The following is a 286,843-nucleotide window of genomic DNA, read 5'->3' on the forward strand; positions in this document are numbered from 1 at the left end:
TTACAAGAAGTGACTAGCAGGGACTGACGGTGACTAGCAGTGACTACAAGCGACTAGCAGGGACTAGGAGTTACAAAAAATGACTAGCGGGGACTAGGAGTGACTAGCAGGAACTGAAAGTGACTAGCAGTTACAAGTGACTTACAGCGACGAGGAGTTTCAAGAATTGATTACCAGAGACTAGGAGTGACTAGCAGGGACTGACAGTGACAAGCTGGAACTAGGAGTTACAAGAAGTGACTAGAAGGGACTAGGAATGACTAGCAGGGACTGATAGCGAAAGGCAGGGACTAGGAGTTACAAGAAGTGACTAGCAGGGACTGACAGTGACAAACTGGGACTAGGAGTTACAATAAGTGACTAGCAGGGACTGACGATGACTAGGAGTTACAAGAAGTGACTAGCAGGGACTAGGAGTGACTAGCAGGGACTGAAAGTGACTAGCAGTTACAAGAAGTGACTTACAGCGACTAGGAGTTTCAAGAAATGATTACCAGAGACGAGGAGTGACTAGCAGGGACTGACAGTGACACGCTGGAACTAGGAGTTACAAGAAGTGACTAGAAGGGACTAGGAGTGACTAGCAGGGACTGATAGCGAAAGGCAGGGACTAGGAGTTACAAGAAGTGACTTACAGGGACTGACTGTGACAAACAGGAGCTAGGAGTTACAACAGGTGACTAACAGGGACTAGGAGTGACCACCGGGGACTAGGAATTTCAAGAAATGATTACCAGAGACGAGGAGTGACTGACAGCAAAAGGCAGGGACTAGCAGTTAAAAGAAGTGAGGAGCAGGGACTGACGGTGACTAGCAGGGACTAGGAGTTACAAGAAGTGACTAGAAGGGACTAGGAGTGATGTAAGTAGAATTGAGTCGCCAATTGGATCATTCTTTCTGTGGTTATCATCATCATCATCATCATCACGTGTCTTTTTGGTATTTTGTAAAAGAAGCCAAAGGGACAGACGTTGTCATCATGTGCGTCCTTCATATGTGGCATATTCTTGCATGAGCAAACAGGGACACGTATGGACATTGGACATGTTTTTGGACCAATCACAGACCCACCTTCATGTCTTCACAGCTGACCCCCACCACGCAGGCTTCCTTTGGTTCTCGCCAAAGACCAAAGTCAACAGCAAGTATGAGCTGATAGACGAGTCCAGCATGGGACAGAAAGTCAAGCATGTGGACAGGACAGGACAGGACAGGACAGGAGGTTGTGATGGGGACTTGATATTCCTGAGACGATCTACTTCCTGTTGACACATTGTGCCGGTGGCCTCATTCACACGCTGCCAGAACACAAGACGCCATGTTGTCCTTTCAGGACTCACAATGTGAGTATGGAGACAGGAAGTGTCCCGCTGAGGGTCACTTCCTGTCACCACGCCAGCGCAACATGGCCGCCAGACGCTGTGAGGCCAGCATGCGTGTGACTTGGCTGAGCTGGCAGTGTTTGTTCATTGAGGCGGCCATTTGCCTCGACACGCCACACCCTAACAACGCTTCTTGATGTGTCCTTCACAGGACACGGACGGCGTCTCAAAGACAAGCACGGCTAGCAGGTAGCTCTCCCATTTGCCGTCATGTGATGACTGAAGGTTGCACCAGAGCTGGATGGCTGCCTCCAGATCAGAGCCGAGGTCCCCCAGCAGCCCCCTCCTCCCCCATCAAATGCACCCCCAGTGGGCAGTGGTCCCACCATCTGTCCTAGACTTCCTGCTGGGAAACAAAGTCCACACCCAGTGGGGGTACAACACTGATGTACCTAAGTCACTAATCCAGCTGAGCTCCTAAAGCGAGAGCAGGTCACTGCATGAACAACATCACCATCACATGACCACGTTAGCATGTACTTGCTTTCATTAGCCATCAAATGATTGATTATCCTGAAAGTTGCTTTCGGTCACCATTTGATTGACAGACGAGGACACCCTGCGGTGGTTGTCATGAGAACACAAGTGTTGTTGTCCTGCGGAGACACTTCAATGACCACTTTGTCTCACTGACGGGGATGACGAGTCCACAGGAAGACGAGCGACCTGATGTGGCGAGAGTGAGCTGGCAGCAAGAGGACATCATGCAGCTTCATTGTCCACCACTGGAGGGCGTCTGGCTGCGCATCAAACGCCTCTTTTTGCCTACCAAAACAACACAAACTGCAAATGTCTCCGTCCCTCTTCACACTGACAACGCATGGACACTCAGACACAAAGCAAAGACAAATATAAAATACATGTACACAAGCCCATTTAGACACAAGGCTGGGACATTTACAAAGCAAGGACAGAGGACATTAAGACACAAAGAGAGGACATTTACACAAGAAACAAATTTGGAAACAAAGGCAAGGACAAAAGACATTTAGTTAAGACATTGGTTTGGTTTGGTTTAGTTTATTTGAACATGAAGGTTCCAATGGAATACATCTCATGAATCATCCTTTCACAGTTCCACATGTCCAAAAGGAGTAGGAAGAAGCAAAGCTTATTTAATCCTACCCCCCCCCATCTATTCCACATCTATTCCAACACTTGTTCATTACATCACTTCCTGCGTTCCATGTCACGTTTTCTGTGATAATCAGAATAATACATAAAAGATAACAGTAAGACCCCCCCCCAAAAAAATATATATATTTACACACATTAACTATAATAATAACAATAAATAAATGTTTAAAATAAATATAAATAAAAGAACAAAACTTTTTTTTATAAAAAAATAAAAATAAAAAAAACCGAACCTGACAGAACATCATCGTGATGATCAAGACTCTTCTGCTTTGTATTTAGCAAACATCAACTGCTTGTGTTGTTTTTTGAATGTGCTCATCTCTGTACTTTGACTTTAAGACATTAAGACAAAGTGAGGACATTTAGACAGGCAGTGAAGACAGACAAGACATTAACACACTAAGTGAGGACATTTAAATAAGACATTTACGCAAGGCTCGGGCATTTAGAAACAAGGCAAGGAAAAAGGACATTTTTAAACACAAAGCAAGAGCATTTACACAGACAGTGAAGACATTAAGACAGGCAGTGAAGACATTAAGACACAAAGTGAGGACATTTAGACAGACTGTGAACACATTAAGACAGACAGTTACGACACAAAGTTAGGACATTTAGACATTCAAGACATTAAGACACAAAGTGAGGACATTTAGACAGTGAAGACATTAAGACAGGCAGTGAAGACATTAAGACACAAAGTGAGGACATTTAGACAGACTGTGAACACATTAAGACAGACAGTTACGACACAAAGTTAGGACATTTAGACATTCAAGACATTAAGACACAAAGTGAAGACATTTAGACAGTGAAGACATTAAGACAAAGTGAGGACATTTAGACAGACAGTGAAGACGTTAAGACACAAAGTGAGGACATTTAGACAGACAGTGAAACATTAAGACACAAAGTGAGGACATTTAAACAGACAGCGAAGACAGACATTTAAGACACAAAGTGAGGACATTTAGACAGACAGGGAAGACATTAAGACACAAAGTGAGGACATTTAGACAGTGAAGACAGACAGTTAAGACATTAAGACAAAGTGAGGACATTTAGACAGCCAGTGAAGACATTAAGACACAAAGTGAGGACATTTAGACAGTGAAGACAGACAGTGAAGACATTAAGACAAAGTGAGGACATTTAGACAGTGAAGACAGACAGTTAAGACATTATGACAAAGTCAGGACATTTAGACAGACAGTGAAGACATTAAGACACAAAGTGAGGACATTTAGACAGTGAAGACAGACAGTTAAGACACAAAGTGAGGACATTTAGACAGACGGTTAAGACGTTAAGACACAAAGTGAAGTCCAAATGGGAACAGAAACAGAAAGGACAGCTGGTGTGAAAGAAGACATATGTCAAACTAGAAAGCTTGTCTCTAAAGAGAGGAGCAAGTTTGCACAATTATCTATCGTCCACTGCCAGCAATGTCCTGACATCTGTCCCGCAAAGACTGTCTCATTCCACGGGCAGCGTGGCCGCCAATGACCTGGTTTTGCCACCAGGCAGGTGAAGGATCAACACTGTCGTGTGCAGGAATGTCGTCCACCAGACAACATGAACAATGTGATCGTGACCACACCCACCAGAGACATCAAGAAGAAAACTCCACACCTCCATGAGATGGAAGTGAAGAAGCCTTTGGGGTCCACCCATCCATCTGCTACCGCGTATCTCAGGTCGGGTTGTGGGTGCAGCAGCCTAAGCAGGGAAGCCCAGACTTCCCCATCTCCAGCCACTTGGTCCAGCTCCTCCCGGCGGATGTTGAGACCTTTCCAGGCCAGTTGAGAGACATAGTCTCTCCAATGTGTCCTGGGTCTTTCTTTAGGCCTCCTACCGGTCGGACGTTCCCTGAACACCTCCCCAGGCAGGCGTCCAGGAGGCATCCTGACCAGATGCCCGAGCCACCACCTGGCTCGTCTCAATGCGGAGTTTCTCCCGGAGGCCAGAGCTTCTCACCTTATCTCTAAAAGGAGAGCCCAGCCACCCTACGGAGAAGACTCATCTTGTCCTTTTGGTCACTCCCCAAAGCTCATGACCACAGGTGAGGGTAGGAACGTAGAACGAGCAGTAAATTGAGAGCTTTGCCTTTGGGCTCAGCTCCCTCTTCAACACAACAGACCGACGCAGAGTCCGCATCACTGCAGACGCCGCACCAATCCACCTGTCCATCTCACGTTCCATCCTTCAAGGTACTTGGGGCAGGATGCCATCCCCGACCCGGAGATGGCGCTCCACCCTTTTCCCAGTGAGAACCATGGACTCTGGCTTGGAGGTGCCTTTGGGGTGAAAGGAAATTTCTACTCGCTAAGTTAGCATGTACCCCGTGGACATGATAGCCAGGTGTAGACTCCCCCTCCTAACAAAAAAACATCTCTGAACTAACCCCATAGCTAACTAATAGCTAAAAAAAAAAAAAGACAAGATGTCACTGTGCTAAAATGTACATTTGGAGTCCAAAGACCAGAAGTTAGGCAGATAAATGTAGCTAGCTCGCAAGCTGAGGCAGAAAGACGGCCAAGGCAAAGGGAAGAAATAAAGTCAGCCTCAGGGGTGTCCAATCCTTTTACACCAAGGGTCTCACACTGAAAAAATAAAAGGATGTGGGGGCCACTTTGATATATAAATATATACTGTATATTTATTTTTACTTTGTGCTTTGAATTTCGCAGCATCCATCTAGCATGGTTTTTCAAAATACAGTAATTAATAAATGAGCAGGAGCCTGGTTGCCATTGCCAGCCGTAAGTCCAGCCTGTTTCCGGTGAACGTTGGCCTCCGCCAAGGCTGCCCTTTGTCACCCATTCTGTTCATCATTTTCATGGACACAATGTCTAGGCTTCGAGAGGATCTGGTCTCTGCTATTTGCAGACGATGTGGTCCTGATGGCCTTCAGCGTTTACTGGGGCGGTTTGGATCTGAGTGTGAAGCTTCTGGGATGAGACTCAGCACCTCCAAATCCGAGGCCATGGTTCTCAGTCGGAAAAGGGTGGGTTGCTCCCTGTAGTCCTGCCCCAGGTGGAGGAGTTCAAGTTTCTCGGGGTCTTGTTCACGAGTGAGGGAAGGTTGGAGTGTGAGGGATTATGTTGGAGGGATTAGTCTCACAGCAAACTCTGGGATGGGTACCAAGCCCTCTACCTACCACCCGAGCCGTGTCACCTGTGTAGAATCAGCAAAATTGCCTATCAATTTTCAATGGGAACATTTTCACAGAAAACCTGAACTTTTTCGTAACACCACTTCCTCTTCTTCTAAGATTTCTCAACTCATTCAAGCCATTCTAACATCAAACTGTTCAACATTGTCAGGATATTCGGGCTACCAACTTTTCACATCTCTAAAATGTTTGCTTCAGACAAGCGTCTCACTTTTCTTTAAAAACTTGTTGCTGCTGCCACATTTCTCAGAGTTAAACCACTCCAAAGTCAAAATGCACAGCTCAGGCAGGACATTTAGCTTTGCTGGTACATTGTCCTATCATGCTACGTGTTGGCACGCTAGCAGTTTGTATTGCTAGCATGATAACATTAGCATTGTAGCATTTTTTGTTGTTGCCATTTTCATGTGTATTAACATACGCAGGGAACTTAACACTAACATGCTAGGTGTTGCATGGTAACATTAGTAAAGTAGCCTTTTTAGTCTTATAAGTAGAACTCAAACGCTTAGTGCTATCATGCTAAGTATTAGCATGCTAGCAATGCTAACATGCTCCCATTAGCATAGTAGCATTTTGAACCAGTTTTATTCATATTAACACTGGCAGACACTTAGGGCTATCATGCTAGGTTTTGCATGCTAATGTTAGCATTGCAACATTTTAGCTGTTTTCATGGGAAGAAACTTCTATAAACACTGCTATCTTAGGTGCGGGACATTTCCATTTTTCCAGGAACGGTTGGTAACCCACATCACATAAACACAAGTCAACAAGTTCAAGGTGTGAAAAGCTGCAACATTTATTTAAAGAAAAAAAAAAAACAACACTATTCCAAATGTGTACCTGTGTATAACACACCTTTCTTCTGGGACAGTTGTCTGTCTCCATCACATCCATATCATCCCTAAAAACACCTGTCTTCTAGGGCAGTTGCCTGTCTCCACATTGTCCCTAAGACACCTGTCTTCTGGGACGGTTATCGGTCTCCATCACGTCCACATTGTCCCAAAGACACCTGTCTTCTGGGACTCTTATCTGTCTCCATCATGTCCACATTGTGCCTAAGACATCTGTCTTCTGGGACGGTTGCCTGTCTCCATCACGTCCACACTGTGCGAAAGAGACCTGTCTTCTGGGACGGTTGCCTGTCTCCATCACATCCACACTGTGCGAAAGACACCTGTCTTCTGGGACGGTTGCCTGTCTCCATCACGTCCACACTGTGCCTAAGACACCTGTCTTTTCGGACGGTTCTCTGTCTCCATCACATCCACACTGTGCCAAAGACACCTGTCTTCTGGGACGGTTGCCTGTCTCCATCACGTCCACACTGTGTGAAAGACACCTGTCTTCTGGGACGGTTGCCTGTCTCCATCACGTCCACACTGTGCCTAAGACACCTGTCTTTTCGGACGGTTCTCTGTCTCCATCACATCCACACTGTGCCAAAGACACCTGTCTTCTGGGACGGTTGCCTGTCTCCATCACGTCCACACTGTGTGAAAGACACCTGTCTTCTGGGACGGTTGCCTGTCTCCATCACGTCCACACTGTGTGAAAGACACCTGTCTTCTGGGACGGTTGCCTGTCTCCATCACGTCCACACTGTGTGAAAGACACCTGTCTTCTGGGACGGTTGCCTGTCTCCATCACATCCACACTGTGCCAAAGACACCTGTCTTCTGGGACGGTTGCCTGTCTCCATCACGTCCACACTGTGTGAAAGACACCTGTCTTCTGGGACGGTTGCCTGTCTCCATCACGTCCACACTGTGCCTAAGACACCTGTCTTTTCAGACGGTTCTCTGTCTCCATCACGTCCACACTGTGTGAAAGGCACGTGTCCACACTGTGTGTGGCTGCAGCCATGGATGATGTGTAAGATGTTCCAGCTGGGTGAAAGAGGGCCATGTTGCTAGAGATACTGTATAAATGATGAGTGTGCAGAGAGGGCGTACACACAAGTACCGTAGATGTAAAAATGTCCATCTGTTGAAATGAAGGTGTGTGAGCTTTAGCGGTAGAAGAATAATAGGAGCGTTGGAAGGGTGGCTGGTTTGTGACGTCGCCTGCTTGAATGTTTTGGACATTTGTCCATTGAAGTGCTTGTGCTTTGAATTGTCTGCCGTTCGTACCAAATTGTTTATGTTCAACTTTTCAGTTGAGGTTCCCGTGTAACAAGCTTCCTTGACCTGACTGAATGACAAGCTAGGCAGCAGGTCCAGCGTATGAGAAGAAAAGAGAAAGCTAATGTGTAGCGTAACAATGCTACGATGGGGAGAAATGAGTCATATATTCAATACTTACATTTGTGTGCTGATCTCCTGTGCATTCTTTGAAGGACTTTGTGTCCTCAGTCCACGCAGGACTGTCCTCCACTTCATTGAAGGTGCATAAAAGAAGCAGCAGGGTGAATGACTTCCGTCTGCCGCCACTGTGTGGCGCACACGGAGTATGACATGCTGTGAGAAACGACATTATTCAACAAGCAAAGACAAACCAAGATTATTTCTGTATTGAAACCACATCTGACATTTATGTCATGACATCCTAGAGTTTTTGAGCCGTATCGACACCAATAAATAAATAACATTGTCATGAAATACTTTTTTCTCCTCAGTCTCATGTCACGATTGGCCAAGTGACATGCGAAGCTCCTCCTTCCTCAGACTGCCGTCCAAACGCTGCGTCTCTGACTGCAGAACAGACGCTATTGGACAGAGAGTGACCGCCACCAGCGAGTCACTCAGGTCCTGACGGAGTTCCTGAGAGCGCCGCTTCTTCCCGCAAGACTGCAACATCGCCCTCTGCTGGCTGTCTACTGCCAGTGCCACGTGAAGTTGACTCACCTGAGGAGCACATGTCACGTTTACTACACGAAGAATATGTTACATGTATTACATGTAGATGTAGTGTGTGTGTAGATACTATATTATATATATATATATATATATATATATATATATATATATATATATATATATATATATATATATATATATATATATATATATATATATATATATATATATATATGATTGTGTGTAGCATTGTACAAAAACATAGTATCTAGCTTTACAAAGCAAAAGATTACAAAATGTGGTTACATCTACATTGTCACTCAGATGCTGAGATGCTGTAGATGTATACATTATATCGATACATGTACAGTATGTGTGTGTGTACCTGTCTCAGTGTGTCTCTCTCTGTCTTCAGTTTCCTCTTCTGATCTCTCAGATGATGGCTTTTCTTCTGGGCCCGGTCCAGTTTCAGCTCCAGGTAGGCCACGCAGCTCTGCAACAACAGTCTATCTGCTGATGCTTCATGTGTATCCTCCTTTTCCCTCCTGCTCTCATCTGTCCTCCGAGTGATGACGGGCACCTTTGGGAGAACATCAGGACACACATGAGCCTTCCGGCATCCGGCTCCTCTCCTCAGAAACCATCAGGCCTGGGTGAAAGACAGCCTCTCCGTATTTCAAAGGACATGTGACGACACGCCGCTGTCTTTACAGGACACAAACATTTGCCTTAAAGGCAGGAAGCTCACCTCAGCATCAGTTTGCATGTGTCGCCTCCTCATGTCCTCCTCAATGCTCATGCTGGTTCTCAACTGGTCATTCTCATCCCACGTTTCAGACTGCACCTCATCCCAGAGCGTTTGGACATCCAGTTGCAAGATCTTCCTTTGCTTCTCCTCATCCCTCTTCTCCTCCTCCATCTTCCTTTGCTTCTCCTCATCCCTCTTCTCCTCCTCCATCTTCCTTTGCTTCTCCTCATCCCTCTTCTCCTCCTCCATCTTCCTTTGCTTCTCCTCATCCCTCTTCTTCTCCTCCATCTTCCTTTGCTTCTCCTCCTCCATCTTCCTTTGCTTCTCCTCACCCCTCTTCTCCTCCTCCATCTTCCTTTGCTTCTCCTCATCCCTCTTCTCCTCCTCCATCTTCCTTTGCTTCTCCTCATCCCTCTTTTCCTCCTCCATCTTCCTTTGCTTCTCCTCATCCCTCTTCTCCTCCTCCATCTTCCTTTGCTTCTCTTCATCCCTCTTCTCCTCCTCCATCTTCCTTTGCTTCTCCTCATCCCTCTTTTCCTCCTCCATCTTCCTTTGCTTCTCCTCCTCCATCTTCCTTTGCTTCTCCTCACCCCTCTTCTCCACCTCCATCTTCCTTTGCTTCTCCTCATCCCTCTTCTCCACCTCCATCTTCCTTTGCTTCTCCTCACCCCTCTTCTCCTCCTCCATCTTCCTTTGCTTCTCCTCCTCCCTCTTCTCCACCTCCATCTTCCTTTGCTTCTCTTCATCCCTCTTCTCCTCCTCCGTCTTCCACTGCTCCTCTGTTTTCCATCGTTCTCCGGCCTCTCTCTTCCGGTCCCGCAGCGCCTGCCTCAAATCCTCCTCCAGATCTCTCAGCTTGGCCTCCAGTAGCTCAACTGTAACTCCTCGATCACGACTGGTCTTCCTCTCCTCCTCTAAGGCGCTCCTCAGACGCTCCCCCTCTTCATGGCTCTCCTGGGTAAGACAGAAAAAAGTCAAACTCCACACAGAGATGCCCAAGCGGAGGAGATTGGTTCAACAAGACGTCTGGTCTTTTAACGAGAAGGATGAAGATGGCAATGACAGCATGACTTCTGTGGCGGGCTGCTGTTTATGCTTCATCTTTGTCTGTAACATCCTTCTACTAAATACCCCATATGTCACGACATGGAAACAGAAACATGCGGCTTATCTATGGACCAATCTATTTTTCTCTTTAAATTAAGTGGGCGTGGCTTAAATTGTACTGGACACTACATGGCAATATGGTATGTTTGTACAGCGTCATGAAGGATAAACTGTACCTGGTTCTCCAGGGCTTTTAAGTTGAGCTCCATCACCTCCACCATATGCTGTGCTCCTTTCAGTTCTTCCTGCACCTCCTTTCTCCTCCACTCTTCCCTCCTCAAATCCTCCCTAAGAGCCTTGACCAACTCCTCGGCCCTCAGCAGCTTATCTTGTGCTTTCTGCATCTCCCTCTCTTGAGTCTGCTGCGACCCCTGCCGTGCTTCCTTCTCTCTTAGAACAGATTCCTCCTGAGCTGCATGGACATCCCTGTCAAACACAGGCTCATGCCTCCTCTTCTCTTCCTCCTTTTGGATTTCTTCACATCGCTCTTCCAGGCGTCTCCTCTCTTGGTCACTTTTCCTCTCCATCTCCCTCATTCTGTCCTGCTGCTTTTCTTTCAGTGTGGTTCTCAGGTGCCGGATCTCCATCTCTCGCTCCTCCAGCATGCAGGAGAGCTGAGCAGCCTCCTTGGCACTGAGTTCAGCCTGTGCCCTCCAACGGGTCACTTCTTCCTCCAATTCCTCAATCTCAACGCCAGAGTGGAGAATCTGTGGCTGCTCCTCCAGTTGCTTCCTTTCTCCATCTTTTTCTTTCGGCGCCACATCCAACTCCTTCCCCTTTCTTTGCCTCTTCTCCAGCTCCTCTATCCTCCTAGCTGCTGTCTCCCTCTGGTGCAGCTCCTCCCTCAGACACTGCACTTCACCTTCAGAGGAGAATCAGAGATGGACAAGGGTCCTCTGCTGGATGGACTGAAAGAGGAAAAAGGAGAAGTACTGACCGCTGAGCGCTTCTTTGGCCTGCTGCAGTGTGTGCACGTGTGCGCTCAGGTGAGTTCGCTCCTCGTTGGCTCGTTGCAGCTGCTCCAGCAGAGACACCAAGCGGGACCTGACAAACCAAAGACCGGACAGTTTGGACTCCGACCGTGTTTCCCTGCATCCCTCATACGTGTCTTTCAGCTTACTTCAGCTGCTGCGCCTGCTCTTCCTGATGCTCCTCCTGCCTTTGCAGAACATCTTGCATCTCCTGCAGCCTCCTGCTCTCTCTCTGCTGCTCCTCGTGCAGACACTCCATCCTGTCCATATCCTTTGCTGCCAGCTGTAGCTGCTCCTGCGCTTGCTTCAGCTCCTCCAAAACAGAGGCGTGCTGAGAGGAGCGCTAAGGAGAGACAACAAGGTTCTGGACTAATGTTGTTAGTTAATTGGTGCTGTTAAAACGTACCTTCATCAGGGCGTCTCTGACATCTGCCGCTTCTTCTTCTGCCCTCATCCTGGCCCGCTGATGGCTCTCTGCCATCCCCTACAAACAGTGTGTCAGTGGGAAAGACATGAATGAAAAAAGACGCTAGAGCTCACCTTCAGATCTTTGATGATGGCTTCTTTCTCCAGCAGCTCGGCATCAAGCCTGGAAAGAACAAAAAACACATCGTTGACTTCAGTTACAGTAAGTCACATGACCATCATACCGCTGCACCTTCTCCTACCTCTGGCGTACATCCACCTCTCCTTTATGTACTTCCTCCTCCTTGCGCTGCAGCGTCACTTCTCTTTCATGAAGCTCCTCCTCCCTGCATTCCATATTCTTTTCCCTGCTCCTAAGCTCCCCCTGTCCTTTATTCAGCACCTCCCTCATCCTTTGTAGCGCCATCTCCTTGCTTTTCACCTCCTCCTCTTCTTTATGCAGCTTGTCCTCCATCTTCTGTAGCTCCACCCCCTTTCTCTGGACTTCTTTCTCCTTGCTGCCAAGCTCCAACTCTCCTTGATGGAGCTCTTTCTTGTTCTTCTGGAGCTCCGCCTCCTTGCTCTCCACCTGTTGCTTCTGGCTACGAAGCTCCACCTCTTGACGGCAGAGGACCTCCTCCCTCTTCTGTAGCACCGCCTCCTTGCTCTCGACCTCTTCCTCCTTGCAGCCAAGCTCCACCTGTCCTTGAAAGAGGACCTCCTCCCTCTTTTGTAACTCCGCCTCCTTTCTGCAGACCATTTCCTCCTTGCAGCCAAGCTCCACCTCTCCTTGACAGAGGATTCCCTCCCTCTTATGTAGTTCCGCCTCCTTCCTGCGAACCTCTTCCTCCTTGCAGCCAAGCTCCACCTGTCCTTGAAAGAGGACCTCGTCTTTCTTCTGCAGCTCCGCCTCCTTCCTGCGGACCACTTCCTCCTTGCTGCCAAGCTCCTCCTGTCCTTGACAGAGACCTTCCTCCCTCTTTCGTAGGTCCGCCTCTCTTCTCTGAAACGCTTCCTCCTTGTCGCCAAGCTCCACCTCTCCTCGACAGAGGATTTCCTCCCTCTTCTGTAGCTCCGCCTCTTTTCTCTGAACCTTTTCCTCCTTGCTGTGGCGCTCCACTTCTCCTTGAAGGAGGACCTCCTGTCTCTTCTGTAGCTCCGCCTCTTTTCTCTGAACCTTTTCCTCCTTGCTGCGGAGCTCCACCTCTCCTTGAAGGAGGACCTCCTGTCTCTTCTGTAGCTCCGCCGCCTCTCTCTGTTGCTCCACTTCAAGTCTCAGCGCCACGTGACTCTTGTGAGGGTCTGCCTCCTGCTTTCTGTGAAGCAGACACACACCGGATGTACGGTCTTGATAGAAACAGACACACATCTGCTCCCAGCTACAGACCTGCTCAGTTCACGCGCCATGGGAGTGCTCTGTGCACTTTTGTGAAGATGCTGGTTGTCTTCCTCCAGCTGTTTCAGTCGCAGCTGCAGCAAAGTGTTGTCCTCACTGAGCCGCCGCACAGCAAGCTCCGCCCTCTGACAAACGCATCATCTTCACCGGTACGTCTGTGACCTGTGGCCGCAGTGCTGGTGTGTGGTACAGACCTGCGCTTCCTGGTGTCTCCACTGCAGGGCGCTCTCAGCGTCGGACAGGATGGACAGCAGGGTGGATGTGTCCTGACCGGGGACGGAGTGTGGGAGGGCGCTGCTGTTCAGCACGCGAGACTGATGGCAAAAGAAGAAACGTCTCACGTGGTTGTTGAATTCACAGTCATCGTGGAAATGACGTACGCTCAGTGCACTTAGCCTTTTGAGTGCATAAGCGCGTTCACACTGACAGGTACCAACAGTAGCCGCATGATGCACTCAAAAAGGTGAGCGCACAGTGCTGGACCACTACCATCCTCAGTCGCCATCTTGGCTGCGTAGAGGGAGGGGAGGGATTAACTTGAATGGTCGGCAGCTGAGCAGTCAGTGGAAATTAGTGAACAGAAACCACTAAGTTCACACACTCAAGTACACAATATACATATACATTTCTCATCACAATGTTAAGAGCAGTGGAAAAATGGCAAAAATGTACATTTTGCACTATTGGATCTTAAGGAGATTCGATTTAGTAGGGGTGGGAATCTCTGGCCGCCTCACAATTCAATTACGATTCAGTCGCTGTGATGTGATGATAAAACGATTATGGAAGCATCTTTATTTGTGATCAATAGTTTGTCCTTTTTTATATATCATTTCTTTTTACTCACAGTGTACTACTAAAACAAAGCATATTTGTAATGATCCACAATGAAAATAAACATGAAACAGATGAATTATCTTCCATTACATTTTAATAACTGGTAGCTTCGCTCTACCAACGTATTTCCCATTGCACAGAACCAGCAGGAACGGTCAAGTGCACCAGTAGCAGCATGTAGAAAATGAACAAACTTCAGCTTATTCTGAGTAACCAAGGTTATTCATAAAATAAATAACAGACTTCTGCATTCAAACTGAAATCCTGAGCAAAAAGAATATTTTTGCTATACAGCAAAGTCAAAAACAGCTTTCATGCAAAACACAGAGTTGTGTACAAGCGGCTCTCATACAAGACTAATGCTTGCAGACGTCAGTATATTAGGAATAACCTGCCCTTATTCACAAATAATAGAAATAATACAAATGAATGTTGCCTCTGCAACATTAATGAACATCTCGGCCATATTGGCACCCGTATGGCTCTTGTTCATTCCTCTCCTTTGTAGCACGTGAGGTGCGAGCTTCCAGTCATCAGTAATGAAGGGTGCTGTTACGGTGACATACTGTAACAGCGCCCTTTCCGAGTTGGGTGGAAAATGAGTTATCACCTGCTGGATGGTTCTCTGGTCGGCAGCAACTTCAGCTGGCTGTTTTTCCTTCTGGTTGGGGTGGAAACGTGTTATGTTCCCAAAATATTTGAAGCTTGGATGACGAAGCTTGCATATGGTCTGGCGCTTATCCAGCTAATTTTTTGCTTCCACTACGTGAAAGCCAAAGCGCATCCAGGCACTCGCTTTACGCTCAGCCAGGCTAACACTTAGGTTCACCACCATAAACTGTCAGGGCGGCACTTCCGCTTTCTGTTTTTTTGTTCCGTCAGCATCAATTATTGACATTTATGAATCGATTAATAATCGTCAATGTCCGCAGCGCGATGCCCCTACAAAAACGATTATATCCCCCACCCCTAAGTAGAGCAGGCTGTTCATCCAAAATTGAAGAGCACAGCCTTTAAAAGGCAAAACTTGGGTGAAAATGTGGATTGAATGTGATTTACTGTAGTGTCAGGTATTCACTGGCATGATCTCTTGATGGCAAAAGCAAAAAAGCTTTCTCTCTTTGAAGGCGGTGGGATTGTTGAGCTGCATAAGCGAAGCCTCTCTCTCGCAGCGCGCCATTGCTGCTGAGGTTGAACGCAGTAAGGCAGTCATTTCAAGCTTCTGAAAAACATCCTGAGGCTCATGGAGCAAAAAAGTGGTAGACCCAAAAAAAAATAAGCCGGAGGATCGATCCCATTGGCTGTCAGGCAAGTAACGGGACCATCCTCGGCCCAAACGAAGGTTGTTACTGGTGCCGAATGCAGTCCGATAACCATCAGACGCCATCTGCCAGAGAGGAAACAACATCTTCAAAGGCCTGGTCTCCTTCAAGGTTTGGAATTTGCAGGAGAGCACCAAACACGGGACATTGTTTTACTCTCCCTTGACGGTCCTGATGGCTTCCAACGTTACTGGCATGACAAGGAGATTCCCCCCTGAGATGCTTTCCACCATCATGATCCTTCAATGGAACAATGGAGCTTCAGGTCGTGCAGGGGCGTCAAACGGCAGCCGGCTATGTGGAGGTGTCGCATGGGGCGTCCCTCATGATCGAAGGCCCTTGTCTGTGTGGTAATGACTGTCTTTTTCACAAAGAATAATAAGCTCACTCTTTGACCATCCTGCGTGTTCCCCTGATCTAAATCCATTGCAGAACATTTAGATTTAGCACCTGGAGCAACACTCTCACCAGCCTCCTGCAAACACTGGCATCAGGCATGCCCAAAGCCAGTAAGAATGGCACAGCTACTCATTACTCACTCCTTTTTACACATTTGATTTCTATTTTAGGCGGTTTGAGCAATGGCCATAAACTTTTGATCAGCTGAAGAACAGCCTATTTCACTTGAATGCTTTCGTCTTTTTGCATTTTGAAGCTCTACTTAAAACCACCTTAAATAGTGCAAAATGTACATTCCTGCAACTTTTCAACTGGTCTTAACATTTGGATCCGGTGTGTATGCTTAGTGAAGTGCAGTGACAGCCGAAAAAGAAGACAACTTGGTGGTATGCGGACAAAAAAAGGGAGTGAAAGGGCGTGAGGGCTGAGCGGGTTTGTTATTCTGTGACAGGGGACGTTTGTAGTGTTCAACAGGAAGGAGCATGGGTGAGTGGAACAGATGCCAGTTTGGGCTCTTAGCTCGTTGCGTAGCGCTGCTCACACTCTCTTCTGTGGAACCTGGGTTGAGCCGCGGGCATGTGCAGACGGGGTGGACCAGATGGAATATACAGTATGAGGACATAGACTTCTTTGAGTTTGAAGGTATTAATGTGAACAGTAGTCGGCTTCCTCTGACAAGTGCATGACAGCTACAAACATGCTGCTAAGAAGATTGTCAGTAGATAATAAAGGGCAGTTTAAGGCTGCAATGGATTGGTGCCTTTTTCATTGACTGCAGGGTGTCCCTAAAGTCTGGACGTATAATATACAGTACATGCTGTACATTACACACAAATGGTCAGTTGAATTGTTAAAACAATTGAATACATTATTTACCATCAATTATCAGAATTTATGTACTAAAAATATATCACCTATAATATTACAATTATATTGTTTATTCATATGAAGCATTTGAAATATTATTTAAATCTACATTTTAGAATTGTAAAATAGGGCTGTCACGAGACGAGAAGGGATTTTAACTTTACTTTTAAGAAAAGGACAATGAAAAATAAATGACCTTACATTACACTATTAATATCATTTCTATACACGTTACACACTTCTGCACTCTGTGTGCATGCTAGCGGCGAGACAAAAGGGTTCAATCTGTTCATGCTGTTGTTCTATGGAACAAAGGTGCCAAAGTGGCTGAAAGCAATGCACAGAGTGAGCCCTCTTCCTGCCTGTTTGGAGGAAAACAGACATGCATGCTCATGGCAATATAGTGATTATCTACTTAATTTTCATGTATTTATTTATGTAGTGCCTAGTGCCCACCAGACAGTTTGTTTCTGAACCAGTTGTGACACCCCTATTGTGAAAGGATATGTGTTTTGTTGTCCAGACTTTAGGGAGTGTAAAGAAATGAGTTGGAAAATGAGAGCAAAGTGACTTCGTTAGCAGCATGACGTCCACGTGCTTGATGCTTTCATCCTTCAATGACCATTTCCTGACTTTGCCGTGATGTCTGCCACTCACCAGCTTGACGACGGCTCGAGCCACTACCTCCAGGCTTGCCTCTCGCCCCCTCTGCTCCAACATCCTGCAACACATGACGTGACTGGCATAAGCTTTGCTTTGTGTACGGTAGCCCGTTTAGCGTACGCCACAAACTGTTGCATTTCTGTTTGCCTTGTTTTTTTAGCCACTTTGTCATGCCCCAAAACAAAATGTACACAACACACTCCTCCTCTGCCTTGCCCTTGCCACATGGATGTGTGCAAGATTTTCCTGCGTGCACGCAGAAAATATTTTCCATCCCAATTTTCTTGCTACGTGCTTTGCGGGCTTGAAAATCCGTGCGAGCCACGTGCGTGCCTCTTGGGATTTTCCCCATTTTTGCACGTCGGAGCACGTACGTGGGGATGTAAGGGCCGCTTCCCCCAAACTACGATAGATTGTGTGCAATCAAGTGGCCAAACAACGGACACGCTGAGTTGGATATCTGTTATGAACTTGATGAGCTAAATAAGCCGCTATGTGTGCAAAGTCGGTGTGGAGTGACAGTAATGTAACAAAGAGGGCGAAGACCACTCCTCAGCTCCAGAAAGAAGTCATCGGAAAGTACAATGATGGCATCTGTGTAATCTATTTTTCCATATTCTGGATCTTACTATCCGGAATGATTCCATTACCTGGATCAGTCTTTGATATTTTGTACAACCTGTATCTTCTTTCCAAGTGCTTTGACCATTTTTTGTGGAGTTATATGCACAAATTTAGAATATTGCAATGTCCGGATCACCCCCAAAATGTAATCACTTCTTCCACATGGGAAGAATGGACTGGGTTAGAGTACATTTCTGCTTGAGACGGACCTTCTGGAACAGATGAATAACGCTAACCAAGGTTCCACTCTATCTACATTGATAAGATGTAAGAATTAGGATTGTAATGATTATTATTATAGGCTGCTGGTGCCTGAGCGGAGGATGGTCAACAGATACCGGCATGCTGGCATTCACGCTCAACAATATAAATACTACTTGCGTACACAGTGTATTTTGTGCTGCATGCATGACATCACACACGTAGGACATGCAACCAACTTACCTGTCCTCTGGCTCCACCTCCAGCTCTCCAACAGTGAAGGTACCAAGGGTGGAGGTGGAGGAGGTGAGAGGGTGGGGAGCCAGGGGAGGTGGGTGGAGCTGCTCAGACGTGAGAGAAGGGCTTGAGGTCAGGAGGTCTGCGGGCGGAGGAGGCAGGGGGGACAGTTTGATGAGGCTCAAGGAGGTGGAGTCACAGCTGGATAGGACAGACAAGGAAAGACGGGAGAGCTCCGCCTTCAGCTCCAACAGATCCCTGTGCATGCGCGCACACACACACACACACAAACGACCATGAAAGATGTGAATGTGTGTGTGCATACAGTAAAAGGGAACTCCTCACACTTCACTACCTGTCGGCAGCAGTTCTGACAGTGCGACAGTGTTGTCTGAGAGCCATCACGGACCTCCACACACGCAAGAGCAGAGCCTGCTGCTGAGCCATGTGACCTGACGCGCACTGGACACACAACATGATGACAACGCTGCCACTCTGTGGACTGTGAGACCACTCTGCGCACACGGCACCTCTCTCTCGCGCTGCCAATCACAGGCTCGGCGCTCGGCCTCCTCCAGAGCTCTCGTCAAATTGCACGTCAGCTTGCGCACGTCCTCTCTCAGGACCTCGTTGGCCTGCTCCGATCGGCTGAGGCGCAGCCGCAGAAAGGAATTGGTCTCGGTCAAGAAGGTAGACCTGCACAGTACACAATATTACCTCCTTCTTCCTCCTTCCTTTTTAATGGTGAACTGCAACAGCTACCTTTGTTGTTCCTCTTCAAGCGTGATGAGGGCACTTTCCAAAGACTCACACTTGTCCTCATTGCCACTTTGCTACAAAAACACACACACATACGCACGTATATACAATAGTACTATACAATGAAAGCAGTGTCCTATTAGCATTCTAGTAGCAGTACTTTAGAGACCTGCTTGGTGGTCTGTGCTTTGAGTTGAAGGTCCAAGCTTTGACACCGATCTCTGTACTCCAGCACCTGCACATGCTGACCTTGTTAGCAGTGACACAAACACAAGCCTGCCCCTCTCTGCCGCGGACACGACAGCTAATGCTAACGCTAACAGGCGTCACCTTGTTCTGCAGCCGGTGGACGAGCAGAGCCTGACGAGCCTCCCTCTCCCTGGCCTCCCGAGCCTGCCTCCTCCATGTCCTGTGTTCCTCCTCCTCATGCTGGGGGGCGAGCGAGGTGGCCATTGATAGCTCCAGCTGCTCACAAAGCGTATTTTTTTTATTAGTGTTATTAGTTTATATGTTAGAACTTTTTTCCCTTTCGCTGCGCCTTCAACTTTTGCTGTTTTTTTCCTGTTTGATTGTATTTTTATTTTTATTTTTTACAATGTGCTGTGGGCCAATAAAAAAAACAAGTTGCGGGTTGCAAATGGCCCCCGGGTCGCACTTTGGACTCCTGTGTTTTAGCCGAACTGCGGCCCTCACCCGCTCACTGAGGGCCCTGTTCCTGGACGCTAGCTCCTCCCTTTCTGCTCGACTCTCTGCAAGCTCCTCCTGCAGCAGCCGCACTTCCTGATGTAGCTCCACCCTCTCCTGTTGCCAACCAATCAGCAGCTCTGAGTCCATGGCAGGAAGTGGACATCAGCTTGGAGCTGAAACAAGAATGAAGCTACAATTATTGTTAGCTTGTGTTGTTGTGCCTCAACCCTCAGGTTGACTACAAGGTAAAAAAGCAACATAGTTTTCACTCTTAAAATAATATTAGATTCATTACATCGTGGACAAAAGAGACTCAAACAAATGTTCTTTCACACTAAAACGTGAAATAAAAAGAAGAGAATTGTGAGTTAGTATGAATCGGTTTAGCCTTGACTAGCTAGTTGAGTGACGGTGGGAGATGACGATAAGCCGCGGTCCGCCCTGGCCGTCATTTAAGCCAGAACCACCACTGCACGCCATCTTCTACACTATGTGGCAACTTTTATACCAGCTGGTATTCTACAACACGGCAACTCGTGTTCTGCAACACCGGGTAACTTCTACATGACACGGCAACTCATTCTACAACATCTGGCAACTTCTAAACTACATGGCAATTTATATTTTACGACATTCTACAACACTTGGCAACTTCTACTCTACATGGCAACGCATATTCTACGACTTCCTAAAACACCTGGCAACTTGTACACTGCACGCACCTCTAGTTCTACAACATCTGGCAACTTCTACGCGACACGGCAACACCTGGCAACTTGTACATGAGCTGGAAACTTCTACTCTACATGGCAACGCATATTCCACGACATTCTACAACACCTGGCAACTTGTACACTAGTGCACACACTTGTATACTCGTGCTCTACAAAATCTTGCAACTTCTACGCCACACGGCAACTGGTGTTCTACAACATCTGGCAACTTCTACGCGACACGGCAACTCGTGTTCTACAACATCTGGCAACTTCTACGCGACACGGCAACTCGTGTTCTACAACATCTGGCAACTTCTACGCGACACGGCAACTTGTGTTCTGCAACACCTGGCAACTTCTACGTGTTGTGTCAAATCGTACTATCCAACACCTGGCAACTTGTATCGTACCTGGCAACTCCTATTCTACGACACCAGTCGTAGCTAAAATGTTTTCATATTAAAAAGTGTCAGAACAAACAGACCATGAGACCAACACTCGCACTGCTCATTACGTCAATTCCACCTTCAATTTGCCATAAGTGCCGAATCGAAAGCCAACTTGAGTGTGGTTTTCATAGGACCCTCCTTCAGCAAAACACCGACTTGTGACCCTCAGCTCTCCTAGCATGCGTGACAACTGGTGATGGATGCTCGACAGCACTTTAGCAGGCTGCTGTCTTATCAAGTACAAGCAAAGCCATCCCAGTGCACATTTTCTGCAAGCCACAACCTCTTCACCCGATCAGTACATCCTGACGTCAACGAATAATGCAATAATACCAATAATAACAACGAGCAAAGGCGGTGAACGTTAGCAAGAGTGCACTGAAAGGTGTAGGAGCTAGCAGGCGGTGAATAAAGTGTCTTCGTTTACTTTTCCAAGGGACCGCTTAGCTAACCAAACGTCCTCAACAAGCTGAGGTAAGTAACAGCTCTTTCCTCACCATAAAAGTTAAGTTCCCAAAAGATGCTTCAAGCTCTTCTTCTTCCTCCCCCTTGTTCTTATTCTTTGTCGATATACGCCGGATGCAAATGATAGCGTTGCAATAGCGCCACCCTGCGGATGTGATGATCGCTACAGCTAACAGAGCTCGGTGGCTTGTCAAACTTTTGACAGATATTTGCCAGAAGCCATGCACCCTCTACTCATGCACGCATAAACATAAACATAAACCTTTTTTTATCTTCAGTCACTTGAAACATTGAACATAATTAATTGGTTCATTCATTTTATCGTAATTCTGGGTCAAAAATGTGTATTGGCCAAACAAAACCCAGCTAAAGTGGAAAAATAGAGCAGAAAGAGTATCATACAGTGGCTCTCAATTATTTTGTGTCACGTATGAAAGGGATCTATGTCATATCTATTTACTTATCTGTACTTTACAGACTGAAGTCCAAACTGAAACCAGCAAAATGGAGAGCAGTGAAGCACACAAGCGTATTCAAGAGTCAAACTGCATGCTGAGCATGACAAATTCATACACACTGGAAGTCCTCAGTGCCGCTCGTGCCCCTCCCCCTGACAGCTCACCGCGCCCTCTCCCACAGGGGGCCCGCCCCACTGGACAAAATTCAACTATGAACTCATTCAACACCAAAGATGTATTTGTACATCTTTTTACGTTTTGCAACTGCAGACTGAAAAAGTCTCATCTCAAGCAGTTTTAAGCCGTAAAAACGGCCACGAGGTGGCAGAAGTGCACTTGATAAGAGCTCGGCATGGATCTTCTGCAGGTAAAAAACACGATGGAAGAGTTAACTCCGTTAACGTTAACAGGCTGTTAACTTGACGTTAAAGTCAACTGACCTAAGGACCACCGCTAACTTTTTAACAGCTGGTTGACTCTCAAGTTTAGCTTCACACAATTTGGAACACTTTTAAGTTAAGCGAGTCTGGGCTCTTACTTTGAAGGCTGGTTAGGCAGTTTCGGTATCGGGCGTAGGGCCCGAGGTTCATTTTTCTGTAAAGTTGGAAACTATGTTAAATATTACTTACTTTCTTTAACAATATATCTAACTAAAATACTTTTGTTTCATTTCTTTTTTTATTTGTTAAATCGTTTCGCCATCAATGTTTTCGCTAAAGCGGAAGTCAACAAAATGAGGAATTGTGGGATATATTGGCGCTGACCAGTGACGTCAACCACGCGGTTAACTTCGACAGTGCCGTGAACTAACGACCTGACTAACCATGTTTTGAACAATGCATATTTAACGGTCGGTTAGCTAACGGCGGGTTAAGAATGTAACCGGTGGTTAGGGGTTAACCGGTGGTTAAAATAACCGACTTTTGAACAACCGGCCCAGAAGGTTACACATTAACGTGTGCACACACACGGTTCCAAACGTGAAAACTGTAAATCGTTGATGGTGTTTTATATTTTTAAATAAATTGCTATTGTGATGTAAAACAACCCTTTTTTGTGTTGGTGTAGTTGTTTATATGTTTGAGCTGTCACAAAAGCAAAACATATTTGTGTCAAAGTGGAAGTTATGCTTGAAATGTCTCTTTTCACAAAAAGCTGCTTTTCTCCCTTTTTTAGTCGGGAACTGATATTTTCCTGAAACTTACCTACAGTATGTTCTACTGCTGATTACTAAAGAACGGAAAAAGGTAGAAACAAACTTTTTTTCCTGATGAAAACTGAGAGTGTAATCTGTGTTTTGGTAGGTTCCTTGTTTCTATAGCCAAAGAACACAATATTCCGTGTGCCCTGGAAGATCAGTCAAAATGGTCTGTCGGAGTTGTCTTTTGAAAAACGGCTGGGATTGAATGAGTTAATACTAATAACTAATAAAAACACAAAGATTTGCCTGTGAGTGAAAGATGGCAAATTAAAGCAAATATTGCCTTACATTGTTATTATTTATTATTCCAGTGGATCATGTACAACAATAATCATATGTAAAATAGCCATAATAATAAAATATAATAAATACTATACATAATCTTCTTTAGTGGCTGCAGTGGCTAAATGGTAAGGTGTTGCTCTCATAAACTGCAGATGGTGGGTGGGAAACCCATCTGTATTTTGAGTTAGTGTTTCGGGTGCTTTGTCCTTCAGAACTTTTAAGTCGAGGGAGGCCCACAATCAAGGGTGTCTGAAGTTGTGTGTGTGTGTGTGTGTGTGTGTGTGTGTATTATCATAACAATGGTTTATTTGGTCACAAACAGTGTTGACAGTAACATTGTTTTGCATAAATTTGTGGGACATTTCAAAACACACCTGCATGCTTTTGTGAATCACTTCAATAAAAAAGTGCTCAGCGTTCTCATGAGTTTGCTGTCTTGTGCCACCCCTAGAAACTAACTCTATGAGTTGGCACAGGCAGGAGCGCCCCTCCCCCTAACTGCAGAACATGCGCCTTGGGCTCCATAATCCACAGGGGGGCATTTTCTTCTTCTCTTTGGAAAGGATGCGCATCGCTGGCGTGACCCGCACATGGAGCACCAAGTCAGCCCCAGACTCCGCCACCAATCAGATCATTCACACAATTTCCTAAACTGGATCCATTTCGACCAGGGGTCTCATACTCAACTTACCTGGGGGCCACTGGAGGTGAGGTCAAGTACCCCACAAGAAAAGGGTAGAAGTGATTTGTTCTATTCAGAACATGAACGGCTCTTCTGGACATATACGGTAGCTTGTCTTGCCTACCTTCCTGTCAGAAACCTGGTAGCACGTCCTCTTATTTGTGGTAGGAAGTGTGTTTACTGAACTGCTACATGTTCTGTCTAGTGACCCCCCCGGTGACCCCCCCACTCATTCACTTTACTGTGTGACCAGCTCACTGCCAGTTCAGTGTTGGCTCTTCAGGAGCCCGATTAAGGAGCCTCTTCCTTTGTACGCCTCTGATCATCTTTTGTGGAATCAAAGATGGCCAAAACATGTACACAGCAGTCCCTGACTATATCACGGTGTTTCAAATAATAATTCATTCATAAATGATCTCTGTTTCGTGGTTGAGTATGGCCTATTTGTCACGCCCCGGGTGTTTGTCTGCATAACAGCTGGCTCATTTTCCCTCTTTATGCCTTAGTTCTTGTGTCGATGATCTTATTTTGTAGCTGTTTCCTGTTTTGCCCTGTTCTGTGTTTGGCTGCTTTGTGTTTCTTGTTCACTCACACCTGTGGCTAATTTTAGTTAGGCTTTTATTGAGTTCAGGCTGCTCCTTGGCTCGCCTGAAGCTTTGTCCTGGCTGCTGTAGCGATGTGTCAGTGGCGAACGAACCAGCTCTAAGAGCCGGCTCTTTGAAATGAACGACAGGAGCCGGCTCGCGTCGTTGGGAGCCAGTCGAGAGCCGATTGTTTTTTTTCCTTGCCTTTTTTTTCTGTTACAGGCCAATGTGATTGGTCAAGATGTGTGGCAGCGTCTCTGTGTCCACACTGAGCAGAGGGAGGGGCGGGGTTAAACACACGCCATAGTGCTCTTAGAGCCGATTCATTCATGAGAAAAATGCATGAAGAGATTTGACCCATTTTGTCTATTGAGATGGGTCTTTGTTTTTGTATTTCATCATATAACATGATTTATTTTTGTAGCTGTTGATTTAAGGTTGAAAGAAATCCATTTAAATAATAAACATTTGATATAATGTATTTTTACATTAATAATTCATTTGGCACAAAGGAAACAAATAAATTTAAGACAAAAAAAAATCTGAGGAGCCACTTGGGAACCAAAAGAGCCAACTCTTTTTAGTGAAAAGAACAGTCTCTCAAAAAAGAGCCGAAATTTCCATCACTCCTCTGCTGCTTTAAGAAATAAATACTGTTACCTGCACAGGGCCGCATCTCTCTTCATCCTGGGGTCACGCCACAGTGCCAACATGCCGCGACATTACAGTATTATTAGTCAAGCCGAGTCGACGTGCCATGGCTGAGAACAAGTGGAAAAAAAGCTTCTCCTCTCATTCTGTGTGGAAGTGGTAAGTTGTTGTCTCATACGTCCTTCCCCACTCTGTTTGAAACACCTTCTTAAGTTTAGAATAAGTAAATTGAAGAGGCTAACTAGTTAGCTCGGCAGCTGGCTATGCCGTCTGTTATGTCCCTGCAGTGGTCCCGTAGCCTGTGCAATGTGATGTAAACAAAGAATAATATGGTAATGGTTTCATTCATATTGAGCATACACAAAGGTTTCACTTGAGCACAATTCACAGTTCCGCATGTCCAAAAAGGAGTAGGAAGATGCAAAGCTTCTTTAATCCTACCCCTATCCGTTACACATCAATTGCAGTACATTTGTTCACCTCCTGTGTTCCAAATGTACTTTTTGCTTATTGTATATACCTAGGACAGTGATAAGGCAATACAACATAGTCAAGGTTTATACTTCCTGTTAAGAAACTTAATGATAGTTATACATTGATAAGAACTGATCAAATAGTTGACAGAAACATAGTTTGATAGTGAGTGAGTACAGACAACATGTAATAGGAGTACAAAGGTGACTATGTGGTGTTATTTCCTGTCTAGAGGGCTCTAATAATGTTAAAAAAAAACATATTTAGAAAGTCATAAACAGGTTTTCCATGCTCTAACTGTGAAAACATCCAATTTACTAACATTGACTCATACATCACGGAAATTCATTTATCACGGTCGGGTCTGGAATCAATGAACAAGCATAAACGAGGGATTACTGTAACATGAACATAAAACACCTCGGATGCCCAACACTAAACTTTGAGTTTGAGACCAGCTGATTTGGCTTCTGAAAAGCTTACAAGTGTTCCTAAATCCTTGAGGTCTGTCTTATGAGCATACATGGAGGCTGTGCAGAGTGGATGGCGAATGTCTCCCTGCGCTGGCCTGCAACACATCAGGCGGACGCCGCTCTTCTATATTGTTCTCCCGCCATTGTCCGCTGGATGTGTGGACACCGTACTAGTTCTTTCCTTTGCCCATCCATGTCAAAGCCACTTAATGATTTATTCTCCTTTTTGTGTCAAATACAAATCTATATTTCCCCACCAAAAGGTAAACAGGTGCCAGCAGCCGTCATTTCTAACAAGGAGAGCATTTGAATAACAATGCTTTGTTTGTCAGCAGGCACTATAAAAAGCCCTGGAAACATGAGGAAGCTCTCCAAAGGACACCATGGGCAAGGTAGGTTCTGCATGGCTCACATCAAAGCGCTCGTTCAGTTCAGCTCTTGACACCGTCATCTGTGGACAGATCATCTTCTACGAGGACAAGAACTTCCAGGGTCGGAGCTATGAGTGCAGCAACGACTGCACGGACCTTCACTCCTTCTTCAGCCGCTGCAACTCCATCCGGGTGGAGAGCGGCTGCTTCATGATCTACGAGCGGCCCAACTTCATGGGCCACCAGTACTTCATGAGGAGGGGCGAGTACCCCGACTACCAGAGATGGATGGGCTTCAGCAGCTGCATCCGCTCGTGCAGGATGATTCCCGTGGTAAGAACGCACGTGTGGAATTGAGCTCCACCAGTCATACCCGACCGTCTGATGTTTCCCCCGCAGTACCGAGGCTCGTACAGATTGCGCATCTACGAGAAGCCCGACTTCAGCGGTCACATGATGGAGTTCATGGACGACTGCGCCTGTGTGTCCGACCGTTTCCACCACCGCCATATCTACTCCTGTAACGTCATGAACGGCTACTGGATCTTCTACGAGTACCCCAACTTCCGAGGGCGCCAGTACTTCCTGAGGCCCGGCGAGTACCGGCGGTACCGCGACTGGTGCGCCACCTGCGCCATCGTCGGCTCCTTCAGGAGGGTCACCGAATTTTAGCCATCAAGTGAAAGCTTGCTGTAAATATCAAAGCGCTTTGTTATTAAAAGTTGTCGGATTTTTAACTTGCCTTTCTTTCATCTGTCATTGACTTTTGACTCAAACATCACAACCTTCACAATGAATATTCAAGATGAAAACCTCGCAGTACGTATGAGGTTGTTTTGTCAACAAAACGTCACTCTTCAAAGACACAAACTCAAATCGAACCAAAAATGCAAACACTTTAGTGCAAAACGGTCCAGTAGAATCCTATGGATCCATGATGACTCAGCATTAACGTTTGGCTTACACAGCAGTTTCCATCACGCCAGGTCATCATTTTCGGACTGAGCATTCATATTCGGGTCCGTTTACCATTCTGGCAGCAGGGTACTTCATCACGACATCCTTGAATAAAGACTTTTGTTGTTGGTGTAAGTTAGCATTTTAGCATGATGACTAGGGATGTCAGTGGGCCGAGAGTTGAACAATATCGGCATATCGTTTACTGGCAAAAAAGCCAGTATCGGACATCCTTAATCACTACATATCTGTGTTGCATTCATGTGGTAAATAAATGAATCCTAAAAGTAAAGTGAAAGATGCACCTTCAAATGATGCCTTTGTTTTAAGACCAAATGGTTTCCTTTGTAGTTTTTAAAAGGCAAAGTAGTCGAGTTGGTTTATTTGCTGACGTGATAAGATCCCTGGTGGCAGGAAGGGCAAACGGCGTAAAGACCAAGCCAAAAAGCATTCATGCGTCTGACTAGGCCGTGACGACCCCTGATGGGGAAAAGCCCAAAGTAAAAAAAAAAAAACATCTTTATATGACAAGAAAATTCCTGCTAAGAAACAGATAACACTCATTTCAGATTTTTGTGGTGTAATACCAGCAGCAATACGCAAACCAGGCTATCCCCACTGAGTCGGCAGTAACTGTGAAGGATAATGACAAAACATAAAAACATGATGGTAATTGCAGCCATGTTGAGATACATTTGTGGAAAAAGCATCCACAACACGGCAATGTCTTCATACAGCAGTGGAGTTGTGCGAGTTCATCATACAGTCGAGGCATTCATCGCTACGCTTTTCCAGCGCCGTTGAGGCCGTCACGCCATATGCGCGGAAACCTCTGACTGAGCGAGTGTGCACAAAGGCCGGGTGCGCACACATAATGCGGACGACTGCAGCCAGAAATGTATGGATGGGAAAGCATTGTTACACATTTATAGGCCCAGTTCAGCAAAAGTCAAGTCTGCCGATTCATCAGCTCTGCGCATTTGAATAACAGCCCCCGGGCTTGTGTATAAAAAGGCCTTGGAGTCATGGAGTTGGCAGAGCAAATTGAATCCCTCCACTGGGGACTACCTAAAGCACCACCATGGGCAAGGTAACAGGATCGAACGTGTTCCGGTACTTAACGAGCCCAGCAACTGCCATTAAACTTCTCTTTTCAGATCATCCTTTTCGAGGAGAAGAACTTCCAGGGCCGCTCCTATGACTGCATGAGCGACTGCCCCGAGCTGACCTCTGTCCTGAGCAGATGCCAGTCCTGCCGGGTGGAGAGTGGCTGCTTTATGGTCTACGAGCGCCCCAACTTCATGGGCCTGCAGCTGTTCCTCAGGAGGGGCGAGTACCACGACCTGCAGCGCCTGATGAGCATGGGCATGACACTCGACTCCATCAGATCCTGCAGAATGATCCCCTTTGTAAGACACCTCAGCCTTTGGGTAGAAAGTCACCAACAAACTTTGACTCGCATTTGGATCCCAATTACAGCACAGAGGCCAGTTCCGGATCAAGATCTTTGAGCGGGAGAACATGGGCGGCCAGTCCAATGAGCTGCAGGAGGACTGCGACAACATCATGGACCGCTTCCGCATGAACGACATCCTGTCCTGCCAGGTGATGGAGGGCCACTGGCTGCTGTACGAGCAGCCCCACTTCCGTGGCAGGGTGATCTACGTCAGGCCCGGCGAGCACAGGAGCATCAGGGAGATGGGCATGAGCGGCATCAGGCTCATGAGCTTGAGGCGCATCACCGACATGTGCTAGAAATTCTGTACTTGGCTTGAATAAATAAAAACACGTCTTCTTCATAATTATCTATGACTTGCCTTGTGTCGCTTAAGTAACCAAAAGCAAGTACATATAGCAAGTACTGTATAGATAGCGATATAGCTAGTATACACTAGATACCAGCTGCTACGTACATAGCAGGGAGTATCGATCCATCCCCACAACCAAATCCTGGGTTGGTCACAGGCTGATTTGGAATGACACTCCACACTTCCTCGCATATGGACCACTACACCATCAATGGCCTTCCAACCAATGCGGCGTTTTCCAATTCTTTCCGTTTTTTTTGTTTGAATGCATTTCCTTCATGCTGAATGCCACAGAGACATGATTTGTATCTTATGTAAATCATAATTGACTTTTCCAAATTACTTTTCCAAAGTAAAGGCTTTGAAATGGAAATCTGTATTGAAGAACCCGCTAGCTGTCTGCTGACGTGGCTAGTAGACACCAAACATTAGCGGAAGCACTGATCCTGAAAGTCCCCATGCCCTTGGGCCAGAGCTCCAGATTTTGCAAAGAAAATATGCGACATTACGGCTACATATTTCATCTACCTCAGATAAAAAAAAGTATGCCTCACATATTGGGTTGACAAGGGATGCACTTCGTTCCTTATTAGCATGAGAATGAAAAATAAAATGTGGAGTCAAATGAGGACAGCATGTCCCAGTTGAAGGCTATCCATGCCAGCGTGTGTGATCGCTCATGTTTCAATCTCTTTTCAGTTCCACTTTTCCTGGCTCAACTGTCTCTCTGGCGGCTGCTAGCTAGGTAGCTAAATAGCTAGAGTCATCTGCTCCATGGACTCCAAAATTGACTTTTTTTTACGACAGTAACATTTAGTCTTTAAAACAAACAAGCAATGTGGTTTGTTCACAGCTTGTTTTTGTCCTACGGGGAAGCTACAATGGCCGTCACCATCATGGAGTATATGCTAACTTACAACCTTGCTCTCTTGTTAGCATTATAATACTTCATGATACTGCCTTCAAAACACTACATTGTTTAACATATGATAGTGACGCTATCTCCGACCACCGCTGTAAGCTTGCCAGCTGATGTTGGCCAGCTCACCAAAGAATATTTGCTCAGTATTTTTTTATCAGTGTTCAATTCAAACATGATGCCTGTATTTAATGACGAAGGAGCACAAAGACAATGGTGCATGTGGCCGCTGTGGACCTTCACTTTCTATCACACCGTAGGACGGTATGACGGATTAGTTTAGCGGTTTTGAAAGTGTGACTTTTTCATACATAATGTGGTATACTTTGAAGCCGCTAACCGGCCCATGGCTAGTCACGAGGTGTAGTATTTCTTCGGTGAGACAAGCACCAGACTTGTTTGCCGGAACAACAGGCTTTTCTTGCGGGTTTGAATCATCTCACAACAGGCACAATAATAGTAATATAATTAACAATAATAACAATAACACAAGCTCAGAACCTCCTCCACACAGAGGACTGCAACACACACACAAGCACAAGTCTTATTTATGTCTTACATGTCTTATCTTCTCTTATTATGTCTACTATATCGGGTAATAGGAGTGTAAAGGTGACCGTAAGGGTGTTATTTCTTGTAAAAATTGTAAAAAGCGTATTTAGAAGGGGGTGAACAGGTTTTCTATGTCTTATTTTCTCTTATTATGTCTACTATATTGGATAATAGAAGTGCAAAGGTGACTACAGGGGTGTTATTTCATGTCTAGAGGTCTCTATGTGATTTTTTTCATGGTGGAGATGATGTAAAATGGATTTGCTTTAGAGCATCGTAAATGGACATGTTTAGTCTTTTTATGAGTGCATCCATTAGTCTGGGTTTTTTGCCATTAGTGGGGTGTCTTGGGCCGTGGCCCCCACGTGAATAGTGGGATCCCCTGTACTGTAGAGTAGTCAGTGTAGAGCTTGTATAACAGTGCAGATATGCTATCACACAGCCATTATTGTGTAAATACCTGGCAACACGAGTGAGTAGCAAAGCAAGATCATCACGCGTCTTGGCTCCAGTCAAGCGTGGTTTGGGGCAGCAAGAGTGCCTCCTGCGCTGGGGGAGCTGTGGTTCACCGGGGCCAAGGATGAATTCCATGCTCCGTGTCATTGTCAAGCAGAACATGATCATGAACATGAGTTGGACTACTTTACGTTGCAAAGATGAGACAACACACAAGGAAGTACATTTAAAAGAGATTTTATTTGTCATTTTTATTTAAAATCTTGCTTTGCTCTGCAGCTGCTTCTAAGAGCAGGAATCCATGATGCGTCTCATGCTCATGAAGCGAGTGCCGCTCATGCCCATGTCCCTGAAGCTGCGGTACTCGCCGGGCCTCAGGTACATCATCCTGCCCCTGAAGTTGGGCTGCTCGTACAGCAGCCAGTGGCCGTCCAGCACGTTGCAGGACATGCAGTCGTTCATGCGCAGGCGGTCCATGATGTTGTCACAGTCCTCCAGCAACTCGTTGGACTGGCCGCTCAGGTTCTCCCTTTCAAAGATTCTGATCCGGAACTGGCCTCTGTGCTGTAAAGATTGAAGGGAGAGACTCAAAAGTCAGCAAATGGCATTCACGTGCAAGGCGCTCCTGAAGGATAGGATGCTGTACAGTACCATGGGGATCATGCGGCAAGACCTGATGCAGTCGCTCATGCCCATGCGCTGGTAGTCGGAGTACTCGCCCCTCCTGACAAAGAACTGGTTGCCCATGTAGTTTGTGCGGTCGTAGACCATGAAGCAGCCACTCTCCACCCGGCAGGAGAGGCACCTGCTCAGGTAAGAGGACATGTCAGCGCAGTCGCTGCTGGTCTCATAGGAACGACCCTGGAAGTTCCGGTCCTCGTAGAAGATGATCTGGAACGGACAAGATGAGGGTTATCATCACCCCGGGGGCTTCCTCAAAGCCAAGACGCCCACCTACCTTGCCCATGGTCATGGCTGCAGCTGGAAGTGTGGAAGCTCAAAGGGACTGCGTGCTTTGACTCCATGTCGCCGCACTGCTTTTATACCTGACCTCGCGCCCAAAGGACGCATGACCCCATTGTGCAAAGCCCTGACGGGGCAACATGGAAGCGGAGGCCCCCCTTGTTCAAAGAGACCTTCAACACATCGTGATTTGCGGTGGTTGCATTTGTGTGAGGAGGCCCCCCCCACCAGCATGGCCTGCATTGTCTGCGCTGTTGAATGACAGAAAAAGGTTTTTACAAAGCAAAAAACATACATGATGTAAAAGCCAAGCTGAGAGAATATACAGTCTCTGCTGTACATCAACTACCTGATTTATCCACTTTTAAACTGGTCAACAAAACAATACACAACACAAACATAAAGCATACATAATACAATACAAGTGCCTATATTACTACAGTACGTGAAATGAATGACTAAATCTAGCCATACATTGTCTATAGTTGGTCTACTTTTCATTCAATTACCAGATGGCAACTTTCCACATTTCACATGTTTCCTCACTGATTGCGTTGAAAAACATCATGTGGTGTCTCATCATGAGCTGCGCCTTTTACAACTCTTACCATAGCAACCAAAAATGGCTCCTTTTGTATCTGATACAAGTCATAAATAATAATTATTTCTTTGATTTCATTCCATTTCAGATGAGTGTGGTTTGCTCGTTAGTTTGATGTTGTTGTTTCATGTTGAAAAAATACTTGAATTGCCGACACATTATTTGTTACACCTAATGAGCCACCATAGTTGTTTAGCTTGCTAACTAACGCTATGCGATCCGTACGGGAAACACGATTTGTACTGTACAACCACGTCATTCCACTTCTCTCATAGCAGTTACAGATCGTAACTTAATGTTGCTTAATTTATTGGTATTTATGTTTCTGATGTTCTTATTCATTTTCTTGTGTTTTTCTTTCTTTTTTTGGGAGAATGAACAGAACGAGAATTTCATTGCAGAGCAGAACCACCTGTTTTACTGTTCATGTGACAATAAAAACTCTTCAATCTTGAATCTTGAATCAATTCAATTCAATTTATTAGTGCCACGGCACTTTACACATGAAGGTCACAAATGAAAGCAGAGAACCAACCAAAACCCCACACGAGCAAGCGCTTGGCGTTGGAGGCAAGGAAAAACTCCCTCTGGGGAAGAAACCTTGAACAGAGCCCAGACTCTGTGGGCTTAAGATCTAAAAATAGAGTACAGGGATCGATGGTAGATAAACCCAGAAATCGTAGTCTTAATCCAAGGAACATCGTGTCTCTGATGCATATCAGCGTATCAGGGCTCAGTTCTAACTACATGCTGTAGCAAAGAGATGAGTTTTCAGTTGACTTTTAAATAAGGCGATGGTTCCAGAACAGATGAGCCTGATAACTAAATGCTCTGCCTCCCGTTCTAGGAGTGGCAAGTCATTGTAGATTGTGGGAGCTTGGTGGTTGATAGCGTTCCAGGAGCTCTTTAAGATATACTGGTGCCCGACCGTGTAGTGCTTCATATGCAAGAAGGACAATCTTAAACTCAAGTCTGAATTTGACAGTGGAGTGAGGCTAATACGGGTGAGACAAGATCTCTTTTTCTGGTTCCAGTTAAGACTCGTGCGACAGCATTTTGGACTAACTGAAGGGTCTTTTAAGAATTCTTAGGGTAACCTGTTTAACAGGGAGTTACAATAATCCAACCTGGAGCTCACAAAAGCATGAACAAGTTTTCTGCGCCTGGTGGTGGCGGGAATTTTCTGATTTGCTTTATGTTTCGTAAATGGAAAAATGCTCTTGTTGACACTTGTTGTTTTTTGTAACTAAAGGGAAGGTCCTGATGGAAGATGCCACCAAGCTTTCTAACTGTACTGTGGGGGGTGGGTGCAAGACCGTCTAGGGCAGTAATATCATTTGCAATCTTGTCTCTGAGGTGCTGGGAACCCAGGACTATGATTTCAGTTTTATCTGAGTTTAATAAAAGGTTTGAGGTCAGTGTGGTTAGGTTTCATTGATAGGTACAGTTGTGTGTCATCTGCATAGCAGTGGAAGTTAATGGAGTGTTTTCTAATGATATTGCCTAAGGAGGACATATAAAGGCTGAACAATACAGGTCCTAGCACAGAACCCTGTGGGATGCCATGGCTGACCTTCACGTGTCTGGATTCTTTATTGCTAATGGATATAAACTGCAGGCAATCTGAAAGATAGAACTGCAAGTACTTTTTACAAGTGCTGTTTCTGTACTGTGGTGCATCCTAAATCCTGACTGAAAGACCCCAAGTAGGTGGTTGTTTTGGAGAAAATGGTGTAACTGGTGGGCAATTACTTTCTCTAGGAGCGTGGAGAAAAATGGAAGGTTAGATATTGGTCTGTAGTTAGCTAAGACATGTGGCTCACTGTTAGGTTTTTTAAGAAGGAGTTTGATTACAGCCACTTTGAATGATTGTGGCACGTAGCGACATATTGATTATTTTGAGAAGAGCTGTGTTGACTAGTGGAGTAGTATCTTTGAACAAGTGTGTGGGGATGGGATCCAGCTCGCAAGTTGAGGAGTTTGATTAACAATTTTAATCAGATGAATCGCGGTTTTCAAATTAATTAATCTTGATTAATCACCATGTCTCACTATGTTACCTTATGTTACGTCATCATATGACGTTATCATTTTCCTATGTATTTTAAAGTAGCAAAGAGTACATTTGGAATACAGGAAGTGAATAAATGTATCGCGATTGATGTGAAATGGATGTGGGGGTAGGCTTAAATAAGCTTTGCTTACTCCTTTTTGGACATGTAGAACTGTGAATTGTACTATGTTATGTATTCCAATGTAACTTGTATGCATGTTCAAAATAAATTAAACAATTAGCTTTACCATGTCTGAAATATGCCCAATTTGACTGTATTTTATTGAAAGAAAGATAAATGACAGGGCAGGATTATATACATATATTTGTATGTATTAGCAGGGCCAAATTAACTTGAAATTGAAATCAAGTTAAGAGATGACACACATGTCTGAAAATCTATTGACCTAACTGGTTTCTTTACTAGCCGAATATTTGAATCAGACTTTAACTGTGTCATTATGAGCAATGAGGAGCTGCGTTCAAAGACACCACGTCTTTTAAGTTGATTTCACACGTTTTGAGTGAATTTTCTGGGATTTCCAAGCACGCTTCAATGCAGCAAATTGCTTATTGACGAGAAATGGACAAAGAAAATTGTATTTTGATTGGTAAATTTAGCTTCAAAGCCCTGGCAGATGGCTCTCGCAACAAGACCAAAGTTATTTCTGTCAGCTGTCGCTGTGAGTTACTTTGAGTCAACCTGACTGGAGCAGTGCAGGTATTGTTTTTATTGTCATCTGCAGTGGTACCTTAGCACACGAGCGTCCCACCTAACGAGTGTTTTTTAGATGACAGCTGTCTCTCCGCTGATTTTTGCTTTGAACTGCGAGATCAAATTTGAGTTACGAGCTGCTATTTACGGGCAGTCAATGTGACGACCGTGGCTGAGGTCGAGAATGGCCGGAAACAGCATTAGCATTGCTAGCATTAGCACTGGACTGGCTAGTCACCGCGAAAGAGTTTCAACACCTCAGTAAAACATATGTACATTATAGCGATCTGATTGGTCGTGTTAATGGTGTGATGTGTAAAACTAAGATAGGAACAACATCAAATTAAAAGCACCAAATGAATACAGAGCCACCATCCACTGGACTTGGTTTTTCAGCGAGGTTGTGTCCCACAAATTTGCACATTAGCACTCAACAAGGTCATCAAATCTCACCTTTATGCATTCCCACATAGCATCAGCATTTGGGAGCAAATACGAGGTGAAAGAAAGAGGCTAAAAGAAAAATGGTAAAAATCCAGTACAGTAGTCTATCTGTGCATGGGAGAACATTAGAAGGTGCGTTCAAGGCTTTAAAGGCTTTAAAAATCCATATATTTCAAGTCAAGTATTTGCGTATATTTCGGAGCGGCGTTACGATGAATACAAACGGAAATAAAAGTATTTTCAGCGCATGAGTGGGATAACATAGCTGGTTAGCTACGTCAGCGAGTGCAGCTCGTACGGCTGAGATGTCGCGCGTCAACGCCAGTTGCCAATGTAAACCAAGGAAAGTTGTAGGAGACTTGTAGATTTATATACAGATGCGTCAAAATGTTACTGTACTTGGAGAGAATTTGTGTGGACTTACTTCAGGAGCAAAATGCCAATGAAAGGGTCCCACATGTGGCACAATCTACTTCTAAGCGAGTGAAATGCTGGCACTGAACAACCGCTTCTTCATTTGAACCACCAGCCGATCCCTCACGTCTGTTTCCCTTCTTGTTAGACTGGATGGGTGGAGTCATGTGACTACACATGCTGTACCTCGTCTTAAAGGGGAATGAACATAGCACACCAGCACACACGGTCAAAACGCAAAAAACACTTTTATTTTTAAAACACAGAATTTATCGACATGGGCAAAATGACATCAGTTATCGTAGTAAATTACAGTAATGGTAAATTTTCGATATATCGCCCAGCCCTACCTGGAATTATTTTTTAAAAAGCTTGAAATATTTTCATAGTCTTTACGGGACTTGTCTGTGGTGTAGGCCGAGGGGCGTGGAGCACAGGGCAGGCGGGACATGGCAGGAGAGCCCCTCCGTCCCCGAGAGGTCCTGTTTGAGGGCGGTTCTTGTCAAGCCACCACTGGCACCCGCTCCACGCCAGGCAAAAGTCAACCTGCTGCCAGCTCTCGCTCCATGCGGGGCATAGTCCAAGACACCTCCCACTCCTGCTCCATGCCGTATACGTACGGTTTATGTATATATACAGTATATCTCTATATATAATGTATGGATGTTTGGACATACACCACTAACCACTACTGTACAATGTTTTGCGACACATTGGAAGACGCCTGGAAGAGCATTTCCCGTTTTGGCATTGATTCTGTTGTGGGCAGTGGAAGAGCCTGCTTGAGACCAGCCAATGCGCGTTCCTTGCAGCCACCGCATTGGTGGCCCCGTTGAACATGTTTCAGTGTGACTCCTCAGGGGCCGTGTTGGCTCTGGTCAGCACCGAACTACTGCCTTACCACCGTCATGGCTAATGCCGCTATGCGTTTCGGGCTGTTTTTCCTTCAAGAGTTCCACTTTGTGGCTACACCCATTTTGCCAAAGGGCCTGTTGGCCACAGATTTTCAAGGTCATTTGTGCCAGTGGAACTGAGGTTGGCTTGTTTAATTTTTGTACGCCATGCTGTGCAGTCATAAGGGTTCTGTGCTTAATGCAGGCGTGTGTAGCGAGCGCGTTATGTTAGCTAGGCTCAAACCGGCGCATATAGTAGCCGGGGAGGCGTTGTTGCCATCCCAGGTCCCCGTGGGTGGAAGTTGACTGTCTCTCTCGCTCTCTCTGCCAGTGGACAGTCAGAGGCGGCTGGTTAGGTTCACACCTTCTCCCTAGGACTTCCCTCCGGGTGTTCGGACACTAGAGGGCAGATCTGTCACCCAGTCAGCAGTTGGGTCGGAGGCGTGGTTTGTGTACAATGTTTTGGGCGCGCAGGTGTTGGCCCCTGGTAGAGCAGTTCCTGTTTTGGCATTGATTCTGTTGTGAAATAAAAGTCCTGCCTGAGCCCAACCACGGCAAGTGGCGCAGTCAGCCTATGTAATCCAGCTAGTTAGTTCATTTGCTGGTAAGCTCGCTTGACTGGAAGCTGGTGAGAAAGCAGCTTGCTCTACACACAGCACTTAAACATTGTGAAGGACAGAGGCGGACACAGGTGAGTTCAATGGATGTCTTTTTTTAGTCGTTTTAATGTCAAAAGGAGAGCATCTAGCAGATGTCCATGATGCGTCTCATGCTCATGAAGCTGATGTTGCTCATGCCCATCTCCCTGAAGCTGCGGTGCTCGCCGGGCCTCACGTACATCATCCTGCCACGGAAGTGGGGCTGCTCGTACAGCAGCCAGTGGCCGTCCATCACCTGGCAGGACATGCAGTCGTTCATGCGGAAGCGCTCCATGATGTTCTCGCAGTCCTCCTGCAGCTCGTTGGACTGGCCGCTCATATTCTCCCTCTCAAAGATCCTCATGCGGAACTGGCCTCTGTGCTGTTCGGGGGACAGTCCGGACAATGTCGGTGAGTCTCGGAGGTAATAAAGCGAGACAGTCGTGACTGTCGGGACCTACCATGGGGATCATGCGGCAGGACCTGATGCCGCTGCTCATGCCCATCATGCTCATGGAGTCGGAGTACTCGCCCCTCCTCATGAAGTACTGGTTGCCCATGAAGTTGGGGCGCTCGTAGACCATGAAGCAGCCGCTCTCCACCCGGCAGGACTGGCACCTGCTCAGGTAGGAGGACATGTCGGAGCAGTCGCTCATGCACTCGTAGGAGCGACCCTGGAAGTTCCTCTCCTCGTAGAAGATGATCTGGAAGAGGAAATTGATGATTTTTAACAAAAGAGTCACGCTCCACATGTTCCTATAGGAGATACGGGATGCTTACCTTGCCCATGCTCATGTCAGTGGTGGACATTTTGCTTGGAGGTGAGCTGCTGCTGCTGTCCTGCTCCATTTAACCCTCACTTTTATACCGGAGGTCAGCCCGTGGTGTCAGCGGGACCCCTCATTGTGTCCAAAAAAAAAAAAAAGCCAGAGTCAGCAACATGGTATGGAGTGCTGCCATGACATGCTGGTCACATGACTGCATGGCCCCTTGAAGACTTGTTTGACAAAGCCTGTTTGTATATTCCAGTGAAGGCATTGTGCTAACGGTGGAATGTCAGAGGCAGTGAAAACAAAGAAAGAACAACAGGTGTTGATCTCGCACCGCTCTGGCTTTTACTCCACCACTTCGCTGTGGATGCACGCTAGCTCGTTACAAAACACTCCTGACATTTTTGAAAACGGAACTTTTTCATCGGCTAGCTAGCTCATGAGTCTTTGCTAAGTGGCTTGTTTATTCCGCTCTATCTATCTTCACTTGTTGGCTCAGTCATGAGCTCAGGTAGCTTGTTAGCTCCATTGCTGGTAGTATTTGGCTAGGGGGACTAAACGTTATCTTTTCCCAAGACATTCCCTGTTTTCACATCCTGTCCTGGATGTCCAGGGGTTTGTTTTCTTTAAGAAAGTGATGCAAATGACCTGGTTTTAATGTTTTTTGGTCATTAAATTGGGAGCCATTCGATTGCTCTGCTGCATGTGACGCCATCCCTGACAGACTGCCATTTTTTTACCAAAATTAAGCATTTTCAAGCATAAAATGTCTAAATGAAGTAAAATAGAAATATGAGGCATTCAGAAGACGCACTGAAAGAGGCTGCGATGGCGTGTGGTGTTGTACACCGGTCACTAGGTGTCAGTAATGTTACTGTAATGTTGGCTGAGACACACAAGCACCAGACCTGATGGCTTTTATACTGTAGCAGCTTTGACGGATCTCACAGCAGCCACAATAATCCCTGAGAAAAACTTGGCTACTACTGTGGCCGTAGTCACTTCCTGTCCGCCACTCACTCTCCTCCCCTCGGGAACACACGCAAGCATGACGCCACGTTTTCGCTAAATCTGTATCTGTACTGTATCAGAAACATAATCAGAATCAGGGTTGCTGCCAGGTATAGTTGACGAATACGAGGAATTTTGATCTGGTGGGTATATGGGGTAATAGGAGCGTAAAGGGGACTATAGGGGTGTTATGTCATGTCTAGAGGGCTCTAATCCTGTTAAAAAGTGTATTTAGGAGGTGATAAACAGGTTTTCTATTTCTTATATGTCTTATTTTCTAGAAGGTGGTAAAGTGTGCTCTAACTATGAAAATATTGTGTTTAGAAATAAAGAATCCTATTTGGTCGAAATTAATTTATGACTGTGTGGAAGCAATGGCCACCATAAAGGAGGGACTAGTGTATTAGCATTGCTGTACTAGTATTCTTTGTGTAATAACCATGTTCTATCCATACAGAGGAAGCATACTTTCCATGTATTCCAATGATAAGGCATGTCTGAGGAAACCTATTGTTTCATTTGACTAGTATGTCATTGCCAAGTGACCTGGTGTTGGCCAATCAAAATATGCTGAGCCTACTAATGTAGCTTGTTAGCTTGATTGTTGGTAGATCCAAGGTGGATGGCGGCCTACCTCCATAACATGCAGGACCTGGATCCAGTCCTCCTCTTCCTCCAGGGTCGCTCAGTGTGTCCGTTAGCTAGTTAGTAGCTGCCCAATGAGGTAGCTCGACTATTCATCTCGTTATGGACCAAGTTAGTAGCTATCTAATGAGCTAAACGGGTAACCTGTAGGTTTGTTAGTTTGTGTATTCATCATGGCAGCTAGCTAGACACTAGCTACCTACTGACAAATATTGTATATTGTTAATACATCATGTGTTTAACTAGTTAGCCACCTAATGAGCTACCTTGTAAGCTAGTTAGTTAGATAGTTTGCATATCGCAATATGGCTAAATATAGCCATACAGTAAGCATGTCAATTAGTTTCTTAGGGTGCTTGCAAATTACTTAGTGAGGTCATTAGCTTTCTAGACATCTACAAACTCATCACATCTGCTTCATTTTGTTGTCATTTTTTTGGTTCAGTGGATTTATCCAATAAAATCCAATAAATGGATTTATCGAATGAAAAAATAAGCCAGGTGGATAATTATGAGCCGTGGATCAATGGACATGGACATGTACGCGCGTCCATGTGTTAGTCTCTCTGTGGTACACAGGCTGGATGACGGATGACAAGAGGGTTCACTCTGCACGTGTCTGTGTGCATTGGCTCCATATGAAATGAACACAGACGAGAGTGAGCATCTTCTCAGCTATCAAGCCTCTTTGTCCCAGTAGTGGAGGCGGGGGCTACGTACACGGAGTGCTAGCAGTTAGCAAACAGACGCGAACGTGAATGAAGGCACAGAAGCGATAGTTTAAGCCGAATGCCACAGTTCCAGTGTGGATGTGCATCAGAGCCGTCCCCCCCGACAGTCAACGCTTACTGAGGCGTTTGATCGGCGGAGGAAATATTAAACTAAACAGCGCAAAATGGTGCGCGTTCACAGTGTCGCTAGCTGCATTGCAAAAGACATGTAAGCTTTCAAGCCAACATTTGGGGATACCGTACGTTAGACAGTAGGAATCGGCTGGGAGAACGTACGCGTACATGTCGCAAAGCGCAATAGCAGCGAGTGAAAGAATAGGTGTTGACCAACATATCAGCAACATTGCCTTTTAACCCACTCGGCCGTGGTCCAGCTGGCCATGTGTTGTGTGTGAAAGAAGCGCTGATGTCTTACGTGTCTTACGAGCTGCCATAGCTTGTGCAGTGAAGTTGCGTTCAAGCATGTTATGATGTAAAAAGATGGCTACCATCCAAACTCAGGCAAGTCATATGCATTATTTTACACAGCTCAGATACAGTTTAACTATACACTACGTAACTGCGCTTGTAGGTTTTACTGAAGTGCTTTGCTATAAGTGCATGCTTCGAGCTGTCATAGTAGTTGGTTAATATTCTGCATTATACGTTGGCAGTGTCCTGTCTGTTGCGTTGCTATGTGGAGCTCTTTTGACACCATGAGTAGGATGGGTATGTGAGTTGGTGACCTCCCACCATTCCTCAACGTTGACCTTTGCAATTCCTGGGCCTCACACTGGTACTCTATGCTTGGGTTCCATCTAGTGGCTCAAATGTGACATGCCACAATGATCTTTGAAGGACAATCTTAATAATAATATGTCTTATCAAATTGTCTTATCGTGGCAGACCAACTAATGAGTCATCCAGGCAGGTCATTTCGCAGTTACACTTAAATACTTCTTCCAGTACTTTCTAAAAATGTAATTTGTCCTTAATCATTGTTTGTGTCAAATAATTTAGGATTTCCTGTACAAAGAGTACTGTAGCTATGTTGTTAGTGTGCTTATTATCTAGCTCGTTAGTGAGCTACCTACGACCTACTTGTGTTTGCGTAAGTGCTGTTAGTAAGATTCTTCCTCCGCATTATTGTAAAAAAACCAAAAAACGAAGAAAAGCTGTGTGAAAAAAGCCTGAAAATTAGTTGTTTAAGTAGTTTTGGCATAATCCTGCTAGAAGAAAGGGCACAGGTAAAACGCTGTGACGAACTAGCATCAAAACAAGCTTGCCCATCAAAACGTGAAGGTAGGGTAAGACAAAGGTTGTAGTAGTGCAAGAAGTACTTTATTTCATTGCAGTGTTGTGCATTCAGTGACATTTAGTTGCAGGAGTCCATGATGCGTCTCATGCTCATGAATCTCATGTTGCTCATGCCCATCTCCCTGAAGCTGCGGTACTCGCCGGGCCTCACGTACATCATCCTGCCACGGAAGTGGGGCTGCTCAAACAGCAGCCAGTGGCCGTCCATCACCTGGCAGGACATGCAGTCGTTCATGCGGAAGCGCTCCATGATGTTGTCACAGTCCTCGTGCAGCTCGTGCATCATGCCGCTGAAGTTCTCCCTCTCAAAGATCTTGATCCGGAACTGGCCTCTGTGCTGTAAATGAAAATAGGCGTGTGAAAAAATGAGCAGGAGCCTCTAAAGATCGTCCTGCTTGAAGGTCCGTACCATGGGGATGGAACGGCAGGACCTGATGCAGTCCCGCATGCCCATCATGCTCATGGAGTCGGAGTACTCGCCCCTCCTCATGAAGTACTGGTTGCCCATGAAGTTGGGGCGCTCGTAGACCATGAAGCAGCCGCTCTCCACCCGGCAGGACTGGCACCTGTTGAGGTAGGAGGACATGTCGGAGCAGTCGCTCATGCACTCGTAGGAGCGACCCTGGAAGTTCCTGTCCTCGTAGAAGATGATCTGGAAGAGCAGGAGCATGTTGATAGGTGGGAAACCTAAGTGTTAACAGAACATGTAGTTGAGACCTACCTTGCCCCTCATGCTTATGCCAGTGTTGCTCATGCTGGAGGAGTTGTTCCTGTGTGCTGTTGTTGTACCAGGTTTAACCCTTTTCCTTTTATATCTAACAAACAGTGGCCCCTCCCCTCAGCAAAGCCCAGAGTCAGCGACTTACTATTGAGCTCCACAGAGGTTATGTTCATAATTTCAGGGCCACGGGAAACCTTTCAGTCTTTAGAAAAGCCCCTTTCTCTTACGATAGAAAGCATTTTCCACCACGCTAGTCACATGTGAATAGGTGGTTGACAGCCATGTGTGTGGACGCTATAGTGGACCATTGTCTTTGCGCTTTTAAATGGCTTTTCAAACAGAAATCCCTTAAAAAATCATTTGCTTACATACTGGAACCAAACGCTCCACTTTTGTTTTCATGAGTTTGGAAAATGTTCATTTTTTCACTTGGCAAAGGCACTTGGATTATTTGTTCCATCAGCACATTTCTACCTTTGACTCTGCCTCTTTTATGAGTCCGGCTTTCTCTTATTAACAAATCTTTGGACTAAACGTTGAAAAGATTTCAAAAGTGGATAGCTTGTTCATTACACTCACTGTCAAATCAAAGCATTTTTCAATTTGGAAAAATGAACTTGTTAGTGAGCTACTTTCATTGTTCCATTTTTTTTGGACATACTTACGTTTTAGCCTCGTATACCACACGTACTACAACTGGCAATTCCACATGTCCAAAAGGAGTCAGGACAAGCAGAGCTTGTTCAAGCCTACACCTCTTTGCTTCCCATCAATTGCTAATGCATGTATTCACTTTTTAGCCAACATATAGTACAGTGTGCCCCTCGCCACTTCTGAAACATAAGAAAATGATAAACCAATACAACAATGTGTTACGATGAAGTGGAGATTTGAAAATCAATGTCAATAAATTGTATAACACGCATTTTAAAAAGTATACACAATAATAAACGATGAAGGGGTTAGCTTATTAGTTTGTCATCACGTCGTACTCGCACCTACGAGCATGACGTTCTGAGTGAGGTTCATGGCTGATGAGGCAAATTTGAAATCAATGTCAATACGAGTTGCTCATTAAGAAAAAGAGGAGAATCATTCACTTTAGGTAGAAATGTTTTCAAACACTGAAAACCGTTTGTTGTCTTGCTTGTATTTGGATTTGGAGTCTGAGAAAAGTTGTTACTTTGTTGTAAAAGTCCTCCGGATTTCTTTTACTTTGAAAAGTCCACTTTTGTTCTTCATTTGACTGCGCCTTTTTTTCATAATATTTTGACTTTATTCCCGTAAAATTACAGCTGTATTTTCCATTTCTGCTGGGTTTTTTTAAAATTTCATTTCAGCTTTCTTTTTGTAAATTTTCTTCTTGTAATTATAACTTTATATCTTTTAAAACAATAATGTATTTTATCTTTATTTCAACATTGTTACTAAAAATATATGTTTCCTCATTTTACAAGTTTATTCTCGTAAAATTGCAACCTGTTTCTCATTAGAAAACTATTTTTTTCTCTTAATAGTTTGACTTTACTCTGGTCAAATTTCATTTTCCAAATATTTCAACTTTCTTTTCCTAATATTTTGACTTTATTCCCATGTTATACATTTTCCCCCAACCTAACCTAACTCACACGCAAGCTAATGTGCTATCTCTTGTAGCTATCATTGCCCGTAAAACACAACACAATATTAATCAATATTATTCAATATTAATATGAATCAATATGAATATGTCACATCCTTTGCGTGCGTTTATGGCTGTGCTTGTTTGCATCTGGTGGCGGGTGTCACCCAATCACTCTTTGTTTTTGTAGCCTGTCTTGTAGTCCATCTGTCAGCTTCAGGAAGCAAACACAGTACTTTTTTACATTTTTCTTTACTAGATCTATTCTTCACGTATTAGAGTAATAGTATGGGGTTTCATTCCAGGGCTAAGTGGGCTTTAATTTTGCAGTGTCTGTGTCACATACTGACCAAAAACATACTTGTGGCCATTTTTTGTGTGAGTTATATCGTAGTTATCCCAAAACAATATCAGTGAATGTTATTATTGTGTTGTGAATATGTCTCTGTCTTGGCTTTGCTGCGAGTTCATGGTTGCATGTGTTTAAATCTGGTTCCCAGGATGTAGTCTGGCAGTGACGTCACAACCAAGATGCCGTCATTTCGGAAAACTCCCCGGGGAAAGACATATTTTCTGTGTTAGACACTTTTTGTCACTGAAACCAGTCTTCTTCTGGACTGGAGAAGGAGGAGGAAGTGACGTTGCCTCAAGAACGCAACTATCAATGGAATATATGGAATAGAATACATTTTATGTTGACTTTCTGTTGCTATATATTTTTTATATTATGCCCACTGGTTGTGTGGCAGTAAACCCGTTCACATTTCCAAAAGGCGCCGTTCCCTGCGTCAGATTCTTTGCTATCATTTGGAAAGGCATCTTCCTTTCCATCAGACAGGATAGCCGCATGCAAGAGCGCGCCCGGCAGTGGGGGGTGCTTCCACCTCCTGTGACTGCGCCATCATCACCATGCCACCAGGAGATGCTTCCGCTTCTGCCGCCTTACTTCTCGCCTTCGTCTGGACCTTCGACGGAGCTTGCGGAAGAGGTGGTGCCTATGCAGCTGGGACCAACCGGCTGTCGGCCGCGGAGTGGAGGCGTCGCATGCTTCTGCGGTTGTGCCTGTACTGTGGAGCAGCGGACAACTCCATCTCCCGCTGTCCCAACCGTCGTCGTCTACGTTCTCCAGCCAGGAGCGCCACTTCGGACGGTCAGACTGCACCTCCCCCCTGCCGTCAAGTCTGCCGTGGGACGTCTACAAATCGAGGGTATGTTGTCCTGGGGGGAGGGAGTTGGTCATCACATTTGTGCTCTAGTAGACTCGGGTGCGGACGAAAACTTTATTGACAGGGGGCTTGTAAAGCAATTTTGTATCCCTGTTGAACCTGTGGACAAGTGTAAAAATGTTCGTTCTCTTGACGGACGCCTCCTCGCTAACATCACGCATCAGACACCCACTACTTCTCTCTCTCCGGTAATCACCACGAATCTATTTCCTTTTTTGTTATGTCTTCTCGTTCGGCTCCCGTCGTGTTAGGTCTTCCCTGGCTTCAACGCCACAGCCCAGTCATTAACTGGTCCACACTTAAGATCACTAGTTGGAGCACATTTTGCCATTATCATTGCCTGCGCTCCGCCTCTCCTCCCGCCACTCTCTCTAAGCCTTACACACCCGTTCCTCCCGACCTCTCGCTGGTTCCCGAGGAATATCACTCCCTTAGTGAGGTGTTCTGTAAAGACAGTGCTATGACACTTCCCCCCCACCGCCCTTATGATTGCGCCATCGCCCTGTTACCGATCAGACCAGACCCTGCTAAGGTCCAAGCAGTGGTCGAATGGCCCACTCCTACATCTAGGAAGCTTTTGTAGACGTTCCTTGGGTTTGCTAACTTTTACCGGCACTTTATTCGTAATTTTAGTAAAGTTGCCAAACCTCTTAACAAACTAACGTCCTCTAAAGTGCCATTTTGCTGGACACCCGAGGCCGACCTGGCCTTTCGGCGCCTTAAGAGTTTTTTTCCTTCCGCTCCGGTTCTTACCCATCCTAACCTCTCTCTCCCTTTTGTTGTCGAGGTTGACGCGTCCAACACAGGAGTCAGGGTCGTAATCTCCCGGTGCTCCAGCTCCGACCAGAAGCTGCACCCTTGCGCCTTTTTCTCCAGGCGTCTGTCGCCCGCTGAGCGTAACTATGATGTTGGCAACAGGGAGTTGTTGGCGGTAATTCTGGCCCTTCAGGAGTGGAGGTACTGGTTGGAAGGAGCAGCACATCCATTCACGATCTACATAGACCACAGGAACCTGTCGTACATCCGCTCCGCCCAGCGCCTCAACCTTCGCCTCGTTCCTGACGAGGTTCAATTTCACTCTCATCTACCGTCCCGGGTCACGCAATGGTAAGCCGGATGCGCTGTCCTGGATGTTCGCCCCTACTGTGGAGGACTCCTGCCCAGAGACCATCCTTCCACAGGCCCGGATCCTCGGTGCCATCCAATGTCAGGTGGAGAGGCGTGTGATGGAGGCCGGGAAAGACACACCCCCACCTACTGAGTGTCCGATTATTTGTTCCTCGTGCTCTCCACTCTGAGGTATTGATGTGGGCCCACAGCTCCAAGCTCGCCTGTAACCCTGGAGGTAGGCGGACTGCCTTTCTCATCTCCCAGCGTTTCTGATGGCCCACTCTTCACGCAGATTCCAAGAACTTTGTGGCGGCGTGTTCCATTTGTGCCAGAAGCAAGTCCTCCCACCAGGTCCGGCTGGTTTTCTGCGGCCACTTCCGATCCCGTCCCGCCCATGGTCGCACACTTCATTGGACTTTGTTACTGGACTCCCCGTCTTGAGAGGCTTTACAGCCGTCCTTTCCATCGTAGACAGGTTCTCCAAATTTGCCCACATCGTTCCTCTCCGCAAACTCCCATCTGCCCTTCAGACCGCCAAGCTCCTAGTCCAACATGTGGTCCCCCCCATGGCATCCCCAGTGACGTGGTATCTGACAGGGGCCCGTAATTTTCCTCCGCCACCTTGAAGGCATTCTGTAAGGCTCTGGGGGCCACGGCCAGTCTCTCTTCAGGGTATCACCCCCAATCCAAACAGACAGAGTCAACCAAGACCTGGAGGCCTCCCTTCGGTGTGTTTGTCACCAAGACCCCACCTCGTGGTCCCTCTTCCTTCCATGGATGGAATATGCACATAACACGCTGGTGTGTTCCTCCACTGGAATGTCCCCTTATTATGTGGTCTATGGCTTCCAGCCTCCAGTTTTTCCCTCCCAGGTACCTGAGTGCACTGTTCCGTCAGTTACCTCCCATCTCCGCCGTGTCCACCACGTTTGGCGCAACACTCAGGCCGCCCTGACCCGCACTGCATGGCGCAATCAGAAGCTGGCCAATCGCCATCGGACTGCCGCCCCGGACTATAAGCCGGGACAGAAGGTGTGGTTATCTTCCCGGGACCTGCCCCTGCCAGTGGAATCGAAGAAACTCATGCCCAGATTCGTTGGTCCATATAAAGTGGAGCGTATGGTGAACCCTGTTTCGGCCCGGTTAAAGATCCATCCCTCCCTCAGTCCTACCCGGTTTACCATGTGTCTCGGCTCAAGCCGGTCACATCCTGTGAACTCTGCCCTCCACAAGCGTCTCCTATTCCTCCGCGGGTAATCGAGGGTCACTCCACTTTTACCGCCAAAGCTATCCTGGACGCCAGGAGGCGGGGCAGGGGTGTTCAGTACCTCATTGACTGGGAGGGTTCCGTGGACCGAGGACCGTTCATGGGTCTCGGTCTCTCATCCTCGATCTGTATCTTATCATTGATTTTTACCATAAGTTTCAAGATAAACCAGGTAGTCCGCCAGGCGGCGTCCGTTAAATTGGGGGGGGGGGGGGGGGGGATACTGGGACGCTCGTCGGTGACACTTGTCGCCTGTTGTAGTTTTGTGCTTTTTTTTAGTTTATGTTGTATGATATTGCTGACTTCTCCTCTGTTCACTTGCTCAGACTGTTACACCTCCTGAGCTGGGCGGAGCTACCGGATCCCTACAGCTGTTTTCAATCAGCACCCTTTTTAGTCTGCTCACCTGCAGCCAGCCAGTGCTGGATTATTCTCCATGGTTGTGCTTCCAGACCATCTGCTTTTCTCCTGCTACAACTTACCTTATCCTCCTGTTGCAGTTCATCTTGCCACTCCAACCAGCTCAGACGCCCAGCTGCACCAGACTTCCGTCCAGCTCATGTGGTAGTTCCAGTACCTTTTTGTTCAGTGCTGTAGTTGTTTTTCGCCCACGGTTCCCCCCTTAGTTTCTGCACCGTCGCCCTGAGTTGCTGTGTTTTTGCATCCTCTGTTTCTACATAAAATATATCTTGAACTTTTGGACTCATCCCTGTGTCTGCATTTTGGGATCCAAGAAACACAGCTCCCTGAGCCTGACACCACATTTTGTACAGTACATATTATTCACTTCCTGCATTCCATGTAATATTATTCCATGTAATAATCAGTGTAATAATAAATAATAAAGAATGAAAACCAAGCATGACAGAACAATCATTGTAATGATCAAGACTCTTCTGCCTTGTATTTAGCAAACATCAACTGCTTGTATTGTTTTTTGAAATTGCTCATCTCTGTACTTTGTTTGAGTTCCTTACTCAATCCATTTCATAATTTAATTCCACATACAGAAATGCTGTGTGTTTTCAGCATAGATCTCGCATATAAATGTTTTAAGTTTAATTTTCCCCTAAGATCATATTTCTCTCTGATTGAGAAATACTGTATGAGGTTTTGGGGTAACAAGTTATTGTTAACTTTATGCATTATTTTATCAGTTTGAAAATGTAGTAAATCAGCAAATTTTAATATCTGTGATTTTAAAAATAAAGGGTTTGTATGTTGTCTATACTTGGCATTATGAGTGATCTTCACCATTTTTGCAGTACAGTGAGTGAGTGAAGATTGCTTTTGTAATTATTACCCCATTTCTCCACACTATAATTTTCGATATGCTAATACCAAAGAACAGCAAAGAATGTGGAGTGGTTTTTGATCTAGAACACATTTTGCTTTATTCAATATTGAAGTATTTCTTGCCACCTTTTGTTGTATATATTTGATATGAGATTTCCAACTCATTTTTTCGTCTATTATGATCCCCCAAAATGTATTTTCTTTCACTCTTTCAATGTCCACTCCGTTTATTTGTATATTTGTATTTAATCGTACCTCTCCTTTCACCTATTTACAAATAGCATTATTTTAGTTTTACTTAAGTTCAAGGATAATCTGTTTTTATCAAACAATGTCCAGCAGAACTAAAAGTGAGACTTTGCCTGCATCTGTGTTCAGACGGATATCATTTGTCACCTTGATCAGTACTGTGGCATCAAGACTGCTCTTCTTTAGAAGAGCCTTCATGACAGCAGTTTTTAGGGCCTTTGGAAATGTTCTGTTAGGAATTGTGCGCTGTTCTCTCTCCTGCTCCTACCTCCTACCACCCAGTTCCCTTCTGGCACACCTGCAGCTCGTTAAGGAGGATGATTGAAAAGCAGCAAGCTCCTGCAGCATGGTGCCAGATGTTGTTGCTCTTCTCAGACCGACCTCACACCACCGACGTACTCCTGCGCGTCAACCTGCTGTTTCGCCAGCACCCTGCTCCAGTATCCCGCTGCTTCTTTAGTTACCTTTCCCCACACTTGCCCGCTGCAGTGTGTAGTCCAGTGTGCCTATCCTGTTTATACTGCTTGTGTTTTCTGTTAGTTTAGCTCTAGTCATTGCCGTTCTACCTCACCCCTTTTCGGTAGCTTTCTCAGTTTAGTCTAGTGTGTGTTTTTCTCCCCGTGACTTCCTCTTAAAAATGTAAATATCTTTACACCACCCGCTGGCTCTCGCCTCCTGGGATCCTCGTTCTGGCCGCAGGCCAAATCCTCACATGTAGCAAACTTCTCAGCGCAGACTTTAGAAATCTAGTGGCTCACTCATCAAGGCAGCACGTCGATGGACACAGACTGCAGATGATCTCTTCCACTGTTTTGTCAATGACAGGTGTGAAATGTGTCATCTTAAGATGTCTAGCTGGCTGCAGAATAGTTATTTGTGGTTGTGGAAATGATTGCATTTTTTATACTTTAAATTTGGTAATGAAAGAATGTTGCAAACTCGTTGCACTTAGATGTAGAAATGAGTTCTAAGGGCAGTGAAACTGGAGGGTTTGTTAAACTGTTAACTGTAGCAAACAGTACAACAGGGTTACTAGAGTTAGTGATGATTTCAGAAAAATAACTCTTCCTTGTTCTACGCAAGGTTTGGTTCAAAAGACGTAGCGTTTCTTTGTAAACCTCATAATGAACTTGGAGCTTTGACTTACGCCATTTCTATTCGGCTCCACAGCACTCCCTTTTCTGCACCATGACGGACTCTTCTTTTCTCCATGGCGCCTTTTGTCTACTTTTAACCATTCTAACCTTGACAGGAGAAATGGTATCCAAAACATCCACAACGCTTGATGTATAAGAGCTCAAAGATTCAAGAGTTTTATTGTCATGCATGGTAAAACAGCAGTTATACTGTGCAATGAAATTCTTATTCTGTTCATTCTCCCAAGAAAAGAAAGAAAACACAAGAAAAGAATAAGAACATAAGAAACATAAATACCAATAAATTAAGCAACAACAACAGAAGAGACATTAATACAGATAAATAATACAAATAAATAAATAAAGTGCTATGAGTGTGTGCGTGTGTTGCGTGCTGCGTGTGTGAGTGCTTCGTTGAGAAGCCTGATGGCCTGTGGGTAAAAGCTGTTTGCCAGCCTTGTGGTCCTGGACTTCAAACTCCTGTAGCGTCTGCCTGACGGTAGGAGTGTGAATAATGAGTGTTGTGGATGTGTGCTGTCCTTGATGAGGTTGTGTGTTCTTCGTAGGACTCTAGTTTTATAAATGTCTTGCAGTGAGGGGAGGGCTGCCCCAACAATGTTCTGTGAGGTCTTGATCACCCGCTGGAGTGCCTTCCTATCACGTGTTGTACAGTTACCGTACCAAACAGTGATGGAGGCGGTAAGGACACTTTCCATAGTGCATCTGTAGAAGCAACTCAGGATTGTGGTGGACATGCCAAATTTCCTCAGTCTTCTCAGGAAGTACAGTCTCCTTTGGGACTTCTTCATAATTTGTTGGGTGTTGTGAGACCAGGTGAGGTCCTCGCTGATTTGTGATGACTGTAGTGTCATCCGCAAATTTAATGATGCTGGTGTTGTTCTGGGAGGCCACGCAATCGTAGGTGAAGAGCGTGTAGAGGAGCGGACTCAGCACACACCCCTGTGGGGTCCCAGTGCTCACAATTCTTGAGCTGGATGTGCGATTGTGGACTGACTGGGGCCTGCCTGTTAGAAAGTTAAACACCCAGTTACAGAGGGAGGGTGACAGGCCAAGTGTGAGGAGCTTATTTGTGAGTTTGTGGGGGCTGACTGTGTTAAAAGCAGAGCTATAGTCTATAAATAGCATTCTGACATATGTGTCCTGGCCCTGTAGGTGAGAAAGGGCTGTGTGGATGGCAGTGTTGACTGCATCATCCGTGGACCGGTTCTGGCGATATGCAAACTGTAGAGGGTCCACAGTTGCCGGGATGCTCTTTTTGATGAGGGTCATGACTATTCTTTCAAAGCACTTCATAACAATAGGAGTGAGTGCTATAGGGCGATAGTCTTTCAAGCAGGTCACGTTGCTCTTCTTGGGTACGGGCACTATGGTGGTGGACTTAAAGCAGGTCGGTACAGATGCTTGTGCAAGCGACAGGTTAAATATGTCAGCAAGCACATCAGCTAGCTCTGATGAGCAAACCCGAAGTGCACGTCCTGAGATGTTGTGTGGGCCTGCTGCTGGTTCATCAATGTTAGAACATGGGGAGTTTTCAAACCCAATCCTTGCTATAAACTGTGTCCCTGTGCTGTAATTAATGAGTCTTCCCTGAACAACTGCAGAGCCAGCTGCTGGTTTAGGTGTAACAGACAGGTCAAAGAGAACAAAAAATGATCAAATAAAGCAACATCCACAACATTCACATTTGAAATGGCAACACTTAGTAATGATCAAATCAAGAGTGTGCCCTCTCCTGTGGGTGGGGTCAGTCATAAGTTGTGTTAGACTGAACATTTCAAGGACAGCAGTGAGTTCTTTAGCATGCCTGTCATCGGCTACATCCACATGCACATTCAAGTCCCCTGTAATGACCAAAGACTCAAAATCAGTTGTTTTGATACTGTATCTGTATCAGATCAAGCAATGTTTAGGCCTGAATGTGTAATACCGGAGGATGCGTCTAGCATCAGATGCCCCAACTATCTTTCTTCGACCCAAACTTGAGAAAACACGCACTGACGCAAATGGAAATAAACAAAAACTCAAAAACAGAAGACATTTGACTGCGGAAAAGCGTGCCAAGGTGTCAGTAAGTGAATACACATTTTTTTCTGCTAGATATGTCTTATCAATCTTAGAATAATAATATGGGTTTTCACGGTAGATTTCAAGGGAAGGCAAATTTCAAGGCTAGCTAAACAGGGCTGTTCACTGGTCTTGTATCTTGCAGTCTCTATCAGATCTAGATCTATCAGTGTCAGTCCCAGACATTCAAACAACATACCAGTTATGGCCCATTTTTTATGTGTATTATAACTTACTCATCACAACACAATATCATTCGTCAACCGCACTATAGTGAGGGAGCGATAGTCGAACCACGATATAGCGAGGGACAACTGTATTGCGTTATTGTTGTGAATATTTCTCTTTCTTGGCTTTGCTGTGTGTCCATTGCTGTGTTTTGTCTCTCGGCGTGACATCACAACCAAGATGGCGGGGTTCAGAAAACGTGCTGGGGGCACAAGTTATTTTCACTCCTATTTTATATTTGTTTACTGGCGGACGACAGCAGTACGACAAAAACTTTTTATTCAGTGAGTACTTTCACGACTAAGGTAGGATGATTTTAATTTGAAACTCCACCAAAGTGCATCTAAAGTCACACAAGGGGTAGAGTGGTCAACTCCCAACCTGAAGGTTGCTGGTTCAATCCTCTGTCTACCCGTGACCATGTGAACCAGCAGTGGCTCCTGATGCATGATTTGTAGGTAAATGTAGGAAAACGTGTTCAAGCGCTTTGTGTACGTTGAAGGTAGAAAAGTGCCATACATGTGAAAGTTCATACAAAAAGCCAGTATTGAGCATCTGTTGGACATTTATCAATTGGTCATGGGTCAGGAGGTCACCAAAATGGCAAATCCACTATAGGGCTAATAAATTTCATAATAATCTCTCTGTATGTATGAAAAAAAAGCAACAGAGTGCGCACTTAAACCTAGGTCACAACGGGCGAGCGTCCCCTGTCCTGCGCTCTTATTTTGGCGGGCTGTGCCTTCTCCGGGGAGGAAAAGGCAGCCGCTTCACGCCTGGTGGCCGCAGCTGCGGTCAATTAACATTTGTGGCGGATAAAAGGCCAGCGCCGTTGAATGTGCAGCGCTGGTTAATTGTTGATAATGTCAATGTTCCTTGTTTCCTCACCGGAGCTGTTACCTGGAGTTTACTTACCTGTTTATATTCCTATATGTTGTTTTCCCACAGAGCCTTTTTCCTCTGTCGCTTTTGGGTTTGTTCCTGTTCTTTCGTGAGTTCCCGCACATGTGCAATTAAAGAACTTTTGTTTGCACGCCGCTGCCTCTTCTCTGCACACCGGGGGTCAAGCTTTCGACAACTCAGCCCGAACATAACAGCAGGTTGCAAGACAAACGTTCACACTTTGTACTCACTTTGTGTGTTGTCCGCACGGCCAACGTGTGTCTTTCGTACGTTTTGCTGGTGTCAGGTTTTGGCAAAATGTTCATTTTTTTTCCTGCATTTGGGGAGTCCATATGTGTGTCGTGTGCCACATGTGCAACTCACATACGTAATCAGTGCAGCGAACGCACGTTCACATATTTGTTACATGCTCCATGCATGTCGAGTAAGTCGGTCGTGTGTTGCCCAGATGGTGAGAGTGCATCAATCGAACGTAAACTGGGGTCTATAAAGCTACATGGGTGCCTACGGCTTTGTTTTATATGCGTTAATGTGCAGTGTAGTTATCTATGTGTATTTGTTTTCCCTTTGTTTGCTATGTCGCTCTTGGTGCCCGCGGGCACCACGTTGGTGACCCCTGATCTACATGGTATCCAAGTCTTTCAATAAGCGTCATTAAGGAAAAGTACCGCTAAATCATTGACCATTTAGGTTCATAATTTGAAAAAACTGTTATAACTATCATGGCACATGATGTTCTGTCATTAAAAATTGCGAGTGGAGGAAGTGACATAAGTCTCGTGCATGTTTCTGGTATGGATCTTAAGTGGTTGTACGTACAACGTACAGCTTGAATGTAGTTCTTGCAACTTTCATGCAACTTTCATACAAACGCAAGCTCAGTACTTTTATTGCAAGTTTGAGGGGCGTTGGTCTTACAACCTACGTGCATTGGATGTACCAATGAAGCAACAGACGTACGTCCGAGCGGCCGCAGATTTCATGTGTGGTACGCACGTTGGACAGGTTGTACGTTGGGTGCACGGGGATCTTACTCCGTCATGGTCACCACAACTACGTTCTCCAGGAGCAAAAAAAAAAGAATGCAGCAGCAATTTGCTGAACGCCACAAACTGCACGGCACGGCCAAAACATCCTACCTCCGGTTGTGACCTAGGCTTGAGTGAGGCATGGATTTTGGGTAGACCCAACCCATGTGGCTCTCACAATGTCGGCTGAGAAAATATTGGCCCTTGAACAAATGGAATTGAGAACCCCTGGTGTATATAGCATCACCGTTATGGGAATTTAAATACATGACAGAAAAAGATGGGTAGACAAGCGATTCTTTAAAGACAAGTTTTATTCAGTGAAACATATTCCACAGAACACTTTTTTTTCATATGTCCATGATGCGTCTCATGCTCATGAATCTCATGTTGCTCATGCCCATCTCCCTGAAGCTGCGGTACTCGCCGGGCCTCACGTACATCATCCTGCCACGGAAGTGGGGCTGCTCAAACAGCAGCCAGTGGCCGTCCATCACCTGGCAGGACATGCAGTCGTTCATGCGGAAGCGCTCCATGATGTTGTCGCAGTCCTCGTGCAGCTCGTGCATCATGCCGCTGAAGTTCTCCCTCTCAAAGATCTTGATCCGGAACTGGCCTCTGTGCTGTAAATGACGACAGGCGTGTGAAAAAATGAGCAGGAGCCTCTAATGATCGTCCTGCTTGAAGGTCCGTACCATGGGGATGGAACGGCAGGACCTGATGCAGTCCCGCATGCCCATCATGCTCATGGAGTCGGAGTACTCGCCCCTCCTCATGAAGTACTGGTTGCCCATGAAGTTGGGGCGCTCGTAGACCATGAAGCAGCCGCTCTCCACCCGGCAGGACTGGCACCTGTTGAGGTAGGAGGACATGTCGGAGCAGTCGCTCATGCACTCGTAGGAGCGACCCTGGAAGTTCCTGTCCTCGTAGAAGATGATCTGGAAAAGGGTTCAAATCCCAGAAGAGGGTGTTAATAACCTTAAAAAATGGCTAGCTACCAGTCAGGTTGGTGAGCGTGCTTACCCTGCCCATGGTTGTGTTAGCTGTGTTGGTTCCTCAGAGAACTGCGACGCTGCTTTGGTGACGCCGCCGCCGTGTCTTTTATACCTGACCAAACCCAAAGACTCTGCAGCAGCCATTGTGTAGATTACCCCTGACTCAGCAACATGGTATAGAGGCCCTATGGAGTGCTGAGGGGCATTTTGCCCCATTTCCACTTTGACTGAATCCCACAGAAGACTTTAGGATCAGAATTTCTCCATGGAAGTCAGCAGCGTGAACATTTTCTTAAGGCTTACAAGACAGACTGGGACATTACGGTGTGATTTACTGAAAACACGGCGCATGGCACTCTGATCGGTAAGCTGACAATTTATAGGCAGAGTATCCTTTTGTGCACCTGCAACAATAGGCGGACATGTCTGTAGACAAAGCAGTGGCTCACAAACAAAAGTGTTTTTTCTAGCAGCGTATAGAGAGAGGCATGTATGCATGAATTTATGCAAAACAAACAAGTCACCTTTCCTGCTTTTAATTAGCTCTTTTCATCAGCAATTTGGTGTCTTTCCTGGAATATCTAAATAGAACTCCACAAACTCCGTTCCAGACTTCCATGAAACTGAAGAAAGGTCTTTTTTTTATTGGTGAATATGTTGAGGACATTTGCATTGAATAGTCGCAGGGGTCAGCAACCTGCAGCTCTTCAGCATTCGTCGTTGGGGCTCCCTTCATGTAGCTCGAATATTTCTCACATTTATTTTCGGGGAAAATGCACATTTTTGAAAAGAGTTTATTATATCCGAGTGTTTGTGAGGCCGTGAATACATCATGACTGGTGACTGGATGAGCAAGTAAAAGGGAGGGGGAGCTAGAGTGTGCCTTTCTTCAAGACATGAGAGCGGCGTCTTCTTAGCCCAGTGGTAAGCTAACCATGAATCCGCCCCCACCCAAAAAATGCAGTAGATATATGTGGCCAGAAATTGGCCTAGTCTCTGCCTAAACATGTTGGCGAGACCTGAGGCTTCTGTAGAGCTGACGTTACCTTGCGCTGCTGCTGCCGCGGGAACACCGCAGGTGGTGCCTGGACGGTCAGCGTTGCATGAAATCCCGTGGCACCTTAGTAGGTGGGTGGAGAGATTTGCCGGGTTGCCGTGGTATTTCACCTGACCTTTACACATCCTCCAAACAACGAGCACATCTCCTTCTTTACAAAAGCCAAAGTGTATCCACACACCGGACCGCAATCGTGGCTTAATTATTTCTCGCTCGCCAGCTTGTCCTCCGCCATCCGCCATGCTACGTTTCATTGTCTGATGACGCGGACGCAGACAGGCAGACTCAATCGAGTAGCATTTAACGTCTCTTTCTCATTAAAAGTGCTAAAAACACCCATCCATATAAAGCCTGCCATGCTTAAATCCAGTGCTTTATTTCCTAGTACCGATGCAATTGATACAGACACAGATCCATGTAGCTGAATCATAGGAATATAAATCGATACATCGATGTAGCTGATGAACCGTTTATGCAATTATGGATGAAAATTCACTTAATTCATCTTAAAATGATGTCCAAAGTCATCTCGATCCCCAGTCTTCTTTTCTTGTCTTTGTCATACTGCTGAAGTAGCTCGTGTAATGAACACACGGGTCTTTCGCTAGGTTCAGGAGTTGGTAAGACATGTGGAAAGAAATGCAAATATATGCTAGCCTGCAAATCTGTAACAATGAATTCACGTTGTCAATCTCAGTGATGGGAGATGAAAAGAAGTATCATTTGGTACCATGACGTGATGTGTGTGATGTGCTCATATCCCTAAAGTCTAAACTTGGAAGTTAACGTTAGACTGTTTGGCTGATGAGTGTTACTTCAGTGTGTTAGGACTGTGATTGTGCCCTTCCAATGTTAAAACTTCTTCTTTTCATGGAGTAACTTCCTTGGTGTGTTTCTCTTCCATGGTTTTTCATTGGCCGAAATGACTGAGTCCTTTGGACTTTACGTAGTAACAAGGATGACGACGTCAGGATATACATGTAGAAAGTCATTTGTTGGAACTATGTTGGAAAGTCTTACGTCGATTCCGAAATGATTTGGGCTGTTGGTCAAGAGAATGGACTTATACAGATAGATTTATAGATTTCTCATCTAATTGTGTTCATATGAAAACACCACTGTGTCTGATGATGCTGAAGCACCACAACATGAGTATTTAGAAAGTCACATCATTTATTGGGGCAATGACAATGTACAATCAGCACAAATCGGTGATGCGTCTCATGCTCATGAACCTCATGCTGCTCATGCCCATCTCCCTGAAGCTCCTGTGCTCGCCAGGCCTCACGTAGAGCATCCTGCCACGGAAGTGGGGCTGCTCGTACAGCAGCCAGTGGCCCTCCATCACTTGGCAGGACATGCAGTCGTTCATTCCAAAGCGCTCCATGATGTTGTCGCAGTCGTCCATCAGCTCGTTCATCTGACCGCTCAGGTTCTCCCTCTCAAAGATCTTCATCCTGAACTGTCCTCTGTGCTGTTTCGAACGATGGCAAAATTACATACAACAGTGCAAGAACTCAGATGCCATTTATGTGGTTTGGACCTACCATGGGGATCATGCGGCAGGACTTGATGCCGCTACTGATGCCCATCATGCTCAGGTAGTCGGAGTACTCGCCCCGCCTCATGAAGTGCTGGTTGCCCATGAAGTTGGGGCGCTCGTAGACCATGAAGCAGCCACTCTCCACCCGGCAGGACTGGCACCTGCTCAGGTAGGAGGACATGTCGGCACAGTCGCTCATGCACTCGTAGGAGCGACCCTGGAAGTTCCTCTCCTCGTACAGGATGATCTGAATTTACAACATTTTTTTAAATTACCTGGTATATTAAAATAAAATGAGAATTGATGCTGGTTTACCTACCTTGCCCATGGTGACGGTGGCGGTCTACCAGATCTCTCAGAGAACTGTGCTTGAACTGCTAACTGCCTGTCTGACCCTGCTTCATTTATACCTGGCCAGAGACAAAAGACTGCATGCCCCCCTATTGTCTAAAGTCCTGAGCAAGCAGCCTACTTGAAAAGCCTATAGAGGGTTGACTTGCTTACCCGTATACCCACTGGCTCGTAACCTCTAGACAGAATTTTCCTTTGCCTGGAATTTAGGTGGATCTACTTTATATGGCATTTGTGTGTACATACATAAAGTCATGCTGGAAAAAACATGCAGATGAGTCACACCTGTGACTGTAGGTTTAGCATGCAGTAAAGGCCAAGCTTGACATTTTCTAGATCTTTTGGGAAAGTCTGAAATGTATATCGCAAGTGGGATTCTAATATGGGCTTTTGGAATTCTCGACACCACTGGTTGTGGTCGTGTTCTTGCTTGAAACATTTGGAAATACAAATACACGAAACACATAAATTAACAATTCTAAACAAAGAATATTTATGTCAAATATTATCAACTTAAAGTGGCCGCCTTTGGGATTATAATCAGTATGTGTTGTTGAATGCAAATTCGAATGATTTTTTATGAACTTTGTTTACAATAGTTTTTTTCAGAAATAATAAACCTACCATAAACGTTCTGTACTGTTCCTATCTTTGTAAGTGGGTAAACCTGCAAAATCAGCAGGGATGAAATACTTACTTTCCTTACCATGTCCCCTGTAGTGCCTTCAAGCACCCCAGGTGTACTAGCGCCCCCATTTGAGAACCCAGCTATGGTTTGGGTAGATAATTTCTTTGTGAGTCTTAGTTTGACTGCTGCTATTCTCTTTTTAATGATAGAATTGGCAGGTCCAGCTTTTTCCTCTTGTCTGACCAATCAGCTCCTTTCCTGCCCTTTTTCATTGACCGAAATGACTGAGTCCTTTGGACTTTACGTAGTAACAAGGATGACGACGTCAGGATATACATGTAGAAAGTCATTTGTTGAAACTATGTTGCAGAGTCTTACGTCGATTCGGAAATGAGGGTGGTCTCTGACCTGTGTCTTTGGAATGATTACTTCATTCAAGTAAGAATTGTTTGCTCTTTAATGTCCAGACTAGATTTGATTAGACGCTTTAGATTAGACATTTTGATTCATATTTAAATTCATCTCCTATTCAAGGTATTCCAGGAGATAATTAAGACCAAGGCTTTAGGGGTTGTGAGTTGATTGTGATCCTGAGTAGTTCAGTAACATGTACCCCGTGGGGCTAATATCGGAGTCCAGGGTAATTGTTGTACCTTTTCCAAGGCCAAAAAGCGTACAAAAGCAGAACCCTTACCGGTATCACCGATAAGATAGATTATCAATGAGATCGTCGAAGCGTTAGCATATATTAGGAATTTATCATTTCAGACTGAATACAATTTTCAAAAATGGAGATAAAAATCAATTTACTAATTACCGACCAGTTTCGTTATTACCACAATTTTCTAAAATTATCGAGTAGCTATTTAATAACAGGTTGGACAGATTTATTAATAAGAACGAATTACAAGCAGGCAGTCAATGTGGATACAGAGCTAACATCTCAACTTCTCTGGCACTGATTGAAATTCCTGAGGAAATTACTACTGCTATAGACCACAGAAGGTGTGGTTGCAGTATTCATGGCTCTTAAAAAGCCATCGATATAATTAATCATAGTATTTTAAAAACAAAATGGTACGGAATCAGAGGATTAGTTTTGAATTGGGTTAAAAGTTACCGAGCAAACAGAAAGCAATTTGTAAAGCTAGGAGAATATACATCTGGGAGTTTAAATATCACGTGTGGAGTACCCCAGGGGTCCATACTGGGACCAAAACTGTTCAATTTGTATATCAACGACATTTGTAAAGTGAGAACTAACTAAAAAGGTGAAGGATGAAAAGGTCATATTAAAGACATGGTTTGATAGAAACAGATTATCCTTGAACTCAAGTAAAACTAAAATAATGCTCCGTACGATCAAATACAAATAAACGGAGTGGATATTGAAAGAGTGAAAGAAAATACATTTTTGGGGATCAGAATAGACGAAAAAACGAGTTGGAAATCTCATATTAAGTACATACGACAAAAGGTGGCGAGAAATACTTCAATATTGAATAAAGCAAAAGTTTTTCTTGATCAAAAATCACTCCACACTCTGTACTGTTCTTGGTGTTAGCATATCTAACGTATTGTGTGGAGACGTGGGGCAATCATTCTAAAAGCAATCTTCCTTCACTCAATGTACTGCAAAAAAGATGGTGAGGATCATTCATAATGAGAACATACAAACCCTTTATTTTTTAAATCACAGATATTCAAATTTGCTGATTTACTACATTTTCAAACTGCTAAAATAATGCATAAACTTAACAATAACTTGTTACCCAAAAATGTCATACAGTATTTCTCGATAAGAGATGATCTTAGAGGAAAATGAAAGTTAAAACATTTATATGCCAGAACTACGCTGAAAACCCACAAAATCTCAGTATGCCGAATTAAATTATGGAACGGATTGAGTAAGGAACTCAAACAAAGTACAGAGATGAGCACATTCAAAAATCAATACATTGGGGGGGTAGGATTAAATAAGCTTTGCTTCTTCCTACTCCTTTTGGACATGTGGAAGTGTGAAATGATTCATGAGATGTATTCCATTGGAACCTTCATGCATGTTCAAATCAAATGAAACCAAACCAAACCAAACCAAAGATAGATAACCTTTACTGTCTCTTGCAGAACAGACAGGCTCGAACAACTTACAGGACAAAACAATCTGCTGCTGAGTGATGGCGATCTGTCGCGGTGGGGGGGTCATTATGATATGTAATACAAGCCGATATTATTATATGTAATATAATTCATTTATTATTAATATATATTATCATAACAGCACAACAGAAATTTGGACAATAATATTGTTAAGTGTCTTTTTCCTTATCAAGCAGGGGACGTAGCCCCAATTTTTTGTAGCCCCCTGCTTGTCATCAAAGTTGAGTGTAAGTGCGGCTCATGCTCCCTGGGGAGAGGCACTTTAGCTTCCTTAAAGGAAGGCAGCTCTTCGATTGGGCAAGCAATAACCAGCACTGAACTGGCAGTCAGTATTGGCTGTGTTGTGGTCAGCCCGACAGCCAAGCATACGTTTGCCCCGCACGCCATGAAGTCTCACTCCGAGGTTTCCTCACAAGTTGGGAGCCCTGCTCCAAGGTCAAACAAAGCCATTCTATTTGGTTGTCAGTATTGCTCAGGTGTCTAAATTATGTAAATCAAATTCAAATTCATATAAAACAATGCACTCGAGATGATCAGCGATTACATCCTTCAGTTTTAATATGACTTTCTGTTGGCTAATACAGGAATGTGCCAGACCTCATACATTCAGTGACATTTAGTTGCAGGAGTCCATGATGCGTCTCATGCTCATGAATCTCATGTTGCTCATGCCCATCTCCCTGAAGCTGCGGTACTCGCCGGGCCTCATATACATCATCCTGCCACGGAAGTGGGGCTGCTCAAACAGCAGCCAGTGGCCGTCCATCACCTGGCAGGACATGCAGTCGTTCATGCGGAAGCGCTCCATGATGTTGTCGCAGTCGTCATGCAGCTCGTGCATCATGCCGCTGAAGTTCTCCCTCTCAAAGATCTTGATCCGGAACTGGCCTCTGTGCTATAAATGAAGACAGGCGTGTGAAAAAATGAACGGGAGCCTCTAATGATCGTCCTGCTTGAAGGTCCGTACCATGGGGATGGAACGGCAGGACCTGATGCAGTCCCGCATGCCCATCATGCTCATGGAGTCGGAGTACTCGCCCCTCCTCATGAAGTACTGGTTGCCCATGAAGTTGGGGCGCTCGTAGACCATGAAGCAGCCGCTCTCCACCCGGCAGGACTGGCACCTGCTCAGGTAGGAGGACATGTCGGAGCAGTCGCTCATGCACTCGTAGGAGCGACCCTGGAAGTTCCTGTCCTCGTAGAAGATGATCTGGAACAAGATGAAGATGCTTGAAGAGCACGGTTCATGCTGTTGTTTGACTGGGATTGACTGTAACCCGCCCTGTTTTGCACCGCCCGAACCGGGGCTCGAACACAGGACCTTGGTAATGGGAGGCGAGAGCGCTGACCACACGGCCAAAAGCCCGGACTGTCGACCGCGTGTTCAGCGCAGCTCTTAAGGCAGAGGGAGTGAGGTTTACCAACGTACACTTGCGCAGCCTCTCAGGCTGGCATCCGTTACACGAGTACCTACCCTGCCCATGGTTACGGGGTGTCAGTTGCTAGTAAAGACTCAGTCGGCGGCTGCTGTGTGTTCCTGCTGGTGCTAATGGTCACTTTTATACCTGCCCTGGTGGGCTTCCATTGTGCTTTAACCCTGAGCCAGCAACATGCCATAGAAGCCTACTGAGCAGTCAGGATGCTAAAGGGTTATTATGTCCTGTGTGTGTCCTGTGTATTAGTACTGTATGCACGCACTATTATGCTCAGACATAAAAAGAAGCTTCTAGGGCAGCTTCTAGGGCTGGGCAGGCTATTCACAGGTTATTTACTTAAATATAAAAATATTGGCATGCCAAAGATGCCAATGTTTTTGGCCATGCCTCTATGAAATACAACCAAACCAGCCTTCTTTATACAACCATGGCCAAAAACATTGACATCTTGGCTGCATGACTAGCAAGGGAGATGTAAGGCATGTTAGCCTTGCAAGGCCACTATAAGTTACAAGTTAATGCTAACTCAGCTACTCATGTCAGCTGTCATCGATGTCAAGCAGAAAAGAAATACGTGGACTAGTTTTCTATGTTTGGTTTGAATTGTTTCTCAGTGTTTCAACTTGTTTAACCCAAATGACTTGTCCTCATATAACACAAATCAAGGGTGCTGATCCAAGTTTCAGGTCTTGAGCGTCTTTGACTTGTGTGGGTTAGTTTCCTTTTTGTATTTCTTTGTTTTGTGTCTTCTAGCCTCTTTCGACCCACAGTGCTTTGCCGAAAGATCAGGGGTCTCCCCGGGACATTAGTTTGCGGCCCCCATCTCAATATGAAAGATTGTTGTTAGTGTGGCCCAAGTTTGATACGAATCACACTTGTCGTGTGCGGAGCTGAACGAACCAATCACGGTGAGGTATATGGCTCTCGAGGGCGGGACCTCGGCCGGGCAGTACGTCCAACGCCTTCCCGCCTTCACTCGCTCGCTCATTCATTCATTCCTCGACTCAGCTCGGCGGAGGAGAAGCCGTGAAGCCGCTGACTCCGCTCGGCGCCGCCGCTTCTCCGCCGATCTTTGTTAAGAAATGAAGGAGGTGCTGTGATCTGTGGTCCAGCCTATGTCTGTCTGTAGTGATCTCGATCATCAACACACCTTTACAGTACATTGCTTAATGGATGTCTATGGAGCTTCCTGTCCCCCTCCTCCTATCCCCCTCCAGTGTTTCCGGTTTTCTTCATTCATATTTCATATTCATATTCCTTCTTCCCTGTTTCTGTAATCCCTGGAGAAGTTACGCTATGAGTGGTTAGTATTTTCAGGAGTGAAAGGAGGACAGATCTACGTGCGTCGGTGAAACACTGAAACTGGAATTTGAATTTGGAATCTGACTCCAAGTTGAATTATACATATTTCACAGCCCCAAACATGTCTTTTTCAAAGCCCGCAGTAAAGAGAACGAGCACAGACAATTTCAGGGAAGGTGTGGAGTGCAGTATTTCTTTGCTGAGCACAGGGGCACCCCGACTTGTCTTATTTGCACTGACAAAGTTGCAGTGCACAAGGATACAATTTGAAACGTCAAATTTTACTCCTCGGTAAGCACAGAGCCACATTTCAAATCCTTTGATGTGAAAGATGCCCCTCCTGTCCTTCAAATGGAGCTCATTGACCTGCAGTGCAAGTTCGGGGAGGTCAGTGGAGAAGCAGACAAGCTTGGGCAATTTTGGAGAGAATTGAGCCCCATCTTCCCTGAACTTTGCCGAATGTTCAAGTGGACGATGTGCCTTCTTGGGAGCACATACTTGTGCGAAAAGCTCCTCCAAGTACAGGTCCAGACTTGCTGATGAGCGTCGTCAAGCCCTACTGAGGGTCTCAACTGTGGCTCGGCTATGTGAGAAGAAGCGCTGCCAGGTCTCTAGCAGCAAGAAGTAGGCAAGAGAAGCCATGTTCAGAACAGTTCATGTTCAAGGTTCCACTCATGTTCAGAAAGCTAAAGGTTAAAGAACTGTTAGTGCAGACATTTGAATGTGAATAAAAATCGTGGTTTTCTCGAGTCAGCAACTATATGTGGTTTCTTCAGTCGTCTGTGTCTGCTGTATGATTATTATTATTTTATTTTATTTATTTATTACTGATTGGTTGATTTATTTTCTTATTCTTAATTTTTTTTTGCATTTAATCTTGTTTTAAAAAATAAAGATGTTTGAGAACATTGGAATGTTTTTATCAGAGCTTTTCTTGTGGAAATCCTGACGCAGCTCAGCCTCACCCAGACTCTGCCCCCAGCGGCCCCCACGTAAACTGAGTTTGAGACCCCCGCTAAAGATCACTCCATTCTATGACCTTGAAAAAGATCATCCCGTTTAGGTATGGGTACCTTTCACATTTGAACCCATAAGATAACAATGTCCTGTACCTGGGAAACGCTATCAGCACTCAGTGGTGCCAATTTTCAGTCCTTTTCTTTGTGTTTATATGGTAGTAAATGTTAACTTCTTTAAGAATGACATCTCACCATCTTCCATTCCAAAATATTGATTTTGCTTATACATAAACTTCAACAAATATATCAAAGCAACATCAGAGTCTTTGTATTTTAACATCGCATTCACAAATTTCTTCAACATAAAAACCCTTAGGGCCGCATGGTGGCCTCGTGGTTAGCATGTTGGCCACACAGTCAGGAGATGGGCAAGATCTGGGTTTGAATCTCCGTTGGGCATCTTTGTGTGGAGTTTGCATGCTCTTCCCGTGCGTGGGTTTCCTCCCACATTCCATAAACATGCACTAAATTGTCCATAGGTATGAGTGTGAGTGTGCATGGTTGTTTGTTGGTCGTCATGTGCCCTGGCGACCAGTCCAGGTTGCACAAAGTCAGCTGGGACAGGCCGGCGAATAATGACAAGCAAGGATAATGAGGATGGCTGGATAAAAAACCCTTAACTACAACTACGCAATGTTTTTTCATCATAATGCACAAATTGAAAGCCAGCTATGCGCTTCTACATACTTCTATTCCTTTCCTTTCCTCTCTGGAAAAATTGTCCGAAAGGCAAATAAGTCTTCCAATGAAACAAACTATTTACTGTTTATCTTCCTTTTTTTTCCTGTTCATCGCGCCGTCTTGTCCTTGCCGTGTGGGCAAGCAAATCGCTACTCTCTGAGAACAACGGCGTCACGCCCCGTCGTTGTCACGTGACCAGAAGTGAGCGATTGTGTGAACGGAAAATCTGAATATTTCCACCGACGTGACGCCACGACTCACACATTCTCCTGATATTTTTCGTCTCGTACCCCAAAGTGATTGTCAGAAGCATTTCCCCTTCGTCGTAAGTCTTGACAAGCCCTGGAAAGAAAGAAAGACAGACCTCATGCGTGTGTTCTTTCTTGGTGGTTCTGTCTGTGTGTGTGTTTACAGCGCCACATGTAGGTGTGCCTTATTTATTACATCCTTTTCATCCAGTGTTCTGTTCCTGTGTGGATGTGACTACTTACTGATCCAACACTGTGTGGATGCCTTTTTTTCAACCCACCGGAAAAAAAACCCCAACAGCTTGACACAGACTACATCAGTCCATGTTTGACGCTATCCCTGGCAGTTCTAACAGATAATATACATTTCCACAGCTGTTTTGTCTTGTTGGAAACTTGTAATGGGTGTTTAAATGACATCTGCTTTGGTTCTTGTGATCAGAGTGCTCCTCAGTGGTGTAGAAGTGTCCACTAGTCTCTCTATCTGCGTGAAATGGTTTGGTCCCGCCTTAGTGCACGGACCCATGCTTCATGCCTCGTAATAAGATACAAACTGCTTTTCAAACATGGTTCATGGTTTTAATTCATCCTGAACATGCATATGAGTCAAACAGCAGCACATCACATAGTACAATCCAAAATTGCATGTCCAAAAATGAGTGGGAAGAAGCAAAGCTAATTTAATCCTACCCTAATCCTAAACAGGAAAATGAGAAGGGAGAGAGGGAAGAAAGGCATAAGACAGAGTTTGTATCGTACCACTACGTCTGCTGACCTTGCCCTGAAAAATGGAATCGTCATATATAGAAACCAAAGTGCATGTCCCATTTTGAGTTCAAAGGGGATGCACTTTGTCCCTTAATATCACGATAATCAAAAATTGTCTGTAAAATGTCAATGGAATTGATGACTGACAGAGTGCGTCACATGAAATTAAACTTTTGCTGCCTTCGTGCCTTAGTTAACGTCATGAATCCATTCCAGAAGGTCCAACTCAAATCAAAACGGACTCTAACCAGAGCAAACGTTCCCATAAAAATCAGTGTAAATTGATCCATTCCAAACACCAGTTTTACATGCAGAAAATGATGCAAAAATAATTCCAAATGACAAATGAATGCACAACTGAACATTTGCAATGAGGGAGGAGGAGGAGAGGAGATTATTCTTGTAGGGCAATCCCCAGCCTCTCCACCCTCCCCGTTTTTAGCTTTTTAACTCATGCCACAAAAGAATCTATGCAGAAAGGTCTGCTAAAGGCTTTTTAACGTGCACAGTTTTACATTGAAATGTCACACTTACGACACATGACATATGATTGTTAAATTGCCACACTTCGTAGGTAAATAAACCAGAATGAAATGTTGCTGGAAAAAATCCACAAAACAAAATGAACGCATTATTCAATTTGCAAAAATGTAAAAAGTACATCAAACTAAATATCAACATTCTAGAACCAATAAACGTGTACATTGCCATTTAATATAGAAAATACAAATAAAAAAGTGGTGGAGGTGTGCTTGCCAGGATGCCTTACAACGGGGGTCACCGGCCCGTCGATCATGAGCTGCTGGTCGATCTTTGAGACGTCGCCACTCGATGGCGAGAATGTTCGAAAAAAATGTATTTTCACATCAGTGCCCTCCCAACAGGCACGCAATTTGACCACTGAACATGTCCGCACGCCTCGCCGCCCTCCAGGCACGCAAGCCACAAGCTCCAGCCAGGAAAAATAAGGCACAACGAGAAAAGGCTGAAATGTTGATGCCAACAACCAATAATAACAAAGCTTTGTATTTAAAGACAAATCTTTAAAAGTATTACTTTCCTCTACAAAATAAAAGTCCACCTTTCTACAAAATAAATAAATATGCTCTCCTCGTGCAGGTTCAGGAATCCTGGGCTCAAAAAGGTTGGTGACCACTGCCTTTTAAGGTGCTATGTTTGACTGTGGATGGTGTGAACATGCTACGCTAGGTTTGAATGCTTATGTTTTGTTGCTAGAAGCAGAAATGAGTGTTATGGATGTAAAAAGAGACAGACAGCAACACCGAGTGTCACCCTCCATGCACCGCCGGATTGATAGACTGTTACGTGGGAACCGGAGTAGACGTGAAAGCATGGACGTGTGCGACGACGGAGCCCCTCCCGTCACGTTGACATACCTCTGAAGTGACGACAGTCTTCAGGTCTTGCTCCGTCGTCTCAGTCCGGTTCATCGCCTTTCTCTTTCGTGCGGTCCATGTGTTTGCCACGTGGTGTATCTCTCTCTGGCGCAGCAACTCCGATATAAACAAGTGCGGTTGCCCAAAAATGGCGCCCACAGTGCGTTGTGCGATCACATGCGAGTATCACAAGATTTGGGCGCATGATCCAAGATGAAGGCGTGAACAAACCGGATGCTAAACAAACGGGCAAACGCAAACCAAGGCAAAATCATGGGGCCCAAAATTCCTGGCAGTGCCCCTGACCTCACATCCCTAATTAAGGATGTTGGTTGTGAATGTTTTTCCTCACATACTAGATTTACGTATTATGCTATTTATCTACCGCTGTTACTGTTCTTTTCTTTTTATCACTGACCAACTAAATACCCAATACGATTTTTGGTGTTAAAATACGGCTGTATGACTACTTTAGCTTTCATCAAAAAACCAATCCTCTCTGGTGCTGCAGCTGACAATGGGGACGTGTCCATGCTTTAACCATAGAAATCTGCGAGAACTTTACTTTGCAGCATGTTGGCAGTGGGCAGCTGGCTCTTCACCTTCTGTCCTCTTCGTCTTTGTCCCCAAGACTTGTCAGCCACTCCTCCCCCAACCTCCCCACTTTGGGGATCACAGGACTACGTCGAGATGCTTGCGGTGCTAAAGGTTCTTGGTGGACTACGACTTCGGCACGGTCTTGTTGGGTGCCAATTCTGTTTATATGTCATGTACTGTAACGTTTTCATTGGTTGAAATGTGGCCCTAATGGATCCTCACACGCATTCATTTAAATGTTTTTGCAATCACTCATAGCCATACACACATTGTATAACTTATGAACCATTTATTGATATGAATCGATTACATTTTCCACGTGATAGCTTGTGTTTCCTCGCCTAACAGGACTCCATGATGCGTCTGATGGATCCGATCCTCATGTCAACAGGACCCGTCCCCATGTCTCTCATGCTCCTGTACTCTCCGGGCCTCAGGTACAGCATCCTGCCTCGGTACTGGGGCTGCTCATACAGCAGCCAGTGACCCTCCATCACTTGGGCGGACAGGCAGTCGGACATGCGCAGACGGTCCATGATGTTGTCACAGTCGTCCAACAGCTCGTTCATCTGACCACCAAAGTTCTCCCTCTCGTAGATCCTCATCCTGAAAGGACCTCGGTGCTGCAAATAAACACATGAAGGAACGGTTTGACAAGCTGCGGGGAGTTTTGCTTGTGGTTGCTGATCGGGATCACGGATCGTATCATCCTTACCATGGGGATCATGCGGCAGGAACGGATGCAGTCGCTCATGCTAATGCCCATCAGGCGCTGGTTGTCGGGGTACTCTCCTCTGCGGACCAACATCTGGTGGCCCATGAAGTTGGCTCGCTCGTAGACCATGAAGCAGCCACTCTCCACCCGGCACGAGTTGCAACGGCTCAGGAAGGAGGTCAACTCAGCACAGTCGCTGCTGGTCTCGTAGGAGCGACCCTGGAAGTTCCTGTCCTCGTAGAAGATGATCTGGAACAGCAAAGAACAATAAGAACCACCACAAAACAACACAATTACAATTGGCTTCTTCTGGCTTACCCTGCCCATGTTCATGTCCAATCCTGTCCTCGATTGCACTGCTGCCTCTGCCCTGCTGCCGAACCTTTTATAGGTGTCACGATAGCCAAATGATCTATGGAGCCATTGTGCGGAACGTACTTACTCAGCAGCACGGCATACAGGCCTATGATGTTTGTTCAATCAGTCTGTAAATGCTTATTATTCCCCACTGTATGCATCTGGTCCAGTGCCAATTGTGGCCTGCTCTCCTATGGGGCGAGGACGCAAGAGCTGGGCCTCTTTGTATTTGCTCTGCGGGGGCAAGCACTTTGTTGGATCCTGCTCCAGCAGCTCTGACTGAGCTGTGGAATAATAGCGTTGTGTAATGAGTCATGTCACCGGAGAGACGTTGACACTGGACTTCATATAATAGAGGTCGTTTATTTTCTAGGGCAGCCACCGTACTTGTTGCTCGTACTTGGGGAAAATGAGGAAGGACTGGTTCTGCCTGTGTAAAACCAAACTGTACAAAGTCACGGCCTGCTACGAGGACATGTTGCATCACGGGGGTATACTCACAGAGGGCCAGAGCTAGACCCACAGCTGGAAGCCCTCCATTGTAGTCCTGTGTTTACTATGTGGACTTCCTCTTCATGATGCATGCAAAGATGTCGCCTTCACAAGCTAGATTAGTCACTGCTGGTGACCAACGGCTAGTACTGCTGCATTGCTTTCTGTCATGCCACATGGAGCTTTTAAGTCATATACTGCCACCTATTGGTTTGTGATCCATGTCTAAAAAAAGTCATGGCACTGTCAGGTCTGGTGCTTGATTCTTTGATAGGAGGTCATCACAATCAAAGCTGACCACTTGGCTGATATGCAAATGGGCTAATTTAGATGATAACAGCTTTCCCTTGTCTGCACATTCTGCATTTCAATATAAACCACAACAGAGGCGCTGCAGGCTCTGGGGGGAATTAGCCAAGCGATATCACGAAAAATGAGCAAGGTAGGAGCATGCACGCACTAATCTTTGGGAAACGTTTTGTTACGCTGAATAATCTTCCGTCCAGATTGTGTTCTTCGAAGATGCAAACTACCAAGGGAGATCTTACGAGTGCGACGCAGACAGCCTGGACCTGAGCTCCCACCTGAGGCGATGCAACTCCATCAAAGTGGAGAGAGGATGCTGGGTGCTCTTCCAGCATCCCAACTACGAGGGCTACCAGTACGTTCTGAGCCCCGGCGAATACCCCGACCACCATAAGTGGATGGGATTCAATGACAGCGTCAAGTCATGTCGCTCAGTGAAAAACGTGAGTCTACTCGGAAGGATGCAGGAGTTGTAAAACGTGTGTTTGGGGAGTGCTGTGCAACGAGCAGGCAATAATACACCAAAGGCAGAACAAAAGGCTCATGATTTGGCAGGTCGGTGCTGGATGCTCAAGCATGTGACTTTGTGAAAGCAACTAGGAAAACAGCTGCAAGAGCCATGAAAAATGGTTGCTGTATAAAGGCTGTGTAATAATCTGGCCTTAGAATACAGGCTTCAAATCATATGACGGGACACTGGCTTGTCATCAAGAGAATGGCATCTTTGTTGGTGCCATAGCAGCCCAAAATGACCTACTTTAGTGCTCTGTGACATTGGTGGACCAGCCAGGACACCTCAGCTAATCTTACTGTTGAGATTGGTGTGCAGTGCTAGTCTAAACTTTGTTGAACACTCAAACTACAACAATTGGACTGACAATTCATTAGCCTGTTAGCTTATTTTTTTAGCTTCATTCTCATGTCCTCGTGCTTGTCAGCACTCGAGCAACAACATTTTGGACACTTTGGACAGGGACCTAGACCGGTTAGTCTAGTACTGGAGATCTAGGATCTCTTCCCCGAGTTCTAGGCAGCATTTCAGCAGCAGCTTCTCGGACAAGCTGTAAGGTTTTTCTGACCTCTGACATTTGTTCCTTAACGCTCTCCTACTCTGACTATTTGAGGTGTACGGAAAGTCCTGGAAGATCCGCTTCTACGATGAGCAGGATTTCGCCGGCCAGGCTGCCGAGTGCGGGGTGGACTGTCCGTCGATCTACGAGGCGCTCCAGTTCGGCGAGGTCCGCTCCTGTGTGGTGATGGACGGCGCGTGGGTGCTGTACGAACGACCCAACTACCACGGCCACCAGTACTTCCTGGAGCGTGGCGAGTACCCCAGCTATACCGACTGGGGCGCTGCCTCCCCAGCCGTGGGGTCCTTGCGCATGATCACTGACTTCTAGAGCAACAGTGACGAGTCCAAAGTCCTCATGGCAGCAGTTCTAGTTCTGTAATGAATTGAGTTTTTTGGATCAAATGATTGTACAGGTATTTGCCCCGAATAAACACTGCTGGATGACGCAAAAAGCACTTACTAGTTTTTCCTGAAACTCTGCGCATAGGATTTATGATATATACTACATACAGTGTATTTTCACTTTCGTATTGTAACAGAATAACAAGCAGACAATGTTTTTGTGCTTTTGTTGACAGTTTGGCAGCTGATTTTCAGTTGCATCTGCACTGTTGGATGTTCTAGCGTGCAGATTGGCAGGCAATGCCCAACTATTGTTATGACAATGATGCCCCTGCCAGTGTGCTACACAGCGGCTGTATAAATCTGGAGCGGGCCTGTTGGGAAGGTTCTGATAAACATCGGGCTAAAAAAGTGGTGTGAGGCCCAAACATGGAGCCAGTGGGGAAGGTAGGAGGATTTTGGTTTTATGAGCTAACTTTAATGTGTGTGCTAGTTGTACCTATTGTTTTGGCTACTTGATAAACTGCTTGTCTGTCTTGACAAAATGGTCACAGTATGATAACCCATCATAGCAATCCTCACACAAATATGCCCTCTAGTGGCGGTCAGCCAGTAAGCGCGAGGATCTTTTGTGTTTTTCAGAAACAGACATGACCAGCATAAACGCTGGTTAGTATATCACAGCAAATCCTAGCAATCTCCAGGGACAAGTAGGCCTCGTCGTGGATGACACCAGGAGTCCTTTGTAGGCCTTTGCTGTTTGGATGTATTTTCATAGTCAAATCTGATTCATTAGATTTAGCCCATAGTCGTCTAATCAGCAAATGGGTTTTTTTGTTTTTTCTTTAGAGCTAATGACCACACTTTCGAGCACAGCTAATGGGGATCCCTACGTTTTCTACCTCAAAGAAACAGGCTAAAACACCCCGATAAACAAATAAACATGCCAGGGTGCAACAACGGTACCTTTATTTATTTAGTGACACAGTTAAGGTAAATGACAGCCAAACACATTTGCTGTGGGCAAGTCTCACATCAGCAAAGTGCACATAGAACAGGAGCATCATGGCTTGAAAAACAACAACTTGCCAAAACTCTCAGTTAGCAGCCTCATTTCTTGTATTGAAATCCACAGCGTGGATATAAAATGAAGTTACCCATTTGAAATGATACACAATGTTGGTTGTTGTGGTCATGTGATATATAAGAAGCTGCACTTTACTTTCGTGGACTCATCTTTAACCTCTTCTAAATACTTCCACACTTTGGATGGTTTTTCAGTAGCCATTATGAGCCATTAAGTCTGTGGATGTTGACGGTCTTCCTAGCATTAAAAGCTACCGCGCACCTCAGCTCCTTTCGATTGTGCCACTGAAAGCCTGTGATTTTTATTCATGCCTGGTAAGTATAGGTCTTCTGTTAAACACACACCTCATTTGCAATTATTTATGAACACAAATGAGGTTGTTTTTGTATCAAAATAGCCTACAGTATGTATAACAAAAACAAAGAGATTATATGCGCTCAGCAGAAGCTAAGGGCAGCCCCCATGTAGTCACAATGCTACCACCTTAATCACATGGCATTTCAGATTCCACTGCAAGGTTGATGGTCCAATCAGACTCCAAGGAATCCAATCATTGAATATTCTAAGATGCCCCTACTCGTTCGCATCGCATTTCTGTCCCCGATATAAGGATTCAATTTAAGATGTCATTCCACTCGAGTCGTCTCAGCTGTGTTTGAAGTGGTTGCTTTTATGTCATCAAACTTAAACCCACCAACAAACAACCACAACAATGGAGGAAAAGGAGGCTTTCATATATTTACATACTGTATGTGAGAGCAGACATGAAAATGCAGCCCTGCAGCCAAGTGAAGACTGTGGAGTAAAAGTACAGGGTAAGCTAATGTTAGCATGCGTTCGGTTATTTTAGTCATTTCTAGCCGCGTGTCCTCAAATATAACAATGGCGAATTTGTTTGACCCATGAGCGACAAGTCACTCCATCCATACATCTTCTTCCTCTTATCCATGGTCAGATCACAGGGGCAGCAGCCTAAGCAAGGAAGCCCAGACTTCCCTCTCCCCGACTACTTTGTTCCATCTGATCCTGAGGTGTTCCCGGGCCAATTGAGAGACATAGTCTCTCCAACATGTCGTGGGTCTTTGCCAAGGCCTTCTACTGGTCGGACGTGCCCTGAACACCTCCCCAGGGAGGCGTCCAGGAGAAATCTTGACCAGACGCCCGACCCACCTCATCTGGCTCCTCTAAATGTGGAGGAGCAGCAGTTCTACTACAAGTTTCTCCCGGATGACAGTGCTTCTCACTTTATCTCTAAGGGAGAGCCCAGCCACCCTACAAAGAAAATTCTTTTGGCTACTTGTACCCGCCATCTTCTCCTTTGGGTCACTACTCGAAGCTCATGACCATAGGTGAAGGTAGGAACGTAGACCCATCGGTAAATTGAGAGCTTTGCCTTTGGGCTCAGCTCCCTCTTCACCACAATGGAACAATGCACAGTACTAAATACACAGTACTAAAGCACAGTATTGTGTTCCATCCTTCCTTCACTCGTTAACAAGACCCCGAGGTACTTAAACTCCTCCACTTGGGGCAGGATCTCATCCCCGACCCAGAAATGGCACTCCACCCTTTTCCCAGTGAACGCCATGGACTCGGACTTGAATGTGCTGATTCTCAACCCAGCTGCTTCACACTCTGCTACAAACCGATCCATTGAGAGTTGAAGGTCACGGCTCGATGAAGCCAGCTGGACCACATCATCTGCAAAAAGCAGAGACCCAATCCTGCAGCCACTAAACTGGAACAGAATCGGTGACAAAGGGCAGCTCTGGTGGATTCCAACCCTCACTGGAAACGAGTTCGACTTATTGCCGTCAATGCCAACCAAACTCTGACACCAGTCCTACAGGGAACGAACTGCCTGAATTAGGTGGTCTCGTACCCCATGTTCTCGGAGTACTCCCCACAGAATTCCTGGAGCAACACGGTCAAATGCCTGCTCCAAGCCCACAAAACACATGTAGACTGGTTGAGCAGACTCCCATGCACCCTCAAGGACAGAGTTGGTCCACAGTTCCACGACCAGGACCAAAACCACACTGCTCCTCTTGAATCCGAGATTCAACTTGACAAGTCACACTTTATGTAAAGCAGGGGTCACCAACCCGCCGATTGCGAGCTACTAGTCGATCTTTGGGACTTTGCCGGTCAGTCACGAGAATATTAGAAAAAAGGAGAGTGACCAACAGGCATGCATTGTGACCGCTGAACACGCCTGTATGCCTTGCCACTCTCCAGGCACGCAACCCGCAAGCTCCAGCCAGGAGCCCAGTCCCCAAAACCTGACCGGAGTAGGGGTGCCCAAAATGTGGCCCAGGGGCCATCTGCAGACCGTGGCTCATTTGTCATTGCATAACAGCAGAAACAAAATAAAATTTAAAAAAACAACAGGGTTAGGGTTAACCCTAACCTAACAATGGTAAAAATAGGCTCAATGAGGAACAGGTGAAATGTTGATGCCGATCACCAATAATAACATAAAGCTTTATATTTAAACACAATGTGGGGGGTGATCTTGTGCAGGTTGTGCAGGTTCACGGCCGAGACCAGAGATTTTGGGCTCCAAAAGGTTGGTGACCACTGATGTAAAGTATATGATGCTTGGACTCCAGGCTAACCAGCTACTGGTGTCCTGGTGTTCCCAGGAGAAAAGCTCGAGTAGAGGCTTGTCATGGCAAGCAGGTATTGTAAATGCTTTCATGTGGATACTGGTCATCAACATCCTGACTATTTTGCTTCTAGATCATCTTTTACCAAGACCACAACTTCCAAGGTGACTATTTTGAGTGCAGCAGCGACTGTCCCGAGCTGAACAGTCACTTGAGGCGCTGCAACTCAGTACGAGTCAAGAGTGGCGCCTGGGTTCTGTTTGAGAGGCCCAACTACCTGGGCAACCAGTATGTCCTGACCAAAGGGGAGTACCCAGACTTCCGCCAACGGATGGGATTGACTGACAGCGTCCGCTCCTGTCACGTTATTCCAAATGTACGCTCATTAAAGACGCTCTCAAACATCATGCAACAGTCGTATCATTTCTCGTCTTTGACTTTCAGGTTTCTGGCGCCTTCAGAATCCGTGTCTTCGAGCATCCCGACTTTGCCGGTCAGATGCTGGAGTGCACACAAGATGTCACCCAGCTGTCCGACCTTTGGTACCAGGGGGCGGTCCACTCAGCCCAAGTGCAGGACGGTGCCTGGGTCTTCTATGACCTTCCAAACTACCGCGGACACCAGTACCTGCTGGAGAGGGGGCAGTATCGTCGCTACACAGAGTGGGCCGCCATGGACCCCACAGTGGGGTCCCTCCGGCGAGTCCTTGCTGTTTAGATGGCCTCGTTCTGGAATTGTCTTTTGACACCACTTTCCTGTGCGCAATAAAGAGGTGATGCAGGAAACATTTACTGGTGTCAGGTTTCTTTCTGTGTGTAGCAGGGCTCCTCTGTTAGAAGCTAAGAGGCTAACACCAGCATCACTGCTCATCCTACTGTTCAGAGTGGTGCTTGTGCCAAAGTAGCCTTCAGAGCCACGCTGCACGACAACTTCACAGAACGGGCTTTTAGCTCGTTTTTTATGACAATCTGAAATTTACGCCAATAAAGTTGTCAATTTACGAAAAAAAGTGGTAATATTAGGAGAATAAAGTGTTAAATGTATGAGAGTAAAGTGTTAATATGAGGAGTGATGGTGTCGTACGTGTGAGAGGGAAAATAGAGCATAGCTCTTCAGGAAGGAAGGAAACTTTCCTCTCGCTTCAGGCAAGCTTTTATTTGTAACGTGGCAGCAAAACACAGCAGTTGAGCACAAACAGATTAGCATGGGTTAGCATCATCTCACTTCCGCCTTCCGCACCCCACCCCTTCCACATGCCCAAGGCCCAAGGTCACTTAAGTCCCCCCATTTCGTAGCTGTCTCAGGCGACGTCTGTTACAGGAAGTTACCATTTTTTTCTTGTAAATCTACGCCATTCTCTCGAAATATTTTCATCAATTCATGGCAAATTTAGGACTTTATTCACAAAATCTCCTATCATTTTTAATACTCTGTGGTAACAGGCGTTGCCTGGGCCAGCTTTGAAAAGGGGGGACTTATGTGACCTTTGTTCTTGGGCAAAGGTTATATTATGACTTTTTTCTGGTAAATGTACGACTTTTTTTCTTCTTAGTTGTGTTTTTCAATGTGGCCCTAATGCGCTGTTGTTGTTTTTCAACAAACGAAATATAACTTTTTTGTTTGCTATTATTTGCATCGTTACATTGGAATGTTTGTGAAGGCTATATTTATTAAAGCTGGATTTGCTAATATTATTTCATATGTGTTGGTGATTTGTTTGTCCACTAAGAAAAGAGAGCTGCCATTTTCTTACTGATTTGTCTAAAGCAGACATCATTATTTCATTTTCAAGTTATTGTTCCCCACTGAAACATACCATTATTTCAGGCATAACTAACCATGTTGAAAAGCTGACCTGAATTTGTGTCATTGGTTATAGATAGTATTTTGTAACCTGTCCATACAGAGGAAGCATCATCCCATCCATTTTCCATGCCGCTTACCCTCACTAGGGGGTATGTTGGAGCTTATCCCGGCTGCCTTCGGGCAAGAGGCGGGGTACAGCCAATGGCAGGGCACATACAGTATAGACAAACAAGCATTCACACTCACATTCATACCTATGCACAATTTAGAGTCTCCAATGAACCTAACAGGCATGTTTTTGGAATGTGGGAGGAAACCGGAGTACCCAGAAAACCCACACACGCACGGAGATTCGATCCCAGGTCTTCCCAATCTCCTGACTGTGTGGCCAACATGCTAAACACTGGACCACCGTGCGGCCAGAGGAAGCATCTTTGGAATGATCAGGCATTTTTCAGTAAACTTCCAGAATCATTGAAATATCTCATTGCCTTTGCGAGCGTTCTCGTTTTTGCTCATCAAAATATCATTCGTTCATTCATTTTCATTTCTCACTAGGCTCATCAAAATATGCTCACCCTAATTTAGTGGGGATCGGTGGATCAGGGTTTGAACCCCCTTGGGTGCAGGGCCAAATTGTGCATGTGACCACCGTAACACCAAAAACGGCACTTTGCACATTGCTGACACGGAGCCTGTACCGTGAAGATGCTTATGTAGAAGTACCATCTTCTCTCCTTGTTCTCATCAGCACTCGAGCACACGGTGTGGGGAAAATCTTGGCCTGGACTTGTCGCGACTGAAAGAAAACAGGATAGAGAGATGAGAAAAAGTGCCTAAAAATAATTGCAGTAATAATGATGGAGGTCTATTTTTACACATAACGACCTGCTACTAATGACGAGGTCACGAAAGCACGAAAGCTGCACACAAAGCGCTGCTGACTCAGCAATGTTGTTTGTGCTGATGCTCAGCTTACTGGAACAACCATAAAGATGTGAACACACAAAGGACACCCAGCTGGCAACCCCCACCCAGCCCTGCGCCCCCTGTGGTCCTTTTATGGAATCAACAAGTGTGGAGTTGTCTTTATTTATGACGTTAACATGCTACTCAACTCATGTCTTACTTGCTCAAAAATGTTTATGGTCAATAATTAAATTTATGTTTTCTCCTCTTTTTACTGTAAATTTAAAACAAGATTTAAAATGTGATTTTTAATGTTTGGATTCAATAAGTTACAGTCAAATATAAATGTTTCATCCGCCTACAGTATGTGTCTTATTCTTTTCCGGTTGTCAGCTGCCAAATCTCGTTAGGGCTCTGGGTCTCGTCCAAATGTCGCGCTATTGTGGGCGTGAACTGAGGGCGGAAGTAGCTACTCGCTAGCCCAATGCCTGCAGGAAATGACGACATTTATGATTTCGCGAGACATTCGACAGTTTGGAAAATGTGGTGCTGACGTAAAATACACCAGCAGGGGCGCTCATGTAAGTACTTCTGGTGGGAATATTCGTTTTTATACAACCTCGTTGTCGGCTAGCTAACTAAACTTGTGAGAAAACCTGGTGAGTGAAGTCTCACAACTTGTTTTCCTTTACCCAGTAGTGACAAGCTCATGTTGTTTGCTCAGTCGATCAGGATAATTGAATGACTTTAAGGAACCCAAACTTACAAAAAACCCAAATAGCGGGCATAGAACATATAACGAAGAGGTTACGGAAGAATTTGAAGGTATTGTCTGTAATTCCACTATTTGCCACTAGGTGGCAATACTGCCACGTTACGCTGAGTGTGTCAGTCAGCAAGCTTCATGCTTGCATCCATGCAGGGGTGTCCAAAGTGCTTCCAGCGAGGGGGGCGTATGTTCATGTGAAAGTCAAAGGATGCAGGGGCCATTTTGCAAAAAGACTGAAAAATGAATTTAAAAAACAGATGTTTTATATGTATTTAATATTTAATATGGAAGCTCGTTTCCGCCACTGGAAAAAACATCCCAATGGATAAGTCATAATTTTGAGATAAAAACTCATAGTTATGAGATAAGAAGGTCATAATTATGAGATTAAAAAGTTATAATTATGAGACAAAAGTCGAATTTATGAGATGAAAAATCATAATTATGAGATAAGTCAAAATTATCAGATAAAGTCATTACGAGATAAAAAAACTTGACATTTTGAGATAAAAAATTATTCGATAAAAGTTGAAATTATGAGATAAAAGTCATAATTTTGAGATGTAAAATCTAAATTATGAAATAAAAATCCTAATTATTAGATAGAAAGTAAAAATTGTGAGATATAAAGTCATAATTATCAGATAAAAATTCTAAATTATGAGATAAAAAGTAATAATTATTAGATAGAAAGTTGAAATGATGAGATAAAAGTCATAATTTAGACAGAAAGTTGAAATGATGAGATAAAAGTCAAAATGATGAGATAAAAAGTCATCATTTAGATAGAAAGTTGAAATTATGAGATAAAAATTCATAATTATAAGAGAAAAGTCAAAATTATGAGATAAAAACTCATAATTATTCCATAGAAAGCCCAAATTATGAGATGAAAAGTCCTAATTATTAGATAGAAAGTTGAAATTATGAGATAAAAAGTCATCATTTAGATAGATAGTTGAAACTATGAGATAAAAAGTCCAAATTATGAGATAAAAAGTCATAATTCTAAGATAAAAGTCAAACTTATGAGAAGAAAAGACATAATTATTAGAAAGTCCTAATTATGAGATACCTTTCGACAACAGTCACAGCGGCAACTTAAGTCTGAAGTTTATATCTCCTGTTCAGACATGGACTGTGAGTGCACTGAGGAGTACTTTCTTCATCTGACTGTAAATTCACGTGGGATTTTACTCAGCAAACACTGGAGAGGATTTTAAGCAAGAGGCGGCTCTGGCGATAAAAGCAATTGTAAAATAAAACCGATGTGGCTGAAGTGGCAACCTTCCTTTAAGAACAGCTGGACACATCAGGGGCCTCATCTATAAGACTGTGCAAAAGGCGGAGTACGCACACATTCAGGCAATTTGTACTTCACCTGTCGTCTCAGGTTCACCCAGCCCCCGTCATGCTCCGAATGAAACCAAGTCTAATTCTTTTCATCTTCGATCAGGCTGTTTGGTGCAAATAAAATACATTTGTGGTTTCAGAGATTTCTCCGGTGAGGACGTCATCCAGTCCCAACGCTCCAAAGCAAGTCACAGTGGTTTTACCTGATCTTAACTTCTTGCAGCTTCTTGCATCCTCCTTGATCAGTTTTCATGTCAACCAAAAACATGTTTAAAATGCCAAGAGAAAAAGAAAGCAGTGCAAAGGGAGTGTTATGTTCATTTATTTAAGAAGACCACGCTTCAATGCCTGTAGGTGGTGGTCAGACATATACACTTGTGGCATGAGAAGCCTGAAACAACCATTTTCATCAGTTTTATCTGTTCATCTAACCGTTTATTTCCTCCAAAACACATCCTAATCTCTGGCCAATGTAAGCACGTTGAAAGTTAATTCAAAAATTCCCAGCATTGATGCTAATGCGTCAAAAACGCAATGCTACATTTGTCTAAATCACACTGTTTAGCTAATTATTTGCTAATGCACAACAACATGCATGCATTTGCAAAGTCAAGAACATGAGAGCATTCCACTTAATGCATCATGTGATAATAAGTCACCTTCAAATACTTGTGTGTATCTACAAATGTACATTTGTCATGTTGTCTGGTGAATAATGAACACCCATTTTCTATGCCGCTTCTTATTAGGGTTGGAGGGGCATGCTGGAGCCTATCCCAGCTGACTTTGGGCGACAGGCGGGGTACACCGTGGACTGGTCGGCAGCCAATGGCAGGGCACATATAGACAAACAACCATTCACACTCACATTCATACCTATGGACAATTTAGTGTCGCCAATTAACCTAAGAGGCATGTTTTTGGATTGGGGGAGAGAACATGCAAACGCCACACTGAAATGCCCAAGGGAGAATTGAACCCAGGTCTTCCCGATCTCCAGACTGTTACTGTGTGGCCAGCATGCTAACCTGAATAATGAACAATACAGCTTAAAACATCCTAAACAAACTAGGAGTCAAAAAAGGTTACTGAAGTACATACCGACATCTACCTTTTACATTACAAAGATGTCATATTTGTGTCGAGGATACAAAAGATGCGTGTCAGTAGCTAATATAGTGTATGTGACGCCTTGATAAGTCGCACATTAACCCAAAACCGCTGCGACCAAAACTGTCAATACAATATAATAATTTAACATGGTAACCATTGAACCTGGCCTTCTTCCTGTGCCAGTGACACTAAAATAGGACGACTTTTGAAAAGTTTACGACAACCAAGTTAGTTACTCACACCAGGTGTTACTCATTGGTACCAGACGAGCCACAGTCGGCCGTGACATCATCGGAGAAATCGTTTAAACCACAAATTAAGACAAATGTATTTTATTCGCACCAAACAGCACGAACGAAGATGAAAAGAATGAGACTATTTTGGTTTCATTTGGTGAATGCAGAGTGGTGATGGCATCACCTGATTATGTAATCACCAGAAAATTAGATCTTTAATAACTGAAAAAGTCTGATAGCACAAACTTTCATTTCAACTGCACAAAACAGCACTAATGTAGCACTAAAAAATGAGACTATTTTGGTTTCATTCCGAGTATGTCAGAGGCTGGGTGAACTTGAGACGACCTGTAAAATAAACTGTTAGAACTCAAAAACGAAAGCAGCACAAATGTTCATGTTAACTGCACAAAACAAAAAACTGTCAAATTTGCAAAGGGGAAGGACGAGTGGAGGCTGTTTTCTGAGTCAAAAGCATTGCTGGTGTGAGGATGAGGGGAGATTCAGGATCTGATGACACGAGGGTGAGGGGTCTTGCATTCATGACTGCCATGACATCAGACAAGAGGGTGGTGAGGACTTCATGGGTAAGCCGTTATTTCTTCTGTTCAAGCAGCATGAAGTCTAGAATGCAGCGGGCGATGTCAATCATGGATTGAAGACCGCAGAGCATCTCTGGGTGCTGAGGAACTTCTCCACAGTATCTGAGCTTTGACTTGGTTTGTCCATGTTCAGTCCTCGAGAGGCACCGACAAAATTAGTACCACAGTCAGACAGTATTTGTTTGACAGGGCCCCTCGCAGCGAAGAACCTTTGGAAGGCGATGAAGCTGCAAGAGCTCATAGCCTTGATCACTTCGAGATGTGCTGCCCTTGAAGACATGCATGAGAACATCACAGCCCATCATTTGGAGTTGGAAAGTTCCCCTCTTGTGCATTGTGAGATGACGTCCCATGGTCCAAAGACGTCGACGCCTGCATAGGTGAAGGGAGGTGCTACTTGCAGGCGTTCAGCTAGTAAGTCTGCCATTGGTTGAAGTTGTGTGTTTCCTCGTAACTTTCTACAGATGACGCACTTGAAAAGTGTGCTGGTGATGCAAATCCAGCGGCTCGGATGGCTCCTTCAGTAAAGTGTCTTCCTTGATGTTTCACGGCGTTTCACGGTGATAGTGGGGCACCAGCAGGGTTGCCAGATGATGGCGACCAGGGACGATGATGGGTTGAGCCTCCTTAGTGCTCAGGCCTGATTGTCCTATTCGGCCTCCTGCCCTCAAAGGTCCGTTAGAGTCTATTGTCAAGTTGTTTAGGACCTTCACCAGCCTCAACTTGAGAAGGCAGTGAAGATTGCAGAGGACGCTTTATCAACTCAACTTCAGTAGATTTTCTTGAGTTTATTTACACCTCAACTATTTACAGGAGCACAGGTTAGGTTGATAACCTGAGGATCAGAGAGGAATAGCATCAAATTATTACTCATTACTATGCAGTTTGTAACTTAGGAACAACAATAGCCTTCACATACCAGTGGTCTCTCCGGTCTTCTCTTGTTACAATCATTTGAATAGTTGGGACAAAGATACTCGAATGACACTTCTCGAGTCTTTGTTCTTTTTTCCCATTTGTGTACTTTGTACAACCCCCAAGTATTAATAATGTGTAATAATGTGTGTCATAGGTCTGTCACATAAGTATTGAAATTCATCACAATTGCCTCTTAAGTTCTAAACGACCAGCATCATAGTTGTCAGAAGAATTGTCATGTTCTTTGAGAAATACACGTATAATCATGTGACACATTTCTAACAATATTCTCAAATAAGCCAAATTTGACAGAACACCTCCCACTTGACCTCCTGGTTCTTGAACCCAAGGAGGTCACAACAGCTTCCGTTACACTTGCTCCTCCACGGGTATCAAGATGACGAGGCGTCTCACATCTCTGTGAAGGATTGTGGTTGGAGGTTGACTCTTGGGCTGACCAGGTTTCCTTTGGGATGTAACGTACTTTATGGCTGTTGCTGGGTAACTTGGGGAAACCTTGACCTCGACGTCCCTTACGATATCTCTGCTATCAGCATTGGTACTGATGACTCGGGCTAGTTTAAATTGGCCCCTGAGCACATTTTGATTAGCAATCCAAACAATATCTCCAACTGAGACATTCCGTTCCTTTGTGTGCCATTTGCTCCTCACAAAAAGGTTTGGACCAGCGAGTTGGCACGACTTTTTCCAAAACTTGTTGACCTTTGCTTGAATGAAGCTGAATCTTTTGTACGGGTACCCCTCAAACAGGAAGTTACCAGGATCTCCCCGTGCACTTGCTCGGCCAAGCAGAAGAGAGTTGGGACTTATGTACTCCATGCAGTCCTCGCGGCCCTGTATTCTCGTGCAAATGGGCCTTTCATTTGCAAGATTGGCTGTCATAAAGAGTAATGTCTGGAATTCTCCCCATGTCAGGACTCCATCTCCTCCGAGATTAATAAGTGCCCGTTTAACTATTTTCACGGCCGCCTACGCTGCTCCATTCCTGTGGGGTGAACTTGCTGGATGAATTTTCCAGGACCATTCTGTCCCACTCTTCGCTGTTTCTTCTTCAATGTTGGATGATTTGAGGATTCCTCAAGAGCAGGTTTTGTACCCACAAAATTCGATCCAGGGTGTGACCCTAGTTTTTGTGGGTGTCCTCTAAGTGATGTGAATCGGTGGTAGGTTAAGGGGAAAGCTTCGGATGACTGGTTGGTTACAACATCAGCGTGTATAGCTCTTGAGGCCATACAACAGAATACAATTCCCCACACCTTGAGTTTGACTCTCCATTTTACCTCATCCCTTACTTTGTAAGGCCCAAACAGATCGGCAGATGTAAATTGGAATGGAGAAGCGGGATTAGAGCGTTCTGGAGGGAGATCACCCATAATTTGCTCTCTTGGGTGCCTCCGCTAGCATTGTTTTGTCCGGTGGTGATGTTTAAGGTGTGCTCGGAGGTCAGTGGTATTTCCTGAGTGTTTTACAATCCAATGACACAGCTTGCAAACCGCCCAAGGCAAACATAGCCACGGGGTCCTCCACATCCTTGTTTAGCACTGACAAAAGTTTTATTGGATTTGAAATGTGTTTATTTTATTTTGTTTATTTAATATTTTAATGTCTTATTTATTTTTAAAACATTTAAAAATGTATGTTTATTATCTACTAACAAGTGGGAATATAAGAAAAATATCGTATTTCCTGAACAACAAAAAGGCCTTAAATCCACCCAGGGGATTATTATTACCTAACAAGTGAACCATTTAAATCTTATTCGATCTTATTGGCTTTTCCCTCTGTGTGATCAACCACCTCCCACTTTGGCCTCACACTTGTCCCTTTACATAATTTGAGCCACGTTTTCACGATTCGCCATATCAAGGCGACCACTTTTACTAACTTGGAAAGGCTGCTGAATCTCCTTACAGCGATACAGGCTTTGACTGCTTCACCTCCGAGAGTTCGATTAGTTGATGTTGCCTCTTGACACAGCAGTTAGGCTGAAAATGCTGTTCTCTGGAGTTTGTCCACTCGTTCTATGGCTTGAGATGCAACTTCCATTGCAGATTTTTTAGGCCATGTCTCAACTGGCCATTTCAGGAATTCGGGTCCATTTTGCCACAGTGAATTTTCCGTCATGTCGTCAGGAGTGCATCCTCTTGTGATGATATCGTCAACGTTGAGGTTCCCGGGTATCCACCACCAGTCGCCAACCGGTCCAACTTTCTGTATCTCTCCTATCCGGTTGGCAAAGAAGGTTTGGTATCCGTAGCTGTCTCTCTGAATAGCTTTTAGGACGGTTTGGCTGTCGGTAAAGTGGAACCAGTGGTCAACTTTCAATCTGCCCTGTCTTCCCATGAATTTCCTGAGTCGAGCTGCAAAGACTGCTCCACAGACTTTTGCCTTGACAGCATCCTCCTTCTGATCTAGCGGGGTCAATCTGGCTTTTGACTCGACGAGCCGAACCTGAGCCCCTTTGTCCGTTTCCCACCTTAAGTACACCACCGCTCCATAGATTTTGTCGCTTCCATCAGAGAATGTGATCCCGATTGGCTCTCTTTGCCAGTTGACTGGTGTTAAGCTTATGGGAAATTTAATTTTTGCTACTTGAACATATTCTTTGACTAGTCTAATAGCTTCCCCTCTCAAACTGTCAGAGAGCGGTTTGTCCCATATGTCATGTGCTGGTTTCCCTCCCCCAGCTTCTTGAAATGCGGGCATCTAGTCCGAATGCCTCCCGGACGCCTCCCTGGTGAGGTGTTCCAGGCATGCCCAGCCTGGAAGAGACCCTCAGGCAGACCGAGGGCACGCTGGAGGTATTCCCTACTGAGACTGCTGCCCCCGTGATCCAAACCTGGATATGTGGAAGAAAATGGATGGATGGATGGATGGATGGATGGATGGATGGATGGATGGATGGATGGATGGATGGATGGATGGATGGATGGATGGATGGATGGATGGACGGACTAGAATATGGAAGGAAGCAGCAGCTGCAGCTAACACCACAGATGGCTTTCATTGCACAGCACTTTGATGATGCATGCTTGCTAAAGCAAACACTGCTTTATGACGGAGGAGACAACTAAAACATTTCCAACACAGCAGCTCTAAGCGCACGCACACACTTGCATTGCAGTGTTTACAGTGGCGTAGGGGGGGGATCCTGGGAGGCAGCTATTTTTAGCTCTGCTTTCATCATTCCTCCCTCTGCTGGAGCTCAGTGCTGCATTCTAATGAAGAAGGCTTCTGTTTGCAGCCTGTGCTGAGAAGAAAGAAAAAGAGCCAGCAATAATGCTTTGATGCCGTCCACCGTGATTTTTTTTTCTACCCATCCTTGACCACCTTGCATTTGCGAGGTGACACCTTGAATCATTGACAAGGTCTAACATAAATAAACATATGAATAAGCCATGTTGGTAACACCAAGGTCGTATGCTAATTGGTATTTGTTTGTTTGTGCTTAACTTTCTGTCTTTAGTTAGCAAGCAAGATTACACAAAAACTCCTGCATGGAAATCCAAGCGGCATATAAGACGGATGGATGGATGGTTGCATTACATTACATTTTGGTGCGCAGGGAAATAAAAATGTGCATATTGTCACTAGGGCTGGTCCATTTGATCGATCTTGCAATACATATATAGTCAAACCTGTCTTAGCGGCCACCTGTATAGAACGACCACCTACCTATAGCGGCCGCTGAAAATGTACGTGTTTATAGACACTGTGTATAGTGGTCAACTTTCTACCGCGGCCAGCGGCCACCCATTTTGTATCCCCTGGTCAATATCTGACCGCATATAGCGGCCAAAATGCCGACTCCAGCAGAAGCTTCATGCACGAAAAAGTTTTGTTTTTAAGCAATGAAGCTGTCGTGTGTAGACTTTAATTACTGAGTCCTAGCTCAGTCACAATCATTCACAAGATCCACACAAACTGTCAGTTGTTCCACATAAAAACAGCTGTCTTCTTTGGAGCTTGTTGCAGACAGTGACACCGTTTATTTCCTGGTGTGAGACAATGTGCACTGGTCAATACTGTAATGCCTCTTGTTGTGGGGAAGGAGAGACTGACATCGCCGATGCACTTTAATCGCTTTATTAACAGTGGAGAACACTGCAGGACTTTCGTATATATAGTATATATAGCCCACGAGTGAGATTTCTTCTAATTTTCTTCAAAAAAGTTTAAGATCAGCCAACCAAATCCAAATTCAAAAACAAAATATTAAAAACAAACATAAACGACAATACAGTACTAACACAGCTTTGTTCTGTGGGTGGTGTACAATGACAAGCCTAGTAGTTTTTTACAACTTTTATCCGCAGTCCCACAGTGCCCTCTACTGGTCAACCTGTCTATAACAGCCACCTGCCTATAGCGGCCACTTTTGCCGTCTCCCTTTAGTGGCCACTATAGACAGGATATATGACTATATAGGCTATATGACTACGATATTTTGTTTCCAAAGAAAGTATGGATCTTTCATTCACAAGTATGAACACATGTCTTTCTCTATTCTGTGCGTATGTGAGTATTAAAGTGGTAAACTATATGAAATGTTCCTTAATGTTCTTATTAATGACAGTAAAATTGTTTAAATGGTTCACTCGTTAGGTAATATTAATCCCCTGGGTGGATTTAAGACCTTTTTGTCGCTCAGGAAATACGATATTTTTCTTATATTCACACTTGTTAGTAGATAATAAACATTAATTTTTAAATGTTTTAAAAATAAATAAGACATAAAAATATTAAATAAACAAAATAAAATAAACACATTTCAAATCGAATAAAACTTTTGTCAGTGCTACACAAGGATGTGGAGGACCCCGTGGCTATGTTTGCCTTGGGCAGTTTGCAAGCAGTGTCATTGGATTGTAAAACACTCAGGAAATACCACTGACCTCCGAGCACACCTCAAACATCACCACCGGACAAGACAATGCTAGCGGAGGCACCCAAGAACAACAGCCCCAAGCAAAATTTTGACGAAAACCAAAGTTAAAATACGAACATCCGACATGCGAATTTTCGGAGATACGAACAAAGCCGACTGGTCTATATTTTATTTTATTTTGCCTTCTAGTCGCTCCATCAGTATTTATACTGCTTGACTAGTAGAGGGCACTGTGACACTGCTAATGGCACCAACAGAGAGGAAGACGGTGGGGAGAGAGTGTAAAGGAGAAATGTAAAGCTAAATTGTAGTTGTATGATACAACCCGGACAGAGCGTGTGATTGAAGTTTATGAAGAGTTAATAGGCCTGCTTAATTCTACACCACCCACAGAACACTACCTCTTTTAGAAGAGTCTAACAACGACGACCATTTGTCCTTTTTTTCAATATCTCCTCCTCCTCCACCACGACGACATATGCTCGACCACTCCTTTTCAAAGGTAAATAACATTTATCATTACGTATTATTATATCATTTTTATTATTATTGTTTTTTTCATTAATTATCCTCGTTTAATATTACTACTGCATCCAAACTCATACTTACATATATACACATATACTGTACGTATATGTATACACGTACATGTAGTACCTATATCATTGCTAATATTACCTTTTAATAAGGCAGGGGTCCCCAACCACCGGGCTGTGGGAAAATGTGAAAAAATTGAATAATGTGTAAATAACTACACCAACTTTTATGTAATGGTATATACATTTTGGGAGTATGGGCCATTATTTTATTCCAAACATAATATACAGATAGAAATCCCACAATTTTTGCAGGCTTAAGGCGAGCGACAACTCATCCCACTTTGTTGGGTGGTCCTTCAATTTACCATGTAAAATTGTCTCACCCTGCACAGATAGACTACTATACTGAATTTTTAGCCTTTTTCTTTCACCTCATATTTGCTCCCAAATGCTGATGCTATGTGGGAATGCATAAAGGTGAGATTTGATGAGCTTATGGAGTGCTAATGTGCACTTTTGTTCTCTGAAAAACCAAGTCCAGGCTGGTGGCTCTGTATTTAATTTGATGTTGTTCCTGTCTTAGTTTGAAATACTACATCACATCAAATAGATGGCTATAATGTCCGTATGTTTTGCTGATGATATCCGCTCGCATCCCTGGTGTGTATGTGGCCAGAGTCAATGTTGGCCCCCCCAGGTGTCAAACCAGAAGTGACGTGGACGCATGGTTACAACTCGGCAGTTTCATTGGTTCTGTTGGTGCTGCATAAAAGAAGTTAAAGAGAGCTACGGTATGTTTTGCTTTCTCCTTTCTCATGCACTCCAAATCATTGGTGAAGTTGAAATATGACGAAGTTGTTATCTATAATGGCTTTTAGCAGCCTTTGTCCTAACTAATCAGATGTGTTTTTTTAAGAACATTCAATCAAGCTTGTCTGTAATGCAACCGTGGTCTCTTGAAACCTCAGGATGAAGAGTTGATGTTTCCAAAGGCGGGGTCAGTGCTGGATAAATAGATATAAATATAAATAAATATGTGCTGTATGTAGATGAGGAGCTGAAGAAAGGAAAAAAGATGGAGGTTCATCTCAGGGTAGGGTCTATCTATAGAGCCCAAGTTAGGAATGTTGTCGTGGGTTGCGCCCCTGTGCCCCCCACCCCCTAGCCCCCTCTTTCCTATTTTCACAGAAGACTTTTCCTAAATTAGACTAGATAGTTCTGCTCTTATTGTTCTGCCTTGTTGTTTACGTGACAAAAAGCTAGCATGCATAGATCATGCTGTATGTACAGTATGTGCAGCACATGATATGATCCTGTATGTATGTGTAACCCGCCCTGCATCACACTGCCCACTCCGGGGCTCGAACACAGGACCTTCCTAATGGGAGACGACAGCGTTGATCACTCGGCCAAAAGCCCGGACTGTCGACCGCGTGTTCAGAGCAGTTCTCAAGGCAGAGGGAGTGAGGTTTACCAACGTACACGTGCGCAGCCTCACAGGGCGGCATCTGTTACATACTGTATGTTTATTATTATTGTAGAAAGGAAACATGGACATACAATGTTTGTGCAACAAGAAGACAAGTAAAGACTAGTTTTCCAGAATCAAGTGAGCTGTTGTTGTGGGAGAGCAAAGCAGCACGCTAATGGTCAATTAACAAATCAGTGATTCCCCCTCGGAGGCAAATGCTCTTTCATTTCCGCCACTGCTGCTTTTATTTCAAGTCAACATCCTGATGTAGTGCTGCATAATGTGCTTAGCACGCACTCATGTCACCATTTACACCAAGTCAAGCACTTACTCCATGATCACATAGAGAGCTGCGAGCGTAGAAGTAGGATACATAGAGTAGCAGTGCAGCCCCCTGCAAAGGATGGAATTAGCTCTCAGTTGTTGCTTTTTCTCACAACGGGCAGATTCAGTTGGGCCTGCCAAGTCTTCTTGCACTTTGGATGAAAATGCCACCCACCTCTGTCACCTACCTGTGCCACCCACCTGTGCCACCTACCTGTACCTGTGTCTTTCATATTTCCATCCAGTCAATGTTGAAGACCGTAGATGACATTACACAACCTCTAAGACGAGCGTGTCCAAACTTATGCCAAGTATTTCAACTTTATTCTGGTAAACTTTCTTCTTGTAATTATGACTTTATTCTCGTAATAGTTTGTCCCAACCTAATTTCCCCAAAATTACAACTTCATTTTGTTTTTTTGTTTGTTTCTCATCATATTACACCTTTTTAAAAAATAAAATTAGATTTCAATTGAATTGAAATGATTTATTTCTTCTTCTGTAGTACTTTGACTCGAGTTGTATGTTACATGTTTTATTTTTGGATTTTTCTGACTATTTCAACTTTCTTCTGGAAAATGTTCTTTTTGTCATTTTAACTTTGTTCCCATATTTTGACTCTATATAACCCGCTTTTCCACAAAAGACAATTTTATTCATTGTTTTGTTTCGCATTATTGTGACGTTTAAGCAAATGTTTCTTTTTTGTAATATTTCAAATATAATATTTCTTTATTCTAAGGGGGAAAAAAATTATCACCTCATAATATTACACTATTCTCATAAAAATGACAACTTTTTGACAACTTTTTTCACTTCATATTTTGACATCATTCTTGTGAAATTAAATTGCAATTGCAAAAGTGCAAGTAGGAATCTTTTCCAGGGGGGAAGTATGAATGCAGGATTACTCTTGATGGCATAATAATGTCTCTGGTTTGCAGCGTCCACCTGTGTGAGACACCTGTTGCCCGTTTGGTGATTACCACTTGGCTCTTGTGACTGCTTCAGGAACGGTGGGAAAAGACAGCACAGCAGGAGACAGGAAGATGGAAAGGATGGTGGTAAGGACATTTGCATGCCTTCTTTTAAGCGTGCGCACATTCCAGCAGGAGGCATCGTTTGGACAGACGACCAATTTGAATGTCAAATTGTCGTCAGCACCAAGGTCGTTGTGACATTGTCAGCTGCTAGCGTCACGCGTGTGGCCTCAAAGCTAAATGGAGGAATTGGGGGTGAATCCAATTGTGTGACTCTTTCCGCCTGTATGTGTTTTTGTTTTTTGGAGCTGCTGTCGCTATGGTAACCATGACGACCAAGCCACAGTGAGCTTTGCTCATCATTTGCATCAAAGTTGGGATCATTACCATCCATTTCACTTGTTTTTGCGTTGATAGTTGCAAGTTTGGCCCCTTTGGCCTTGTGGCGCCCCCTTGTGGCCAGAAAACATGCACCGTTAGCAGCTGGCTTTCCATTTTTTCGGATTGCGGATGCGGCCGCCGTGTGAATAATTGAGACCAATAGCGCTGTGGAGCAGCCCGGCTAATAAGTCACACGCGAGCGTGAATATGTACGACGTTAGCGTGGAGCAGCAAACCCCCCTTTTGCATATGTTGTGTGACGTATGACACAAGCTTTATTCTACTTGTCAATCCTCTTCCCATTGCCATGGAAACCTTGCAACCATCTGTCACTACATCCTCCATTTTGGCTATTTGGAAACTTCCCTGTATGGTTTTTCTAGATCTGAGCAAGAAACCTATTTATTTTGACTGATGTACTACATCAGTTTTTCAGTGTTGTTTTTGGCAGCCGTTTTATTTTCAGTCTTTGGCTTTTGGATGAAAATGCTTCTTGTTTCAGTCACATTTTAGTCACTTCTATATGTGATAGTTTTAGTGCAGATTTACTCCACGAAAACGAAAAATGTTTTAGTAAAAACAAAACAATACAAAATGCAATCTGTGTCAATAAGTATTGGAAATGGTATGAGGAATAAAAAGGAGAAGATACAATAACTCTGTCTGTATACAAAGAACATCTGTAAAAGTCTACAGGTGAATGCAAAATCAAACGTCGGTATGTCATATCTTAAAAAGTAAAATACCCGCACAATAGGAAGAATGTCATGCATTTTAAACATCCCCAACCACCAGGCTGCGGGAAACTTTTAGGCGCATTGAAAAAACATACACTTGAAAAAAAAAACTACATGGAATTTGATGTAAATGCATATCAATTTTGGAAATATGGGCCTTTACTTTATTTTCAAAATAATATCAAGTTACAAATCCCATAGTACTGTATTTGCGTGTTTATGTTGTTTGTTGCGAACGGTCTGACTTTGTTGGATGGTCCTTGAACGCACCGTGGAACTTTGTCCCATGCTGCACAGATAGACTACTATACTGTATATTTAGCCGTTTTCTTTCACCTCATATTTGCTCCCAAATGCCGGTAAGGTAAGATTGTGAAGATTGTGTATATTTGTTCTCCAGGCTGGTACTGGTGGATGGTCGGGTACCACTGAAGATAGACATTTTGGTCCAGGTCTCAGGTCACCATCTCGTTTTTGTCATGAACAAACGGTTCATCTACGAAATGGTCATGGTCAATGTTGACTAAAACAACACTGGCACAACACAATGTGGCCAAGGTAGCTGGGTTCAAAGGTCACATCCGTCATCAGTTCCTCCATTCTGCTCATCCCAGTTTTAAGACAATGCTCTTCCCCGCAGTGAAGCAGCAGCACTCGTGCACGCTACCACCAAGACCCAATGATCTTGCTACTCACTGGCGTTGCCAGATATGCACACAATAGTGGCTGTGTGTTGACAGTAAATCAGCCGTACAAGCCGTACACTGACTACTCCAAAGTATACCTTCTGTGGTATTGTCCCACTGTGTCCACTGAGGATGCAAATGTCCCACCGCTCCCTGCAGGACAAGCATGCTGTGATGCAGACAGCATGTTTGTGTCTCACATTGGACTCCTGTCCCTCCCGCTGAAGGATAACAGCCTCCCTCTGCCAAGTCATAACTCATCCTAACACCTCCCAGAGGACGGCTGTTCCATATTGAAAGACTTTTGTCCGTCACGCTTGTCCTCTAGCTGGCTTAAATTAAACTAAGGATCAAGTTTATTTGTAGTTTGAGACGTAATTAAGGTGTTTTTACTGACTTTTTTGTCTCTCCCACGACTTTTTTTCCTACAGCATCTGTTCCAACATCATATGCAAATTATATGCAAATTAGCCCATGGAATCATCTCGTGACTTCTAGGACAGCTAATAGCTACTGTATCTTGTTTATATTCAGTACTGCAGAAGCACTTTACAACGAAGACATGAAGTAACACCACAGCTAACCACACACTAACTATTCAGCAGCAAACTACTGCGTCATTACAACCACCAAATCACTAGTAAGGCAAGAGCGTACGGATAATCCATAGTAGGGTTTAATATGGCCATAGTTTGAGATAAAGATGTTTTGTCACCGCCTTCATTGGGAATGTTTGGAGTTAACATAGTTGTATATTATTCCCCATAGTAGTAGTTGTCCTATGTGTCTTTACTTACCTGTTACATGTTGTGCTGTCATTATGTGTTAGCACCACCATTGTAGCTACTACTCTGTTTAGTTCAGTTTAGTTTTTACACTCATTGTCTTGTTCTCCCATGGAAGGTCCCAGAAGGACATTTGACATTTTAATAGAAATGAATAGATTATGGGATCGGCTCCAGCATGCCCCCGCTACCCTAATGAGGATAAGCGGCATAGAAAATGGATGGATGGATGAATAATTATATTATATGTATACAGTGCTCCAAAAAATTAAAGCAACACTTCGAAAACACATCAGATCTAAACTGGGGGAAAATGATCTTGAATATCTTTCCTGATAATAAGTGGGTGATGTATTAGTAACAAAATGATGCCACATCATTTGATAGAAATGAAAATGATCACCCTATAGAGGGGGGAAATCAAAGACACCCCAAAAATGAAAGTGAAAAAATGATGCAGCACACTGGTCCATTTTGCTAAAATGTCATTGTAGCAACTCAAAATGATTCTCAGTAGTTTGTGTGGCCCCCACGTGCTTGTACGCATGCCTGACAACGTCGGGGCATGCTCCTAATGACACTACGGATGGTGTCCTGGGGGATCTCCTCCCAGATCTGGACCAGGGCATCAATGAGCTCCTGGACAGTCTGAGGAGCAACCTGGCGGTGCCGGATGGACCTAAACATAATGTCCCAGAGGTGTTCTATTGGGTTTAGGTCAGGTGAACGTGGGGGCCAGTCAATGGTATCAATTCCTTCATCCTCCAGGAACTACCTGCATACACTAGCCACATGAGGTCGGGCATTGTCGTGGACCAGGAGGAACCCAGGTCCCACTGCACCAGCGTAGGTTCTGACAATGGGTCCAAGGATTTCATCCCGATACCTAATAGCTAATGTTATGTGTGAATTAGGTGTGTTATGTTAGGTATGAATTAGGTGTGTTATGTTATATGTGAATTAGGTGTGTCATATTGGGTATGAATTTGGTGTGTTATGTTAGGTATGAATTATGTGTGTTATGTTATGTGTGAATTAGGTGTGTTATGTTAGGTATAAATTAGGTGTGTTATGTTATATATGAATTAGGTGTGTTATGTTAGGTATGAATTAGGTGTGTTATGTTATGTATGAATTAGGTGTGTTATATTATGTATGAATTAGGTGTGTTATGTTAGGTTTAAATTAGGTTTGTTATGTGTGAATTAGGTGTGTTATGTTAGGTATGAATTATGTGTGTTCTGTTGTGTGTGAATTAGGTGTGTTATGTTAGGTATGAATTAGCTGTGTTATGTGTGAATTAGGTGTGTTATGTTAGGTATGAATTAGGTGTGTTATGTTATGTATGAATTAGGTGTGTTATGTTAGGTATGAATTAGGTGTGTTATGTTATGTGTGAATTAGGTGTGTTATGTTAGGTATGAATTAGGTGTGTTATGTTATGTGTGAATTAGGTGTGTTATGTTAGGTATGAATTAGGTGTGTTATGTTATGTATGAATTAGGTGTGTTATGTATGTATGAATTAGGTGTGTTATGTTAGGTATGAATTAGGTGTGTTATGTTATGTATGAATTAAGTGTGTTATGTTATGTATGAATTAGGGGTGTTATGTTAGGTATGAATTAGGTGTGTTATGTTATGTATGAATTAGGGGTGTTATGTTAGGTATGAATTAGGTGTGTTATGTATGAATTAGGTGTGTTATGTTAGGTATGAATTAGGTGTGTTATGTATGAATTAGGTGTGTTATGTTAGGTATGAATTAGGTGTGTTATGTATGAATTAGGTGTGTTATGTTAGGTATGAATTAGGTGTGTTATGTTAGGTATGAATTAGGTGTGTTATGTATGAATTAGGTGTGTTATGTTAGGTATGAATTAGGTGTGTTCTGTTGGGTATGAATTAGGTGTGTTCTGTTAGGTATGAATTAGGTGTGTTCTGTTAGGTATGAATTAGGTGTGTTATGTATGAATTAGGTGTGTTATGTTATGTATGAATTAAGTGTGTTATGTTAGGTATGAATTAGGTGTGTTATGTTATGTATGAATTAGGGGTGTTATGTTAGGTATGAATTAGGTGTGTTATGTTAGGTATGAATTAGGTGTGTTATGTATGAATTAGGTGTGTTATGTTAGGTATGAATTAGGTGTGTTCTGTTGGGTATGAATTAGGTGTGTTCTGTTAGGTATGAATTAGGTGTGTTCTGTTGGGTATGAATTAGGTGTGTTCTGTTAGGTATGAATTAGGTGTGTTATGTTAGGTATGAATTAGGTGTGTTATGTTAGGTATGAATTAGGTGTGTTCTGTTAGGTATGAATTAGGTGTGTTCTGTTATGTATATTTGTATTGGTAGCAGCAAATCATAAATATGAATATTGGTGAATAAATAAGCCAAGTGTTTGAGTTGTGTGTACGTGTAAAGATGTCATCAGTCAGTCAGCAATGAGCTGTGAGTGTGAAATGTAAGCGTAAAAAGAAGTGAGGCTGTGATAAACACCTCAGTGCTTGTTTGGAAATTGTTAAGCACGTCTTTATGACTGCTTCCCACTTCCTGGCGTGTGTGTCTGTGTGTGTGTGTGTACACACACAAGTGTGTCGCTCACTTCCTGCGTGGGCGTAAAACAGTTGACATTGTAGACATTCTATTTCAGACAGACAGTCTATTTCATGAACATGATGTCAAATTATAAACAGAAGCAAATCACGTAAGACATTTTTATATCCAAAAGAAAACTTTCTTTGGGGATGTGAATGATCAGAGTAATACTAATGATAAGTATTAGTAGTAGTATGACTTGCAGGGAAATATAAAAACACAACAAGCTGAGCTTCTTGTGATAATCATAGACATATTCTCCTATTCATCATCATTTCCATAATATGTCATCCACACCAACAAAGAAGAGCAGAGGAAAGACGTCTTACATCACTCCCAGAGAGACAGAGAGAGAGGGGGAGAGAGAGAGGGAGGGGCAGGGCTACAGAGCGAGGAAGCAAAAGAATCTTTTTTTGCTTTGACAGGACGAGGATGAAGACAAGGACGAGGACAAGGTGAGGGATGCTGTGGCCGGCGTGTGAGAGCACCCCACCAGCCGACGTGGGATTCGTGAAGCTTGGACACCTTCTTCTTTAGGACGGGACGTAGTGGAGGTAGGAAGCTTGTATTGTGGTACCTCCATGCATGTCCATGTTCCTTCACGTCCGTCAGGACACCTTCAAGCCCACTTTATCAGCCACCCTACATTGTGTATTTCTAGCCTGAAGCCGTGAGTCATCCTGGCAGTGTGTGCTCACATCTTCATCGTGTGTCTTGCTTTTTAAATACTAAAAAGGACATTGAGGACATGAGTGGGTCACAACCAGCAGAGGACAAAGTTTGGGTCAAGGACAAAACAACATTTGTGCATATTTTTATTGCATATTTTGAAATCCTCATGCATGAAAATTAGCTTAATATCATTTTTGTTTCAAATGGGATTGTTTTTTTGGCCATTTTGCTTTTCTCACATTCAAATGTTCCAAAAGCAGGATATTATATTATAATTATTATTATTGTTATTATTACAGTTGGCGCTCACCACATCCTGGTTTGAATTTTGCAACTGAACTCTATCATGGTTTTCATGCTGTTTTGTGGTTGAATACAGCCTTTTATTAACTAAAAAAAGGCACATTTAAGCAAATTGTACTTTTTTTGCCTAAATGAAGCATTTTTAAGCAAAAAAAATGTAAAAATGACGTAAAATCCAAATATCACAGCATTCAAAGACGTTACGATTTTACGTAGTATGATACACTGCTCACAAGGTGTCAGTAATGTTACTGTAATGTTGGCAGAGACACACAAGCACCAGACTCGATGGGCGGAACAACAGGCTTTTATTACAGCTTTAAATGACCTCACAAAATACACAACAGTAATAATCATAATCATAATAAAAACATACGGTACTGTGCCGGCCATAATCCAGTTCAAGCTAAAACTTGGTTATGAACCCCCCGACAGTACTCATGTATAGCAACACACATGAGCAAGAGTCTTACTTCTGTCTCATATGGCTTGTTTTCTCTTATGATGTCTACTATATTGGGTAATAGGAGTGTAAAGATGACTATAGGGGTGTTATTTCATGTCTAGAGGGCTCTAATAATGTTAACAAGTGTATTTAGAAGGTGGTAAACAGGTTTTCTATGCTCTACCTACCAAAATATAAATTTTCCAAATAAGTAATCCTACTTTGCTGAAATTAATTTATCATGGTTGGGTGTGGAACCAATTAACCGCCATAAAGGAGGCATTACTGTATAATTATAAATATTATAATTATTCTGCAGATCATTGTGATTACAATAACACTTTATAGAAAGGCCAAAGAGAGTTGGTAGAAAGTAAGTAAAATAAAAGTAGTGCTGTGAGGATATACTGACACGTTGCTATTACGCAATAAAATCAATACATATTAAGATAAGACAATACATACTTTTTTTTCAGTGTACAGCTCCCTCTGCTGGCTCTAGGGGGTCAATGTTGCAGTTGCCCCTAATGTGAAGCTCCTCCGTGAATCACCACCTTATCATGGTGGAGGGGTTTGCGTGCCCGCGTGATCCTAGGATCTATATTGTCTGGGGCTATATGCCCTTGGTCGGGTCTCTCAAGGCAAACAGGTCCTAGTTGGCGGGCCAGACCAAGAGTGATTCAGATGACCTTATGATTAAACGCAAGAGGATGGACCACACCTCGCCAAGACATGGGATACCGGGGCCTCACCCTGGAGCCAGGCCTGGGGGAGGGGCCTCGCAGGCGAGCGCCTGGTGGTCCGGCCTTCAACAGTGGGGCCTGGCCGGGCTCAGCCCGAAGAAGCCACACGGGATCTCCTCCCTTTAGACCTACCCCCTGCGAGGGCAAGCATAAGGTGCTATGTGTTTTGGGTGGCGGCCAAGGGTGGACGCCTGGGCGACTTGGTCTTCGGCGGACAAATCTGAGTCATCACCGGTGAAAAAGAGGGTCATTTCCCTACACCTTCGGGTTGGGGAAAGTGTCCTGACTGTCTTTTGTGCGTACGCTCCGACCTGGAGTTCAGAGTATCCAGTCTTCTTGGAGTCCATCAGAGGAGTGCTGGAGAGCACCCCAACTGGTGACTCCGTTGTTCTACTGGGAGACTTCCACGCTTATGTGGGCAATGATAGTGTCACCTGGAGGTGCGTGACTGGGAGGAACGGCCTCCCCGATCTGAACCCGTGCGGTGGGATGTTGTTGGACTTTGGTGCGGACTACAGTTTCTCCATAACAAAGACCATGTTCAAACATAAGGATGTCCACAAGTGCACTTGGCACCAGGACACCCTACATAGGTCGCAGGTCTATGATTGGCTTTGTAGTCGTATCATCAGACCTGGCATGGATGGCTTGTGGGACTCTGAAGCAGATGATAGGTACCGGCAGGCCAAGCGAGGAAAAAACTCGGGTCTGGGAGAAGTTCGGTGAGGTCATGGAGCACCACTTTCGGTCGGCCTCGAGGAGGTTCGGTCAAATCCTCAGAAAGGGGAAGCAGTGCCCGGTCCACACTGTCTACAGTGGGGACGGGAGCCTGCTGACCTCGATTGATGATATAGTCGGACGGTGGAAGGAATACTTTGAGGCTCTTCTCAATCCCACTGGCATACCTTCCATACAGGAAGCAGAGCCTGAGGACAGGAAAGTGGACAATTCCATCACCGTGGGTGAGGTTTTTGGGGTAGTCAAAATGCTCCCTGGGTGGATGAATTTTGCCTTGAATTCGTCAAGGCTCTGGATGTTGAGGGACTGTCTTGGCTGACACATTGCGTGGAAGTTGGGCACAGTACCTCCGGATTGGCAGACCGGGGTGGTGGTCCTCCTTTGCAAGAAAGTTACCGTAGGGTGTGTTCCAACTACGGGGGGATCACAGCCCTCAGCCTCCCTGGGAAAGTCTATTCCAGGGTGCTGGAGAGAAGGGTACGACCGTTAGTCAAACATCGACCACAGGAGGTGCAATGTGGTTTTCGTCCTGGGGGTCTCGGAACACCGGACCAGCTCTACACCCTTGCAAGGGTACTGGAGGGTACTTGGGAGTTTGCCCAACCGGTCTACGTGTGCTTTGTGGACTTGGAAAAGGCATTCGACCGGGTCCCTTGCGGTGTCCTGTGGGGGTCCTCCGGAAGTACGGGATTGGTGGTGCTGTACTCTGTGCCATTTGATACTTGTACAACTGGAGCAAGAGCCTTTTTGTATCGCCCAGCCGAGGCAGACCTAGGACACGCTGGAGGGATTATGTCTCACAGCTGGCTGGGACGCCTTGGTGACCTCCCGGTGGCGCTGGAGGAGGTGGCCGGGGACCAGGAAGTCTGGGTATCCCTGGCGAGACTGCTGCCTCCGCGACCCGGACCTGGACAACAGCTCCCTCTGCTGGCTCTAGGGGGTCACTGTTGCAGTTGCCCCTAATGTGAAAGTGCCACTCCGTAAGACGACAACTGTTTTTGCATCGTGCTGTTACCTCAAAAACAACAATACACATTGTATCACACAATATGTTCCTTTACCTAAATTGGGGACATGCTCGGAGCTCGGTGTGGTCGCATCAGAACCAAAACAGCAGCAATGAGTTAGCAGCATGCTAACAGCCTGTCTGATTCCTTCTCACGAAAACCTAGTATGCACCCTTTAAAACCTAACCAACATCTCAGATTGGAATCATTGCAGCTGCACTGATGTCACTCATAGGAGAGGAGAAGGACATGGATGGAGTGTAACCTTAAAGGAAAAGGTTTTTTGGAGTTTTCCCCATCATCCACAATCCTTACATGAGACATAAACCCACATGTCTTTCTCTTTCCTGTGCATTCTGAAGATATAAAAAGAGGCAGCTAAGAATGCACGTAATGGGACACAGCTATTTCGCCTATAAAGCCATAAAGCCACAATCTTCTTTGTGCCTTTAAAAGGTCAGTCAAAATCGTCTAAAATGGCCGCTCCTACCTGTCCGTATGGCAGGATGAATGGCTGGGATTGAATGAGTTAACCAAGCTACAGCGACATTGTTGTTGTTATTATTATTGTTATTAACATTGTTACGCCCAAGAACTATGTTACTTGCGTAGTGACACCTTGCCACACCACAGCGGCTAGTGACATTATGACTTTGTCTGTACCAGCAAAGCTATCCAACGAATGCTCTCTGCAGACTGAAATCTGAGTAAAAGTACAGTTCTCAAGTTGGACAGACATGCTTTGACATATATGGTTAAAGATGTTTACCCATGACACAAGGTTGACGTACACTGTTCCAAGGAAAGTGTGTAAGTACTGTTTGCAAGTCAGAATCTTCATCATGCATTGCATGTCTCCTGTCCTGTCTGCAATGGGACATTCCCAGCTCCATATAAAGTTGTCTGGTAGAGTTCTCCTCCATCTAGTAGTCTGTCCATTCATTGTGTCCATTGCTATACTCTCAGCTAGCGACTAGCTTCACCATACACTCGCTCACTATGCCTCGGGCCGCTAGCCAAAGGTAACGCTACATATTGGAGCTGCCGCCACTGCTGCTGTGTTTTTGTTTTTGACGCTAGGTGTAGCCTTCCTTTCTATGTTGCTATGGCGTATGTGTGACACACAGCTAGATAGCTAGATATCTATCCATCCATCATCTATGCCGCTTCTCCTAATTAGGGTCGGAGGGTATGCTGGAGCCTATCCCAGCTGATTTCGGGTGAGAGGCGGGGTACACCCTGGACTGGTCACCAGCCAATGGCAGGGCACATATAGACAAACAACCATTCACACTCACGTTCAACCTAAAATGCATGTTTTTGGAAAGTGGGAGGAAACCGGAGTGCCTGAAGAAAACCCACACATGCACGGGGAGAACATGCAAACTCCACACAGAAATGCCCAACAGAGATTCGAACCCAGATTTCCCGATCTCCAGACTGTGATATCTACTGGAGAACAAAACATAAAGCAAAAGCTCACGTTGTGTTGTGTGGGGGAATTCTGCCCACAATGACGACTACCAGGTACAGTATGATGGACGATTTCATCAATCCCGATTGGATGTATTGTCCCAGGCACAAGAGGGGTCTACAGAACTGGTCCTGCTAGTATTATGAAACTTAGCTACTGAGTGTTTAATCGGAGAAGCTTGATTTTTAACTTCTTGTTTGACTTGTCATCCATGTCCATGTGCAAATGCTCTCATTCATCTCCGCAGATGTAGCATGCATTACTCTTTTGAATGCATATTGTTTTCGTTAAGCCAAATCCCAGCAACTAAGCGGAACTACCTTCCTCGTCACAGATCTCCGACCAGAGCTGGACTCACAGCACCGACGGGGGGGTAAGTCACTGTTGATGCACTACACTGCTGATGGGGATGTCATACAACTTCATGTCAAAAAAATCCTAACTTTCCCTTTAACAAGAAGACTAAAAAAACAACAACAGCAAAAATCAGCAGTAATTTCACAAAAATACAGTCAAAATATGAAAACAAAGAGGTTGTCATCTAAGGAGAAATACTAGAAGAGAAATGATGTGATGTATATATGAGGATGTGTTGCATCACACGGGTATACAGTAAATTGGCAACAAAAGTGATAAAGTAGTCCTGGAGTGGCGTCATGTAAATTTAGATGTGTCACAAAAGTGGTACAGCTTCCTGCAGCAGGGGCGTGTCCGCAACGCCGCCGCTATCGGGTGTGCTGCACTTCCTGGCATGAGGCTGCTGGTATCCTGGGTTTGTGGCTTTCCAAGTTAAGCAACTTGACTATTGCTGCAAACACATCCTGCATCTCCAGTGGGGCTTTGCAGCGTGTCATGTGACGTTGGAGGTGACAAAGGCGGCTTGTGTGGGCAAAGCGGGACTCACACTGCTAGCTAAGTCACATGTTGGCGGCAGGGCAGCCGTGATGATGATGATAGAAAGCACGCAAAAGGACAACTTAAATGTCTCAACTTGTCTTTGTCTGAATACCCAGAGAGACGGCGAAAGCACGTGTCTCCAAAAGTTGTGACTTTTTCATGTGGATATCTCTTTCTTTCTTTCTTACCTTAAATGCATCTTACCATAACCTTATACAGTATATCAGCATATATTCTTTGGCATATGAATGATAAAAGAAAGTTTCCAAAGGCTGCCAATTGCTTTCCGGGTACAAGCGGCCGAAATGAGTTTGCTCCGTAGGGTGGCTGGGCTCTCCCTGAGAGATATCTGGGCGAAACTGGGAGTAGAAGCGCTGCTTCTCCGCATTGAGAGAAGCCAAATGAGGTGGCTCGGGCATCTGAGTCAGGACGCCTCCCTGGGGAGGTGTTTAGGGCGCATCCGACTGTAGGAGGCCTCAGGGAAGACCCAGGACACATTGGAGAGACCATGTCTCTCAACTGGCCTGGGAACGCCTCGAGATCCGTCAGGAGGATCTGGACAAAGTGGCTGGGGAGAGGGAAGCTTAGGCTGCTGGCCCCACGAACCGACCTTAGATAAGCAGAAGATGGATGGATGGATTATGAGAAGAAATTTTTATTATTTTTTTAAGTTGAAATGGTTGAAAAAATTAGAAATGAAAAAAAAACCTTCTATAAAGTCGAACTGGTGTATTGTCATGAGAAGAAAGTCTCTTTTTCACAAGAATAAACTTGTAATATTATGAAGCAAAAAAACATCATTTTCGAAGCATAAAGTTGAAATATTAAAGGAAAAAGATGTTTGTAAAAGCTGGAATATTACTATGAGAAACAAACAAAGTATGAAATGTTTATTTTCCGGCGTGGAGGCGGGGATTCCAAGTAGTAACTTAGTAGTAACTGTTACACAGCTACAGCTACAGCGCTTCATTACTTTAAAGACGCTTTGCAGCCTGTTGGAGCGTGTCACAGATTGTTGCTCTTCATTTTGTGGGACAAAGCTAGGTTGCACCGTCAACATAAAGTGATAGAACTCAAATCTCTGTTGCAAGCAAAATTGAACTTGTTTATATTTCTTGTTGCAATAAAAGGACTGTCAGTTTTCTGGATTATGAAACCTCTACGCCAACGTCATCACACCCTAAATTATTGTTGATGTTTTCGAAAACATGTATGCTAGTGTGAGACGTTCTTACACCCTAGCTCAGTGCACTTTCAGTCTTATAGCTTCTCGTAGAAGGCCTTCTTGACACACACGCTCACATAGCACAACCACAGGTGGACAACACTGACATATGGATGATGGGCCAAGAGGCAGACTCACAAAAGATGCATTGTTCTCGCTCTCACACAAGCTTAACTTTCACCTTCTGGCAACGCGTAGGTGGAGCCTGTGTACTTTCATTCTGGGACCTCCATCAAATTTTCCTTGTCGATGTTTGAGCGCAGCGCTGCAACCAAACATATTGCTCCTATTTTTTCATACAATTTGAAAAGCTTTTCAATTGTGTGATCATTGACTAGCAGTGCAGTCCCAGCAACTGGGAAAGAAGTAGCTTTTACAGTAGGATCACCATAGACGCTAAATTGCCTTAAATATTATTTATTTTATTCACCTTATTCCCATAATATTATGGCTTGATTTCCATCATATTAGGTCTTTATTCCCATAATATCTTCCAGAAATAACAACTTTATTGACATACAATATTTATTATATATTCTTGTAAAATCGGGACCCTTTTTTCCGTGTTAGATTACAACTGTGTTTTACCTCCTCCCAAGCGCAAAGCGCAAGCCCAGCGTGGAGGTTGTGTTTGTTCTTAAAGGGTTGCTGATTGTTCAGTTTTTGCTGTTTGTATTTATTGTTAAATGACATTGAAATAAAAAGTGCTGTATGAATGTATGAAAAGTGAGCACAGTCATGTTGTGTTTTGTATTGTGTACCTAATCATGTGACCGTTTTGGACGGCCGGCGTGTTGAAAAAGTCAGCCGTCGTCCTTGTCTTTGCTCTGCCATGACGTTGTTGTTGCCAGGCAACCTACTGAGCAAACCACAATCACCCCCCCCGGCCCCCGGGTGCGCTAGCGTGAAACAGCCACCTAGCAGGGCTAAAGCAGCTCGAGCGTTAGCGTGGGGAAAAATAGAGACAGGTGTGAGGTCAAAAGGTCACTGTGTTTGAGCAGCTTCTTGCCAGGTCAAAGGTCACAATATGTAACATTGTCTGGGGTGAAGAGCTTTAACACGAGGAGAACTACGGATGAGAAAAACAGAACTCTCATCTTTCCTTTTAATCAGCTAGAAAAAGTCAAATAAAACACACAATATTCCACATTTGTCAGCTCTGAATGAGTGTCATAAATAGGAATATTCATATTTCTCATCAGTTTGTATGATAAATAGGAATATGAACTTTTCCAAAGAATGAATTAGTATGCTCAATATGAAGTATGAATATTTCAATTGGATTTACTTGTGTGATAAATATGAATGTTAACATTTCTAATGATGGATTAGTGTAATAAATATGAATGATATTTCCATTGGGTTCATTTGTATACTGAATATACATGTTAACATTTCTATTAGTATAAAAAATATGAATAGGACTATTTCTATAGAATGAATAAGGGTACACGTGGATTCTTATAATTTCTCATCTTTTTTTCCAGGTGTGAGCATGAAGGTCTTTTTTACTGAGTTGTTGCTGAGATGACAGTCAGAGACGTTTTAGGAGGATTTTCATCATCATCATCATCACAGCTCCTGGTGGACTTTTCTGTCTCCATCTTTTGGATTTGTGAGCGATTTTCAGGACGTTGAGGAAGGTGAACATATAGCAGAGATGCTCTCCAGCTGACTGAAGGACCCCGCCTGCCAGCACACTCTCAGCATGGGAGACGGGGGCTGGGTGTGTCTCAGCCCAGCTGAGTTCCAGCAGCTGCAGCAGTACGGCCAGTGTGAGTGCTAGCTTGTATGTATAGCTTGTATTGTACTTTATTAATCCCACAGCAGGGAAATGCACTTGTTACAGCAGCAAGCAAGATACGCAAGTAAAGAATACATGGTGACTACAACATGGTTCAGGTGGTGCAGGTGTTGTAGAGCCTGACAGCGGTCGGTATGAAGGACCTGTGGAACCTCTCCTTCTTACACCGTGGGTGTAACAGTCTGCTGCTGAAGGAGCTGCTAAGGGAACCCACAGTGTCATGTAGGGGGTGAGAGGTGTTGTCCATGATGGATGTCAGCTTAGTCAACATCCTTCTCTCCCCCACTTCCCCCACGGAGTCCAAAGGACCGTCCAGGACAGAGCTCGCTCTCCTGATCAGTCTATTGATCCTGCTCCTGTCCCTGTCCGTGCTGCCCCCTCTCCAGCAGCCCACAGCATAGAAGATGGCTGAGGCCACCACAGAGTCATAAAAGGTCCGTAAAAGAGTCCTGCACACACCAAAGGACCTCAGTCTCCTCAGCAGGTGAAGGCGACTCTGGCCCTTCTTGTAGAGGGCGTGGGTGTTGACGGACCAGTCCAGCTTGTTGTTAAGGTGAACACCCAGGAATTTGTAGCTGTCTACCAACTCTATGTCCGCTCCCTGGATGTTCACCGGTGTGAACTACTACGTCCTTCATTTCACTTATTTACCTGCTGCACACCTGCATGGCTGATGGAACCAAACCATCCATGCAGTTGTTGAAAAGAGACCTTTGTGGTCCACAGGGTGTTTGGTTATTGGTATCATATTGGTCTTGAGAAGCAGAAAGTCATCAGTTTGGGAAAACAATATATCATGCATCTCTAGTTTCTATGGACTGTGTGGTGACTTTTCTTCTCATTTTCCTGGTCAGACTCCACAAAGAAGCTGAAGGATGTTCTGGAAGAATTCCACGGCAAAGGAGTCCTGGCCAAATACAACCCTGAACAGGTGGGTACATGCACCACATCACCTTCGTTGCATGACAGTCAATCAAACATCATCACATGTTCTGTTGGATTGGACGTGCGTATCCAGTGATGTGTGTGCGTGTGCGTGTGTATGGCATGCAAGCGTATGGCAGGATGAAGAGCAGATTAAAGTCCGTTGGATGCTTTGACCATACAAGGAAGTAGACTTGTGGTCTCTTTTGGGTGCCGGTGGGGTTAAAACAACAGTGGCCCGTCGGGAGTGTGGGGGTGGGTGGGTGTCCGAACCCAGTGCACACATGCAGTTTCATTCTGAGTGCTGTGCTGCCTAAAAGTGAGCTATTTTGGTGTGAAGCTGATTAGCACTTATTATTACATTTCATCGCAGTATAAAAATAGTATGGAAGTGCAGTAGTATAGAAAGTCACTTATTAGATGAGTTCCCTGCATAGCGGGATGGTGATTTCAAATCACAACATGAAGGACACAAACCTTAGCAACACTATGTGATGCTAAAGTGCTAATATTACATTTGAATATCATGCTAGCTTAGCATGTTCACTGATGAGCAAACTTACATGTTCCATGTCTGTGGCTGACTGACAGATAGTTTATAGTCAGTTTAAGATCTGTAGCAAAGCCTGCAGGGTGTATAAACATCTCGCTAGGGGCAGATCAGAAGTGCTATCGTGTCCATGAGGACACTTCAAAATGGAGCAAACATCATAAACACATATTACTCTTACATCATGCTCAAAAAGTACAATGTGGGGGAGCTTCTAAGGCATCCATTCAACCATCCGATCCATCCGTCTTCTACCGCTTATCTGAGGTCGGGTCACGGGGGCAGCAGCCTAAGCAGTGAAGCCCAGACTTCCATCTCCTCGGCTACTTTGTCCAGCTCCTCTCGGCAAATCCCAAGGCGTTCCCAGTCCAGTTGAGAGACATAGTCGAGTTTCTCGAGGCTTCCTACCGGTCAGACGTGCCCTGAACACCTCCCCAGGGAGGCATCCTGACCAGCCGCCCAAGCCACCTCATCTGGCTCCTCTCAATGCGGAGGAGCAGCGCTTCTACTCCCGAGTGCTTCTCACCTTATCTCAAAGGGAGAGCCCAGCCACCCTATGGAGAAAACTCATTTCGGCTGCTTGTACGTGCGATCTTGTCCTTTCAGCCACTACCCAAAGCTCATGGCCATCCTAAAGCATTCATGTTCATAAAATGACTTGGACATCTTTGTAGTCCCTGTGGAGTAGACAGGACTACAAACAATCTGGATCTGGTCTCTGCTATTTGCAGACGATGTGGTCCTGATGGCCTCATCGGGCTGTGACCTTCAGCGTTTACTGGGGCGGTTTGCATCTGAGTGTGAAGCTTCTGGGATGAGACTCAGCACCTCCAAATCCAAGGCCATGGTTCTTAGTCGGAAAAGGGTGGATTGCACCCTTGGGGTTGGGAATGAGCTCCTGCCCCAGGTAGAGGAGTTCAAGTATCTCGAGGTCTTGTTCATGAGTGAAGGAAGATTGGAGCGTGGGGTCGACAGGCGGATCAGCGCAGCGTCTGCAGTAATGCGGTCGTTGTACCGGAAAGTCATGGTGAAAAGAAAGCTGAGCCGGAAGGCGAAGCTCTCCATTTACCCCCTCACCTATGTTCCCACCCTCACCTACGGTCATGAGCTTTGGGTCGTGACCGAAAGAACGAGATTGCGGATACAAACGTCTGAAATTTGTTTCCTCTGTTGGGTGGAAGTCTGTACGTCCCTACTGAGACTGCTGCCGCTGCAATCCAGACCTGGATAAGCAGAAAAAAATAGATGGAGTGGTACCTTGGTTAATGTCCGCCCCGATTAGTAGGTTTTTCGGTTAACAAGCAAAATTTTTGCAAAAAATTTGCCTAGGCTTGCGTTCACCCGCTTGTTTAGCATCCAAAATATCATCTGGATCATGCACACATAACGAAACCTCATCATACTTGCATGTGATTGCACAGTGCATTGTGGGCCACGGGTGCCATTTTAGGACGTTTGTACCAGAGTTGTAGAGCGACAGGCGACATAACAAACACATCAACCGCACAAAAGAGAAAGGCAATGAACTGTACTGAGACAAGGTCGCAAGACCTCCCAACTTTTGGCTTAAAAAGGGGCGCGTGGTCATTTCAGAGGCATGTAAATATGAGGGGAGCAGCCCCCGTCATCAGCTGTGCTGCACACACATTCATGCATACACATCTACTCCGGTTCCCGCGTAACAGTCTATCAACCTGGCGGCGCATGGAGGGTGACGCTGTGTTGCTGTCTGTCTCTTTTTACATCCATAACACGCATTTCTACTTCCAACAAAAAACATAAGCGTTCAAAATTAGCTAGGCATGTTCACGCCATCCACAGTCAAACACAGCACACACCAGCACAAGTATGTTAAATGTTCACTTCTCTGTCATTTGTAGTTATTTTGCATAATTTCCTGCATGTAAAACTGTAATTATTGTCTATAAAATGTGTTTTATGTTAACATTTTTGGGTGTCTGGAACGGATGAATAGGATTTCCATTATTTTCTGTGGGAAAGATTGCTTTGGTTAGAGTCCGTTTTGGTTTGAGTCGGACCTTCTGGAATGGATTCATGATGTTAACCAAGGCACCACCAGTATGTACAGTATATCATGTACAGTATGATAGCTGTGTATTTTGAATCATGTCCAATCCAAGGTATTTGATTGTATTCTTGTCTCTCATTATTCTTCTGTATTAAGTTAGGAATTCTATTGATTTGTGTTGCTCATCACATTTATCTCAAGTGAAATATGATGACATCATATTGGCCCTTCCTTCCTTCCTTCCTTCCTTCCTTCCTTCCGTCTCTTCTTTCTTTCCTTCCGTCTGCACACATAAAACAGCAGCGAGATGTTCTGAACAAAGTAAGGCTTGGTCCATGTTCTACCATCTTCATGAAGGTGCATGCATGCCGCCATCGTGTGTGCATGTGTGTGTGCGTGTGTGTGTGTGTGTGTCCACTCCACACAAGTGTGTGCTCAGTGTGACATGTCATGAGGACGATGATTGACAGTACTGTAGATGGTGGTGTCCATATGAAGCCTGTGACATAAGGTGAAAAGTATCATGTTGGTGTTGCTCTAACTCAGGGGTCACCAACGTGGTGCCCGCGGGCACCAGGTAGCCCCCCACGACCACATGAGGTGCCCGCAGGCCTGCTTTTCATTCAGGTTTCCAGTTAATAATGAAAGAACAGTACAAAGAAATGCATTCTGAAATACAAAATGTGAGTTGTGGACACCAGCATTTTGTTCATGTTCTGGTAAAACAAGCATATTCGCTTTGTTTGGGTTTAAAATAAGATCTGAAAATAAATGTGACAAAAATGAGTAGCTCTTGGCCATTTTCATTTTGTAAAAGTAGCTCTCACAAGGAAAAACCTTGGTGACCCCTGCTGTAACTAAACGTGTTCTTCTGGTGTAGCCCATCGACTACGAGGGCTTCCAGCTCTTCATGACCACATACCTGGAGAACCACATCCCCGACCTGCTGTGTCAGCACCTTTTCACCTCCTTTCAGAGCAAGACGGCAGCACAGTCTCCCGACCACCCGCAACCACCAGGGACCACATTGGGTATGCATACACTACACACCCCACACTACTCTACACATACTGCTCTATATACTCTATACATACTACTCTATGTACTCTACACATACTGCTCCATGCAGTGGTGTGAAACAGTGTTTGCCCCCTTCCCAATGTCCTATTTTTTTGCATGTTTGTCACAGTTAAATGTTTCAAATAATGATGAATTCATTGGCAGTACAATGCCATAGCTATTGATGTCACTTGAAGTGATTTGGGTTATTATGAAGAAAAAGCATGGGAATGGTGACCTGCAGCATCAGATCTTACATTCAACTCTTTTGAGCTATTTTTCTTGTCATCATAATAGTTGTATTGTATTTACTGGATATACAAAATACTATATTCTGGATATACATACATACTGCAGTATATACTATATATAAAGTATACATACTATATCCCATGTATACCGTGCATGTGCGGTACAGTGTACATACAATACTGTATATATGGTACTACTTGACATGAAGGACAACAAAGATTTTTGTACGCTAATAATGAATTACAAAATAAATGTCAGCATCATTTTGTGTGTCTGTGTGGAAATGTAATGATCATATGTACTTTGAATTCCAAAGGTTAAAAAGTGCAACAACTTGATTGATCGGTCACTTATCGTGAAGGCCTCATTAGCTGAAACTTCCATGTACTTAATAAAAAAGCAAACTTTGTTTCGAATCAAATGTCATCCATCACTGCCCCCTGCTGGTCTACATTTGAAATAACAGCAACCACTTGCTTCTGGCTTCTATTCCATTCATGCTGGTAACTCCATAGGGTTAACCCACGTGTCTCCAGTCACACATTCACACCAATCTTATCTTATTTTGTGTCCAAGGCGTGAATGGCAAAAGGGTCCTCTCTGCGATGGCTCCATGCCCCACTGAACATGCCAGCAGCTCCTCGTGTTCCTCTCGTTCCTCCTCACAGAGGTCCAGAAGAGGGACCCACACTCCGGGGGGGGCGCCCCGCTCCCCGTCTAGTCAGGTGAAACACTCCCAAAGCAGCAATAACGCCCTGGCTCGCAAAGCCGGTCCCGCCAGGTCGCCCGTGTCGCCCCCCACACCTTCCCCAGGTGAAGTTATCTTCAGTAGTAAGAAAAATAAGTTGCTGACTCAGCAGAAGGTTGACATGAAACCACACGTTTGTTGCGTCAGAGAGAAGCGGCTGTGAGGAGCATCTGTCCCTGCCGAGGAGCCTGGAGCGGCCCCAGCCCCAGGTGGTCTTCCTCAAGGACATTGTCTGCTACCTGTCCCTCCTTGAGCGCGGGACACCAGAGGACAAGCTGGAGTGTGAGTGATGGCTGACGTGCATGTGGGGGGGTGTTATCGAGGGCTCTCAGGGTGGGTGTTTGACAGAAAGCAACTGTCATGTTTGAGACGCCCATCCTGAGGTTAGGGTTACGACATTTTATGGCTGTTTGCCTTTTACAGCCAAACCTGGCAAGTATTGGCAGCATCTGCTAAGTTGTATCATTAAAAACCTTCAAACATGGCACAGAAAGGACAGGGAGAGACGGCAGGAACAGGAAGTCAGTCTGGAAAATACTGCAGATATTATCACACTTGTAATGAGACAAGAATGTAATTTGATATGCCTCTGATGCTAATGCTAATGCTAGTGGGTCAGCTCTAATCTGTGGTGACTGAGGCTTCATGGGATGTCTGTTCTTTCTTCCAGTCATGTTCCGCCTCTACGACACAGACGGCAACGGTGTCCTGGACAGTTCTGTGAGTGCACCCACCTGTTTCAAGAATACAATGTGCTGGCAGCAGGCGTGTTTTCTTAGGGTGACTTTAAAGGGGGCCTATTATACTCATTTTGGGTCCTTTGTATTGAGTTGTGGACTCCTATAGAGCAGCTACACACCATAACCCGCACACAAAGCTTTCTAGATCTTCCAGACTCAGCACTTCTTCCTGCAGTGTTTCCTGCCTCCCGCCCAAATGGTCTGTAATTTACTCCACCTCCAGCCCTCCTCCAGGTATGCCTCCCGCCGAGCCCCCTCCGCTGTGATTGGTCACACTCCCAAGCGCTCCCGAGGACTTCCGGACAGCTGCCCAACACCTTTTTTCCGAATACTTACACAAAACAAACACAGTTAGGACACCGATAAATTGTTACTTACTCCTTGCTCTTCGGACTCTTCAACACGACCAAGCAATGTCAGAAAGGCGTCAGACTTCAGCAACAGTTTGGTGGATAGTCCAGCTTGGTATTGGCCCGTGTTCACAAAACAGTCCCGTGTGAAATGGCGTTGACAGTTGAGCATATTTTTCTCGTGCTGGCCAGGGATCAGCAACTCCAACTACAGTCAAACCTGTCTATAGCGGCCACTAAAGGGAAACGGCAAAAGTGGCCGCTATCGACAGGTGTCCGTTATAGACAGGTTGGTGGCCATTTTGAATTTGTGCGCGCACATATTAACATGTCTGTGATTAGAAGCTTGTTGTGTTTGCAGATACATATATACTGTTACATGTTGACCAGTAGAGGGCACTGTGGGACTGCGGATAAAAGTTGTAAAGCACTACTAGGTTAATAAAGCGATTAAAGTGCATCGGAGTCTCTCCTTCCCCACAACAAGCGGCATTACAGTATTGACCTTTGCACATTGTCTCACACCACGAAATAAACGGTGTCACTGTCTGCAACAAGCTCCAAAGAAGACGGCTTTTTTTTATGTGGAACAACTGACAGTTTGTGTGGATCTCTTCTTCATTGCTTAAGAAACAAAACTTTTTCATGCATGACACACAGGTACACAGGGTCTATAGCATGCAAATTTTCTGCGGGGGGGGTTCAGTGGCCGCTACAGGCAGGTGGCCGTTCTATAAAGGTGGCCGCTAAGACAGGTTTGACTGTACTTCTGCCTGATTCTCGCCTCTTTAGGCACACCCCAACAAACATTTCCTGGGAGTCATAGACACCGTGGACACAGCAGAGTGAGGCAGAGCAGGGGGAGGGCAGGCCTACAGCGTTTGCATGGGCATGCCCATATAAGGAAGTCCGGGTTGCACCAACATCAATGGAACTCAGTGTTAAAAAAACAAACTCTATAAAACACAGCGTGCAGAGCCGTCCAAAAATGCTTTCAGGGCTCACTTCCAAATGCGCAAACCTCATTATCAGACACGTTGGCATAGTTTATCATGACAATACAACATTGTAACAACATTGATCGGCCAGAAAAGAGGAAAGGCATTAATGCTTTAATGCTTGTCAGTGTCCCGAGGCGTTGGCATAAACACTGCAGCTCTTACGGACTTCTTATATCTTACATGTCCACGGCATGCTGGCCTTGTTTGTGTCAGCGTGTGATTCGTGACGTTCTGCTTTGTCCTATTTGGGTGCTTGGTAGGAGCTGGACCGCATCATCAATCAGATGGTGCACGTGGCCGAGTATCTGGAGTGGGACTCCACGGAATTACGACCGGTGAGCAACTCGCCGACACGGCAAATGTATCACAGCGATAAGCACTTTTTCCAAAGACGTGACAATGAGGTGTGAAATGCAGTGAAACTTCAGAGTTCCACTCCGTTGTCATATTTTCAGATTCTGAAGGAAATGATGGAGGAGATCGACTACGACCGAGACGGGACTGTCACGCTGGAGGAGTGGATCCGAGGAGGCCTGACCACCATCCCTTTACTGGTCCTGCTGGGCATGGACACGGTTTGTGCTGACCTCTCTTGAAATGATAACGGGTCTTTCATTCATGTACGAATTCATCATCAAATTTGTTGGGTTTTACCAACATTTAAAGACTTTTGAAACAATTCTTATCTGTTAAGAAAAAACAGATTCATTTGTCAAGAACACTACAAACAAATAAATGAGCTTTTAAATTGCTAACTAAGCAACTAGGAACTTCATTTCCCACAATGCCTCTCAAACTTTTAGTTAGTGCAACGGCGCTCTTTGGCCACTAGAGACAGTCTCTCGCTATCAACCCACGGATCTGTATTATATATCTGGATAGTTCATACGTCGCACCCACCCGTGCAAGCCGCTGAAGCCACAGAGAGGCCATCTTACTACTCACATCTCGTACGTAAGCAGACTACATTGGCACAGCGTACATAGTGTACAAAGCAGATGAAGAGGCTAGCAGAACATCTAGATTTGACATTAAAAAGCGGGGAGATTCTCCCATTCCTTCAAGTAACGCAACCTTTGTCCCTTAAAAACCATTTGATACGTTGTTCTCTATCTTTTGGCTATATTAAATGTACTTTTTCCCCTTCCAATTCTCATTGCCTTTGGGACAAAATTGTTCTGTGCCCCCTGGCTCAGCACTCCCCTATAGCAATGATAGTTTTACTCCTCTAGAAGGAGATTTTCATTTTAACTGCATATCCCATCCCTTTTTTACACTAAAATCCATGGTCATGATCCTTTACTTTTTATTCTTACTTTCATACAATTCACTATGCTCTCGTCTGTACAAAATATGAATCATAAAAGAGACTTTGGACAAGTTTTAAAATCATTTAACATTTTGCTGATTTTTTCTGATTTTTTTTTGTTTGTGTTATGAAATCGAAAAAGCCTCTTTTCTGATATAGAAATATATTTTACTGTAACAAAAACCACAGGAATAATATGTAATATAATATGTAATAATATATAAACATTGTCTCCATATGGGGGTTCATTTTAAATTCGGGTAAACAAAAAAAAAACATATTTTTTTATATTTGCAAGCAACCGCAAATTATTTAGTAGTCTACTAGCGGTTGTTTGTTTCCATATCCCTCACAACCCCCAATGTTAAGCCGCTATGACTCAGGTATGGTATGATATCGACAGAATTTTAAAAATGATCATACCCGAGTCCTTATGACTAAGCTCAAGCACACCTGTTGTGCGAGGTTAGTCTGAAGACTAACCTTGCATTTAGTGTGAGTGGCTAACAAACTAACAACACACTTAACAACTCACAAGTTCTGACATAAGTCATTGTCCGAGAAGTGTTTCTTGGAGTGCCAATATGGCGGCCGCGTGGCTTCACAAGTCATTGACCAATGGTGTATCCAGATATATAATACAGATCAGTGCTTATATCCCGCCCTCTTCCTGCTTTGAGTACATGAACTCCGCCCCACGTAACGCCCACACGTGCATTAGCTATGTTTGTTGTCAGCTAATGATAGGGATTTGGCAAAAGTTTCCATAATAACGTTAGGCTATACTTTCACTGTTAGCTATCAAAAAAAAAACATAAATGGAAACTGACGATGATCTCTCTTGGGCTGCTTTTGTGTGTGTGTACGTGTGAAAAATAATAGTGAAAAATATTAAGATATTTTTGTATAATGTACTCTGACACCACCGTCGCTTAGTTTTGTTATATATACAGTAGCTGTAGAATAAATGCTAGCTATACGAGCTATGTATACAGTAGCTGCTGCTGGTCTTCATCTCCTTTTTGCTTGAAGCCAGCTGCAATCCGCCCCTTGGAATGCAATCAAGCACCGACCAGCATTTCAAGTGCGGCCCACAGCAGTCATTTTACGAGAATACAGTCGCAATATTGTTGTAATCTAATCAGCAAAACTTGTCATTTCAGGAATGATGTTGTAATAAAATGAGGGAAAATTGTTATTTTTGTGTCCAAAGTGCAACCCGGGCGGCTTTTTAATTGCCTTTGGCACACTCTAAAAATACAATTATGCAGGTAAGTTAAAAAAAATGGAAGAAAAGAGCAGTCTTTTTACTACAATGTTTTTCTCTCGTTGTACAGTATATTAGCTTGGAGATGAGATTTATACTCCACTTAAGAAGGCAAAAGCAGCACAGTTTCATCTTTGTCGTGTTTGCTGTTGCCACACATGAACGAGCAGGATGATGTGTGAGTGCTGCAACGCTGATGGTGATGATGAAGACTTTTCTTTCCAGAATGTTCAGGAGGACGGCCAGCACGTTTGGCGTCTCAAGCACTTCAACAAGCCGGCCTACTGCAACTTGTGTCACACCATGCTGCTGGGCGTACGCAAGCAGGGCCTCTGCTGCTCCTGTCAGTCCAACATGGCCGACACCTCCTCCCTGCACCTTGTCACTAAAGCATCCTCTTGTCCTCTGGCAGTATGCAAATACACCGTGCACGAGCGCTGTGCGTCCAAGGACATCACCGCCTGCATCAGCACCTACGCCAAGTCTCGCCGGCACACCAACGTCAGCATACACACACACACATTTTTTAATGTGCCAATCATCCACAGTCGTTATGTGAAACATGAACCATGTCCCATTGGCTGCCTCTTTTTACCTCTTTTTCTATCTTTAGAAGGCACAGAAAAGAGAAAGACGTGTGTTCATGTCTCATGTAAGGATTGTGGATGATGGGCAACATTCCCCAAAGTGCACTTCTCTTCTTTTGGTGTGCTCTTCCTCATATCTGTGTGTGTGTGTGTGTGTGTGTGTGTGTGTGTGTGTGTGTCTGTGCAGGCGATGCAGCACGTGTGGATGGAGGGCAACTCCCCCACCAAGTGTGATCGCTGCCACAGGAGCATCAAGTGTTACCAAGGCCTGACCGGCCTGCATTGTGTGTGGTGCCACATCACTGTAAGTCATGCATGCATTCATTCATTAGTGTTCATGCATTCACGCATGGATGCATCATCATCACCATCACGGATGGTTAGACGTGTAGGTAGATGTGTGGCTGGAAGAATGGAGCGTTGATGGATGGTCCTCCATTCAACTTGAGGTTCCACCTTCTTTGATTGGTCCTTCACTTGTGTGCTTTCCTGGCGATGTTGGCGTTGGCATCCACGCGATCCTTTCAGCCTTCACCTTGTTGCAGCAGTGCCCTGTTCTACTTTTTTATGAATGAATGAATACATGAATGACTGGTAGATGATGTGATGTTGGATTTACTTTTCATGAATGGATGGTTGGTGTGAAAGTGTGAGTGCACATATAACGATACATGTGATGGTGATGCTATAGACTCATGGAAAGATCCAATTTGCTGCTGATGAAAAATAGCTGCAGTACTTCAGTTTAGCACTGGATGTCCTCACTGACCTGCTTTTTGCTGTTGGCAGAGCACACAGAATGCATACAGTGTACTGTATATACAGTACATGTTACCAATACACTAGTAATGTATGCATACAGTGTATATACAGTACATGTTACCAATACACTAGTAATGTATGCATACAGTGTATATACAGTACATGTTACCAATACACTAGTAATGTATGCATACAGTGTATATACAGTACATGTTACCAATACACTAGTAATGTATGCATACAGTGTATATACAGTACATGTTACCAATACTCTAGTAATGTATGCATACAGTGTATATACAGTACATGTTACCAATACTCTAGTAATGTATGCATACAGTGTATATACAGTACATGTTACCAATACTCTAGTAATGTATGCATACAGTGTATATACAGTACATGTTACCAATACACTAGTAATGTATGCATACAGTGTATATACAGTACATGTTACCAATACTCTAGTAATGTATGCATACAGTGTATATACAGTACATGTTACCAATACACTAGTAATGTATGCATACAGTGTATATACAGTACATGTTACCAATACACTAGTAATGTATGCATACAGTGTATATACAGTACATGTTACCAATACACTAGTAATGTATGCTTTTCTTCATCTCCATGCTGTCCTCCAAAGCTGCACAACAAGTGTGCGTCTCACATCAAGCCCGAGTGTGATGGAGGAGCCTTCAAGGACCACACCCTGCTGCCGTCTTACATCTGTCCTGCTGTCCTCGTGAGTCACCTCATGCACTTCTACATCAACCACTATACCGTCTCACACTTGTATTGTATATGAAGCAGAGAATAAAAGGGCGAGTCTGTGGTTCATTTGCATGTTAAAAAAGATCTTTTCCAGGCGTGTTTGTCATCTTTCGGTGCTGTTTGTCCGCAGGACCGCCAGTCTGTGGGCAAACGTAGCGAAGAGGACGACACCACCACCCAGGTCTTGAAGTTCTCCCCAGGAGATGGGCAAGCGCTGCAGGTGAGGCATCGCTGCTGCAAAAGTAAGCAGAACTTCTCTCTCTCTCTTTCTCTCTCTCTCTGCAGATCTCGCCCCTCCCAGGCAGCCACCCCCTGCTGGTGCTGGTCAATCCCAAGAGCGGGGGTCGACAAGGGGAACGGTAGGATTGTTCTTTTTCTTTGATTGTCAGCATGATGTACTCATAGTCCCCCTGCAGATGTCCACTGGGATGCATTATGCTTGTCTACAGTGTGATCAGGTTTATGGTCGTCCATAAAAAGTGAATGTGATGTTTGACATGACATACAGTGCCAGTCAGACGTGGCATGCTATTAACGAATAAAAAGTATTACACTGTTCCCTTGTGTATGGCGGGCGATGGGTTCCCAAAATAGCCCGCAATAAGTGAAATCAGTGAAGTAGCCAATTTGATTTGTTTCCACCATACGCTTGATACACTTTTCTCAGACAGGCATTAGCATCTCCTTACATTTCTCTCTCGTTTAAACACCCTCCAAGTTCACACCTTGGTTTGAATTTCAATGAGCATGACCAATGAGGTTGGACACCAGAAAGCGACTCGCACATATTTCACTCCTGACCGTGCCTCTGCGTCCCGGAGCCGTTCGGCTGTACTGTAGCATTGTTGTATCCTTGTTGAAGCACATTGCTTCTGTCATCCTATTTAACTCCTCCTCAAACTGCAGCCCCGCAACTTCTACCTTCCTTCAGCATGTCCACAAGTCTCAATTTTGTGCAATGGTTAGCTTCTTCCTCTGCCTTTTGGGTGCAGAACTTTGTGGGTTTTCTCAGGGAAAAATCTTGCAAACGTACAGCGTTCCGAGTCAGTGTTAGCTTTTTCTTCTTATATTGTTTATTGGCGGTCAGCAAGCAGCTTGCACTGTTAGCTAGTTTGCTAGCGATGACCACAACAGGTGACAGCGTCAAGAGATTGACTGACAATGATCTACAGCCAATCAGGATGCAGAAGACAATGGGCGGTGCAGACAGAAGAGAGAGAAGAGAAAGCACCGGCCTACCACACCCAACTTCCCGCAATGCAATCATTTTTTTCTAAAGGGCCAGACTCGGCCTGTTAAAAAAAAAAAAAAAGCACTAAAATTACCCAAAAAAATGTATGGAACAGCGAGTCTGCGAAAGGTGAACTACGCTGCAGCGAGGGAACACGGTATGATTATTATCATGTGAAAGCTTCCATGGCGATGGATTGGATTTATGTGGATTCCGTTTCCTCACCTGCTGGGCTACGTTGTGCTTATCTTTTGCAAACTTCATTTGACTTAATCTTCTTTGTCTTCATTTTTGACTTGCTTTTTATTATTCATTTGTTATTTCTGTATTTTCTATTCATTGACTGAAGTTTTAAGAGACTAAAATAGCAGCAAATAAAATCGTTCTCATATTCTTATCACACACTAACGTAACTCGTACTAAGGAAATACAATTTGATGCATTTAAGTATGGTCGGAAAATACATCCACACTCAAAACATTGTGTAACTTTGTGTAAAACGAAATAAATAATACTGTAAGAATGCTCACACAATCATTTCACTCTTCAAATCCAAAGGACATGGACGAGTCTGAGTGTGCCGACATGATGGCTGTGTTGGCCTCTTTCAGGGTTCTCAGGAAGTTCCGGTACCTTCTGAACCCGCGGCAGGTGCACAGTCTGGAGCAAGGTGGCCCTGCTGTCAGGTGAGTGCTGTATTCTGTTTCCCTAGGCTTCTTCAGCCTCATGCTTTGCGGAGGGAGCAGCAAAGTAGTAACGCACGCACACAAGCGCAACACAGGTCATACTTGATGTTGTGTTCATCCTGTGTCACCATTGAAGGGTTTACCTCGAAGGACCTGGTTACCCCCCTACGTCCCTTCCAACACATAAATACAAAAACATGAAATACACATTTCAATCAAATTAATCATGATTAATCACCATTTGCCACAATGTGTGAAATCTGCCCATGTTTACTGTGTTTTATGAAGGGTTAGCTGTAAATGATATACATTATGATTTACATCTGTATGTATTACCAGCTCCACGTGATGTGAAAGTGGAAATCAAGCTAAAAGGTAGCACGCGCGTCTGAAAAAGTGTTCACCAAACGCCAGTCTCTTTAATAGAAGCAGAATCACACCACACATCATACTTCTTCACGTGCACTTCATCCAAAAAAATCGACATCGGGGGTTGCCTACGGCCACAGTTGTTAATGCTAATGCTTTTTCACCCGTGGGGTGTTTATTGGCCGTAGAAGATCAGTGAGCTAGCATGCAAGAAGAGCATATAGTACTACAATTCCCAAGGTGCTCCAAATAGGAACTCAAAGACTTGAAGAGCCAGACGAGGCGTTCAAAACCTTTCAACGACTTTCAAACTTGTCTTCTTAGGCTCAACTTTTTCCATGATGTCCCAGACTTCCGGGTGCTGGCGTGCGGAGGTGATGGCACCGTGGGTTGGATTCTGGACTGCATAGGTACGCACAGCATTAGTATTACTCTCAGCACGTCACATTTGACAACATGACGGTGCACGCACATGAGGATGTTTGCACCACGCCTTTGCACGCTTGACACACTCTCCCTTTGTGTGAAACGCTGCAGTACGACCTCCAGCTGTTTTTCTTTTGGCCTGTGCTTCATTCTCAAAATAAGAAAACTAAAAAACAAAACAGCAAAAATGGAGAAATCTGTCATTTCACAAGAAGAAAGTCCAAATATTCACAGAAAAAAGTTGTCATCTCATGAAAAAAACTCATTTTTATGACAATAACTTCATATTATGAGGGAAAATAGCCTTCTTTTAGTAGCATAACGTTGAAATATTAAAGAAAAATGACCAATATGAGAAACAAAACCATTTTTGGAACATTAGCTTGCAGAAAAAGTCATAATGTTAAAGTCGCACTATTTATGGGTATAAAATCATACTGAGAGAAGAAAATGTACAAGCACAAAGTTGAACTGTTTGGGGAAAATGGAAGAAAAAGGGAACAGCTGTCATTTTCCTGGAATAAAGTTCAAATATTATATTAAGAGACAAAAGTCATTATTTTAATGAGACAAAAATGTTTTACAAGAATAACCTCATAACATTATGGGGAACAATATTGTCATTTTAGTAGCATTTAAAAATGATCTAACATGAGAAACAAACCAAACAGAAAAAAGTTGCTTTTTTGGAAAATTAGCTTGAAGAAAAAGTTATAATATTATATATATTACGATATAAAGTTAAAGCCCAACGATTAAGAGAATAAAGTCTAAATATTATGAGAAGAAAACTGACAAGAGGAAAGTCCAAATATATGGAAAAAAAAATAACGGCAAAAATGTAAGAAAGTGTGAAGTTGATTTGAATAACAGGCTTTTCCACCTATATGACAAAGCTGATAAAAAGTTTCATTTAAAAAGTGCATAAAGTGTTGAGTTGTGTTGTCATTGACTAATATTTACATTTTTTTTATGACCCGAAACATTAAAGTGTGACAAACATGCAAAAAAATAAGACATCAGGAAGGCGGCAAACCACTCTATGTACCTCCAACTCACAAACACCTCGGAACCGCACTTCCTCATTGTCACTAGACTACCACGAGATGCATTCAGGGACACTGCAAACATCACAACAACGTCTTTATTATACGTGTTTGTGTGGTCTAAACAAACAGAAAGACAAAGAAAAACAGTAAGTGGGTATTCTTATCAGTCACTAATGTAACTCTGACTGTTGAAGTACAACTTGATGCATTTAAGTACGCTCGGAAAATACATACACGCTCAAAACATGTGAATTCAACTTAGTTATGCGGTGTCTTTGAATGCAACCCTTCAAGTCTCCTAATAACAGGGTTACAGCGTGATTGTGCTGCTATTAAAGAGACTAACTAGCGTTAGGTCAATAGATGTTCTGACGTGTGTGGTGCCTGTTAGCTTGATTTCAACTTTTTCTTGATTTGGAGCTGCTAACGCATACAAACATATGGAAGACTGTGTCCTGTCCTTAACATCAAACACAGCATATTTCACTTTCATCACGACGAATTGACTAGAAAAGTGTGATTGATGAAGTGTGATGGACATGTGACAGCACTCGTATGTATGTGATGGACATCGTGATGGACATTGTGATGGACAAGTGTTGACAGATGAAATATGTTTGTTCAGACAAGGCCAACTTGGCCCGGCACCCCCCGGTGGCCATCCTCCCGCTGGGGACGGGGAACGACCTGGCACGCTGTCTCCGCTGGGGGGGAGGTGAGACGCTTGTCCTTGTTTATGCATGGACTGTATGTACGTTTATGTACTTGTGTGCATGCTGGGGGGGAGGCGAGACACCCGAGCAGCAGACAGCATGAAGCTGAGCTGCTTCAGGGTGCCTTGTTGCCACGCCGACGAGTGGATTCGAACGGAAACGTCTCATCTCATCAATGCATGGCTTGATTTGCTTCATGAAGGACATGCAGGGCAAAATGGGTAAACAAAGATGGCAGAAAAGTAGAACGAGACTTTTTTTAAAAAACGTGTAATATTATGAGAAACAAACAAAACAATGAATAAAGTTGTCATTTTTGGATAATTAGGCTGCAGAAAAAGTCCAAATATGATGGAGCTAAAATCAGAATTATGAGAATAAAAATGTTCAGGAACAAAGATGAAATGGTTAGAAAGTAAAAAAGGAAACAACAGCTGAAGAAAGTTCACATATTAAGAGACAAAGTCATCCTAAAGAGAGGAAAATGTCACCAAAATATGACTGATTTCACTTCAGTATACTTTACATATGACATTTCTGTTTCACGTCATGTGTTCATTTCCCATTCACCATCTTCCCTTCGCCAGCTCTGAAGGTAATCATTGAGAACTAGAACAATCAGGGCTGCCAACCAATCAAATATTTAACGGTGATGAAGTAATCACATTTGGTCCAGAGTTAACTCGCAGATGAAAAGAGTTTTTAATCCATAATAAGTAGGGGTGTAAATCTCTTTTTGGTCAACGATTCCATACGCAACTACAACCATCCATACATCACGTTTCATGTGAAGGGATGTCAGGTTTGGCAATATGGGCCATTATTTTATCCAAAAAATATTGTGTTAGTTGTTCCATGATTAACGCGAGCGGTGTTTTGTCCCGCTTTGTTTGACCACCCTTGAACTTTGTCCCACGCTGCATAGCATAGCACTACTACACTACTACTACTACTATACTGTATTTTTACCATTTTGCTTTCACCTCACATTTGGTCCCTGTGGGAATGCATAAAGGTAAGATTCAATGAGCTTATTGAGTGCTAATGTGCATATTTGCTCGGAACACAACCTCTCTGAAAAGCAAAGCCCAGGCTCGTACTGGTGGATGGTGGCTTCAAAAATAATATACAGTTAGAAATCCCCCAGTTTTTCAATGCTTAATGCAAGCGGACATTTGTCCCACTTTGTTTGACCATCCTTGAACGCACCCCTGTGCTCACACGGCACAAATACAGTAGATACTTGATTCATCTCCAAGAGAAATTCGCACAGATAGACTACTATACTGTACTTTTCCCCTTTTTCTTTCACCTTACATTTGCTGGTACTATGTGGGAATGCATAAATGTAAGATCTGATGAGCTTATTGAGTGCTAATTGCATATTTGTGGTACACAACCTCTTTGACAAAGAAGTCCAGGCTGTATCTGTACTCATTTTGTGCTTTTAATTTGATGATGTCCCTGTGGTAGTTTTACACAATACATAATAAATAAGATACATTAGATCGCTAGCATGTACGGATGTTTTACTGATGTGTTGACTAGCTAGTGAACTGCTAATTCTAGCTAATGCTAGCGCTGAACTGACAGAAGCCCCAACATAGCTGTCCTCGGCTATGCCTGACGTTGACTTGCAGCTCGTGCCCACGTTTTAGCTATTGTTGTTGAAAAGTCAGCTGTCACCAAGCAAAGTCTACATCTGATGACAATTATTTCAAGAAAACACGTAGATTGTTGGACTTGTCCGCACCCTTAATCACCGAGCGGTTCTATTTACGTTTGTTACATTTGGCTGAGTGCACTTTCCAAGCACCAGCGATGACCAGTTCCACTTCATCATAACACAACTCATACGTACAGTAGAAGAAATCTGTGTTGACAGGTTAAAGCCAGGAAGCTGCATAAACCCCTCCAAAACGCAACCACAGAGCCAAGAAGGCCACACCCCGCCTCCTTGGCGAAACCAAGACAGCCAAACACGCATGGGTGTACTCATTGCAGAAATAAAATAAACAAAAACCTCAGCAAAAGTGGAGCAAAAAAAGGCATCATGTCAGTAGCAAAAGCTGAAACGTTGATGCCAATAACTAATGTGGCAGAACACATGTCACAGTTGCACAACTTTGCACAGTGAAAGATGGCATATTAAAGGCATGATTGCGACATATTACCATAAGAGTAGTTTATTTGGTTGAAGAAATGAGTGTCAATTGGTGGGACAATAAACATTAGAAAAGGCACCTGCATTGTTTTGTGACTTGGTTGTCCCGTCATATTTTTTCATTGTCCTTTTCTTAAAATTTGTGTTAGAATCTCGTCTCGTTCTTGCAGGCCTACGTCAATCCCGTGTATCGTCTCGTCTCGTGACCCCCCCCGATGTATATACTGTATGTATGTGAAATGCTAGTAAATGCGTGCAGGTTACGAGGGGGGCAGCCTGCTGAGGTTCCTGCGGGACATCGAGCAGAGCAGCGAGGTGGTCCTGGACCGCTGGAACATCCACATCCTGCCCGACGACAAGGACGACGAGGGCGACCCGGTGCCCTACGACATCATCAACAACTACTTCTCCATCGGCGTGGTAAGAACGCCGCCTCACTACCGCTTCCTGGTCACATGATCTCCTCCTCCTCCGTTGTTGCTATTGTGCCTTTTCCTGTGCCTTGACTTTCTTCTGCCTTCCGATCTACGTGGAATCGTTGTGGTGTTTTATAAGATGAGAGCACGTCAGCACGTCCTTTAGTTAGCATTAGCACCCTGTAGAACTTTCTCCTTGCTGGACTCAGACCAGTTGCCAGGTTACCGTTGCCAGGCAATGCCTCTTATCTGCTCATCACTCACACACACACACACACACACGCACACGCATGAACGCATGCAGGGCACAGCAAGCTGATTTGTCTTCAGGGCGGTCATCGCCATGGCAACCAAGCATCCGCGTGCTGATGGAATGAGGCAACATTTTTTAAATTTCATTCTAGCTAGCTACAGAACAGCTACCTAGCTAAACTAACCAGCGCCGGCTAGATAATTAACTAAGTTGCCATCCAGACTAACTGAGATCGCTAGATAGATGGCAACTAGCTAGCTAACTATCTTATCCAAGTTAGGAGATAGACAGCAGCTAACTAACAGACTACAAGGTATATAGCCGCTACTTAGTAGATGATAGTAGCTTACTAACTAAAACTAACAACTGACAGTGATTTTAGCCGCTAACCTGCTGATTAACTAACTCGCTGTATACAGTAAATAGCAGCTAGCTTGCCAGCTAACTAAAGTTACTAGCCAAATATATAGCCATGGCCATCTAACTAGCTTCCTATCTGACAAACAAACCTGATAGAAACTGCTGCTAACTTGCCATAGCTAACTGCCAACTTAGTTATGTAACTAAAGTAACTAGTAACTCGTAGGGTTGCCAACCCTGCTTTGAAAAATGGAATTGTTTAGTATTTAGAAATAAAAGTATGCGTCCCGGGATGCACTTTGTCCATGTTCGGGTGAGAATGAAAACTTTGCGGAGTCAATTGAGGACAGTTTGTCCATGCCAGCGTGTGTGAACGCTCGTCTTTCAGCCTCATCGCCGTTCTACTTTCCCGCCATCTTGTTTACACACTTTGCCTTTGGCGGCAGCTAGCTAGCTGGAAGCTAGCTGCCTAACTTCCGGTCTTCCGGTCTTTTCTACCACAGTGACATTCTGCCTTTCAAACAAGCAAGCGATGTTTGTTTGGGGCTCGTTTTTGTCTCACGGGGAAGCTCCGTGCATGTCCATTTATGTTCACGCATGTCCATGCATGGCTATATCCTCATACCCATGGTGGCGTGGCTGTGAAATGGGGTGGCAGATCGTGGCGTGTCAGGGGTGCCATGGTGACAGATGGCCGCCTGTGTCAGCGGCATGCAGGACCGCCTCTGTGACTAACGCCCACCAGGCCGGCATCAGCTGCACTCATCCAATCTGCTCGGCGAAACCGTACGGGCCTTGTGTTGTGTCGTGAAGGTTTGGTTGCCACGGCGACCAGCGAGGCTCAACGTGTGCAGGCGTCCTCCTTGGTGTCTCGACGCAAACTGTCAAATATACGTCACACCTTTAAGCTTCCACCGTCATCTTCGTCTTATCAGGCTTGGAAGAGTGCACTCCGTGTGGCGGCTTGTGGTACTGCAGCACCTCCATATATGGCTCCATGTGCTCATGTCAGTACTGTTTGTCCATTATGATTTGTTATTCAAGACATAGTTGTCATGTTACATCATCATAGACCACTTAACAATAATAATAATAACAGTAATAATAATAATAGACCATGTGGAATGTCAGCCATTAAGTTTACACTTTAGATATTTTATGTTAGTTGGAAAATCACACGTCAGCATGTCACTCATAGCGCTTCAAGTTGCAGCCAGCAAGAGCGCGTGCGTGCGTGTGTGTGTGTGTGTGTGTGTGTGTGTGTGTGCGCGCGCGCACTGGCGCGTATGTGTCCATATGCAAGTGTTCCTGCGGGGGGGGGGCTTATCTGATGTTTCCAAATGTTTCCACTTGGAGAAGCGCTCCAGGAGGGTGTGGCTTTTTCACTTTATTCCCATAATAATATAACTTTATTCCCAGAATAATATAACTTTATTCCCAGAATTCCCATAATACTATGACTTTATTCCCATAATAATATAACTTTATTCCCATAATAATATAACTTTATTCCCAGAATTCCCATAATACTATGACTTTATTCCCATAATGTGATGACTTTATTCCCATAATATGATGACTTTATTCCCACAATATGACTTTATTCCCGTAGCATTATTACTTCATTGCCATAATATGATGACTTTATTCCCATAATATTATAACTTTATTCCCATAATATGATGACTTTGTTCCCATAATATTATGAATTTATTCCCATATGTTGACTTTATTCCCATATTATAACTTTATTCCCATAATATGTTGACTTTATTCCCATATTATAACTTTATTCCCATAATATGTTGACTTTATTCCCATATTATGAATTTATTCCCATAATATGTTGACTTTATTCCCATATTATGAATTTATTCCCATAATATGTTGACTTTATTCCCATATTATGAATTTATTCCCATAATATGTTGACTTTATTCCCATATAACTTTATTCCCATAATGTGATTACTTTATTTTATTTATTTAATTTTCCAACTATTTAAACTTAAAAAAAACAAACTTGTCTTCTTGTAATCATGCCTTTATTCCCAATAATATTATATATATTCATTTATATATATTTATATAATATACATTTTCCAAACATTTGCCAACGTTGCTGCTGCTTGAATGTCACTAGGGTGACGGGGTATGCTGGAGCCTATCCCAGCTGATTTTGGGCAGGAGGCGGGGTACACCCTGGACTGGTCACCAGCCAATTGCAGGGCTTTCTCATAATATTTACAATTTTTAAAAAAAACTTTTTTCTTCTGTAATCTTTCAACTTTATGCTACTAAAATGATATTATTTTTCCACATAATATTATGATGTTATTTCCATTTTCTCTTGAATATTTACTGCTGCTTTTTCCGTTTGTGTTGTTGTTTTTGTTAGTTTTATTGTTTTAGGATGTTTTTAGAACTGCCGTGGGCCAGTAGAAACCAGCTGCAGGCCACAAATGGCACGAGGTCTGCACTTTGAACACCCCGGTGTGGGTAAAGGGAAGCTAGCTAACTAGTCCAATCCAATCCACTTTATTTATACAGCACATTTTATAAACAGTTTCCAAAGTGCTGCACAGACTAGTAAAACCATAAATAATAAGTACAAGTAAAAATTACTACAGTAAATCTAAAAGATCAAAGAAAAACAAAGAATCGTACAACAGTAAAATATTTTGAAACAAGAAGTAAAAACAATAAAAGCAATAAATCCAAGAAGTAGGTAAAAATATAAATAAAATAAATAAATGGATTAAATTAAATTTAAAAACTAAAATAAATAAAACCATTAAAACTAAAAAAATAGAATAAAAAGACACAGAGGACCACACGACTCACGCAGAGTTAAAAGCCAGAGAATAAAAGTGGGTTTCAAGACGAGACTTAAAGCTTTCAATTGTGGGGGCCGTTTTTACAGGAGGGGGGAGAGTGTCCCACAGCTTTGGGCCAACTACGGAAAAGGCCCGGTCTCCCCTGGTCTTAAGTCTGGTCTTAGGCACCACCAGCTGGAGCTGGCCTTCGGACCTCAATGTGCGTATTTAGCTAACTGCTTAGCAAACCAACTATAATATGTAAATGTGCTGAATATTACTTACATGGTATACCCTTTACCCCCAGTGCGTGTGTGTGTGTGTGTGTGTGTGTGTGTGTGTGTTGCTGGCACTGGGTGAAGGTCAAGGGAAGTATCAGTGACAGGAAGTCAGCAGCTGCCAGGTCCAGGTCAGGTTATATGAATAATGGAGGGTAATGAATGACCACACTGAGACACCTGGCAACTCTTCAACAACACACACACACACACACACACACACAGGTGGTAGTTGGTTTTTCAAAACAATGTTCTTTAGCTTGACTTGGGAGTGAAAAAGGATGGGCTACTGCCAAACAGCAGGTGGTGCTACAGTATAACCACTCCAACGTTCTCATCTTTCATTCCTGGCTCCACTCAGAGGTCAAATGCTGCCATCTTGTATTCATTCAGCTGAGCCGCTAGTATTGATGAACATATAACCACACTAGCATCCGTATACTCTTGTATTACACATCTTTGCGCACTTGTGGGACGTCTGAATGAGTACCTGGGTGGTGCTTGAGTACTTCCATGGTGTTTGTCTGCATGTGCTGGATGTTGGGGGTGTTTTCAGCACATTGGTTGAAGTTTGCGCGTGGTCGCTACAGTCTCCCCTCCGACGCTATGATGTTTTCAGAGCAGGGTTTAGTGTGTGACTTGCAATTCTCCATGGAAACACTAGAGGCAGTGTTTTTCTGTGCCTCAACCACGACATTGTTGAGACTTCCCTCTCCCCTCCCCAGCCACTTGGTCCAGCTCCTGTCTCTCCAGTTGAGACATAGTCTGTCCAACGTGTCTTGGGTCTTCCCCGAGGCCTCTTACCGGTCGGACGTGCCGTGAACACCTCCCCAGGGGAGGCGTCCTGACCGGATGCCTGAGCCAGCTTATCTGGCTTCTCTTACTCAACTCCAGTTTCTCCTGGATGGCAGTGCTTCTCACCTTATCTCCAATTGAGAGCCCAGCCACTCTACGCTCAAAACTCCTTTTGGCCGCTTGTACCCGCCATCTTGTCCTTTTGGTGACTACCCAAAGTTCATGACCATAGGTGAGGGTAGGAAGGTAGATGGGTCGCTAAATCGAGAGCTTTGCCTTTCAACTCAGGTCCTTCTTCACCACAACGGACCGACGCAGAGTCTGCATCACGCCGCACCAATCCGCCTGTCCATCATGCGTTCTGTCCTTTCCTCACTCGTGAAGACTCATTGCTAGTGAACAATGGCAATTAAAGAGAGAAGGGGAGTTTTATGGCAGATGGAAATAATTGCTGTGTTACATAACAACCTTTGCAAGCTGTGTTGCTGTGATGCAAGGTTAGATTTTTATGAAGGTGGAGGTCGTGCTACGTGGGAGGAGTGAGCCGGCGTGCAGCAGGCTTTAGGCTAGCATGGCTAACCTCGAGCCGAGCAGCTTCCTGTCTGTCCACGGTGTCCTTCCTGTTTCTGGAGGCCGTGACGGGCGTTCCAGGGTTGTTGAGTTTGAGTGACATGTTTTTGAAAGCATTGCGTGGTCTCAACCCAAAAACAACATGCAGCACCCCGGAGGTTATGGATGACTTTTCTTCATCATTCAGCTCACCTTGCCTTCTCATGCGTCCTCTCCGTCTGCCTGTCCTCTTCTCTGCTTGCCGGGGTTCCACTTCCCAGCCAATCAAAGCCTCGTGAGTGTTTCTGTTTTCAGAAATGTGCTGATGCAGGAGCACCATATACATATATATACACCATATACATATGTATACACCATATACACCATATACATGTGTATACACCATATACTTGTACATGTGTATACACCATATACATATGTATACACCATATACATGTGTATACACCATATACTTGTACATGTGTATACACCATATACACCATATACATATGTATACACCATATACATGTGTATACACCATATACTTGTACATGTGTATACACCATATACACCATATACATGTGTATACACCATATACATGTGTATACACCATATACTTGTACATGTGTATACACCATATACACCATATACATATATATATATATATACACACCATATACATATGTATACACCATATACACCATATACATGTGTATACACCATATACTTGTACATGTGTATACACCATATACACCATATACATGTGTATACACCATATACACCATATACATGTGTATACACCATATACTTGTACATGTGTATACACCATATACACCATATATATATATATATATATACACACCATATACATATGTATACACCATATACACCATATACATGTGTATACACCATATATACAAGTATACACCATATACTTGTACATGTGTATACACCATATACATGTGTATACACCATATACTTGTACATGTGTATACACCGTATATGGTGTATATGGTGTATACACATGTACATGTGTATACACCATATACACCATATACATGTGTATACACCATATACATGTGTATACACCATATACACCATATACATGTGTATACACCATATACATGTGTATACACCATATACATGTGTATGTGTATACACCATATACATGTGTATACACCATATACATACTGTATGTATACACATATACTGTACTTGTACATGTGTATACACCATATGCATATTTTTATACCAGATACATGTAGACCTGATCAAAATCTTAGGACCAGTTGAAAAATTGCTAGAATTTGAATTTTGCACATTTGGATCTTAATGAGGTTTTAGGTAGAGCTACAATATGCAAAAACAAGAAGGGGGAGTGAGATTGTAATTAAAACAAGCAAAAAAAAAAATGAAATAGGCTGATCAAAAGTTTAAGACCACAGGCTATAAAAGCCATAATCTGCTCAAAATGTCCATTTTCAGTCAGGCATTCCCACTGTCATGCCCTCCTGATGGTGAAGCTAAGAAGCTTTCTCTTTTTCAACGTGGTGGGATTGTGGAGCTGCATAAGCAAGGCCTCTCGCAGCGTGCCATTGCTGCTGAGGTTGGGTGCAGTAAATCAGTCATTCTACTTTTTTTGAAAGATCCTGAGCATTATGGAACAAAAAAGTCAAGTGGTAGACCCAAAAAAATCACACCTGCGCTGAGCTGGAGGATCTGATTGACTGTCCATGAAGACACAGGGCGGTCTTCCACCCACACTAAGGTCCTTACTGGTGCCGACTGCAGCGCAATAACCATCAGACGCCATCTGCGGGAAAAGGGTTTAAAAAACAAAAAATGAATACAAAACCCTCGTCTCCTTCAATGCCACAAAAGTGCCCGTTTAGACTTTGCCAGTGAGCATCAAACATGGGACATTGAGAGGTGGAAAAAGGTTTTATTCTCTGATGAGAAAAAATGTAACCTTGACGGTCCAGATGGCTTCCAACGTTACTGGCATGACAAGGAGATCCCACCTGAGATGTTTTCTACCCGGCACAGTGGAGGGTAGTCCATCATGATCTGGGGTGCTTTTTCATTCAGTGGAACACCGGAGCTTCAGGTGGTGCGGGGTCGTCAAACGGATGTTGCGGCGGGCATCCCTCATGACTGAGGGCCCTCGTCTGTGTGGTACCAGCTGCGTTCTTCAACAGGACAACGCTGCAGTTCACAATGCTGGCTTGACCAAAGTCTTCTTCAGGGGGAATAACATCACTCTTTTGGACCATCCTGCATGTTCCCCTAATTTAAATCCCATAGAGAACATTTGGGGATGGATGGCAAGGGAAGTTTATGAAAATGGCCATCAGTTCCAGACAGTTGATGTCCTTGGTGAAGCCATCTTCACCACTTGGAGCAATGTTCCCACTAGCCTCCTGGAAACACTCGCATCAAGCACGCCCAAAGCCATTTTTGAAGTGATGAACAAGAACGGTGGAGCTACTCATTACTGAGTCCTACTGAGAACATTTTTGTTCTGGTTTGGAGAATTTTTTGTTATTTTTTGAGCGATGGTCTTAAACTTTTGATCAGCTGATAAGCAACCTATTTCAGTTTAATTGTTTTCAAAAAATTACTTTTTCAAAATGCTTTTTATCTCACTCCCCCTTCTTGTTTTTGCATATTGTAGCTCTACTTAAAACCTCATTAAGATCCAAATGTGCAAAATGCAAACTAGCAATTTTTCAACTGGTCTTTTGATCAGGAGTGTACATACACACAACATACATATTTATACACCATATACATAGTTATACATCATATACATATACATATGTACACACCAGATACTGTACATTAGGGGTGGGAATCTCCGTCAGCATTGATTATTGCCATTTATGAATCGATTTAATAATTGTCAATGTCTGCATCATGATGCATGTAAGAATCGATTATTTTCCCCACCCCGAATATACATAAGTATACACCATATACATACTTGTATGTATCCATTCCAATCCACTTTATTTATACAGCACATTTTATACACTGTTTATAACAGTTTCCAAAGTGCTGCACAGACTAGCAAAACCACAAATAATAAGTAAATAAGGGAATGTAAATGTAAATGTAAATAATAAATAAAAATCACTACAGTCAAAACTAAAAAATCCAATAAATAAAAACAAAGAAACGTACAACAGTAAAGTATTTCAACAGGAAGTAGAAACAATAAAAGCAAAAAATTCCAAGACGTAGGTAAAAAATAAATAACTAAATTAAATTTAAAAACTAAAATAAATAAAACAATTAAAACTAAAAAAGAATAAAAGACACAGAGGACCACACGACTCACGCCGAGTTAAAAGCCAGAGAATAAAAGTGGGTTTTAAGACGAGACTTGAAGCTTTGAATCGTGGGGGCTGTTTTTGTTGTATGTACTTTATTTATCCCACAACATCCTACAACATGGTTCAGGAGGGGGGAGAGTGTTCCACAGCTTTGGGCCGACTACAGAAAAGGCCCGGTCTCCCCTGGTCTTAAGTCTGGTCTTAAGTCTGGTCTTAGGCACCACCAGCTGGAGCTGGCCTTCGGACCTCAATGTGGCGCTGGAGTGTAGATTTGGATGAGGTCCGAGATGTACTGAGGGGCCAGCCCATTCGAAGCCTTAAAAACAAACAATAAAATCTTAAAATCACTCCTAAAATGCACAGGCAACCAGTGCAGGGAGGCTAAAATTGGGGTAATACGCTCCCTCTTTTTGGTTGCTGTTAAAAGCCGTGCTGCAGAGTTCTGGGCTAACTGGAAGCGAGAGAGTCATTTATGGTTTATTCCCGAGTAGAGCGCATTACAGTAGTCCAGACGTGACCAAATAAAAGTGTGCGTGGCTTGTTCAAAATGTTGCGATGATAATAATGATTTGACTTCAGATAGAAGCCGAAGATGATAAAAACAAGATTTTACAACGTTTATTAAGTTTAAAATCACCATCGATTATGACGCCAAGGCTGGTGGCTGTGGGACTGACTTGATTCTTGACGGGGCCCAAGTCCAAGAGGGGGTCATTATTATTAAGGACGATGAGGTCTGTTTTCCCCCTCATCGAGCTTTAAAAAATTTTGAGCCAACCAGACCTTGACATCACTTAAGCACTCAAGAAGGGGTGTCGGGGGGGCATGGTCATTTCTTGTAATTGGTAGATAGATCTGGCAGTCATCTGTATAAAAGTGATAGTAAAATTTTTAGAAAGCATGGCATCTCCTAAGTGGGCTAAGGTAGAGAACAAATAGCATGGGCCCCAGGATTGATCCCTGGGAGACTCCACAGTCCAGGGGGGGCGATTGACAAGGCGGAGTCACCAAGTCCCACAGTGAGGCATCTCCCTGACAAATAAGACCTTAACCACTCAAGGGCAGCCCCCCTGACACCCACACAGCTTTCCAAGCGAGATAAAAGAATAGTATGGTCCACTGTGTCGAAGGCAGCAGTCGGCTCTAAAAGCACTGAAATGGCTGAACCACCAGTATCAGTCATTAAAAACAGGTCATTAAAAACCTTTAAAAGTGCAGACTCAGTGCTATGAAAGGCCCTGTAACCTGACTGGAAGGTGTCTAAAATCCCATTTTCATCTAAAAAAGGCTGCATCTGTGCAAGAACAGTGTGGTAGACACAAGGTGTACATCTATTCTGATGTTGATCCACCACCACCATGTCAGGCTGCTTGGCCAGCACCAGTTTGTCCCACAGGATCCTGGCCTGGTCGTTCTTGACCACATTTGGTGGTGTCTGCCATCTTGATTCTGGGAACCCACAGTCTATATTTGTTAGAGATGTTCTGGTACACTAGACCTGCTACCGTACATGCCCTTCCTGCCAGCACACCCTGCCCCCTGCTGTGATGCACTGCACTGTCTCTGGGGCTTCTTTGCACAGCCTGCACAGGGGATCCTGTCTGGTGTGGTAGACCCCAGCCTCTGTTGATCTTGTGTTTAGGGCCTGTTCTTGTTCTTGTCTCAGGGATTCATTTAGCAGGCCATCTTCTTGATGTATTCTCCTGCTGGACAGTGCCTGACTAGGCCACTACCCTAACCTTTAAGTTAGTGTATAGCCTCAGGATGCTGGACCTACTGTACATTTGACTTCATTTCTCCAAGTGGGAAGAGTAGTTATATTATAGTTGTAAAATGTGATGATAAAAATCCTTTCTCAGCAGTTTCTCTTCCTCACAGGATGCTTCCATCGCTCATCGCTTCCATCTGATGAGAGAAAAGCACCCTGAGAAGTTCAACAGCAGGTGAGTTGATGAGCTTGCTTCTTATGCGTTGATGGACGGTTCGATTCCAATCTAGATACACAGGTTCCGATGTGACTCAAAACGATACGTTTTCAAAACAGAATGATTCGATGATTGGATGCAGTGTACTCAAGATTCAGTTCCATTCTATGGTTAATGTTTGTTGACGTAGACATGAATCTTACATGACCAAATAAGGAAACCAACTGTATAAAAGTGTCATTCTTAGAGTATTTTCTAATGTGGAAAAGAGCACATTATATCCCCAAGCACTGGCAAAAATAAAGTCAACAGAATAACATGTCAAATGAATTTATTGTTTAGGGACAGGCCAAAAAATGACTTGGGAATGAACATCTTTTTATATCAATGAAATATATATATTCAATATATCAATGAAAAAACACAAGTCATAGCTTTCAGTCCGATCACTAGTAACAAATAAATAACGCCAAGCCCCTTAAATAATGACACATTTCTTCAAAAGTTGCAAAAATGTGTCCAAGCACAGATAAGTAAATCAATGTATTTGTCACAACATTTCAAAGTAAACAAGTTGCAGAGCAAAAAAGTTGTCATGCTCTCCTCTGTTGGTCTGGCTGGTGTCGTGCTCCCTTTGGACTTCTACAAATGCCGTGGCTTTTGCCCAGTTTTGCGTCCTTCTTGTAAAACCCAAAGACGTTCCAAACTTTGCCGATGTGTTGCAACTCTTTGGCAGTGACTAGCGAGCTAGCGCTGTCAAGTGGTTGCTAGTCTCGTAATACCCGGTGCATGTCTCTACGATCCGTTCATCTAAGGATTTATATAGCATGTGGCTTTCCATCCCATCATGTCATGCAGTACAAGCACTGCTCTGCTGTTTTAAGGACGTACTGCGCAAAATGCTTGTCAAATATCCCCTATTCTGTGATGGACCCCTTTTCACGCTAGATCCGCATCCCATGTGTGCTTGTTTGAGACTGTCAGAGTGCCCTTGAGCAAGGCACCACGTCCCCAAATGATATGAACATATTGGGGTGCCACAAGTGTCATTTCCAGTCATGAGAAGATGAATGATATTTCTACTTCCTGTAGAAGCACATGCTTGGCTTCTGGATGCCTTTCTATTTTTTATGGACAAATAACCAATCTGCTTCACACTACGTTTTTGGTACCCTAGCTTGGGATGTAAATCTCTTTGTCGTAGACGATTCGATACGCATCTGGGTACGGTATACAAATGATACAGTACGATTCGATACGATTCAGCAGTTCCATTTGCTGCATGTGCATGTGAAATAATTTAAAAAACACTTAAAAAAAAAAAAAAGAATAATTACTAAATGCCTACATACAATTTTATATAAAAGGGATATAAATTTTGGAAATATGGGCCATCATTTCATTTAAAAAATAATACACAGTTAGAAATCCCCCAGTTTTTCCATGTTTTGCAGCGACTTGTCCCACTTTGTTGGACGGTCCTTGACCGCACCATGTAACTTTGTCCCACGCTGCACAGATGCACGGACTACCATACTGTATTTTTAGCCTTTTTCTTTCACCTCATATTTGCTCTCAAATGCTGATACCATATGGGAATGCATGAAGGTGCATATTTGTTCTCTGAAAAACAAAGTCCAGGCTGGTACTGGTGGATGGTGGCTGTGTATTCATTTGGTGCTTTTAATTTGATGTTGTTCCTGTCCTAATTTTACACAATACACCATTAATAAGATCACTAAAATGGCTATAATGTACATATGTTTTGCTGATGTGTTGAAAGTCTTTCCCGGTGACTAGCTGGTGCGCTGGTAATGCTAGCGCTGCTAATGCTGTTTACCTCCATTCTGGTATTCAATCATGCTAAGCTACGGACCACGCATGACAATCCTTTTGCTGGCAGCGCAGGGTCTCACATTGTTAAAGAGACGGACTGTCTAGCGTTTGGTAGTCTCGTGATACCTGGTACATGTCTCTACAATCCATTCATCTAAGGATTTATGGCTGATTCTTATCCATCCAGGAGGCTGATATCATCTCTTGCTTGTCCAAGCGGATATCCGGTCACATCGGTTTATCCTTCACAACCCTCGTCCTAACACAGTGGTAGGGTTATTGAAAGGGTGGAGCTGGACCCGCTGTGCCCCACTGATTGGTGGACAGAACATGCTCTTGTAGAATTGACGTGTCACCATGTGATGATGTCACAGTCGTTACTTAGCGCATGCAGCTATCGCCATCCTGCCTACACGAGTCTTGTTGCCGCTTGCTTTTATACCGGTCTGTGTTTCGTCATGTGGTGACGTGTCACTTGGCGTGCAATGAAGGGCAACATGTGCGCACACTTACACAATCAGTCGCCAAAAAAAAATCTCTCTTCAAGGTCCCATTTTCATAAATACCTTGTACATTAGAGTATATCGATGTCCTTCCTCAAGACTGGGTGAAGGACAACAAAGCACGTCCGTCAGGTGTCCTTTGACAGGGCTTATCATTGGTGTAAACAAAGGCAGCAGCGCTTAGACGGTCTGCAGGCTGCTTGGACCGCAGCCCGTGTCCACCGCTCCGTCGGCAATGCCTGTACTGGCATACATGGACACTGAGGACATATGCTGTCCACAGCCTCCAGCAGACAGCTTCACTATGCTGATATGATTATGATATGATTACTGTATGATATAATGCCGATGTTGAATGTGTGTGTTAGGATGAAGAACAAGCTATGGTACTTTGAGTTGGGCACCACTGAGAGCATATCAGCCACCTGCAAGAAGCTCAACGAGTGCGTTGAGGTGGAGGTGAGATGGCAAACACGCCTACTTTTCCAATCAAATATCAATGCAATCATTCCATGTCTGCATCTCTGTCTGCTTATGCATATTACATATTATTATTGTGGCATTCATCATCATTTTTGCAAGAACCACAGCCTTTAGCAGTGTAGTCCATCAACGGCGACTTACCCCCACTTGGTCCCCTAAGTCCATTCCTGGTCGGACTTCGGTGATAAAGAAAGTAGTTCCAGGTAGTCGCTGGGGTTATTGCCGTATCCCTGCGCACTGTCGCCTGTCCATTCTTGTGCATGTGATGAAGATGCGCACATCTTCGAGCATCTTCATCCCCAGTGGAACACGCATAAGCAAGATGGAAGAAAATGCGAGCATCTTCATCACATACCCAAAAATGGACAGGTGACAGTGTGCAGCGATGCGACGGGAGACAAAAACGCCAACCAATTTGTGAGGTCAGATTTTTTTTGCGAAGGTACATCAAATGTACGGCTACTTTGAATGCATGTTGTTTTGAGAAGCCAAACTCCTTATTTGTGGAACCCAAGTGATTACCGACCAGAACTGGACTTAGGGGACCGTAAGTGATCGTAGGTATAAATAAAATTGATGAATTGATTGTGGGGATATAGAAAATGTATTAATTGATTACAAGTATAAGGATACAGAAAATTGATGAATGGATGAATTGATCAGCAAACGTCTCTTGTGTCCGCCGTGCTGTGCTGCTGCCGTCTCTTCATTTTATTCAAACCGCTTCTCAACCGACCGGATGCTCATCATTTTTCATTACGCATACTGTATATACAGTACATTTATCCACATGTGTACAGTACATACTCTCTAGCATACGCATACTGTATATACAGTACATTTATCCACATACAGTATGTGTACAGTACATACTCTCTAGCATACTTTGCATTTCATACTTCGTACTTTCTGCCAGGCCCTAAAATGATGTCAACTATTTTATCGACCAAGCTGACATAATTCATGTCTTGTGTGTATGATTCATTGCTTTATGCCAGCTATACCTTCAGGTATTTTATAGTAATACATGGGGTATTTTGTACACAAGGTCTTTTATAGCAATAAATGAGGTATTTTGTATATGAGGTATTTTATAGAAGGAAATGGGGTATTTTATAGTAGTACATGAGGTATTTGCCTCAGTTTGCGTCCTAGAGAGGAAGTACATTTTTGATTGGAGACTTAAGCTTAATCGATATTGAGTGACAGCATGTACAGTATGATGGTTGATTGGTGGTTGATGGATGGATGATTCTGCGCGTGGTGCAGTGTGACGGCGTGACAGTGGACCTGAGCGGCACGTCGTTGGAGGGCATTGCCGTGCTCAACATTCCCAGCATGCACGGCGGCTCCAACCTTTGGGGCGAGACCAAGAAGAGGAGGAACTACAAGCGCGTGAGCAAGAGGGTTCCTGACAGGACGCCCGGCGGCACCGTCACCGACCCAAAAGAACTAAAGTTCTGCATGCAAGGTAAGTCCAGAACCATCACGGACTAAGAGCAATGACGAAGAAGCTAGCTGGAATCCTGAAGTCCATATTATGTTAGCTTAATACTGATCAACATTTCTACATCCTGGTTAACCAGCTATTAGCTGCATAACTCTTTATGTGCTGTTTAGTGGACTGTATTTCTACCACCTATTTGTCCCGCCTCGGTCCGTCCACACATTCCTTTCCCCCCGGCTGTGGCTGACAACACTCAAGCTGCGAGTCGCCGCGTCTGAGGTTATTTTTAGGGTGGACATATTGTTGTTTTTTTCAACAAAAACAGCAGATGAGAATGACACTCATGCCTCCGCAGCCCTCCAAGCCACAGACAAATACTTCCTCCCCTGCTCAGCGCGGCTGAGCTTACAATAACACGCTCTATATAGTATTTTTTTTACTCCGTGTCAGATGTCCACAGTGTGCTGGAATGGAGACACTTTAAAAGTGCTATTTTTAAAATGTGCTGCAGCACATTCTACAAATATCATTTAGTGGCAAAATATTTCAACATTATTTCATCATCATTTCAACAAAAAAGACATTTTTTTAAGTCATAATATTATGTATGAGGACCAAACAAAACAACAAATAAAGTTGTCATTTTTGGAGAATCAGGCTGCAGGAACTGTTATAATGTTATGAGAAGAAAGTCAAAATATTATGTGAATAAAGTCATAATATGGAGAAGAACATGCACAAGAAGAACGTTGAAAATAATTTTTAAAAAAACAGCAGTAATGAAGTAAAAAAACAGCTGTAATTTTATGACAATAAAGTCAAAATATTAAGAGAAAAAGTTCATAATGTCAGAATATTGCAATGGAAAATTAAGTCTGAGTAACAAAGTTGAAATATTTAAGACAGGGTTAGTTTTTTAAAAAAAAGTTGTCACAACCAAATAAAATAAAGTTGTCATTTTTGGAAAATGGGGTTGGGGAAAAAGTTCCAATATTATTAGAATACCGTAAATCACGGTGTATTAACCGCACCCCCATTTTCAGGCTCACGGCGGGGAAAACAAATTTTTTACTTGATAAATGCTTGCCAACTCTTTCATCTCAAATGAACATGCGTAAAGGTACTAAGCAATTCCAAAAAGAAGAAGCAAGGAGAAATCTGCCGTCCATCAATTCATCTGCAATGGAATTCATGTAAGAAAAGTTTGCCGTCAACTTGCCGATGATGTCGGCTCTCCAACGCCGGATGACTGACTCGTCCACACCGTGCTGCCGTCCGGCTGCCCGGTTCCCAAACTCTTCTGCATACCGGCAGACGGAGAGTTTGAACGCTGCTGTGAAAGATCGCCGTGGCGTTTTAGCTTTAGCTGCTTTAGCTTTAGCCTTGATTTAACGGTAGCTAATGTTGGTTTAGCGGTGACGCGAGCGGCGGTCTGCGCATGCGCATCAGTTATCCATGTCTTGTACACAACACTGCATTTCTTCAGTGTGAATTTGAATAAACTCCAACGTTGTATTGTATTTGAAACCATCTGCAATGTTTTAATGGAAGCTTAGGTTAGCTTCAGTGTATATAGAGATCGTTTCACTGTGTGAAAATACAGACACACAGCAGTCAGACAGAGGAATTGCACTTTCAGCAACTGTACAGCAGAGGGCGCTAAAGTCAAAGCAACTGTCGGACCCACAGACGGCTCTTTTAAAATGTGCTTCTGGTCAATTTCTGTCTGGTCACAGACTTGTCATCGTGTATAAACCGCACCCCAGAATTTGGCGTCTTACCGGTGGAAAAAAGCGCGGTTTATACGCCGTGATTTACGGCAACGTCATAATTAGGGGTGTCCGATAATATCAGCCGATGATCTTGCTGCTTCATGGAGTGAATACTGTGGCGCTCACAAGTTGGCGAGGAAGTGGTAACTCTTTATCAGAGTAACAACACAGCTCACAACAAATTATCAGGGGGGGGCGGTTACCACTCCACATACTAGTCTTACTCACAGTGTCTTAAAAGAAAGAGCTAAAATATCACACAGCTACGCAATAGGTAGATAAGAACAGACAAGACACTACCAGCGAATAATGCAGAACAATAATAAGAATAAAATATTGAAGTTATTTTATTGTGATTAAGTGGATGGACAATTTTAAATGAACAAACCAAGAATCAAGTTTATTGTTAGTTCTAAACGGAGTTAAGGTGTTTTTACTCACTTTTTTGTCTCTGCTACGAGGTTATGCTGTTTTCCGACAGCATTTCACAACATCATATACAAATGATATGCAAATTAGACGATGACATCATCTAGCGACTTCTAGGACAGCCAATAGCTACGTTTCTTATTGAAAAGTTGCCAACAGTGATGGTGGCGGGGGTAGCGGGGAATGTAAAAAAAAAGCAGGCTCGACTCCTCGGGCACGCTTTGCCACGCCCAATCGCAAGTATTTCTCAGATATTTGCTGCCAAAAATGTTGTTTACAGCCACATCGAGAAGCTAATTGCTGATGCTGTATCCATTAGCTTCACAACGCATGTTGTGAACAGACTGATGTAGGAGACTCATTGCAAGTTATCGCAAACGCTTGATTGCAGTTGTTGCTGCTAAGGGGGGCCCCGACCACTTATTAGCTTTAGGGGGCGATCACTTTTTCACACAGAGACACGTAGCTTTGGATTTTTTTTCTCCCTTAATAATAATTCATCAACAATTCAATCATTTAAAAAGTGCGTTTTGTGTTGAGTGTTGTCATTGACTAATATTTACATTTGTTTGATGATCCGAAACATTTAAGTGTGACAAACGTGCAAAAAAAAAGAAATCAGGAAGGAGGCAAACCCTTCTTCACGCCACTGTATATGACAAAGCTGAGATGTACTTTTTTCTTGAGATATGTATCACTTCTTAGATCATCAGTCAGCATCTACTGTACGTGTTTTTCTGCAAACATCATGAAACCATTCAAATCAAATCCTTCACACGCTCTTCTAGCCTTTTCGTTTAACACACACACTCCTCCACTTCCTGTGAGCACCAAAGATGGGCACGCTGTCCCGCACGCTGTCCCGCAGCCTTCCAATGGCAAAGTGGAAGCCGCCGCTGTGCACTTGCTGGAGCACTGCTGCTTGTCAGCAAGCTAAAAATAGACTCTTACATAACACAACAATGCATGCTGGGATGGACCACAGCGCCTTTGCTTTCATGCGCAGTTCCATCTCAGTGCCTATCTTTTCATCTTTGACTTTTCCTGCGTTTCAACACGGCTCACCTCCAACTACTAATACTAATGCTACTAATACTAGCACTGCTAGTATTACGTGTACAAGCAGCTTTCACAGTCCAAAGCTGACTTTTAGATAGCAGATATTTGATGCTTGCTGGCTACTTAGCTTGTCAGGTTGCAGGATTTCAAAATAAAAGCACAGTTGATCTCACAGAAGAAACTATGACGCAGTATTAGGGCCGCGTTGACAAAAAAAATCTGGGATTTTGAGAATAGAAGTCGTAAATTTCTGGAAAAAAAAGTCAGGAAGTTGTACATTTACAAGAATAAAGTCACAGATTTTCGAGAAAAAAAGTCATAATATGACCTTTGCCTATCTATGTTTCTAAAGAGCAGAGGTGTCATGACATTGTGTCTGAGAGAGTGAATGTTTTGCAAGCCTCATTCAGGATTCCATTGAGCCCACGGTGTGAGAAGTCAACATGAGCTTTTCTTTCCTGACCTCTGCTTCATGCCTGCACTTTGCCTGCCAGGCCACTTGAGGGCGATGTCTCCATCCAAGCAGTGTGCCCTGTGCTACCACAGTGGTGATGGAAAGGAGTGAGCCCATCCAAAAGAGCCGGCTCTCTAAAAAGAGCCGTCTCTTTCGGCTCCCAAGTGGCTCCTCAGAATTTTTGTTGTTGTTTTAAATGAATTTATTACCAGTGATGTTGTGTATTCATGTGTAAAATGAATTGCTAATGTAAAAGTACATGATATCAAGTGTTTATTATTTAAATGGATTTCTTTAAACCTCAACAAACAGCTACAAAAATATATAATGTTATATTCTAAAATACAAAACCAAAGACCCATCTCAGTAGACGAATCAGAAAGTCCAAATAGCTCATGCAAATTTCTCAATTTGAACAAATCGGCTCGAACAGCACCATGTGCTCCTGTCGTTCATTTCAAAGAGCCGGCTCTGAGAGCCGATTCGTTCGCGACCGACACATGGCTATAACACAGGCTCCATGCACTGCTTCAAAAGTCTTCAATACAACTTTTGGTTTTCAAGGCCGGAAAAAAGTCTTAAATAGTCTGGAATTTTCCAGAGGAAGTTATCCAATTGAATACAGGGCTGATATCTTTACCTGTACATCTTAAAAATATGGGGAAAAAGAGATGCATTACACCAGGGGTGTCCAAACCTTTCCTACCAGCGAGGGCCATATAGTAAAAAATGAAAGGATGCAACTTTGTAGATGTCATATGTCATCAGTCAGCTGACATGAAGCTCCCCTCCTGATTTGCTCTTGCGCCCCTGCGGCGTTTCAAGCTCCAAAGGGTGCCAGCGTAAAGGAAAAAGAAAACATGGACATGAATCCATGAATCCAGCATGCTGAAGTAGATCAAGACCAGAAGGATGAAGACTTTTACCCCGTTAAACAGGTGGAGTCATGGAAGAGCTGAAAGTTTAAGGGAGTGTTGAAGGGAGTTCCAGTCTCCGCTGCAGCAAAACTGTTGTTATGGGAACGGTGCAGGAGCTTGGAGATGTATTGAGGTGTTGTCCCTGGAAGAGTCTTGAAGTAGGAGCCAGTGATGAAGTCGCTGAGTGTGGAAGGGAGGGCCAGCCTATCAGATTGTAAACATCACAATGGTGGGTTGGGAAAGGCGCACCAGAGGCAAAACGGATGGATGAATGGTAGAGAACCTCCAGCATCCAGTCTGTTAACACACTTGGGGGGCCATTTTATAGATGATGTCACCTTAATCACACACAGGGAGTACGGGTGAATCTGGCCCGAACTTTGGCCTGCAGATTATTGATGTGGAACATGAAAGAAAGTGAGTGGTCCAAGCACAGAGCAAGGTGTTGGTAGGAGATGACCAACTCCACTTCTGAACCGCCAGCTCAGGTCATCCTTCTTATCAACATTTGCAATAAAATCATGAATGAAAATGTCAGATGATGGCTAAACAGGTGGAATTGGATTTGCAGTGTAGCCTTTAGCCTGGTCATCAAGCTAGTGCTAGAGCAGGGGTGTCCAAAGTGCAACCCACGGCACATAAAAAAAAAAAAGCTTGCTATAAAACATGACATATTTTTCCTGTCGCAACATCGTCTATTGAGATGTCTTTGAATTTGCTCTTGAGAAATGTGCAAGATACCAAGACAGACGCTACCATGCGTTGCTGTGTGCAGACTTCAGCGACCGGCTGCTGGAGGTGGTGGGCCTGGAGGGCGCCATGGAGATGGGTCAGATCTACACGGGACTGAAGAGCGCCGGACGCCGGCTGGCTCAGTGCGGCAGTGTCACCATCAGGTGGCGACCTCCTTACTCTGCATCTTCACGCGCTTCTCCTCTGCCTGCCTCACATCTTCCTCCCCTTTCAGCCAAGCTGAAGCTGAATTTGACATTTCAGCCACGCCTGGAAACGTTTTGTCTGTTCGGGCTGGGCAATTCCATTCCAATTAGGAACAATCGCAAAAAGAGAGAAATGAAGATAAATGCACTTTATTTCTAGCCAGGTCAGTTCTATAACTTGACTTGCATACTTCATTCTCCAGACTACCTCCAGTCCTTCCGTACACATAAAATACATATAAAAATGTGGAACCTTAGTTCGAATTCCTTCCAGAAGGTCCGATTCTAACCGATACAGATGCTAACCCAATACATTTTTCCCCAGAAGAAATAAAAAATGTTAACACAAAACACCTTTTTATACTTTCACATTTATAGTTTTACATGCATAAAACCATTGTAAATACAGTGGTGCCTCGGTTAACATCATTCCTTCCTTCCAGAAGGTCCGACTCAAACCAAAACAGACTCTAACCAAAGCAAATGTTCCCATAGAAAATCATGTAAATCTGTTCCATACACTCAAAGAAGTTCATGTGAAAACACTATTGAAGTGAATTGAATTGAAGAAACAAGTCATGGCAAAACAGGAAGGTGGTGTCCATGTGGTGTCTCGCTGCCACATGCTGTCCTTGGGAACAATCAACAACCACGTCATCCATGAAGGTAAAAGTAAGCTTAAATGTTCATTTATCCTTTTCGGTCATCATATACATACATTTACCATTGTTTTCGCATGGAAAACTATCAAACGGTGTTTTATGTTAACATTTTTGAGAGTCAACTGTTGATTACATCACAGATGGGCGACATAGCTGACTTCCTCTTTGGTTTCCATTTTGTACCTTAGCGAGCTAGCTTCTTCTTGGAAGCTAAGGCTGTTTTGTGATAAAAATACATTAGGCTTGCGGGGGTATGCTGGAGCCTATCCCAGCTGACTTTGGGCGACAGGCGGGGTACACCCTGGACTGGTCACCAGCCAATGGCAGGGCACATATAGACAAACAACCATTCATAGCTATGGACAATTTAGAGTCTCCAATTAAACTAACATGCATGTTTTTGGAATATGGGAGGAAACCGGAGTACCTGGAGAAAACCCAGACACACACGGGGAGAACATGCAAACTCCACACAGAAATGCCCAACGGAGAATCGGGAGAAAGGGAGAAACGAACCCAGGTCTTCCCGATCTCCAGACTGTGACCGTGTGGCCAACATGCTAACCTATTATACTCATTTTGGGTCCTTTGTATTGAGTTGTGGACTCCTATAGAGCAGCTACACACGATAGCCCGCACACAAAGGTTTCTAGAGCTTCCAGACTCTGCAGCTCTTCCTGCGGTGTTTCCTGCTTCCCGTCCAAAGAGTCTTGTATAATTTACCCTCCTCCAGGTACGCCTCCCGCCGAGCCCATGCCGCTGTGATTGGTCACACTCTCGAGCGCTCCCGAGGACTTCCGGACACCTGCCGTACCCCTTGTTTTTCGATTACTTACACAAAGTGAAACACAGTTGGGACACTGATAAATTGTTACTTACTCGTTGCTCTTCGGACTCTTCAACACGACCAAGCAACGTCAGAAAAGTGTCGGACTTCAGCAACAGTTTGGTGGATAGTCCAGCTTGGTATTGGCCCGTGTTCACAAAACAGTCCCGTGTGAAGTGCTGTTGACAGTTGAGCATATTTTTCTCGTGCTGGCCAGGGATCAGCAACTCCAACCACTTGTGCCTGATTCTCGCCTCTTTAGGCACACCCCAACAAACATTTCCTGGGAGCCATATACAATAGCACCGTGGACACAGCAGAGCGAGGCAGAGCGGGGGGAGGGCAGGCCTACAGCGTTTGCCTGGGCATGCCCATATAAGGAAGTTCGGGTTACATTGCCGTCAATGGAACTCGGTGTTAAAAAATACTCTGTAAAACACAGCGTGCAGAGCCGTCCAAAACTCCTTTCAGGGCTCACTTCCAAATGCGCAAACCTCATTATCAGACATGTTGGCATCGTTTATCATGACAATACAACATTGTAACAACATTGATCGGTCAGAGAATAGGAAAAGCATAATAGCATAAAAGCATAATAGGTCCCCTTTAATAGACACCATCATCACTTGTCTGCTGTGTCCCCACAGGACGTCCCGGCGACTGCCCATGCAGATTGACGGCGAGCCGTGGATGCAGCCACCATGCACGGTGAGTTTGAACGTTGCACACGTGGAATGAAAGCACTAGCTATGCTAGGCCGTGACCACCTGCAGACACGTTCCCACCAAGGTACGCTTCACTTTAGGTTGGGTCGGACCACTTGTGTCAAAACCTGACTCGCCAATGACCAAACAGTACGACATGGAAACCACGAGAAACCACTTTCCATGTTGTAGTTGTAAGTTGTCGTCGTAAAATTCAGAAAAACAAATACCTTTATGTTATAGGGTTTTTATGTTATACGAAGCGTAAAATACATAAAAAATAGTCTAATCCGTTCCAAGATCTTCCCAAACTCACCCCTTTGGCTCTTCAAAATATTCAAAGTCCAACAAATATGGTGGGAAAATATAAGAAAACGTTAGCATAAACATAGTAGAGTAACATTCCAATATAAAATAAGGTAATAAATTATCGGTGCCCCGATAATCAGCCAATGAGAGTGTGAAGCGTCAGAAGGCGTCACCAAGTGTTAGTCTGAACTTGCACCGACTTGACGCTTTACGTTATATGGAATTTCTTACGTAATACGATGCAAAACGTTTACATAAATTCTTTAAGTTCAGTGCAATTTACATAAAAGGAGGATTACGTTATGCGAGGTACTACTGTACTAAAGAGAAAAAAGTCTCATACACTAAAAGAAAAAAGTTACGAGAATAAACCCTTAATATTATGAGGAAAAACAATGACATTTTAGTAGCGTAGAATTCAAATATTCAGGAAAAAGATGTTTTAAGTCATAATATGATGAGAAACAAACCAAAGACATAAATTAGGTTGCGGAAAAAGGTATAATGTCACAAGAATAACCTCAACATATTGTGGGAATAACGTCAGAATTATGAAAGGAAAATCTGAAATAGTTTGAAAATTGAAAAGACGGCAGAAATGAAAACAAGCCGCTCTAACTTTATGAGAATAACATCAAAATATTCAGAGAAAAAACGTCATCTTCCATTTTAGCTTCCATTTTACAGCAATAAAGTTGTAATATTAGGAGGAATTAAAATATGAAAGAAAAAAAATTATTTATTTATTTTTAAGTCATAATATTATGAGTAAAACGAAATTAAATTGTCATTTTAAAAAAATTAGGTTGGGGGAAAAAGTTATAATAAGGGAATAAATTTCAAATATGGGAATAAAGTGGTAATATTATAAAAAGAAATTTGACAGATTATTTAAGAAGCAAGTTGATAAATAAAAATGGCAAAAAAGAGCAAAGAGTGAAGTTGATATGAATAATATGTTTTTTCAGACATGGGCTGCACGGTGGCCAAGTGGTTGGCATGTTGGCCACGCAGACAGGGCGTTCTGTGTTAGTCTGCATGTTGTGTGGGTGGGTTTCCTCCCACGTTCCAAAAACATGCATGTTAGGTTCACTGGAGGCTCTAAATAGTCCATAGGTATGAATGAGTGTGAATGGTTTGTCTGTATGTGCCCTGCCATTGGCTGGCCACCAGTCCAGGGTGTACCCCAACTCTCACCCCAAGTCAGCTGGGATGTTTCACTTTGAGGACTTGGCTGGAAAGTGTTTGGCCAGGCGTCTTTTGAAGGTTGTGCTTTTGTCCACTTGATACTACTTGACTGTGACCTGTTGGGAAAAGGTAGAAAGCCCACCTGGAACCCTGCTGTGACGGTGGACGGAAGGCGGTGATGCAGGCTGAGTGGCATGAAGCTTTCTTCTTGTCATCATCAGTGGAGTCAAAGTATTTTCTCCACTTTTGTTTTGGCTCCTTTTCCTTCCTCCTCTGCATCATGCACACCCCCGGACGTCACCTCCACAGTAGAGGAGAAGATCAGCTATTTCGTTTTTTGTGTTCTCCATCGCCCCAGCCAAGCATTTTTCATTTTGCTTGGCGGGGGCGGAATATCCATGGCTTTTTGTTGTTATGTTACGTGAGATACTGGCAAGGCCGCCATGAGATGAGCCTTTTATTTCATAACAGCGTGTTGGAGACAGGCTGGAAGATTTCACCTCCTTGCTTGGAACCTTCAGAAAAAAACCCTTCTTGGGGGGCAGGATCTGCAGTGCTAAATGTATCTGATTGGATGACTGCTTGCTACCATGTTTAAAAACTTGTCTCTGCTTTGACTGGCGTGGTTTACACCAAGCCACCCCATAGAAGAAAGCCTACAGCGGATCAGCAGACGCCCACCTTCAGGCTCTGTTGAGCAGTTTTTCTGAAGACCACATTCAGATGGAAGCAGGAAAAAAGCACTCCAAAACAAAAAAGTATCTGTCCAGATAGTTGCTAACCCCATAGTTCCATAACCACGTAGCTTCATAATCACGTAGCTTCATAACCCCATAGTTCCATAACCACATAGCTTCATAATCACGTAGCTTCATAACCCCATAGTTCCATAACCACGTAGCTTCATAACCACGTAGCTTCATAACCACATATCTTCATAATCACGTAGCTTCATAACCACGTAGCTTCATAATCACGTAGCTTCATAATCACGTAGCTTCATAACCCCATAGTTCCTTTACCACGTAGCTTCATAACCACGTAGCTTCATAATCACGTAGCTTCATAACCCCATAGTTCCATAACCACATAGCTTCATAATCACGTAGCTTCATAACCCCATAGTTCCATAACCACGTAGCTTCATAACCACGTAGCTTCATAACCCCATAGTTCCATAACCACGTAGCTTCATAATCACGTAGCTTCATAACCCCATAGTTCCATAACCACGTAGCTTCATAACCACGTAGCTTCATAACCACATATCTTCATAATCACGTAGCTTCATAACCCCATAGTTCCTTTACCACGTAGCTTCATAACCACGTAGCTTCATAACCCCATAGTTCCTTTACCACGTAGCTTCATAACCACGTAGCTTCATAACCACGTAGCTTCATAACCACATAGTTCCATAATCACGTAGCTTCATAATCACGTAGCTTCTAAACCAAAGTTCCATAACTATGTAGCTTCATAATTACATAGCTTCATAAGTACGTAGCTCCATAACAAAGTTCCATAACCTCTTAGTTTCATAACCATATAGCTTTATAACCACAGTTCCATAACCACGTAGCTTCATAACCACGTAGGTTTATAACAACAGTTCCATAATCACTTAGCGTCATAATAATGTAGCTTCCTAATCACGTACCTTCATAACCACGTAGCTTCATAACCACGTAGCTTCATAACCTCATAGTTCCATTACCACGTAGCTTCATAACCACATATCTTCATAATCACTTAGTTCCATGACCACGAAGCTTCATAACCACGTACTTCCAACTACAGAACCTGGTGACTTCTAAGATAATATTCAATCTACTTCATCTACGTAGCTTTCTCCTTCTGTTTATTGATGCCCTCTGATTTGTAGCGCTGTTACACTTGGTACTTATCCATACCTCACTGTTGGACTCATGTTCTAGGGGACACCTGAAGTAACGTTCCAGGAACCAAAGGTTTCAGCTAGTCTAACAAGGAATTGGAAGTTCATGATACTTTGGGTCAAATATCTCCTCAAGGTTTGTGGATTTTCCTTAAAGATGACCCCAAGTTGTAGTGCAGTTCCTTTGGTTTCTTATCCCTGCATCATCGGACAAGGAACCAAAGCTTTCAGGTACTGGAAGCAGAAACCGGAGGCTATAGGTACTTATGATTAAACTACACCTCAAGGTAGATCTATTTTAGGGTTAGAAAGATCACGTGTCACAGGTACAAAGGAAAAAATCTCCCCAGTGACAACAGACCTCCAGTCTGATGCGCTTCATGATGTTCTCTGCTTTTTACAGATCAGGATCACGCACAAGAACCAGGTCCCTATGTTGCTGGGTCTGCCCCAGAAGACGTCCTTTGTTTTTTTCAAGAAACGCACCCAAAGTTGGGACTAAGAAGTGTGTGTGTACACATGAACCCGACCATGCATACGACCGTAAAAGCCTTCATGGGCGGCTCCATCAGGTTCAAGTATGCCTCCAGCAATCAACACACTCCCAACTGCCACACAAACACGCCTGGCGTGCCACACCTGCCAAACAAAACAACTGCAGGAACCAGGTGGACACCTGGACGTGTTGCCGAGCTCAGACTCGGGGACCTGCAGAGGGCAAGTGTTGTGAAACATCTTCATGAATGTTAAAAACCACGGGTGGCTTGGAGGAACCCTCAGTTCTCAAGAAGGAGAAGAGGATCAAGGTCTTTTGTTGAGGTCTTGATGGGTTAGCATCACCTCTCTGTGTGGACTCGAAACGTTGGAACGGTCCAATGACGGTACATCCCCTCAGGGACTAACACACCCCTGCAGGTTTTATTTACCAAAGCACTGCAAGACCCCCTTTCTACGGTAAATGCATCCCTCCATTTCAACTATTTGAAAGCATATGCCTGATTAGCACCACAAACTGCAAGTTTTGCTTAGCTTAGCACCAATGTACTCACCTTCCACACCGCCGTGTCTACTAGCATGTACCCCACAGTGTTAGTGTGTGCATACTGTTTCTATACTGTAAATATAGTACACCAGGAAGGTAGGATTGTACTGTACGTATCTATGTCCTAATACAATATAGCCCCTGTTAGCTAGAGGACATGAGTATCGGTCACCACCATCACCACTCGCTCGGGTTGCTCCTCCCCTCTTAAGTGGAATTTGCCTTCTTTTTTATTCTTGTCCATTCTGTCACAGTCACATAAAAACTTCCAAAGTTCTGATGAGGAACTCTGCTGCTCCAGTAGAACCCTTTCAACATGACCATGATCCTTTCCAGGATGCAAAAAAAAAATTAAGGGTGCACGCTAATTATCGGTGAGCCGACATGAGGAATTACGACGTCATACCAATAAGTCTGATAACCATTCGATAAGTGATACAGTGGTGCCTTGGTTAACGTCATGAATCTGTTCGAGAAGGTCAGACGCAAACCAAAACAGAACGGAACACGGAGCTTCAACTCATCCTGAAACGCCAGAATCGCTCGATGCCCGGGGGCTTGTTCCTATCGCTGGGGCATTTGAAAAGTGCAAAGAGTTTGCTGGAGATGACCAACAAGCCATCCGATGGCAGCCCTTCACCATCGTCGAAGATACCTGCTTGTGTCAGTTAGTAAACACCTCGGAGCCACGCTTCGTACTTCTGAGCTGCCGCCACGGCACTATTTTTGTATGTTTCGCTAGCAGTAGTGATGTCATGATATTTGATCAGGACAAATCTACAGGTACACTTTGGGGCTAGCTAGCCACACGGAAGCCGTTTCAGGTCAGAAGGGCAAAGTATGTTATGGTTTCAGCTCGGGCTGTCTCTCCATTCAGGTATTTCATTTTCTCCACAGTTAACTCATAATTAATCACATTTAATCGCAGGTAGATTTGATCTATAATCAGTAGAGATGTAAATGTCTTTGTGGTAAACGATTCCTTACACATCTCCAACCATAACTGCGCCACATTTAATGTCAATTCTGGAAATATGGGCCACTATTTTATTCAAAAAGTGTGACTATTTGGACTAGCCAGTCCACATTTTGCACATATTTTGTTGTCTTATGAAGTAATTCCACTTCTCCTAAGTCTAGATGAGACTCGGAAAGCGGAAGATGATGGTCTTATGCGCATGCGTTTTCTTTTTCTGTGGTTTATTTCCATAATATTATAACTTTTTCCCCAACCTAATTTTCCAAAAATTTATTTTTTTGATTTGTCATAAAAATACGTTTAAAATTTTTTTCTTGAATATTTCCACTCTATGCTACCAAAATATCATTAGTTTTCTTCCCAATATTACAACTTTATTCTCATAAAATTGACTTTTTTTGTCCTCGTCAGAATACAACTTTTTTATCTTAATATTTGGACTTTATTCTTGTAAAATTACGACAGTTTTTTTCCTTTTTTTCCAACTATTTCAACTTTCTTCTTGTAAATTCGCTTCTCGTGATTACAACTTTATTCCCATAATATTTGGATTTATTCTCATAGCTTTGTAACTTTTTCCACCACCTAATTTTCCAAAAAAGCAGGCGTTGTTTTGTTTGTTTTTCATAATATTTTGACTTTAAGAAAATCATTTCCACTCGATGTTACTAAAATGGTGATTATTATTTTTCCTCATAACATGCCAACATTATTCTGGTAAAATGAGGGCTTTTTGTCATTAGAATGCAACTTTATTTCTCCTAATGTTTGGACTTGATCCTTGTCAAATGTTTTCTTGTGAATGTTCCGTGAGCCAGTAGACGCTGGCACAGCCTTGCTGTGAGCCACATCAGGAGAAACGAGCGTCGCGTGTTACGTCGCTGTCACCGGTAAATAAAACTTTGTGCTCAAAAATAAAACACAAACTGTTTGTCAGAGACATTTTATGACACCCAATGGGCAGCTTTATCCAAACGATGATGTCATAGCCCCGCCCCTGTCTGTGCTGTGTTTACTGTGGTTAGCTGCCGAGCTGTGAAGTGTCATTTGTTGAAATGTGGGACTTTTGACAGTACGGTGATGATATTGCTGCCCAGGGCATACAGTGTAGGATACCGTATGCACTTAGTGCATGCTAGCATATCATATTGATAGCGAGTATGATCTGGTCTGGGCAGGAGCTAAGATGCATTTCAGGGTGAGGTTTTTGTCACCCGAGTTCCCTTTAAAAACTCTATCGTGTAAATGCACGTCTGCACATTGTTGTACATCATTCCATCACGATCGTGTGTGTGTTTCACGCGTAAACAAGAATGTTTTGGAGCACAATAACCGCAGTCACTGGAATGAACACATCTTATCATGTGCTTGCAACAGCAAGAAAGAAACACAACACGTGATTCAAAAGTGGCCTCGGCTTGAGTTGAGATAAAAACTCAAAACGACGACATAAAAAGTCCCAATTAAGGGATAACAGTTCTAATTTTGAGCTAAAAAGTCAAAATGATGAGATAAAAGTTATAATTATGAAATAAAAGTACAGAATTATGAGATTAAAAAGTCCTAATTATTACATAAAAGTCCCAATTATGAGATAAGGTCAGAATTATGAAATTAAAATGAATAATTATGACATAAAAAGTCAAAAGTACAAGATTAAAAAGTCATGATTTTGCAATAAAAAGTCATAATTATAGGATAAAAAAAAGTATAATTTTGAGATAAAAAGTCTATTATGACAAACAGTCCTAATTATGTCGAAATTACAAGATAAACTTATCATTTTGAGATAAAAAGTCCTAATTATGAGATAAAAAGTTATCATTTTGAGTTAGTCATAATTATACATACATAACTATATTATAGAATTTATCAATGTTTTCCTCATAAATGTAAAACTTTTTCTCATAAATTTACAACTTGTTTCTTGAAAATGTACAACTTTTCTCTCATAAATGTACTACTTTTTGTCATAAATTTACAACTTTTTTCTCATAAATTTACAACATTTTTCTCATAAAAGTACAACTTCTCTCGCATGTATGACTTTTTTTTCTTTCTTTACCTCGCCATTTCCACTTTTTTCTAGAAATCTCAGATTGTTTTAATACTCATAACAGGCACTGCCTGAGACAGAAAAAGAAAATGGGGGACTTATGTGACCTTTGGCCTTGGGCAATGGTAATATTACAAATGTTTTCTCATTTTTCTCATAAATGTACAACTTTTTTCTCCAACTTTTCTCCGAGATAAAAAGTCATAATTATGAAATAAAAAGTGGAACTTATGAGGTAAAAAATAGGGCTGTCAAATGATTAAAAATGGAATCATATTAATCAGTTTTTAATGAATTCAGCATGATTAATCACCATGAGCAACTCTGTGTGAAATATACCCATTTTGACATGAAGAGAAGGATGAATGACAGGACAGGATGATACTGTGTATATTTGTATACCGTATATTAACAGCGCCGAATGAACCGAATATGTCAATCAAGCTAAAAGATAGCACACAAGTGTAAACATCTCTTTGTACAACACTAGTCTCTTGACTAGTATTAGAACATTTGAATCACACTTGAAACTGTGTTATTCAAGATTCAAGATTATTACTGTATGAGCAATGGGGGGTTGCGTTCAAAGACATCACGTAATTTAGGGTAAATACATTTTTTTCAGTGTAATTTCCAGCATAATTAAATGCAGCAAGTTGTACATCTGAATGAACCCTTCAGGCATCACTCTGGATAGGACTATTTCAAACGGTTGTAGCCGTTCGGAGTTCGCAGTGTCACGAACTCGCTGAAACAACAAATATTAAACACAGACGACTGTTGTAAGGCAAGCTAATAGGCTAACCGCCACGATGTGTTGCTTAGCAACAGCAACAATGCAAAAGAGAAAAGACAAGAGAATCTGATGTCGGCTCAAGCAGCTCGGGTCGAAGTACCCCGGAGTCGATCATAGACACAGAGTCACCAAGGATGAAAGATATATTGACCCCAGTCTGAAGCACCGGCTCTCCAAGCATGCAGAATCACTACAGGAGGGATTGACAGCGCAGACGTCAAAGCTACTGCAGGATATGATGAAAAAGCAACAACAATAAACCCTGGAAAACAGTAAAAAGAATACAGAACAGATTCTCCTGAGACTACGGAGGCTGGATCACCTGGAACAATCCATCAGATCCATGAAACAGGAGGTTGAAAACCCGAGGGATGAAGATCAAAGCCTGAGAGTGGAGAATAAGGTACTACAGGATGCTAACGCTGCACTAACGAGTGTTGCTCTCAAACAAGATCATGAAGAAAAAGAGAAAGTCGTTCAGCCTCTGAAGATCAGTATTGACGACATGGACCACAACACACCAATGAATGATGTGATCGTGACGGTGCTTCCCCATTAAACCCAGGTCCTATGCCAAACAAAACGATACTTACTAATGAATCAATACTTACTAATATTCATACATGCTGTACTAATAAGCCAATATTGACTTAATAAACTAATACTTATGAATGAATCAATACTTACGCTTGTCCCTGCTTTGCACTGCAAGGTCAGGGCTGGACAGAAGCAAAGAATGTTGTTGAAGATCATGGAGGAAGGTGGAAATGCACGTGTCTATCCAATGCGCTGCAAAGGCGAATTTGGACCCAGAGCATGTGTGAGATTTTAAGGATGGTTGCTTTCATCACAGCTGCTGGGAATGTTTGTTGTATGACCTCTGACCTCGTCAGGCGCTCACTGCTTGATGTTTTTAGGTCTTTTTGCCTTCCTGCTTTTATTCCACGCCCACTCACCATGGCCGCATGTTGCTCCCATGTGGTGCAACTTAGACGAGTGCTATCAGTCATGCAATCACTCCTCTCCTTTATGTATGGTAATAATCATAGAAATAATCCATACAGTCAAAGACCATAATAAGATGCGATGTCTGCGGTGTGTTTGCACACATGCGTGTGATAGAATCAGTAGAAATAACGATACTCAAAGTAAGGCACAGTCAGGAAAGTGCACTACATAATACATATGTACTGTGTTTACAGTAAAAAGGTGGTACAGTATTATGTATTTGTAATGGTGTGCTTCCATTTTGACAGAGATATGCAAAATATTAGTGCGCTTGTCATTGACTTATGATTTATAGATGCTTTATTCATCTACAAGACAAATCCACACACTGTGTGTGTCAATGTTTGTATTATGTACTGCAGGAAGTAGTCCTACTAGTAAGTGAAGATGATTGCGGAGACGCTGGCCCTTTAAATCAGCCTCGCCGAGGACGGTGGGGGTGGGGTAAAAAAAAACCGTGAATGAAATCCAACCATTCATAAAAATAGGCCGGTGCCGCGCTCTGATTGGCCGAACGGGGTGTTCGTCAATTATTCATGAGCCACCTGGCTTCTATTGGCCGTCCCTTTGACTGACATGCGCAACGGGCCAATCGGCGCTGAGGTTGCGCGTGGCGCTCTCACGGTGGTGGAAAAGCAAGTGGAGCATGAAGACGACCTCAGTCAAGTTTTGTTGGAGGCGAAGCGAGCACCGAACTGGTACGCTTCGTTTTTGCACCATCGTGGACATTTATTCATATTTATTCAGCCTGCTTTTGCTAAATAGGCCACTCATAACACCAGGTAAGATCTTTATGTTTCACGGAATGTTTGAAGCGAGCGAGCGCAACGACATTTCAGCGAAAACATCTTTGAGCCCGGATTGTGTTGTTATTATTACTTTTTTTTTTTTTTTACATGCGTCATGTGCAAATGAATGTTTTATCCCAATATGCGTTGTGGCCTGTTGGTTTATCAGCACAAAAGGAGGAGTGTTTGTGATTTTTGTTTTTTATGAATGGAGGGGACATTTCCCCCCCCGACACAAGGATAGAGTTTCACTTCATTGACAAAAACAAGAGGGGGAAGGGCGGGGAGGAGTAAAGAAGAGGTGGGGGTTAGTGACGCCCCCCCCAAACAACACACCCCTCCCCCGTAGGCCAAAAGTTACCAAAGTTTGTTGACGTGATGACGTGAACCTTACACAATGTGTGTCTTGTGGCCGCGCGGTGGTGCGTTCAGGGACACTTGACATTCACTGCCTTTTGACAGTAACTTTTTGCACTGGTCGTGTACAGTATCCAACAGCCCAGCCTCCTGTGAAGTACACACAATGAATATCCGTGTTAGAGGCTTTTAAAGTGTCAAATGTTCAAATGTTAACTTGGGTACGTGATCGTGAACGCCACACGCACGCACACGGAGAGCGTGTGCTCATGCTCTAAGTGCTATCTGCTCAGCGTCTGCAGTAATTGCCTTCAGCTAGGCTTTATTCGTCATCCATTAACGGGAGATAGCACAAGTGAGTCATATCTGGGCCACGGAGAGAGATGTGAGAACGGAGACTGCTGCTGGTGTGTGTTGTTGGACAAAGACAACTTTGTGCGTGTTTGTAAGGGAGTTGTATCAACCTGGACTACATGAGGAGGATGATGATGATGATGGAAAGTCAATGAGCGCTGCTTACGTAAGCATTATGCGTCTTGACGGCTTGGCTCACAGGCCAACAAAAAGATGTTTGCTGCAGCATGCGATGCACATACTATACATTATGTTTATGTGCTGGCCCTCCCTTTCTCAGGACACGGGAGCCGCCAATCACCCGGACAACATGGACGGCTTCTACGACCAGCAGGTTCCGTTCATGGTCCCGCCCAGCGTAAGTGACATGTCACACCGCCACCACCTTCTGTCTGTGATATGATTGGCACTTGAATGTCATCTGACCACTGCCCCCCCGACCAACACACGCACACATCTGTGACAGTCTCGCGTTGAGGAACCCAGCAGGGCCTTGAATGAACGCAAGAGGAAGTTTGTGGACACAGAGCTCGCCCAGGACACGGAAGGTACGTGGTGGACTTTGAAGTCAAGACAACAATCAAAGAAGACGCATGATCCTGATCTCCAAATAATCCTCATTCCCAGAACTCTTCCAAGATCTCAGTCAACTCCAGGACATCTGGATCGCAGAAGGTGAGTTGTTGGACGATTTGGTGGGTTTTCTCGCTAAAATGCTGAATGGGAGCTTTGAGGTTCAGCTTTAACGCCACTGAAGTATTTCCACCTTTTTGTGTTTTGGGAAAAACTGCTGAGCAACACCTTTTATTGTTTTTGTTAAGATTCCTGCTTCCGTCCTTCTTGAATTCTTCCCTTTTCTCCACAGCCCAGGTGCCGGATGACGAGCAGTTTGTTCCAGACTTCCAGTCGGATAGCTGTGAGTATTCCTCCTTCATGTGGTGCTCGTATTTGTCCCCCGAGGCTGCTTCTTAATTGGGATGTTTTCAACATTCCCACTGGAAGCAACTGCGGGGTGTATAACCTAAAGTCTGTGTCACTCCTCCTTTGTTGAAATGTCTTAATCCCGGCGAGGGCAAACAGCGTCCTTTGTGCTCGGAAGTCCGTATTTGGACTTGTGTGTGCGCTCTTTCCTCTCTCTCTCCACCATTTTGAGTTGAATCAGGCGATTGGCATGGGGCATCACATGAGCCAAGCCTCCTAATCTCATTTCACACTTTCCCGCACTCGGGCCCTGCTGCTAGAGTGTACCAAAGGAAAGGGCTGCCTCTTGCCACCTTCCGCCTGATTCCCACACACAGTAACACAGTATATATCTCGCTGTTTGTCTGGAGGATGCTGGAGTTTGGCAATGCGTTGTGGTAGTCTTTGTCGGGACTGCCTCTGTCAATCACCAGGAGCGCAGTCAGCCGTGCAGCCCGGGAGTCGCCATGGCTGCGTCACTAAAGCGAGTTTGCAGCGCTGATTCTTTGCGAGTGTGAGAAATGATTGCTGACAGTGGCTGCCGTTGCCAGGCTGCAAGCCTTCCCCCTCTCTCTCTCTCTGTGGCACTTATTCAAGGCCACATTTGCAGATAGGCACTCACACAGAGACTGCATTGGTGAATCACAGTGCAAAATTCAAAAGTACATAAGATCCCCATAAGTGTCAATTCTTGTTCTCAGACATTTTGTACCACCGTATACGGTGGAACCCGCTTATCTCGACCCCCCTCGAACTGGCTGACTGACAATTGTCAACATAGCCACAATCAAAACCAAAACAACCCATCTGCAGAACTTGTGACTTTGTCCAGAGACATCAGGAAAATGGGTGACCATCATAGGAGGTAGGGCTGCTGCACGTATTTCATTGTATGTCTTGACTACAAGGACAATAAAGATTCCCATAGCTTTGTTCCGGTGGCTAACAGTAGACCACCTGGCTTCTAACAACTCACAACACATGTTGGCAGAAACAAAACAATTGTTCATAGAAGGCCCTTTTTTAATAATATTAATAATAATATTAATAATTGGTGAATTGTTTGACATTGACGGGTTGGTACATAAGTGGGTTCCACTGCACTATGGAGAGATCACTTTGGGGAATGTCCCTTGAATAAATGGCCCAAAATTCACCCTTCCAAATCTTGTAGAAAGTCTTTCTACAAGAGTTTTGTGCAGAGTCCTGTGCAGATTTGGACCGTATGTGCAGAGGCATAAAAACAGGTGTAGTCTCTTTTAGTTATACTGTGATAAAGTACAGAAAAGCAGAGGGCCCAGAAAAGCAGAGGGCCAAGCTGGATGGCAAAGAAACTATTAGGAAACACAACAACTATTAAATGTCTGAAAATTAGAAGAAGTCCAAGCATGGAAGAAAGAACCGGCATCTCCCAGAGATAAACAATCAGTTTTAAGTAGCCAGACAGCCAAGCTGCAGCGGGGGCACCCAGCTGTCCTCTGAAAACAGGAAACACACAAAAAGGCAGAGAAGACTCGAGCAGTCAAAGTGCTAAACGGGAATGTAACAGTTGACTTCTTATTGGGAGGACTGGCTGCGTGTCCCAGTGCTTTTGTCTATATGGCATGGAGTTGGCGCATCACAATAGTGTTTACCAGTGAAGTTGCAAGAAAACTCCTTTCCTCTCCATCAAGCATCAAGAGTGTTCACTCACAACAGTTGTTTGCTCATCTTGAGCTCCAGCGACGTCTATCTGCCGCCCTCTCTGCTCCTCTCCAGTATCTAGTTTCTCCCCCGCTATTATGCGGCGCCTTGGAAACTGCAGCCCGCCATGGAGAGGGCTATGTTTCAGGGTCTAATGGTTACAGCAGAGAAATCATTCAGCGCCATTAGATTGCAGGCAGCAGCACTGATTGGTGGCTTTTGGGATTGGGCCTGTCCTAATAGGATTCGCACGTGAGGTTTGATGGCTTGTGTGTGTCTCGTACAGTTTGTATCACCCCATCTCCAAAAGTATCTGTGGTTGGGGGGGGGGGGGGGGGGGGGGGGGGGGGGGGGGGGTAAATAAATACTCATGCAAATGTTGGCATTAGCCAATCATCTTTTTACTTGCCAAATGGGATTTAAGAAAACTGCTGCAGTTACTGTAGGTGCAGGTGGTGTCTGGACTCCATGTTTTATTTGTTGTCTCTTCTGTCCAGTGATGTTCCATGGCCCGCCGCCGGCCAAGATAAAGCGTGAGCTGACTCTCTCCAAAGACCTGTCCCCCTGCCACCAGGACAGGAGTCCCATGCCGTACGGAGAGAAGTGCCTTTACAGCTACAGGTACAAGATGGTTGCTGGTATTTAGGGAATACTCCAAAGTATCATCACATTCCTAACTGCTTGTATCCTCATACTCAGTGCCTGCGACCGGAAGTCTACTCCCGCATTCAAGCCATTAACCCCTCCCTCCACGCCAGCATCCCCGTGTGGCCCAGCGGGAGCGCACCCCCTTAACGAGCAGACTCCTCCTCCTCACCCCAATATAGCCAACCTGCCCTCTGGACCGCACCCGGTGCATGTTCAGCAGCAGCAACAGCCCCCACGCAACCAGCCGGCACATCCTGTCCACAGCCCGCCATTCGTAGCGCCGTGTGTGCTGATTGGCCAGGATGCCAACAACTTCACGGCAGAGCACAGGTGAGCGGCACTCTTTGGGTAAAGTGAGGCTATTCGAAATTATACCACACGTTTATGATAATCTCGTAATCTGTGATCTGTTACTTTCTCCCACCGTCCTCAGGTTCCAGAGACAGATGTCTGAGCCATCTCTACCCTTCTCCCCATCGGAGAGTCAGGTGCACACCCACTTCCTGCCCCAGGCCCCTAGCAGCAACCGCAACAGTCAACCGCACGAGGGCCGCCCGCTGTACCACCGGCAAATGTCCGAACCCCTGGTGGCCGTGCCCCCTCATGGTTTCAAACAGGAGCTCATTGACCCGAGATACACCGAGCAGGGTGTTCCTAACCCTCCGGCTGCCTCGCTGGGTCCCCCGCGTCAGGCTGCGTGCCACCCGATGGCCATCAAGCAGGAGCCCCGCGACTTCTGCTTTGATTCCGGTGAGTGCCGCCTCATGATTGGTCGATTGAGCCAGGTACTCTGTAGCTAGCCCAGTGTGAGGAATGTGTCTGCCCATGTTTGTTCAGGCTGCTGACACATGACTGCAAGGTTTAGCATGTAATAGCGGCATGGGAGCACAGGTACTCCTTTCACTCTTGCACTGTCCGAGTTTAATCCGATCATTCTTCTCGAGTCATGCCAGTCAAGTAAAAGTGGGTCTTTCAGCTCAGCGTAAGCCTCCAAGGGCAATAAGGAAATAGGTCAGCCAGCCAGGTGGCCAGAAGCTTTTCACTGAGCCTACCTGGAATAGATTGAGGCTAGACCCCTCAGAGGACTTTGTGGCCTGTAAGGTACGGTGACTTGTTCATAAAGGCCTGACAAGAAAGAACCAAACATTTGTCACTGTCAGCCCACCTTTTTAGCAGCGAAAAGAGTGAAAGAGAAACTGTGTTTAGTCACATGGTACAAATTAAACAAGCCACTGACTGTTGTCCTTCTAACACCCACACACCCAGCTGTTATCCCTGCTCTGCGGTATTAACATCCTCTTTTCCTGAAACGCTGTAACTTTGGGTGGGGAGAAAAGCCAACAACGTCACATACGCTAGTTCCTTTTCTGCACGGTGGCTGACCGGGTGGCCTGGCGGTGATGTAATAACAAATCCTCTTAGCCTCTTATGGCCTTTAAGTACCTACGTCACTCAGAGCTATCATCTGGAGCTGGACAGAGTATGTCCATGTTGGGGACACTGGTGGTGTACGGCCAACCAAAAGGATTTAGAACAACTCTCGTCTTTCCTTGCGTCGACGCTTGAGTCTTGATCAAGGTTGATCTCTGTCAGTCTTATCAGTTGACAGGACGCAGACTGGCGCACAATGGCTTTGCGCTTGGTATGCAGAGAAACACAGAAACCAGGCCCTGAACCCCCCAGAGGGGACGGTCGATGTAACTTGATTATCATTGAGATTTAACACAGCAGCCATCGCGCTAATCCTGTTTTAAGGGTTGCTGAGCACGAGTGGGCTGTGCTGTGCTACTCGGCTCTGGTCCACTCTGAGATGTGCGTGTGGGGGAGGGGGGGGTGTGATGTACAGGCAGGTGAAGCTTAATATGACCGGTAGCGCGACAGTAAAGCACCCATCATCCATCATTACCAAGGCACTGATCCTTATCAACATGAAGCCAATCACACAAATCAAAGATGCTATTTTGAAGCGGCGTATCTTTATGCATACAAGTCCAAATATATCTACCAGCTGTGAGGTGGATTTTGACATGCTGCACATTTGAGATGACAGAAAAGGTTGGGATGTCTCTGGTCTAAAATTATACACCCACCGTCTTTGTTTTGCAGAAGTGCCCAACTGTCACTCATCATTCGGGAGAGCGGGGACCTTCTACCAAAATAACCATGAAAGTAAGTTGTTTTCCTTTTGTTTGCTCTTATCTCTGGTGAGTTAAGTGTTTCATTGAGGGGGGTATTTGCAGCCCCCCGAGCCGGGTGGGACTTACTGAGCTGTGGTAAGATCAGCACGGGTGAACGAGTTGAGGTCAGGGGGATTTTAAACGAGCGGTCAGGAGGAAGTAGATCAGTGGGTGCAAACATGCATGCTAGGGATTTAGCATCGTATTCATTTTGCAGGATTGCTAGCCTTTAAGCAACTACATACTCACGATAAACCTATTTTTCAGGCTTCTCCTTTGACAGAGATCCTCAACTCTACTTTGATGATACCTGCGTTGTCCCTGAAAGATTAGAAGGTAAGATCGCTGGACTTGTCTATTCTAGAATTCTTCTGTTCTTGCATGAAGCGTATTGAATAGCAAGTCAAGTTCCCAGTGGCCATCAGGCAGGACTGTTTCGCCACATTGAGCAGCTTGTTACAATTTCATTCCTTCTCCTCCCGCTGATCAGGTAAAGTGAAGCAGGAGCAGTCCATCTATCGGGACGGACCCCCCTACCAGCGCCGTGGCTCCCTGCAGCTCTGGCAGTTCTTGGTCACGTTGCTGGACGACCCGGCCAATGGACACTTCATTGCCTGGACTGGTCGTGGAATGGAGTTCAAGCTCATAGAGCCTGAGGAGGTTAGTCAACTGACCGCAGCTCTTTTCATATTGAAGACAAGAGGATAGACGTAGTTTAGAACATTGTGGACCCTTCTCTTAAGGTGGCTCGCCGCTGGGGCATCCAGAAGAACAGACCCGCCATGAACTACGACAAGCTGAGCCGCTCTCTTCGTTACTACTATGAGAAGGGCATCATGCAGAAGGTAAAGGCATGTTAACTTTTCCCTTCCAAGTGTCCACAATAAGGTGATTTTAAGAGGCAAACATTTTTTGTGCACCCAAGGTGGCTGGTGAGAGGTACGTATACAAGTTTGTATGCGACCCTGAGGCCCTCTTCTCCATGGCCTTCCCTGACAACCAGAGACCCAACCTGAAGGCTGACCTGGATGGCCTGCCGGGCCTGGATGAGGACACGGTGCCCCTCACCCACTACGAGGAGAATGCTTCCTATCTGCTGGACAGTGGGGAACATTGTCTTGCGGGCTTGCCCTTCCCAGACGGTTGTGGCTACTGAACCACAAAGCGGCGTCCTGACGCTCAACACACCAACATGCAAAAATACTCCCAAAGTCTCTCCATGCCCCGCTCTTTCAATTCAGCTTCTGAACTGGCTCCAAGGGACATTTGTGCGTCCTCGCTGGATTACGGACAAAAAGTGATCCACGGCAAGAACGAGGGAAAAGATGAAAGGGAGACAACAATGCAAGGCCTCAAGGCCTCCAACAGTTTGTGGACGACTACGCATCTTTTATCTGCATCAACAAGAGTAGATTTGGCGATTTTTATTTTGTGACAATCTGCTTTTCCAAAAACTAAAAATTCTACAAATCAAAATTTTGAATGCAGCCCTATTCCGTAGTTGCCTACTTACTTTTTGCAGCCCAAGTTTGTTTGTGCACCTGCACTGAAAGACGAAAGCTGAACGAAAGGGCGTTGAATTGCATCCAGCAAGGTTCTTTCCATCCATTTCTGTACATATGACTTATCTTGCAGGAGACCCGAGACTCGCTAAGGATTCTGGATTTTGGGCTAGTTGGTCAGGCTGCTCTCTTGTGGAAATGTTCTTTCATTGTCCTGCCCGCATAAGAGATTGTATTTGCTCCCCGCTGTGGAGATTGCAATCCTTGGTACGATCCCCCAGCCGGGTGCTTTATTGTTCCATTTTAGAACTAATTCACGCTCGTCTGTTTCCAAAGGGATGCAAATGCAAGCACGTATTCCCCAGCCAAGAGACATTTTTCTATGTGTTGTCTTTCTGGCTCCTTTTTGTGGTGAACCAGCTCCCCCTGATGCACGGGTATGGCAGGAGCATCATGGCACTGCATGCAAAGTAAAACATTTTGCTGCCATCTTTTGGACACCCGTGAGCGACTTTGCATGGTGTAACCAGCCCAAGCCGCTAACATGTCCCGTGACTGTATCACTTCAACGTTTGTTTTGTTTTTTGTCTTTATTTGGAATGAGGGCAGCATTCTATAAAGTATATATTTTTGCTATAAGGCTGCAGTCCAGGTTTGATTTTAATGTACATGTATCAGCTTTATAGTTCTGTAACAGTCTGGCTTTTTTTTCTAAGAAAAAAGTGTCATGGCGCGCTGACTGCAGACTGATGGCTTTGCTTGAGTGAACACATGGATGACCTTGCTTGCAAACGAGGCGTGTAAAAGGCCAGAGTTCCAGCAAAGGCCACATGATGGGTTGCACGCCACGCAAGGCACGGGGAGGGTCTGCACTTGTATAGGCTTCACACACCCCCACCCTCGACAGACCCCTCACATTGTGTTTTCTGATCATGTGTACTGGCTCAAATAAACACTCCTACGCTTCACTGCTCTTCTGCTCCTTTTCAAACCCCCCCCTTCCCCACATCCGTTAATGCTGGCAGCTTGACCTGCCTCATATGTGAGTCACATGCTTTGCTTTTTTTAGGTGAATGATTAGCCCACGCCCTTTCCAAACACTTGTACTCAGAGCCTCAAACGACATGGTGACCATGTTTAAACATGTGTTGCATCAACCAAACTTCAGACATATTCCAATTTCAACAGTACACGTATATTCTTGCTGCTTTTATAGTGTCAAATCGTGTGGGACAACTAGCCTTAGCTGTTAGACTTGACTTTCCGATTCAATCCGCATAGATGAGATGACCACTTACCTTAATTTAAATCGCAGTAAAATGTCATTACTGTGTGATGCTAACAGTGTTAGCGTGTCATTGTGCAGTCACAGGCTAAAACACCGTTAGCACATACAGTAACTGCAGTCACATGCTAAGAAAATGTTAGCATGTCATTGTGCAGTCGCATGCTAAAATGGGGGTTAGCGCGTACAGTCACGGCAATCACTTGTGATTGGTGATTATCAGTGCGAATTGAATCAGAATCAGGAAGTAGGCCAACAATGCTAATGCTAGGAAAAGGAATATAAGCGTCGATTAAATATGGAGTTGTACAACTATGACCCCTAGTAACCAGTTTAGAACACAACATATCACAATGACTTTGTAGTATCTTAGCGAGGTTAGCAGCACCACTGCTAACCTCGCGGTTAAGCCGTCAGCTGCAGCGTAACGGTTCTGATCCACTGAATGGCCACCATGGAAAACCATGTGTGTTGTTGTGGTCGGGATGATGGATGACTCCCACCGTATAAAACCACGGAGTCGCTGGGAAAAACACGACCAAATGGATACTTACTGTACATGACTACAAAGTACTTGACACTACAAAGTACTGGCTGGGCCTGCAGGAAAGTGACATACATCACCACGGCACCACCCCATGAATTATTGATCCGTGTACCACAACTGGCCGCTGGAGCGTTAATGTGCTTTCCTGCTTTGACTCTCTCTCTCTCTCTCTCTCTCTCTCTCTCTTTCTCTCTCTCTCTCTTTCTCTCTCTCTCACTCACTCACTCACTCACTCACTCACTCACTCACTCACCCCAGTCTAAGTCCATTCTGTCTACAATCAAACCTCGGTTTTCCAACACCCCAGTTTTTGTATGTCTTGGTTTTTGTACATCGTCTTGGTTGTACAAAAACCAAGATGATGGGGCAGGAGAACCCCCCTTCCCCCTTCCGCACTCCTCGCCATCTTCACCAACAGGAGCCTTCAGTGAAGGTAAAAGTGATGTTCGATGTTCATTCATCCATTTCATTCCTCATGTATAATAACTATTGTGCATTATTTTCTGGATATAAAAACTGAGTTTGGGGTGTCTGGAACTCATTTTTGGATTTCCTATGGGAAAGATTGCCTCGGTTTTCGTACGATTCGGTTTTTGTCCGACCCTTTGAAACAAATGAATGACAAAAAGCAAGGTTCCGCAGTATCTAAACTATTCTATGCTTTTCTATTCTGTTCTCTTCTGTTCTATTGCATAATCCACTAGCCCGCCTACTTCTTCAAGGAAAACGTTCACACTTTGTTTTACAGTCCACATCAGTGCCATCAGTGCCAAATCACATAACTGCTTCATCACCCGCCTCACACGCGGCCTACAAACTGGTTTTCCTCACAGAGCAGCGCTACCCTCTAGTGGATGATGAAGCACAGCCAACAAAGCTGAAGAAGACATGCAGTGGTGTGAAAGTGTTTGCCCCCTTCTTGATTTGTCCCACTTAAATGTGTCATGCTTTGCCGTCTATTGCAGTGCATGGCTGATCCTGCAGAGGTGCAGTCCCCAGCGCACACTGCTTGCGGACTGCCAATTTTTGTATATCTACCTTTGTACTCAGGTGGAGTTATTTTTGTATTAAACCTTCTTGTTCACACATCCCGGTTCTCTCTGCATCTTGGGTACCGTACTCTGGCTGGCGCCACATTGTGACAACACGTTTCAGGTCATCAAGCAAATGTAAATATTAGTCAACAACACAACTGAACACTTTATGCAGTTCTTAAATTAAACTTTTTATCATTAAGGGAGGAAAAAAGCTACATGGCCCCGTGTGGAAAAAGTGATTTCCCCTTAAAGCTAATAAGTGGTTGGGTCACCCTTAGCAGCAACGACTGCAATCAACTTGCAATGAGTCTCTTACAGCGCTGTGGGGGAATTTTGCAGAATTGTTGTCATTCAGCCACATTGGGGGCTTTTCCAGCATGAAGCGCCTTTTTAAGCTCATTTGGTTTAAGGGGCATCACTTTTTCACACAGGGCCATGTAGCTTTGGATTTTATTTCTCCCTTAATAATTATTAAAAGCTGCACTTTGCGTTCAGTCGTGTTGTCAATGACTAATATTTAAATGTCTTCGATGATCTGAAACATTTAAGTGTGACAACTCCATGTTTTTCTACATCTACAAAAGCTGTCAGCATGAACTGGTTGGAGACACAGAAAGTGTCAGTGTCATCGTTGCATAACATAACACAATTGTCTTGCCAAGATTTGATTTGTATTTTTTTACAGCAGCATGCAGCTATTTTTTGCTCAGGATTTTAATGGAGAGAAACACAGCAATTAGAAACTCAAATTTGTGTAAAAGCACACACTGTAATTCTCCATCTAATAGTAACATACTGCATGAGAGAAGAAAGCATTCATAGGGAAACTTTGCCAAAAACAACAAACGCTAAAGATGAGCTAGAAGATGGACTTCAGCAGCAAAAATAGTTTCTCCTTACAACAGTAAGTATAATTACAGCCCTTTTTCCATTTTTGCTGGGGTTTTTTTGTTTGTTTTTTTTTACATTTTCCAACTATTACAACTTATAATTTTTGTTCTGGGAATTATGACTTTATTCCCATAATATTATGACTTTACTCCCATAATATTATGACTTTATTCCCATAACCTGTAACCTAATTACCATAACCATAATTATATCTTTATTTGTTGTTTTGTTTGTTTTTCATAACATTACGACTTAGAAAATTGCCTTTAATATTTTAACGTTATCCTGCTAAAATTATGTTATTTTTCCTCAATATTACGACATCATCCTTCTAAAATTACAACTTTTTTCTCTTAATATTTTGACTTTATTCTTGTTTACTGCTTTTTTTTAGTTTTCATGTTAAATTATATTTTTTGGAAGGTGCCGCGGGCCAACAAAATAACAACCACAGCCCACAAATGGCCCCCTGGCCGCATTTTGGATAGGCCTGGCCTGACAAGAAGACAAGGGAAGAAGGGGATAATAATAATAATAAGAAGATGACCATATACTAATTTACTATATATCCTATAGTAAGTATATACAGTATATTTACCATATACTGTACTATTAATAGTGGTGGCCTACACTGCAAATGATGATATCCATCGATACCAAGTAAATAAAGTACTTGAAATGTTGCAAGATCATTCAATAAGTTTCTTAATTTGCCGATTAGGATTATCACAATTCCCTTTTATTACATACATTTGTTGGAGAAAAATAAAGTCAAGAAAAGTAGAAACTACTCATTCAAATCCTTCAAAGCACTCTTGTGTCGAACATATCGGTGTCAAAATATAACTATTACATACATAAATACAGCAATATCAACAACACAACAAAAAAGACACTTGTCAATATAAACATGCACGAAAACTGGGGGGAAAAATTATCTCATCACGTCATCAATGTCGACACTATCGGTAGTCCGATCGACCTGCTGGTTAGGTGAAAGCTGGTCCAATTCCTCACACACTAGAAGGTTATGAATCAGTTAAGCATTGTTACAACAATATTTATTTGAACCAAAGTGTCACGTAAGGGGGAATGGTATTCGTACTTTTGCGTTACGTTGAATTGCACTTATTGAATGACGCTGAAGGTCGGTGTTGTACTTTTAAGCCGTTTGGCGGTTAGCTAGCTAGATGCTAGCTGTTAGTCATTGTAATATTAATAGTAATGGTTTTAGCTTACTTATTCAAAGTGCTGCCTTAATTGGCCGTAAAAAGGACACTAGATGGTGAATATTATCGTTCGTGGTTGTCGATCTTTTTCAAGGCGTTAGCACAGCTAGCGAGCTACTTAGCTAGCTGCGTTTAGCACCATTTCGTTTTTTTTTTTGGAAGGTTGCCATTAACATTTGTATCAATTAATTAATGTCTGATTTATGTTTTGTTTGCATAGTTTAGATCATTCCCCCAGTGAGAGCGAATGTATGGATTTCTTCACTCCGTTTTGCCCGTGCTATCCGCTGACTTTGCCCTACCGCGTGACTTCCTTCCGTGCCGGCATAGATCGCTCCAACCTGCCGCCATGTTTGCACAATCCTGGTACTGTAAGTCATCCTCCCGCATCATATTGGAAAGGAAGACGTAGAAATGTCTTATTTGCTATTCGCAGACTTGCCAGGAGAACCTGAGTTGAGGCCCATTGAACGCTCCTCGTTTTCAGAAGAAACCATCAAGTTCTTTTTGCAAAGGTACCACTGTAGAAATACCATATACTGTACAGTATAAAGTACTCAGGCACGTGCAGACAATTTGTGGGCAGGAGCTCAAGCCAAAAAGGCACCCATTGCATAAATTACTCATAAATTATAATGATAAATTGTGATCAACATATATAAATCATTATTAAATGAATACACGATTCTGAAAATGCTGTGTAAGCAATAAATAAATTGTAATTAAAATATTGATTGATTTGAAACATAAGCAGCATGAGCATGTGAGTGTCAGATATCGAAACACATTTGGAAGGAATGAGTGACTGAGAGCGTATTTTTTTATTGTTAAATGAATGGGGGGGGGAGAGATTGGGCTCCTGCAGAAAGTGCATGTTTCTCATGCAGGGGAGAAGGGCAGGTGGTTGAGCATCGCTAGGGGTCTATCTGTGCACGTGCCTGACAGTGCTGTTGCTATTCATACTGCTATTAACGCTGGCATCTTTCAGGTCCCTGTACGACTTTGTGCTGTCTCATCCCAAAATCACCTTGACTGACCCCAGACTCACTGACTGGTATTTGTGTTGGTCCACCAAGTACAAACAAGTCATACAAGGTCAGTTGTTCAGCTTTGATCTATTTGGTCATTTCACTTTGGATCCTCCAGAAGATGAGCATTTCACTTTGGATCCTCCAGAAGATGATACCTATTCATCTGGCAGCCTGTGGGCCAAAGCCCTTCCTCATATTCAGTTTGAAACTCGTGGGAGTTTTTGTAGCAGATTCCTAAAAACGGCAGAAAAGGCCTGTCATGTAGCAGTGGTTCTCAACTGGCTGCTGGGGGACCCACCACCGCCCCTTGAAGGAAAAGTGCACTTTTTGGGGGGGAATTTTGCCCATCATCCACAATCCTGATGTGAGACATAAACACTTGTCTTTCTCTTTTCTGTGCTTTCTAAAGATATTAAAATAGCTAAAAAGAGGCAGCTAAGAATGCATGTAATTAGACACACCTATAAAGCCTTCTGAAAAAACCTCCAAAAAGCGCCAACAAGGTTACATTCCCATAATGTGAGCTGCATATGAAGCACATTATTATTATTGTTATTAACATTGTTACGCCCAAGAACTACCTAACTGGTGTACTGACACCTCGCCGCACCACAGCGGCGAGCTACTAGCCGGCTAGCAACTACCTTCACCACACACTAGCTAAAGGTAATGGTATATTTTGGAGGTGCTGCCACTGCTGCTGTGTTTTTGTTTTTGACGCTAGGTGTGGCGTTCCTTTTTGTGTTGCTATGGGAACTCAAAGTTCCCAAAATACTATAAGTATGACATGACATTCATGATGTCATCATGATTGTACCTGTTACTACTTGCTCACAGCATGGATATAAAGCCAAACACCTTGTTGGAGCTTCTTTAGAGGGCTTCATAGTTTAAATAGGTGTGTCCCATCACGTGCATTAATGAGCTTTCTCTTTCTTCATGTCCTCCACTTCCCCCTTAAGCTTGACAACATTGTCCAGAAACATGGCACCCCTAGCACAGATCAGAAGACAAAATGCATTCATGGACATCGGGGTCATTGCATTTTTTGAAAATGGGTCCGTGGGGATCTCTGACTGGTGTCTTTGCTGTAAATCCTTCAAAACAGCAGAGCGCTCCTGTTACGTAGAGGATCTTTGACTGGGGAAGTAAACAACCAGCAAGCTGAAATGAGGCACCAAAAGCAGAGCAGTGTTGATGTGTACCTAATCGAGTGGCTGGTCTTATGTAATGTAACGTATGACATGTACAGTATGTTTTGTTGGTAGATGAAGGAGGTTTGTACGAGTTCGTGCAGACACACCCCGGCATAGAGCTGCTGTTTCCTCATATTTGTTTGAAACGTGAGTCGATTCTCTCGTCGTAACCTTTGCTCGTGCTGAAAATCAACTTGGATTTGAACATTGCAGGTAACATAGGAGGACACGCTGCCATGCCAAACTGGAAATGCAAGCAGCAAACGTATGTACTCCAGATACTTTGACACATGCTGATACTGGGGGTGTCACGCTACGGCATCTTGACAGCTCACTAACTACCTTACTTTTAAAGGAAAAGTGAACTTTTCGGGGGGAGTTTTGCCCATCAGCCACAATCCTCATGTGCAACATGAACACACGTCTTTCTATTTTCCTGTGCCTTCTAAAGATATGAAAGCAGGTAATGAATGCATGTAATGGGACACAGCTAGAAAGGCCTCTGTTAAAACACCCCCGAAAAGCTCCAACAAGCTTTTATGGTTTTCTATCCATGCTGTGAGCATGTAGTAACAGGTACGTTCATGATAACATGAAATACTTTCAGTATTTTGGGAACTTCCTTCCTGTGTGCATTGATTTCACATAGCAACATAGAAAGGAACGATACACCTAGCATCAAAAACAACAACACAGCAGCAGTGGCGGCAGCTCCAATATGTAGCTTTACCTTTGGCTAGTGTGTGGTGAAGCTAGCCGGCTAGTAGCTAGCCGCTATGGTGTGGCGAGGTGTCACTACGCCACTAAGATAGTTCTTGGTTGTAACAATGTTAATAATAATCATAATAATGTGCTTCAAATGCCGCTCACGTTATGGAAATGGAGCCTTGTTGGTGCTTTTTGGAGGTTTTTTCAGAAGGCACACATTTTGACCAGTCATGTGCAGCTTTAGTAGAAAAACAGACCAGAAAAGAAATCCGGCTCTATTACTTCATAGACCTGGATATCTGACCCGGATATCTGTGTTAAAGGTGACAAAGCAAATTAGTGGTGGGTTTCCGCCACATTTAATTGGTTGTGGCGGCGCTGTGCGCCACGACAAAATAAAAGCCTCCACATCTTAAATTTTTTTTTTTTAACTTGAAAACAGTTTTAAATAATATATTTTATAAATGTATTGTAATAACGGTACAACTCTGTACCGTACAAAAGAAAAACTATTAGGAATACAGTACGTACATGTACCCAGGGGTGCTGCCAGGAATTTTGGGCCCAATGAAAAAATAAATCACTTGGGGGTCACTCTGAGCACATCTCTATTTTTGACTGGTGCCCTTGGTGCATGTACAGTGCATGTACCGTTACACCCCTAGTTAGTAAAGTCTTTCATGTTTGTTTCTTTATTTAGTAGAACTTTGAATGTGATTCCATCATCATGTTTGTAGATCTGGAGCAAGGAGCACATTTGGTGGAATAGGCACTGCATCGACACATCAAGGTACTAGCTAGATGTTGACATCAGGGGCCCATTGTAAAGTGGAATATGTTCTGACATAAGTTACCATGGAGATTGATTCTGTGGAGTTAGCCTGCTCCAGACCAGGCAAAGGTCCAGGATGTATTTCATCTCATCCCTTATCGCAATCAGTCGTCACCAGGAATGGAAACCAATAATTTATCCGCTTGTTATCACATTCATGATTATTTCAACATTTGTCATCATTTATTAGATCATTTACACGTACTATACAATATGCTGTCTAAAATACACATCCCATATAAATACAAACACACACGTACAAGGTAAGAGTTCTACAGTCTGATGGAGTTATAGTTACACAAATTCACTCACATCTGTAGTCAATTTCACCTACAATTTCAACAGACTAATAATCACAGTGCGACTACGTTTTTGGATATGTTAATTGTGTTGGTTAATGTGGATGTGTACTACATTACCCAGAAGCCTTAGCACCCAAGTGGAAAGTGGAAGTTTACACACTGTTGAAGTAGGGCAGGGAGTCTCTGCCACCTCACGATTCGATGCGATTGCGCTTCAGAGGCCAGCGATTCGATGTTAAAACGATTATCGAAGCATCTCGATTCACTCATTTTGTGATCAACAGTTTGTCAATTTTTTCAAGCATAATTGTTTTCTGTAATTTCTTTTCACTCACTGTGCACTACTCAAAGCATATTTGTAATGATCCACAATTAAAATAAACATGAACATGTTAGAATAGAATAGAACTTTATTGTCTGTTCTATAGAACAGAAATGTTTTCTTCCAACATGGCTTATGAAAATTCACTCACAATGAAGTACAATATAAAACACTCAACAAAAACATAAGTCACAAAAAAACAAAACAAAAGAAAGTCATGTGTAATGTACGCCATCCGTCGATCTATTTTATGGCAGCAATATGCATCACCCCACACACCCAGAAATCTTAAGATTTGCAAAATTACAACATAATCGAGCTTTTTTTTTTCTTATATCACGTCTGTGGTGCAAGTGGATAATTTATAAGTCCTCTTTTCCTGCTTCAATATTTTTAAAACTTTTTTTGTGCCACTGAAAAAATACACACAAAGGCATTTGCTAGGAACATATGTTTGGATGGATGCTATTTCTCTGTTTAGGAAAAAACTCTAGCTGAATCCTCTACATCAAGAGTCATCAACCCGTCAATCTTTGGGACTTTGCCGGTTGATTGCGAGAATATTAGGAAAAACATCGTGTTGCATCAGTGCCGTCCCGCATAGCAACCAACAGGTGCGCATTTTGACCGTACGCCTTGCCGCCCTCCAGGAACACAACCCGCAAGCTCCAGCCAGGAGCCCAGTCCCCAAAACCCGACCAGAGGTGTCAGTGCAAGTACATCGGATCGCCTCGCCGCGAGGTTAAGCGAGGGAGAGAGAGAGTGGGTAACAGCGCAGCGCAGTGCAGTGCCTGAGCACACAACAGTGGTTATTGCACGTTAAAATGCCTCCAAATCTGCCTTTGCTACCTCAAAATGAAGGCACAAATATAACTGCATAGATGTGCACCTCCAAAAAAAACGTTAGGGCTGCACTGACCGGTCTCTCTCTCTCTCGCTCTCTCCTCACTGTCGCTCGTCTATGACGCTGAGTGGACAAGCTGAGGTGGAGTTTGCTCATAGCGCCCACGCCACAAGGCCGACCCCTACCAAGATCCACAAAAGTAGGGGGTGGCCAAAGTGCTGTGGGGCCATCTGCGGACCGTGGCTCATTAGGCATCGCATTACTGCAGAAACAAAATAAAATGTAAAAAACAGCGTAAACTGTCCGTGCGGCACCTCCGCGTTCTGTCTTTTTGTTCAGTTATTTTTGTTCCGTCAGCATCGATTATTGACGTTTACGAATCAATTAATAATCGTCAATGGCCGCATCGCGATGCATTTAAGAATCGATCGTTTCCCCCACCTCTGTTGAAGCTAGGATGGTGATATGCTAACAGAGCAAAGAGTTGATAGGTACCAGTGTGCACCGCTGCTCTTGATTTGTTCAACAAGCAACACACATAACATTAACTGACTATTTGGATTGTAATTGTGATGGTTTCAGTGGAGCATTGAGTGTGTACTTGCGTACTACTTAACGTTTTCTGTCTTTGTTTTATGACTGTGGAGGTGTTGCCTTGCCTTTTTATTTGCTCTTTTGCCTCCTCGTAAGCCTCTATGGGGATAAACATTTCCGGGGGGGGGGAAGGACGCCACTCTCGTTGCCATGGTGAATAGGTGACTCTGATTGATAGGTGGGGTCTATTTAAGAAAGCCGCGTAAACGTGCTGATTCGGGATTGGTTTCACCTGGCTGGATTAATCAGTGTCCACTCATACTGGTTTGGGTTTTGTGCAACCAATTAAGCCTCAACGCGCTTGCTTTAGGTTGGTTGAGCTCAGTCATTTATCCTGGATGTCTGAATCCTGCTTTTGTGCAACGGGCCCCAGGTTATAGCAGGTGCTTGTGTTGACTTTTGAAAAGTGTTACAGTGGAACTAGAGCGGAAACAGTGTGAACATGTCACTAAAGTCATCAGTATTGTCACCGTCCTCTAAAAATGGTGGGATTAGGCAATAAATCCATTAATAAGGATGACTACCAATGAACCGTGTACTGTTTCATAAGCCAAACCTCTAATGTTAAACACAACCAAAGCTGTATGGTTTGTTTCTTTTTAATCTAAGAAGTTCTGTTGTAATGTTTATGTCATATTTAATCAGACAAGATTTCATTGTTTTTTATTTGCTCCTCTTGCAAAACCACTTCCAAGCGTCCTACGTGGAACCAAGACCTCCTCACCGTAGGCAGCTGCATGTAAGTCATCAAACACGGCATTGTTGCATAAGTGTGCTTGAGCGTTGTCACGGCAGGATCCACTGCTCACTCAGCTCGGCGTAGCGACACCAGCTCTCGTCGAATGGTGGGACCCTGTCAGACCACTGGCCGGGTTCCCCCGGGACTTGGACCTGCTGGATAGATGGCATCAGAGCGGCCATCTCAGGAGCCAGATGTCGGCAGATGGCAGGTGTTGGACCATGTCAGCTGAAGACAGTGTACGGTGAGTACAGTCCAAGCCGCCACCAGGGGACCACATAGCAACAAGCTCAGTATGTCCTCTGCCTGGAATTATTTGCAAGTTTTTACCTTTTAGGTTTTAATGCGACTCCACCTACACAAAAAAAATGAGGTGAAAACTAAAGAAAAGCAAAACTGAAGCCCAACCTGTCATTGAGAACATGGCCTACTGATTATTTGAGGCGTCTTCTGCCAATAATTCTAATAGCACACCTCAGCAGTGATGTGCAGTCAGGGGAGGCAGGTGAGGCTTAGACATAGACAGACTGAATGCTTGATTGCATTAGCTCAGTCGCAGAAGAAAAACAAAAATGTATGTAAAATGCACTACAATATAAATAAAACAATGAAAAAAAAGATTAAAAAGATTTGTATATTTATAGCGAGTAAAATAAGTAAATACAAGTAAAAGTACACAATATAATAGGGAGGACAGACAGTACAGCACAATAATCATGTGAATGAATGATACAGGATTATCTTTTCCAGACAGGTGAGGTAGAGCTGGATGGCATGTGGAAAGAAGTCCTGTAGCATTCACTGTGGGATCAGAACTGGAGGAGTCTGTTGGAGAATGAACCTGATGGGGTGGGTGGGTGTGGTTGTTCATGATGGAGAGCAGTCTGTCCAGTGTCCTCCTGTCTCTCACTGTCACAAACGCCTCCAACTGAGTGCTGATAACTTCTTCAGCATTCCGGATCAGTTTGTCCATTCGGTTTATGTCCTTTTTTTCCTGGTGCTGCTCCCCCAAGGGGCCACTGGCTACCACAGACTGGTAGAAGATCTCCAGGAGCTTGTTGCACACATTGAAGGACCTCAGCTTCCTCAGGAAGTAAAGCCTGGTCATGCCCTTCTTGTAGACAGCATTGCAGTCCAGTCTGCTGTTCATGTGGACTCTCAAGTACTTTTAGTGGTCCACTACTGCCACCTCCTGGCCCTGAATGGTGATGGGCTTCACTGGAGTCCTCTTCCTCCTCTAGTCAATCACCAGCTCCTTTGTCTTGTCCACTTGTCCACATTCAGGAGCACGTGGTTTGCCTGGGACCACTCTACAAAGTCAGCAATCACTGTCCTGTACTCCACCTCCACCCAATCACAGCAACCGATAATGATAAAAAAATACAAATGTATTTTCTGTAAGATTCCATTCATTTTTAACATTTTCTTAAGTAAAAAAAAGCTGAATTTGCACATTTCCTGGTCAAATACAGGACAGAAACCAAAGATGAGGCCACCGTGAGCGTGGCTTTACCACTCAGTTTGAAACCCCTGCCTACCGTTTGAGTGCATGTTGAGTGGTCTCAAGGTGCCTGCAAGCTTCTATTTGTCAGCATGTGGCCAATAATATAAAGTATTCGACAAATAAAATACCTACACAGAAATGTCATGCAGGCGGCGCTTGCAGTACCAATGCATCCTGAAGGGGTCAGGCGTGCTTGAGCTTGAAGGTGGTTGTCAGTATGGTCATTCCAGTGAGGAAAAGCCAGCGCTTTTAAAAACTTTGTTGAAATAGACCAACTATGGAGCCCTCAAGGAGACATAGAGAGAAAAAAATTGGTTAAAAAAAAGACAAATTTTTGTGAAAGCTTGCAAAACTTTTGCCAGGACACAGTTTCAGTCATAGCTTGCCTCCACATTAGCGAAACTTGGATGGAAATGCATCATTTAATTTCCATCTTCAGAATTTGTTCATCCCTTACTGCACAACTGTAGAGGTATGAAGTCATCGTGTAACTATAGGAACAAGTTTTGAATTCTTCAACACTTATTGGGCTTGTCTTAAGAAAATAAAATGCTAACATCCGGTCCTAGCTAGTGGAAAGGAAATACAATGGTTAGTCATACATGGGATTCTTTCACTTGTGTGCGCTGCTTGTCCTATCAGAAACTCAACCAATGTGCCGCTCTTAATTTAAGTTTCAACGCAAACATCCGCTCTGAACACAGTAGTAGCGGAAGTGCAACACTCTTAATGTAAGCAGTTTTGCAAGGTCTTGCAGCCATGTGTCTATTTTTTAACATTTACGAGGAAAAAAGTTTAGAAATTTATACAGAGTGATAATATTGCAAGAATAAAGTTGTAAATTTTTTAGAAAAATAGTAAATTGCAATAATAAAGCCATAAATTTTCAAGAATAAAGTCGTAAAATTACAAGGGAAAAAAGCCTTAGTATTACTAGAATTAAATTTACGAGAAACAAGTAGTACATTTTCAAGAAAAAAGCCAAAATTTCCGAAAAGTTGGAAATTTATGAGAAGTAGTAATATTGCAAGAATAAAGTCGTAAATTTACGAGAAAAAAGCTGTAAATTAGCAAGAAAAAAGCTGTAAATTTACGAGAAAAGTTGGGAAATTTACCAGAAAAGTCGTAATTTGCAAGAATAAAGCCATCAATATACGAGAAGTCGTAAAATTACGAGAAAAAAGTCGTATTACGAGAATAAAGTTTACTCAGGAAAAAAGTCTAAAATTTAGAAACAAGTCATAAATTTCCAAGAAAAAAAGCTGTAAATTTACGAGAGTATTTGGAAATGAATGAGAAAAGTCGGAATATTGCAAGAATAATGTCGTAAATTTCTGAGAAAAAAGCTTTTAATTATAACGTGGCAGTTGAGCATTTAGCATTTAGATTAACATGTCTAGCCCTTCTCACTACCACTTTCTCTACCTGCCCCGCCCCCTCGACATGCCCAAGACTAAAAGGTCACACAAGTCCCCCCCTTTTCATAGCTGTCTCAGGCAAATACCTGAAGTTTTACGAGAAGTTTTTTTTTTCTCGTAAATGTACAACTTTATTCTCGAAATCTCTTATTCTTTTCAATGTGGCCCTAATACTCTCATACGTAACAAACAGCAGTGCCAGCTAGAGCTAGATTTGAAAACAAGTAAAATGCAAGATATTTTTATGCTCTGCTGAATGAATGAATGAATGAATGAATTAATTAATTTGACTCCCAAGATGGAGGATTCCATGCCCAACTTGACCAGGAGCTGATCAGACTTTCTTTACCTGGAGAAGGGTAGGGTGCATGTACTTCATATACACATAAAAGGGAAGTTTTCAGTTCATAAAGAAACGGGACTAAGAAGTACCTGAAAACAGTTTTTTAACCAAGGTGCATTATTCTCTTCTCTTTGTTTGGTTATCCTTGTAATGAGCGACCATTATTAGCATTAAAAAAAAAACTCAAAAAGAGTCTGTGCTTCACCAGCCATGAACCTGACTGCATGGCACTGCACCTCAGGAAGAATCACATGCGGAATTTTGGCACTTTTTCTACAAACTTGTATTGCATATTGCAGCATTTGACTTACGTACTTTGCACAAACAATGTTTTTAATTGTGAAACACATCCAGTAAAAAAAGCATCATGTGATCATGACATCACTGCTGCCTACCACCGTATCGCTTCACATCAGCATCCGTACTGAAGTGCTGGACAGTATGGAGCGCCTCTGAAGTGTAATGTCTGCAACAGGGCTGATTGTCCGCCAGTGGAAATCCAGCTCCGATCTGAGATGTACAGCTTGACCGGAGACGAGGTCAAAGTCAGTGAGCACACGAGTCTGTCACCAAAACCCGGTCAGGTGGACACCCCGATGTCCGTGGAAAACGAGGACCTGAATGACGACACTGTTGTCCCAAGCACTGATAAACAAGGCAGCATCATGAAAGACGACGGCAGCATCATCTGTGTGGTTCGAGAAGATGGGAAAGCGCAAACCGGTGAGGCTCCCTTGGGGGTTCCCAATCTTACGGGAATTAGCACTGCCGACAAGTGGACTTCCTGTGTGCCTTGTGTGGCCTCTTGTGCTGTCATGGTTGGCCCTCCACACTCCGAGCGTTCATCAGCCTTCTGCCAAACTGAAGATCAGGCAACAGCCGACAAGAGCGTGGTCACCAAGCTGGACGATGTCATTCAGGTGAGATTGGAACCAAACATTCAAACTCCTTTAACTCTTCTCTTATGCAAAGCTAACATTATAATAATGATGGTGGAAGACTAATCTCTCATCTCTCTCCCTTGTTTGCTCACTTGTGAGAGAAGAGGCACTCAAACGCTTGCTTTTCATGACGTAAAAACCCTCCTTTTATGGACATGATACCACCTCTGACCCGCCCTCACCTAGATGAGCTCACCCTGTGTGTACGCCCACCATGTTGTAAAAACAAGCAGGCTTTGCTGCACATCTTAAAAGAAAACTTGACATACTGAGAGCACACCAAATTGGGATCACTGGGACTAACTTAAAATGAATGAAAAATACTGTCTTTAACTTTGTAAGAGTCATTTCTGAAACAGTTGAGTATTCTTTTATATTTCAGCCATTCAATCAACTCAAGTCCGCCCTGGAAGTGAAACAGCCAACACAGAAGAGGTATGGAATGGAATTGATTGTTTAATCCGTGTGTCATTGACACTCTTGACTGTCCAGTCTGGATGTCCAACCACGGAGACAGTGTGACTGTGTCCCACGCGCTCAGAGGGCGGAGCTAAGCTTGCTGGCCCTGCAGTATCACATGTGCCGACGACACTGCTGGACTCTACAGCCTCCGGGAAACACCACTCATCCGCTGTAAGATTGTTTCCTTGTCCTTCCATGAAGATGCATGTGTAAGATGTAATCATGTGTGCTGGCTTTCTCACACCCCCACTATGGTTGAGAGTATTTTCTCATCTCCTTGTAGGCAAACGGTGCGATCTGCCAACATTGTGGCTACTCTGCAAAAACTTGAATGTGACTACAATCAGATGAGAGATAAGATCCTGGCGGGCGTTCACCTGAAGCATCTCAAGCCTTTGTCTGTTTACTGCGACAGGACGACTTCCATCCCTGTAATGTCCAAGGAATGATCGAGTATGAGTCCAGTGGATGCACTCATCCTCTCTTACTGTTTTTTAGATGCTTGATGTTCTGAAGGGTGTGTCACCGGGGTATGTTGGCACATGTTCTTGCACCTTTGCCATACGATACTACTATTGCTACTGCCACCTCTGTATGAATGTTGTTTTTTTACCTTGTTTTATTGAATTGGAAGGAGATCTCAGATGGCACAGGAAGAGGAACCACCGAATGAACACAGCAGCAGCCAGGTAATGTGCTGTATCTGTATTGCCTTGTCAGAAAGCTGAAATGACAGCGCGTGCCTTGTGCGCTCCCCAGGATGCTCCCAGAAAGGTGAGCGTGGGTCAGCGGATCAAAACAGACAGCGCCAAGTCAAGGAGCACCTGCACACATGTCTCCTGGGACAACGGTGCCAAACACTCTTGTAGAAACAATTGTTTGACATTTATTTCTTGATTTGAGTCATGTGTCCTCACTTGTGGTCAGTAGGTGGGTGCAAAGAGCTGAACACAGGCGAGGTGTGGTACGATGCCGAGGAAGACCCTTTTCCAACTTCTAGCGTGGAACGGCCAGGAGAGATGTCAAAAGGTAAGACGTGTCGTGTGCACCAGCTGCTATTACTAGCCCTTACTCAATGTTAACAAACACAGGCTTGGTCAACAAGGAGATCATGGCGTCGGTCAGGGCTCCTAACCCATCCTGCAATGTGACGGAGGTGAGTCATGGCTTGTTTGAGTGCACTGCTTCAGTCAGTCCAGTGGGAGTTTGTTTGAGGCCAGCAGGGGGTGGTGTTGGTCTTACATGAGGTACTGTTTCAATTTCCACTCAAATGTCTTACTTAAAAGCCAGAAATAATGTTCTCTGTCCTCTACAGGTAGCCACTCGTCCTCCACTTGGCCAGTTAGGCTCAGTGATCAGCAGCACGCCCACCCCAGGAGTAACCTTCGTGCCCCAATGCTTTTGGACCATGAGCGGCTTTGACACCCTGATGGCAGAACTGACCCGCTTCCACCCGAACGTGGGGAGGAAGAGGATCGCGGGCACTTTGAAGGAGCTGTGGGACACGTACCAGGATGCCCTCTGTCCCCTGCCCCTCAGCACCATCACACAGATGGCCTCTGACCTCCTGATAAGGCCTGCCAATGCAACGCAAGCTGGAGGTAACAGCAGCTGATGCCTGAATTTCTGTTCAAAGACTAATTGACGTTAGGTGTTAAAAACCACAGTAACTCATTTTTTTCCTTTTAAAAATGTTGCTGGAAGGAATTCATTTGAACTGGTCTTTTGTTTTAGTTTTTTTTTTTTTTTTTTACAAAGATGCACGCTGTGTAATGCTTGCAGTTGTACTCCATAATGTGGCATATTTGGCAATGATGAGGGTTTTTGTTTTCCCAGAGTCTGCCTGCAGTATTTTTTGTCATTCCACTGGGATGTGTTTAAAAGGCCTACAGTTTGATTTTGGTTGCATTGCAATTAAAAATGAGAATCAAGGAAGTATTTTTTTCTCAGTTTGTTTTAAAACAGGTGTATGATAGCGTTTGAAAATGAACAATAGTTAAAACAATGGAAATAATGTAGTGTGTACGCCAAGCCTCTAGGTGGCGGTGCTGCTTTGTAAAGAACACGACACGTGGGAGTACCGGTTTGTTGTACGACACAATCGTATTTGCAATACTCAGTGATTTGTATGAATAAAGAATTTGCTGAGTAACGTGTACATGGTGAAAGTGTACACTTTACCGTAGAAAGTACATACAGATACACACATCTGCCGTTACTGGGAAGTCGCGCATGCGTAGACGGGGCACGTCCAATTGATGGACACTATTTTGATCCACTTTTTTTTTTTTTTTATAATTGATTTTAAATAGTCAGCGAAAACAGTAAAGCAACAAACAGTGGAATTAAGGCTGAGCTTCCAGACTTTAGCCTGGATGGAGTCCTCCATTAGGGGTCAGCACGGTCCCGCTGGCCGAGTTCAACAACTCGAAGGGCGGAGACTCCCAGCTGCGACGATGAGCAAAAAGTGAGGACGATCAAGTTTGGAAATGTTGAGAATCTTCTCGTCTTCGACGCCTTGTATTACCAACGTGTAGACCGCCGAAGACCGCTGAGGCCCACGTCGAGTCCACGCAGCGGTTCGCCTGCTGCCGGCATGGCCACAGCACAAAGACCGACGAGCGGATCAAACAATGGCAACCTGCCGCTGACGTGCACGACTCGTCGCGATGAGGTGGTGTCACCCGTGGAGCAACCGAACCCGAACCAATCGTGAGAGTTTTGATGGTTGAGTGAGAGGAACTCTTCGAGTCCGAATAGAGAGCTACACGTCTGTGCTTGCGTGAGGAGGAGGATTGCACTGTCAACAGCCGAGCGTCGCCATGTGCAGCCGGGCTACGCGCTGGTGGAGTGCCGCTGCGTGCTTCTGGATGCTAACACTCCTACACACCTCCACAGGTAACAACACGCACACACAGTGTTCCATTCCAATGCAGTACTCTTTAATCATTTCATATATCACCGTATGGAGCTGCAGGGGAGGATGAAACAATTCTAAATGGTGACCATGTGGAATACATGGCTGTAGATAACAACAATGTACCTCACAAGGCACCTGTGTATGATCGTGTGGCTTAGTCGAATTAGCGTTGTTTTTACATATCTTAATAATATGAAACAGTCCGAATACAATAGTGCATGGGTGTCCAAAGCGGGCACTTGGGGGCCATTATAAAAACATAATTCAATATGAAATCTAAAAACAATTACAGCAAAAATGAAAACATCAGTTTCATTTTGCAAGAATAAAGAAGCGATGGTGAGGAAGCGAATGCCATTTTGGTAACACAGTTGAAACATTAAAGAAAGATGTTCTTTTTAATGTCGTATGAAAAACAAAGAAGAAAGTTGTCATTTTTTTTAAACGAGGCTGCGGAAAAACTTATGTTCTGACTAGTCAAACTATTGTGGAAATAAAGTCATAATTATGAAAAGGAAATTTGCAAGAAAAAGTAGAAATAGTTGGAAAATGTTAATTAAAAAAATAGCAGCAGAAATGAAAAAACAGCTGTAATTGTATGAGAATGAAGGCAAAATCTGAGGAGGAAAAAGTTGTGTTCTCACAAGAAAAATCTCAATTTTAGGAGAATAAATAGGTAATATGAGTAAAATATCATTTTAGTTGCATACATTTGAAACAAGAGAAAATACATAAAGAAAATATGTAAATAGTTTTACAAGTTGCAACATGAGGAACAAAATAAAGTTGTCATTTTTGGAAAATGAGGTTGGGTAAAAGTTATCTTATGGAAATAAAGTACAAATGTGATGGGAATGAAGTGATAACATTATGAGAAGATTCTTTAAGAAGAAAGGTGAAACATTTGGAAGACTAAAAAAAACTGCAAAAATATGAAAATTCATGGCAAGGTTGCATCCTTTGATATTAGACCATGTGCCCCCCACTCTAGCGGTTCAGAATGTGGTGGAATGATCCATGAGGCCTAAAAATGGCTGACGTTGACTTTTATACTGGGTAGCAGCGCTAGGTGTCATTTCTTCACCTTTTAATGTCATTTGCAGGCCACAGTATGAAAGAATATCATTGGTACTGTTTATGTTTGCCCCCCCCCAGGTGCAAATGTGTGTATGATTGGCAGCGCTACTTCCTGTGAAGAATGTCTCCTCATCCACCCCAGTTGTGCCTGGTGTACACAAGAGGTAGACACTTCCTGCTGTTCCTGTGCTGATTGCATGCTCCTTGGTGCTTACCTTGTTTTTTTTGCAGGACTTTGGGAGGGGGCACACCCTGACTTCCCGCTGCGACTTATTCCACAATTTGCACAAGCGAGGCTGCGAGAGCCGCTTCATGGAATACCCGACTAACAGCATGACGGTCCAGCAGAACATGCCTCTGAGCTCTAAAGGGTCCGGCTACACGCAGTATGACGTGGTCCAGATGAGTCCTCAGAGGATCTCCATCAGCTTGCGACCAGGTGAGCGACTCCCGCCTTTTCCTGCTGAGCGGAGCGGCTAACTCCATCACGTCCATCTCGTGCAGGACAGCAGACGTGGTTTGACCTGCAGGTGCGCCAGGTGGAGGATTACCCGGTCGACCTCTACTACCTGATGGACCTATCCCTTTCCATGAAGGACGACCTGGACACCATCCGTAATCTGGGCACCAAGCTGGCCAAGGAGATGGGCCAGCTCACCAGCAACTTCAGGATGGGCTTTGGCTCCTTCGTGGACAAGAACCTGTCACCCTTCTCCTACACGGCACCCAAGTATCAGGAGAACCCGTGCAATGGGTAAGAAACATCTTCACACCTTTGGGGTGGCCCTTTCATTCTCACAACATTCAGTATGTTTCTTAGTATGTGTACGCTATCGCTGTAATGTCTCTCCTAGTTTTCCCTCAAACACCACTACTATTCCCACCATTGTTCTTATAATATCACTAGCATTTCTCCTCAAATGACATTTTTATTCTCATCATAACATCATTACTATTATACTCACACACTTCAACTAATAACCTGAGATTTCCATAATAAAGTCGTAAATTTACAAGAAAAAACTCATAAGTTGATATCCTTCTGACACGTATGTAATATTACAACGTCAGTAAATGGTCTTGCACTTGGATCGTGCTTTTCCACCTCCAAAGCGCTCATAGTGCTTTGACACTGCTAGCACATTTACATACTGATGACGCAGCAGCAGGAGCAACTGGGGGTTCAGTATCTTGCCCAAGGATACTTCGACATGACCACAGGACCGAACCCACAACCTTCAGGTTGGGAGACGACCACTCTACCACTTGATCCATGCCTCCCCCACTTGATTCTCGTACTATTACGACTTTTTTATAGTAAATGTAGAACTTTTTCCATCCATCCATTCATCCATTTTCTATCGCTTATCCGGGTCCGGGTGGCAGGGGCAGCAGTCTCAGTAGGGAAGTCCAGACTTGCCGGTCCTCTGCCACCTCTTCCACCGGGAGGACACCAAGGTGTTCCCAGTCCAACTGCGAGACATAATCCCTCCAGCGTGTCCTAGGTCTGCCTGGGGGCCTTCACCTGGCTAGGCATGCCTGGAACACCTCACCAAGGAGGCTTCCGGGAGGCATCCGGACTAGATGCCCGAGCCACCTTAACTGGCTCCTCCATGTGAAGGAGCAGCAGCTCTACTCTGATTCAACCCACCCTTTTCTGACTGAGAACCATGGCCTCGGATTTGGAGTTGCTGAGTCTCATCCCAGTAGCTTCACACTCAGACGCAAACGGCCCCAGTAAACGCCGAAGGTCACAGCCACATTGGTCCTTCTGTGTCCCACGTGACGCCACACAACATCAGGACCACATCGTGTTAAAATAGCAGAGACCAGATCTTAAGGCCACCAAACTGGACTCCCTCGACTCCTTAGCTGCGCCTAGAAATTGTGTCCATGAAAATGATGAATAGAATGTGTGACAAAGGGCAGCCTTGGCAGAGGCCAACGTTCACCGGAAACAGGCTGGACTTACTGCTGGCAATGGCAACCAGGCTCCTGCTCCGGTTGTACAAGGACCGAATGGCACGTAGTAGCGCCACCAATCCCGTACTCCCGGCGCACCCCTCCTACAGGACACCGTGAGGGACACGGTCGAATGCCTTTTACAGGTCCACAAAGCACATGTAGACCGGTTGGGCAAACTCCCAAGTACCCTCCAGTACCTTTTAGAAGGGTGTAGAGCTGGTCCAGTGTTCCGCGACCAGGACGAAAACCACATTGCACCTCCTGTAGCCGAGGTTGGACTAACGGTGGTACCCTTCTCTTCAGCGCCCTGGAAGACTTTCCCAGGGAGGCTGAGGAGTGTGACCCCCCCATAGTTGGAACACACCCTCCGCTCACCCTTCTTGAAAAGGGGGACCACCACCCGGTCTGCCAATCCAGAGGTACTGTTCCCCACTTCCACGCAATGTTGAAGAGACGTGTCAGCCAAGACAGTCCCTCAACATCCAGAGCCTTGAGGAACTCTAGGAGAAACTGGTCCACCCCTGGAGGTTTGCCACTGGGGAGCGTTTTGACTACCTCAGCCACGCTGATGGAACTGTCCGCATTTGTGTCCTCAGACTCTGCTTCCTCTAACCATGCACAGAAGTTATTTAGCTCCTCTGCCAGGTCGTTGCTGTTAATGGAGGAAGAGGGGGGAGGGGCTTGGCCTCTGTAGTTAGGGCCTCGATGCCCCTCATCTGTCACGGGTTGTCCTGGAAGTGTCCCTCCACCTTCCTCTTGTACGAGTTCTTAGCCTGCCTAATTCCCCTACTTAGATCAGCTGTGGTGGTGTCCTAGAGAGCTCTGTCTACTTGACTGGACTTGACTTGTCACCCAGGGCTTCCTGTTTAGAAAGATCTGGATGTGTTTTTCCTCCGAGACCTCACGGCTTCTGTATGTGACCAGGTCTTGATCCTCAAAAGTACTCCAATCCGTGCAGGAAAAGCAGTCCTGCAACTGGCGAGAGCATCTTCAGGCCAGCATGTGATGGTCTGACGGGCTGGTTTTGTTTGCCTTTGCAGGGGTGTGTAGGCTGAGAAGAGGAACAGAGGGAGGTTGTCCGATTGTCCGGGGTGGGGAAGTGGGGACGCTCTGTAGGCATGATTGATGTTCGCGTAAACATGACCAAGTGTGTTCGCCCCCCGAATGTGTCATGATAGCTATAAAAAATACTTCATTCTATCTTCATTTTCATATCATTTCCATTTTACTCTTGTACAAATATGTCAAGTAGTCCTTTGTTTTTATTTTTTAAAAGTACTTAAGAAAATGACACTTAAGTTAAATTTTTTTTCCTAATATTGGGACTTTTTTTTTTTTTTTTTTTCTCAGCATGGCCATAACAAGATAAATGTATCCAGGGATAGTGTTGGAAGTGTTGTATTATTGAATGATTGCATTGTTGGCTTTTGATATTTGATCAAGGTTGCTTTGCTTCCTGCCAAGTTGGCTGAGATGATGAAGCCAAAGTGGAAGAAGAAAAGATCTTTGCCCTGCGGGGGATCTGAGCACACTAACTAACTAAGCCTGTCAGTGCGCATCACTTGCCATGTAGGTTACCTTGTCTGGCTGTCTGTGTGTGCATGCGTGTGTGTGGCCCAGTGACAACATGTTTAGCACGTAAAAGAAAGCATTTTGAGGACACGGTGCCCCCCGCTCATCATGTTAAGACACCACTGATTGACTGATTGATTGTGTGTACCTGTTCAGGTACAAGCGGTTCCCCACCTGTGTGCCCACCTTCGGCTTCCGCCACATCCTGTCACTGACGGACCAGGTGGATCGCTTCAATGAGGAGGTGCAGAAGCAGATGGTCTCTCGCAATCGGGACGCCCCCGAAGGGGGGTTCGACGCCATCCTGCAGGCAGCGGTTTGTAAGGTGAGCAGCATCCTATATAATTATAATCATTCTATCTATAATCTGATATATCCTATATGAAAATGTGTCATATGACGGTGACGTAGTGGTTGGCATGTTGGCCACATAGTCTCTGTGTGGAGTTTGTGTGTGTGGGTTTTCTCCCTCCCACATTCCAAAAACACGCATGTGAGGTTCATTGGAGACTGTAAATTATCCATAGGTGTGAAGGTGTTTGTCTATACAACACGTGCCCTGCTATTGGCTGGCCACCAGTCCCCGCCTCTCACCCAAAGTCAGCTGGGATAGGCTCCAGCACACCACCGTGACCCTAGTGAGGACAAGCGGCATAGAAAATGAATGAATGAATGAATGAATGAATAATAATAATAACAATAATAATTGCTTTGAAGTGGTACTAAGTGGAAGTCATCCATTCCAGTACGATAACACATTGTTGAAGCTCATACAAGTATAAAAGAAGTGATCCAGTGTACATAAGTTGAAAGGTGACGTGCTTGGAGTTGCATCTACATAACAAACATCTATTGTGTTTTTTTTGGAAGCATTCATAGTTGTCAGTCTAAGTGTAAAAAGAAGCTAGCCAGAGTATTTTTGTGAAGGTTTTTATTGTATTTTTTACACCACAAAGGGACTCAGTTTGCAACATAAGAATAATTGAAAGCAGATGATTTGGTGGTTAGGAATGTGTGGTGTGACTGAAGGTTTGGCACTTGGATCGTGCGTGTGCATGTGACTGTGTGAAGTGTAAAAGTGTGGCATCACACTTGCTAAGCTAACTACTGGGTTGCATCAGGCCCGTTGGCTGATTGAAGGCATGTTGTGGGGGAGCAGGGCGCTTTTAGACAGGAAGTGCATTCTGCTGCAGACGGGTCACTCCCCGTTCAGCCCGCACCCACCCCCACCGCTGTGTTTTCATCACACTCAAGGACTTCCCTCCAAGTTGCCTTGTAATTACTGGAAGCAAGCTGCACTATTTTAAAAGCAGCAAGGATCCCCTTCCGTTCATCTGCTGTACCTTTCATAAAGGAGAACATTTACAAAGATTATTATTATTATTATTATTATTATTATTATTATTTTTATTATTATTTGGAAATTAAAAAAAACAACTATTGCTATTAATAATAGAGGTTTAAGCTAGTCACAGTTTTATAAGAATAAACTCATTATATAAGGAAAAATATCATTTTAGGGTATAGATTGAAATATTAACAAGTCTTTTTTTTTTAATAAGTCATTTTTTAGTAAGTCATAACAAAACAAAAACAAGGAATAAATTTATATTTCTTGGAAAAGTAGGTTGCGGAAAATGTTCTGTTATGAGACTAGACTCAAAAATATTGTGGGAATAAAGTCGGAATTATGAGAAGAAAATTTACAAGAAAAAAAGTTAAAATAGGTGGAAAATTATTTTTAAAATTCCTCGCTGGTAAAAGTTGCCACGAAATGACCCTGCACCTGCACGGCTTAATTTACACCTTGCCAAGTAGCGTTTACGTCTAGAGCATAACAGCATACGTGACGTACATTGTTCCTGTATGGGTATACATTATCACTACCATTTCCTGCATCCGTGAAGCAGTCCTGGCATTATTTAGTCCCGCTGTGTCCCACGTGATGCCATGCAACAGCAGGCATCACCCACAGCTTCATCAATTCCTCTATTGGCAAGGAACATACTGTACGTGATATTGTACTCCAGAGAAGAAGCTCATGGAATAAAGAAAGCTACCGGTAAATTTATATTTTCTTGCAGCTGCAGGTAGAGAATGTGCAAAGAGCAGGAAGGAGGCAATAAACTAGAACAAAAGAGGTGCTGAAAACCACGAGGAAGGTCCAAGAGACTACATAAACGACGAGAGAATTCCTCCCGACTTGCTAATGAACAGGCTCTGAGACAAAGGCCAGCCCTGGCGGAGTCCAACCCTCACTGGAAACGGGTCCGACTTATTGCCGCCAATGCGAACCAAAGTCTGACACCAGTCACACAGGTGTCAGGCCTGGCTCCAGAGGGGGTCCCCGGTGACCCGCGTCTGGGCAAGGGAAAACGTGGTCCAATGGTTTGTTTCATTATAGTGGTCTACTGAGCCACTCTTTGTCCGGTCCCCTCACCTAGGACCTGTTTGTCATGGGTGTCCCTACCAGGGGCATAAAAGCCCCCGAGAACTTAGCTCCTAGGATCATTGGGACATGCAAACTCCTCCACTATGATAAGGTGGTATTTCAGGGGGGAGGCATCATGTACTGTATGTATGATTTCTATTTCTGTTTGATGAAAGTTGTGTGTTCCTTGTGAAAAGGATGAGATCGGCTGGAGGAAGGAGGCCTACCATCTACTGGTGTTCGCCACCGACGACGTGCCCCACCTGGCTCTGGATGGGCGGCTGGCCGGCGTGGTGCAACCGCACGACGGCCGCTGTCACCTGGATGACCAGAACCAGTACAGCGCCTCCACTCACATGGTACACACAACCCCCACTCTACTTAGTGTCTGCCTTCCACCTACCCTATTCTTAATACCAATTACACCCCTGCTTAATTCACATCCCATTCTGATTGCACTTTCGGTACTCATGTAAACCTGATTTTAAAAGAATCTCACCCACTTTAATTCACACTTGATTCACACCCACTTTAATCCAGATCTGATCCAAATTGCACATCAGGTAGTAACGTAAATAAGATATAATTTTAGGTCCCGTGATCGCAAGGTGAGAAGAATTCACCTACTTTAATCTAGATCTGATCCAGACATGGCAACCGTGTACATAAATGTAACAATCACAATTCAGATTTTGCAGCTATGCTAATGTAACATGACAAAAATCCCACCCAAATTGAATCCAGATGTGCTCCACCTTGCCCTTTTGGCAGCAATGTTCTTCCGTTTCCTTGGTGGAGGTAATAGCGAGCTTGGCTTGCGGTTGGTGAGTGCTGATGTGTCTCCCCCCGCAGGATTATCCCTCTCTGGCGCTGCTGGGTGAGAAACTGGCGGAAAACAACATTTTCCTCATCTTTGCCGTCACAAAGCGCTTGTACATCATTTATAAGGTATCTCTTCATCTTTTATTCATTCTATTCTCGTCTGTGTCAGCACGTCTACCGTCTTCCTGCAAATCCCGTGCTACAAATCTCCCCAAATGTTTATTTCCCAAGAACTTCACGGCACTCATACCTGGTACCACTGTGGAGATCCTGGACCAGGACTCCAAGAACGTCATCCAGCTCATCATCACCGCCTACCACGTGAGTCTGCAACTTCCTGTTTGGAATGAACATACGCTTGCTGGGAGGGGGAGGCAAATTCTTTAAAGTCTTCTCCTCAAGCGTCTCACACACACACACACACACACACACACACACACACATGCATGCACGCACGCACACAGGGTTTGTTGCTGATGGTCCAGCTGCTTGCTGCTTCCCAGCTGGACGTGTCATGAGTGCAGAAAGGCATTATAGGGCGCTCATTAAATAGTGATCATAAATAATAATCATTACAGATAAAGACATGATACAATCCCTGAACTTTTATTGGACTTTTTATCATCCCCGCCACCAGTTTCGCAGATGTCAATCATGACAGGACACACAAAAGTCTAAAGAACTCATGTTCCAAAATAAACAGGAAGTTGGCCATTTTGGTTTGCCGTGGGGATTTTAAAAACAAGGGGGTGTATTTTGACTTTGATCAAATGAAAATCCAGATGGACGATGTTGTATTGCAAAGGATTTTAGGCAGTTCCATAAGATGTGGGCGGGGCATGGCAACAAACGATGATCAGTCAGACAATTGGCCACTAAACTGTAAACATTAATAACTAATAATGATGAAGACAACACAGACAATACGTACGCCACAAGAGTTGCGTGGGGCTGCGAGGGCCCGTTCAATGCTGCTTGCGGCTTTCATTTTATTCTTTTAACTTTGTAATTTTAAACTGATGTGAACATGGATACTTTTGGAATGGACATGATTTTGCTTATGAATAACTTGGCACAAGCTGACTTTTTCCCCATCATCTGCTGCAAACAATAAGAAACACTTACAGCAGCCATGCGTGTTCTGCCAGCAAGGTGAGGTGCTGCCAGGTGAAGGAGGAGTGTGTCTGTCGGGTTGCATTGCGGAGGTTTGAGAACTTTGAAACGGGCATTGCTCTGCTACTGCACCATCAGAGGTGGAGATCCTGCTTGGAGGATACTTCATTCACCTTTGTTTAGTGCTTGTATTTAATTACTCGCAAGAAGCACTTCCTGTCTTTCACTTTTAATGCACGGATGTCTTGTACGTATGAGGTGTGCTTTGAAGTGGAGTTATGGTCGCTACAGTCTGCCCTCATGTGAGACACACGATCCAGACAGCCCTAGTGCCGCCCTGGAGGTCAGGAGAAGCAGAGTGTAGAGCAGAGGGAGGGAGCCCTGTGGTGCACTGTAGTCTGACACTTGCTCCGAGCAGACCCAGTACTGCTAGTATTCAAGTTGATGGTGATGAAGGGTGCAGACAAGTATGTACAGGACAAGTACGTGTTTTCATCTGATGCATAACTTTGATCAAATGTAGAATTACTACAGCTTCTGCTTGGATGTTAACACGCGCCACAGCTGTTGAACTCCCATGGAAAGACATCCACATGTCACTCACTGATGCTAGGAGCACCAAGATAGTTTAGATTGCAGGGTTGGGTGATGTGGACCTCAGCATGTGTCAGGATATTTTGGGGTGTATCACGTTATGACGATATAATTAAATTCAGCTACAAACCCTAACCATATTTATTGCGTTTAGTGTCCACCAAACTAAGCGTTTTGTATTTTTGTGTCAGAAGTGTAGACGTCTTCCCACCTTTTGCCATCACAGTTGTTTGCAAACACATCTACTAGTATGCTAAGACTAAGCTAACCCCGCTAGCTTCCATTCACGCTCCGTAAGAGGAGGTTCCCCCAACTTTTTGGCCATTTCAACCTTTGTAGTTTGGGAGGAGGCGGTTTAGTGTTTGTAACGATTGTGCCATGATTGAGCGGTCTGTTGAGTAAATACTTCCCCGTTCCTTCTCACGATGACAGCACTTTCACATTGTCATTTTCTGTGAGATTCTGTGTTTAACAGTAAATTCCATTTTTATGCGGAAGTCATAGGGCCCTACATGCTGTGGTACACGTGAGCCACCAGTGCATCAACACTGCTTGTTTCCTTGTATCATTCATACCGTTGTAGTCATTTTCTTATTATCTATACAGCGCTATATAAAAATGATTGTGTGTGTGTGTAAAGCACTTCATGTACGCTTCAGATAATGCCTTGCACACTTCCACTTGCATATTTTAGATTTTGAATCTGTGTCACTTGCATTGTGTGAATATTCAAAAGAAGGTAGAAATGAGGTGGAAATACTGTCAAGCTGACGTTCCACTTCTCTGATGGCCTTTCAGCAACATCATGTGTGGAGTACGCTGTTTACCTTTAATGGTGTCAAAGTATATATTTTGGATGCAGCAAAATGTGTTTTGGTGCACAGTGAGGTGTTATACTCGGGGAATGCTCATTCATAGCAGCATGTCTTCACAAACACTAACGAGCCCCCTCCTGAAGGAAGTCAGCCAAAACACTCTTACCCGAGCATGAGCTCTCAGCAATGGCCAGTGGAAACTGGCTGGGTTAGTTTAAGTTAGCGAACTGCGGGTGTGTGTGCCAAAGTCGTGTTTTAGGTCATGTAACCCAGCGTTTTAGGATGCCCATGCCTGCTGACTTTGTGTGGGAAATAAAGACTACAGCCGCGGCTGAAAGAGACACCTAGCAACGATCTCTCTTAGCAACAGTCAAAATACATTTTCAACACACACACACAATATTTAAGGCCTTCAAAACAATGGGCGTCACACACAGTAGGCAACATGGCCTCTATGTGAAAGTTTGTGCTCGTGGGTGTCATCGTGCCACGCCGGCTTGCGACGCAATCCCAGAAAGTTGAAAAAAAGTTCAACTTTTCACAGACGAGGACCAATCAGCGGGAGTTTCATTGATCGACCAATGAGCGGACAGGATGCTAAACAGTGCGCTCTGGCAAGTAAACACGGGGTGAAAAAGTAACACTTTCTGTTCCCAGCGCTATTTGACATTTCTGAAAAAGAAGATAGAGATACTGTATAAAGAAAAAAGCAGCAGCATGGGAACTGGTTGGCGCCAGAGAAAACGTTCATTTGCACGGTAAGTTTATCTTCAGTGCTAGCAAGATACGGTACCAGCAAGACTACTCCAACAACCGCTACTTTTCCTCCTCTGACCTACTTTAATTCCCTCCACATCTGACAGCCAATCAAAACCGTGGGAGACTCGCACAATTGGCTTGCATGCGAACGCGAAGCTGCCTGGTCACAGCCGCTCGTCGCCTCCCGTGTGCAGGGTTTGCTACGCCCGCCTTGGCCATGCGTTTGGCCAATGGCAGTTGTTTGTCCTCCCGTGTGTGGCGCCCGTAAGAGTGGCCCACATCGCGTAAAAGGATCTACATCTTCTTTAATCACAAGCACGGATAACAATTTTTTTTTAGGATTCTGTCTGAGTAAAGTCATTATTATTTCTCTCCTTTTCCAGTAAATAGTTCCAGTCTGGGATGGATCAATTCATCTACAAAAGCTCCATCATGTAGTCCATCCCACCCAAGAAAATATACTTACTGTAGTTCTTATGCACAATGGCAATTTAAGATGTCCTTCATTATTTAGTGAAATGTTTAATTTTCTCTATAATTGCTCTTTGTTGGAATTAAAGATGGAATTTTCTTTGTGGAAGTCCAAGCTGATGTTCATCATGAGTTTGTTTGACTTTGCTTGAGTGTGTTTTTGCTGCTTGGGTGTTATGATGTCTCTAATGCTGCCCTTTTTGTTTTTTTCATTCTTTTTTTTGAGGTCTTTGTGCAACAGGATGGCACTGCGCTTTGGACCAGCTGGCCTTTTTAATATCCACGCTGTTAGCATGTTAGCACCTCATGTGGCGAAACAAGCACAGTTGAAGGGAGGATGTTACACAAGCACCTCCTTTATCTTCCTGAGGGCATGCCACGATAGGATGCACTGCTCCAAGCAAACATCTTAGTGTATCATGTGACCATTTTTATTTGACTTCATTACCAGTATTAGTAGTGTTTTTAAAAGATTTAGTATGTTTTTTCGAATGGGAACAGTATTGTATTTATCATTTTCATAATTGTACTTTCATTATTTTAAATCTTTTTATTTTTATTAGTGGTATTAGTCGTATTGATTTGACAGGAAGAATTGAAGTATTTGAAAACTTTTTGAATTTGGATTGTATTGTTTTTTTGTTGTTTTTTTAAATTGTGGAATAGTTTTAGTGTTAAACTATTTTACCATGTGTTATTATACTGCTAAAAATAAGCATATTGCATATTGATGTCTTTATTGTTCTTATCTCTCTCTGCTGATTGGCTGGGAGAAATCACATGGTTCTACTGCCTTTTTGCCAGCATCTAGAGCAGGGGTGGGCAACCTTTACCATCAAAAGAGCCATTTTGTAGAAGAGCCGCTCTTGTACCAAACGTAACGTGAGAAGTGGCCTTTTTCACTCCTTCCCATATTCATGTTTTGTCAAATGAAAATAAAACATCAAACGGTAAAAGTAAACATACATTTAGGAAGGTTTCTTGATGGCTCTGCAATGTTTTTTTTTTCTGAAAACGAAGGGCCTTTGAAATTTAAATACTAGAGTAGTGTTATCTATTTCATGTTCAGCATGGTAGGCTCTCATTTGTGACTCCTGTTGATGATTTTTTAAAAATGCATTCATGGTTAGCTTACCATAGTGACGGTAAAGACGAGGGTCATAGATCTGGGTTTCATGCATATTTTCATTGTCAAATTATCAAACAGTTTTCAAAATTCAATTTCACTTCGAACTCCAGGATATAAAATAAACCAAAGTAAAATAACATTTATTTAATCATTCCATGAATTCCATGAACGTTTTTCCTTTGTCATGACCAAAAGGGGCCACAACAAAGACTGGTGGGGTATTGCAGTCACTTCAAGCTATAGTTAATTTTAGCAAGGTTATATACTGTAGCTGAAACTTCACACTAGGCCTGTCCCCATAACAAATGTTGCTGGTTGATAATTGTGCTACGAATCATTGGCGATAATCGATATGATCGTCATTATTTGAGACCACTTTTTCATTAATTATACTGCATAAAATGTATGCCATATAACCGTATCGAATTCTTGCATTTCTCTTTCAATGTAGTGAGCGACACTGCTTGTGAGCACGCGCATTTTCTGCGCAGTTTTGTTTATATTTACATTGCCGACCAAACACCTCGGCTTTTCCTTGCCTGCCAACCTGTCATAGAGCTGACATCAACCAACGCTGTGTTCCCACCCCTACCCTTGCAGAACATCCGTTCCAAAGTGGAGCTGACGGTGTGGGACCAACCTGAAGACCTCAGCCTGTCCTTCAGCGCCACCTGCCAGGATGGACAGGCACTGCCCGGCCTCAGGAAGTGTGCTGACTTAAAAATAGGCGACACGGTGAGTCACACTTTTTTCATGTCTCTGTCCTGGCTGCTAAGTACAATATGACAGTGCAACAGACTTTCTGAGTTGCGTTTTTTCCAATTATGCTGTTAGGGTGGAGGTGCGGGGGGTGTACCAGTAAAAAAATGAAAGATTGATATTTGCTAACTAGTTATATGTATTGCAGCTCAGCTTTGTCATATAGGTGAATAAATAAGCATATTATTTGGAGCAACTTCACTCTTTGCTCCTTTTTTCTAAATTTTGTTCCCCCCAAATATTAATAATAAATCAATGATCTTTGTACTTTTTTTACTTGGAGTAGTTTTGATTTAAATTCAAAATGTTTGAACTTTTCTTTCAACCTGACTTTCCAAAAATGACAAGTTTTTTTTCTTTAATATTTTAACTTGTACTTATTTTTTTCCTCATAATACATGTTCCTCATAAAATATATATATATATATATATATATATATACAAACACACACACACACACACACACAGTATGTGTGTATGTATATATACAGACCCTTTCCAAAAAATTTGAATGTCATGGAAAAGTTGTTTAATTTCCATAATTCCATTCAAAAAGTTAAACTTTCATAGATTATAGATTCAGGGCCCACAATTTAAACGATTTCAAGTGTTTGTTTATTTTTATGTAATTTGGGCTTCCAGCTCATAAAACCCACGAAAACAGGAATTCAAAAAATTAGAATACTGTGAAGAAATCACCATTTACTTCTCAGTTTTTGCAGGAAAAAAAAGAAAGAAATTAGGATCACATCAAATCAATCAAAATATGGTACTTTCAAAACGATATGTCAATCAGCCTGTGGCATTGCCTGGGAGTTATGGAAGCCCAGATTTCCTTGATGCTTGCTGTCAGCTCTTCTTTGTTGTTGGGTCTGGTGCCCCTCAGGTTCCTCTTGAGAATACCCCATAGATTCTCAATGGGGTTTAGGTCCGGTGAGTTGGCTGGCCAGTCAAGCACTGTGATGGCATGGGCATCAAACCAGGTTTTGGTGCTTCTGGCGGTATGGGCAGGGGCCAGGTCCTGCTGGAAGATGAAATCTGCATCTCCATACAGATCCTCAGCAGAAGGAATCATGAAGTCCTCTAAAACATTCTGGTAGACTGTTGCGGTGACCTTGGATTTAAGAAAGCAGAGTTTACCAACACCTGCACCGGACATTGCACCCCAAATCATGACGGACTGTGGATATTTCACACTGGACCTCAGGCAGCTTGGGTTCTGTTCCTCACCCGTCTTCCTCCAAACCCTTGGACCTTGGTTCCCAAATGAAAGGCACACTTTACTTTCATCGGAAAAGAGGACCTTGGACCACTGGCCAACAGTCCAGTCATTCTTCTCCTTGGCCCAGTGGAGACGCTTCCTACGTTGGCTCAGGTTCACAAGTGGCTTGACCCGAGGAACCCGACAGTTGTAGCCCATCTCCCGGATGCGTCTGAATGTGGTGGTTTTTGAAGCTGTGACTCCCGCCTCATTCCACTCTTTCTGGATCTCTGCCAGATTCTTGAATCTTCCCTGTTTGATAATCCGTTGAAGCCCACGGTCATCTCTTTTGCTGGTGCATCTTCTCCTGCCACATTTTGCCCTTCCTCTAGACTTTCCATTGATATGCTTGGACACAGCACTCTGAGAACAACCAGCCTCCTTAGCTATGAACTTTTGTGGCTTACCCATCCTATGGAGGGTATCAATGATGGTCTTCTGGCCAGTTGTCATGCCTGCAGTCTTCCCCATATTGAACCCAACTGAGACAATTTAATGACACCTGGGGAAGCCTGTGCAGGTGATTTGAGTTTAGTAGATGATTAGTGTGTGACACTCACTTTAAAACATTCATGCCCTGCAAAATTTGGGCTGATTTCTTCACAGTATTCTAATTTATTGAATTCCTGTTTTCGTGGGTTTAATGAGCTGGAAGCCCAAATTATGTAAAAATAAACAAATAAATACTTGAAATCATTTCAATTGTGGGCCCTGAATCTATAATCTATGAAAGTTAAACTTTTTGAATGGAATTATGGAAATTAAACAACTTTTCCATGACATTCTAATTTTTTGGAAAGGGTGTGTGTGTGTGTGTGTGTGTGTGTGTGTGTGTGTGTATATGTATATGTATATATATATATATATATATATATATATACACTGTGTGTGTGTATATATATATATATATATATAAAATATATATATATTATATATATATATATACAGCATATATATATATATATATATATATATATATACACACACAGTATATATATATATATATATATATATATATATAGACATACTGCTCAAAAAAATGAAAGGAACGCTTGGAAAACACATCAGATCTAAACTGGGGGAAAATGATCTTGAATATCTTTCCTGATAATAAGTGGGTGATGTATTAGTAACAAAATGATGCCACATCATTTGATAGAAATGAAAATGATCACCCTATAGAGGGGGAAATCAAAGACACCCCAAAAATGAAAGTGAAAAAATGATGCAGCACACTGGTCCATTTTGCTAAAATGTCATTGTAGCAACTCAAAATGATTCTCAGTAGTTTGTGTGGCCCCCATGTGCTTGTACGCATGCCTGACAACGTCGGCAACGTCGACAACGTAATGACACTACGGATGGTGTCCTGGGGGATCTCCTCCCAGATCTGGACCAGTCTTTCTTTAATATTTTAACTGTATGCTACTAAAATGACATTATTTGTCTCATAGATTTACAACTTTTTTCTGTAGATATTTTGACTTTATTTTTATCAAATTACTACAGATTTTTCCATGTTTAGTTTTCTTGTTAAATGATATTTTTAGAATGTGTCATGGGCCAATGGAAAGAAACAGCCAGGGGCTGCACTTTGTTACCAGCATTGAAGTTATTTTTCCACGTGTGGTGAATACAAGCACAATGATGCTGGAACATCTTATTTCCAAAACATCCCGACGTGGAGCTCTGGCTGTGGCGGGACGTGGCCGAGTTTGAGCACACACTGGAGGCCGGATGTGTAAACACAAAGTAAGAGACACGACCAGGCATTCTTAAATAAACTCTGCTCAATCCACTTACTGTGTGGTGAAATGAAAGCCAAGCGACTGTTGCCATGGAAACCAGACAAGCTAACTGCTCAGCATGTGCATGCAGAAAGCTTGAGGAGCTAGCTAGCTATCTATCTCACGTCTCCTTGGCAGAGGCGCTTCATTCCTCCTTTTGAAAGCTGCAATGCGCCCATGGAGAACAGACTGCGGGAAGTCAGTGCAAACGTTCACTTTGACTGCTCCTGTCACCACCTGACATACTGTAGGCCAGGGCTGCTCACACTTGTAGCCTGTCAGCTATTTTTAAAAAGTCCCCAAAATCTACCTGTCAGTCAAAATAGCTACGCAGCGTTCATTATACACACACTTCATGTATTACGTCCAGTTAGCATTTGCTATCAAGCATTACCCATGTACAAGAAATGAAAATGATGATGCAGCCCAAGTCAAGGCAACATTAAGACACATTTTCCAATTCATGGTGAAATAATAGTTTAAGAAATGGAAGTGTAGAAAACACATATTTCTATAGTGGAGTTCAGGACACCAAGAAAAGGTTTTTTTTTTCTCGATAAGTAGCCACTACAAGTCAACATATAACGTTTCTTACAGATATAGACATCTCACCACTCACTCAGTTTATCCATAATCGCAATAATGAAGATGAAAGTTGCATTTCCATGTGCAGTTAAACTTCACCACTTCTTCTTTGCCGCGGGGGATCAAGAGTGAATCATCAGGGGAGCTTCACGTCGGCTGACCGATGTCATATGAAATGTGCAAAGTGATATTCATGCAATCGACCCAAGCTACCTTCACGATCAACCCGTTGCATGTGATGGAGCTTTGATGTGACTAGCTTAGGAATTAAGTCCAATGAAGACCACGTCCATTGTCTCCACGCTTGTTTGTGTGTTTTTCATATGGCAGCATGGATTTACTCTTCATTCTCATGCAGTTTCACCGACATGTCAACATTTTGTCATCAGGTTTGATGGCGATGTGGTCCAGTGTTCCCCTAAAAAGAGCACATAAAGACCCACAAGGCGTACATGCATGGATGAAAGGAAAGGCGTACATGCATTTCAGTGAAGATTTAAATGTTGAGTGAGTTGTAGAGGTAGAGGAATGATACGTGTAGTGTTGATACTCATGCGGTGTAGCAGTTACCATAGCAACCACTGCCCTGCACCCTCTACTGGGGTCACGCAACCCTCCGATTAAATGTCATTATTTCTTTGTTTATTACATTATGTTGCCAACATCCACAATCCTTATGTGAGACATTCTCTTTTCAGTCTGAGCTGTTTGTCTTTGCTTTGGCATGAATAAATGAAAGGATGAGGTCCTAATTGCTGTGAGTTTTGTGTATCATGTGATGCTAATAAAATGTAGATGAAGATCATGGGTCCAACTACAAGTTGGCACTCGGTTCTGTGAAGCCTGTGTTGTCCGCTCTTCTTGGGGCTGCGTTGGAATGGCAACAGGTGTTAGTGGTCCTGGGGAGCGGGGTGGGATTTGAGAGTGTTGCAGAATAGCACCAATGAATAGACGGGGGCTCCTGAAAGAGTTGGGGGCGGATAGATGGGACTTGTTCAAGTCTTTTATGCTAGCAAGTGAAAGGAGATGGACGCTTGTGGTTTAAGTCTTCCCAGGCCTGTGTGCCGGTGTCGCTCACCCTGTCCATGTGTTCCTGCCGTGGGGGGCGGGGTGTGATGCTGCATGTCAATGACCTCACACAAAAGTAGGCTGTGTAGCAAAAACAAGTTTTTGTTGCCGAGCAGGAGTTGTTTCCACAGCAACACTGAGGCGTCTGAGGGCGCACCCGCTCTCAGCTACTTGGACCGTGTGTATGATTTTCCAACATGCATCACGACGCCAAGTGGCGTTCCTCAGGGAAGTGTTTGATTCCTGTTCTACAGAGGTTGGAGCCGCCTTGTCCTTGTAGAAAGCCAACATTCCCAGGTTAACTCCACTGATACCCTTTCCACTGCAGCCAGCGTTGGTGCTGGTGCAGATGTAGTTCAGAACCAAGGTTGGCCCTGGACGGGTTCTACACCAGATTCATTTTCCACTGTCCTGTGGAGGCGTGTCATTACATTACAAGGGTTACACCTCCCATCAGGAAGATGATCAGATCAGATCAGCAGGAGTCACTCACACAATTGAAATCATCAAAGGTCCCCATGACAAGCAATGACTTGAGCTTTTATTTTGAAACCATAAATAAAATAATCTGAATGTAATATGAGCGTGGATAAAAAAAAAATAAGCACAGATCATTCCAGTCCTTCTAAAAACAAATGTAAATATCGGGTTATATTGTAATAACAACCATAAGCCACACTTTTTGTTTTGCTGTTCCTGTGACTTATCTACAGTATATACTGTCTATGTTTATATAGATCTATACACTAGGTCCCCAACTTACGAACACCTGACTAGCGAACACTCGTGGATACGAACACAAGCCGACTGGTCTATATTTTATTTTATTTTGCCTTGTAGGCAGTCGCTCAATCAGTATTTATACTGCTACTGTACATGCTTGACCAGTAGAGGGCACTGTGACACTGCTAACGTAGCCTTAGAGCTAATGAGACCAACAGAGGAAGAGTTAGACGTTGGGGAGATACAGTGTAAAGCTAAATTGTACAACCCGGACAGAGTATGTGATTAAAGTTTATGAAGAGTTAATAGGCCTGCTTAATTCTACACCACCCACAGAACACTACCTCTTTTACATACATACACATATACTGTATATGTATACACGTACATGTAGTACCTATGTCATCGGTAATATTACCTTTTCCACTACTTAAGAATGATTCAACATAAGAACGGTCGTTCAAAAAATTACTTTTTCAAAATGCTTTTTGTCTCACTCCCCCTTCTTGTTTTTGCATATTGTAGCTCTACTTAAAACCTCATTAAGATCCAAATGTGCAAAATGCACATTCTAGCAATTTTTCAACTGGTCTTCAGATTTTGATCAGCAGTGTATATAAAATGTGAACATTACCATCCACACCTGCGAGAAGGCACTCTAGGCTTGTGAGGAATTCAGTGGAATGAGATCGAGAGTTTGTTGACCTTGCTGGCTTATGTTCATGTAGCCTCGTCAGCCTCCCAGGTATGTTACTGATGCCTCTCATCCACATGGAAATGGCCTTCTGAGTACCCTGAAACGATATTTTTCTGAATCTGAAAACCATCTGAAAGCAATCTGCTGCTTTTTTAAAATGACATCACGTGAGCAGAAGTGAGCTGTGACGACAAGCCAACATAATATCTGAATATTTGTACTGACATGACCCACCCCAGTCAACATTCTCCTGATATTGTCTTATTTTCCCAATTGACTGGTAGAATTCCACTTGGTCGTAAGTCTAGATGAGCCTTGGAAAGCGGAAGATGACAGAGTTTCTTCTGCGGTTTGGTGTGTCACGTCGTTCCGTCTGCGTGCCTGTTCACAGCGCCACACTGGTATTTACTTGAGGTAACACCTCCCCCACCCAGCCCAGCAAGCTTTGTACCAGAGTTGAAGCAAAAAATACAGGACCAGTCCAGCACCCGTGTTGAACCATGAAAACCTACTCTGATTCAGTCACAGTGGAAAGGAGGTACAATAGATGCAAATTCCCAGGCTCAACACGCCTAAGTAATCCGTGTGTATCGGTGGAAACACCCTTCAAATGACGTATAACACACCTAGGAATGCAAATAGGGGCGCCGTAGCACCCCGCTTTCGTCATCACAATGGAGTTCGGCCCCCGGGTGGACCGTAACAATATTAAGGTGTTAAAATGGATCAAAGTGGGCCACCCCGCCACTTTCTCCCTTTTGGTGGTGGAATGTGTCCCAGTACTTGTGTCCACATTTACTCACTGAGTCCCCTACGCCTACTTCCTGTGTGTTTCCCCTCGCTTGGTGCTGGCAACCCCCCTCCCACTTGTCCTTGTGACAGTCATGACGCCAGGATGCGTGGGCGTCCTCGCGACTCGCATTTACGCTCAATTGAATTGCGGCCCTTCCCTCGTTACCTCGTTAAGGATGCAGGGCGACGGGGACGGAATGTCTTGTCGGCACACTTCCTATACGCTGTAATGGATCATATCACGGCTGTTGAAGTGAAACGTGATGGAAGGCACGGAGCGGCCGTGTGCTTTTTATCAGCTTCCCTGGATGCCCATCCACTTCCCCATCGCAGCATACCTCGATGTTTGGGCTGTGGGGGCCTCTTCTCCCTTCTCCAGAGCAATCAGATTCCTTACAGCTTACTGAACACGACCACAACCACAAAATGTGCATATAGTCACACACACAGCACTGTAAAGACTTTCATAGTGTCTCGTGTGTAGTTGTGTGTGTGTGTGTGTGAAGCAGCTGTGTTTGCTTCCATGAAACACACGGGCTGCCTTCCAAATCCTAAAGCAATACACAGTAGATGCTGGGTATTGGCAGGAGTTGCGTTGCTGTTTCAGTGAATGGTGAAAATGTGTCATTGATACACCCGCAAAAATGTCTATTTTTGACACCCTGCCGCCCCCTCCCCCACACTCCAATTTCAGCCTATTTGCAATGTTATTAGATTACGTAAAAACCCCTCCCCCTTCTCTCTCCCAAGTGTTTTTAACACAGGCTTCACAGAACAAAATAGTGTTGAAGAAAGTGTAAAATGTGTATGTGATCGCCACTGTTGAATGGTATGCACCAGGATCCATCAACACAAGGAACCTGAGTCATGGTCGGCACCAGCGGTGTGTTCTTCCAGTGATCTAGTGAAAACTAAAAGGATGCAACTTTGCCACATTTGTATTTGGTAAGAAGATATGCTAAGAAGTTCTACACAGTAAAGTCATCCCTCCTTTATGGCGGGTCATTGGTTCCAGACCAGATTTCTGCAATGTAGTTAGAGCATAGAAAACCTGTTCAGGACTTTCTAAATGCACTTTGTAATATCATTAGTGCCCTGTAGACATGAAGTAACACCCCTATAGTAGTGATGAGTCATGTTTTTATGCTACCGATACCGACCATCCGCGAGTGGTCTTCTCACATTATGAACTGAAAACCTGAATGAAAAGCAGGCTAGCAGGTGCCTCATGTGGTCGTGGGGGGCTCAAGTTGGTGACCCCGGGACTGTATATGACAGGGAAGCCATCAAATTTAGACAAAAGCATATTTGACTTTTTCAAAACCACTGGTGAAACTTAGAGGATCAGGCGCCTTGTTTAAGGAGACTTTGGATTTGGCAGCATCCATCAGGACCCCAGGCGGTCGGCACACCTGGCATCCTCCACCGCCCCCGACGTCTGACAAATCCAACCACTGTTTGGGCTATCACGGGCGCATGTCCCGCGTTTTGGCTGGTTAGCCGCCACCCGACCGACGATGAAATCGCCAGCCGCGAAAACTCCCTACATCCTGCCAAGTGCCTTCCCCCTAAATGCCGTACCAAAGTCAAGCTTTTGAAGGTGACAGGAAGCCCCACAAAGCAATCATGTCTCTTTTGGCTTTGTGAAGGGAAAGTGGGTGGGAGGCGGTCACTGTAGGCAGGCTGCAACAATGAGGGCGGAACTGATCAGCGTTTAAAAGTAAGTGTCTGCAGATGCCCATGCCGTGCTTTTTCGCAGAAATTGGCCAATACTGATCGGTGGCCGATCTATCGGAGCAACCCTCCCCTATGGTCCCCTTTATACTCCTTTTAATCTTTGTTGATCGCTGCAGGGACATAACATTTTCTTCTTTAATACACTAAGTCCCCAACTAATGAACACAACTGGTTCCAGACGACCGTTCTTAAGTCGAATTGTTCTTAAGTAGGGGAAAAGGTAATATTAGCAATGATATAGGTACTACATGTACGTGTATACATATACAGTATATGTGTGTGTATGTAAATATGAGTTTGGATGCAGTAGTAATATTAAACGAGGATAATTATTGAAAAAAACAATAATAAAAGTGATATAATAATACGTAATGATAAATGTTATTTACCTTTGAAGAGGAGTGGTCGAGCATACGTCGTCGTGGTGGTGGAGGAGGAGGAGATATTGAAAAAAAGGACAAATGGTCGTCGTGGTGGTTAGACTCTTCTAAAAGAGGTAGTGTTCTGTGGGTGGTGTAGAATTAAGCAGGCCTATTAGCTCTTCATAAACTTGAATCACACGCTCTGTCCGGGTTGTATCATGCAACTAACAATATAGCTTTCTCTCTCCTCCCCTCCTCCTCCTCCTGTTCTACCGCTGTTGGTCCCATTAGCAGTGTCACAGTGCCCTCTGCTGGTCAAGCATGTAGCAGTATAAATATGGACTTTATAAGGCAAAACACATGAAAATATAGACTAGTCGGCTTTATTCGTATCTCCGAAAGTTCGCACGTCGGATGTTCGTTAGTAGGGGACTTGGTGTATTTCAACTTTATGCTACTAAAATGTTACTTTTCCTCCTCTACGTTATTCTCACAAAATGACAACTTTTTCGCCTTACATTGCAACGCTGATCATTTTCACTTTATTCTTGTAAAGTGACTGCTGATTTTTTTTCTCCCCAGTTTTCTTGTTAAGTTGTATTTTTAGTATGTGCCGTGGGCCAATGAAAAACATCTGTGGGCCGCATATTGGACACCCCTGGTGTGGCCGTTGCATAAGTTTCACTTTGGTGTTTGACAGCGACTACGGTGCGTTCAAGCGCTGCCAAACAAAATGTGAAATCTTGAGGAAAAAACATGATCGGTGACGCGTGCAAATGTCAAAACAGTTTTTTGTAACAGTGGTACATTTATACTCATGTATTTATGTACTAGTCATCTCTTATGAGGTGAATGAGGTGTGTTTTCCAATCGATATTTGTGATTTTTCAAAAATCATTTTCTGACCAAAAATCGGCTAAGTTGGCCAAAGTGCGAGGATCCACTGCAGGTTTCGACACTGCATGCCACTGCTGCCACTGGACAATTGATTAGGTACGCCCGTGGTTGTGACAATAAAAAGCAAGCACGAGGGTTACGTGCCTCTCTTTTCACGGCAGGTGTCATTTAACGTGAGCGTGGAGGCAAGGGGCTGTCCTCCTGGCGGCACCGACCACACTTTCACCATCAAGCCGGTGGGCTTCAAAGACCACCTGCGGGTTGCCGTCGACTACCAGTGCGACTGCGGCTGCACCCGGGCGGCCCAAACTAACAGCAGCATCTGCAGCTCCATTGGTAACTCTGTTTGTCTCTATGTCCGACCTTTGTCACATGACTGCATGTGGAAGTCTACAAAATGTCCACAAAAAGAGCTGGTACTTTTCCCAACTGTATGTTTGTCATATAATACTTCTTTTGTCCTCACCTGGCACAGGTACGTACAAGTGCGGGAGCTGCCAGTGCGAGCCGGGCCACCTGGGCGCCCGCTGCGAGTGCCAGGAGGGCGAGGTCAGCAGCGGGTACCTGGCCGCCTGCCGCGAGGCCGAGGGCAAGCAGGTGTGCAGCGGGCGCGGCGAGTGCAGCTGCAACCAGTGCCTGTGCTACGAGTCAGAGTTCGGCAAGATCTACGGCAGCTTCTGCCAGTGCGACGACTTCTCGTGTGCCCGGCACAAAGGTGTCCTCTGCTCAGGTAGGACGAGCGTCTTTACCCTTTGAATGGAGCAATAATTACAAAATAAAACACATCGTTTCAAATGGTTTTCATGAAATACATTGTAATATAACGTTTAAAAGATAATCAATAAATACATCAATACAAAGTAAGCAAAAAATAGTCTCTTGCTAATCTTCCTAAATTATTGCATTTTTCATGCAAGATGTTAACGGGTGAATATCAATGATTTGATGGAAGATCATCAATAATCATAGATAACCACATTTACATTAGAACAGGGGTGTTATGTCATGTCTTGAGGGCTCTAATAATGTTAAAAAACATATTTCAAAGGTGGTACACAAGTTTTCTATGTCTTATTTTCTTTTACTATCTCTGCTATATTGGGTAATAGGAGTATAGAGGTGACTATTGGGGTGTTATGTCATTTCTAGAGGGCTCTAATGTTAAAAAGCATATTTAGAAGGTGGTACACAGGTTTTCTATGTCTTATATGTCTTATTTTCTCCTATTATGTCTACTATATTGGGTGATATGAGTGTAAAGGTGACTATAAGGGTGTTATTTCATGTCTAGAGGGCTCTTATAACATCAAAAATCATATTTAGAAGGTGGTAAACGGGTTTTCTAGGCACTCGCTATGTAAATATTCCATATTATAAATAAGGAATCCTACTTGGTAGAAATTTACTGATTACTGATATACACTCATCAAAATGTCAAGAGCAGTTGAAAGATGTGAAGAATGTACATTTTGCACTGTTGGGTCTCAAGGAGGTTCTACGTAGAGGTTCTAAAATGCAATAAGAAGAAATGGGAGTGAGACAAAAAAGCAATTTTTTGCAACGGAGCTTGAAAGTGAAATCGTAGTAAACCCTTGGAACGCCCCTAAAGTAGAAATTAAATGTTGAAAATGGAGGTTAGTGGGCAATTTCTTCTTCTTGCATGTTGAATTACCCAATATAGTAAATAGCAAATAAGACATAGAAAACCTGTTTACCACCTTCTAAATATACTTTTAAACATTATTAGAGACCTCTAGACATGACATAACACCCCTATAGTCACCTTTACACTCCTATTACCCAATATACAGTAGTAGGCATAATAAGACATAAAAGACATAGAAAACCTGTTGACCACCTTCTAAATACACTTTTTCACATTATTAGAGCCCTGTACACACTGAGGAGAAACAAAAAAATAAACAAAATAAAGTTGTAATTTTTGGAAAATTAGCTTGGGAAAAAAGTTATATGATAGGAAGAAAGTCCTAATAATAGGAGAAGTAACTTATTACTAAATATCAAACTGGCAAGTTGCATCCTTTCCTTTTTCACTATGTGGCCCTCAGTGGAATAAATAAATATTAAGAAAAAGTCACAAGGATAACGTAATAGTGTGAGGGAAAATGTCATGTTAGTAGCATAAAGTTGAAATATTAAATTTTTTTCTTTTTTAAGTTCTTATATTATGGAAAAGAAACTAAACAACAAATCGGAAAATTAGGATGCAGGATTTCTGATTGTTTGTAATGTGGGATTCTGGTTCCTGTTCATTGTCATGCACCTTTCACCATCCCCACTGTCAAAGCTTCCAAATGGGCTGCGTGCCTGCTGTCACTAACGTGATGTTTTATTGTGATGCCAAGTGAAGTAGAAGCGGTGCTTTCTCAACATCCACGTCCACACTGGGGCTTCTGCAGTGAGGCCTCCTGGCCGCTGTGCTGGGAGGCCACACTGGTTGCTGCTGTCCAACCACAGATGGGGCTTTGTGCCAGTGGGGAGGAGGGGGGTGTTTGCATACACAATGGCCGCCTCTACTTATGTAACGCCAACAGAAAGCCCGGTCTTTGCTTTCCAAACCAGGCCTGGCGCTCACTGAGCAACACACTCATTAAATGTTAGCAGTCCAATACACCATCTTGTGCTTCTCAATGGGCTTGTAATGATTGGGAACCATCACCACCATGCTGCTTCATTCCACTTCTCTTCATGTCATTGCAGTAGAAACCATCAAACTGTTGCCATTCTACACCAAATCCATCTTTCCTGTCATGCAAGTGTAAAAATAAGTCCACCCCCGCATCATCCACGATCCTTATGTATGACATGAACATGCGTCTCTCTCTTGTCCGTGCCTTCGAAAGATAGAAGAGCAGGTCAAAGGAGGCAGCTAACGAATGCACATAATCCTTCCATTTAGCATTGGCTTTCAACAACTGAACAATGTAGGGCGTAACGACATGTGACATGTTGAAGCAGAGTTGATCATCATGCCAGGGATCTTTTAAGCATGAAGATGAGTGAATGCTAATGAATGCTAGAGGGGTCATGGATTCGGTGCACTGCCCCAAGGAGAAGAGGCTAGTTGAAGAAGGCAAGATGAGCACAGGGATTAGTGTAAGGAGTATTTCTGACTGGATTTACTGGATGTCCTTCATGTGTTGTGGTTAGGAGTGATGTAGCTATCATTTAGGTGCGGCCTAGCGAGGGAAGTGTTTGTAAGCTGAGGTTGTGTATGTGTGTACCTTTTATTTGTGTGTATTTTGGGCCGGAGTGTCCTCAAATCTTTTTGCCCTTTGAATTGGACACTTGAAGCTATTTTGACATTTGCAAACTCCCAAGTCAGTCTTGGCACGGAAACAAGTAGAAGAAGGTTCCACTTTGTATTTGCTATCGGTGCTGGACGCCATTCTGTCTCTAGAATGTTCCAGTAATGCTATCTGTGTTATCTAAGACGCCCATCCATCCGTGTGTTTATGTCTGTGCAGCACCAAACCTCCTTCCCACACTAACATCTCCAACCACCTTCAACCTACGTATATTCATCTGCTTTGTATTCATCTTTTAACTACCTTGCTTCCTCCTGGAGTGCAGGAAGTCTTTATTTACTCAACTGCAGAGAGTTCCAGACATCTGTGAGGCAATGTTGAACGTGACACATTGTATAACACAGGCACTAATCCCCCCTTTATGGTGGTGAATTAGTTCCAGAAGTGAATTTCCACATATAGGAGTACTGATTTAGAAATAGAATATTTATGAATATTAAGTTTAGCACCTTCTAAATACACTTTTTAACATTATCAGAGCCCTCGAGTTATCATTATCAGTTACCAGTTATTATCATAACACCCCTCAAGTCACCTTTACACTCCTATTACCCAATATAGTAGACATAATAAGAGAAAATAATACAGACTCACATGTGTTGGCATCGGGAGAAATGCTTGTTTCATTTTATACTTCCAGTACACTAGGTCCCCAACTTACGAGCACAATTGGTTCCAGACGACCGTTCTTAAGTCGAAATGTCCTTAAGTTGGGGAAAAGGTAATATTACCAATGATATAGGTACTACATGTACGTGTATACATATACACTATATGCGTATGTATGTAAATATGAGTTTGGATGTAGTAGTAATATTAAACCAGGATAATTAATGAAAAAAACAATAATAAAAATGACATAATAATACGTAATGATAAATGTTATTTACCTTTGAAGAGGAGTGGTCGAGCATACGTTGTTGTGGTGGAGGAGGAGATATTGGGGAAAAAAAAGGACAAATGGTCGTTGTCGTTAGACTCTTCTAAAAGAGGTAGTGTGTATCATACAACTACAATTTAGCCTTCCTCTCTGTTGGTCCCATTAGCAGTGTCACAGTGCCCTCTACTGGTCAAGCATGTAGCAGTATAAATACTGATGGAGCGACAACAAGGCAAAATAAAATAAAATATAGACCAGTCGGCTTGTGTTCATATCCGCGAATGTTCGCAAGGCGGATGTTCGTAAGTTGGGGACCTAGTGTACTTCGTGTGGTGGTTGTTGTCTCATCAGTGTAACATTACTGACACCTAGTGACCACTGTAGAATACTACATATTGTATTCGAATGTGTCTTCTGAATGCCTTTTATTTCTATTTGATTTCATTTAGACATTTTTATGCTTAAATGCTTCATTTTTGCCAAAAGATGTCAAAGTAGCGTACATATGCATAGTTTAGTTGGAATAGCTGTTGGGCATTCCTGTGTGGAGTTTGCATGTTGTCCTGGTGCTTGTGTGGGTTTCCTCCCACATTTCAGCAACATGCATGGTAGGTTCATTGGAGAGTATAGATTGTATGTAAGGTGTGAATGTGAGTGTTTGTCTATATGTACCCTGCCATTGGCTGGTGATCAGTCCAGGGTGTAGCCCGCCTCTCCCCCTAATTCAGCTGGGATAGGCTCCAGCATACACCACGACCCTAATAAGGGTAAGTGGTATAGAAAATGGATGGACAGTGTGCGTCATTGAATGCATTCGTTAACATCCAATCAGGTTTAAGGACAAACGAGGAGGGCGTGGGTTGAGGTTTGACTTGGACTTGCACGTTTCACGTCTTGGCTTGGCTTGGATTTGACTCCTCCTGACTTGAGATGAGAAATTTGAGACTTACTGAGACTTAGAAAACCCTGACTTGCTCCCCCCTCTGGTATGAAGTTAATCATGTCTTGATACTGTTTGTAAAAAGCACGTGGTGTCCAACCAACCATCCATCCATCACCATTGTTATCACTGATATGAATGCTTGCCAGTGTTTTCCATGAAATTCACATGGTACAGTTACTTATGGACATGTTTTTCATGATTGAACATTGCAAACAAATGAGCGAGCCCCTTTTGAGTGCACGTCAACACGAGACTTCCACTCCCTTGTCAGCTGGTTGAGAGAATAGTGTATATGTAATCTATGTTAGAATCATGCAAGTCATGCTTGCAATGCCAATAGGAATAAAAGTATGCAGGCAACGACCTCATCTCCAAAGTTGCACAAGTTCTGCTTCCTGTTCCAGCAGAAGTCTCCGCTCCTAAAACTGTGAAGTCAACAGTTTGCACATTCCCAAAATAGACACAGCCCCCCCCCCACACCCACACCCACACACACACACACACACACACACACACACACACACACACACACACCTTTTTTTATTTTTTTTGTTGACCTGAGCAGTGTTGGGCCAAAGCTACATTCCTGGCATGTCGTGTGTTGCGTATAAACGGGAACACGTGTGTCAGTGACTCCAACACACCCACACACCCAGGACACTCACTCACACCTTCCTTTCTTGCTTTGCTGATTTGTGTTTGTCTGGACACAATGTTAACATAGCACTGCAAGCTTCAGACTTATTGTTCAGTACGCAGCATTATTATCCTGCTGTGCGTTCATGACATCGTCCACGAGTGGATTTCTTAGTTTGCACAAACGGGGGCTGAGGAAGGTCGAGAGTGGCGGCAAGGAGAGAGAGATTGTGTTTTCTTGTTGTTTGTCAAAGCTGCAGGAACAGGAAGTTTGGAGCTGGCTTGCCATTCAGCAGCAGGAGAAATTGATGCTGACGTGCAGGTAGAGAGCACTGATGCAGGTTGGTTCATTACCCTCAGACCCTGAGGTCAAACTAGAGCAAGCTTTGAACGCTTTGAGGCGTGACTCAACTTGACCGCCACACGCAAAAAGACAAAAAACTGCGGCGTGGCTGGCACGGAAAAATACCGCGACCGCACCCTCAAGCGTCCCGACCCGCCTCAACGACTAATAACATTCACTAGAAAACAGACTCCTTCTCTCAGCAGCATAAAAAAGGCTGCGAATGTGAGGAAAGGTGTGGGAAGTCCATACCGGTGACGTGCCTGCCCGCCAGCCATATGTAATTAACACTTTACTCACGGCGTGCTGACAGATGCTTTGCTTAGTCAGCATGAAATACTGTAAATAGCATAGAGTATTCATTCATTTTCTATGCCGCTTCATCCTCATTAGCTCATTCAATACCAAAGACCTATTTTTAATGCCAAAGACGTATTGATGGTGCCGCTCAGCTCCACTGAAAAGCAATTATAAGCCATAAAAACGGCCACTAGGTGGCAGAAGTGCATGTGATAAGAGCTCATCAGCAGTAGCTCTCATCATGGCACTGGTGACGACAACTCAGGAAACACAGAAGAAGACAGGAAGGAGGAAGTTGGAGAGCATGGAGGACTGTAGCATGCAGAAAGTTTGCATTGTAGGAAATGTTAACGCACACACACAGTTCAGTTCCAAATGTGAAATTGTAAATAGTTAATGGTGTTATATGTATTTGTAAATAGTTATTTTGATGTAAAACAACCCTTTTGTGTGTGGTTTATGTTGGTATAGTTGTTTACATATTTGAGCTGTCAAAATAGCAAAACATATTTGTGTCAAAGAGAAAGTTATGCTTGAAATGTATCTTTTTTTTAGTTAGTAACTGATATTTTCCTGAAACTTTCCTGCGTTCTACTGCTGATTACTAAAGAACGCTAAAAGGTAGAAACAAACTTTCTTTTCCTGATCAAAGTTGGGAGTCTGATCTTTCTTTTGGTAGGGTCCATGTTTATATAGCCATAGAAGACAATATTCGGTGTGCCTTGAAGGATTTGAGAAGCTGCAAAATGGGGAAAAATAGAGTAAAAAGGCAAAATGTAAAGAAAATCAGCTGAAATGTTGATAGGAACATCAAATAAATCAGAGCTTTTTATTTAAATCTAAAGGTTTTTTTTTTTTTTACAAAATTAAACAATACATAAAAATATCAAAGTGCCCCCCCACATCCTTTGAGAGGTTTGCACAGCCCTGTTGTACACGGCACGATTGTTTTAATCGCGGAGCCTGAAAATGCAAACAAGAAAGCAAGCCATTGTTTTCCCAAGACAGGGTGTGTAGCAAGTGTTCAGTACACTCAAACCCCACTTTTTGTAGGATGTTTTTGTCAAAACATTTAGCCAAAATGTTGTCCATTTTGGTACAAAATGTCATCAGTTCCTCCATATCCCATTTCCCACAATTCCTGAAAATGTAATTTAATCTACATCCGTTCAGAACTTTTCAAGTTATTTTGAAGACAGACAAGCAAACAGATGAACGCTGACAAACACATAACCTCGGCGCTGGGCTATGCTCACGTTCTGGTCTTTCTGCATCTCGTGTGCTTCCGAGCAGAGCCGTCATCATGGAGAACGCGTTACCAAATGTGACCAGTAGGTATCAGTCTGTATGTCCAATGTTGAGTAATGCTTCTTTTTCCGGCATGAGAACACGGCCGCACACCGGGGTGCTCGGAGCGTATGCCGGACAACAGTGCACCTTGCTGGGCCAGGTTCCATGTTCCATCGCAAGCTCATGATGCTGACATCAAGCTGACATGATGCCTCTGCTGATGAAGCTGTGCAAGAGGGTTTCAGTTCTTCTGGGTTATTTTCTCATTGCTATCAAGGCGGCACTCGTGACATGTCTCAGCCTGTGCGAGACATTTGAAGCTGCTTTTGCAGACACACACCCACGTAATAGGCAGGAATATTACTGCAGACGCTTAGAATGGGACCACCTCATGTTAGGCAGCAGCAAGAAGAACCTGAGCTTTGGCTTTGCTTTGGGAACTAAAAGACATCGCAACTACTTGTTGGAGTCATACTGTCGTCCCTGTACGCCGAGGGGGTCCAGACTTTTTACCAGTGGGGGCCACACAGTGGAAAAATGAGAGGATGCATCTGAAAAAACATTCATATCAATTTCACTCCTTTTTTTTCACCAGTTTTGCTATTTTTTCACATTTCAAAAAATATTTGAACCTTCTTAAATAATCTTCATCAATTTTCTTCTCATAATATTTTGACTTTATACCCATATTGTGACTATGTAATGTAACTTTTTCCCAACCAAACTTTCCTAAATCACACATTTTTCTTTCATATTTCTGTGCTTCTTAAAATGCCGACTTTTTTCTCGTAGTATTTAGACTTTATTCTGGTGAAATTCCTGCTGTTTTTTCTAAACTTTGCAACATTTCAACTCTCTCCTTGCATGTTTCCTTCTCGTAATATTTGGACTTTATTCCCATAATATAACTTTTCCCCAACCTAACCTTTCTAACGTTATTCAGCATAATATCACAACTTAAAAAAATATATATTTAATTTTAAATGTTTCCTCACATTATGCCGTTTTTTTCATCAAATGACAACTTTTTCTCACTAGATTAAGACTTTAACCTAGGGACTTTAATTAAGACTTTAATTAAGACTCTAGTTAGACTTCTCTCTTATTTAGACTTTATTCTTGTGAAGCAACAGCTCTTTTTCCATTTCTGCTTTTTTTATTTTTCCATCATTTCAACTTTCTTGTGCATTTTCTTCTTGTAATATTATTATGACCTTATTCCCACAATATTATAACTTTTCCAAAAATGACAACTTTATTTGTTGTTTTGTTTATTCTTAAATTAGTGAGCTTAAGAAGTCATTTCTTAAAGATGTCGGCATTACGCTATTAACAGGTTATTTTTCCTCATATGACATTCTTTTCATCAAATGACAAGTTTTTCTCATTAGATTTTACCCTTAATCCTTAGGCTTTATTCTTGTAAAATGATTTTTCCATTTCTGTTGTTTTATTTTTACTTTTCATGTTAAATGATATTTTTAGAATGTGCCGCAGGCCAGTAAAAAACGCTTTGGACACCAAAGGTGTGGCAGTTTAAGGAGGAAAAAAAAATACGCTCCTGTTGGAAAGAATGGCTGCTGAAGTTTGAGCTTGTTGAGTCGTATCAGGAGCTAAGAATAATAATGTAACAATGTCATTGCCACACGTCACAGGCAGATAAAGATGCTCTAATCCCACACCAGCGCTTTGATTTACCCTCTGGAGACAACAATCTCTTCTTCTTTGCTGCTTTACGCGCTCCCTGCCGGACACCGCCCGTGTCTCCGTGGTGTTTCTTGGGGGTCCGTCCTGTCCACGTCTGTGTGATAGTTCCTGCAGTTAGTTAGGTTCTCCATTGGACATCTGAGTGAAACAAGCCATCCTCCGTGGATGAGCAAGCAGATCTCGCTACCGGGCTGGTGTAATTCTTGGAGCCTCGTCCGGCTTCCTGTGAAGGTAAGGCCAAAGTTAGCAGGTTTTGTTCAGGCTGAATTGAATGGCTGTCGCTCACCGCTGTCTCGTCTGAAGGGCGTACACAAAAGAGAAACTAGCCTCAGAGAAGCTAGCAATATTTTGGCATTTGGTGTTCTTAACTGGTTCGATCCCAGCCATTTTTCTAAATTCAACCCTTTCAGTAGCGGCCATTTTGGACTGATCTTTGAAGGCACACAAAATATTGTGTTGTATGGCTATATAAACATGGATCCTACCAAAAGAAACTCCCGTGTTTCATCAGGAAAAAGTTTGTCTACCTTTTTCTGTTCTTTAGTAATCAGCAGTAGAACATGGGGAAGTTTCAGGAAAATATCAGTTCCTGAGTAAAAAAGGGAGAAAAGCAGCTTTTTGTGAAAAGATCAATTTCAAGCACAACTTTCACTTGGACACAAATTTAGCCATATACTGTACACTAAGTCCACAACTAACGAACACAATTGGTTCCAGATGACCGTTCTTAAGTCGAATCGTTCTTAAGTCGAAACAAAATTAATATTACCTATGATATACTGTAGGTACTACATGCACGTGTATACATATACAGTATATGTGTATGTATGTAAATATGAGTTTGGATGCAGCAGTAATATTAAACCAGGATAATTAATGAAAAAAACAATAATAATAAAAATGATATAATACGTAATGATAAATGTTATTTACCTTTGAAGAGAAGTGGTCGAGCATACATCGATGTGGTGGAGGAGGAGATATTGAAAAATCTTTCGTATCAGCGAGTGTTCGCTAGTCGGGTGTTCGTAAGTTGGGGACCTAGTGTACTGCACTTAGCCAAGATATGCATGCCACAACATAAACAACACAAAAAAATGGTTGATTGACATAAAAATAATTTATTTACAAATGTATCACCATCAAGTAGTGAACTGTGTGTGTGCATGTGCATGCATTAACATTTCCCTTCAATGCGTAACCTTCTGCACGCTACACTCATCCACGCTCTCTCACTTCCTGCTTGCTGATCCACGCCAAATGCACTTCTGCCGCCTCGTGGCCGTTTTTACGGCACTACACGGCACTTGACTTGTTCTCTTCTATTGTGCACTTGCGCCATCACCTTTTTGCCTCGTGTGCAAAAAAACCCAACATATAAATACGTCTTTGGGAGCTTTTATCATCCTGATGTGAGACATGGACACACGCCTTTCTCTTCCTTCTAAAGATATAAAAACAGATAAAAAGAGGCAGCTAAGAGGGCATGTAATGAGACACACCTATTCCACCTATAAAGCATTCTGAAAAAAGCGCTAACAAGGCCCCATTTCCATAATGTGAGCTGCATATGAAGCACATTGTTGTTGTTGTTGTTATTATTGTTAACGTTGTTACGCCCAAGAACTACCTTACTGGCGTAGTGACACCACGCCACACCACAGCCGCTAGCACACTAGCCAAAGGTAATGCTACATATTGGAGCTGTGTTTTTGTTTTTGTTGGTAGGTTTTGATGGTAGCTTTCCTTTTTATGTTGCTATGTGAAATCAAAGTTCCCAAAATACTACAAGTACGACATGTTATCATGAATGTACCTGTTACTACGTGCTCACAACATGGATAGAAGACCACTAAACCTTGTTGGAGCTTTTTGGAGGTCTTCTAATAGGCGCCTCTTTTTACCTGTTTTTATATCTTTAGCTGCCACAGAAAAGAGTGTCTCATATCAGGATTGTGGATTATGGATAACATTCCAAAAACGTGCACATCCCCTTCAAGATATGCTCCACCACCTGTGTCAAACTCAAGGCCCGGGGGCCAGATGTGGCCCCCCACATCATTTTCTGTGGCCCACAAAAGCCTGGGAATAATGTGTGTCAATAATGTGCTTCATCTTTTTCCTTTTAAATTTATTTATTCTTTCATTTAGATTGAAAAATTGTGCTGCATGCAGTTTGTCTAAACTTCAATATTATCTGATCAGATATTCCAAGCATTTTTTGTTATCAAATATAAATCCCTGAATGTCTGCTTGTCACCTTGACATGTTCACTTCACTTCTCAATTCAAAGCAAGTTATCCATCACTTTGTTAGTAAAACTATAATAATCAAATGCATGGGCAATTGTGTAATAATATCATGAGGTTATATTTATATTCATATATAATAACAGTTACAAGTGGCCCTACGAAGGCAGCCATAACTGCCATGTGGCCCTCAATGGAAACGAGTTTGACACCCCTGTGCTACACATTCAATCGTAGCTAACCTTTGTAGATAAACTTTGCTACTTTTGGCGGACATGAATCATGGCTAACGTGTGGCGTCTTACGTACTCGAAGTACTTCATTCATCAGCACTTTGCTGATGACCTTTTATTGAATAAAATCATTTGATTTGGAAAGGATCCATAAATTCAACAAACATCTCTGTTCATGAAGATAGATACTGTATGAGGCGGGTATGTGATGGCGTGCGTGCGCTCAAACAACCGTATTGATTGAAATGCAAGTTGACCCATTTCACCAGCTGGCACATCTGCATGCTACCTCGCAGCCTGCCAGCCTCCTAAAAATAAGCCCTTGGCTCATTTCCTCTTGATATCATCTCCAAATGTTGGCTGAATCTAAGTGGAATGATGCTGCAGTATCAGCACACTTGGTCTGCACGACTGTGAGGAAATCCCTCATCTCATTGGATGTTTTCTTTGCATCTGGTTTTGTATGCGTTTGTTCCCAGTGACTTGTTAATGTGAACGCTACGCGTCTGGAAAGTGATGTGCATGCGCAAAAGCACCGCGTCACACGCATCTTGGTACACGGAAGGAAAGGTTGCTGCAGCGTGTGCAATACCACTGATTTCATTTCCAGTCCAATACTGGGTAAAATTCAGACCGACACTTTGTGCAAATACACCTAATGTGTCTGGTAAATTTCAAAAAGTAGCGTACAGCATTTCAAATCATAGCACAGACCAGGGGCCGGCAACCTTGAGCAACAAAAGAGCCATTTGCCTCCTCTTCCAGTCAAAGCTGTAATAATCTTTTTTTAAATGTTACATGTTGCAGCAGCAAAATTCCACAAATAAAAAGCACGCGTATGCTTACTCTGAAATCATTTAAATACCTTTTTCAGTGGTTCCCATATTTGTTTAAAATGAAAAGAAAATGTAGCCAACTTGAACATGAAAAAGCTCATCATTCACATTTTTGCATGTGTTGTTTTCTCAATAGCGTTTATGCCTGTGCTGAATTGCCATCAATAACCATTCTATTGATCCTGTCCTCGACTGTCTTTGTAGAGGGAGCCATTCTTTAAATTTCTCAATCATTTGTTGTTTATTTTTTAATTCGAAGGATTGATTCTTTCACGTGTTCTAAAACTGTGAACAGCTTCCCTCCGATCTCATGTGCAGCCCAGTGTTGCCAACTTGGCCATTTTCTCTCTAAATCTGGCAACTTTCCAAACCCTCTTGGTGATTTATTTTCCCAAAAGCGACTGGCGACAAATGTAGGGACTGGTATTTGGAGACGGAAAAGTCAAACATATTCAGCAAAGGGAGCCACAACAAGGAGTCTGAACAGCTGCATGCGGCTCCGGAGCCGCGGGTTGCCACCCCTGGCATAGAGCAATGCACAGGGTGAACCCCTCTTCCTGCCTGCTTGGAGGAAAAAAACACGCGTGCACATGGAAATATATTGTTTATCCACCTGATTTTCATTTATTTTGTGATTAATTAGTTCATTTATTATCATCCGAGGCCTCCTGCCCACAAGATAGTTTTTGCTGAACCAGAAATCTTGTCAAAAAGGCGCGAAAAAACCCCCAACTTATTTTCTCCTATCATGTCTACTACAGTATATTAAGTATAGAGAAAATTAGATATTAGATAAATATACATTAGATAGTTTATTGATCTCCAAGAAATGTGAATTTCTCTTGGAGATAAATAATGTATCTCATAGAAGTGTAAAGGTGACTATAGGGGTGTTAGGTCATGTCTGGAGGGCTCTAATCATGTTAAAAAGCGTATTTAGAAGGTGGTAAAGAGGTTTTCTATGTCTTCTGTGTCTTGTATGCATTTATTGGTGGAAATTCACTCATTACAGTTGGGTCAGGAACCAATTAGGCGCCACATAGGAGGGATTAGTGTAGCAGCTTTTGGTATGCATCCTTAGTCTGGGTAGAGTTTTTTGGGGAGTAGGTTGTGTTGCAATTTCAGACAAGAGACTTATAAAGGTGACTGGTGGTCTGGACTTTGTGCTGCCTGGAAGTCTCTGTGCTCTTGTCAAGGACTGGGGAAAGTGGTCCTGAAGCGGCACGATGCTGTTACCACCTGGTCTGATCCTCCCTGTCCTATCTGTGGGTGGAAACCGCTAGCCTCAATCCTGCCTGATCCTCCTCCAGCAGCCCTGGTGGCACGCTAAAGCAATGCTGCCCTTTGTGGAGAGAAAGAAGCCTGTCCAGTAACTCCTCCCTCCTGATAACAGCTCCGGCTCTGCCTTAGGCGAGGTACGCTCTGTGAGCGCAATCCGTGGCTGCTGAAAAGATGTGTCCATCCTGCCGGGAGTCCAGGCTAGCGCGTCAAGCTGCTGTCCTTTCAGTCTCCCCAACCTAAGGCCAAAGGTCACCCTGGGTCACTCGTTTGGCATCTTTAGCATCTCACTGTTTGCCATGCAGGAACCTCCTGACCTTTCCGTGCACGCCTTTGCTGAGAGCAGCCTCTTCTTATTGGCTGCTCAGCACCACGGCATGAAGCTCCTCCTCAAAGGCGTCCAATCAGATTGCTGCACTAACATGTAAAGACTCTCGTGACCGGGTGCTTGGTCTACAGTGTAACTCTTGAATTAGCGCTGTGGCCGTAGACAACCTGCTGATGCGGTTTGTTTTATCCACTTTAAAAGATGACAGTAGCTCTGTGTGCGCTGTAAAATGTTGCTAGTCACTTGTTGGTGTGCAAGTTGTAGGTGTGGTATTGTTTCGCGTCCACTCAGCAGCGCTGTGAATGCTGACTCAGCACTTTGCTGACTACAACACTGGTTGTGTTGCTGCTGTCTTGGCTCCTAAATGGAACGCCTTTTAACTTGTGGCACATTTGAAAAATGTCTTTTAACCACAAAACTAGACCAAAACACATGAATAAAGCCAAACTATAAATAGTCCTAATTTTACCAGAATAACGTAATATTATGAGGAAAAATATCATTTTAATAGCATAGACTTGAAGTATTAAAGAAAAATACTTCTTTGTAAGTTATTATATCAAATTATGAGAAACAAACAAAACAGCAAATAAATTGTAATATTTGGAAAATTAGGTTGCAGAAAAAAAACATGTTATGAGAATAAAGTTAAAATAGGATAATTAAGGAAAAAAATGCAATATGTTATTTTTTTTAAAGTTGGGACATTATGAGAAACAAACAAAACAAAATAAAGTTGTCATTTTTGGAAAATTAAGTTGGGGAATAAAGTGAAAATATTATGGAAGTTAAAATCATATTACCAAACGAAAATGTCCAAAGATGATTTAAAAAGAAAACTGAAATATTTGGAAAATTAAACAGCAAAAATGGGGAAAAAGAGCAAAGAGTGAAGTTGATATGCAATTTTGAATTTATTAATCGGTTTATTTTGATTATATAATTCATTTCTATTTATGCATTATTTATTTTGAAGCTGAGATTGAATTAACATCTGGCAACGTCTTCCTGGCAGGCCATGGTGAGTGTCACTGCGGCGAGTGCAAGTGCCACGCCGGCTACGTGGGCGACAACTGCAACTGCTCCACGGACACGGCGCCGTGCGTGGCCGACGACGGGCAGATGTGCAGCGGGCGGGGTCACTGCGTGTGCGGACGCTGCCAGTGCACGCAGCCCGGCGCCTTCGGGGACACGTGCCAAAAGTGTCCCACCTGCCCTGACGCCTGTGATGCCAAAAGGTCAACAAAAGGCTTGACACTCGTCTCTTGGCATATAATCTGACAGCACATAACATCTACACCTACACAGCACTTTAGACTAGTCAGTGTACAGCTTCTATACATTTCTTGACGTTATGCTGCTCATATCTGGCAACACAAGTTTGTCTACTCTTGCTTTCAGCAACGTTTTTTTTTTTTTATTAAGACAGTCTTTTTATTACACTTGAATGTATTTTCACATACTAGCATTAACAGTGGTTGACTTATTTTTACACTTGAATGTATTTTTACATACTAGTATTAATAGTGGTTGACTTCTTTTTACACTTGAATGTATTTTTACATTCTAGTATTAATAGTGGTTGACTTCTTTTTACACTTGAATGCATTTTTACTTACTAGTATTAATAGTGGATGACTTCTTTTTACACTTGAATGCATTTTTACATACTAGTATTAATAGTGGTTGACTTCTTTTTACACTTGAACGTATTTTTACATACTAGTATTAATAGTGGTTGACTTCTTTTTACACTTGAATGTATTTTTACATACTAGTATTAATAGTGGTTGACTTCTTTTTACACTTGAATGTATTTTTACATTCTAGTATTAATAATGGTTGACTTCTTACACTTGAATGAGTTAAGAATGTGAGCTGAAAGACTGCTTGGCCACAGTTGAGCCTTGTACCAGACTATTGATATTTCCATTGGTGAGCAAGGGTGTGATATTTGATATTAAGTGTGATACCTCCTCCAAGATGCTTCAGGTCACCATGGTGCCTGCAAGCTGCTTGCTGCATATGTTTCCAAAAAGCACAAACAAGTCTTTTATTGTGCTCTTCCTGCAGGGAATGCATTGAGTGTCGTCTTTTCAAGTCAGAAGCACTGTCTTCCAATCGGACTTGCCAGCGTCTTTGCAAGGATGAAATCGTCACCGTGGAGACTCTCAGTACGTAAACCCCCGCTTCATTCTTTTAGCACCTGCTCTGCCTACCCTCACCAATCATAACAACTAAAGAGGCAGTCTCAGCCCGCCGTACTCTCAAGTGTGTGACGTCTACTTGCAAAAACGTGGTAGTACAGCCTTCGTGCGGATTTGGGAGCACGCAGACACGACGCAGCACTTTTAGTGTAGGAAGAACTTTGGCTGCGTGGAGGCTACAGATACGTGTGACGCGTGTGCCCTCTGCTGCCAATGCGCGCGCAACGCACTGATTGACCCCCCCCCACACACACACACACACACACACACACACACACACACACAGCACGGAGACGGTATGTTGCAAACACACTGTAAACACATACAACTTCCTGACCAGGTGCAAGGTACAATGCACGCACTCGCTCACGGTATGGCTCAGAGAGAGAAATCAAGCAGAATAAGATCAGAAATCATGATCAATCAACCTGAAATGTTCCTGCTTGATGTGTGTTGTGTGAAATATGTTCACTATTGAAATGGACAAAGACAAGCTAAGCTAACAATGTATCAATATGTTGCTGTGATGGACACAACAGAAGAAGATGGGCCACGTGTGTGTAATGTTGTGTGTGTTTGCACTAGAAACGGACGAGGCGGGCGCTGTGCTGTGCCTCTACAAGACGGACGACGACTGTGTGATGAAGTTCACGTACTCTGAGCACGCCAGCGGCCTGTCTGTTCTCACCGCGCTCACCGAACCAGGTGGGAAGGTCGACACACGTGTGCACGCATGTTGTAGTCAATATGCATTCTTTACACTGTACTCTTTACTTGCGTATCTTGCTTGCTGCTGTAACAAGTAAATTTCCCCGCTGTGGGATAAATAAAGTACAAATACAAATACAATACAATACACACAACTATCATGAATATACACGTGCAATACACACTACTATCATGAATATACACGTGCAATACACACTACTATCATGAATATACACGTGCAATACACACTACTATCATGAATATACACGTACAATACACACTACTATCACATGTGCAATATACACTACTATCATGAATATACACATACAATACACACTACTATCACGTGCAATACACACTACTATCATGAATATACACGTACAATACACACTACGATCACGTGCAATATACACTACTATCATGAGTATACACGTACAATACACACTACGATCACGTGCAATATACACTACTATCATGAATATACACGTACAATACACACTACGATCACGTGCAATACACACTACTATCATGAGTATACACGTACAATACACACTACGATCACGTGCAATATACACTACTATCATGAATATACATGTACAATACACACTACGATCACGTGCAATACACACTACTATCATGAATATACACGTACAATACACACTACGATCACGTGCAATACACACTACTATCATGAGTATACACGTACAATACACACTACGATCACGTGCAATACACACTACTATCATGAATATACACGTACAATACACACTACGATCACGTGCAATACACACTACTATCATGAATATACACGTACAATACACACTACGATCACATGTGCAATACACACTACTATCATGAATATACACGTACAATACACACTACTATCACGTGCAATACACACTACTATCATGAATATACACGTGCAATACACACTACTATCATGAATATACACGTACAATACACACTACTATCACATGTGCAATATACACTACTATCATGAATATACACATACAATACACACTACTATCACGTGCAATACACACTACTATCATGAATATACACGTACAATACACACTACTATCACGTGCAATACACACTACTATCATGAATATACACGTACAATACACACTACGATCACGTGCAATATACACTACTATCATGAATATACACGTACAATACACACTACGATCACGTGCAATATACACTACTATCATGAATATACACGTACAATACACACTACGATCACGTGCACTACACACTACTATCATGAATATACACGTACAATACACACTACGATCACGTGCAATATACACTACTATCATGAGTATACACGTACAATACACACTACGATCACGTGCAATATACACTACTATCATGAATATACACGTACAATACACACTACGATCACGTGCAATACACACTACTATCATGAATATACACGTACAATACACACTACGATCACGTGCAATATACACTACTATCATGAGTATACACGTACAATACACACTACGATCACGTGCAATATACACTACTATCATGAATATACACGTACAATACACACTACTATCACATGTGCAATACACACTACTATCATGAATATACACGTACAATACACACTACTATCACGTGCAATATACACTACTATCATGAATATACACGTACAATACACACTACGATCACGTGCAATACACACTACTATCATGAATATACACGTACAATACACACTACGATCACGTGCAATATACACTACTATCATGAATATACACGTACAATACACACTACGATCACGTGCAATACACACTACTATCATGAATATACACGTACAATACACACTACGATCACGTGCAATATACACTACTATCATGAATATACATGTACAATACACACTACTATCATGAATATTAGGGATGTCTGATAATATCGTCCCACCGATAATATTGTCCCGATATCGCATCGGATTTTTTCCCGATAATGAAAACCGATATGAAGAAAATCTGTAAGATGGACATGTTAATGTTCACGTGGCCAGGATGCCACCACAACATGTTGATGTACAGTGCAAGCCCACCTCCTTCTGCTTTCCACAGCCTCTTGTGTTCCTGGCCAGTCTGACTGTACCAAGGGCGTAACTTTGGGTCTACGATTGGGGGGGGGGGGGGGGGGGGTAAAATCTTTGCCTGTTTATTTATTAATTGACTTGTGTACTTTTTTAAAAGGAGTCAGGGTAATTTATTATAGATACACTGATACTTTTACTGTGATTTACTTGGCATTGTCGCAGCTGTGTACTTACTGTGGCTGTTTATGTGACATTGACACAGTAGTTCATTCCTACTGTGTTTAAGCACTAGCTAGCAACACTGTGGCAGTGAGGGTAGAGTCAGACTGTGTTCAAACAGAACGGGTGGCACCGTGTCTCACCGTGTCTCACAGTTTCACACAGTGGTTTCAGGGCACTTGGGGTTCCATGGTCAGATATCTAATGAAACATCTGTTTGAATTTGCCAGACCGTCCACACAAAACTCCTAATTGATGAACCCAGTGAAGGACAACTGTAGGAGCTGTGCATGCCTTTTGTGCTCCCACATTGACACACTGTGCTCCACAGTGCACGTACAAAGCTAGTGGCCGCTTCTCCCTAATAAGAGCCTGTTTGCATGCACAATTCAGTTTTTGAAGGTCTGTTACCTGTTATTCTAACTTGAAGAAAATAACATTTTTCTTTCATATTTCAAGTCTATGCCACTAAAATGATATTATTTTATATGATTCTGCTGAAATTGCCACCTTTTTTTCTGTCTTAACATTTGGACTTTATTGTCATGAAATTATATTCATGCTGCCGGGGTTTTCTCAGCTGTTTTGACTTTCGTCTTGTAAATAAATGTTCCTCTGGCCACGATGGCCTTATTCCCATCATATATGGACTTTATTCCCATAACATAACTTTTCCACAACCTAACTTTCCAACAATGTGTTACTCATAATATTACAAGTTCAAAAACGGAACCTCAAATACCAACCTCCGGTTGGTATTTCAGTATTACATGTTAATACTTCTTGATGCTATGAAATGGTGATTATCTTCATCACATTCCAACTTTATTCTTGTCAAATTGCAACTTTTTTTTTTCTCTTCACATTTTGACTTTGTGTAAAATGACAGTTGATTTTTTTTGGTTGTTTTATTTCTGTATTAGTTTTCTTGTGAAGTAATATTTTTAGTAATAAACACAATCCTAAACACAGTACATGCATAACACCAATCAAATACACTATGTACAACTAGTGTCGTACAGTACACTACTGTATGCAGACATACAGAGTATATACTGTAGTATATACAGTACACAAGACTGTCTAGAGGTAGTATACATAGTACGGTATGGTACGGTACAGTATGGTATGGTATGGTACAGTATGGTATGGTATTGTACGGGACTGTATGGTATGGTATGGTACGGGACTGTATGGTATGGTATGGTATGGTACGGGACTGTATGGTATGGTACGGTATGGTATGGTACGGGACTGTATGGTATGGTACGGGACAGTATGGTACTATAAGGACAGACTTTGTGTGATGTAGTGAGCACGAAGATGTTGATGTTTAAATCAAGTGCCAATATGTTCACAATAGTACATGAAATGTTTTTATTCTTCTTAAAAGACAATCTGATCAATGACTTCATGTCACTTAGAATCAATCAATCAATGATTGATGAATATTGGTGGGAATAATAGAGTACTTCTCATGGATGTTGATATTGTTACTTCTCATGATATTATTGGCCTTGATTGACAATCAAATGTAATCAATGCCCATAATAGTAATACATGTCATACTACTACTACTACTACTTGTAACACTACTACACGTAACACTACCACTACTACTACTACTACTACTACTTGTAACACCACTACACGTAACACTACCACTACTACTACTACTTGTAACACCACTACACGTAACACTACCACTACTACTACTACTACTACTACTACTACTACTTGTAACACTACTACACGTAACACTACCACTACTACTTGTAACACTACTACACGTAACACTACCACTACTACTACTACTACTACTACTACTACTACTACTTGTAACACTACTACACGTAACACTACCACTACTACTTGTAACACTACTACACGTAACACTACCACTACTACTACTACTACTACTACTACTACTACTACTTGTAACACTACTACACGTAACACTACCACTACTACTTGTAACACTACTACACATAACACTACCACTACTACTACTACTACTACTACTACTACTACTTGTAACACTACTACACGTAACACTACCACTACTACTACTACCACTACTACTACTTGTAACACTACTACACGTAACACTACCACTACTACTACTACTACTACTACTTGTAACACTACTACACGTAACACTACCACTACTACTACTACTACTACTACTTGTAACACTACTACACGTAACACTACCACTACTACTACTACTTGTAACACCACTACATGTAACACTACCACTACTACTACTACTACTACTACTACTTGTAACACTACTACACGTAACACTACCACTACTACTTGTAACACTACTACACGTAACACTACCACTACTACTACTACTACTACTACTACTACTTGTAACACTACTACACGTAACACTACCACTACTACTACTACCACTACTACTACTTGTAACACTACTACACGTAACACTACCACTACTACTACTACTACTACTGCTACTACTACTACTACTTGTAACACTAATACACGTAACACTACTACTACTACTTGTAACACTACTACATGTAACACTACCACTACTAATACTACTACAGTCAAACTTGTCTATAGCGGCCACTAGAGGGAGTCTGCAAAAGTAGCCGCTATAGACAGGTGGCCTCTATAGACAGGTTGGCGTCCAGTTTGAATGTTGACCAGTAGAAAAAAAGAAAAAAACAAAACAAAAGGGGGGGGGGGGGAACTAATAATAATGTTGTCCAGTAGAGGGCACTGCGGACTGCGGATAAAAGTTGTACAGCACTACTAGGCTTGTTATTATCATGGTTCATGGTTTTAATCCTGAACATGCATGAGTCAAACAGTAGCACATCACATAGTACAATTCACAATTTTGCATGTCCAAAAAGGAGTAGGAAGAAGCAAAGCTTATTTAATCCTACCCCTCATCAGTTTCACATCAGTTTCAATACATTTATTCACCTCTTGTTCTTCCAAGTGTACTTTGTAGGTCTACATGACAATGTAGTGCAATCATAGCCAAGGTTTTTACTTACGAAAAGGAAGCTAGAGGCTTAATAATAACTGATAGAATATATCCACGACCCACAGAACAAAGCTGTGCTCGTAATGTCTTACGCTTGTTTTTAATATTTTACTTTTTACAGCTTTAGTTCATCAGGAAGTGATGGGAAGTGGGCGTCCCGAGCAGGAGAGCTATGCTCAGTGCTAGCTGTGAGTTTGGAGAGAGTTGGGAAGTGTGTTTATGTTGGCGTGGATGTAAAGTCCTGCAGTGTTCTCCGCTGTTAATAAAGCCATTAAAGTGCATCGGCGACGTGAGTCTCTCCTTCCCCACAACAAGCGGCATTACAGTATTGACCAGTGCACACCAGGAAATAAACGGTGTCATTTCTTACAGGCATTGGCTGGACAGCTATGTAGTGGGGCTTGTTTAACCTTTGCCTTGTGGGCAAGCAGGAAGGAGAGACGATGCTGAGAGATGTGTGTGTGTTCTGAGCTGCTGTCTGGTGGCCGCGTTCAATAAACAAAGTTGGCAGAAGCAACAGGAGAAGTTTCCTTCTTTGCTTCGAAGCCGAATAACACTGACAAGTTAACAGACTAGTAGCGAACGGAAAAGAAGGCGGCTTTGTTTGTGTCGAATACAGAAGATGAGGACTTTGATGGATTTGTGGATGAGGATTGATCAAAAATAACGTGAGTACATTCTAAAATACTTCAATTAAGTACAACCGAACTCAGTTTTGCTCCCGCTGCCGCATGCATGCTAGCGTATGTTTTTTTTTTATTGTAGCGTCGCTGGGAGCACGTCCTGTTCCCAGCCTACTTTGCGGTAATGTTTTGGTGCAAATGGTCTTAAAGTTACATGTTTGACCAGGAAATAGCAAGTTCAAAAGAAGACGGCTTTTTTATGTGGAACAACTGACAGTTTGTGTGGATCTTGTGAATGATTGTGACTGAGCTAGGACTCAGTAATTAAAGTCTACACACGACGGCTTCATTGATTGAAAAACAAAACTTTTTCGTGCATGAAGCTTCTACTTGAGTCGGTAATTTGGCCGCTATATGCGGTCAGATATTGACCAAGGGAGACAAATAGTGTAACACTAGTGATGTAGTAATGTATGTAATACTACTACTACATGTAACACTACTACTACTACTATTACTACTACTACTACATGTAACACTAATGATGTAGTAATGTATGTAATACTACTACTACATGTAACACTACTACTACTACTATTACTACTACTACTACATGTAACACTAATGATGTAGTAATGTATGTAATACTACTACTACATGTAACACTACTACTACTACTACTACTACTACATGTAACACTAGTGATGTAGTAATGTATGTAATACTACTTCTACTACTCCATGTAACACTACTACTACTACTACTACTACTACTACTACTACTACATGTAACACTAATGATGTAGTAATGTATGTAATACTACTACTACTACTACATGTAACACTAGTGATGTAGTAATGTATGTAATACTACTACTACTACTACTACATGTAACACTAATGATGTAGTAATGTATGTAATACTACTACTACATGTAACACTACTACTACTACTACATGTAACACTAGTGATGTAGTAATGTATGTAATACTACTACTACTATTACATGTAACACTAATGATGTAGTAATGTATGTAATACTACTACTACATGTAACACTACTACTACTACTACTACTACTACATGTAACACTAGTGATGTAGTAATGTATGTAATACTACTACTACTACTCCATGTAACACTACTACTACTACTACTACTACTACTACATGTAACACTAATGATGTAGTAATGTATGTAATACTACTACTACATGTAACACTACTACTACTACTACTACATGTAACACTAGTGATGTAGTAATGTATGTAATACTACTACTACATGTAACACTACTACTACTACCATTACTACTACTACTACATGTAACACTAATGATGTAGTAATGTATGTAATACTACTACTACATGTAACACTACTACTACTACTACTACATGTAACACTCGTGATGTAGTAATGTATGTAATACTACTACTACTATTACATGTAACACTAATGATGTAGTAATGTATGTAATACTACTACTACATGTAACACTACTACTACTACTATTACTACTACTACTACATGTAACACTAATGATGTAGTAATGTATGTAATACTACTACTACATGTAACACTACTACTACTACTATTACTACTACTACTACATGTAACACTAGTGATGTAGTAATGTATGTAATACTACTACTACATGTAACACTACTACTACTACTACTACTACATGTAACACTAGTGATGTAGTAATGTATGTAATACTACTACTACATGTAACACTACTACTACTACTACTACTACTACTACATGTAACACTAATGATGTAGTAATGTATGTAATACTACTACTACATGTAACACTACTACTACTACTACTACTACTACTACTACATGTAACACTAGTGATGTAGTAATGTATGTAATACTACTACTACATGTAACACTACTACTACTACTATTACTACTACTACTACATGTAACACTAATGATGTAGTAATGTATGTAATACTACTACTACATGTAACACTACTACTACTACTACTACTACTACTACTACATGTAACACTAGTGATGTAGTAATGTATGTAATACTACTACTACATGTAACACTACTACTACTACTATTACTACTACTACTACATGTAACACTAGTGATGTAGTAATGTATGTAATACTACTACTACATGTAACACTACTACTACTACTACTACTACTACATGTAACACTAATGATGTAGTAATGTATGTAATACTACTACTACATGTAACACTACTACTACTACTACTACATGTAACACTCATGATGTAGTAATGTATGTAATACTACTACTACTATTACATGTAACACTAATGATGTAGTAATGTATGTAATACTACTACTACATGTAACACTACTACTACTACTATTACTACTACTACTACATGTAACACTAATGATGTAGTAATGTATGTAATACTACTACTACATGTAACACTACTACTACTACTATTACTACTACTACTACATGTAACACTAGTGATGTAGTAATGTATGTAATACTACTACTACATGTAACACTACTACTACTACTATTACTACTACTACTACATGTAACACTAGTGATGTAGTAATGTATGTAATACTACTACTACATGTAACACTACTACTACTACTATTACTACTACTACTACATGTAACACTAGTGATGTAGTAATGTATGTCATACTACTAATGATAGTAATGCCAGTGCACATGTTTAGTGGAATATGTTGATATTTGCATGAAGTCACGTGTTGAAATGTTGTGTTGTCAGAGTGTGGCGGCGGTCCCGACGCTCTGATGGTTCTGCTGGCGGTGGTGGGCAGCATCCTGCTGGTGGGCGTGGTCCTGCTGGCCGTCTGGAAGGCGGTCATCACTGTGCACGACCGGCGGGAGTTTGCGCGCTTCCAGAGCGCTCGCTCGCGCGCGCGATACGAAATGGTAAGCGTGACAAATGGGCCCTCCTGACCGGCGCTCACTGGTTCTGACTGATTCTGACCCGCAGGCCTCCAACCCGCTGTACAAGCAGCCCGTCTCATCCAGCTTTCTGGAGACGGACTTTGACGCGTATGGCGTACGGCCCTACAACGGCGGCGGAATGTGCAACACAAGCGTACGCTGAAGGACTGCTGAAAGTTAGCCGCGAGCTAAGCTAGCACACGTGTATATTTTCCTATTTTTACACACAAAAAACATTCTTCACAGATTAGATATTTGCAATATTTCTACACTTCTTCTCATGCTTTTTCCTGGAAATGACTTTCTTCAGCTTTCTGATTGACAACAATGACCTTCATCAGGGCTGTCCGCACCTTTTCTTGCAGAGGATTGGAGAGTTTTTGTACGTGAAAAGATGCCCACATTAATCTCAGCTCTAATCCTTAGCAGGGGCGTCACATGATCCCACCACATTAAAACCTGACCAGATTTCTCCTTCAGGATAAAAGGCCTGGGACGATGGCCAATGAATAATCAATCACACAATGAATGAAAATGACGAGCATGATGGATATATTGCCAAGTGCGTGTGTGTCAGGCAGGAAGAGAGTCAGCCCTTTATGGGTCACTCATACGCTCTTTGTCCGATGGGTGGAGGCGGGGCCGCAGACTGGACTAGACTAGACTATTGCAGTGTAGACTGCAATATATCGTCATATTTTTCATTGTACTTTTCTTAAAAGACCCAATCTCATGTATCGGCTCGTCCTGTGACACCACCAGTGATACAGTAAATCATTTTATTTTGACAAGAAGGGAAGGGGACGCCACAGAGAGGTTTTCATGAGATTTTGGCCGGGATGAGTGCGTGTGCAGGGAGATGTTTGTGCGCCCACTTTCCACCAAGCATGACAGCTAAGTCTTCCTCCACTCGCTGACTTCTTATTACACTTTTTCATGGATTGAACCTGGTTGCTTGTGACTTGGGAACATCACTCAGACACCCAGTACGTCATTTCATGCATTTCATGCAGGTGCTTCTTTCACTTACAGCATGCGTGTTTGTTACCACACTAAGTTGAAGTGAAAGATAACACAAGGTGCCGGTCAAGGACACCCAAAGCCCAGCCAGCATGTTTGTGTGATGCTACACAGCAACAACACAATAAAAGAGGTTGTTTGAGTTGAAAGCGTGCGGCGTGAGGTCTCATGTTGTGTTTTATTATGGAGTTCCTCTTAGGAATTTACGCTTCCTGGCGTCAGCGCCTCAGTAAATCAAACATTGTCAATCCAATGTAAAACACAATCGCGCAATTTTAAAAAGCATTTCACCTTACGGCCGACGCAAGCGTAAAGAAGTGAACCACAGTTTCATGATGTCAAACTGTGCAATGAGGATTTCTATTCTATTTTCTTCTGGCCTATTTGCATGAAAAAGTCGTGTTCATGTTGTTAATTGAAGTGGACAAAGAAGTTAACCTCTACTATGTTTAAGAGTAAAGCTTAACCTTTAATTCACATGTAAAAAGAAGTTAACCACGGTTAACACCCTAGTCTCAACTTGAATGACGACAAGCAAAATGGGGCGTGTTGGGTCACATCTATAACTTTTTTTAATATATCTTTTACATTTAATAGTGAAAATTTTAGCCACTTAATATTTAAAAATACCTATTGTGTACGAATTGTGTAACCGTCATGTCTTACATTTCATGACCTTATAAAAGTTCCTTTTCCTAAACATTGCATGAGTGAATGCTTTTTGGATCGATACTGTCCTCTGCTGCCCTCTAGTGGGCACTCGCTACATCTACACGCTCACGTGTCTTCATTAGCGGACATCTATTAATAACATTGTTTACACGTAAAGTGGCTGATTGGCTTTAAATAAGTCGAGGACAGAATGCTATTGTGTATTAATATGTACAATTCATTTTGTTTTCTTTGTCACAGGATATAACAAAGGAGGATTTTTTTAGACCTGCTCGTTTGCATGTTCCAAATGAAAGTAAACCATTAGCATGTTCATAAGACCCAGTAAAGACTCCAGCATTGGAATTGTATTCTGCTGTTAATGCTACAGCAAATGGCAGCCATGTAGAGAATACGAGCACACAATAAGAAGATTATTAGTGGTGTGATGAACAGAGTGTGGAAATGAAAGCATGCGGGCTGTGCTGGAGCTGGCCCGTGTGGATAAGATATTTTGTGCATGTGCCGAGTTTTGCATGCACGTCGAGATCTGCATGCAGGTCGCGGGAGCGCGCACGTTCAGCTGAAAACTAAACCGTGTGACGCCGTGCGATTCTTACGGCACAGTACTTCATGATAACGAAGCGATGGTACGATTTGTCAGCTTTATGGCTAACTATATGTAACGGATGCCAGCCTGTGAGGCTGCGTAAATGTACGTTGGTAAACCTCACTCTCTCTGCCTTAAGAGCTGCGCTGAACACGCGGTCGACAGACCGGGCTTTTGGCCGTGTGGTCAGCGCTCTCACCTCCCATTAGGAAGGTCGGGTGTAGGAGCCCCGGTGCGGGCAGGTGCGAAACAGGGCGGGTTACATATACAGCACCCAGAGCAAACAGTACCTGTATAAGAACGCTTGAATTTCTTGGCTTTATATTTGTTAGATATGTCGAAGCATTTGATTCAAGCATGTCCAGAAACGCGGTGAGAGGAGCAACTTAGACATTCACAATGAAACTGTGGCACTTTGTTACACAGTTGTCCCTCTGTTTGTTTGTTTCTGTCAAATGACGTCATTACCTGTTCAGTTTATGGTCAGCAGCTGGCGAACTTTTACTGCATTAGAGATGACACGCAGGAAGTGTGACCAAGACACCAGGAAGAGTTGTTAGCAGACACTGAATGAGGCGTGATGCAACAGTCGTATTCTTTTTGTTGGGCTGACAGACTCCCCAACCAGTGCCTTCGTGGAAAATTAAAAATAAAGCTGTTGCACTTGTGTGAATGAGCAGAGCGCCATCATCAACAGCCTAATGCCAAAATATTGATTCAGTGTCGTGACAATAAAAGGAAACCCCCTGATATAAACTGAACGTCCACTTAATATAATGTACTAAAGTCGTTTATGATCAAGTTGAATGAGTACAACTTCACCGTCGGCTACCACCAGAGGGCAGCATACTGTATGTTTTGGATTTGTAATATTCCATATTGGTCAGTGGTAAAGTCAATCACAGACCTGCAGACGTATATTTGGGTTGAATCTCATTGATTACATTGATTCCAGTGCTCAAACTTGTTCAAATCCACAGAATCCTGCAAACCGGGTCGCCCCTGACCAACTGGGGCCCTAAGTTAGGCGTTTGTGCCACAAAGTTTGATTTCAACAACAGACCCACCTTCGAGAGAAGAACGAGTTTCCTTCTCCTGATTCGTGATGTCTTTCAGGCCCGTAGCCAGGGTATTCAGGGGGTTCGAACGAATCCCCCCGCGGGCGACCAAAGGTCCGCTTGGTTAAAAAAAAAAAAAAAAAAGCTGCTATCAAGGTGTGCAATTGTAACAGACTGTAGATGTGCTGTGATAAATGATGGCAGAAGTGTTGCAACAGCGCCTGTTGCTGGTGAATAGTGGCCACTGAACTCTACTACTGGAATGGCCCCGATCGCTTGCTGCGCATTGGAGGCCTGAAGCCACCGGAAGTATAGAAGTCAAGTGAAATTGCGCATGCGCTCTGCACTCCATACCCGATTCACTTCAATGAGTGAATGATAAATAGGTCAAGTCAGTAAAAGGAACCAATCATTACTTTCCAGACCGAATCTGGAAGTAATCGAACAGGAAGTGACTTCATCAGCTACAGCATTTCGTGATGACAGCATACAGTCAAATAAAACACATTTAACTACAAATGGAACGGCTGCAGTCACCGTGTCTTTCTTTTACACCTGAATAAAAACACGTACAGAGAACATTACAACACGGAGGCAACACAGCGACTGCATGGAAGTCAGGTGAGTCAAACCGTAGACCATCAGTGACCCGCGTGTGTCTTTTCAAACTGTACTTCAAAGAAAATGCGTCACCGCAATTTGCGCAACTAAACCCTTTTTTTGGGTGATTTCCTGTGTGCCTTAACTGTGAAGTGTTTACCACAGTCTGAGCAACCGAAAGGTTTTTCTCCATCCATCCATTTTCTATACCGCTTCTTCCTCATTAGGGTCGCGGGGGCATGCTGGGCGTGCTATCCCAGCTGACTTCGGGCGACAGGCGGGGTACACCCTGGACTGGTCGCCAGCCAATCGCAGGGCACATATAGACAAACAACCATTCACACTCACATTCATACCTATGGACAATTTAGAGTCGCCAATTAACCTCACCTGCATGTTTTTGGAATGTGGGAGGAAGCCGGAGTACCCGGAGAAAACCCACGCGCACACGGGGAGAACATGCAAACTCCACACGGAAATGCCCAAGGGAGAATCGAACCCAGGTCTTCCCGATCTCCAAGAACATGCTAACCACTAGACCACCGTGCGGCCAGTGTGTGTTCTCATGTGTCGAGCCAAATGACCTTACGAGAAAATCTTTGATCACAAACTGAGCAGTTAAAACGTTTACCTGCCTTCTTTTTAGAGCTTTCAGAGTGTTTGTCGCCAGTGTGAGTCGTCATATCACCTTCACAGTCTGCATCGCTGCTCAGAGATTCTTGGTTGTAGTCGCTGTCTTCATCTTCAGGAGAGTGTGACGTTGTGTCGTCACTATCTGACAGTGGAGCTAAGAGGTTGTCTGCTTGTGATCCCCCACAGTGGTCTCCATCAGCTTCTGTTATGTGTTGCAGTGAGCTGCTGCATGAAGGCTCCGCCTCTCTCATCTCCTCACTTGGACTATGATGAAGCTTTGAGGTCTCAGGTGGTTTGTCTTCATGGTCTTCGGTCACCACAGAGACACCAGTCAGTGGCAACCTGGCGAGATCAGCCTCCTCTGGGTGATCAAGAGTTCTTCCTCTTCCTCTTTAACATAGGGGGACTGTGACTCCGCCTCTTCCTCTTTAATGTGGGTGGGCTGTGGTTCCTCATCTTCCTCTTTAACATAGCGGAGTTAACATTGGAATGTGTTTAGTCAGAGCTTTTCTTGTGGAAATCCTGATGCGGCCCAGCCTCACCCAGACTCTCCTTCCAGTGGCCCCCAGGTAAATTGAGACCCCTGGTTTAATAGCTTGTAGGTGTCAACACATACAGTCGTATGCAAAAGTTTGGGCACCCCTGACAATTTCTGTCATGGTTTTTAATCAAACATTCATTAATGAAAGATATCAGATAACTGATGGACAGAGTGACATTAGCAGAAGATGTACGATACGCATCAAAACAAAATGGTGGAGAAATTTGGCCTCTGTCATTTTGTTGACTTAAACTGTACCAATACTACGTGTTGCTACGTGTTAAAATTATACTAAATGACAAAATACGCTAACATAGAAGGTGGTTGATTGTTGTGATCGGCACTGATCGGCATATGCCTACAGTATCACACACTTGGCCATGGAAATTGGCTGATACTGATGGATGGCATCCCTAGCAAACTGGAATTGATTTAGGAGTTAGGAACAGAAGTGGCGTATAACCCAAGGATCTTCTGTGTAAGCACTGACTGGCACTGTAGTTCATGTAAAACAGGCAATCGGGGTTTTTGATTAGTTTAGACAGTGCTAAAATAGTACATTATTTAACGGCTCGTTGCTGTACTGGCATTGGTGTCTGTGATATTTTACTTAGTATCGTATCGTTAAAAAAATGTGCCAATGTGCAGAAGGTGTCTTACTGAAATCTGCATCTCGAAGATCTTTGTCCATTTCAACAGATTCTGGCCACCTGCTGACACCCCTTTCCTGCAAACACATGATAGCAACATGTGATTAACATGTGACGTTCCACACACGCGCCTTACACTGCATCGGACATTTTAATCATTAACATGCGCCTCTTTCACAGAGATCCTGCAAAACAGTTGCACCAAAGCCGTTAGAGAAGTCGGACTTTTATCCGCCTTTGCCTTTTAACGCAGAACCCAGTGAAACGGGTGACTTCTGCAACTTTCCCACGTCGTCCCACCATCGGGTTGGTACCTGACGCCAGCGGCCGGAGTGACGCTTACCATACTTGCTTGCCAGCGACAATTGCTTCTAACACAACAGGATGGAAGGCACGAGTATCTGGTGTTCAGACTTCATATCCCAGTCCCACCACGGTCATTGTCTATCTTTTTGGGACACGCTTAACATATTTGCATGAAGCAGCGTCTCTCAATTATTTTCTCTCAGAATTATTGTATTTGTACAAACCACTGTATGATGAGGTGCTGGCACCAGGTTTCATGCATGCCGAAAGACACTAACAGATCTGCCAACTAGTTACGTGCAGATCGATACTGAAATGTCAGTACCTCCGATACCGCACCTTTACGCTCTAAAATTGATTATCTCGTGAAAATATGGATACTTTGACACTTCAGTCATTTGAGGTCATGTATATCATTAAGAAGAACACGGTGGAAAGCAACTAAATGACTGGCATATTGTCTCAATGATACGCATCTGGTGGGAACTGCCAGTCTCAATCTGTTGAAACGATGGCCGATCGTAAACGGAGGCATGTGTGAATTAGTTTTCATTCTTATAGTACTGTAGTTGAATAATTAATGTGTGTCCTGCCCCCTCCTGGCATTCATGTTGAGTCTGACCCCTGGCATGGCCCAGCAACAGTCTTCGAGCAGCCGCGGTGTGCTGCCATGTTCTCATGCCAGAATACCGGACGGACGTAAATGACTCTTCTTCAGACATTTGCTCAACATTACTGAGGATACCACGACATCTATTGGTCACATTTGATATTACAATTTACTGCATGAAACTCCCGACATCTCTCCACGTGTTCTCTATGATGAGCGTGCTGCTCGGAAGCACACGGACGTGAGCACATATTAGCCACATCAGTGTATAAGCCGCAGGGTTGAAAGCATGAGAAAAAAGTAGTGGCTTATAAACCGCAAATTACAGTAATCAATTAATGACTACATTCTATTATTAGTTTTCAATGATGATTGGCAAGTAAGTCAGGCGTCTTCCTTTAATACTTGGAATCTAATGTCACACCTCATGGAAGAATCCCTCAGTGTCATCGTTTATAATTTCACTGGTTGCTTTAGCTTCATACTTTGCGCTTTACTTTGTTCTTATATAGTTTGTGCCACGTAGAAATATGCAGCTTTACAAATTATCATTGCCAGCAATATTTAATGGAATTGTTATTTGTGGATTTATTAAGAATAACCTCTTTTACTTGTTGATAGCAATGTTATTTTAGTTGACTGTGACCAGAAATGGCTATTTTGTTTTGACTAAATGTTTGAAATAAATATGGCACTTTTTCTGTAACTTACATTGCATGTTTCAGTATTTAGCTTATTGCTGGGTTGCACGTGACATCACATGTGGTTGCAGTAGGCACCAGCTCAAGCAAACGAATGTATTTGTGGCGAGACGTCAAGTGAATTCTGGGAAAAGATGTTGCTAAGATAGTCCATTATAAAGGGAAACATGTTCAAGAAACAAGCAAAAAAAAAAAAAAAAAAGGTTTTGTGTCAAGTGGGGCCAGGGGACTACTTGTAATTGTCACAAGTGGGAGAAGCCACTTGTAAAAGGGGCAGATCCCAACGCAGGGAAGCAGACCAAAAATAGATACAAAAGGTATTTAATAACACAAAGTGTCCCAAGCGGGGTGAAGTACAACAAGCAAAAAGTCACAAACCAAAAGTAGAAACACAAAACGCTGTCAGCAGAAGGCTGACAGGAAATAACTAGAATACAACTGAGAAACGCTACAGGCAAACCTGAGCTGGAACAACAACTAGTGTAGCAGGAAATAGTTCTGAGCAGAGGGTACAAGGGTGAGCCAGAAAGCGGGGAACAGGTAAGGAGCCGGACGAAGCGGTACAGGTAGCAAGGAGTACAATCTGGCACTGGCTCCTAGTTGCCAAGGGTGCCTGATGAGATTGCCTGCAGGTGTGTGCTGGGGACTCCACCCACACCGGCTGAAGCTGCACAGAGAGCAAATACACAGCAGGTGGCAGCAGAGCGACAAACACCATCATAACAGTATTCCCCCGTCTTATAAGGCGTCTCCTGACGGCCTAGCTGGTTTGCTAGGGTGAAGACGGTGGAAGTCGCTAATGAGTGAGGGGTCGAGGACACAGGAGCGGGAGACCCAGGAACGTTCCTCCCTCCCTGTCGACCAAATATTGGAACCCTCTACCCCTCTTACGGGAGTCCAAAAGAGCTTTCGATCATATGCGGCAGGGGCGGCGCCTCGGCCGGCGGGCACAGCTGGCTGGAGGAAACTGGTTTAATGTAGGAGACGTGAAACACTGGATGTACCTTGAGAGATGATGGAAGCTTGAGCTTGACGGAGGAGGGGCTGATGATGGCGTCAATAGGAAAAGGTCCCACAAACTTTGGAGCTAGTTTCCTGCTGGTTCCTGCTAGTGGCAAATCCTTGGCCGATAGCCAAACCTCCTGGCCCACCTGGTAGTCCGGTGCCGGAACCCGACGGCGATCTGCCAGACGTTGGTTGCATGCGGCTGTCCGTTTGAGTGCCGCCATAGTCTCCCGCCAGACTCTTCGGGCGCGAAGCAGGTGGGCTTGAACGGACGGAACTGCAACATCCGACTCCTGTGCAGGGAATAGCGGAGGCTGGTAACCGTAAGCAACTTTAAACGGTGACATACCTGTGGCTGAGCTTATAAGGGTGTTGTGGGCATATTCAACCCAGGGGAGGTGGGAGGACCATGATGCTGGGTGCTGGTGGCAAACACATCGTAACGCCGCTCCAAGGTCCTGGTTGGCCCGCTCTGTCTGGCCGTTTGTCTGAGGGTGATGTCCCGAGGATAGGCTAACAGATGCTCCCAAAGTCCTGCAAAAGGCCTTCCACACTCGGGACGTGAATCGGGGACCCCTGTCGGAGACAATGTCAAGTGGTATGCCATGAAGATGAAATACATGTCTCACCAATAGGTGCGCTGTTTCGAGAGACGAAGGCAGACCCGGCAGGGCGATGAAGTGGACCATCTTAGAGAAATGGTCCACTATGCTCAAAACGACGGTCTTGCCTCGGGAGACAGGTAGTCCAGTAACAAAGTCCAGGCCGATGTGGGACCAAGGGCGGGATGGGATGGTAATGGCTGAAGGAGTCCAGCAGGAGCACGGTGAGGAGTCTTGCTTCTGGCGCAGACAGAGCAGGCCGCGACGAATTCCTTTATGTCCGTCGTCATGGATGGCCACCAGAACCTCTGCGCCACCGCGGCTTGTGTGCGACTGACCCCAGGATGGCATGCCATCTTAGACGAGTGCCCCCACTATATGACATCCGACCTCAGATCCTGGGGAACGAATAGTCTTCCCGGTGGACAGCCGTGAGGCCGTTCCGTGCCGCTGGTAGCCTCCGAAACTCTTTTCTCCACCTCCCACTGGACTGCCCCCAACACCCGAGCCACAGGTATTATGGTCTCTGGTGCAGCCTCCTCCTCCATGGTACCAAAAGTCCTGGACAGCGCGTCGGGCTTAATATTGCGCCAACCGGGTCTGTAGGTAATGGAGAAGTCGAATCTGGTGAGAAAAAGGGACCACCGGGCTTGACGGGCATTGAGTCTTTGAGCAGTTCTAATGTATGCAAGGTTCTTGTGATCGGTGATGACCATGAATGGAAGAGCTGCGCCCTCCAACCAATGACGCCACTCCCGCAGCGCGAGAACGATGGCCAGCAGCTCTCTATTTCCCACATAATAATTACCCTCTGCTTTCGTGAGGCAACGCGAGAAGAATGCACACGGGTGGAGCTTTTGGTCGACTGGGGACCGCTGCAACAGGATGGCTCCCACTCCCGTATCCGATGCGTCGACCTCAACAAGGAACTGTAAGGCAGGATTAGGGTGAATTAACACAGGTGCGGTAGTAAAAAATCTCTTAAATTGTCTAAACGCCTCCTCAGCCTTGGGGTTCCATACAAATGGTATTTTGGAAGATGTAAGCATGGTCAGAGGTTCGACTTTGCTGCTAAAGTTATGAATAAATCGTCTGTAAAAATTTGCAAAACCCAAAAACCTCTGCAAATGCTTCCTTGTTGTCAGAGTTGGCCATTCGACCACCGCCTGGATCTTAGCGGGATCGGCACGTATCTGACCCTTCTCCACAATATACCCCAGGAAGGACACGGAGGTGGTGTGAAATTCGCATTTCTCTGCCTTGACATACAGTATAACCGGTTCTCTAGAAGTCGCTGGAGGACAAGCCGGACGTGACGGGTATGTTCCTGTAGGTTCCTAGAGACAATGAGAATGTCATCCAGATAGACAAAGCAAATACGATTGATCATGTCTCTTAGCACATCGTTAATTAGGTTTTGAAAAACCGCCGGGGCGTTAGTAAGTCTGAATGGCATCACCAAATATTCGAAGTGCCGCATAGGTGTATTGAAGGCTGTCTTCCACTCGTCTCCCCTCTTTATGCGTACCAGGTGATATGCGTTCCGTAGATCTAATTTAGAGAATATTTTAGCTGAATGCAAAGCGGAGGAGGCGGAGTCCATAAGCGGGAGAGAATACCGGTTGCGGAGAGTGATACTGTTGAGCCCCCTATAGTCGATGCAAGGCCTAAGTGATTTATCCTTCTTGGCGACAAAGAAAAATCCCGCCCCTAACGGGGAAGAGGACGGGCGGATAAATCCAGAAGCGAGAGAGGAGGAAATATAGTCTTTGAGGGCTTGTAGTTCAGGGGCCGAAATGTTATATAATTTGGCATTGGGCAGGCTAGCGTCTGGTAACAGCTCAATAGCACAGACGGAATGACGATGCGGGGTCAGAGTTTGAGCGCTGTCCTTACTAAAAACCTGCTTCAGGTCATGATAGGTCTCGGGTACTCCAGATAACTCAATCCTCTCCTCGACAACGTGGGTAATGGGACTTTCAGTGACAGCAGAGCGCAAACAATTAGCGTGACAAAAGGGACTCCAGTTATTTATACGCATCCTGTTCCAATCGATCGAAGGGTTGTGTAATTTTAGCCACGTGAGACCAAGAACAACCGGGACGGAACGAGACGGTATTAAATAGAAACGGATACGCTCAAAATGATTACCCGACAACCGGAGTGACAAAGGTTCGGTCTGGTGAGACACAGCCACCAAGAGACGCCCATCCAAGGACAGTACCACCTCAGGGGAGGGTAGTTCAACTAACTTAAGATTGCAGGTCTTAGCAAAATTAGGGTCCAAAAAACAATCATCAGAACCAGAGTCAATGAGTACAGTAACTTGAATATTATTCCCCCCCCCATGATAGTTCCATGGACCTGTAGTCTGTATGGGGGTGCGCAAGACTGAAGAGTGGCATTGGTCTTACACTCACAGTCCGTGAGTGCAGGGCGATCCCCGACCTTGGGTTGATCGATCCCTGATACCGATGTGAGACTCTCGGCCGATCCCAAGGTCGATCCCCGTCTCTGTCCAGGTCTAGCAGGGCATCGTTGGAGCTGGTGATCCGGATCACCGCAATACAGGCATAATTCCATCTTGCGGCGGCGGGTCCTTTCTGCTTGCGTGAGACGGCGAGCTCCCAGCTGCATTGGGGTTTCTGTGGGTGTTGAGTCGGTCTCCATCGGCAGGCACAAGGCAGGTCTCCTCTCCATCGGTGGGGTTGATACAAGTCGCGGAGTAGACGGACGGGTATCGATCCTCCTCTCTTCCGCGTGCTCCTTTACTCGGTCCCTGATGAGATTGTCCAATCTTATAGCTAGATCTATGAGTTCATCCAATGACACAGAATAGTCTTTAGCCACTAATTCGTCCTTTATGCGAGGATTAAGAGCCTTACGAAAAATGTCCCGAAGAACGGCAGTATCGGTGTAGCCGCTCTCGACAGCCATGACACGGAAGTCAATAGCAAAATCCACCACCGTGCGTCCCCTCTGTTTCAGTTCTAGTAGCCAACCTCTGGCCTCTCTACCATGAACCGGGTGATGAAAGACTCTTCTCATTTCTGCCAGAAATGTCTGCATAGAACTGCGCGTGGCAGGAACTGACTTGCCAATGGCCATAGCCCATGTAGCTGCTCTGCCGGTAAGTAAGCTCATAATAAAGGCTATACGCGCTGGGTCCGAGCTGTAAGTAGTTGGCTGCTGATCGAACACCAGTGAGCATTGGTGCAAAAATTGTTCACAGGACTGTGACTCACCCGAAAAACGAGGAGGGTGAGGAATACTAGGTTCTTGTCCTGAATTAGTAAGTAGTAGTGTCGATAATGAGACAGGAGTGGAGGTAATCGCTGCAGCTGTGGCTGCCTCGTCCTCCTGCAGCAGATGTGCACATACCCTCGCTAGACCTCGTTGGTCCATACTTTCGACCGCCAGGGTGAGTGCGGAAACGGTGTCCGTAAGATCACGCAGCTTCTTATCATGGTCGCTGACCAGCTGGCCTTGATGAGACAGGGCACTGCGGAAGTGGTCCGATCCCGCGGGCTCCATTGTGGCCAGATTGTTCTGTCACAAGTGAGAGAAGCCACTTGTAAAAGGGGCGGATCCCAACGCAGGGAAGCAGACCAAAAATAGATACAAAAGGTATTTAATAACACAAAGTGTCCCAAGCGGGGTGAAGTACAACAAGCAAAAAGTCACAAACCAAAAGTAGAAACACAAAACGCTGTCAGCAGAAGGCTGACAGGAAATAACTAGAATACAACTGAGAAACGCTACAGGCAAACCTGAGCTGGAACAACAACTAGTGTAGCAGGAAATAGTTCTGAGCAGAGGGTACAAGGGTGAGCCAGAAAGCGGGGAACAGGTAAGGAGCCGGACGAAGCGGTACAGGTAGCAAGGAGTACAATCTGGCACTGGCTCCTAGTTGCCGCTGAGTATATGAAGGGTGCCTGATGAGATTGCCTGCAGGTGTGTGCGGCTTCCTCGCCCTCCTCCTCCTCCGTCTCTGTCCCGCTGGACTTGGCATCCATCATCACAACAGCTGCCTCTCTCTCCATCGCAGCCCTCTTAAACCTCCTACGAGCCGTCAGTGAATAGACTGGCGACATTTGTGGGGATGACAGAGAAGAAGAGGGGCTCTACAGGAAGAAGAACAGAGAAAAGACAAGCTTCAAATTCTTTTAAATTCTCATTCAGCGCATGTGCAATAACAGTGAGGGCTTTCTCCTCTTACAGGACAGCGGAACCTCTATTTTGGAGTCAAAAAAGCCTTTCTTCTGAGTTTTTTTGGTGGAGGTGGCAGCGTTTTTGTGACATTTGTTATCAATGTTAACATGCACGCTTTTAATGCTTTTCAAGCATTACAGCGGTTCACTTCTTTTTACACTTATGTGTCAGATAAGATTGTTACTTAACACTTGTACAGTTAATGCAGGTTTAAAGGTAGCAGAGAGATTATTTCCATCAGTTCCTCTGGGGAAAAAAATAGTAGGATGCCCAATGTCCCAAGAGTAGCATGTCAACACTGGGAAACAAGTGAAAGTTGACAGGCCAGCCAACCAGACACTACTTATTTCAACACCAAAAACTGGCCAGAGCCCGGCTCAGGGGATGAAGCAGGGGAAAAGTGACAGCTGATGAGGATGTCACACAAACGGCGGCGTAATCTCAGTTGTCGTAACTCTCTATATACAGGGACTCTAGTTGTCACAAGCCTACAGCGCCCTCTCACGGCTGTCGACGGGAATGTTCACTCCTTTCTTCATGTCATTCAGTATGCATTAACATTTAAAAACATGTTCAATTATACAGTAATCCCTCACAATATCACGGTTTAATTATCACTCCCTTACTACTCCATGGTTTTTCAGGAATCATGCTGTTTCGTGGATGTCAAAACAAGGCATATTTAAGCAAATTTGATGTATTCTTGGCTTAAAAAAAGTATTTTTAAGCATATAAAATGCTAAATACAAGGCCTGGGTACACATACTATACAGTACAGGAAGTTATTGTTCAGCATCCTCGCACTGATTGGCTCACCCTCATGCAGCATCCACTCACGTGTTGTGTCTCTCACATGTGCGTCCTACCTTGCTGTTGCACAGCGGAAAGTATCTTTGCTCTTGTGAGTGAGTGATTTCTGACAACTTTTCTGTAAACACCATGTTGGCTTCTAAACATGCTGCCTTTTGTAGCGACTTGTTTATGTCTCAATTCTGTCATATTTTCTCTTACAATACAGTATAATATTATGTTCACTATATTTGGTTATGAGTGTAAAAGTGATTATAGGGTATTTAAAAGGTTTTAAACAGGTTTTCTATGCAGCAAAAACAAAAATATTCCATTTATTAACTTTGATTCATATATCACGGAAATTCAATCAACAGTCAGGTCTGAAACCAGTTAACAGCGATAAACGAGGGATTACTGTAATTATATATTGCAATATAAATCGCACCTGAAACTACAAATCGCAGGATTAGCCAGACTATGAAAAAAATGCAATTTATAGGGCTAAAAAATATGGTATTCTGTAAATTTGACCTGTATTATCACGTATTCATAAATTATCACCAACCTTTGGTGAATGAGATGTGTTTTCTATGGAAAAAAATTGTAAAAGATTGTCTATTTTGGGGAAAAAATAGACCAGTGCAGGTATCCACTGTATACAGATCTGCAGGGCTGTTAATCTGGGCTGTTCTTTGGGCCACTGTTGGCAGTGCATCACGCTGAGAGCTAATGAGTGCCTAATGCTGCAGCCAGCGAGCCACTAAGTGTGCTGATAAATAAGTCCGTAAGAAAAAAGAGACAAACCGTGGGTTCATACTGGGGAGACAACTCGCAAATGAGAGCGTCTGATCCAGACTGTGAACCCTGCAAGAAGTGGCAGACAAAAGCAGCTTATGGCCCTGTCACACCTTGACGATTTAGCCAGCGCATGCCTGACGTGATGATTTTGATGGCATAACGTTGAACTGTGGACGTTTCTTCCAATTTTGGCCGAATACATAGCGTATTCATAACAAGTTGGACGTATACATGACGTATTAGTAACTTATAAAGAACGTTTCTATAACTTATAGACAGCTTATGCCAACAAATGCGTAGCGTGTTGCCGGTGTTCACAACTTATGCCCAACGCCAGTCTAACTTATGCAAACCGCACGGCAGCGTATGGCCGACGATCACGTGCCGTAGACTATAAAAAAGGCTGCCACTTGATGACTCAAATCATTACCTCACTAGACATCGCAGTATCAACATCACCGTCATGCCGAAGAAAATTTCCAAGACCGCTGCCAAGAACTACCAGGGCAGTGACGGAGGGATCCATCACCACCCACAGCCTCTCACTCTCGCTCTGATGGAGATGACGCAGGTTGTAACGCCTCTTCCCCTCCTGTTCGTTCCATTCCCCAAAGTTGTTTGAGAATTATTAAAGTGTTGCACTGTGCAATAACTCTTGAAGGAATACGTTTATTATCGTTCATTGCTGGGTGTGGTGTCATCATGACGGATGATCATGGTCTTTTATACTCATTTGCAAATACAGTCAAACTTGTCCATATAGGCCACTAGAGGGAGTCTGCAAAAGTGGCCGTTATAGACAGGCGGCCTCTATAGACAGGTTGGTGTCCAGTTTGAATGTTGACCAGTAGAGGGGAAAAAAGGAAAAAAATGGAGGAAAAAATAAAAATAATAATGTTGACCAGTAGAGGGCACTGTGTGACTGCGGATAAAAGTAGTACAGCACTACTAGGCTTGTTATTATCCACGACCCACAGAACAAAGCTGTGCTAGTAATGTCTAACGCTTGTTTTTAATATTTTACTTTTTATACGGCAGAGTGTTATGACAGCTTTAGTTCATCAGGAAGTGACGGGGAGTGACGGTGGGCGTCCCGAGCACGAGAGCTAGGCTCAGTGCTAGCTGTGAGTTTGGAGAGAGTTGGGAAGTGTGTTTATGTTGGCGTGGATGTAAAGTCCTGCAGTGTTCTCCGCTGTTAATAAAGCCATTAAAGTGCATCGGCGACGTGAGTCTCTCCTTCCCCACAACAAGCGGCATTACAGTATTGACCAGTGCACACCAGGAAATAAACGGTGTCATTTCTTACAGGCATTGCCGGGACAGCTATGTAGTGGGGCTTGTTTAACCTTTGCCTTGTGGGCAAGCAGGAAGGAGAGACGATGCTGAGAGATGTGTGTGTGTTCTGAGCTGCTGTCTGGTGGCCGCGTTCAATAAACAAAGTTGGCAGAAGCAACAGGAGAAGTTTCCTTCTTTGCTTCGGAGCTGAATAACACTGACAAGTTAACAGACTAGTAGCGAACGGAAAAGAAGACGGCTTTGTTTGTGTCGAATACAGAAGACGAGGACTTTGATGGATTTGTGGATGAGGATTGATGAAAAATAACGTGAGTACATTCTAAAATACTTCAATTAAGTACAGCCGAACTCAGTTTTGCTTCCGCTGCCGCATACATGCTAGCGTATGTTTTTTTTTATTGTAGCGTCGCTGGGAGCACGTCCTGTTCCCAGCCTACTTTGCGGTAATGTTTTGGTGCAAATGGTCTTAAATTTACATGTTTGACCAGGAAATAGCAAGCTCAAAAGAAGACGGCTTTTTTATGTGGAACAACTGACAGTTTGTGTGGATCTTGTGAATGATTGTGACTGAGCTAGGACTCAGTAATTAAAGTCTACACACGACGGCTTCATTGATTGAAAAACAAAACTTTTTCGTGCATGAAGCTTCTACTTGAGTCGGTAATTTGGTCGCTATATGCGGTCAGATATTGACCAAGGGAGACAAAATGGGTGGCCGCTGGCAGCGTTGGACAGGTGACTGCTATACACAGGGTCTAAATACTCCTATGCGCTTTACGTTGACGTGATCAATAATGCTTGATTAAAACGTGCATTGTTTCTCTCAGACAAAGAGCAAAAAAAAAAAATGTTACATTCCCAGTGTCAGAGTGCCATCTACTGGTCAAGCATGTACAGTATAAATAAGGACTTCCTATAATGTACATACAGTATAATCTACTGTATGCAAAAACAACAGCCTCCATCTCCTCTCAGTCAACGCTTGCCAAGAAGAGAGCCAAGAAGATACAGTTTTGTCTCAAGGTATGTTGACGTATTACGACTTGTGCGTAACTTACAAATAACGTGTGTGAACGGGCGTCAACAATCGCAAAAGTTTTGTGCAGTCACAAAATTTTTGGACGACTTAGATGTACTACGACGTATGCTGGCATGCTTCAGCGTGCTCTTAACTTACACAAAACTTACCCATAACTTATTCAACGTACGCCAGCGTGTTGGCTTGGGAACGCCTCGGGATCCGCCGGGAGGAGCTGGACGAAGTAGCCAGGGAGAGGAAAATCTGGGCCTCCCTGCTTAGGCTGCTGCCCCCGCGACCCGATCTCGGATAAGCAGTAGAAGATGGATGAAAGGATGGACAACCAGGAAGACAACCACGAGTACAACCATTCAGTTTAGGAGTTTTGTGTTGATTTTAGCTGAAACATGAAGACAAAAGGCACAGAGTCACTCGCACGCGACGAGGTAGTTTGAAGTTTAAGTTAATTGAAGGCGTGAGAAAGAAAGTTGGATGTTTAGACAGGACCTGTCAAGTCTACGTCGGCAATCACGCTGCCAAGAGCCAGGAACTGTTTCAGCTTCCGGTGTATTTGCAAAATAAAAGCCCCGGTTACAAAATAAAACCACCAAACGAAATAAAATAAAAATAAATAAATCTTGCTGTTTTGTGGTTGAATATGGCCTATTATTAGTTTAAAAACAAAAGCACATTAAAGCAAATTGTACATATTTAGTGCCAAAATTAGGCATTTTAAAGCATAAAAGTGGCTAAATGAATTAAAATACAAATAGAACACACATTCAAATTCCAAACGTTGTAATATGTAGTATTGTATACAGGTTAGCACAGCTCACATTTACAACAACACACGAGCACGAGTCTTTATTTTCTCCTATTATGTCTATTATATTGGGCAACAGGGGTGTAAAGGTGACTGTAGGGGTGTTATTTCATGTCTAGAAGGCTCTAATACTGTTCTAAAATGTATTTTAAAGGGTTTTAAACAGGTTTTGTATGCTCTAACTACAAAAATATTCCATTCATAAATAAGGAATCCTACTTTGAACAAATTCACTTATCAAAGTCTGGTCTGGACCCGATTCACTTTTGCTTCGCACACAAACTACCGCTGGTAGACGCGTCAGCTGGTAGACGCTGACGCTGCCTAAAGAAAAGTTTCCAGCTGGACCAAAGCGGCTGGAAGGAGAAAATGGCTGAGTGACATGTACGGAAAGAAACCGGATGTGTTTTTCACACGCGTCACCACAAATGAACCTGGAGCTTAACATCATTCCGGGAAGCTTGACGAGGGAACTCCAACCGCTGGACATCGGTGTAAACACGGCGTTTAAAGTTACGTTGCGAGCTCCGTGGGAGCGATAGATGACAGCTAGCGAACACTGGAATGCAGCGCCGTGCTAGTTTCGCCACAATTTGTGAATGGATGTAAACACGGCGTTTAAAGTTACATTGCGAGCGGCGTGGGAGCGATGGATGACAGCTAGCGAACACAGCTTCACTAATGGATTGCGGATGCTTGGGCTAACGTGTCTGATGCACTGTTCGAGCTTTGACAAAAGCCAGCATCATTTCTGAGGCGCCGCACGGCAACGAGACTGACTGACGATGACGACAGGGAACCTGGCGTGTTTGATGGACAACTTGCCCCGCTCTTCATTTGGGATATAAAAGTTGAGGACTTTGATGGATTTGTGGATTAGGATTTATCAAAAATAACGTGAGTACATTGTTAAATACTTCAATAAAGTACAACCCAACTCAGTTTTGCTCTCGCTGGCTTTTTAAAAACATACAATAGCAAGCATGCTAGCGTATTGTCGCGTCGTTTCCCGGCGTACTTTGCGGTAGTGTTTTGGTGCGTCGCTGGGGAGCACTTCCTGTTCCCCAGCGTGCTTTGCGGTTGTGTTTAGGTACAAATGCTCTTAAAGTTACATGTTTGAGCTACATAGTTGTTAGTTATTGTTCTGCAAAAATAAAGGTAATGTCTTGTCTGTGTTTGCGTTGCTGTGTGATGTTTTTAGTTGTGCACCATGACTTAGACTGTTGTGTTGACCATCCTGATTGGGCTTGTTAAGTCGGTATGTGTTACCGTGCATACCTGCACCCAATAGCACAGTGCGCTTTGTGTATGTGTTAAATACAAAAAATAGCACCTGTAGCTGAGACTGCGCCTTTTAACACGGTGGGCTTTATGGTCTACGGTATGCTGCATTCAAGGACCGCTGAACAAAGTGCAAAATCTCAATCTCAATTAGCGGTGAAGCATAGAAAAACTGTGGGATTCTTTTAAAACAGTATAGTACATGTATACTGTATATACGTAGATTGTATGAGCACATATTTACAATTTATCATAGATTTAGGGTGAATGAGATGTGTATTCTGTGGGAAAAATGCCTATTTTAGGGGAATTCTTTTTTCTGCTAATTTGTGGGGCGGTGAATGATGAATCGTGAATGTGCGGAGATCCACTGTGTACTCCACTGTTAGTCATTTTTCCTGCAGCAGGCCTCAATGTCTTGGCAAATCCAGGCTACTTTTTCAGAAATCTAATCAGATATTTGCTCTCCGGAAACAGATGGACTGACAGATTTGAATGTAATTCTGAGATCCTGCTGCAAAGGATGATTAAACAGAGAATTGTTTGCATTTCAGCAGTGGATCAGTAAACAAATAATGATGATGTGTTATTTCCTCATTCATTTTCTCGCTGGAAATCTTAGTTTGCTCCTCACATAGGAGACAGGTAAGTCCTAAACGACGTACTGCTTATCACTCACGTGTGGATAAAGTCAGTTAAAGATGTTTGTGCACGGACCAGTTTGATATGTTCATGCATATGCATCGAGCCGCAGGCCGCTGTAATCGCGTCACATTTGTCACAATAACGAACACGGAGACGCGGACGCACTGTGAAATAAATGATGCCATTTTAATTACTCTCCTTGCTAAAGCTGCGCAACTATTTCTTAACAACAATCAATGCTAAATATGTCCTGTCATATATTTGTGACTACTCAACGATTGTTAAGTTTTTTCATGGAACACTCGGAACCGCAGGTTCCCCCCCACTGCTCTACTTGCTGACCCCAGTGCTGTACGCCCCGTGGAGAGGAGACGTTTTCACATTAACTTGTCTTGTTTAATGTCTCACTTTGGCCGGTGAAAAAGTGACCACGAATGCAAACTCAACATCAAGAACTTTGTGTCCCACCCGAGGAAAGAGCTGCTCCAGGTGAGTCTTACTCCTAAAAAACAACAAAAAACCCAACAGCAACAACAACAAAAAAAGAGTATTTTGGGTTTTAGACCTTAAGGTAAGGTTCTGGAGAGGAGGATCCTCCACATAGTTGTATCTTGGATTCATGAGGAGCAGTGTGGTTTTCATCGGTCGTGGAACTGTGGACCAACTCCACACCCTCAGCAGGTTCCTTGAGGGTGCATAGGAGTTTGTATTTTGTGTACTTGGAGAAAGCCTTCAACCGTGTTCCTCGATAAATTCTGTGGGGAGTACTCCAGGAATATGGGCTACCACACCACCTGATACAGGCTGTTCGTTCCCTGTATGACCGGTGTCAGAGTTTGGTTGACATTGCTGGCAATAAGTCGGACCCATTTCCAGTGAGGGTTGGACTCCTCCAGGGCTGCCCTTTGTCACCGATTCGGTTCATTACTTTTATGGATAAAATTTCTAGGTGCGTTGGTGGCTGCAGGATTGGGTCTCTGCTTTTTACAAATGATGTGGTCCTGCTGGCTTCATCAAGCCATGACCTTCAACTCTCACCAGATCGGTTCACAGCCCAGTGTGAAGCAGCTGGGATGAGAATCAGCACCTCCAAGTCAGAGTGGTTCTCGCTCGGAAAAGGGTGGAGTGCCATCTCCGGGTCGGGGATGAGATCCTGCCCAAAGTGGAGGAGTTTAAGTACCCCGAGGTCTTGTTCACGAGTGAGGGAAGAATGGAACGCGAGATCGACAGGCGGATTGGTGCGGCATCTGCAGTGATGCAGACTCTGCATCGGTCCGTTGTGGTGAAGAGGGAGCCGAGCCGAAAGACAAAGTTCTCAATTTACCAGTCCAGCCATGTTCCTACCCTCACCTATGGTCATGAGCTTTGGGTAGTGACCGATAGGACAAGATCGCAGGTAAAAGCGGCCAAAATGAATTTTCTCCGTGTCGTGGCTGGGCTCTCCCTTAGAGATAAGGTGAGAAGCACTGTCATCTGGGAGAGACTCCTCCGCATTGAGAGGAGCCACATGAGGTGGCTCAGGCATCTGGTCAAGATGCCTCCCGGACGCCTCCCTGGGGAGGTGTTCAGGGCACGTCCAACCGGTAGGAGGACTCAGGGAAGAATCAGGACACATTGGAGACACTACGTAGTTCAACTGGCCTGGGAACACGTCGGGATCTCCCGGGAGGAGCTGGATGAAGTGGCTGGGGCAAGGGAAGTGTGGCCTTCCCTGATCAGGCTGCTGCCTCCTGCGCCCCGATCTCGGATAAGAGGAAGAAGATGGATGGATGAATGGAAAATTGAGACTTTTTTTCCTCATTAGATTACGACTTTTTCATCTTTATACTTTGACTTTATTCTTGTCAAATTACAGCCATTTTATACATAACTCCTTCTATCAGGAGGTGATGGAAGAGGAGCGACCATGGGCGTTGGTGTCGGAGGTGGGGGGCGAGTTCGGCCTCCTGGAGGACATGGCTGACATCATCAGGCAACACTTCCACATTGTTTGCTACAAGGACTTCCTTCAAAACCCGCAGCTTCACGCTCCCAGGATCCAGGTCCTGCTAATGTGGAAGTACTACCCAGAGGCGGAGCTCAACCTGTTAAGGTCGCTGCCCTTCCTCAAGGCTGTCGTCAGCGGCGGGGTGGGTGTCGACCACATGGACGTGCGCTCCATCAACGACCTCGGGGTGAAGGTGGCCAACACGCCTGGTGTGGTGAGTGATGCCACTGCGGACTTAGCTGTGGGTCTGCTTCTGGCCTCCGCGAGAAACATTCTTGAGGGTGAGAACATTATTTTTTCCCTCTCATGAAATCCAAAACAAGAACATGAAACAATCCATGACCCCTCTAGCATTCATTAGCATTCATTCATCTTTATCCTTAATGATGGTCGCTAGAGGTTGACAGCATAAGAGCTGCCAAAGACGCATTCGGAGGCAAAAATGAGACATTCAGATAATGCGTCATGATGAAATGTTGTGTTCTACACTAGTCTGGAAGTACTGTACAGAACAGAAAGTAAAAAAAACAACAGGAAGGAACTCTGTGTGATTCTATATTATGTTATTTTCACTCATTGTGTTTACCATATTGGGTAATAGGAGTGTAAAGGTGATAATAGGGGTGTTATTTCATGTCTAGAGGGCGCTAATCATCTTAAAAGGTGTATTTAAAGGGTGGTAAACAGGTTTTCTATGCTCTGACTACAAAAATATTCTTTTTATAAATAAGGAATCCTTCATTGCAGAAATTCACTTATCATGGTCGGGTCCGCAACCAATTAACCGCCATAAACTACTGCATTTTGTTCTGGAGAAAGCACACAAGAGCTAATAAAAAAAGTCACAAAAACATGTGAGAGTTTGATAAAAACAGATTATTTACTCAAAGTAAATCTAAAATAATGTTATTTGGTAATAGCAGAAAGGACATTTAAGCGCAAATACAAATTGACAGCGTAGACATTGACCGGGGGAATGAAAATACATTTCTGGGGGGTCACAATGGATGATAATAGGAGCTGGAAATCTCACATTAGAAATGTACAACATATAGTAGCAAGACAGTGATCACAGTGATTACAGATTACTGTGATTTTAAACTATGACTCCTATTGTACCACATTGTTATACTGCCTTATCATTTTCGATGTATTTAAAATTGAGAGTACATTAGGAATACAGGAAGTGAACAAATGTATTGCAGTTGACGTGAAACAGGGGGGTGTACTACGTGATGTACAGTATTCCAATGTAACTTGTATGCATGTTCAAAACAAATGAAACCATTACCATCACCGTAAGCGAGGAATGATTGGAGTGGTGGTTTTCCCGGATCATAGGTCATCAAATTTCCGTCGACAAGGGCACGTTCCGCATGCCTCAAAGCTTCATGGGAGTGGAAGTGACAGGGTCGACTCTGGGAATCATCGGAATGGGGGAGATCGGCTACAAGATCGCTCAGCGATGCAAAGGCTTTGAAATGAAGATCCTCTACCACAACAGAACCAAAAGGTAAAAGGCCAAAAGGGCGCTTTGACTCCTGCTGGTGAACAAAACGGAGACGCTTTCATTGCAGGAGCGTGGAGGATGAGCGAGCCGTCGAAGCCAATTACTGCCAGAGCCTGAGCGACCTGCTGAGGAGGTCGGACTTTGTCTTGCTCGCCGTCAAGCTGACCTCCGACACCAGCGGCCTCATCAGCCACAAAGAGTTGTCGCTCATGAAGCCTTCTGCCACGCTGATCAACATCAGCCGAGGTGGGCGCCACACCGCTTGAAAGCCTCTTCTTCTTCCAGCTGACGGTGCTCTTTTCAGGTCAAGTTGTGGACCAGGAGGCTTTAGTCCAAGCCCTCCACACGGGAAGCATCCGCGCTGCCGCTTTAGATGTGACTCATCCAGAACCGTTACCGAGGTCAAGCTCACCCCACCTCATAAAAAGAAAGACCAGGGAGGAAGGCTTTGTTTATTCTTTCTTTTTCCATCTCCTGCAGGGACCATCCTCTGCTGGGGCTTCCTAACGTGCTCATCACCCCCCACATCGGAATCAGCACCGTGGCGACAGCTAAGAGGATTGTAGGCTGCATGGTGCAAAATGCTGTGGCTGCAGTAAAAGGCCTTCCTCTTCCCAATGAAGTCAAGATGAAGTGATTCAAGCTCGCTGCATTATCCTGTTGGGAAAAGAACCACAAATTGCTGTCTCTTCTGAAAATATGAAAATATGTTCAAATGCTAAAGAGAAACAAAAGTAAAAAAGCTTTTCAATCATGACAATCCGCTGATACAAAGCCAATATGAGTAATGACAGACAGCAGTGATTCATCCACACGTCCCACAGCAGCCTCAATTTTTCTTCCTGCCAATTAATGGCAAATGCATTCACATTTAATTTGAATGAAGTTCAACCAACACTTCAGGTTGATTTTAAGTAGTAGTAGTAGTACTTTATTAATCCCACAGCAGGGAAATTCACTTGTTACAGCAGCAAGCAAGATACGCAAGTAAAGAATACATGGTGACTACAACATGGTTCAGGTGGTGCAGGTGTTGTAGAGCCTGACAGCGGTCGGTATGAAGGACCTGCGGAACCTCTCCTTCTTACACCGTGGGTGTAACAGTCTGCTGCTGAAGGAGCTGCTAAGGGAACCCACAGTGTCATGTAGCGGGTGAGAGGTGTTGTCCATGATGGATGTCAGCTTAGCCAACATCCTTCTCTCCCCCACTTCCTCCACGGAGTCCAGAGGACCGTCCAGGACAGAGCTCGCTCTCCTGATCAGTCTATTGAGCCTGCTCCTGTCCCTGTCCGTGCTGCCCCCTCTCCAGCAGCCCACAGCATAGAAGATGGCTGAGGCCACCACAGAGTCATAAAAGGTCCTGCACACACCAAAGGACCTCAGTCCTTTGGAGGCGACTCTCCACTCTGGAGGTGGAGGCGACTCTGGCCCTTCTTGTAGAGGGCGTGGGTGTTGACAGACCAGTCCAGTTTGTTGTTGTCCAGTTATACATAAGTATAAATCCACTATATAAAGCGTGGCAATGACATCACAGAAAAACTGAATGGAGTAAGCGCCCGAGGTGCAGGGCGTCTAGAATGGCAACACGGCCGAGAAGGACATGCCATGGCTGAGATCGAATGGGAAATGAAGTTTCTCCTCTCATTACGTATGGAAGTGGTATGTTTTCGGCTTTTTAGTCCTTCTTCCCCACTGCGTTTGAAACACTTTAGTTTTGAAAAAAGTAATTGGAGAGGCTAACTACTGGTAGTTAGCTCGCTAGCTTGCTATGCTAGCAGCAGCCGTCTGTTATGTCCCTACGGTGATCCCATAGCCTTTGCAATGTGATGTGAACAAAGAATAATATTCTTTTCAAAGACCAACATTTTAGCTGAATTCACATTTTGAGTGTATTTTCTGGGATTTACAAGCAAATTTAAATGCTGCAAATTGTACTTCCGCATGAAGAGTAACAATGTGTGTTAAAAAAAAATCCACATTGTTTTTCTTTGCATTTCTGTTTATTTAGACCACACATACACGCATAATAAAGATGTTGTTGGTATGTTCGGAGTGTCCAATAAGTGACAATGAGGAAGCGTGGTCCTGAGGAGGACTAGAGACGTGTTTGTGGGTAGGAGATAGATATATGGTGTCGGAATTGCACTGCTGTTGATGTGTTCAGGTCAGAATCAAGTTATGAAAGAGTGTCAGACTACGTGTGACTCTGTGGGGACGCTACTCTTGCCTCCGTCTATCTTCATAACAGAGAGGGGTGGCTTGCCATGATGTGTATATGTGTTAATTACTCTAAAATATATGGAACATAATGAATTAATTAAATTAGTTATTGCTGTTAGTGCACTATTTTTGACAGCCCTAATTTCTTTATACATATCTGTGCTATAACTGTGACCTCTTAAGATGAACTTAAAAAGCTTCTGAGCTCTAGAAACCTCATGAGATCTTTGCATTTAAAAGTCCAAGTTTAATAAGTCAGTGCCCGTTTTGGTACAGCAGAGGGCGCCATTGTATAACAACCATTTATGTGAGGGTTGATCGTTGGAACAAGCGCATGACCGATTTATCGGCAGGCCAATTACGACATATCACCGATTCATCAATATCGGTGAATATGTAACCGATATATTAACTTTTTTTTGCTGTGTGGAGATTCTGTCGCTCCTTTCCTGTGTGTCTCTCTGTGTTGCTCCCTGCCCGAGCCGAGGCCTGCTCTGCAGCAGAGGAACGGCGAAACAAACACATTTTTTTTACACTATGGTAAGCTGTGACTCTGTAAAACATTATTACACAACACTTTCCAATTTTTTTAAATTGAGACAAACATCAACTTACAAATTACCAGCCAGTTTCCTTGTTACCCCGATTTAAAAAAAATGACCGAGAAGCTATTCAATAACAGGTTGGACAACTGTATCAATAAGAATGAATTACTCGCAGATAGTCAATTCGGATACACAGCTAACATTTCAACCTCCATGGTACTGACTGAAATTACGGAGGAAATAACGCGATAGACCACAAAGTGTGCAGCTGCAGTATTTATGGATCTCACAAAAGCCTTTGATACAATTAATCACAACATCCTAACTACAAAATTAGAAATCAAAAATCCAAACTAATCAGATTAGTTTTGAATTGGGTTAAAAGCTAGCTAGCTAGCAGGAAGCAACATGTAAAGCTAGGAGAATACATATCTGCAAGTTTAAGTTTAAATGTGGAGTACCCCAGGGGTCAATACTGGGACGAAAACTGTTGAACGTGTATATCAATGACATCTGTAAGGTGACAAATGACTTAAAGTTGATATTATTCACGGATGATACTCCTGCCTTTTGTTCTGGGGAAAGCACACAAGAGCGAATTCAAAAAAGTCACAGATGAAAAGGCCATATTAAAAAGATGGTAGGACAAAAACAAATTATCCTTGAACCTAAGTAAAACTAAAATAAGGCTATTTGGTAATAGCAGGAAGGATACGTACGACCAAATCCAAATACACAGAGTGGACACTGAAAGAGTGAAGGAAAATTAATTTCTGGCCATCATAATACAGGAGACAAAATGAGCTGGAAATCTCACATCAAAAATATAAAACATAAAGTGGAAAGAAATGCTTCAATATTGAATAAAGCAAAATTTGTTCTTGATCAAAAATCATTCCATACTGTTCTTTGGTGTTACCATATCTAAGTTATTGTGTGTAGATACGGGGTGACAACTACAGAAGCAATCTTCACTCGCTAAATGGTCTGCAAAAAAGATCAGTTAGGATCATCTGTAATGCCGCGTATAGAGAACATACAAATCTACTTCTAAAATCACAAATATTAAAATTTGCTGATCTAGTAAAGCTAACAAATAACCTATTACTCAAAAATGTCATAAAATACTTTCCTACAAGAGAGGTGAAATATGATCTTTGGGAAAAATTAAACTTGAAACACTTATATGCGACAACAACGCTAAAAACCCACAACATTTCAGTATGTGGAATGGATTGAGTAAGGGACTCAAAAGTGCCAAGAGCTATTTCAAGAAACAATACAAACAGTTGATGTTGATGAACAGGGAAGAAGAGTCTTGAACTTGTTTGTCTCAATTCATTATTAAACCATACAATATTATCAATATTGATTATTATATTATTACTATTACTGATTATTATATGTGATTTTTATTTATTATACAAAATAATAATAAATATAAATATTGTAATACATATAAAATAATCATGACTTAAAAAAAATCACATATGGAATACAGGAAGTGAATATATGTACTGCAATAGATGTGGAATGGATGGGGGGTAGGATAAAAAAAAGCTTTGCTTCTTCCTATGACTTTTAGACATGCGGAACTGTGAATTTAATTACCGTATTTTCACGACCATAAGGTGCACTTGAGCCTTAAATTCATTTCAGAGTGGCCTTTTCTTGTGGGCAGTCTAAGGCACACCTGTGCACTAATTATGGTGTCTATAATCAGCATCTTTATACTGCACACCTGTGAGGTGGGATGGATTATCTCAGCAAAGGAGAAGTGCTCACCATCACAGATTTAGACAGATTTGCCAACAATATTTAAGAGAAATGGTGATATTGTGTATGTGGAAAACGTTTTAGATCTTTGAGTTCATCTCATAAAAAATGGGAGCAAAAACAAGTGTTGGGTTTATTTTGTTGAGTGTATCCACACAAGGGCGTAACGTTGGGTCTACCATTGGGGGGGTTAAAATCTTTGCCTGTTTATTTCCTTCTCTTTGGTCACCTGTTCAGCAATCACATTCTCGAACCTTATATATATATAAAAAAAAAGCTTAGTTAATGTTCAAATGGTAACAGGCCAATTAATAATGACAAGTGACGTCAAAGCAGAATTTAAGGAAATACATTCAGGTATGTCCCAAAGCTTGTCAAGATTCACGACATGAAGTCGCTCTACACCTTTTTTTTTCTCTATCCTGTCCAGCCTTTAAAGCAGATAGAATTGTAGATCTAAATGGTCAAGTGCTCAACAGGTTTAGTCTGCCAGGGAGAAGTGTGATATACACATTTGGAGGCGCCGGACCGGACCGGGGGGAGGTGCGGGGATAAGAGGGGGACAAAAAAAAAAGACAGAGACAAGGACAACAGCAGCAACAACAATTGTGACAACAATAGAACAGAACAACAGAAACATACAGAACTACATCAGCAAATAAATGTCTGTGATGACTATAAAGACCCTGACGGAAAGGACAAAATAATATCAACAACCACAATGACAATACTGCATTGAAACAGTCACACATAATAGTAGTCATGAAATGATGAACTATGATAGTGATCACAATGACAATACTGCATTGAAACAGTCACACATAATTGTAGTAATGAAATGATTATCTATGATAGTGAACAGAATGACAATAACTGTAATGCACATCATTGTAAAAACTATCATCATATTGCTGACATCACCGTCGCTGTAATAAAACCAACAACATAATTACACCCTGGTTAACTCAGTGAGTAATGTGGAGAAGTACGTATGGACTGTGAGTGTGCATATGTACGTGTGTACAGGTATCTCTGTATGTGGGGAAGACTTCATATATATAAAAGGTGCAAGAATGTGTGGGCGTGTAATTGTCACTGAGATCAGCGCTCAGCACAAAGATCAGCGCTCAGCACAAAGATCAGCGCCCCAAGAGCCAGCCCAGAGAGCCCTCCCCCACGGGAAGACCAGCAAGGGGCCGTAATCCCATCCAAAGACAGGGCGCTGGGGGGCCAGAGGACAGCCAACCCCCGAGACCAGTGAGAGATCACACCCTAAAAGGCAGACGAGCACCAGGGCCACACACCGGCAGGCCCAGAGACGCCCCCGCAACCAGAAAGAAGCCCAGCTACGCCGGAAGCACCAATCCCCCCACTGCCACCCCCACCCCCAGAGGAGGGAGCCCCGCCCGCCCCAGGCCACCCCCCGCCGGACCACCGACACAGGACCGTCCCGCCCAGGGACGCAGGAGGCACATCCCCCACCCACCCGGCGGAGGCCCAGGCGGCAGAGATGTATCACCCAGCACCTGATCCCACGAAGCAAACCCCTGTATGCCCCCCCCCAAAATAAATAACTAAAATAAAAAAAATAAATAAAAGCACATACACACACGCGCACGCACACAGTGGTCGACTGCCCGACACCTGAAAGCCTCGCTCCCAGACATCCCCCGTCGGTAACCCAGGGCGCAGCGGAGCCGGGGACCCCGGGGTCCCAGACACACAACCCAGAACCCGGGGCGCGGAGAACGCGGACCACCGGGGAGCAGGAAGACCCCAGGCCACCCCAACCCAACGGCAGGACGCTGCCAGCAAGGCAAACAGAGGAGCCGGTGAGGAGGAAAGCGGGCAAATGAGCAAGCAGGCGGGCAAACGGGCGAGCAGCCGGGACAACCACCACACAGCGCCAGCCGACACCCGCGGGGCAGCAAAACCCACAGAGGGAGTGGGAGTACCGCACCCCAAGCCGCAGGGAGGCCAAGCAGCAGAGCCGAGAAGACCAGCTGAGACCAGCAGCAGACCAGCCGCCGGACCCCACCAGCCAGACCAGCCACAGACCAGGAAGAGAGTGGACACCCTTGCCTAGTACCTCTTTGTAAAGTAAATTCTGGAGAGATGTGATTGTTGGTCCGAACAGATCCTTCGGGGTGTTGTATAGTATTTTAATCCATGTTCTAAATGAATCTCCAAAGTCAAATTTTTGTCGCGTTGCAAAGAGAAATTTCCAGTTTACTCTGTCAAATGCTTTTTCAGCATCTAATGAGACAATTGTGGTTTCTAAATTATGGATGATAGAGTAATCAATCAGATTGATTAGACGGCGTACGTTGCTAGTTGAGTTTCTCCCCTTGATAAATCCTGATTGATCAGGGTGTATTATATGAGGGGTAACTTTTTCCAGCCTTATAGCTAACGCTTTGCATATTATTTTAAGATCTGCATTAATCAGTGAAATTGGACGATAACTGGAAGGTAGTGTTGGGTCCTTATCCGGTTTCAGCAGGAGACTGATTGTAGCTGAGTTCATGGTTGGAGGCAAGCATGAACTGTCTTTAATTTCCAAAACCACTCTAAGAAATGTTGGAGATAGTAATGACCAGAATGTTTTATAAAACTCGGCAGGGAAACCGTCAGGTCCTGGTGCTTTATTATTCGGCAACCGGTGTAGAGCATCATGAAGTTCTATTCATGAAATGGGTACATCTAAGTTGGTCACCTGTTCGTCATTTAATTTTGGTAATTCTATGTTGTTGAGAAATGTTTCGATATCTGGGAGAGATGGTTTAATCTGAGGTGTTTATAAAAGCTCCTAAAGACGGAATTAATTTCCTCCGGGAGGTGAGTGATATGACCTCCTGAGCATCTAATGGAGGAGATAGAGCTTTTTTCTTTATTGACTTTTAGTTAGTTAGCTAAGTATGTTCCGTGTTTATTGCCATGCTCAAACTTCTCCAAACGTAGTCTCTGCAGTTGGAACTGAATTTTCTTATCAGTAATTTCTTTTAAGTCTAGTTTCAGTTTTCTTAGGTTACTCAGGAAGTGCTCATCTTCTTCATCACGGATAACTTTTTTTATAGATATAGGCATCTTACCGCTGAGTTAGTTTATCGGTCATCGGAATAATAAAGATGTTAGTTGCATTATCTCTGTGCGGCTGCCAACATCTGCACAATAGCGAATCAGGAGGGGAATCCAAAAGGCAGAGAAACTTTCATGTAACAAAAAGTTTAGTACAGCAAATGTTCATAGAAAGCAAAAATACGAAAACAGCAAAACATAAAACTCAAAGTACAACAGAAATACCGCCGGACCAAGTCACGGGAAAAACTAACAAAAAACACTGCAAGCACGGAAACAATGAAGGAAAAAACACACGGGGTATAAACAGAAAGAGCTGCTAACAAAAACGACCAGAATAGTACCACAAATACTATATGTCCCCTGCTGGAAAGAGCCAGACAGGGAAATCAGGTACTTACAGGGCAGGATATAGAGCAATGACCAGAGAGCCAAGATACAGGTGTGCTACAAGGAGCTAGTCACAGTGCAACGTAAGGAAGCAATCTGGCTTTGGAGAGCAGTCTGCACACAGCTCATGAAGCATCTCTAATGAAGATCAGGTCTGTCCAATTAGCTCCTCTCAGCGGCTCAGGAGGTGTGCTGCAACAAACGGCAGAAAGACGGCAACAAAGCAGCACACAAATCCTGACAAGTAATGTGGGGAAGTACGTATGTACTGTGAGTGTGCATCTGTACGTGTGTACAGGTATCTCTGTATGTGTGCAAGCCTTCATGTATATATGCAGTATATACTGCTCAAAAAAATTAAAGGAACACTTCGAAAACAAATCAGATCTAAACTGGTGAAAGTGAAAAAATGATGCAGCACACTGGTCTATTTGGCTAAAATGTCATTGTAGCAACTCCAAATGATTCTCAGTCGTTTGTGTGGCCCCCACGTGCTTGTACGCATGCCTGACAACATCGGGGCATGCTCCTAATGACACTACGGATGGTGTCCTGGGGGCTCTCCTCCCAGATCTGGACCAGGGCATCAATGAGCTCCTGGACAGTCTGAGGAGCAACCTGGCGGTGCCGGATGCGCGTGTAATTGTCACTGAGAATGCATGAAAGGACAGGGGCAACTCCACTCCCCCACCACGCCCGACCGTAGACCACCCTCAAAAAGTCCTATATGTATGTGAACTGGTGCAGCGGAACAGGAAGGCTGAGGGCCCCACATGCCCACCCCCCAACACCGCCCAAACCGAGCGGGGGGACCAAGGACACATTACCGACAGACCGCTCACCACAGCAGAGGCTCGGGCAAGCTACGGGCCGCAGGACACACCACAGGCCCTACCCGGCCCGCCAGGATGCCCAGTCCGGTCCACCCAACCCCACAGAGACGGTACCCCCAGCACCCCCAACACCGGAGACCCACCGGAGGCAGTGTCCACATTCATCCACTTATTATCACATTCATGATTATTTCAACATTTGTCATCATTTATTAGATCTTTTACACATGCTATATGCTGTCTAAAATACACATCCCATATAAATACAAACACACACGTACAAAGTAAGCTAGCAGTCAATTTCACCTACAGTTTCAACAAATGAATAATCACAGTGCGACTACGTTTTCCGAGATGTTAATTGTGTTGGTTAATGTGGATGTGTGCTACATTACCGCTCGAGGGGAAAGCGGAAGTTTACACGCTGTTGAAGCTATGAAATATGAATAATTAATGTTAGCAGTTGTAAATGTCACAGGAGTCCTTGCGTGAGTACTGAGCCTGTTAGTCTTCTTACATTACAACATTTGCTGGAGGAATAAACACTCTCTGTCATCAATCAACTGCATTAAAACACTCGTTTATATTATAAAAAGGAAAAAAACGTGAAAAATTGCCACAAAACAGGTCACGCAAAGCAATGCCATCTAGTGGTAACAACGAGATACAGCAGTTTCAAATATTTCATGGAACTAGATCAGAAACCAATGTTGTTGCTCCAACGTATTTATTTTTTAAATGGATAAGTGTTAGCATGTCAAAGTTGTGCAATGTTGAGCATTGATAAATAAATAGCAGTATTAACTTGTCCATTACATGCTCAGCATCATTCTCTCAGCGGTCCTCCCTCACTCTATTGGCGGCGACTGTTGCTGTTAGCAGTCATCATCTTTTGGGAACTCCTCATAACGCTCCAGAATAATAACGTACTCATTTTGTGTCAAAAACACTGGCTGTGTTCGCTTCACTTTTTAGCGCAAGTAGAATAATATGGCGCCAAACGCCCCCTTTCATGTGCACTCTGTTGTCAAAGAAGAACAAACCAGAAAGAAATGTGCTATGAAGTGTACCCTCATGTGCCTTTTTGGAAGTGCTCTGGAGGGCCGCAAGTGACGCAGTCACTAGTGGTTGTCACGTCATTCGCCAATGTTTCCACAGGAATCATTCACTCTCGTGGTTCTTACGTTTCCTTTGGCTTGTCATGGCAAGGAGGAAAAGTGGGATGAATGCCACAGAAGCAGAGACAAGGTCGGAAAGGGCCCGGCCGCTCTCTACAATACGGCTAAATTGGTCATAATAAATGAAAAAAAGAGGAGGAGCGTTATTTGTAACACAGTTTTGTGTTTATTAGTTGTTAGACACACGCACTACTCGTCCTTCTGCACGTCATACAGTGCTATGCTTCCTTTTACACTTGTATGCTAGTTAAGAGCATTCAAAAGCCTGACGAATGAAGTCATCTCGCCGCCATCAGCAAGCTTATATGCCACATCAAGTTAGTCTTATTTTACTTTTTAAAACTTTCTTTTGCGCGACATTTAAGGATGTCGAAAGGGCGAGCCTTCCTGCTCCTCAGACACTACGACGCCCACGTGTGAGTGCTTTTATTTGACTTTAGTTTGTCGTTTGTTACAGTGGTTAACTTCTTTTCACACCCGCACTGCTGTTAAGAATGCTTGAAGCATGAAGTCAGCTCACCTTCTGCAAGCCTTCCTTATATGCTCATGCTATGCTACGCTCATCAACGGGTGAGTAGTTTGACTTCATTGCTTTCATTTTATTTGACTGCTTCACTTCCTTCCACACCCAAGTTAAGTGAAGCTGACTTGCCTTCTTCGGGAAACTTTCCTTATATGCTTCATCAGGGGTGTCCAAAGTTCGGCCCAGGGGCCACTTCTGTTTGTTTATGAGCCCTCGGCACATTCTGAAAATATAATTTAACAAGAAAACAAAGAACAGCAAAAACGGAAAAATGAGCAGTAATTTTACTAGAACAACCTTGTAATATTATGAGGAAAAACAGCTTCATTTTAGTAGAGGAAGCTGTTTTAGTAGCATAAACTTGAAATACATATAATGAGAAACAACACATAAAATTGTGATTTTTTTTGTTATTCTAGTTTGCAGAATAAAGTTATCATGTTATGAGAATAGAGGCCAAATATTACAGGAATTAAGTCATCATCGGGAGAAACAAATTTACAGTAAGAAAGTTGGAAAATTAAAACACAAAACACAGCAGAAATGGAAAAAACAGCAGTAATTTTACAAGAATAAAGTCAAATTATTAAGAGGAAAAAAGTCGGATTCTAATAAGAAAACGAGTCGCAATTTTATGAGAATGAACTCATAATATTATGAGGAAAAATGATGTCATTTTTGTAGCATGGAGTTGAAATATTAAAGAAAAAATGTGTATTTTTAAAAAGGATTTTTTTGAAGCTGTGGTGGTGGGCTGCATGCGAGGGTGGATACTGACGCTGCTGCGTCTGCACTTTTTGACAAATAGCAATTTTTCCTGACTTATTTATGTATTAATTTATTTATTTAAAAGGGACCTAATATGCTTTACCTCTGTTCGGACCTATAAATGTTGTATTCTCGTGTTAAACACGTGTCAGGTAATGAGGTTTTCGCATTTGGAAGTGAGCCCTGAAAGCAGTTTTGGACGACTCTGCATGCCGTGTTTTGAGGTGTGACGTTTTTTTTAACACCGAGTTCTACTGACGTCACTGCAACCCAGACTTTCTTATATGGGCATGCCCAGCAGCACCCGCTCTGCTTCGCTCTGTTCACGGTGTTTGTATGGCTCCCAGGAAATGCTTGTTGGGGTGTGCCTAGCAAGAGGAAAATATGCTCATCTGTCAACGCCATTTCACACGGGACTGTTTTGTGAACACGGGCCAATACCAAGCTGGACTATCCTGTAAACTGTTGCTGACGTCCGACGCCTTTCCGACGTTGCTTGGTTGAGTTGAAAAGTCGGAAGAGCAAGCAGTAAGTACCAGTTTATAGGTGTCCTAACTGTTTATTTTGTGTAAGTAATCGGACAAAAGGGCTACGGCAGCTGTCCGGAAGTCCTCAGGAGAGTGACCAATCATAGTGCAGTGAGCTCGGGGGTGGTGTAAATTACACAGACTGTGAAGGAGGGAGGCAGGAAACACTGCAGGAAGAGGTGCTGAGTCTGGAAGATCTAGAAAGCTTTGTGTTATGGTGTGTAGCTGCTCTATAGGAGTCCACAACTCAATACAAAGGACCCAAAATTAGCACAATAGGTCCCCTTTAACTAGGGATGTCCGATATTGGCTTTTTTGCCGAAAACTGATATGCTGATTATTGCCCAACTCTCAATTTCCGATTCCGATATCAACCGATACCGATACAGTATGTGTAAGATCACATGTCTTTTTCTTGAGTAAAATGCTTGTAAAGTTACAATACTCTTAAAAGAGTACAGTTGTTTTGTTGGCTACTCCACCCATCTCTGAGTAGATCATTCATGGATTACATATTTTATAGAAGAATACATTTGTTGGTTTAATTTGTTGAATTGATTTTTAGTTAAAGGGGTATTGTTTAAAATATTTTGATTGATAACTTTCATGTTCTTATTTTATATTCTTATTTTATTGCATTAACATATATATATATATATATATATATATATATATATATATATATATATATACATACATATGTATATATACACATACACACACCGTGTGTGGTTTTTCGGCACTACTTTGTGCTCTACAGTATAGCTGATGTAATGTGAATTACTACTGTGTTGGATCAATAAAGTTCTTATCTTAGCCATCTGAGAAGATCAAATACATTGTTTTTGGTGCCAAACTGTTTCCCAAGTATATCAGTGCGTGTGTGAATGTATAAATGAAAGCCATTAACTTAAATTTCTTTGTTTTATGAAGTACATTTCCTTGTATTCACTTACAGTGCTGCCTTGCCACATCCAATATGGCGACGACGCAGGTGTACGGCTCAGCGAAGCGGCGTCTATGTATATGGGGCCTCATTCACGAAAATCTTCTTAAAAGTCTTCTTAAGAAGTGTACTTAAGAAGGCGCGGGTTGGAAACTGCGCCGCATTCACGACACGTTCTTAAGTAGGGATAATCGTTCGCACCGGTGTTCTTAGGTTGATGAATGCCAACTGCGATGCCCGTGCATGTGAGCCCTAATTTGCATAGGTCACCGCCTATTATTTCCTATATAAGGTAAAAAATGTGCCGTGCGCAACAGGCAGCTGGAGGCGGAGATGGCAACGCGCAAGGGCAAGACTGAGGAGCAGCTGGACAACAAACGAAAGAAAAACTTCAATTCTACAGAAATAGAGGTGCTTTTACAAGGAGTGAGCGAACACAAGACCACCTTATTTTCACGTGTATCCACCGGTCATCAGGCCATCCAAAAAGAGTCGGCATGGAGCACCATTGCAGGAAACATAAATGCCGTTTCCACGGAGAAACGCACCACCGCAGAGGTTAAAAAGAACTGTTTTGACTTAAAATAGACTAAAAAAAAAGATTAGACTGCACCAAAGGGATCTGGAGGAAACGGGAGGTGGGCCATCAATCAGAAACCAAACCATTTCGGAAACTCTAGAAAATATTTACACAATCATGATGGAAAAATAAAGTCAAAATACATAGTTTGCGGCCCATTGTTGGTTATTCTGCATTATTGGTTGGTCGTGTCTTGTCTGTTCTTATCTACCTATCACGCCGCTTTCTTTCTTTAAAAACACCGTGAGTAAGACTAGTGTGTGGAATGGTAACCCCTCTGCAATTTCTAAGGAGCTGGTAAGGTCACTGGGCCTCGTTCACGAAATGTTCTTGTGCACAAATGTGTTCTTAAAGCCTTCTTAAGATAGGTTTTTGGCATTCGTGAAACGTGTTCCCAACTCACAGTTCTTAGATGAAAGAACAAATTCTACGAACGCTCAGGAGGACTCTTACGCACAAGCAAAGCTTGCACTTTCAATGCGCAATCGCCCTCATGATGGATTTTGCAACCTGATCCCAAAAAATGTAGTGCAAATAAAATACCCCAACAATTATTCATCATCAAAACAACTAAAATATACTCCATGGATAAATATATATTCAAATCCCAATTCATCAAAAAAAAAGTAGCTGGCTGGACGTGCGCTGCGCAGAGAGAGAATGTAAAGGGACCATTAGATTTATTTGCTGAAAGCCACCAATATTTGATGTCCCGCTTCAGGCTTCAGGCTTCCCTCTCTGTTCTTGCAGGTGTTCAGGATCATCAGAATAACATCGCAATGAAACGTGGTGTGTCTATTGCGCTCGTAGCACCCCCAGATAACGACATGCGCCCCCAGCCACGTCTTGAGCCAGAGCACGGGGCTGCTGTATTAATTAGGCAGCGTCTAATCAAATGTAACCACAGAAAAAATAAATAGTCACACACAAACTATGTATTTTGACTTTATTTTTCCATCATGATTGTGTAAATATTTTCTAGAGTTTCCGAAATGGTTTGGTTTTTGATTGATGGCCCACCTCCCGTTTCCTCCAGATCCCTCCAGTGCAGTCCAATCTTTTTTTTGAGTCCATTTTAAGTCAAAACAGTTCTTTTTAACGTCTGCGGTGGTGCGTTTCTCCGTGGAAACGGCATTTATGTTTCCTGCAATGGTGCTCCATGCCGACTCTTTTTGGATGGCCTGATGAGCGGTGGATACACGTGAAAATAAGGTGGTCTTGTGTTCACTCACTCCTTGTAAAAGCACCTCTATTTCTGTAGAATTGAAGTTTTTCTTTCGTTTGTTGTCCAGCTGCTCCTCAGTCTTGCCCTTGCGCGTTGCCATCTCCGCCTCCAGCTGCCTGTTGCGCACGGCACATTTTTTACCTTGTATGGGAAATAATAGGCGGCAACCCATGCAAATTAGGCCTCACATGCACGTGCATCCCCGTTGGCATTCATCAACCTAAGAACACCGGTGTGAACGATTATCCCTACTTAAGAACGTGTCGTGAATGCGGCGCAGTTTCCAACCTGCGCCTTCTTAAGTACACTTCTTAAGAAGACTTTTAAGAAGATGTTCGTGAATGAGGCCCATTGTGAGCTGTGTTGTTATTCTGCTTGTTTAGATATAGAAGTACCTTATTCTCACAGACGTGTGAGCAGCACAGTATTAACTTCAGGATGCAGGAAGTTCAGCAGGGTTGCAAATCTGGGAGATTGGCGCTAAAAGCTCTGTATCGGCTTTGATTGTAGGGGGAAAAAAACGATGCCGATGTCGGCCAAGTCACATTTTTATGCCAGTATCGGCCTGATAATTGTCGGTGACCGATAATATCAGACATCCCTACCTTTAACTTTTTTCAACAACTAGCAGAACATGAACGGAGAACATTGCAAAGCTGTTACTTTAATGGCAAAGTTGCTGAGAGCACTGCCAACATTTAAATGGTACTTTATTCCCAAAGCACATCTCCACTCAGTGTGCTCCTTTGTCATTAAATAAAGGTGTCATTGTTGAATAGGACACTTATAAAAATGCTAAGAGGTAAAGCAAATATTCTGTGGTGAACGACTCAACATCAGCTGGGGAGCTACCTGTTGCAGACCCCTGTGACAGCATCAGTGTCTAAAGCTGGACACACAACGTTTTTCGGTCGCACAACTTCCACACACAACTACAGTCGTGTTGTGAAGACAAGCCGTAAGTTTTATAATGATAACAAGAGAGAAAGATTGTTAAGTGACACTTTAAACTACAGTAAGCTGTGATGATGATCGATGCTCGCAGGTCGCCCGTGGGACAAAAACGAGCTAGCAAGATGCCGCCAGCCAGGCATGTAAACAAAAATACTAAAAATTCAAACGAGATTGAAACGTGAGCGATCACACGCGTCGTCACAGACGGGTTTGTCACATTTTACGTGCTATTGTTGGTTCTCCCAATAATAAGAAACAAAGTGAGTGTCCACACAAGACATGTCGCATATCCGGTCACATGCGCAAGTGCCAGCAAGACGGCCAGGCTATTCCGGTGCATGCTCATCAAAATAAAGCGCAGTGAAACATTTTGATGATATTTTAAATACTGTAGTTTTCTAGCTAATTGTGGTCAGTATGTGCAGAAACAATAAGCTGAAAGAGTGCTTGTGCAGGACTTTATTTCCCTTTCAGACCTGTTGAAATGTTGAAAGATTGCTGGGAGTTGGCAAAAGCGTGAAGTAGAAATGTTTATTTTAGACGATGTGTCACGGTGGCGTCACACATGACGCCATGATTGAAAGTTCAGCCATGACACGCACACACCTCTAGCATGACCTATTTACCCCCCTCCCACTGGAAATGTCACAGCGGTGACCTCAAGCATTGAAGTCCCAGCAGAATGAGACTGAGGCTGACTTTCCATGTGTGGGCTCCACAAGGGGGGGAGACGCCCTGAGGGTGAGACGGGCACACGGCGTTTCCTCCCAAATCTGGAACTCATTCAGTGGACTTTTACGGCCGACGATACCTCTATGGCCTTCTAGCCGCTGTCAGGATATTCTCACACTCATTCCATCTTATTTTCCATTGCGGACTTTCAGGAAACGCTTGGCAACAGCAAGGACACCCTTACCAACGCGTCATGAAGGCTTTATTACCTCCTTGCTGACTTCATACGCGCTTAATCCACAAGATAATCATTAGTTGCCTAATTATTGATCACGTATTGTGTCAGTTTAGCTTGAACTTGCTAAAGCCTTGTGAAATGTTTTGAAACTACTATTATGACTCCTATTCTTGGTTGGATGTTGTATATGAGACTTAATACCCTGCTAAGATAAGAGCAGTGAGGATGTAATTTTATTGAAAAAAAAAACCACATTAAAAGGATTCATAAACTGGTTGTTAATGCAAATACTACCAGTACTCGCTGCAGCAGGGGTGTCCAAAGTGCAGCCTGGGGACCATTTGTGACCTGTGGCATTATTTAAAGTGGCCCTATCTAATAAATCTCTTTTTTTTTTTTAAAACAAAAAAAGCAAAAATGGAGAAAGGAGCAGTAATTTGGTGGCCTGTGGCATTATTTACTGACCCTCAGTACATTCTACATCTCTACATTCATTTTTACGTTGTTAGATCACGTCATCTTGTCTTGTAATATCAGTTCCTCCTGCCGGAGGAAATTCGAGGCAGCTAATTGCGGCAGGCAACCTGCGGCCAGCTTTTGTGTGTACCCGATGTGGCACGCCAGGCCAGGGCTGCTGAGCCCCTCCAGACGCTGCTCTCGTCAAGTTTGGCTCTACAGAGACACACACCATCGTCTCTCCAGACTGAAGGGTGCCTACCATGCAAAACTAAGAATAAAGTTGCAGTTAATAAAGTTCTAATATTACCAGAATAAAGTCCAAATATTATGGGACTAAAACCATAATATCTAGAGGGAAAAAAATAGGAGAAGAAGGTTGAAATGTTTGTAAATGGAAAAAAACAACAGCAAAAATGGAGAAATGAGAAAGGAATATGTGAAACCCAGAACCCAAGTTGGTTTCAGCTTGAGGTCACCGACAGATGGCCAGACATTCTCCTTCAGCAGAATTCATCTTTCCATTTATCACAGCACGTCTCCCAGGTCCTGAAGACCATCACACTACCACCACCATATTTTACTGTTGCTATGAAATGCGGCGATACTTTTACACCAGATGTAGTGGCACACACACCTTCCAAAAGGTTCAACGTTTGTCTCGTCAGTATTTTCCCAAAGGTCTCGGGGAGCGTCAAGATGTTTTCCAGTCTCAATTTTGTTTTTGTTCAGCAGTGGTTTTGGTCTTGGAACTCTGCCATGCAGACCGTTTTTGCCGAGTGTCTTTCTTATGGTGTAGTCATGAACACTGACCTTAACTGAGGCAAGTGAGGGGTCTCTTGTGGGGTCTTTTGTGACCTCTCGGATGAGCCGTTGGCCACTCCTGGGAAGGTTCACCAGTGTTCCATGTTTTGGCCATTTGTGGATAATGGCTCTCACTGAGGTTGGCTGGAGTCCCAAAGCTTTAGCTTCCACACTGATAAGATTTCAATCTCAGTTAAGTTATATTTTAACAGGGGGGCAATCACTTTTCCACACAGGGCCATGTAGCTTTGTAGATTTTTTTTCTCCCTTAATAATAAAAAGTTTCATTTAAAAACTGCCCGTATCTCCCATGCTTGTAGGTTTTCTTTAAATCTCCCCAAAAGCTACAAAAAGGCTGTTTTTAAATGTTTAAAGTTTTTGTAATCGTTTCTAAATAGGTAATTCATTATTATTTCTAAATGATGAATGCTTATTGGTGCATTTACCGTCTTTCTGGTTCATTACCATCCAAACAGTCCTGCTTGAAAGTTAATCCTGAGCTTAAGTACAAATACAAATAAAACACATGATCAACTTAAAATCATTACAACAAGGACGTGCTCTTATTATCAACTTTTATTTTGTATTGTTTCAGTGATAGTCAAGCTACCAGCACAGTTGTAAATCAGCAGTACTTCTTTTCCTCTCGGTATACACAGTATACTGTACTGTGTAGACTTCAATCGGAAGTATCCGTATTCCTTGTAAAGTGTATCATGTTGGAAGCATAGCACGATGTCTGCTCATAGAAGGTGTCAAATAACAGGCAGTGGTTTTTCATGCTGCTTTAAGTATTGTGTTTCTAGTATTTGTGTCGTGAAGGAATGGATGTTACAGTTAATTAGTTGTCGTTCCCTCCTCTTCCTCCATCTTCCCTCCTTTTCCTCCATTTACTCCTCCCTACGGCTGCATAAATTGGGCTAAGTGGGTCCTTGCATGCACACACTAACACACACTAACACACACACACACACACACTTATGCACACATCTGGAGCAGCTGGCTGCACTATGCATCTGCTGGCTCTCTTCTGCACGCTTGGCTTCCTGCTCAAAGAGACGCACACATGGAGCTTCAGGAACGGAATATTTCACAACTCCATATGGCTGGGTAAATCTACGCTTTTTTAATAAAAAAAAACCAATGCTTTTGACAAAGCAAAGCTTTTCACTTTTCAGGTTGTGGAGGGAAATAATGTTTATTAGTATTAATAACGTCTGTGTTCACTAACCTTTTTAGCTTTATCTGTCCCGCATACGAATCCTACGCTGTTTGACACCGCAACAAATGAATATATGTTGCATTCTAGCTGTTTCAGTTGCTATTTTAGTCATATCATTTGATTTGAGTTCTGTTATTTCTGCTAAAGTACTGGTCAAAATGTAACACACAGCTCTCTCTATGGTGCCGCACACTCCACAGCACAATGACAAACATGTCTTAGTTGAAAGGACACTTGTCAGGCGCTGTCAGTCCAACCTGAGCACCGCCGTCTTTATAATGGCACCGCTCTTTGATACAAGTCCTGCAAGCGGGAAAAAGGCGCAGCGGCTACGATGTCGTGTCGCCGTGACCGCCAGGTATGATGGAGTGAAGCTTAGCATGTCTTCTAGTCAAGCATGCGTGAAGGCCGACTCCCCTTGGAGGAAGCCGGCCAGCAAAGTCATGCATCCATTTTTGATACTGCTTGTCCCTCATTCTGTCTTTGACGAAGACTAAATTGTCGTTTTGTCGTAACTGTCATGTTTGCTTCGATGTTTTTGAAAACATGTTGGGTATGTTGGGTAGAAAAACACTCGAGGTTCAGACTTGACTTGAATACTGTCAATTTTTTTGAGTGTTTACTGAAAAACCCCATGCTGTTTTTATAGGACCCTTGTCTACAAATATAATTTCACAAGAAAACTCAACAAAAAAAATTGAAAAAACAACTGTCATTTTACAAGAATAAAGTCAAAATATTTAAAGTCATAATTTTACAAGAATAGGGCCGCTTACCCTGACTAGGGTCGCCTATCCCAGCTGACTTGGGGAGAGACAACCATTCACACTCACATTCATACCTATGGACAATTTAGAGTCGCCAATTAACCTAACATGCATGTTTTTGGAATGTGGGAGGAAACCAGAGTACCCGGAGAAAACCCACACACACATGGGAAGAACATGCAAACTCCACACGGAAATGCCCAACCGAGATTCCAATCCAGGTCTTCCCCACCTCCTGACTGTGTTGCCAACATGCTAACCACTCGGACACGGTGCGGTGGGGCTGTAGCCATAGAGCCGAAATATAAACAAATATATATGTTACAAAAGTTACAATATGATGGCAATAAAGTCAAACTGTGCAGGTCATAATATTACAAAAAAGATTATTGACAAAGATTATTTCAGAAGCAAGTTGAAAGATGGACTTTTTTTTTAAACGTCAAAAAATGGGAAAAAAAAGATGAAAAGGTGACATGTATTTATTTTAGAATTCCTTGAGGGTGTTGCATGTTTAGCTCTGTGGAAGTCTGAATGAGGAAAAGACAAAGTGTTAGCGTAGAAACTAAATGTGAATGTTGACTTGAGGTTGAATTCTCTTCTGTCTTTGCCAGAACAAGCAGCTGGAGTTTACCACCGGGAGTCCCGCAAGGGCAGGTACCAGCTGACGTACAAAGAGGCCAAAGCTGTGTGCAAATACGAGGGAGGATCGCTGGCCACATACGAGCAGCTGGAGGCCGCCCGGCAAATAGGTCTGCAAAAAAAACCTCTTACCTGTGGAATGCTCGGTCTTTTTCATATAGGTTGGTAGGTTGGCAGGCTGGAGGTCTGCAGCAAACAGGGCATGAAAGCTCACGGTATTTTCCACCGGACGCCCAATTTTAAAGCCATCCCTGGAGTCATGTCACAGGGTGGGTGACATCACCCTCCCCCATGGCACTAGGATGGAGTCCAGCCACTCTGGTACCACAAATACAACCAATCACCTGTCAGCACTTACAACTGAGTCCCCCCGTCTTAGCGGGAGGTCTTTGTTTTATCAGGCCCGTTTTGGCAGGGGTCTGCTCCTCGTAATGGGAACACTGACTCGACAACTAAGTCTGCTAATGCTCATCAGGAGGGGGTGTGGTGCGGAAAGAATGATCGCTGTTTTTTTTTGTTTGTTTTTTTAGGTTTCCATGTGTGCGCGGCAGGATGGTTCGATAAAGGCCGGGTGGGCTACCCCATCGTCAAAGCGGGCGCCAACTGCGGCTTCGGAAAGGTGGGCATCATCGACTACGGCTACAGGCTCAACAAAAGCGAGAGGTGGGACGCATACTGCTACAACCCCAGCTGTGAGTAGACAAAAGTTGCTTTTCAGACATAACAACAGGGGTCAGCACAGTATCGGCAAATGCCGATGCTTGCTTTATAACGCAGATCACATCCACTGATCAGCTCCGCCCCCATTGCAGCTTCCAGCGTATTGCAACCTTCTCTCGCCCACTTTCCCTTCACACAGCCAAACAAGCCTGGCTGTCGTGCGGGACTTACCTGTCGTTGTGAGAGTGGTAGAAGTTTTGCACCCTGCAAAACATGCCATGGAAAATGTCTCGCCGGGGAAGCGCGTTGCGTGGCATTTGGGGGGCGGGCACTTGGCAGGGTGTGGTGGGTTATGGAGGCTCGCGATGTGATCATCGGTCGGGCGGCGTCTAATGTAGTGGTCGTGTGTGCCTTTTGTTTTTGGAATGTGGGAGGAAACTGGAGTAACTGGAGAAAACCCACGTGGAGATTAAAACCCAGATCTTCCCCATCTCCCGACCGTGTGGCCAACATGCTAACCACCCCGCCACCGTGCGGCCTGATATAGCCAATATTACATTTAAACATTAACACGTGATCACTTTCAGGATTGGTATCAGCCGATTTCACTCATGGATGATCGGTATCGGCAGCATAAAACCCTGATCGGACCATCCCCATGATAAATAATATGAATTTCTCTGGGAGATGAACAAAGTATCTATCGACTGTATTCAGAGTTTACAAAACATGAAAAATTATTTAGTAAATCTACTGTATGTTTATGACAGTCTCAAACTTCCATCCATCCATCTTCTACCGCTTATCCAGGTCGGGTGACGGGGGCAGCAGCCTCAGCAGGGAGCCCAGACTTCCCTCACCCCTGCCACTTACTCCAGCTCCTCCTGACGGTTTCCTAGGCCCTCCCAGGCCAGTTAAGAGACATAGTCTCTCCAACGTGTCCTGGGTCTTCCCCGAGACCTCTTACCGGTCGGACATGCCCGGAACACCTCCCCAGGGAGGCGTCAGGGAGGCATTCTGACCAGATGCCCAAGCCACCTCATCTGGCTCCTCTCAGTGCGGAGAAGCAAGTTTCTCCCAGATGACAGTGTTTCTCGCCTTATCTCTAAGGGAGAGCCCAGCCACCCTACGGAGAAAAATCCTTCCGGCCGCCTGTACCCGCCATTTTGTACTTTCGGTCACTACACAAAGCTCATGACCATAGGTGAGGGTAGGAATGTAGATGGACCGATAAATTGAGAGATTTGCCTTTCGGCTCAGCTCCCTCTTCACCACAACGGACCGATGCAGAGACTGCATCATTGCACTGTTCCATCCTTCCCTCACTCGTGAACAAACCCAGAGGTACCTAAACTCCTCCACTTAGGGCAGGAGCTCACTCCCGACCCGGAGATGGCAGTCCACCATTTTCCGGGAAAGAACCAAGGACTCGGACTTGGATGTGCTGATTTTCATCCCAGCCCCTTCACACTCGGCCGCGAACCGATCCAGTGAGAGTTGAAAGTCCCAGCTTGATGAAGCCAGCAGGACCACATCATCTGGAAAGAGACGCAGTCCTTCAGCCACCAAACCGGAACCCCTCAACGCCCTTACTGCAACTAGAAATTCTGTCCATAAAAGTAATGAACAGAATCGGTGACAAAGGGCAGCCCTGCCGGAGTCCAATTCTCACCGGAAACGGTAAGGGTTGGCAATGCGACAATGCGAACCAATCTCTGACACCGGTCATACAAGGAACAAACAACCTGAATTAGGTGGTCCAGTACCCTATATTTTCAGAATACTCCCCACAGTATTCCTCAAGGAACACGACCGAATGCCTTCTCCAAGTCCACAAAACACATGTAGACTGGTTGGGCAAACTCCCATGCACCCTCAAGGACCCTGCTGAGAGCAGAGAGTTGGTCCACGAGGTGGGACCACCACCCCAGTCTGCCAATCCAGGGGGACCTCCCCCGATGTCCATACGATGTTGCTGATGATCCGGGCGGATCTCATCCACACTTGGGGTCCTGCCACTGAAGAGCTTTTTGACCAGCTCGGCAACCTCAGCCCCAGAGATAGGAGGACCTACCGCAGAGTCCCCAGGCAAAACTTGCCGATGGGATTGAGGAGGTCTTCAAAGTATTCCTTCCACCGGTCCACAACATCTCGAGTCGAGGTCAGCAGCACACCAGACTCCAACTTGTTTTAGGAAAGACTTGAAATTTTTTAGTAAAGACTCAATGCTGTATACAAAGTTTATGAAACACTCTAAATTGTCTTCCATGTTTACGAAAAGACACAAAATTGTTTACAAAATCAGAGTTAATTGAAAGTGTCAAAATACTTTATGACAGATCTTCAATGTTTACAAAAGACTCAAAATTGTTTCAGAAAGCCTTTAAATTGTTTTGTTCACGAGTGATGGGAAGATGGAACGTGAGATGGACAGGCAGATTGGTCCGGTCGATCTACAGTATGTTCCTACCCTCACCAATGGTCATGAACTCTGGGTTGTGACCGAAAGGACAAGATGGCGGGTACTCTCACCCGGGAGAAACTTGGGAGTAGAAGCGCTGCTCCTGCGCATTGAGAGGAGCCAGATGAGGTGGCTCGGGCATCTGGTCAGGATGCCTCCCGGACGCCTCCCTGGGGAGGTGTTCAGGACACGTCCGACCGGTAGGAGGCCTCGGGCAGGACACGTTGGAGAGACTGTCTCTCAACTGGCCTGGGAACGCCTTGGGATCCACCGGGAGGAGCTGGATGAAGTAGCTGGGAAGAGAGAAGTCTGAGGTTCCCTACTTAGGCTGCTGCCCCAGTGATCCCACCTCGAATAAAGCAGTAGAAGATGGATGGATTTACAAGAATAAATGTAATATTATGAGGAAAAATAAGGTAATTTTAGTAGCATAAAGATTAAATATTAAAGAAAAAAGGTGTTTTTTTTGTAAATTATGAGAAACAAACCAAACAATGAATAAAGTGGTCATTTTTGGAAAATTAAGTTGGGGGAAAAAGTTACATTATGAGAGTCAAAATTCGGGTATAAAGTCTTAACTATCAGGAGAAAATTTACAGAAGCAAAGTTGAACTCTTTTTCTAAATAGAAAATTTTAAATAGAAGTATTGCAAAACAAGCTATAGTTTTATGGGAATGGAAAAAAAGTTACAGTTTGACGAGAATGAATTTGTAATGTGAGGAGTTTCTTGAACTACAGTATATATCACTTCCTAGCATATCTTTACAAAATATCCACGTGGCAAAGTTGTATCCTTTCTTTTTTCACTGGAAAACCTAAGTGGAAGAGTTCATATTGTCTGATGCTTCATTGACGACTCTGTTTCCGAAACCACAGAACGTAAGACTCCAGATGTTTTGACAAAAACACGTGGTTTGTATCATGGCTGCCAGTGGTTGCACGTAAAGGACCGGTCATCCGCTCTGAAGGAAGCCGACCACGCTCGTTGCGTGTCATTCGTGGAAGCTTCATCACCCCAGCATGAAGACCTAGGGGCAAGGACGTGTGTTTTTTTTAGCGCCTGGACTGAAAGCCGCAATCTGGTTTCCTGCTTGTGACTTATCACCTTGTCACCTCCAGACTTCAAGGCGTCAGGGTGGAAATACACCAAGTAGTGCTAAAAGGAATGTTTTGTCTAAGTGGGGGGGGGGGGAATATAGTATCAAAAAAGCCTCGCTCAGGCGCCTTGGTGACAGCAACCAGCAGAGGGCGCCACTGACATCATCGGCTGCTGTAGAAATGCAGTATAACAAGGCATTTCATTGTAAATAGAACGCTAATATACACTCCCGACACATACAGGTGGAAAGTAAATGGAGTGAGAAACAGATGGGGTAAAAATATATAAGAATAAATACAATATATACTACACTATATACTATAATACAACATGTCATATGTGGAAATCTAAAAATTCTATAATGACACAAAATAAAAACAAGCATTCTTTCATTTGTATCCTTATTTGTAAATACCACATTTATTGACAAGGAGTTACATTTGTAATATTTTTTTTAAGTGATTCATTTTTGATTTACGATTTATTTTTTTTCTGGTCACTTTCAGCTATATATATATAATTTTAATTTAGATTTCTGGATGTCCTTCTTTATAAATCCTTGGCCAGGAATGGACTCCATGCTCTCTGCCACGAAAGGCAGAAGCGTGTGCTGTTACACCGCCACAGATAACCATGTTTTCCTTTCAATGCGACGGCGTTAAAGTTGCCTAAATGAAACTGCAGCTGTAAACATCGAAAAGTGCCGCAACACATGATTTGAAGAACAACAATGGTCATTTGTGGCGTCTTTGACGTTTGTCTCCCAGCCAAGGAGTGCGGCGGCGTTCTGACGGACCAGCAGAGGCTCATCCAGTCTCCGGGTTTCCCCGAAGAGTACCAGGATGAGCAGATCTGCTACTGGCACATCCGTGTGCGTCTGGGCCAGAGGATCCTGCTGCACTTCCTGGAGTTTGACGTGGAGGATGACACGGCGTGCCTGGCCGACTACCTGGAAGTGTACGACAGCTACGACGACGTGTCCGGCTTTGCTGGGAGGTGAGGGTGTCCGAGCTGAGCCGCCACTTTTCCCCAAGTCACGCCAAAACTCAAAACTCCTCCTTTCTCCACAGGTTTTGTGGTGATTTCATACCAGAGGACATCATCAGCACAGGTGAGGCACCCTTCATTCTTGAAAATGAAGTTTTTTTCTCGTAAGTTCACGACTTTATTTCTCGTAAATTATTTCTCCTAAATTTACAACTTTATTTTTCATAAATTTACGACTTTATTCTCATAAATTTACGACATTTGTCTCGTAAGTTTATTTCTCATAAATTATTTCTCGTAAATTTATGTTTGCTACTTTATTTTTTCTCGGGAATTTATGACTTCATTCTTGTAAATTTACGACTTTTTTTTTCGTAAGTTTCCGACTTTATTTCTCGTAAATTTACAATTTCTTTCTCCTAAGTTTATGACTTTATTCTCATACATTTACAACTTTATTTTTTGTAAATTTACAACTTTATTCTCATGAATGTATGACCTTTGTCTAGTAAGTTTACAACTTCATTTCTTGTCAATTTTTTTCTCGTAAATTATTTACCATAAATTTATGACTTTATTCCCATTCTCGTACATTTACGACTTTATTGTCGTACATTTACGACTGAATTCTTGTAAATTTACTATGTAATTCTTGTAAATTTACCACTTTATTTTCTGTAAATCTACGACTTTATTTCCCATAAATTCATGACTTTATTCTAATCAATTTATGACTTAATTTCTCGTAGGTTTCCAACTTTATTTCTTCTAAATTTGTGACTTCATTTTTGTAAATGTACGACTTTTTTTCCTAAATTATTTCTCCTAAATGTACGGCTTTGTTGTCGTACATTTACGACTTTATTTTCGTACATTTATGACTTTATTTTCGTACACTTATTACTTTATTTTTCGTAAATGTACAACTTTTTTCCTGTAAGTTTACAACCTTATTTCTCGTAAATTTACAACTTTATACTTGAAAATGTTCTGTTTTCTCATAAGTTTCCGACTTTATTTCTCGTAAATTTGCGACTTTATTCTTGAAAATTGTATTTTTTCTTGTAAGTTTAAGACTTTATTTCTTGTCAATTATTTCTCCTAAATTTACGACTTTATTTTTCATAAATTTACAACTTTATTCTCAAAAATGTACAACTTTTGTCTCGTAAGTTTACGACTTCATTTCTCACAAATTCTTTCTCGTAAATTTACAACTTTATTCTCGTACATTTACGACTTTATTTTTTGTAAATTTACAACTTTATTCTCATAAATGAACAACTTTTGTCTCGTAAGGTTACGACTTCATTTCTTGTAAATTATTTCTCGTAAATGTACAACTTTTTTCTCACAAATGTACAACTTTATTTCTTGTAAATTTATGGCTTCATTTCTCGTAAATGTATGACTTTAGTCTCGTAAATTTACAACTTTTTCCATGTAAATGTACAACTCTTTTTATCATACATTTAAGACTTTACTCTCGTAAATTTAAGAGTTTATTCTCGTATATTTCCGACTTTTGTTTTGTTATTGCAAATGTAAAACTTTTTGCCTAAATTTACGACTTTATTACAGCTTTTTATTCTCCAAATGTCAGATAATTATTTTTCTTTCAATGTGTCCCTAACACTCCATGGTTTGCTTTGGTACAGGAAACGTGATGACGCTGAAGTTCCTCACCGACGCTTCAGTCACAGCCGGAGGTTTCCAGTTGCAATATTTAGCTGTGGATGCGTCTGCATTGTCACACAATTACACTGACTACTTTCAATAGTTTCTTTTCATTTCATTGTTGAATTTATCATTACAGAAGACACATTTACAGTACGTCTCCTTCAATCGACGAGCACTGGGTACTTGTCCAAGACTTGACTGCTATGTTATCCCACCATATTAAAAAATAAAATATTGTAAACTGTGATGCAAATATGAATAAATAAAATGACCAAAACAAGTTTGTTTATAATTTTTATATTCATGTGATAGTTGCTGTACTGTACCGGAAACGCCGGAGTCACGTTATGCTCCTTATAAGGTAAAAAGGGGGGTGGGACAGGATGTGGCGTTGGTGGGGTCAAAGGTAATTTTGACGTCTGCGAGTGGTGGTTTGGCGCCAGCTATTTCGCGGGTGGACAACACAAGGCGCAGTGTAATTAAACGCGGCCGAAAGGGCCGAGCGCAAATGAGACAGCAAGCTGAGGTGCTGTGCTCATTAGGCGGACACTTTGAAGCGGTCGTCGTCTTCTCGCTTTTCTGCTTTCCACCGTACGTCATCTCTGCGACCAACGTCGCCTACGAACCCCGAGGTGAGCTGTCAGTCCATGTGTGTGGCGTGTATATATGACGCTCTGACACAATATTGTCTTTAGATGCTTGCATTGTCATCTTATTCGCGTGTATTTGCCACAAACCACGCTTGTATGTGCTGGGCAGCTGTTAGCTTAGCATACGCATGTTCACTGCGCGCATGCTAGCTGTGCTAACTTGCTCAAGCTAGTTTTTTGTAGCATTGCTGTGTGCCAAGTGATTGCAATCCATCACAACTGTCGTATTAAGTCGCCAGGTTGTATGTGTTGCGTACATTTGCATTCGTCTTTGATTCCGTGCTGAGATAGGTGGAAAGATAGAAACGCTCCTGCCGTGATTCGATGGCATCGATTAGCACACACGAGCTGTTTCCACTGGCAGCTATGATCACATACATTGTCTACAACCGAGTTTCCCAGAGTGAGGGTACACCCATTGTCATAGGGGATAAGTTAATAAAAAGCAAAAGCAATTTGCGCCTGACTCACGATTGCGAGTGGGCCCGAGCCTCTCACGGCGCAAGGAGAACCGAGCAGAAAGGAGACAGCTACAGTATGAAGTTGTTCATTGCTCTGTGTGCATCTTACG

General features: G+C 43.6%; 19 protein-coding genes across 53 annotated transcripts in view; 11 read left to right on the forward strand and 8 right to left on the reverse strand.

Moving 5' to 3' along the window:
- Positions 1-6,474: 6,474 nt before the first annotated feature.
- LOC129187910 (golgin subfamily A member 6-like protein 25) lies at positions 6,475-21,603 on the reverse strand. Of its 6 annotated transcripts, none has more exons than XR_008572484.1 (21): positions 21,387-21,601; positions 19,731-19,897; positions 19,368-19,502; positions 19,198-19,272; positions 19,041-19,111; positions 18,809-18,974; positions 18,634-18,740; positions 18,285-18,536; positions 17,211-17,274; positions 13,323-13,442; positions 13,120-13,253; positions 11,996-13,048; positions 11,868-11,916; positions 11,734-11,811; positions 11,477-11,670; positions 11,294-11,400; positions 10,533-11,218; positions 9,250-10,203; positions 8,887-9,081; positions 8,008-8,549; positions 6,475-7,908 (listed from the first exon to the last, which is right to left on the reverse strand). XR_008572484.1 is itself a non-coding variant. In XM_054787720.1 (21 exons), exons 2-20 carry the CDS (start codon positions 19,869-19,871, stop codon positions 8,328-8,330), a joined length of 4,803 nt encoding a protein of 1,600 aa, XP_054643695.1. In that variant the 5' UTR covers positions 19,872-19,897; positions 21,387-21,601; the 3' UTR covers positions 6,475-8,162; positions 8,307-8,327. The 6 variants fall into 6 exon arrangements, 5 of the variants coding, with proteins under 5 accessions (XP_054643695.1, XP_054643696.1, XP_054643697.1 ...); XM_054787720.1 differs by having other exon boundaries at positions 6,475-8,162; positions 8,307-8,549; XM_054787721.1 differs by having other exon boundaries at positions 6,475-8,549; positions 19,207-19,272.
- Positions 21,604-26,483: 4,880 nt separating this feature from the next.
- On the forward strand, positions 26,484-27,270 carry LOC129187743 (gamma-crystallin M2-like). The gene is made up of 3 exons (XM_054787389.1): positions 26,484-26,554; positions 26,624-26,866; positions 26,933-27,270. The coding sequence occupies exons 1-3, from the start codon at positions 26,546-26,548 to the stop codon at positions 27,203-27,205; spliced, it is 525 nt and encodes a 174-aa protein (XP_054643364.1). The 5' UTR covers positions 26,484-26,545; the 3' UTR covers positions 27,206-27,270.
- A 1,244-nt stretch (positions 27,271-28,514) lies between these two features.
- On the forward strand, positions 28,515-29,295 carry LOC129187742 (gamma-crystallin M1-like). Its single transcript, XM_054787388.1, has 3 exons — positions 28,515-28,580; positions 28,648-28,899; positions 28,970-29,295. Exons 1-3 carry the CDS (start codon positions 28,572-28,574, stop codon positions 29,243-29,245), a joined length of 537 nt encoding a protein of 178 aa, XP_054643363.1. The 5' UTR covers positions 28,515-28,571; the 3' UTR covers positions 29,246-29,295.
- A 2,151-nt stretch (positions 29,296-31,446) lies between these two features.
- Positions 31,447-32,348, reverse strand: LOC129187714 (gamma-crystallin M3-like). Its single transcript, XM_054787332.1, has 3 exons — positions 32,184-32,348; positions 31,877-32,116; positions 31,447-31,789 (listed from the first exon to the last, which is right to left on the reverse strand). Exons 1-3 carry the CDS (start codon positions 32,196-32,198, stop codon positions 31,511-31,513), a joined length of 534 nt encoding a protein of 177 aa, XP_054643307.1. The 5' UTR covers positions 32,199-32,348; the 3' UTR covers positions 31,447-31,510.
- Positions 32,349-38,004: 5,656 nt separating this feature from the next.
- Positions 38,005-38,845, reverse strand: LOC129187713 (gamma-crystallin M3-like). Its single transcript, XM_054787331.1, has 3 exons — positions 38,727-38,845; positions 38,408-38,650; positions 38,005-38,328 (listed from the first exon to the last, which is right to left on the reverse strand). The coding sequence occupies exons 1-3, from the start codon at positions 38,793-38,795 to the stop codon at positions 38,053-38,055; spliced, it is 588 nt and encodes a 195-aa protein (XP_054643306.1). The 5' UTR covers positions 38,796-38,845; the 3' UTR covers positions 38,005-38,052.
- A 3,562-nt stretch (positions 38,846-42,407) lies between these two features.
- Positions 42,408-43,256, reverse strand: LOC129187822 (gamma-crystallin M3-like). Its single transcript, XM_054787551.1, has 3 exons — positions 43,121-43,256; positions 42,809-43,051; positions 42,408-42,736 (listed from the first exon to the last, which is right to left on the reverse strand). The coding sequence occupies exons 1-3, from the start codon at positions 43,151-43,153 to the stop codon at positions 42,458-42,460; spliced, it is 555 nt and encodes a 184-aa protein (XP_054643526.1). The 5' UTR covers positions 43,154-43,256; the 3' UTR covers positions 42,408-42,457.
- A 12,309-nt stretch (positions 43,257-55,565) lies between these two features.
- Positions 55,566-56,605, reverse strand: LOC129187823 (gamma-crystallin M3-like). Its single transcript, XM_054787552.1, has 3 exons — positions 56,293-56,605; positions 55,965-56,207; positions 55,566-55,892 (listed from the first exon to the last, which is right to left on the reverse strand). The coding sequence occupies exons 1-3, from the start codon at positions 56,299-56,301 to the stop codon at positions 55,620-55,622; spliced, it is 525 nt and encodes a 174-aa protein (XP_054643527.1). The 5' UTR covers positions 56,302-56,605; the 3' UTR covers positions 55,566-55,619.
- A 1,868-nt stretch (positions 56,606-58,473) lies between these two features.
- On the reverse strand, positions 58,474-59,270 carry LOC129187838 (gamma-crystallin M3-like). Its single transcript, XM_054787576.1, has 3 exons — positions 59,184-59,270; positions 58,869-59,111; positions 58,474-58,795 (listed from the first exon to the last, which is right to left on the reverse strand). Exons 1-3 carry the CDS (start codon positions 59,190-59,192, stop codon positions 58,520-58,522), a joined length of 528 nt encoding a protein of 175 aa, XP_054643551.1. The 5' UTR covers positions 59,193-59,270; the 3' UTR covers positions 58,474-58,519.
- Positions 59,271-62,520: 3,250 nt separating this feature from the next.
- Positions 62,521-63,546, reverse strand: LOC129187837 (gamma-crystallin M3-like). The gene is made up of 3 exons (XM_054787575.1): positions 63,478-63,546; positions 62,971-63,213; positions 62,521-62,898 (listed from the first exon to the last, which is right to left on the reverse strand). The coding sequence occupies exons 1-3, from the start codon at positions 63,484-63,486 to the stop codon at positions 62,620-62,622; spliced, it is 531 nt and encodes a 176-aa protein (XP_054643550.1). The 5' UTR covers positions 63,487-63,546; the 3' UTR covers positions 62,521-62,619.
- Positions 63,547-69,720: 6,174 nt separating this feature from the next.
- LOC129187728 (gamma-crystallin M3-like) lies at positions 69,721-70,650 on the reverse strand. Its single transcript, XM_054787352.1, has 3 exons — positions 70,485-70,650; positions 70,167-70,415; positions 69,721-70,074 (listed from the first exon to the last, which is right to left on the reverse strand). Exons 1-3 carry the CDS (start codon positions 70,497-70,499, stop codon positions 69,793-69,795), a joined length of 546 nt encoding a protein of 181 aa, XP_054643327.1. The 5' UTR covers positions 70,500-70,650; the 3' UTR covers positions 69,721-69,792.
- A 646-nt stretch (positions 70,651-71,296) lies between these two features.
- Positions 71,297-72,845, forward strand: LOC129187730 (gamma-crystallin M2-like). Its single transcript, XM_054787354.1, has 3 exons — positions 71,297-71,457; positions 71,522-71,764; positions 72,446-72,845. Exons 1-3 carry the CDS (start codon positions 71,449-71,451, stop codon positions 72,719-72,721), a joined length of 528 nt encoding a protein of 175 aa, XP_054643329.1. The 5' UTR covers positions 71,297-71,448; the 3' UTR covers positions 72,722-72,845.
- Positions 72,846-73,048: 203 nt separating this feature from the next.
- Positions 73,049-77,218, forward strand: LOC129187729 (gamma-crystallin B-like). Its single transcript, XM_054787353.1, has 3 exons — positions 73,049-73,182; positions 76,565-76,807; positions 76,876-77,218. The coding sequence occupies exons 1-3, from the start codon at positions 73,165-73,167 to the stop codon at positions 77,146-77,148; spliced, it is 534 nt and encodes a 177-aa protein (XP_054643328.1). The 5' UTR covers positions 73,049-73,164; the 3' UTR covers positions 77,149-77,218.
- Positions 77,219-79,705: 2,487 nt separating this feature from the next.
- On the forward strand, positions 79,706-157,810 carry LOC129187496 (diacylglycerol kinase beta). 8 transcript variants are annotated; one of them, XM_054786908.1, is made up of 31 exons: positions 82,970-83,141; positions 83,234-83,336; positions 83,409-83,633; positions 92,325-92,444; positions 97,973-98,101; positions 103,264-103,302; positions 106,539-106,826; positions 107,710-107,786; positions 110,659-110,679; positions 111,239-111,389; positions 112,246-112,482; positions 112,565-112,699; positions 113,088-113,137; positions 114,769-114,843; positions 114,964-115,083; positions 117,310-117,427; positions 117,497-117,585; positions 117,859-117,975; positions 119,086-119,184; positions 119,344-119,433; positions 119,499-119,572; positions 121,056-121,130; positions 121,824-121,909; positions 123,600-123,689; positions 126,111-126,271; positions 136,531-136,595; positions 139,285-139,375; positions 140,669-140,870; positions 146,253-146,373; positions 148,551-148,611; positions 152,405-152,657. In XM_054786908.1, exons 7-31 carry the CDS (start codon positions 106,760-106,762, stop codon positions 152,501-152,503), a joined length of 2,571 nt encoding a protein of 856 aa, XP_054642883.1. In that variant the 5' UTR covers positions 82,970-83,141; positions 83,234-83,336; positions 83,409-83,633; positions 92,325-92,444; positions 97,973-98,101; positions 103,264-103,302; positions 106,539-106,759; the 3' UTR covers positions 152,504-152,657. The 8 variants fall into 8 exon arrangements, with proteins under 8 accessions (XP_054642879.1, XP_054642878.1, XP_054642882.1 ...); XM_054786901.1 differs by lacking the exon at positions 146,253-146,373 and having other exon boundaries at positions 82,968-83,141; positions 152,405-157,809; XM_054786902.1 differs by lacking the exon at positions 146,253-146,373 and having other exon boundaries at positions 82,968-83,141; positions 92,392-92,444; positions 152,405-157,809.
- Positions 157,811-158,498: 688 nt separating this feature from the next.
- On the forward strand, positions 158,499-167,319 carry etv5a (ETS variant transcription factor 5a). 3 transcript variants are annotated; one of them, XM_054787926.1, is made up of 13 exons: positions 158,499-158,664; positions 159,662-159,739; positions 159,848-159,929; positions 160,009-160,056; positions 160,247-160,297; positions 162,522-162,645; positions 162,724-163,002; positions 163,106-163,422; positions 164,779-164,841; positions 165,117-165,185; positions 165,340-165,509; positions 165,593-165,694; positions 165,775-167,319. In XM_054787926.1, exons 2-13 carry the CDS (start codon positions 159,692-159,694, stop codon positions 166,003-166,005), a joined length of 1,584 nt encoding a protein of 527 aa, XP_054643901.1. In that variant the 5' UTR covers positions 158,499-158,664; positions 159,662-159,691; the 3' UTR covers positions 166,006-167,319. The 3 variants fall into 3 exon arrangements, with proteins under 3 accessions (XP_054643901.1, XP_054643903.1, XP_054643900.1); XM_054787928.1 differs by having other exon boundaries at positions 158,525-158,580; XM_054787925.1 differs by lacking the exon at positions 158,499-158,664 and adding an exon at positions 158,678-159,547.
- A 2,723-nt stretch (positions 167,320-170,042) lies between these two features.
- Positions 170,043-184,575, forward strand: rbm44 (RNA binding motif protein 44). Of its 16 annotated transcripts, none has more exons than XM_054786758.1 (19): positions 170,043-170,124; positions 171,561-171,706; positions 171,777-171,855; positions 172,329-172,435; positions 173,640-173,714; positions 173,781-173,832; positions 175,013-175,065; positions 177,865-177,908; positions 177,965-178,152; positions 181,649-182,093; positions 182,497-182,549; positions 182,607-182,747; positions 182,860-183,007; positions 183,075-183,105; positions 183,201-183,265; positions 183,336-183,426; positions 183,504-183,605; positions 183,668-183,732; positions 183,892-184,575. In XM_054786758.1, the coding sequence occupies exons 1-19, from the start codon at positions 170,087-170,089 to the stop codon at positions 184,189-184,191; spliced, it is 2,223 nt and encodes a 740-aa protein (XP_054642733.1). In that variant the 5' UTR covers positions 170,043-170,086; the 3' UTR covers positions 184,192-184,575. The 16 variants fall into 16 exon arrangements, with proteins under 16 accessions (XP_054642733.1, XP_054642736.1, XP_054642734.1 ...); XM_054786761.1 differs by lacking the exon at positions 170,043-170,124 and adding an exon at positions 171,044-171,138 and having other exon boundaries at positions 171,566-171,706; positions 183,892-184,572; XM_054786759.1 differs by lacking the exon at positions 170,043-170,124 and adding an exon at positions 171,067-171,149 and having other exon boundaries at positions 183,892-184,573.
- Positions 184,576-184,871: 296 nt separating this feature from the next.
- On the forward strand, positions 184,872-236,210 carry itgb5 (integrin, beta 5). Its single transcript, XM_054786752.1, has 16 exons — positions 184,872-185,474; positions 186,652-186,737; positions 186,805-187,012; positions 187,078-187,327; positions 190,267-190,435; positions 192,739-192,900; positions 193,394-193,489; positions 193,595-193,684; positions 198,845-198,979; positions 209,074-209,248; positions 209,388-209,642; positions 224,280-224,502; positions 225,338-225,438; positions 226,057-226,176; positions 234,857-235,023; positions 235,088-236,210. Exons 1-16 carry the CDS (start codon positions 185,399-185,401, stop codon positions 235,202-235,204), a joined length of 2,430 nt encoding a protein of 809 aa, XP_054642727.1. The 5' UTR covers positions 184,872-185,398; the 3' UTR covers positions 235,205-236,210.
- Positions 236,211-250,940: 14,730 nt separating this feature from the next.
- LOC129187553 (glyoxylate/hydroxypyruvate reductase B-like) lies at positions 250,941-263,454 on the forward strand. Of its 4 annotated transcripts, XM_054786999.1 has the most exons (8): positions 250,941-251,434; positions 251,531-252,149; positions 255,319-255,382; positions 256,777-257,161; positions 258,222-258,393; positions 258,458-258,636; positions 258,695-258,791; positions 258,871-263,454. In XM_054786999.1, the coding sequence occupies exons 2-8, from the start codon at positions 252,070-252,072 to the stop codon at positions 259,025-259,027; spliced, it is 1,134 nt and encodes a 377-aa protein (XP_054642974.1). In that variant the 5' UTR covers positions 250,941-251,434; positions 251,531-252,069; the 3' UTR covers positions 259,028-263,454. The 4 variants fall into 4 exon arrangements, with proteins under 4 accessions (XP_054642974.1, XP_054642976.1, XP_054642978.1 ...); XM_054787001.1 differs by lacking the exon at positions 255,319-255,382 and having other exon boundaries at positions 250,944-251,434; positions 251,531-253,864; XM_054787003.1 differs by lacking the exons at positions 251,531-252,149; positions 255,319-255,382 and having other exon boundaries at positions 250,944-251,434; positions 256,749-257,161.
- Positions 263,455-273,299: 9,845 nt separating this feature from the next.
- Positions 273,300-285,885, forward strand: tnfaip6 (tumor necrosis factor, alpha-induced protein 6). Its single transcript, XM_054787004.1, has 6 exons — positions 273,300-277,213; positions 278,707-278,844; positions 279,265-279,426; positions 283,723-283,951; positions 284,026-284,066; positions 285,601-285,885. Exons 1-6 carry the CDS (start codon positions 277,084-277,086, stop codon positions 285,720-285,722), a joined length of 822 nt encoding a protein of 273 aa, XP_054642979.1. The 5' UTR covers positions 273,300-277,083; the 3' UTR covers positions 285,723-285,885.
- A 137-nt stretch (positions 285,886-286,022) lies between these two features.
- The window catches only part of rif1 (replication timing regulatory factor 1), a 54,432-nt gene continuing 53,611 nt past the window's right edge, over positions 286,023-286,843 (forward strand). For all 3 annotated transcript variants that reach the window (XR_008572439.1, XM_054787080.1, XM_054787079.1), the window contains exon 1: positions 286,023-286,254. The gene's annotated coding sequence lies outside the window, so the exon portion shown is untranslated. The remainder of the gene's footprint in view (positions 286,255-286,843) is intronic.

Source organism: Dunckerocampus dactyliophorus, chromosome 9, assembly GCF_027744805.1.
Source record: "Dunckerocampus dactyliophorus isolate RoL2022-P2 chromosome 9, RoL_Ddac_1.1, whole genome shotgun sequence".
In the NCBI taxonomy this organism is placed as follows: Eukaryota; Metazoa; Chordata; class Actinopteri; order Syngnathiformes; family Syngnathidae; genus Dunckerocampus; species Dunckerocampus dactyliophorus.

Bases quoted from the DNA above. Each gene is read 5' to 3' on its own strand.
- LOC129187910 (XM_054787720.1), bottom strand. From the start codon at position 19,871: ATGGACTCAGAGCTGCTGATTGGTTGGCAACAGGAGAGGGTGGAGCTA. The intron at 13,254-13,322 runs GTCTGTACCACA...TGCGTTTGTCAG, and splicing joins GGAGACACCAGGAAGCGCAG to AGGGCGGAGCTTGCTGTGCG. The intron at 11,917-11,995 runs GTAGGAGAAGGT...TGTTCTTTCCAG, and splicing joins GAGGTGGATGTACGCCAGAG to GCTTGATGCCGAGCTGCTGG.
- LOC129187743 (XM_054787389.1), top strand. The intron at 26,867-26,932 runs GTAAGAACGCAC...TTTCCCCCGCAG, and splicing joins CGTGCAGGATGATTCCCGTG to TACCGAGGCTCGTACAGATT.
- LOC129187742 (XM_054787388.1), top strand. The intron at 28,900-28,969 runs GTAAGACACCTC...TCCCAATTACAG, and splicing joins CCTGCAGAATGATCCCCTTT to CACAGAGGCCAGTTCCGGAT.
- LOC129187714 (XM_054787332.1), bottom strand. The intron at 31,790-31,876 runs GTACTGTACAGC...CAATCTTTACAG, and splicing joins CTTGCCGCATGATCCCCATG to CACAGAGGCCAGTTCCGGAT.
- LOC129187713 (XM_054787331.1), bottom strand. From the start codon at position 38,795: ATGGAGCAGGACAGCAGCAGCAGCTCACCTCCAAGCAAAATGTCCACC. The intron at 38,651-38,726 runs GTAAGCATCCCG...TTCCTCTTCCAG, and splicing joins CTGACATGAGCATGGGCAAG to ATCATCTTCTACGAGGAGAG. The intron at 38,329-38,407 runs GTAGGTCCCGAC...TCCCCCGAACAG, and splicing joins CCTGCCGCATGATCCCCATG to CACAGAGGCCAGTTCCGCAT.
- LOC129187822 (XM_054787551.1), bottom strand. From the start codon at position 43,153: ATGAGCAACACTGGCATAAGCATGAGGGGCAAG. The intron at 43,052-43,120 runs GTAGGTCTCAAC...CTGCTCTTCCAG, and splicing joins GCATAAGCATGAGGGGCAAG to ATCATCTTCTACGAGGACAG. The intron at 42,737-42,808 runs GTACGGACCTTC...TTTCATTTACAG, and splicing joins CCTGCCGTTCCATCCCCATG to CACAGAGGCCAGTTCCGGAT.
- LOC129187823 (XM_054787552.1), bottom strand. The intron at 55,893-55,964 runs GTACGGACCTTC...CGTCATTTACAG, and splicing joins CCTGCCGTTCCATCCCCATG to CACAGAGGCCAGTTCCGGAT.
- LOC129187838 (XM_054787576.1), bottom strand. The intron at 58,796-58,868 runs GTAGGTCCAAAC...CGTTCGAAACAG, and splicing joins CCTGCCGCATGATCCCCATG to CACAGAGGACAGTTCAGGAT.
- LOC129187837 (XM_054787575.1), bottom strand. The intron at 62,899-62,970 runs GTACGGACCTTC...CTTCATTTATAG, and splicing joins CCTGCCGTTCCATCCCCATG to CACAGAGGCCAGTTCCGGAT.
- LOC129187728 (XM_054787352.1), bottom strand. The intron at 70,075-70,166 runs GTAAGGATGATA...GTTTATTTGCAG, and splicing joins CCTGCCGCATGATCCCCATG to CACCGAGGTCCTTTCAGGAT.
- LOC129187730 (XM_054787354.1), top strand. The intron at 71,765-72,445 runs GTGAGTCTACTC...TGACTATTTGAG, and splicing joins CATGTCGCTCAGTGAAAAAC to GTGTACGGAAAGTCCTGGAA.
- LOC129187729 (XM_054787353.1), top strand. The intron at 76,808-76,875 runs GTACGCTCATTA...TTTGACTTTCAG, and splicing joins CCTGTCACGTTATTCCAAAT to GTTTCTGGCGCCTTCAGAAT.
- LOC129187496 (XM_054786904.1), top strand. From the start codon at position 106,760: ATGGGAGACGGGGGCTGGGTGTGTCTCAGCCCAGCTGAGTTCCAGCAG. The intron at 107,787-110,658 runs GTGGGTACATGC...CACATAAAACAG, and splicing joins CCAAATACAACCCTGAACAG to CAGCGAGATGTTCTGAACAA. The intron at 112,700-113,087 runs GTGAGTGATGGC...TCTTTCTTCCAG, and splicing joins ACCAGAGGACAAGCTGGAGT to TCATGTTCCGCCTCTACGAC.
- etv5a (XM_054787925.1), top strand. The intron at 159,740-159,847 runs GTAAGTGACATG...CATCTGTGACAG, and splicing joins CGTTCATGGTCCCGCCCAGC to TCTCGCGTTGAGGAACCCAG. The intron at 165,186-165,339 runs GTAAGATCGCTG...CCCGCTGATCAG, and splicing joins TGTCCCTGAAAGATTAGAAG to GTAAAGTGAAGCAGGAGCAG.
- rbm44 (XM_054786753.1), top strand. From the start codon at position 171,302: ATGCTAGCTGTTAGTCATTGTAATATTAATAGTAATGGTTTTAGCTTA. The intron at 173,833-175,012 runs GTATGTACTCCA...TCATGTTTGTAG, and splicing joins TGGAAATGCAAGCAGCAAAC to ATCTGGAGCAAGGAGCACAT. The intron at 183,733-183,891 runs GTGAGTCATGGC...TGTCCTCTACAG, and splicing joins CATCCTGCAATGTGACGGAG to GTAGCCACTCGTCCTCCACT.
- itgb5 (XM_054786752.1), top strand. From the start codon at position 185,399: ATGTGCAGCCGGGCTACGCGCTGGTGGAGTGCCGCTGCGTGCTTCTGG. The intron at 185,475-186,651 runs GTAACAACACGC...GCCCCCCCCCAG, and splicing joins ACTCCTACACACCTCCACAG to GTGCAAATGTGTGTATGATT. The intron at 209,643-224,279 runs GTAGGACGAGCG...TCTTCCTGGCAG, and splicing joins CAAAGGTGTCCTCTGCTCAG to GCCATGGTGAGTGTCACTGC.
- LOC129187553 (XM_054786999.1), top strand. From the start codon at position 252,070: ATGCAAAAACAACAGCCTCCATCTCCTCTCAGTCAACGCTTGCCAAGA. The intron at 258,637-258,694 runs GTGGGCGCCACA...TGCTCTTTTCAG, and splicing joins GCTGATCAACATCAGCCGAG to GTCAAGTTGTGGACCAGGAG. The intron at 258,792-258,870 runs GTCAAGCTCACC...CATCTCCTGCAG, and splicing joins CATCCAGAACCGTTACCGAG to GGACCATCCTCTGCTGGGGC.
- tnfaip6 (XM_054787004.1), top strand. From the start codon at position 277,084: ATGCACACATCTGGAGCAGCTGGCTGCACTATGCATCTGCTGGCTCTC. The intron at 278,845-279,264 runs GTCTGCAAAAAA...TTGTTTTTTTAG, and splicing joins GGAGGCCGCCCGGCAAATAG to GTTTCCATGTGTGCGCGGCA. The intron at 284,067-285,600 runs GTGAGGCACCCT...GCTTTGGTACAG, and splicing joins AGAGGACATCATCAGCACAG to GAAACGTGATGACGCTGAAG.